Source organism: Uloborus diversus, chromosome 6, assembly GCF_026930045.1.
Source record: "Uloborus diversus isolate 005 chromosome 6, Udiv.v.3.1, whole genome shotgun sequence".
Classification (NCBI taxonomy): domain Eukaryota; kingdom Metazoa; phylum Arthropoda; class Arachnida; order Araneae; family Uloboridae; genus Uloborus; species Uloborus diversus.
The window spans coordinates 148663860-148952217 of NC_072736.1; the positions used below are offsets into that span (position 1 = coordinate 148663860).

At 32.7% G+C, this 288358-nt stretch overlaps 1 protein-coding gene and 1 long non-coding RNA gene across 2 annotated transcripts; both read left to right on the forward strand.

Annotated features, from left to right (window-relative positions):
• The first annotated feature begins 112305 nt into the window (after window positions 1–112305).
• On the forward strand, window positions 112306–237670 carry LOC129224047 (uncharacterized). The gene is made up of 3 exons (XR_008580672.1): window positions 112306–112409; window positions 216811–216890; window positions 237320–237670. It is a non-coding gene; the product is annotated as an uncharacterized LOC129224047 (long non-coding RNA).
• Window positions 237671–237789: 119 nt separating this feature from the next.
• LOC129225027 (somatostatin receptor type 2-like) lies at window positions 237790–239185 on the forward strand. Its single transcript, XM_054859574.1, has one exon. The coding sequence runs from the start codon at window positions 237914–237916 to the stop codon at window positions 239183–239185; it is 1272 nt and encodes a 423-aa protein (XP_054715549.1). The 5' UTR covers window positions 237790–237913.
• Window positions 239186–288358: the final 49173 nt, after the last annotated feature.

Here is a 288358-nt window from a genome sequence, read left to right on the forward strand (position 1 = left end):
CATTCTAGGTTTCCCGTTGAAGCTTTACGTTTGATATGACGAACCTGGGCAGTTTCATTTGCTTTTGCAGAAAGAATGAGTGAACTTTCATTTTCATTTATTCTTTGTTTCTGTGCTCGACCGTCTTAGGATAATTAAATCTCATTACGAATTCGTCCGATACCAAAATTATTCCCCATTCAAAATTAAACTTGGTAGGTAACTTCTCAGAAGAAAAATAGAATTGGTTTCAATGAAAGCCAACTAAATGTACTGTAACAGTCATTCCAGTTTTTTTTCAATTAGAGTGGGAATTCATGTCCATATTTGGCGTGAAATGTGATCAAAGCATAAGTTTTTTATTTTTCGTCAAAAATGTCCAATTAGTGAAACACGATATCTCCTAAATTATTGGTCATACAGAGTGCCACTTAAGCTTAAATTGTTCAAAATTTAATGTGCTACAAAACGGGTATTCACAATTAGTATCAAAAGTTGGATATTTTAGAAGTTATAAAAGTATATTTAGAAGTTATAAAACTAATAAAGTCCGAAAATTTCGCAGTTTTTCACGAATTAAGCAGCGAGAACAAGTTTTTGAAAATTGCAAACTTTGATTTACACTACCCTAACTTACTCAAACAACATATTAAAAAATCATAACTACATCGTGCTTTCCGATTTTAGCCCCCCTTTTTTTTGTATAATGATTGGATTAAATAGAAAATGGCAATAAATAAAATGTTAAATCATTGAGAGTTTCCGAAGCGCCATCGGAAAATTAGCCATTTTCCGATATTTTACCGGATGGTCGCGAAAAAAATTCTAAGAAGGGACTTCCTCATTACCTAGCGATATGAAATGAACTTTATGCCCTATTCTCATACCGCACAAATACACATAAAAAAATTCATGAAAATTGGTCGAGCCGTTTCGGAGGAGTTCAATAACTAACACCGTGACATGACAGTTTTATGTATTAGAAGAAAGATGTATTAGGGATTATCCACAAATAGTCAATTTTTAGCACGAGTCGTAGCATAGCTAAATTGAATGATTGTAAACAAGTGATACTAATCTGTTAACATTCCTTTTTGAGTGTAAGACGCATCCAATTATCATTATGATAAACTGCAGAAAATATATTTAAAGTCAGAAAGAAGTACATTTTATTTTTATAAACACATAAAAATTGAGACTTACATAATTGCCAAAGTTTTATGCAACTAGTTCATCGATATCTTCAAATAATTTCACAGTTTTTAACAGGAAGTATATATATTTTTAATTGCTTCTAATATCCATATATTAAAAAAATCCCGTTAAAATGTAAAACGCAGGAGCTGTGAAAGTTATTAGTTGCTTACTCATGCATTAGGGTTGCAGTTATTAATTGCTAATACTTTTGCATTCTGGTTAAAGTCTTTATTTGCTATCTCTCACTCATGCGTTGAAACTCATCTATGACTTTTTTAAATGTTTGCAACTTTTATATGGATTTTTTTAAATGTTGCCACTTATACTTGTTATTATGCATATATACTTACTATAGATATGTAAAACATTCCAGTTGCGTGTAAGACTCCGAAATTTTAAAGGTTTTCGTCAAAAGTACCTACAGAGTTTTAAAAAACTCCCTTAAATATTCATGGTTTTTAAAATTTCAAAGCTATTATTTGGAGTTTCTGTACAATTTCTATCTTGCATGATGTCAAGGGTAGTTTGGCTAGTAAATATGCCTATTTTGAACTAAAACCTTGCATAGAAACTTGGCGTTTTTGAAAGAAATAATTTTGTTTTTGTTAATATAAATATGTAAAATTATGTAGCATATTTTTACGTAGTGACTATTTTGTAAAATTTACTGTTTACTGTAGTGAAGAATAATCAAAACCGAAACTTTTTTCTTCCTTCAATATATTAACGGCACCTTAAATCTATTCTTAGCTGGATTTTTGAAGAAGAATGAGAGAAGAAGCATACCCTTCATGTAGCAAAATTTATGGTGCAATGCATCAGGTGTTTCTGTAGAAATTTGAGAAACAAGAGGCAATTATTAGAAATGTCTGGATATTTTTGTCTATATAGCTTGTAACTTTATGTAAAGAAAGTATATGCTAAGATATCAAGCTTTTCAAAATATATCAAAACAAATCACAATGATGTCGTACAGAGCATTATTTTTTATTATCATGGTGTTTTCGGTTTTTGAGTACGGAAATATTTTTATCGTGAACAAACAAAAATCTCTGAGACCGGTTAAATTTTTCTGCGGACCGCTACCGGTCCGCAGGATCACCAACTGAGAATCGCTGATATATAGCATACCTTGTTGGTGTACTGTGGGTTCTGTATTTAAAAACTACCTATTCACCTTACTCCACCTTTTTTGGTACACGTCTTTGGTTATGACTAATTAGGTTTTACAAAACTAAAACTTTCTATGACTAACTCTAAAACTAACTATGGAATTGAAAAGGTCCCCACAAATACACAAACTAACGTAGAATGAAATTTATCATTAAAAGCAGAAAATAGGTTATTTTATTTTAACACATTTTTGTTCTTTGTCAGAACTTCGTAATGATTAACCAACCAAAGCATTAGACAGTGATTTTTAAAGTCTTATACAGATAATTTGAAGGAGGCTGTATTACGAAATTCTTGTTATTTTTGGTTGTTTTTATTCATGTATAAAAACATCATACACCTTTGCAAGTATAGATCAAGTGCTTAATTTTTGAAATATACTGTATTGTCAAAGTGTTCATCTATTTTGAAAATAAATTAATTCCTGTTTTTTAGTTGCTCCCATAAACTCTTACTTTAACAAAATCTCATAAATATTTAATTAACACGCTATGTCAGTTTGGTTAAAACTAATTACTTTACCTTAATTTAATGTCAAAACAATTTTCAACGTGCTGAGTAAGTAGAGAAAATTTTGTACTGTGCCGTAGGAAGAGAATTTTATTACCTTTTTTGATTTCTTGCATCATATACTTTGTCTTTTTTTTTTTTTTTTAATTTTTTGCAGCATGCACTTTCAGTCTTTTTTTTTCTTACTTTTTAAAAAGTGTTGAATACACAAAGAAAGCAAAAAAAAGAGGTTTTTCTGAAGTAATAGACAAAATGACAAAATAAAGAGAAAATATTTTAGTGTCTTAAATAATGTCAAATAAGTCACGAAGGGAAAAACAAACAAGCAAAAGCATTTTAAATTTTACCTCATAATGTAATAAATACATCTGCCTGTTTTTAACATGTAACCCTTTCCTGAGTATTGCTTTAAGAAAGGATTAATACCTTATAATTAATGTTTTTATAGAAGTTACAGCTTGAAAACATCCTAAACATATCGCTTACATAGAAAAAAAAGTTTTCTTAGTTTTAGATCGCTGGTTCAGATTAAAATACAATTTATCACTCACAGAGATGAAAATAGTGGATTTATTAAAAAGTATAGTAGGAAAAATTTACTATTAACTCTGAAATCACTGCTTCTTTATTATTAAAACCAATTATTATGAAGAAAAACGAGCTGATGTGTGCATCATACGACTTCCTTTTACTCCAATTTAATGTCATTTCCCCATTATTTGCAATTTTAATGTGATTCAATTGGTTACTCACTAAATATCACCAACAGTGGCCAAATTAAAACCAAATTTAAAACGAGCTGATGTGTGCATCACATGACTTCCTTTTACTCCAATTTAATGTCATTTCCCCCATTATTGGCAATTTTAATGTGATTCAATTGGTTACTCTCTAAATATCACCAACAGTGGCCAAATTGAAACCAAATTTGAAACGAGCTGATGTGTGCATCACATGACTTCCTTTTACTCCAATTTAATGTCATTTCCCCCGTTAATGGCAATTTTAATGTGATTCAATTGGTCACTCTCTAAATATCACCAACAGTGGCCAAATTAAAACCAAATTTTAAAAAAAATCCGCCAAATTTGTCGCCAAGTTGGCGCCAAAATTTGGCAATCAAAAGACTGGCGATATATCGCCAAGTGTTTGACAAATTATAACACAACTTGAGTTTACATCGAAATTAACAATGATTTCTCCCTAAAAAAGGGGCAAAAGACCCCTTAAAAACATCCGAATGCAACCAAAAGGGAAGGTGCACAACTAGACCTCACTAGGAGTCTCCGTACCAAATTTCAACTTTCTAGGACATAAAGTTTTTGATTTATGCGAGATACATTCACACATACGCACATACGCACATATATACGTACATACGGACGTCACGAAAAAATGCATTGTATTTAACTCGGTGGTCGTCAAAATGGGTATTTCGGGTGTCTGTACGTTCCTAGGCATATATCCACGTGTGATCGGGTCGAAAAAAAAATTCAACATTCATTCGGGAGTGAGAAAAATGGAAATTAAGGCCAATTTTTTAGTGAAAATTTTTTCGCGAATACAATACTTCCTTTTTCTGTAAAAGGAAGTAAAAAAGTTTTTTTTGCCGCAGCACATCAACACAAGATAAATAATGAACAAAAGTACGCTTTTCTGGCTCAACAACCTGAATAATAATTCGTGGTTTCTGGCTTTAGGCACTTATGAAGATGCATTATCTTTATTATTTAATTTCCTCTCCCCTCTCTTTACTCACTTTCTCACGTCAAGTTGCAAGCAGTTTCATCTGAATTGCTCTTTGAGATCCGAGTGCAATACGTTAGATCATCAGGTACTTCACCAGATTGGCATTATTTGACTATTTAAATAATTAAAATACGGAGTTACAATCATTCAGCAAACGTATAGGTCTCAATGTAGTTATAAAAAGTCTTTTTTTTTCGAAATTCTTCTTCTTATTTTTTTTATTTATTTTTTTTTTTTTTCAATTACTTTTTACTAAAGAAATTATATTTATTTTTAACACAACTAGTCGAATTTTATCTTACAAAAAATTGTTTTTGGTATGTGTTGCAGATAGAGGAAATCATATTACATCAAAAAAATCAGCCAAATGCACCTTTAACGAAAATTCTGAAAAATCTATGGTCCCTTTTGGGTCACTTAACACTCCTTTTTGCATAACTTTAACCGCAGTAACGAATGCAACAATTTGAAATACAAGGAGAAAAACCAAAGCTCGATATTGTATGTCTGCTTCTTTTTTACTTTCTTCTGTATCTCATTTTGATAAGAACATAGCATTCGTAAAAAATTTTGGATTACGAACATTTGCACGTTTTTAGGTGTACCGCGTTCATTTTTACCATTTTTGGAAAATTCCTATCTGTCTGCTCTTCTGTGTTTGCTTCTGTATGTATGTGATAGGTGTTATTTTCTTTTTTTTTTTTTAAACCGCTCTAGAGCAAAAACTACAGCAGGAGATCACAGGAAATTTGGTATTATGCACCCCCATGTGAATGGGTGCCTTTTATTTTTTCGCGAAACTTCCTCCAAAGGGAGGTAAAGCAATCGAACGTTTTCTTCGTTATGCATGACTGCTGTACCTAAGGAAATAACGGTCGAAATCAAACAAAAATTGGTCCACAGAAAGAACTTAAAGGAAACAAAAGATGATTCGATTTTGGGGCCAATAGCTACAGAACGGGGTGCAATGAAACGTTCCTTCTTGTTCATTGAGACTGCTATATTTCATAAAGAATTGCTATTGTTGCATCTCAACTCTAAAGGGGATGTGCCGGTGGCGCCCTCGTAGTTGTTAAAGGATCGCACATTTTGCTTTGACAGAGTCGTTACCTGAAGTGCCGGTGCAGGCGTGCTCGCGCACCGAGAATTGTTTGTACATTATGTTTTAATCTTTACTAATAATAAAGCTGAAAGTCTCTCTGTTTGGATCTCTGTCCGACAGGATCTCTGTGACGCGCATAGCGGCTAGACCGTTCTGCAGATTTTCATGAAATTTGGCACAGAATTAGTTTGTAACATGGGGGTGTGCACCTCATAGCAATTTTTCGAAAATTCGATTTTGTTTTTTTCCATTTCAATTTTAAGAATATTTTTCCAAGCAAAAATATCATAAGATGGACGAGTAAATTACCAAGTTAACGTGAAACCGTAATATGGGCAAGCCAATTGGCGAGAAATTCTCCATACATTATTTGTAAATATACAGGCGAACCAAAATACTTTTTAATTTTCTACTACGGGCAAAACCTTGCGGATGCCACTAGTCACCAAATAAAAGTATTTCACCGAAGTTTTATTCATATACCTTTTTAACATACAGAGCACTATTAATTTACCGAAGGAACTGTACCACCTACAATTTAGATGAAATTCGGAATAAAAGTAAATTTATACAAAAAAAAAAAAAAAAAACATGATGGTTCACTTTTGGCACCAAGCGCTCTAAGGAGAGCTGATTTCGGTCGTTTTTCGCACCCGTTACACAGTTAAATTAAATCATTAATGTAAAAGGTAAATCACATTATAAGGTTTACACTTAAGATTGCCCCTTGCAAACCTTTCACTCTATTCAATTGTTCCGGAGGATCGAAGACACCTCAATAATTCAAAAATTTTATTGATTGCCATCTTTTATTTGTTAACAAATAAAATTATTATAATCAATTTAAGTAAGACTTTTAAGATAACTTTCGCTTTTAAATTCTGCTTTTGAGAACAGCAGAGTTTCGTTGTAACGATTATACAGAGACCACAATTCATAAGTAAAATATAGAAGAAAGGTTCGTGATGGCAACAACATATGTAGAGAACAAGAGAACAGCGAAAAACAACTTACGGATTACAATTTTGATCTCTATGTTTGGACTCTAATCCGACTATGCATTCTCTTAAAGAACAAACTTATATCATGAAATCCAAGTCCATTCGATTAAAACTATCGTAAAACCAATGAAAATATTTCTTAGGTATTTTTCTAAACATGAAGAATATGAAGAGACTTTTTATCGCGGTGTCGGGTTTTGTTTTGGGTAGCAGAAGATTATAGGCTTAGAAAAGGAAATTCGTTCAAAGACTTTCGAACTTGGTTTTAAGATCCCCCTTTTATTTGCTTTTTATCTGAAATGGAGTACTAGTTTTTGAGTTTTAAAGAAGTTTTAGAAAATAAGACATCACAAATCTATCTATTTGCAAAAGCCATACTTATTTATTTCATACAGAAATGGAACGCCTGGCACTAATATCAGTTTTTATATTTTTTTCAAACTAAAACATATTTCAAAACTTAATCATAACAGAACAGCCTTGCTTTACCAAATGTTTCAAAATATTCAACAATAGGATTAAAAAACTTAGTAAAATGTAGTTTTGAAAAATATTGAGTCTCAACGATTAGTTGTTCGTTTAAGTTACATTGTTTTACCTTTTTGAATTTTACCGACTACTTTGTTCCCAGTTTCAATATTAAGTTCTGTTTTTGTTAAACTTTTTGCATTAAAAGTGCTTTTCAACGATATCAAACACTTATCAGATATTTTTAAAAAGTCGATTTGTTGTCATTTTAATGAAATTATTGGCCTAATTTGACTCATTGGTACCATAGATGTTACACTAGAGTGAGGTTTTAGACTTAATTAAGATCATGGCTTAAAGGTAGTTAAACTAACTACAATATAATCATCTAGTTCCAACACTTAGCAATAGTATTGATCAATTTGTAGTTTGCTTTTTACACACACAATTCATTCAAATAAATAGATTGTGCATCGGAAAAGGTAGACATATGAAGAAATGGTCATTTACCGAAACTTTTTTTTTTTTTTGATAAATGAGGTCAGAAATAGCCACAGGAGTGAATACGAGCTGAACGAACACATTCCAACAGAAGATGATTACACAAAAAAAAAAAAAAGAGTACCTACTCCACGATACACGAAATTGCACATACCAGACGGATTTCATCCATTTGAGTAAAGTATAATGCTGTTCCAGTTATAATTAATATACATGGGGTTTGACTATGGAGAATGCTGATATTACGTAAAACATAACATATTTCTATGTTGATTTTATAAATGGTTTTCCAATAAAATTGTAGTTGCTTATTATTTGCAATAAAAACATTCTTTGAAGCATGTCAGAATTTAATCGGCCAGGCTTGCATAATTTAGAAAAACTAATATTAAATTAAAAATTGAAAAAAAAAAAAAAAAAGACTCAGACTAATGTTTTCTTGAAGCAATCTCGTTCAAGTCACCTTTGAAAAGTACATAAAAAAGACAAAGTTGCTTAATGCGTTTAGAAGCTACAATGCTACAGTTATAGAAACACGTGTCAATAATTCTTTTCTTTTTGCAATGAGGGTTAAAAATTGGGAACTCCTGGTACGATAGAAAAATATAACTAATATTTGAAATATTTATTGATACTGTATGTAAAATGCATCTCGGTAAAATGTAACTTTTCAATGTGAAACTACATTGAAAAGTTGTTGTTTTTTCCTCCAATCAGATCCTTAATACGAATTTTAATCAATTTTCAAATACAACTAACTTTATTTTTTAATGGATAATAATTACTAAGTTTTTATCAGCTAAATATTTAACTACAACAATGTTAATCAGTGTTTTGATATCGCACTTTTTTATTACAACTCTACTGTTTCCGAAATATTTCATAAAAGCCCGTGTTGATAAGAATTTCAAAAAAAAGTTACGTAATTTTATACTTTAATCCTAACAATTAACTCCATGTAAACTGACCGAGAGCGAATAATTACATGAATTGAACTAGAAATACTTTTCCCAGTCACTTGCTGTTAATTAAACGCAGGAGTCTCTTTCCAGGCGTAAAATGTACATGTCCATCACATGACAAGTATTAGTGTCCGGTCCAGTGGGCTCCCAGATCGCTCGTTAATGCATGGAACCTGATACGAAGCCATTTGGAAGTACAGGCGAAAATGTTAATTTATGGAATATCATAAGTTCTTAAAATATTCACCGCAGTTGATTATTTTACTTAGCTGGGTGAATTGTTACATCAAATTATTGTGATGTAGGAACTAAATATAGAACATTTCATTAAATCATAGAGATAATTAAAGTTTTTGAATAGAGGTAGTTATGTGGCAGTTGAGTGGATTTTAATGGTAAAAGGGAATTTGGGTCAAACGCTTCTAATTTAGTCTCTATTGCACATTGTCCCTACGACCTTGAAGGTCTGCTGTAAAGAAGTTTAATATTATTTCCTGATAGTTAAAAGCAAAGTCAGGTGATGCAGATGCACCTAAGACACTACGTATTTAGAAGTTTCCGGACACTCAATAAATAATTTTTTTAAACAAAAATAAAGAAAAAAAAAACAATGGTTTGTTCCGAGATTTTTATCATATAAAAGGCATAATGCGTCATTTTTAGATGACTATTTTTGGCAAAAAAATAAGTCACGTGTTCTGTTGAGGGCCGAATGAAAAAAATAAAATATGTACGATACTATTTTTATTATCCTTTTTATTAACCTGCACCGTAGAAAACTTCAGAAAATCTATAGACTACACAAAAGAGTAGGCTTGCTGTGTGCAGTGGTTTGATATATGCGCATGAAAATATCGTTTAAATTCATGACAATGTTAAAACTGTATTTTGATAGTTTTTGTCTCAACCACGGAAATGAGCTTTCCTACAAGCGTTACTAAATTTTCAGAAAACTTGACATCATGCAGGAAAAACACTATATTGAAATTTGAAACGAAACTGTGGAAAATGTCTTAAAATCTGAGAAGTTGAGTGAATTAAAGATTTCTCTTCCCATGCACGAAGTACCCCAATTTGTAAACTTCTTAGCCAAAATTACGTGGCAAGTAACAGGGCCATTCCACGGAAAACAGCAATTTTGTCCCGCACGTGACGCTTCATATATTTCATAAAAAATAATAATTTAAAAGGATGATGAACAAAATTTTGTTGCTTAGGGAATCACAAACGCATGTGTGACTTCTTAAGCAAAAACTTTCTTCAAAAATTATTTATTTTTTATGAAATATAGGAACTGTCACGCGCGGAACAAAATGACTATTTTCAATGGAATCGGCACATACATATTTTTTTTCAATGGTTTAAAGAATTATTTCTAAACTAATTAGATATGTTTCCTTTACGTTAGAAACATAGCTTTCAATATCTACAATTTGGTTCGTCATTGCTGTATTAATAGAGCAGAAATATGAGCTTATTCATAAGGAAGTTACCAGAGGTTGACTTTGGATGTCCCGCACGTGACGCATGTAAATAAATTTTATTTTAAATAACAAAATTGTTTAATAAAAGCATAATTGTGTCAGGAGTATCTTTGTATCAAATGTAAAGAGGAAAAAAATTGCTTACCCCTGTTTCATTGAAATATTAAGAGATATGACGAAATATTAACGAAATTTAAGCGTATTTGTGTCCCGCACGTGACAGTGGAATGATCCAATAACATGTTACCTGTTGAGCACCGAAAAGGGTTTAACGAAATATTCATGATCTAACATGAATTTTTTATGATTCTTGAAAAGATTAGGAAACGTATGGGAGTGTTCAAAATTCCGAAATACTTGCACACAGGCATTCAGTGTTGCTATGTGTCGCGATACAAACAATTTGTATGTCGTTTCTTTCTATCTATCCATTGCGAGAAATTACTGAAATAAAGCTCATTAGATAGTCGAAATTAAAGTTGCAACTTTTTCATGCTTGATCACTTTTGCTTGAATAGGAACCTATAAAAATTCATTTTTTTTTTCACATGCACAAAAAAAAATAAATAAATAAATAAATATTTTCAGTCTTCATATGCATGTTGTCAATTTTTTTAGTGTATTAATTTCAAATTTCAATATAATCTTTCTCTTGCATGTTTTAAAGTTTTCTGAATGTTTGTATAGTTTGGCGAGATACTCTATCTGTTATAAGTCAACAAGCAACGATAAAATTAAAAATTTTTAAAAAACCCGACTCAGTCGCAACTGTAGAATCAAGAGGAAAAGCTGAAAGTCCTTTTAAAAGTCTTATATTATTAAAAATCTATGTCAGGTATTTATTTGCTATTGAGTAGAAACTGGCAACAGATAAAAACTTTAAATCATTGCTTTTAAATTCCTTGTCGGCCAACAATGAATTCGGTTATCAATCGCGTGAATAAAAGCTTAGCCGTTATTAAAATATGCTTTAAAAAAACGTTATAATTCGAATTCAATGAAACATGGAAGTTCCAAACACGTTCTATCAGAAGCGGAAAAAAATGCTCTTTATTTTGGTATTAAATTTAAAAATTTTTAACTATGTTTTCACTGCAAATTCAGTTAATATCTTAAAGGCTAATAACAAGAAATGTATCATAATTTTTGACTAAAAAAAATATTAGAATATAAGTATCAATTTTTGAAAATTGCCTGTATTATCATATGTTTTAGTCTTTGGTGGAATTTTTTTCTTGACTGGAATAGACTACATGTGCTACTTTATAGTTAAAATATTACAAGATAGGTGACGCTGAAAGCAGAGTAAATATTTCACCATTTTACTTTGCCCCTCTATTTAATTTTACTCTACATTCCCCTGCATATATTTTTATGTTCAAGTCACATTTTTCATGACACGTTTTTGGAGTGTTCATTTCATGCATATATCTCAGAATACAAACCTTCAAAAAACCAAAAGGAAAAAAAATATTGTTAACTAAAGTTAGTTTTCAGAAATGTCAAGAAGGGGACATTGAATAAAAATGCACCTGAAGTGGGACTTTTAAACAAGTCGTGTGCGGAGTAAATCTAGGAAGTGGTTTAGAACACTTCGATCGTGACTACTTTATACAATTTCATCAAAACGGAAAAGTGCTTTGAAAATCCCAATGGATTGTTTTCAAGATACACGTCCACTCTAAAGACTCAGTCTAATGACTATCTGTTTTTTTTTTTTTTTTTTGAAAGGAAAAGCAGCTTTTAGGCAACGTTTCACTATAAATATTTTGTTATTAGAGATCTAATGTTAAAAATCTCGAAGTTTTTTTTTTTTTCCATCTTTTCCTTATATTAACTATTTTTTGTTTGCATCATGCACAAGAGTGTTTAAAAAATATATTTGATTCCAAAAAAAAAAAAGCGAAACATTTTCTGCATACTTTTCTCTGTTTCATTTTGAAAAATGACTCATCCGGTAGCTTGTTTCAAGAAAACTGTTAATGCAGACGTTCTTTTTATGACGCAATACTTGTGCTAAACGGTTTCGATATTACACTGAAAAAAAATGTGCCATTATTATAACACTGATTCGGTATTGCACGGTATAAACGATGAATTTAATACTACACGGCTATGATCAATCGTGATTTATAAAAATTGAAGCTTGTCAAACGATAAATAAACGAGCTGATGTGTGCATCACATGACTTCCTTTTACGCCAATTTAATGATAATAGTGGTTTAGAATAAGCAAGGAAACACTAAATATTTTCACCCCTAGTTTCTCGCAAACCGAAGCAAAGAAAACGTTTTACACAGATTTATTTCCCCATTATTCGCAATTTTAATGTGATTCAGTAGTTAACTGTATCATTTCACCAACATTGGCCAAATTAAAACCAGATTTAAAAATTAAAAAAAAAAATCGCCAAATTTGTCGCCAAGTTGGCGACAAAACTTGGCGACTAAAAGACTGGCGATATATCGCCAAGTGTCCGCCAAATTGGTACACCACTTGAGTTTACATCGAAATTAACAATGTTTCCCCCCAAAAAAGGGGCAAAAGACCCCCTTAAAATGCCCGAATGCAACCAAAAAGGGAGGCACAAAACTAGACCCCACTAGGAGTCTATGTAAAAAATTTCAACTTTCTAGGACATACCGTTCTTGAGTTATTCGACATACATACGTACATACAGATGTCACGAGAAAACTCGTTGTAACTAACTCGGGAATCGTCAAAATGGATATTTCGCATGTCTATACGTTCTTAGGCACTTATCCACGTGTGGTCGAGTCGAAAAAAAAACTCAACATTCATTCGGGGGAGAGCAAAACGGAAATTAAGGCCGATTTTTGAGTGACTTTTTTTCGCGAATACAATACTTCCTTTTTCGTAAAAGGAAATAAAAATGTAACAAGAGAGCAATAATGTTTATTTTATTATACATATCGTCGCTTTAGAGCAACAGTAAGACATCTAATCCCAGGATTAACACTAACATATCCTACTGTTGCTCTGAGGCGACGATATACAGACACGGATCCAGAGTGAATGACCAAATATAGCCTAAAACTGGGTTTTGAGGACTTCTATTTCGAAAAGTTCACATATGACCCACCATTTTAGCTCAAAAGTAATACTCATGACCCCCCCCCCCTCCTTCCGGAAATGACCCCTCCAAAACCAGACTCTGGATCCGCCCTGCTCACACGAACGTTTCTGCTACAGAAAATCTCTGATTTTCTTCTTGACAGTATCTGTAAGTTTTTTTTTTCTTTTTCTTTTGAATTTTGTTGCATTTTTTATTAATAAGAATTTTCAGCGATCAAAAAATCTATCCATTTTTTTTTTTGACTTTGATATAACACGGTAAGGGAGACGGTTATACCTTAGGACACTTTTCAAATTTTAATTTTTAACGTCAAATATTTGAATCAAATTTGAAATCTAAAATCACATTTAAAATACCCCAACATAGGGGAAGACCGCCTAAATTGGACCGCCTAACTAGAGGCCCGTGTCGCTAAATGTGAAGCAAAGCAAAAATGAAAAGTAGGGCATCTGAAGCCAAATTTAATTAGGAACCGCCATATATACTTACATCTTCTGTAAATATAACCAAATTTTTTAAAATTATTTTTGACAAAGTTCATCAGTCCAATTTAGGAACATATGCGCCTATATTGAACCATGCGCTTCCTAAATTGGATCGTAACAGTAAATGATATAAAAACTTGCATTTGAACTGTACAATCTTTTTACAAGATTTCCAATAGAATTTCCTTTGCTTTGGGCTAACTTGGCGCAGTGTGGATGAAACCACTGCTAAATCATGCTTTGCACTTCATCTCTATGGCAAATATTGCAAGTCCAGTTGTTTTGTCTTCCTTCTTTTGCAGCCTTTTTTGTTCTGTATCCTTTTTGTTTGGCGATGACGTTAGAACGTTTGCCGAAGTAGGTTTTCTTTTTCTGCCTTCCATTTTTTATGCAAAAGTAATATGTGTGCCATCTCAACAAAATCATCAATAGAACCAACAATCATAACTTGATGAGAACTAACCACTGATTCTTCGGAACTTGTGTTAATTTTATCCGTTCATCGTTCTTGTGTATTTTGAACAGCTGACACCGAACATGTAGCATGTCTACTTTGGTAATCTCATCTGGACTACAAACTTCTGACTCGGTTGCTAAATAGTCACTGTCAGTAAACACAATTATACTAACAGGTTAAACTCCTGTTCTAGAGAATCCATTCACAACATATTGGCCACGCTTGCAGTTTGTTCATAAGAGTCACCTAACAGTTCTCTTATTTTATATTGGGCAATGAACTTCATTGGATGTTCTCGCATCCATGTATCACAGGTTCGATTGAAATATGTGGACAGAGGCTTGAAAAAGGTAACGTCAAAGGGCTGTAAACGATGCTTAGTGTGTGCTGGAAGAGGAAGCCTTACTACACCGTCATTATTGGCCAAGTTTATAGCATTGCCCCATATCATCATTCCTACAAAAAGCTAAGGCTCCTTCTATTATTTTTCCTGCCTAAGAACCACATTTCTCTTTTTAGACTTCTTCTATAACCAATAATGAAAGAAATTAACGTAGTTTGTAATTAATAAAGAAACTAGCTTAAAAAAAAGTTAAGGAGCTCAAATTTCAGGCAAATAAAATAAAAATAAGTAATTTTATCTAACAAAACTGAAAATGAAGCGTCTGGCTAAAAAAAAAAGAAAAAAAAATCATTTTATGAGGTTGAAGCTTCTAAGCAACTTACTTAATAAGTACCTGTGGAATGCTTTAATAAGACTTATAATTTATATTTTAAGTAATCCTAAATACGCATTTAAATGTCACCACTAAATTATTTTCTATAAAAAAAATTGAAAAGTTTGCTTGAATTTCATGTTTCCAAACTGGACTACCGGTCCTTGTAATTAATAAAATAACCAGTCAACAAGTAACGTGAACAAGCACAAACTTCAGTCAAATTGAGAAACTATATTTAACAAAACTGAAATTGAATCTTATTGAATAAACACTTAGCTTTCTGGGTGACAGCTTTTAGAAAATGTGCTTGAAAAAAACAAAAAGTTATTATGAATTTCCTTAATTAGTGTTTATATATGCTAATCCTAACTACGTTATTAAGTTACACTAATCACTTATTTTATAACGCGAAAAGTAAAAAAGACTTGCTTTGTTACATATTCTTAAATTGGACCACCGTCAGATATAGGAAAAAATTTTCGGTCCAATAAAGGAAAACACGCCATTTTTTATTCTTTTATTTATTCCTTGTCAACAAGTTTCTCAATAGGGCATGTAAATACATTTCTGTAGTCCCCATTAAATACCGTTTATAATACTATAAAAGCAGTTTTCTCAGTTCACAAATTATAGTATTATTCTACTAGATACAAGTTCTCAAAATAAGATCGAACACGTTTTCAACACAAACCACATCGTTACTCAAGCTAAGCAGATCGAAATGTGACGAAACTTCATCCTCAAAGTTTTCAGACACAAATCTTTGTGTCTCCACCGGGCAGAGTGTAGCACAGAACTCGGCGATAGATTTTAAGCCCCCGGTCCAATTTAAGCAGTGGTCCAATATAAGCGGTCTTCCCCTACTTCTATGCAATATATATATATATATATATATATATATATATATAAATTCAGACAGTTTGAAAATAAAATATTGCCAGCCATTTAAAGTAAAAGTTCCAAACTGTCCCAAGGTGCAACATACTAATGTACCTTGGGACACATCCTGTTGTACTATGGGAAAGTCTTCGTGATTCAGGAAACAGCCATATACTTGAACCAATTTTGCACCAGAAAGAAAAAAAAATATATTTTTTGTGGTAGTGAATTAAATCATGAATAATTAATTATGAATATTGAATTATGAGTTATTAACTATTAACTAACATTAAATGAGTTTAAAGGACTACATAAGATTAGAACATTTTTCCATGTTCCTAAACATATCTTAATTATTAAGAACCATGCATATGTTGTACCTTGAAACGTGTCCTGAGGTACAATATGTTGGGCTGTCCCGAGGTACAATCACTACGTGGTTTAAGAAAAACCAAAATGATGATCAATCTAGATGCACTATCATTATTTTCTGATAAGCAAAATATTTGAAGTACTTCTTTTTTATAACAGAATAAAATTCAGTTCATTAAATTTACAAATACAAAGACAGAAAATGAAATGAAATTGAAGAATATATTTACTTTGGAGTCATGAAATTTTCTTTCTCTCACAAAATCGTCAATTTTGCTCATTTGAAGCTGATTTTTACTATGGCACCATTTAGTGGTGAAGGTTACTATTAGAGAATACAAAAACATATCTGCGAAAAATAGATTTTTAAAAAATAGCAGTGTCCCAAGGTACAACTCTTCCACATTGTCTTGATTTACATTATTGGAATATTTCGTATAACAAAGTTCCGATGTAGCTTGAAACAAGATTTCGATACAACACTGTACATATTTTGCTGAGTTTCATTATAGCACGGTGCTAATAAACCTTCTTAGCGAGAGACAACCGTACAGACGTCCCTCGTATAACACGGTACTTGTACAACACGGTTTCGATATTACACAGTACGAAATTTGAATTCAGTAGGGGAAGCTGCTGTACCCACTGACGGTTGTACCTACGGACGTTGGTCGGGAAATTCCAGGTATCGTCGAGAGAGATCCTAATTGGGGTTCAACGTGTGTGTCACAGCCCTCTCCAATATCCCAGAAAGTTTCAACGCCATCAAATGAACATTTAAGATTCTACCACATATTTTCGGTTTTAGTAGGATCTAAGAAAAAAAAAACATCAGTAATTTCTTTTTATTTCGTCCGTCGTGGATTGTATTATTCATTTTTGTTTTAGGTATCATGATTCCCTATATTTTGAAGGTTTTGCTTCCGATTTTTAATGTTACAAAACTGTATTCCTGTCGATGTGACGGCCTTGCAAAACCAAAAGGGCATACCTTTGTACCCAAGGACACACAGCCATGTGTACCAACGGACAGCAATTTTTAGTCTCCTTGGGTCACACCTCAGTCTTCTGACAGTGTGAAGTGCCTCAAAATGGAATCTTGTCATCAACGTCCGAAATTTAAGTTCAACAATGATGTTGAAATTGAAGTAGGGCTTGAAGATATAGTGTTGAAGTAAGTAACCCCCACCTGTTGTGAGATCTACAGACCGTCAATCCCACCTGTTTTCATTTGAAGTCGACTTTTCTAGACTTTTGTTGGTTTAATCTAAAGTGAGTTGTTTGTAATGGGTAAACTTTGGTTAAAGGTTTCAATTTGCATATAAATGGAAGTTATTATGTAGGTACATAGAGAGCCATACAATCATGAATCTTTTTTTTTTTTTAACATATTAATTATTCATATCATCATTAACTCTCTTAAGACTAATAACTTAAGAGTTCACTGATGTTAATTATTAAGGAAAAATTTTTTAAAAAGGGAAAAAACCTTCAATTAATTTTCAAAGTTTATTTTCTGTTGGATATTTTATATAATGTTATTTTCAATGGGTGTTTGAAGTATTTCAATATAAAATGGCTTATGAAAATGTATTGAGCATAATGACTTCCTCAGACCTATTAATATATTTTTTTTATATGTCCATGGGTACAAAGGCACCTGTCCGTGGGGTGAACGGGTTGTTGCACCCACGGACAAAAAAAAATGGTTTGTAAGAAAAATTTTTGAGGTTGAAAGCTTTGAGATTTTCACCCGACAAAAATTGCCAAATTAGATGATAAGTTGTAGATTTTGCCAGAAATTTTTTCCTTTCGATTATCCATTCCCAGAGACCAGCAAAAATTGAAAAGTAAATTTTGTCCGTCGGTACAGCAGCTTCCCCTTACTTCATGTTTCTGATGTAACTCGAATGTTATGTTTAAAAAAAGATTGAATTTCATTTTTGTTTAACACATTCTGTTAATGGTTATTAACTCTAATAAGTTTTTACAAAACTTGGTTTCGATATAACACGGCACACATCCCTTGATTTACATTATTTCTAAGTCTCATACAACACGGTTTCGATATAACACCGATCCATCTTACATATATAACCTGATTTTTCTCATGCACATACATAATTAGTATTAAAAATAAGTAAAAATGTTATTTTTAAAAAAGTCTCGTATAACACGGTTTCGATACTACACGGAAATAGTTAACCGTGTTATACGAGAGACACCCCTGTATTTCATTTTCAGCACGAGCACTAGGTGTTTTTACTCAGTTTTACTCTCTAGATAGACATTTTTAAGGATAGACATTACTGATTTAAGGGTAAAAAATCAAATAAGCTTTTTTCAATCATACACAAAAAAAAGTTTTGGTAAAGGATTCAATTCTAAATTTGCTTTTTTTTAAATATTTTTAACAAATATTATTTTAATAGGTAGTATAGCCATTCAGGGTATCTTTGAGCCAGACGGGATAACTTTGACCCTCTTCATATTTTTTTTAATTGTCTCTTAAAATCATAAAGAAATTAAATCATCATCTTTATTTCATGATCTCGTCAGTAAGAATGCGTCAGTAAGTTTTTTTTTTTTTTTTTTTTTTTCCATGTCAAATAAACTGAAAAATATAAGAAGGCGCAAGGTTAGCCGGAACGGTTCAAAGACAATCTAGTGACTGTATACTCTCTTTTTCAAACTCATTTCAAATCGGTGTTTTTTTTTTCCTGCTGGGGATGGGAATGTTAGAAAAACGTTTGAAGCTTTTTTTACTATTAGAGGTGCTTTCATAAAAAAAAAATAAGTTTTCAATCTTTATTTAAAAGTTTGTTTAAAGAGGTATTTTTTCTTCAAACATAAATGCACGCATTCAGCTAACATTCTTTAATTCCTCGTACGAAGTACAATAGGTTATTATATTTGCGAAAAGTTTTTCATTTAAAGGTCGATCTAAATTTTCATTTAACTCATTATGAAATGAATGAGATATAAAAAATGCTCCAATTGAAAATAAATTAGAAATAACCACAGGATCGATGAGGAATTGCTCTTTAATGGTTAACTGTTAGTAAAGAAGTAGGGGAATCTGGGGCAAAGTAAAATGGTTAAGATGATTGAGTGTTTTCAAAATGAACAAATAGAAAATTTGTTTTGAAAATTACAGTTCATAAAGAAGGAACACTGTATTTTATAGTAAAACTTGCGTTGAAACAGTATTTTTTGTTTTTGGCAGTTATTTTGAGTCTTCAAAAAAAAAGTGGAATTTTTTTAATTTTTTTATGGGGCAAGTGAAAAATTTAATATTTTTCCAATGAATTTTTTTTAAATTCTATTATTAAATATATTTTTTATCAAAAGAATCAGGAAATAAAAGTTTGAATAAATAAATGTAAAGATAATGAGACAATAACCGAATAATTAAATGAATAAATCAATTAATACTTGAAGAAAAAATGAATAAGCGAGTAAAAAAATGAATAAATAAGAAAATAAGCGAATGAATGAATAAATCCCATCCACTTTGCCCCGTATGTACTTGCTTAATTGTACAATTTATTTAAAATACAAATAAGCTTAATATTAACTAAAGTAATACTGCATTGAATATTAGGAGGTCTCAATTAATATTGAAAATGTTAATAACAAGAACTTTATCATTTCAGAGTCACAAAAATATGTTTTGAATTAAAACCAAATATTAGAATATGAGAATCAATTTTTTAAAAATTGCCTGCATTACCAAATGCTTTAATCTTCGGCGGGATTTTTTTCCTGACTGGAATAGACTACATAGTGTACTATATATTTAAAATAATACCAGATAGGTGGAGCTAAAAGCAGAGTAAATATTTTACCCTTTAACTTTGCCCCGCTATTTCACTTTGCTCCATGTTCCCCTACTACAACCTAAGTTCAAAATAATAGAATATCAGAACTGTTTGAACAGAACTTGCTCCTGAGTCGGGAAAAATGAACGCATGCAAATTAAAAAGACTAATACTAGTTATTTATGAACGGGTAAATCAATTCAAACAACTTTTCAGGTATTATTTTAACAATTTATGGATCATTTACAAATTGGAAAAATAGATAGGTTTTGTATATGGGTCAAAAAATTAGAATAATCTATTCATTCAATATGAATTTTAAAAATTAGTGAAAATATTTGCATACCTGTTACCCTATAGTTTGTCACAAGCATGGAGCCTTAAGCCCGGATAATTTTACGCTCTTTTAAAAGCCTTTTATTGCTCAAAATGTGTCGTCAAGGTTATAAATAGGAAAAACACTAAGTTACATACTGTGTCAAGTCTTAAAGTTAGAAAAAAAAAACCTATCCAACTCAATTCAAATGAACGTTTTACAATCTATGGTATGTAAGATTTTAAAGAAACATAGACCAACATTGACCAAGGACTGACCAACTAAAAAGTAACCGAAGTAAACGAGGTAGAAAAATTGTAACATCTGGCAGAGATGAACCCAAATTAAAGTAAATCGTCCAAAATAATCGTTGAAAAATGCTTCTTACGTTCATAAGTGTTGGAAAGAATCTATAGTTATCGTGTCCACGCCAACTACACTTGGTTGATTGCATAAACTGCAGTTGCAATAGAGGATCTACGAAGCAAGTCCAAAGGTAAACATAAAGCAGAAACGTGCACAATACTTACTCCTGGAGCAAAGAGAAGCTCATACAGGGGCAATAAGGTCGGAAAAGTTTTGTATTCAGTGATGAATCTTTTTTCGAAATATCTGTGAACAAAAAAAGGTGTTCGGGTTTGACGTTTAAAAATAAAAGCGTATGAGAAATCTTGTACTAGACGTTTTCTCCACTTTGACATATCATTCTTAGTTTATGGGTGTATGAGGGCTGCTGGAATTGGGAAATCATATATATCTTAATATAAAACAATGCGTGACTTCAACTGTTGATCAATAATGCTGCTTGATGCTTCATCTGAGGCACAGCAGTTACACATTTGGCGACAGATTTTATCTTTCAGCTAGATTCTACTCCGTGTCACTTCTCTAAATCGACTCATAGATTTTAAACAGAAAGAGGAATTTCGGTATTAAACTGGTCAAGCAACTCTACCAATCTCAATACGGTCAAGAATGTGTGTTACAGTCAAATCTAAAGAAAGCGGTTCAAGACCTATAGTGCCCGCCAACAAAATTGAGTTCGTTGCCGCATTTAAGACTGTATGAAAACAGTGTCAGAAACGATTAATTAAACAGGTGGTAAAATCCATGTGTGAAAGGATTAAAGCATTGAATCCAGCAAAAAATGACGCATTCTAGTATTAATATTGTTTTTTTAAAAAGTGTTTTCCCCCCTTTAGTTTGAATATTCTAATTTTTTTACTCAATGTAAATCTTCATCACTAAAGTTATAAAAACTTTTGGATCATTCTGTCTGAGATTATTTTTTATTGAGAATATTTGAAATGAAATGCACACTTTAAGGTCTAAGAAAGGTGGCAAGTTCATTTGAATACCTAATTTGCACTTATATTTGATAAGATTAAACATTTTTCCAAAAGGCGGGAAGTATTCTATTATTTTTAATTTGGGTTGTACAATAAGTTTAACAAAAAAAAAAAAAAAAACGATTTTGTTATAAATTTAATTTTGACTCTTTAGCTATTATGTTTCAATAATTACTCTTATTATAGAACTAGCTTTTGTTATTCCAACAAGACATCTACAGCTACTTCATAACACACAAATATGATGATAAAGAGTTTCCTGCCTGCATTATTCCTTTTAACTAGTCTGAAGTATGTAGTAGGAGAGAGGGAAGGCAACCCTAGTATATTAAGAAATATTAATGTTCGGAAATATCTCCGGAGAAATTTCTACCACTCTATTTCTTAGTTCATTTAAATTTACGCGTTTCGAAAATATCAAAGTCGTCACTACACACATATTCTATATTGCTGTGCAATGGTAATACTAATATTGTATACGGCCCAAAATGGATTTGAGAGTTTATGAAAAATATAAATACTTCAATTCTGAAAAATTTCCTTAGCTATATCTTAGATTGTTTGTTATGATTTTACATTTTTAATTATACTTAATTTGAATGAAAATGGGGAAAAATATTGTGTGAAGGGGTGGTAACAAATGCGTTTAGGGAAAATTTAACATGAAATGAGCCCGTAACTAGCACTTGCCTTTTAAAGTAAGCTTTCGTTTTCCACATTAAAGAAAATCTAATATATAAAAGTCTCCTGCCACAATGTTAGTTATTGAACTCCTCCAAAACAGCTTGACCGATTTTTATGAATTTTTTTTTGTGTATTTGGTAGGTATGAGAATCTAATGTATAACAAGAAGTCCCGTCTAGAACTAAACGAGCCTACTTTTCCGTATACCCATACTACTTTCTAGTACCTGATCATTATTCTCAAAAATAGCTGAAATCGCAAATTGTTTCAAACATATTTTTTTAATATTTTAAGCTGATTTCTAGGAATACAATATTCCTTACTCATCTGAAGAATTAGATGCGTAAAAAAAAATAGCAGCACCTTTTAAACAAAGCAGCTAATTCACTTTTCTCCATTAAAAAAAATTTTAAGCAGCTTTCAAAACGAAAAAATAATAATTAAAATTAATAAGCTCATTAAAATAATTACATCATATCAAAAAAGAAATCGTTTCTTTTTCCGCTGTTGCCAAAAAGAATTTTTTAAATGAATTAATTCACTTACCAAAATAAATAAAAACAATAAATGTCGACTTAAAGAAATAATTTTCATTGTCAAAAAAAAAAAAAAAATCATCTGCGCATATCTTTATGTAGAAACATAAATGCTTCGAGTTTATCCGCCGAAAACTGAATACCTAAATTAAAACTTTAGCGTGAAAATAAAAACAAGTCATATCAACAATAATTATTTCACAGTTCCATAGCTGCAGAGTCGGAATCGGAGTCAATCTCATTTTGGGATAAAGGAGTCGGAGTCGAATATCCAAGAATCGGAGTCAGTCATTTGTCCTCCGTGTATAAATTTTTGCCAAAGCTACGAAGTCAGAGTCGAAGTCGGGGAGTCGGAGACCGATTAATTGTCGGGCACAGGAGTCGGAGTCAGGTGCCCCTAAATTCTCGGAGTTGGAGTCTGGAGTTTGGCGTCAAGAGCTAGTTCCAACAAAATTTGTTTGAAGTAAATCCGCCTTCAAGTACGGAATCTACATTGTCTTTCAGTTTCCCCGTAGGCACTAACGTTAAGGGATTTGAACTGTTCAAAATTGAATGGAAAATTCTTCAAATCAAAAAGATATTGTATATACAAGTTTTTTATCAAAAGCTTTTTCCTACAAAGTTTGTTTGAAGCAAATTCGCCTCACAGTTCGGAATTGCCTTGAATTTCCCCGTAGGCGCTAATGTTACGTTTTTTTGAACTGTTCAAAATTGAACAAAAAATAGTTCAAATAAAAAAAAATGAAATATAGGAATGAGGTGTCCTCTCCAAGATCTTTCGAACAAAAAAACTTGTTCGAATCGGACTATTCACTCAAAAGTTATTGCGGGGGGGGGGGGGGGCAGACAGATAGACAGACAGACCGACAGACATTTTCCCCCATCTCAATACCCTACTTTCGAATTTTTAATTTTTCGATATTTATTTAATTATTTTTTCTTACTTTTGACTTTTTTTTTTTTGTTTTTTGTAATATTTTCAAGATGCATTAAGCCTTCTTTCAGGCTTTTTTCGTCTTTCTCTGACTTTTACTGGGAAAGTAGGCTAAATATCTCCTGTCACGGTGTTAGTTATTGAACTCCTCCAAAACGGCTTGACCGATTTTTATGAATTTTCTTTTTGTGTATTTGGTAGATATGAAAATCTAATATATAAAAATCTTCTGTCACGGTGTTAGTTATTGAACTCCTCCGAAACGGTTTGACCGATTTTTATGAAAATTTTTTGTGTATTTGGTAGGTATGAGAATCTAATGTATAAAAATCTCCTGTTACGATGTTAGTTATTGAACTCCTCCGAAACGGCTTGACCAATTTTTATAAACTTTTTTTTGTGTGTATTTGGTAGGTATGAGAATAGGACAACTAATATATAAAAATCTCCTGTCACGGTGTTTGTTATTGAACTCCTCCGAAACGGCTTGACCGATTTTTATCAAATTTTTTATAAGTATTTGGTAGGTATGAGAATAGGACAACTAATACATAAAAATCTCCTGTCACGGTGTTAATTATTGAACTCCTCCAAAAGGGCTTGACCGATTTTTTTTTTTTTTTTTTTTTTTTTGTGTGTGTGTGTGTGTGTGTGTATTTGGTAGGTATGAGAATCTAATATATAAAAATTTCTTGTTACGGTGTTAGTTATTGAACTCTTCCGAAACGGCTCGACCGATTTTTGTGAAATTTTTTATGTGTATTTGGTAGGTATGAGAATAGGACATCTAATATATAAAAATCTCCTGTCACGGTGTTAGTTATTGAACTCGGCATCAAGAAATCCCTTTTTCGATTTTTTTTCGAGTCGCTCAGGCAAAATATCGGAACACGGCCCCACGGCCCCACTAGATGGCGCTTTTCAATGCTCAAATGCTCCAATGATTTAAAATTTTATTTATTGCCATTTTCTATCTGTAACAAATAAAATGTTCGAAACTAATTTAAACAAGGCTTTTGCAATGGTTTTCAGTTTCTCTCTTTGATTCTTTTGCGGAAATATTTTGATAATTGGGAAATTTGTGACTAAAAATTGGAAAGGGGGGGGGGGTAGGAGGGGTAGATTTTGGGAAGATAGGTATTTTAGACACCAAATAAAAGAAATACAAAAAAAGTCAAAAAACCTAATGCATAAAACTCTCATGTCACGGTGTTTGTGTTTGAACACTCCCGAAACGGCTCGGCGGTTTTTTGTGAAAGTTTTTATGTGTATTTGGCAGGTATGAGAATAGGTCATAATGTATATAACATACCGATAGGTAATTAGAGTGTCGCTATCTAGAATTTTTTTGGCTACCAAGTGTTAAAATAACGCGAGGCTTTGGCAGAACATCGAAAAACTCTTAAAGATTTAAAAATTTTATTTGTTGCCATCTGCCATTTGTTAACAAATAAAAGGTTTGAATAATTTAAGCAAGGCTTTTGCAGTGATTTTCAATTTCCTCTTTAATTCTTTTGTAGGGGTATTTTGATAATTTTGAAATTCGCGATTAAAAAATGGAAGGGTGAAACTTTGGGGTTATAGGTATTTTTTGATTCCCAATTTTGAAAAACAAAAGTGTTAAAAAAAAAATGCTGGATAGTGACATTTGGATTATACACACCTCTGGCAGTTTCGGCGGGTCAAGGTGCAATTTTTTTCGGGGGAGGGGGGATGCACCATGTGAAACTAGCAAAACATTTCTCATTTTGGCAATTCTTGCCGAAATATGATCTAATGATGACATCGCATTATTTGGCACTGCAGTAACTTTACTTGACGGATGTAGAACAGCTCACTCAGCATTTAAGCTGCCACTGAACATTCAAAATAACCCAGACGCAGTGTACATCAAAAGGTAACGAGGCAGTCTGTTACTCTCTTCAAGTGATTTCAGACAAACATTTCCGTCATTCTACATTCAAAAATCGCTGATGAGATTAAAGTTTACTTGAAATCCTCGCCACTGTATCGTAATTTTGAAAAGGTCAATTTAAAACATGTCCAAATGCTACAAGATCCATTTACTGACAAATTCTCGGACCCATTGTCAGATATCGACGAATAAAAATTTGCTGTCTACGAAAATTTTGAATGCATAAAATTGTTCACTAATTTCAGCGCCATCGTTGATTGGAGAAAATGTTCTCATTAACCGCGATTTACGCACACAATACCTGCATCATGCGTGGCTCGCAGAAAGAGCCATATTTGGCAGCAAAAAATGTGGAGGTTGACGACTTATAAATTTCGAGATACGACCTGGCGACTTGGTATCATACAAATCGATCGATACAGTTTGCGATTCTGACGAAGCTGTAAATTATCCAACAGAGTTTTTGAATCTCCTAGAAATAATTTATGTGGCAGAACATGCTCTGCAGGGTCAGCTAGTTGTTTTTATAAATTTTAACTATTTCATGTTTACATAAAACATTACAAGTTTTTCTCTTGGGTGAAGAAGCAACTTACTGCGTCAGTGACACTCATGCTCAAACGCCACTGTCTGTATGTGTATCATTCAAACTTATTAGTTTTGATCAATTCTCGTTATAATTAATTTACCTACTTTTTGGCTGTTCTTCTTTTCATTTTGACTGTGCCTTAATATACATAGAATATATGTATGTACAGTCAACTCCCGCTACAACGCGATTCGACTTACGCGAAATGGTTATAACGCGAGTTTTTCCCGTGTAACGAATTTTAGAGCTAACACGAATTCCTCGTCCGCAACACGAATTTTTTTGGAAATAAGTATTGGTTTCGTTATTGGGTCCTAAATATTGTTTTCGTGAATATATTTTATCCCTATAGCGTCACTGATAGTAGAAGTTCCCTTCACCATACTAGTACACGAATCGCTTTGTTAGTGCATCAAGTAACCACTCTGCGTCTTTCTTTCTTTTTTCTTTCTAAATATTAAAGTTGATGAAATAAAATGGCACCTTAGTGCACTGTTTCGTCTAAAGTTTGTAAAGTTGGGAAGAAAAAAAAAAGTTTCTGGTAAAAAAAAAAAAGTTTAAGACATTCGTTATGCCTGAACAACTAAACAGTACGTCGACGGGAGCACGATAATAAGTATAAGTGATGTACGTACTATGTAGTTTTATTTAATGTCTTTGCATGCAATTGATCATTTATTTTGTACATCTTAACAGTTTTTTATGTCGAATGTGACAGCTTTTTTATTTTCTAAATACAGTAAAAGTGCAGTTCTTAATTATAAGAAACTTTATTGTATAGTTGAGGAATGCTTTAAAGCAGTTTTAGAGTTGTTTATAAGTATCTAAAAGAATTTGGTATGTTTCAAAAAAATTTGTATGCATACCCTTTTCTACAACGCGAAATTTCGACTTACGCGAGGAGTCTTGGAACGCATCCCTCGCGTAAGTCGGGATTCGACTGTATGTACGTACGTACATGCGAATATATAGAAAGTTAAAAAGCTCTAAAGTTGACACACAAAAAAACCGCTTTTAAAGTTGAGATCTTTAAGTAAAACAAATGTTTTAGGCTTTATCAATATCTAAATTAATTTAGAATGAGTTTTTCGTTCTTCTTAAGAAGAAAAAACTCTTTCTAAATCATTGGGTCAAAATTTATTCTGAATTATTTTAGAAGATTGGTAAAGCTACAAATATTTATTTTATTTAAAGGTGTTAGATTTAGGACCATTCATATTGTACATTGTTAAATAAACTATTCCAAACAAATTGCAACGTGTTTAATGATTTTTACTTCCTGAGCATGCTATTTAAACTATGCTTCGAATTGCTAATTCCTTCGAATAATTTGAAGAATTTGAATTTGGGACATATATTGTGTCCTTCAAACAATAATATTTAAACATTTTAAAAATAAAACTAGCTAAAATAAATAGCTTAACATTTAACAAATAAACTAGCTTAAAATTTTAAAATTAAATTTAGCTTAAAACTAGTTTTCAAAACCCATCACTAAACTTAAAAATAATTCCAAATTGTAACTCCTGACATTGTCCTGACATTAATATTCTCTAACCATGCTCCTTGTGACTATAACAGTGATTCATATCCGTTGGGTTCGAGCAAATTAAGATACTTAGTGCAATGCCGCCAGTGAATATCGGCTGTCGCAATAGTAATATCTTCAAAGCAACGGCTTCACAGTACTTAATCGCTTCGATTACCATCGCGCCACACGTAGTCAAGCTGTTAAGCTCCAAGATAGTGTTTCCATTTCGAACTGAGTCGCAACACATTATTACGATCACTTTCCAGATAGACGATTGAGGAAGTTGCTACGCTACTAAAGCATTTGCAAATTGAAAAATCGAGTTAGGGGCTATCAATAAATTATGTCACACTTTTTTTTAACCTTTTTGACCCTCTCCCTTCATTTGTCACACAGTGTCACACTCTACTTTACCCATCTCTACACCCAACTGTCACATGTTTATGCTGTTTTTAGTTAACATATTCAAAAAAATTCGAGATGTCACACTTCTTGTTGCCCCCTCTCTCCCCCTTTTCACAAACTGTCACACTTTGAAGAATCTCACTCCTCCCCATCAAAGCGTGACATCATTTCTGGACAACCTCTAACGACATTTTTCATTTTTCAAATGCTTCAGAAGCAAAACTATGTCCTCAATCTTCAATCTAGAAAGTTATTGTAACTAAAAGTTAGTTAAATCATCGTTTTTGACTAAAAGACTAAAAATGACGACAGTGAAGACAACCATCTTGAATCGGAGTGAGTGGTTGTCTTTTCTGGCAAGATTTGGTGATATTGCACTGCGAGCAATTATTAGCGGAACGAGAATTGTTAGCCAAATTAAATATTCATTTGATGAAGTTTGGAAATGTCCTGAAATTTTATTCTGGTAACAATAACGACTTGTTCATTTGTGATATCAGCAGCGAAAATGAAAATAGCGACTGAAGGTCTTTTAAGATTATGTTTTTAAGAGATAAAACAAGCCAAAAGAGAGGAAAAAAAGTAACTCATGCCATGTTTTCGAACATGCTATTTCAGAAAAAAAAATTTTTTGAAAAATGAGAAACAACCCAATCAGTAATTGCAATAATCAGCATTACTTGTTTTAAAAGTTATTAACCTTTTATTTGTTAACAACAAAAGAGCTTCTGGTCTCTGCTTTTCGGAACTTATTTTTCAGTTATGTTGATTTTACTTATATGCTCTGTAATCTTCATAAAGAAGTTATTGAAATGTTAGCAATTTTGTTAAGTAAAATTAGGTAAGAAATTTGCTACATCTGTTCCCAAACCGCTAAAACAGCTTAAAATATATATAGTTTTTTATTTATTCTTTTTTTTAATTTTCACCTTAAATATTTTATTATTTTATAACGATATTTTTTGAAGCGATAAAAACTCTTAGCGATAATATTTAGAACAGGGGACTCTAACCTACGGCCCGCAGAACCACACCAGGCCCGCGAGCATATTTCGTCCAGCCCGCGGAAATCTTACAAACTAAGAAAAATAATTTAAAAATTCGATACTAATTTCCTTTCAAGCATCATTAAGGATAATTATGTCCAGGAAACTTCAAACTCCCCACCACTAAGTACTAAATATAAAAAAAAGCATTTGGGAAGTGCTAATTTAGACTATCTGAACTGAATATTGTTGAGTTGATGGCTCCACTGACGCAACCAGAGGCTGGGTCCACAGGGCCTGCCCTCCCCCTCCCCAGAGTTGAAATTCAAATAAATTTGAAAAGAAAAAAGAATATTGAGAAAAAATCTTTTGTTATTATAAAAATAAATCTTTAAATTAAAAAGTTTCAATAGTTACAGCCGAAAATTTCCGCTGAGCCCCTGTATCTTTTGTCCCCAAAAATCACGAAAGACCGTTTAAAACTGTGTTTTTAAAACAAAGGTTTCCAAAAACTTCCAAGGGAGAACCCCTGGACCCCCCCCCTCCCAAATAAAACGGTTCTTTAGTTGTGCCAATGGTTGGCCCGCCGCGTCGTCAAAAATGTACAATATGGCCCTTGAGTAAAGAAGGTTGGAAACCCCTGATATATATATATATATATATATATATATATATATATATATATATATATATATATATATATATATATATATATATATATATATAGAATGAAGTCTTGAGTATTATGATCTCCTTCGCAAAACGAGCAGTGTTGAATTTTCAGCTGATTAATGTAGTCATTCTATGAAAAATGCTTGAATTATCACCTAAACTGTGGTAGAATCTTTAGTAAATTTGGTTTGGATTGCATTGCACCTTCTTTGAAAAGTTCGGAAATATGTATTACTTTCAGCAATTTCATCTGAATTGAATAGGAGATCCCAGTTCGATTGGAATTACTATTCTTTCCGTAAATATACATTAATATTTGAGGTAGTAGAGTAATCATGGGTTTTTCCCATTTGCATTCATTTTGTGTTCATGTATTTTTATTTTTATGGAAATTTATTCAAAATCGTTCACGCATTTTCTAAGGGCCAGATGTTACAAGTGAGTGTAAATAATTTCTTCATGTTGAAAACTTTTGATATTGTACATATGATAAGCGTACTTGAAGAAATATTCTTGAATAATGTAGATATCTCCGAGTATTACATTAATATTTTTTGTGCATGAAAAGGCAAAAATATAGTAAGCTAATGATGCTTATAAAATAAGTATCAAAATTAAAAAAACGGGCTTTGCCTTAAATAAGGAGACAGCATTGTCTTATTTGGTAAAAGCACCAAATATGGGGTACCTTTTCTTATTGTTATTTATAACTAACATTATTTTTAAAAAAGAAAAATAATGAGCTTAAAATGAAGTTCATAAATCTAAAATAAGGATCTTTCTTGCACTTTAAGCTTAAACTGAAAATTTAAATTTTAGTTCCCCCCTCCCCCTTTCAATATTATTTTTCATGTAAGCAACGTAGTTCACTACATGAGCCTATTTGAGTCATTTTTCTCAACAAACCCACGGTTTACCCCTCTGATCATTTGATTTTACCGTCACATAGGATGAATTGAATCTACTCTTCTCTTATTCGTAGCTCTCATTTTATTCCTTGAAAAAATTAATTTAAAAAAAATAAAGCTTCATTTACAAAATATTATTTAAAAAAGTATTTTCATGCTCATTTTCTAACATTTTAAACACATAATTTTAGGAAAAATCACCATAACAAACGATAAAATTTACAATAACATCCAACCAAATTAATGCTTTTGAAAGCTTAATAAAATTCAAATAATTGCTGAAATAAATATAACTTATCAAAGCATATCTACAACACACGACATTTAATTACATTTTTCTATTTCAGAAAATAAGTAATTCAAATATATTTGAAAAAGCTTGCGATTTGCCTTCAGAAGAAGAAAACAAAAGTGTTTTGCTTCGTTTACAACAAGTCTTCAAAGGAAGCCATTGGACGTGTTCATTTCCGATTTCAGCACTTGTTGACTAGTCATGTTGAGTTTCCCATTTTCTCGCTCCATGAAGAAGAGAGTGAAGGGGAAAAGTCAAGTGAATATATTTTTTTTTTCTTGTCTAAAATTACGTTTCCTTAAAAACTTTCGGTACTTATGCAACTTCATTTCCTGCATTTAATTGCGAATTCATTTTCTGCTGCAAAAGAAGAAGAAAAATATTTGGTAGGACTCTGACAAAAGCGGTTTCGTGAATGCGATGAAGAGAAAAAAAAACATAAAACTAAAATAATAATAGTAGTAATGAAATAAAAATAAGATTGATAAATACAGAAATGGACCAGTTTCACGCATCGCTCATTTAGACATCGTTTACATACATTTGTAACTACACTGAAATCCCGTTACAACGACTTTGAAGAGACTGCAAATTTTGTTCGTTTCAACGGAAATTTCGTTACAATGAAATTCGAGCAAAATGCGGAAAATTAAATAGTGACTGAAAATTTATTCCGTTGAAACGAATAGTTTGCTGGATTTGTATTCGTTGTAACATGATTTCACTGTATTCCAATAATAAGGTTTTTTTTTTATATGAAGCATAATTTCCGCTGTATGTAAATTGCCCCATTTAATAAAATTCCTAATATTTCTTCCTTCCATAGTCTTGTTTCCTCTTAACCCCGTTTTTTCACTACAGGATAGTTCGTCAATAAGTTCATTCATTTGTTTATCCTTATAATCAATTGATTATAGCATTACTGTCTTTTAACTCACATACTTCTATGAACCACTGGCATAGGAGCCCTGAACTTTAATTTTTGAGAGGGCAGAATTCGTAATTTGCCAAATGGAACTCAAAATTTTTCCGAGTTCTAAAATACAGGTAACATACACCAATAAAAAGGGAAATTCGGGCATTCAAAACTGCAATTTTGCAATTATGGTGCCAAACTTGCCGAATCGTTGCACAAAATTTCGATTAAGGAAATGCTTGAGAGAAAAAATAGATGCATCTATTTTGTGAACCAAATGCTTGCCTCTCCATTTCATCGTTAGAAAAACAGAAACTAAAATGTTATTAATCAGAGTTTAAAAGTCGGGGCAATTAATATTTTTGCCGCGAAAACATGCATTGATGTTCGCAAGTAATCAAGGTTATAAAGAAAGAAGTTTATTGCTACAAAGGTTGTGAGATTTAGGTAAAAATTGTTTACTTTACTCGGATATCAAATTGCTTGAAGATCATACCACTTTGATTGTAAAAAAAAAGTTGTTTCTTATCATTCTTGAAACGTGATTAATCAAAAGTAATTGTCAACAAAAAGTCTGTTTTCATCTCGAATCATACCTTAATAATGCTGAACGATTGCAAGCAATTGTTGCCAATTTGCGGAAGATCCCTCGCGATTTGTCACATATCCAAGAATAATTGGAATTCGGCTCATCGGGTCGCGGACATCTTTTAAAGTTTTTATGATATTTAACAGGATTTTTTTTATAAGTTGCCACATCTACTTGGCTATTTAATTCTAAAAGCTATAAATGGCTACCTTTTGTTTATGTGCAGTGAGACATTCATTACTTTAAACGGTCATATTTTGTTACATTTTCTTTATATTTATTTCAAATGTCGGTATAATATTTCATCTGCATGCTATCAAGTTTTCAAAAAGTTGATTACCATTGATGGAAAACTTTGCATGTTATGAGACAAAAACCTGTAAAGGATATTAGTATTTTCAAAAGAAATGCTTAAATGTTCATAAATATAAGTGATACTTTTACGAAAATATGTAAAATAGTTTTACACAGTAAGTAATCTAAATTACGGAGTCTACAACTTATTCCCAGCTATTTACGATGATCAAATACCTTTTTTTTTTTTGCTTCAATTTGTTGCCGGTCCACTAAATGCATAATTTTCAACCGAAAATGTCAGCTGAAGCATACCTTTTGTGGGACAAAAATAAATTCCGAACAATGCGTTTAGTTATTCTCGAGAAAGTCCTTAAAATGTGAAAGGTTCACAATGAATGAATGAACGACTAGATTGAAAGGGGGTGTCCAGAAAGAGCGCATGCAAACCACGACCATTAGTCTGTTGTACTATCCCTGATAGAACCCCCAATAGACCCAATAGAGGCTGATAGCAGAAACGAATTTGAGCAGTTGTCTGGCTGAGAAACTTTACAGTTCCGAAGGTGCAATACAGTGGCACCATAAATATTCAAATCTTCGGTTAGAATAATAATCATAATTAGTGTCATATTACTTTCAGGTATAAAGGGTACCTTGATAGCGAAACACACGATGAGACAGTGAGAAGCAAAGGGATGTAAGTACTAAAATTAAAAATTTGGTGAGAACCAGTACAAATGGTAGGTGAACCTCCCTTCTGTTTTGGGGCGAAAGATAGTACTAGTATCTCTGATATGTGCTGCTATAAAGCGCGATTTAGAAAAACTTTTCAATGAAAGCCTACCTACGACGGGAAATACACACGCGTTTTACTCAAAGCTTGAAAAAGTCTACTTATATCCCTTTGCTTCTCACTGCCTCATATGTTGCTAGCCGTACTTAATTTCAGTTTATAAATTTTCACTGGGATACATAGAAACATTTTTTTTTCATCAAGTACCTTAAGGTGATGTTTTGAAATTTTTCTGATTTAAATGCTTTAGACCATGGAACACACATTCATACTTAAATTTTTAATTGTGCGTAAAAGCCTTAGTAACCTGTCTATATAATTAAATTATTTCCCCTCTTAACTTAAAAATAAGGTAATTAATAAATTAACGAAGTTTTTAATTTCTTACCTGCATTTTCACGTGCAAGGTAAACGAAAAGGAAAGGGGAGGGAGAAATAAGCATTTCAACCATTTTAATAAAATTTGTTCATTAAAAGCATTTTCCGATAACAATTTACAGGATTAAAAATACTTCACGCATAAATGTATAATCCTGTAATTAAATTATGGCACTTATATTTTATAAACGTAATTGTCTGGAGGCTTCCTTCAAATAATTCTTAAGAAAATTGATGCTGAAATTAGTTTCTATCAGAACCAATAAATGTTAAATCGCTTCTGGTAACTTCAGCTTCCTTTCTTCTTCCGTCACCAACTATTGTATAGTTATTAAACTGAAAGGTACTTATTTTCTATAACCTTGAATCAAACTGTCATTTATAGTAAAAGAAGAAGTCGTCAAATCGATATAGATTTGAAAATTATTCGATTAATTATGCAATAATAGGTGCACTAGAAAAGCATAAAAATATTGTTCACTTCAAAAAAATCGTATGATTATTTAAAGGTAATTAAAAAAAATGTTTAGCAATCGTATTTATTCTCCAACTCCCTCCAGTATGGATAAACATGTAAGCATAACTACTAAAAAAAACATAGTAATATTTCCCAATTTTATTATCTATCTTTCTTAGGAATTTCTCTGCCTTTTCTAAGATACTAAAAGGGACCTTGTTAAAAATTAGCACTTGAAATATTAGCAGTATAGTTTCTATCTAGAAGCTATATGTATGTAAACAATATATATATATATATATATGCTGTGAATACAAACCTTTCATCAGATCCAATTAGCACCATTTAAGCCAAAAAGCAATCAGCACTTATTCCAATCAGAATCCATCAGTATATCGTTTTTTTTTTTTTTTTTGTGTCACGCCATGCTAAACTTGTTAATATATAGCAGCCGTGGAACTGAAAAAAAAAAACGATCGATTGCTCCTCCCCAATTGACTGATTGACAACAAGACTAATCAGCAACTGTTCCCATTGGAGTTCACCTGTTTATCGTTTGTGTGATTCCTTACATTATTATCCGAACATAGCGCACACACTTAGAGAGAAAGAAGTTCAGATGTTTCATCGCTCTTACAAGGAAGTTATACGATAATCTAATAAGGAAAAAATAATAATTTAATAAGTAGCAATTAAAAGAGTATAGTAAAACATGCTTCTGGACAAATAAATTATTTGCCCACATGTCCTGTTGTCGAAATATAAGGCCTTAAAGTTTACCAAAATTTTGAGAAAGTTGCTACATTTTGCGAGTTCAGTGAGTAATAGAAAATATCTTTCGCGCGCTTTGCAGATCGATGTCTCGTCACCGCGACACGCAGATGGTGAAATCGGGGGGCACTTTCCATTTCTCGCCACTTCTTTAAACTTGGCGCTTTTGGTAAAACGTTCTCATACTTTATGACCTTATATCGCGATAACGGGGTCACGAGGGCAAATGACTTTTGGGTCAAAACATGTCTCTAATGCTTTTTCGATTGCTACTTATTCAGACGTTTCTCACTATTACACTATTTGTAGTTTCTTGATTAGAAAGATTATCATTCAAAACTAATTGTCACTAATTTCTATCAAGTACCATTTGTGTGAAATTTGTTTGATACCTTGCATTACCTTCGAAGGTAGATTACCCACAAACAAAATGCCCTAACACAGACAAGAACTTAAAAACGTTTTACAAAAAAAGTCAAAATATATTCAACACCCCTCGAAATCATATCTATGGAAATTCAGAAATCGATAAGTTCGCGAAATCACGACTCTCTTCTATATTCTTTGAACACAAATTAATGTTACAAACTTCAATGACTTTCCGAAACAATAGCACCTTGCAACTTAATCTTAATAACATTTTGTACATTTTTGACACATTTAATTTAAGTATGTATTCTGATTACCAAGCTTATAAAAGGTCACATTAGGACAGTGAATCTTCAGGGCATTAAACTAGCGAACAGAGATATATCCATTGTTTTACGATAGGTAAGCTTAATTGTTGATATGAATAAATGAATGCATCGTTTGTCACGAGCTCCATGTTTCAACGAGACTGTTGCATTTAACGCGTAATTATTAATCAGTACTATAAGCTTATGATATATGATAATATCTCTCTAATAATTTCAGCATACTAATGAATTAGGTAATAGAAATAAAATTTGTTTGAACTGTATCTTTGCGTATGTTTTGACAACAATATAGTCCATTAGTGCATTAGTCAGGTTTTAAATGGGTGACCTTCCACCCCTATATTATAATACTGGAATTAGTGTTTTTAGCTCAAAGTTAGTGTTCATTCTTTTCTTAATAGGATCAGAATCAAGTTTTAGAAAGCACCATCTGCAACTTATATCCTTACCAGTTAACCACACGAATAGTGTAGTAATGCAAAATACTATTCAAATGTAGCAATCAAAATGGCATATTGAGAAATTTTTGGCTCAAAAATTATTTACCCTTGACCCCCGTTGTAGAGAAATTAGGTTTTGAAGTATCCCGAAAGGTTATTTAAAGTGCCAAATCTAAAAACTTGGCTAGAAATGGAAATCACATCGCAATTTCACCCTCTGCATGTGGATGGACATCCATCTGCAAAGCGTGTGGAAGATGTCTTCCATTTCTCACAGGAACTCGCTAAATTTGGCGACCTCTCTTAAAACTTCGGCAGAATTTACGATCTCATACATTGGTAACGGGGAGACAAGGGCAAATAATGTATATGTCCAAATTCATGCTCTTTTGTTTGTTACTTACTTAGTTTTTTTTTCATTTTTACGCTATCGTATGTTTTCCTGGTTAGAGTCATATTCACCGGACGATTCGACCCTTAGTCAAATACTTGAATTTAAAATTAAAGTCCTTTTATTCGCTGAAAAAGGCATCGACTGGCGATTTCATCGTCTGACCCAAGGTCAAATCACTTGGCGTAAAACCATAATTGGCGTATATTTTTGAATGAGTTACTATGAGCTATTTACAGCGTGATCCGAAATCAGAAGACTTTTTTAAACCTTATAACTATTGAAATATTTACTTTAAATTCATGAGGTTTGCACAGAATGCTCAGAAACTAGAGGGATTTTCGTTTGTAATGGAATAAAAAACTAAAAAAAGACTAAAATGTGGTGCTAAAGTCTTTTACGTGAAATTTAACCTTATCATGCATGAAAGAAGAAAACAAGTTAGTAGCATATTATCTAGACTCTCATGATATTATTTTGATGATGCTATAAGAAACGTTTCGCATCGGCAATTTTCGAAGATTAAAGAAATTGAATTTAAAACAAATTTCGAGACAATTTTATTTCTAACGAATGTGTTTACACATGCTATCTTTGTATGATAAAGCTTTGTTAGTAAATATTTTACGAAAGCGGAGAATTGACAAGAATGCCTCCCAAGGTCCCCGGTACAATTTACCATACAATTTTACTTTTACTGTAAACTCTCTATTTTACAGCAAAACTTTCCTCAAAACTTTCCTCACTTTTAACAGTGCAATAATGAAAGGAATTGCCAAATAAGTAGTTTTGACGTTACTTAGACCAAAGATATCTTCAATAAATGAATTGGAAAGAGAACTAACAGGATTAAAACTCTGCCAAGGCCAGCAGTTTATGCGAAATATATTAAAGGAGACATTTTACCCTGCATTTAATTTTCATATTCATTGAAATTACTTCATTCTACAGGGAGAGTAGAAATGAATTGTTGGGTTTCATAAAGCTATTGCTATGGGAATGGGAATATCAGACCAAATAGCTCTCTGGTAGATCTTCAATGAAAGAGCGAGCTGTTAAATTTCAGATGGATACCTCTAGATGTCTCTGTGTGCTATCGGGTATCCGGGACGTAATCCCGACAGTCGAAATACCGACAAGCCAGAATCCCGACAGCCGAAATCTCGACGAGCCAGAATCCCGCCGGGGTCGAAATCCCGACTGGGTCAAAATCCCGACAGGGTCGAAATTCCGACAGACCAAAATCCCGACAGGGTCGAACTCCCTACAGACCAAAATCCCGACAGGGTCGAAATCCCGACAATCCAGAAGCCCGACAGGATCAAAATCCCGACAAAAGAAAATGCTGACTGTCCAATATCTAGGGCTGGTTTTGGGGTTGAGGAGTCGGAGTCGGTAGTCGAAGTTTTAAAATTTCAAGAGTCGGAGTCGGTCATTTTCCGTCAAAGTCCGTAACTCTGCCAGTGCTGGTGGAGTCGGACTGGTTTTGAAGTAAAAGAGTCGGAGTCGAAGGCTCTAAAATTCCCGCAGTCGGAGCCGTAGTCGATCATTTTTCCTTCAACTCTGCAACCCTGCAAAAATCCCAACAGGGTCAAAATCCCAATAAGGCCTAGCAGCCCATCAACTAGTAAATTTTCACTTCAAAAATTGCGAAAGAATGCTAATTCAGTTTTTACTTCCTTTTACAAAAAAAGAAGTATTGTATTCGCAAAAAAAAAAAAAAAAATCACTCAAAAACCGGCCTTAATTTTCATTTTGCTCATCCCCGAATGAATGTTGAGTTTTTTTTTTTTTTTTTTCAACCCGACCACACGTCGATATATGCCTAGGAACGTACTGACACCCAAAATATCCATTTTGACGATCCCCGAGTTAATTACAACGCGTTTTCTCGTGACGTCCGTATTTACGGGACCCTGTATGTGCGTATGTGTGTATGTATCTCGCATAACTCAAAAACAGTATGTCTTCTAGTGGGGCGTAGTTGTGCACCTTCCCTTTTGGTTGCATTCGGATATTCCTAAGGGGGTCTTTTATATCTTTTTTGGGGGAAATCATTGTTAATTTCAATGCTAACTCAAGTGGTGTTATAATTTGTCAAACTTGGCAATATTCAGAGAGTTGACCATTGAATTACATTAAAATGTCCAATTTTGGGAAAATCAATCTGTATAAACGGTTTTTTTTTTTTTTTTTTTTTTTTTGCTCCGGTTCGCAACAAACTTGGGGTAAAAATATTTAAAGTGTTTCGTTGCATAAACCAAGGCACTACTGTCATTAAATTGACGTAAAAGGAAGTCATGTGATGCACACATCAGCTCGTTATTTTATGTCCCGGGTATTTACACTACAAAGAAAACGAGCTGATGTGTGCATCACATGACTTCCTTTTACTCCAATTTAATGTCATTTCCCCTCTATTGGCAATTTTACTGTGATTCAATTGTTTACTCTCTAAATATCACCAACAATAGCCAAATTGAAACCAAATTTTTTAAAAAAAATGCCAAATTTGTCGCCAAGTTGGCGACAAACTTGGCGACCAAAAGACTGGTGATATATCGCCAAGTGTGCGACAAATTATAACACCACTTAAGTTTACATCGAAATTAACAATGATTTCCCCCTAAAAAGGGGCAAAAGATCCCCTTAGGAACATCCGAATGCAACCAAAAGGGAAGGTGCACTAGGGGTGCGACATCGATGTCGAATTTTTGGAAACGTCGATGTTTTTCTTTCGATGTTTTTGGACCATCGATATTTTGGTTTCGATGTTTTTTCGATGTTGATGTTTTTGCATTTTAATTGAAAATTATCATAAAATTTGCTAGGTAATTAAGTTTACTTATGGAGTTGCCAAAAAAAAAAATCATTTTTTTGTGCCCATTTTATGAGATCAATTTTTCCGTGTAGAGGATGATTTTTGGGAAGATTACTACAAGACAGTAAAAGATTAACTAGAGAGTGAGGAAAAGGTCAAAGCTATTGAAAGAACCTAACACTGGTAGTCTGGTGCCAGAACTTGCAGTCTATTTCAAAGCCCCAGTTTTTAAACTAAAGGGATATCCTATACGTTACTTAGGGTGAAAATTATAACTCGTAAGAGAGAGGTGGTACAAGTTGCTTTAAAGTATTTGTTAGTAATGGCAACTTCTGTTCCATTGGAAAGAGATGTTTCTCTAACTGGTGGGATAGTCTGCGAAAAGAGAAATGCGCTTCTGGGGGACAAAGTAAACAAACTTCTTTTTCTCCAAACTGTCAACACCAATATTCGGGGTTACTTATCGACTTCCTCCAACAAGTCGTCCCTCTATTACTTACAATTTGTGTTTAATTATTAACTAACAGTACAGCACATATTTCTTGCTCTTAAAAATAATTGTTAGAATTAATTTTGTATTTTTAAAATAATTAGCACAACTATTTCTGATCATTAAACTGACGGTAAGTGCTATGATACATTTTTCTTAGATTCTCTTTTAATGTAAATTTACTTTTAGTTTCATTCAGTTTGAAAATATTTCCTTATTACTATAACTAGTTGTATTAATCGGTGCTTGTCTTATTATCAATTTTTGCCTTACTATAATATCAGGATGTTGCGAAATTATTCTTATTAAATTAGATTCATGATTTGAGGTTCAGTATTTCCAATATATTCGTCGGATACGTATTCTTTTGTATTGCTTAAATTAGTGTAGTATATTCAAAAATGTATGTTATACATTGATAAAAAGATGGATGTTTTAAAACATCGATGTTTTAATTTCTAACGTCGATGTTTTGAAACATCGATGTTTTGACATCGATGTTTTGACATCGATGTCACACCTCTAGTGCACAACTAGGCCCCACTAGGAGACTACGTACCAAATTTCCACTTTCTAGGACATACCGTTTTGGAGTTATGCGAGATACATACACACAATCACACATACGCACATACAGGGTCCCGTACATACGGATGTCACGAGAAAATTCGTTGTAATTAACTCGGGGGTCGTCAAAATGGATATTTCGGGTGTCTGTAGGTTCCTAGGCATATATCCAAGTGTGGTCGGGTCTAAAAAAAAACGCAACATTCATTTGGGGGTGAGAAAAATGGAAATTAAGGCTGATTTTTGGTGTGAAAATTTTTTCGCGAATACAATATTTCCTTTTTTGTAAAAGGAAGTAAAAAGGAAAAATAATTTGCTAGTTTAGATTTTTTTTTAAGCTTGCTCAAATTCTCTTTATTTTTCTCTCTTGGCTGATCTTGAGGCAATCTAAGTAAAGTTTTAAATTTAATTTATTTTTCATTACTTATTTAATCACGCTAATTATGACTCTCGAAAATAATTTAAAAAATCCAACTTAAAATATAAATTTGGCCAGTTTGAATAAATTTGCACCTGTACGCTAAATTTTGTCTGAAACTTTGCCTTACTTCTTGAGATAATAGCAGTCATAGTAAACGAGAAAGAATATCTGTTTGCGCCATCTCTTTGAGAGGATAAACACCAATAAAATAAAAAAAAATCAGCACCTTGTGTTTCACAAGGTCTAATGACCAAATTTTGTCTGAATCCTTGCATTACATCTTGAGACATGACATTCACAAATAATGAAAGAAAAACGTTCGACTGCTCCGCTCTCCTAAAGCTATAGGCACCAAATCGAATCATCTGTACCCTCTGGGATCTACCCTTTTTCTAAATCCGTCAATCACTTCTTGAGACATAGAAGTCCCGCATGACATAGAAAACGTCGCACTCCCCCCCCCCCCCTCTTGGAGAAAATGGAACCAAAAGACCATTCAGCACCAAATCACTTGTGATTCCATGCTTGTACCAAATGTCATTTGAACTCATATTGAACTCTGTTTTGAAATAAAGAGGTCACAAAAATAGTAATGTGTAATATGCAAACTATACATGTAATACGTGTAATATTACATATATGTAATATATATATATATATATATATATATATATATATATATATATATATATATATATATATATATATATATATATATATATATATATATATATATATATATATATATATATATATATATATACAGGGTGTCCCAAAAGGTCGTTTACAAACTTAACATGCTGGTCTGCCATATCATGATGAACAAGATTTACATAGTAACATACGTTCGCAAGCCCAATGCTGGCGCACTACTCACACCGAGTCAGGCACTAACGGATGCAGAACATGTCGCATATTTATTACACAAAGACGATTTTACACAACATTTTAGTTTTCAAGGAAGGCTTATAGCTGTTGTTGAAATTTGCTGCCTTTAACTGTCAGACACCGTCGCAACGAACGAAGTACCGACCGTCGTAATAACGATCCATTCTGACAAGATTTCTCTGATCGCTGCGTTGTCGTTGCAACGTGATTATGAGAGCTGGCAGGACTCAAATTTTAGCAACTGCTTTAAGCTTTCCTAAAAGACTAAAATGTTGTATAAAACCGTCTTTGTATAATAGATATGTGACGTGTTGTGCATCCGTTAGTGTCTGACTTTGTGTGCATGGAGTGCGCCAGCATTGCGTTTGCGAACACATGTTCCTATGTAAATCTTGTTCATCATGATATGACAGACCAGCATGTTAAGTTTGTAAATGACCTTTTGAGACACCCTGTATATATATATATATATATATATATATATATATATATATATATATATATATATATATATATATATATATATATATATTAGGGTGGTCCTTATTTTTGAAATGGTTGATATTTTATGCGACGCCCCCTCAATTTGTTCCATTATACAAATAAATGATCCTTGCAAAATTTGAAGTCAATCCATGAATATTAACACGTGCCCCTAGGGCCTTCTTTTTTGAGTTTTGAAGAAAAAATTGCAGATTTTCTTATTTTTATGTAAAAATATTCTTACGTTTCATATTTACAGTAATTTTGAACCTCAATATATGCTGCTACTTCCAGAGTGACCATTATCTCACTTTCATTCTATAAAATTTTACATGTTACAGAGGGTACATGTACACCAATGGCCTTTGGTCAGAAATAATGCTCTTCTGAGCTCGTTCCAAACTAAGCGGCTAGGGAACATTTCTTTCCACCAAGATGGACACAAGGGATTCTAAAGTTCATTAATAAATGGCCTAGGTTGTTAATGAATGATCTTTGACAACAACAAATTGCCTCCTCCTGGCTTTGGGGCTGTTGATTTACAAAATTTCCTGTGTATGTAATAGGTGTGGAAAATATGGTCACTAGGTTTCAATGCTATAAATATAAGAAATGACAATTATAGTTTTAATTTTCTGTTCTTTAGTTATAAATATACTTAAACGTTTATGCAATTTTTAATTTTTAAAATATAAATTTTAAAAAATCCTCATGTATCGAACATAAAAATATACTATATTTTGTGTATCTAAAATATAAATTTTAAAAAATTTCAGATCAGAATTACGTAAAAATCTATACTTTAAATTAATTTTCCTCCACACATTTCCTTACACAATCCTTATACATAGTATCTACCCTAACCTACTGAACCTTTTTTCTACATCTGGTCTACCACAACGCAAAAAAGCTTGGCAATTATTGATATCTTCTCGCCTTTCATCACTGATCAGACAAATGCTATATTGGGAGTAAAGTTGAAAGTTCATTTGTTAACAGTCTATGTAGATGCAGTAAATTTAAATCCAAATGACCTTGTGATCAATCATACATCCCTTAAGAGAGCAAGAGAAAATCTTCGAGAGGAAAAATCAAATTTCATGTATTTAAATTCAGATTTTGTAGTTATTCACTGGGATACAAAGCTACATCAAGATGTAACTGCAAAAAGAATGCCGATAGGCTTACCATGGCAGCTTCAGGTCCAAATGTTGAATAGCTACTCAGAATTCTTGAGATATTTCTTCAGTTGTATATGATATCTTAGATGATTGCTCTTTATTGCTAACTGTTCAAGCTGTAGTGTTTGATACAATGGCTTGCAATACCGGCCGCATAAATGGTGCATGCATTTTTTTAGAGCAAAATCTGAATGGCGGTATATTACATTTGGATTGCCATCATCATGCACTTGAAATCGTACTGCAGAGTGTACCTCTAAAAACGTTCTTGCCTTTCTTAGTTCTAGACCCGATATTCCATTATTAAGCATTTTGTGGAGAGATCTTCACCATTCAGAACTTATAACATTTCAATCAAGTACACAGACCACTTAAATTCTTAAAGACGAAGTTGATGATATATTATTGTTCGAAGAAGTGGATACTGAGAAAGAACTTTCCCTTTAAGAGAATTCTCTTAACTTGTAATAATATTTCCTGGGGAAGACCCTCGCAGAGGGATATGCTTTCAGCACCCTGGAGCTTATTCCTGAGCCAGATGGGTGGCAAAAGGAATTTATTACTTAAATATTCATGTATTTAGGAAACAATTTAATTGACCTTACATGAGGAGAAAACCTTTAAATGCTGTTTTACAGTTAAATGCTGTATGAAGATATAGTTTTTCGCAGCAACCCAATAGAGGCTCCTTTAAATAATATAATTTGCCAAAAATACTAGTAGCGTACAAAATGATAACAAACATGCAGTAGAAGAAGCGATTGGAAAATTCATAAATTACTTGTGGTATTTAGAGGATAAACTAGTAGCTTTGTCTGTATTGGATGAAGGAATTGACTTTGAAGAGAGTAAAAGATTAGTCCAAAAAATGCTTGTGATAAGGAAGACGTGTCTGATGACTGTTTAACAAGTTTCAGATAAGAGTAGATGATGTGAAATACTTTCTTAGTAAAGATTGTCCTCTTTATAGAATCAATACAAATCAATAAAACTGCTTGATAAGTTAAATACCAAAAGATGTTTTCCTACTTGATCCTGATTTATGGCAAAATGAAGGAAGCTATTTAAAGGGAAGAGAGATCATTAAAATGCTGAAAGTTGTGAATGATACAACTGAAAGAGGAGCACAATATTAATCGAAGAATTTCACAACCAATTTAAAAAATATGAGTCACAAAAGCAATTTATTTTACATAATGTCCAAGACTATCGGAAAAAAATACACACGATCGAGATACATTGAGAAAAGCGTACGATTAATGTAAAGTTTCTAAAGCATTATTTCACTCTTAATCAATGTAAAATGCTTAGATGATACAAAGTAACTAAAAAAATCAATTTTAATGCTACCTCACTGTAAAAATATTTTGCTAACCTGGGAGAAACGATGAACTGGGTCTGAAGTAAAAACTCGATTTGTGGAAAAATGCTCAAAAGTGTTAAACTTCAACGCCCTAGGGGCACGTGTTATTATTGACCGATCGAGTTCAAATTTTGCACACGTTACTTTTTATTATAGTGTCACAAAACTAGGGGGCGTCACTTGCTGAATTCTGAGAAAAAAAATGTCCCATATAAATAAGGACCACCCTAATATATATATATTTAAAAATCACATTTCAAGGCACACAAAATAAGTAAACTTAAGCTACCTTATTCTAAGGCATCAAATCAACCATAAACATTTTTCTTATGTCTTTTCTTGACATTATCTACAAAAAATAACACAAAATATACTTAAAGCATCTCTAAAGAAAATAAACTGAAACTCCAAGCCACAAAAAAACCATGAAGAATAGGTGGCCCTTTGTTGTTCTATAGCATTCCCATTTTCGATAAATGTTGAGGGCTTAGGTAAACGTGAAACGTTTTCATTCAAGAAGTGGCTTCATTCGTAAAATATGTATGTAATATGTATAAAAGAAGTGAACATTTTAAGTAATATGTAAACTTATATTAAAAACTGAACATGTGTCGAGGACGAGGCGCCCGCCGAAGGCGTCTAGTATTTAGTTAAAAATTGTCTTTTATTAAGCAAAATTGAGTGTTTGTATTTAGATTTTGTTATCGGGATTCTCTAGCTTGTCGAGATTTTGATGATGTCGGGATTCTGGCTTATCGGGATTTTAACTATGTCGGGATTCTGGCTAGTCGGGATTTTGACGTTGTCGAGATCCTGGCTTGTTGGGATTTTGACCATGTCGGGATTTTGACCATGTCGGGATTTCGACCCTGTCGGGATTCTGGCTTTTCGGGATTTCAATCCTGTCGGGATTCTGGACAGTCGGGATTTCGGCCCTGTCGGGATGTCGGGCAGTCGGGATACCATCTGTCGGGATTTTGGCTTGTCGGGGTTTGGGCTGTCGGGATTTCGACTCAGACCCGTGTTATCGTATGTGTCCCACTTGTTACTTATTATTTAGTAAGTCAGAATGTCGATCAGGGGAGCGGTGAAGTTAGCACTTTATGATTGCCCATAACCCGCAATCTTAGTCATCAGACCTAACAGCATGCAGTTTTTTCCTGTGGGTATATGTAAACGTGTATGGCAGTAGTTTAAATACAGGTGTGATATCGCTTATTCGTCAAGAGGTGGACATAAGAACATCTTGAGGATGATTTATGTCTGTTAAAAATATTCGTTTATGTACCATTTTTACTCTTAGAAAAAATGCTTTTTGAACCTTATCTTTTTGAATCACCCAATATTTTAACATCAATGACACATTCATGTTTATTGTCTACGAAAGCTCACTAATAAAACGTCATAAAAGTCAGTGGCAGACAAAAAAAACTGTTTGTTAGAGACAATAGCTTTTCATTTTAAAAAAAAATGTCTGTTTTACATGAATTCTATTATTTCTTTTTCAAAAATCCAATATCCATTACTGAGATCGTTTTCCTGCATCAATTTGAGAATGAATTTTTGAAGTCAGAAATTAAAAAGGCTTGTGCTTTTAGCTTCGGAGGAAATAATATTTTGTATTTTCTGTAAAAGGTTTCCAGCGGCTTTGTTTAGCCCTCCACATTTTTTTGAGGAAAATGTTTCCATTTCTTTACAGCTTACGCAAAGAATTATCCTTAAGAACGGCAAAACTAACACCTGAGGCTCTAAGAGTAAAATTTTATTGAGTATCATGAAACTTTTTAGTAAACATGTTATTATTTGTTTTCAAACCCTTTTCTAAGAAATATTTCCGGTAAAACTATTTCTTTCAGATTTACGTTTTCAATGAGTTTTGAAGAAAGAAATATTATTGAAATGAAATACAATTTGATCCGTTAAAAATAACTTTGACGTAAAACTTGTTTTCGATTTTAAAAGTAGAAATTATTTGCATACGATCATTGAATCAAAATATTTTGATCACTATCTGAATTCGTGTCATAGCAAAACACTTGTAGTATCATGAGTTCTTTTTTTTTCTTTGGAAATGATAGAAAATCTTAGGTGGTAAAGTACGTTTTGGGATTTTACTCTAATTAACAACTGTTTTCTTTCTAACCTGAATACTTTCGAAGTGGTAACCTTTCTTAGTTCCAATTATTTTAATTGTTTCCTGAATCAAAGAACTAACTGCCTCTGTATTCTGCTTTAGTAAGGATTTCTCTTTATAAATGTAACGTTTGTTTTATTGAGGAATTGGCTTTGTGAGATTTCACTTTTCAATTGCAAACGGTAAAAAAAAAAAAACTAACATTACATTTGTTTAGCTAAAATGCATACAAAAACGTTTTCCACAATGGTGAGCCCAATGGTAAAACTAAAACACGTCGCTTAAGAAAAAGTTGCAGTAACATTTTTAAATTTTCCGTAAAAAGCAGTGACGTCTATGTTCCTTAAAATTGACTTTATTTATATATCCGACCCTCTCCACTTTACACTCTTCAGACAAAACCTGCATCTAGCACACAACATCTTGCATTCAACCAATGGCATTATTTTAAGTTTAAATGTCTTGAATTCAAATTATGTTTTTAGCAATTATGTTTACGATAGAAACCATTTGTAGAAACAAGAAACCCAACGAGTAAATTTCTATCGCTATTCGTGACTGCAAAAATGCAGCCACGGAAAAAATTATAAGGACTACTTGTAAATAGGAAACATTAGAAACCTTTTAGTATGAAATTAAATCACAATTTAATTGTTAAAATCACAAATTAACACAAATGTATTAGGTGAAAAATGAAAAAAAAATATAAGGACATTATCGAATATGTCCCGAAAAAAATTAACATTCTACAAAATAACTTTTTTTTTTGAGCAATCACGATTGCTTATTGCTTTCATTTGACTGTTTTTGGCGTGCTATCATTTTTCCCACCGGCGCGGCGCCACCCTCTGCCAGCACCACCCGTCGCGACGGCCGGCCTCACAATGCTGCTCCTCTAGCGAAAACCGTCTCCAGGTTGCGTCCATATCCTACACACACACGCATACATACACGCACCAACACACACGCACACACAAACACATACACACATACACAAATCTTGTTTGGCGGGAAGCTTTTTGCTCACCAAGCAACCACTTCACTTTGAAAAGCTTCCCGCCAAACAGGATAAACAATTTAAAGGATCTATCCATATTTCTGAGGAGTTGAAGGGGGGAGGAGGTTCTAATGGAAGTAGGTGTGATGAAAGAGGAGAAGAGGGAGGATGATAATTTGGCAGATACTTGGCGGACAACCTAGATATCATAACTTTTTAAGGCTGAGGGTTTTTGGGTTTAGGATGTGTGAAGGCCTTCTTTTTTGTGCGGAAAAGATAAGGGTTTTCTTGGCGGGGAAATTTTTACAACAGAGTTGTTTTTGATGAGATATAACATCTTTTTGCATTGATATTGTGTACACGTAACTATTTACAAAATATTACAGTTCGTAACTTTAAGCAGATGGGAAATGAAAGCAAAGGTTTCCTATTATAATTTGTATTAAGCACGTTGTGGGGGGGAGGCTAGGACGTAACCTTATAAATGTGTTAAGCACATATGAGGGGGCGTGACATAAGGTCACGCCCCCTCATATGTAGAGGTCATTCATGGTAGAGGTTATGTAGAGGTCATGTAGAGGTCATTCTTCAAAGAGGGGTGCAGAGCTTGAAAGCTTGAGAACTCCTGTTCTACACCACTAACTAAAATGATATCACATCTGCGAAAGTAGAAATTTGATAAATGGAAAACACCAGGGTTTAACCAGATTTTTTTTGGGGGGCGGAGGGAGGAGTTTTGAAAACTTTCACAACATGAGAATTTGGACTTTCCCCCTTGGTTCAAAACGGTTTCTGTATCAACTGTTTTTGTTACCATGAACAAAACAGCTAATAAAATTCATGACCGATAAAGAAAGCGACTTATTGATCGATATGATTGACACTTGACTGGTCTATGTTCATTAGAATGAAACTTCAACATACGGAGCATAAAATTAAGATTGTAGTTTTGGAAGTAACTTCATCTCAAAACAATGTAAGTAAAAGTACGTTTACGTAAATGATTAGCAATCAAAGTCGCATCTAAAACAAAATGTATCATAAAAAACTATGGTACTCTGTTGTGAACGAACTAGAGTTAGATGAATTATGCAAGCTCGTCCGTATTTTCAAAGTTTTTCGGTGGGAGAAGGGCATAGGATTTGAATTCAATTTATTTTATAGGAAAAAAGCATCAAAATATATAATTGCATTATTTTTTTAGAAAACCTGAGAGGTCAATTCCCCTCCCCCCCCCCCTCCCGTGATTGCCTAAATGACGAGTCTGTATGTAGGTATATTGAAATTGTGAAATGGGGGATGTCATGAAGATAATATTACAGCTTTCAACAAGAATATTAGTAAACGATGAATAAACTGAAATGGAATTTGTATACGTAATGAATGAATATGAATTGAATACGTAATGCAATTTTGAAAAAAGTCAGCATCATTTTAAACAAGCAATAAATATTGATTTCCTAGAATAGAAAACCCAAGAAATTAAATTTTTCGTTATAGAAGCAGTAATAAGAAGTGGTACCAACATTTGAAATAATTAACCTTAATAAAATACAGGCTTCTTGAACCTTTGGTGAAGCAAATAGTTTAGCATATTGAGTAACAGAAAGAAAAACCACAGGTTTAACTCATTGAAATAACTTGAGCTAACGGATTTATTGTACTATCGTATCTTAATACCTTAGAATTAGAATGTTTACTGCCGAATGAATACAAATTGAAATCAAATCATTTGTTTTATCAATTTCATCAACGTATGATAGTTTGATAAGAAAAATGATTAATCGCCATTTGGTAATGACGTGTTGAGTATTAGAACTTATTTTTCTAACCGCAACGATGGACTGAATTTACAGCACCTGTTTTCGAGAATTCTAAATTAAAAGCAGCATTAGAAGAAATAAAATGACGTAATGAGTATATTTGTCGAAAAATAGATAAGGCTGAAAATTTAAAAAAAATTTTAGTAGAAATAACACATGTTAGAAAAGGAATTTTTACTCAACACTGCTAAGTTGTCGCTGTATTTCGATAATTTATTTTAATTACTATTTGATGAACTCTTGATTGTTATTGGATGATAATTGGGGGTAGGTAAATGAATGTGTGTGTGGGAATGCATCAAATCTGATTTTGAGTTATACATACACTATTTATAAGTAGTTTTATGTCCTTGTGGCCAACTACCGGAGACTGGCCGACTACTGGATTGCTTACCCTGCTTTAAATTTCCTATTTTAAAATTTTAAAAGTGTCAGAAGATTTATGCATGGCCACACTTGATTCGCTTACGCTTTAGCGTTAGGGGAAATTAGTGATTTTCAAACTTTTTTTACTCCTGTCCATGATGTCCCTGGGGGTTGAAATTTTGTAGATGTCCTCAATGGACCCCCAAGAATGTGTATACAAAAAATCATTATCACAGCCCACCGGGGGGCTGTTACAGGGGGGAAGGGGTATGTGTGCAACTGTACTCGACGTCAAATCGTAGATATCACAAATTTGACACAGCGACTGCGCATGAACGCGAACTTAGGTCATTTCAAAAGTCTTGCTTAAATTAGTTGCAAAAATTTTGTCTGTTAACAAATTACTGCAAAACACGGATATCCATACACATATTTCATATATTTTCAATTCATAATGTGTTATGTTTGTAAAAAATTCATTAATTTAGAAAATAAGCAAACCAATAAATAAGTGCTGTTTTTCGCTTTCAATTATAAAGTTAAGATGTATCATATTCATATACTTACAGTTTCATATAATATGTCACGCAAAATATTCTAATATTTAACCCTAGTTTCACTGACATTTAAGAATTTTTTCCCCTGAAATATATCAAAACTGAAAAACAGGAAGGAAGGAAATTTCGTATCAACGAAACTGGGGGGGGGGGGGGGACTGTATCCTAATCTCATTCATTAATTTGTTTCTATGCTTAAATATAAACAAACAACATAGAATCTTAGATCATTGGGCTTTCTGTTTTAAGTCCGCGCGCATGCGCAGTCGCTGTGGCAAATTTTTGATATCCGCGATTTAACGGCTAGTTGCAACAGTTGGATCTGTTCTATTAGTCTTGATTGAATTTCTTTTCCTAAGACATCTTTTGAATAACTGTTAGACCTTAGATCTGTTCTGGCCTTGCAATTGCAGTCAGAAATTAGCAAACCCTATGAGCTGAGAGTCAGTACATAAGAATTTAGGGGAAATTAGTGATTTTCAAACTTTAATTACTCCAGCCCATGATGTCCCTGGAGGTTGATTTTTTGTATATGTACTCAATGGCCCCGAAGAATATGCATACAAAAAATCATTACCATAGCCACCCCCCCCACCCGGGGGGCTGTGACAGAACCCCGGGAAGGTACAATTTGGGGGGTAAAAACGAGGGGGGAGGGGAGTCAAATGGCACAAAAGGCACATCAGTAGGGCACAAGGAATGTGTGTGCAAAATTTCAGCTTGATTCGTCTTTTCGTCTGGGCTGTAGCACTGTCAAAGAAAGCGAAAACTTTTTTGAACAGCGATTTTCTAACTTGAATTCCTCCTCCCCCTGATGGTCTTGGGGATTGTATTTCGGTTTATGTCGTCAGGGAGAGAGTATACCAAAGAGATTGAGTATACCAAAGATGAGTATACTAGAGATTGAGTATACTAAAAATCAACTCCGGTGGTCTTCATGGGGCTGAGATACAGAGGGGTGAATAACCCAGAAAAACCCAAACTTGTTCTGTCGTGTAAACTGTTCCTTAGTCGTGTTTTTTCTTTCGTCTTTCTTGGCGGTGGACTTGCTTTTGTTGGCTGCTGACGTTTGGTTTTCTTGGCGGCCGGGACGCTCCCGCGTCCCGTGATAATACGACTAAATGTGCAAATTTTTGTTCCCTGTCTCAAAATAAATGTGTGTCCTTATAATCGTTTTCCAAGTCGCAAACTAGTAAAAACTTAAAAATTCATGCAATTTAATAATTTAATTTTTAAGGCAAAGTTTGTTTGAAAATGTTTCGTTTCATGTATTTTTATTACGAAAATATTTGCATACTTTTCCAACGAAGTGGCTCCTAGAATTAGAGACTTTTTTCTTGTCCTTAAAATTTTTCCATAGCTGTATAACTTGAATTCAAGATGTCAACATTCAAAGTAAAGCCAAAGGATGGATGCTTAGGGCTGAAGGTTAATTTTTCCCTTAGTTAAAATCAGTAGCGTAACTAGGGGGTCTGGTGCCCCTGGCAAACTTAAGAAATTGCGCCCCCTGCCCCCACACACACAGAGCGTCGTCCCAATAGGAAAGTCTCCGGAGGTCACTGTGACCTCCCAAAAAAAATTTGGGGCGATCGTTTGACTAATTGATTCGACAAATTAGGAGACAATAATGTAACCTTAATGTTCTTATTTTATATTTTAAACTGTTTTCATTGATGCCCAATTTTTCTTCGCAGTAGATGATTTATGTGTGCATACTCTAATTTTATCATTCGGTAAAATTGGGATTTCATTCGGTATATTCAGAATTCTCCCCTTAACAAACATTTTAGTTCTCCCCCCCCCCATTTCACATAAATTCAATAAAACCAATAGTGTTTGCAACTCGTTTATAAATATAAGTAATGTACGTTCTTGAACCAAATGAGAATAAAAAAAATTCAGTTCCGTTTATAACAATGTATTTATTATTATTTTTATTTTTTACACAGTTTCAACTTTTAACAGAATTTGTTTCAAACCATTAGGAAAATGTACATTAAACATAACTTACACACTTACTAAAAGATAGAAAGAAACCTTATTTTTTTTAAATAAAAATCAAAGCATTTTAATAATTATATTATAATTAGTAAAGCAAAGAAAATAGAAAACAACATTGCTAATCTGAAATTGACTAAAAAACACAACCTTTTGCATACAGGCAAAATAAAAGTATTATGTATTCGCTAATTAAGGCCTCCTAATATTTTGTTCAAATAAGACTTTATTATTTATTATAATGAGATTAAAAGCTTAATCTAAGAAAAACTATACACTTCAAACTATACGCGACACAATGTTGCCCTCTCCCCGAAAAAAAAATGGAATCGTCCAGCATACAACGCTCTCCACCACCGCTCCCTGGTGTGCAAATTGTGTGTTTAAGTCTTTAGCTAACTCAATGAATCGGAATAAAATTTCACACCTCGGGTAAAACTCCCCCTCCCCCCAACTTTTTTTTTTTTTTTTTGAGCATTAAGGATTGTTTTATTTTTCCTTATACCTCTTTTTCTTGTGAGAATTTGTTTATATTTTTATTTATCAAAGCATTTTTCTACTCATGTGTGATCATTTTTTTAAAATTTATTTATTTTTTTTAAATCGGTCGAAATGCTGCCCTTCTAGCTGCTGCTCCCCTGGCAAGAGCCACTCCTGCCAACCCCTTGTTACGCTACTGGTTAAAATACGCACAAAAAACATTTTTGTCAGAGCAGTTCCTGTTGAAAAAAAAGGAAAAGAAATAGTTACACCGACCTTCTAGCTGAGTTCATTTCCCCTCTCATTGAAACTTTTTGTTTCTTGAAAAAGAACATTTGTTAATAATACATATAATAGATAGTAATGAAAAGAATATTTATATTAATATTGCCCGGAGTTGCCCGTAAGAAACTTCCAATTGTTCAGTTACACATAAATCCGTGCACCCCGGCATCAGCTCTAAAAACCATTTACTTTATTCATATTAGCCGAAGAGTAACTAAAATTTCTTATGAGTGTACCCCATCCCCTTTTGCAAAAAAGAAAAAAAAGAAAGAAAAAAACCGGACCGAAGTTTTTAAAAAGTTAGGGGGAAACGCTACACTGCACGTTTTCAATTTGCATGTGTGCCAAATTTAATGCCTTTTTTTTCACCTGCAAATGCTATAAATTCGGCTAAAACTTTGACATCTTGACCGCAACTTGAAAAAATGTATCAAATATTATGAAATAGTTTTATACAAAGAAGTTATCCGTCACAAGACCCGTCAACTGCAGAAATGTCATAGATTTCTCAGAAATGCTGATATTTTTTGGAATAATAATTTTAAATTTGAAATGCTGCAAACGCAAATTTGAAAACCTAGCAAAAATATCCCTTAAATATTTTTAGCGTCAACACCATGTGTGAGGGAAAATGTACTGGTGAACCGAATTTTTTTAACACATTAATTTTGAAACTCAACTACAGTTTCAGTCCAAATGTTCTTATGATTTTAATATTATTCTAAAAAATAAGTTCACTGCTAAGCAAAAAGTGTACCTACGCTTGCAAGGGCAGATTTTCTTTTTAATTAGTATTTCTTGAGAAATACGTGGTGAACTGTTCTGCAATTTTGGTCATAGAAAGTGTACGATTGAGCTGGCGCTTTTCAAGAAATATTTCATCCACGCATACATATAGCAAACCGAAAAAATTAAGGATAAAATGTTTCTTAGCATACTGAATCTTAATGACGTTGGAAATGCTCTGCAAATTTCAGACTAATTTACTTGCTAAATTAAATTATTGATCAAGCAAAGTTGCTTATTGATCTCAATTCGATCTAACTTGATATTTATATTTCACGCCGTGTATATTCTACTTTAATTTTGATTGATCAGTCCATTCAAATAACTTTTTTTTTAATTTTGTTGCATGATTTCACGTTTATGTGGGGGTCAGCTTAGAGTAGACTTTTAAAATTCTATCAAGAACTTCATCAACTTTGAGAAACGTATCAATTAACTTTGATATAAGAACACAGTTTATATTTACAATGCCATTGTAGCAAATGTATACTTTCGTCAATGAAATATTTTCACCAAAAAACAATTCAAGAATTTATGATAACTTGAAACAAAATGGCAAGACTTAGTGTTATTAACACATCAAAGTTTCTAGAATATAGCTTAATTTGTTCGGCAGATATTTTTAAATGAATTCACACACATGACGAAAAGCGTTATAATTTCACGTAAATATATGCAAGATTATAAATACATAGTGGTATAATGAAGGTACCGCTATTTCTTTTTTAGATTACTTTCCCAGTAAAGGTGAAAGAAAGAAGAAAAAATCATGAAAGAAGCCTTAATGCATCTTAAAAATCACTAAAAACAAAACAACAACAACAAAAAAGTAGTATTGGAAAATTAAAAATTGGAAAGTAGGACATTGAGATAGAGGAAATGTATGTTGGTCTGTCTGCCTCCTCCTCCCCCCCCCCCACTAACTTTTGAGTGAATTGTCCGAATCAAACCAACTTTTTTTGTTCGAAAGACCTCGGTGAGGATACCTCATTCACATAATTCATTTTTCGATTCGACAATTTTCGTTCAATTTTGACAATGAGGGAAGATGACTGACTCGACTCTTGGGATTTTAAAGCCTTCGACTCCAACTCCGACTCCTTTATCCCAAAATATATCCGTCTCCAATAACATTTTGGGAGAGTTACGGACTTTGAACGAAAACGACCGACTCTTTGACTTTAAAACCTTTGACTCCCAACTTTGACTCCTTTACTCCAAAATCAGATCGACTCAAAATCCAACGCCCTAGTTTTTACTGTGAGATAATTATTTTATTTTATTTTCATTTTAAAATTTTAATTTATGTATTCTGTTTTTGGCAGCGACTAATGAAGCGAAATTTAGTCTTTTATGCTTTGACAGAGAAATCTGCGCAGATTTTTTTTTTTTTTTTTTTTGGATGATGATGAAAATTATTCCTCGTTTACATTTTATTGTTTTTCATTCATTTTTGAATTATATTCATTTTTACTTCCTTTTACAAAAAAAGGAAGTATTGTATTCGCGAAAAAATTTTCACCCAAAAATCGGCCTTAGTTTCCATTTTTCTCACCCCCAAATGAATGTTGAGTTTTTTTTTCAACCCGACCACACGTGGATATGTGCCTAGAAACATACAGACACCCGAAATATCCATTTTGACTATCCCCGAGTTAATTACAACGAGTTTTCTCGTGACGTATGTATGTGCGTATGTGCGTATGTGTGTATGTGTGTCGCATAACTCAAGAACGGAATGTCCTAGAAAGTTGAAATTTGGTACGTAGATTCCTAGTGGGGTCTAGTTGTGCACCTTTCTTTTTGGTTGGATTTGGATGCTCCAAAGGGGGTGTTTTGCAGTTTTATGAGGGGGAATCATTGTTAATTTCGATGTAAACTCAAGTGGTGTTATAATTTGACGGACAATTGGCGATATATCGCCAGTCTTTTGATAGCCAAGTTTCGTCGCCAACTAGGCGAAAAATTTGGCGATTTAAAATTGTTTTTATTTTTATTTTTTTTTTAAACCTGGTTTCAATTTGGCCACTGTTGGTGGTATTTAGAGAGTAAACTATTGGAATCATATTAAAACTGCCAATAATGCGAAAATGACATTAAATTGGAGTAAAAGGAAGTCATGTGATGCACACATCAGCTCGTTTAAATTGTTTTTTGGCAACAGGAAAAAAAACTTTTTTTTATATATAATGTATTTATTTTAATGAACTTATTATTATTATTGTTATTATTTTTAATTTTTGAAAGCGATTAAAGTTTTTGTTTTAATGGGAAAAATTATATTAGCTGCTTTGTTTAAACTATGCCTATGAGATTGCAGTCTCAGCTAATTTAACGAATGTTGATTTGATACTAGAAAGTCGATGTTGGACACGGAAAAGTAGGCTCGTTTAGTTCTGGGTGGAACTTCTTGTTCTAAATTCGAGTTTTTAACCAAATTTCTACTCGCTAATGGGAAAAAGCATATCGAAATTTTGAATAATAGAAATGTATTTTTAGTAAAATATGAGTCTTTAGACGAATATATTTTCTTCTGCACATGTGCGTACAATGATAATAATTCACTTTTACAAAATCATTTATTTTATTAGCACTTGGTGTGACCAAAATTTATTCTTGGCTTCAGACACAAATAACGGTCCACATTTTACTAGAGACGAAAACCATGTGGTAATGTTTTAAAAATTGCTAAAAGTGAAATCATAATTATTGTTAATGGTTTTACAGTACAGATTTTCAAAAAAAAAAAAAAAAAATCATTTCAAAACACATGAAGAAAAATTACACACTTTAACAAAGGTAAAAACTTGCACCGGTTTTAAAACCTAGATTGAGATGCACTTCTAAACAGAGAAAACTACTGCAAAAAAAGTTGGAATCAAAAACATTCTAACGAAAGAACAAGATAAAATCAGATCCGTGGTCAACGAAAGGGAAATCAGCCTGCAGCTATTTCACCAATCCACAATAGAAAGTAAAAAGAAATAGAAAAATAGGGGAAGGGAGGGGGAGAGTCGGAAGCTGACTGTTTTCTATACCCTTAAAGTGGATTATGTGAAGAACTCTTTTCCAAAGTTCAAATAAGTTCAGAGATGTCCTTTAGCTAAAAAAATGCTTTACCCTACAGACTACTATTACAACGAGCTGATGTGTGCATCACATGACATCCTTTTACTCCAATTTAATGTCATTTTCTCATTATTGGCAATTTTAATGTGATTCAATTGTTTACTCTCTAAATATCACCAACAGTGGCCAAATTGAAACCAAATTTAAAAAAAAAGAAAAAAAAATCGCCACATTTGCCGCCATGTTGGCGACAAAACTTGGCGACCAAAAGACTGGCGATATATTGCCAAGTGCCCGACAAATTATAACACAACTTGAATTTACATCGAAATTAACAATGATTTTCCCCCACAAAGGGGCAAAAGACTAACTTAGGAACATCCGAATGCAACCAAAAGGGAAGGTGCACAACTAGACCCCACTAGGAATCTACGAACCAAATTTCAACTTTCTAGGACATATCGTTTTTGAGTTATGCGAGATACATACACACATACGCCCATACATACGTACATACGGACGTCACGAGAAAATTCGTTGTAATTAACTCGGGGGTCGTCGAAATGGATATTTCGGGTGTCTGTACGTTCCTAGGCATAAATCCACGTGTGATCTGGTCGGAAAAAAACTCAACATTCATTCGGAGGTGAGAAAAATGGAAATTAAGGCCGATTTTTGAGTGAAAATTTTTTTGCGAATACAATACTTCCTTTTTACTTCCTTTTACAAAAAAGGAAGTATTGTATTCGCAAAAAAATATCACCCAAAAATCGGCCTTAATTTCGATTTTGCTCACCCCCAAATGAATGTTGAGTTTTTTTTTCAACCCGACCACACGTGGATATGTGCCTAGATGTAGGTATGGTGAATTTTCTCGTCAATTGGCTTGTACCACTGTTACGGTTCCACGTTATGATAATTTCGTAATTTACTCGTCCAGCTTATGATATTTTTGTTCTTAAAATTGAAACAGAAAAAGAACCGCATCGAATTTTCAAAAAAATCGCTTCGAGGGGCACACCCCAAGCTACAAACTAACTTTGTGCCAATTTTCATGAAAATCGGCCGAACGGTGTAGGCGCTATGCGCGTCACAGAGATCCAGACATCCTACAGACATCCTCCGGACAGAGAGACTTTCAGTTTTATTATTAGTAAAAATAAAGATAAAGAAGATAACAATTTTTGTCTTTTCATGGTTTGCAGATCGTCTGCGGTTTGCGTTCATTCATTTTATTTCTTGTTTTTTTCAAGGCTCAGCTCAAGCAGATTTTAAAATTAAAACACGTTTTTTTTTTTTTTTTTTTTTTTTTGAGCAATTACAATTGCTTATTGTTCTCATTTGACCGTTTTTGAGGTCCGTGCCTTTTTCAGCTTGGACCAGAAGCCTCTGCAGCACCGCCGTCCACCGTCCTCTGTAGACGGCGCGGCTGCTCCGGTCCCGAGCTATCCGCTTCTCCTGGTCGGAGGCGTCCATGTCCTACACACACGCATGGTCACACACTCACACACGACTTCCCACACATACACTCACACACGCCTACGTGCGTACACACAGGTCTACGTACACACACAAGCCTACACACTTACACACACAACTATGCACACGTAACCGCCCAGGAGGAGAGGCAGGCTTGGGGGGGACAGGAGCCGTTTCTAGAAACAATAACTCCAATGAGTAGGGTCCTGTCTCAGTTCGTGATTGCGAAAAACATAATTTGAATTCGAAATTTCAGAATTCAAATTAATCCCCCCCCCCAAGAAAAACACCTATATACACGAAGATGAACGCAAGTAGCAAAACTTCATCTAAAAACAAAATTTTCAGACTACTAATTTCCGTCAAATCTTTATCACCGCGTCCGAAATTTCTCTTTTATGGATATGCCTCAAATTATCTAACCTATATAATCAACAGTCATAACAGAACGGAGGCGAATTTTTCCACCATTTCCATTACATTCCGTTTGTAGAAACAATAAGTCCAACGAGTATGATCCAATCGTAGTTCATGATTGCGATAAACGTAGTTTGAATTCAAGACGTCGAAGTTCAAATAAACGCCAAGGACTGGATGGTAAATGTTTTAGGGTTTTTTTCTTTTTCTTTCTTTTTTTTTTTTGTCACATAGCGCTCGAAATAATGTGTCCTAATTTCGAACCCTGAATGCCATCCTCGGCTCAGATAATTTATTTGGCTGTAGAATAGGAAGTATCTATAAAAATGACTTCATTTTCTTACTTTTGTGCAACTGATACAAAGTTTGATGAAGTTTCGCTGCATAAGTACAACATAGCGATAATAGGATTATTAAATTATCCCACACATAATTTGCTCTCCTTATTTCCTCGAGAGTTGGCAACAACGCATTAGATCCGTGCCGTGACTTCATACTCTGACGTTCACGGGAAAACTCCTGTAAAGCTTCTATTACGGCTCCCGTGGTGCTACTGAAACAACAAGATATCTTTGACCGGTTACTCCCATGGCGATGAATATATTAGCCGTGCGGATAACGTGTTCTGCTTTTTTTTGGTCACTGTGAATCCAGATTTAAAGATAGGACATGCGTATGCACTAAAAGATACTAAATCGGACAGTTATCGGTGTACAGGCGTCTCTCGTATAACACCGTACTTCTACCACAGTTTCGATGTTACACGGTACGAAACTTGAATTTAACACTTCATGGTTTTGATGTAACTCGAATGTTATATTTAAAAAAGATGGAATTTCATTTTTGTTTAATACATTCGGTTAATGATTGATAACTCTAATAAGTTTTTACTTCGTTTTTATGAAACTTGGTGTCGATATAACACGGTGCACATCCCTCGATTTACATTATTTCTAAGTCTCGTATAACACGGTTTCGTTATAACACGGGGAACACGGTTTCGATACAACACGATACATCTTAACCTGATTTTTCTCATGCACATACATAATTAGCATTAAAAATAAGTAAAAATGTTATTACTTTCTTCTATATCTAGTATATAGAAGAAAGTATTGGATTCGTGCAAATTTTCGAATTTCGAATTTTGACGGATTCGAACGTTTTGAGGTGTGCTAAGTCCATTTCGACTATTTTTGGAAAATGTCTGTCTGTCTGTGTGTGTGTATGTGTGTGTGTGTGTGTGTGTATTTGTGTCACGTCTGTGTGTGACCAGCTTTTTGTGGCCGCTCTACAGCAAAAACTACCGCATGAAATCGAACGAAATTTGGTACACATATGTTCCCCTATGCGAACTTGTGCCCATTGGTTTTTGGTGCGAATTCCTAGAAGGGGGGTGGAGCAATGGGATGTTTTTTGAGTTACGCGTGCTTGCTATTCCTCAGGAAGTAACTGTCGGAATCAAACAAAATTTGGTCCATATGTTGCCATTAACAGGAACAGGTGCTGATTCACTTTTGGTGTCAATAACTCAAACGGGGGTTGAGCTATAGAACGTTTTTTGTCGTCAACTGTGACTGCTGTATCTCAAGAAATAATGAACGGAATGAAAGAAAAATTTATCGCCAAGTAGCCCTTAGTGGGTATAAGAGCTGATTTTATTTTGGTGTCAACAGCTAAAAAGGGGGTAGCGCAATCACCCGTTCTTTTTTCCATTGTGAGTGCCCTATCTCAAGAAGTAATGCTACGTTCTGGTTGAAATTTGGAATATATGTGATTCCATATGTGAACAGGCTTTGGTTCAAATTCGACGCCAATCGCTCCAAGAGGTGTTGATTTTTTTTTTTTTTTTTTTGAATAAAAATAGCTTTATTAATGCAACAATAAGAAAGGTAAATTGTAATAGATTGTCGTCTGCGTATTTCTCGTGATTTTAATTGTATGGAAATGATCGGAAATATTATCTCAATGATTTAAAATGTTTAACTGTGGCCATCTTATGTTTGTTAACAAATAAAATATTTGTAATTAATTCAAGCAAGGCTTTTAAGATAACTTTCAATTTTCGCTCTTTGCTTTGCTTTTGCAAAATTCAGACATTGGGATGGTCGTCAAGTTTTTGCATGTGTAATTTTGTTTTTGTTTGGAATATTGCTTCCTCCTCAAGCATGGGGAGGGATCAGAAAAAGAAAAAGAAAAATAAAGAAGAAAGTTTCGTGATGGCCACAACATACTAGTTTTTAAAAAAAGTTTCGTATAATACGGTTTCGATATCACACGGAACGAATTAACCGTGTTATACGAGGGACACCCCTGTATATATTTTTGGGTATGCTATTAAAGCGTGGAACAAGCAACACTGAAGTCAAAACAGATTTTTTTCTACTACCATGTCAAAGAAAAATTCCCGTATCTAGTTGGATATTTTTGTAATATTTTTACAGTAAAACCGTACTAATTTGGACTAATTGAGGATGCAGGTCGTTCGAATTAATGCAAGTACGGATTAAACGAAATAACCTGTAAGTTCTGTACCTCAAAGCCAGACTCGCGCAAGTCCAAAAACTGCGATTTTCCGTTTATAAGTGCATTGCACGTAGAAGCCTATTCCGCATCCAGCCATTTGAACGTAATTATTATCATTTTTTTTTCTTTTCAATTTTTTACCACTGTTAAAAAAGCATGCGTCCAATCTTTTGCATGCGCCAGAAAAACGTTTTTCCTCTTTCCTGTAAAATTGTATTAATGTGACTTACGTCCTTTTGGCTCTGAGGTACAGAATGGGGTTGTTTTCTTCTGTCAAAATTACTATTTTTAATCACTGAAAGTGATAGAATAAGCAAAAAAATAACATTTAGCGAGAAAAAAACATTCATTTTCCCAACGTTTAATTTTTAATTAATTTTTTTAAATGTTCGATTTTAGAAATAAGGCGTGGTCTTTATGACGTCCCAATGATGTACTTTGCCGCGCTACTCCACTGGCGCCCTGAATGTTTACGCTTGCTGTATACGCTTGCTATAAACCATATCGTTGCCAGTAAATATGAGTAAAGATGCGAATTAAATATTGCGCTCTGCTCTAATGGCATCAGTGAATGATGTTTCATCACTTGTGATGTCATTTGCAGAAGCGTAAAAACTGAAATTGAACCTCCGCACCAATTAAAAAAATGTTTAAAAATATTAAACTTTGTCAAATTATTTAGAAAATAAATAAATCCTACATTTTTAAACATGCTCTTTCAGAAAAAAATACTTTTAAAATTTCAGAAACAACTCAATGGAGCCAAGGTACGTAAACTACTGTACACAGTGAAATTTTCAATTCAAGAGAATGAAATAAAACAGCATAAGAGAAAATCCCAAATATACATTATAAAATACGGCCTACCAGAAACATTACTACGCTCACACTCGCCTTTTATTTTTGCAGTATGTACATCTAAATTTCTGTCCAGATTAAGCGTATTCGGTTTTATAGGGTAAAAATTAATGTAGGTTTACTGTGCTTAAAACGTGTTTTAGTGGTTTAAAATTCGTTTGCTATAAGTGTTTTGCTGAAAATAATTATAAATTACTGATAACATTTCTATTAGTACAATGAATAAATTTTCTCGTATGTCTTTTTTCCTCTGTTTCTTTCTCTTTCTCTCTTTTGAACTTGTGGCAGTGAAGCGAGTTAAAATGAGCATTTTAATACGTGTTTTATCAAATAAAACTTTCAAAAGTCTAAGAAACACTGACAATTATTAGCAATGAAGTTGAGAAGAGTTTCAAGGAAAAATCAAGATTTGTATGTTATGTACGTATATTTATTTGCAAAAAACTAAATTGAATGAAGAGTGCAGGCCAAATGTCTCCAATGTCTCCATACTTAAGCTGTCTATAAAAAAAATAATAAATAAAAAAAACGATCGCCTAGTTCTTTAAAACTAAAGAATCTAAATTAAAAGATGAAATGAATGTTTCAAACGGGAAGGATAACCCTGTAAATTTTCTGAGAAGTTGCTTTCCCATATATGTTGAAAAGAAAGAAGTTTTAAGGTAACTGAGAAAGACAAAAAGAACTAAGATTTCAGCGTATAAGAGCTGGTTTATTTCAATTGAGGCAGAGAGAAGCAAAAGGATGTAAGTAGACTTTTTACGGTTTTGAGTAAAACGCTTTTTAAGTTATGGTCCCAGGTAGACTTTCGTTAGTTTTTTCCCCTAAGTTATGCTATATAGCAGCACCTAGCAGGACTAATAGAACTATCGCTTGCCGTAATGCAGAGGAGAAGTTCTACCATTTGTGCTGATTATCTCCAAATTTTTAATTTTATCACTTACATCACTTTGCTTCACACTGCATCAAGTGTGTTTGCTTTTTAAAAGCAAAGTACTTAAAATTCGATTAAAACTGGAAAAAATGTCTTCAGCATTGTCTATTCCTACTGTTTGGAATTATCTGTTGGATAAGGAAAATACTCCACAATTCCCTTTGGAGGAATTAGTACTACGGCTGAAAATTACTACAACGTACGTGTCGGCCATGGTGGACATATAACCGAAATCATGTAATTTAATGTTATTAAATTATCTGTCAAATAAAGCCGATTTTGTTGATGTTAAAGCATTCTTCTGTGTTTTATTTCAACTTATAGTTCTTCTTTTCAAAAAAAAAAAAAAAAAAACACCCTTTACTAAGAATTTTGAACTCGTTGAATGCAATTTTGTTTCTGCTTAACTTACTCTACGATGAAAAGTTTTTGGTTACTTTTTTTTCTGCGCTTGTGTTTTCGAGAGACATAAACATTTTGAATTAAACTGTGAAAAAAAAAATAATATTTAATGAAATCAACCCCTCCCACAAGATTGAAATTTTTTATTAAAACAAGAAAAACCCAAATAATCTTACAAATTCAGATTGATTTTGGAAGTTACACATTATCGGAATTGGTTTCAAAAAGTAATTTACATGATCTTATTGTTAAAAAATGCTGATTATGGGCAGAAAAGATATAAATGCTACCGTGCCATCTTTTTTGCATACTGAACGAACAAGAGACAAAATCGTTTTGACGCATGCTTGATTTATTGTTATACAGGAAGTGAACGTGAGTGCAGGAATACTTATAACTTGTCCATATTTATTCAGAACTAGTGGTACACGCACGGCTTTGCCCGTAGTAGAAAATTAAAAAGTCATTTGGTTCGCCAGTATATTTGCAAATAATGGATAATGAATTTCTCGCCAATTTACTATGGCTATTTGCACGCCCAAGTTACGGTTCCACGTTATGATAATTTGGTAATTTATTCGTCCACGTAATGATAATTTCCTCAGTAAAATGTTCTTAAAATTAGAATATAAGAAGAACAAAATCGAATATTTGAAAAATCGCTTCGAGGTGCACACCCCCATGCTACAAACTAACTTTGTGCCAAATTTCATGAAAATCGGACGAACGGTCTAGGCGCTATGCACGTCACAGAGATCCAGACAGACTTTCAGCTTTAGTATTAACTAGTGGTACCCGCCCGGCTTTGCCCGTAATAGAAAAATTAAAAGGTCTTTTGGTTTGCCTGTATATTTACAAATAATGTATGGTTAATCTTCTCGCCAATTGGCTTGTACCCATATTACGGTTCCACGTTATGATAATTTCGTAATTTACTCGTCCATCTTATGATAATTTTGTTCTTAAAATTGGAATAGAAAAAGAACCACATCGAATTTTCGAAAAATCTCTTCGAGGTGCTGAACCTCGAACCATGAACCCATGCTACAAACTAACTTTGTGCCAAATTTCATGAAAATTGGCCGAGCGGTCTAGGCGCTGTGCGCGTCACAGAGATCCAGACATCATCCGGACAGAGAGACTTTCAACTTTATTATTAGTAAAGATAAAGATAAATTTTGAAAGGAATTTGGATGACGAAAATTCATGACATAGAAAAGTAATTTTCTAGTCTGTATGTTTTCCCACTATAAGTTTGGTTTCTCTAGAATTTCTATATGTGACAAACTTTAATCCAATGTTCTCACACTATGTTTAATTTTTGGAAACCTGTCGAGTCATACTGTTTCAGAAATGAACACTTAAAAAATACATTTTTTTCTTCCATATAATATTGTAACGGATTCGGTGCTACTTCCACTTTCTTGAAATGAAGACACAGTTCTAGATAAAAACACAGGAAATTTATTTACACTATGTACAGGAAAGATCTTCAACAACTGCTAAATTATTCATCAGCAATTAAGTAATTATCACACAACACCGTAAACTCAACGTTTACACACGTATTTACTTCCAAATACGAAAACAACACAGCGAAATGCCTCGCAATAAACAGAGCAAAAATGCACTCAGTTCGAAATCTCCATCGAAACTAAACTGTTTATCCATCGCTAACGGCTTAAATACACCGAAAAGAAATTTCTCAAATATTCCACACGCTTCTGTAAAGTAGTAGACCGTTATCAATGAAAAGAAAGAAAATAGGGGTCGTATAATTTAGCCGAATGAAAAAGGGGTTGTATATTCATTACGGGAAACTATTTACAGGTTACGTTCCTACAATAATTACTATTTACAGAATTTGTAACATTGCCCCCTTCCCAAGGACTGCACGTCCCGGGCAGTACAATCCCCAGAAAGGGTGCCAAACTTCTATCACAAGTTTACAAATATACACATTAATTAATAACTAACAGATACAGAAAACACAATAATAACAAGAAATATTACTAAACATTAAAAGCAAAAATTATCTACAACTTTTATGTTATCAACCATGGTTGTTTACGTAATACTCATGAACTATGGCCATAGTATGGGGCTAACCGATCATAATGTACAACCCTAGGTTTTGCATTAGGTGATTTTTGGATCCTCACTACGACGTCATTTAGTCGGTTAAGGACTTTGTAGGGTCCATCCCAATGCGACTGCAATTTGGGTGAAAGACCTTTCCGTCGGATGGGATTCCATAACCAAACCTTGTCGCCTTCGTTGAATTCATGTCCAGTAGACCTTGTGTCGTATCGGGTCTTCATCTTCTCCGCCGCGATGTTGATTCGCTCTCGTGCGAAGTTATGAACGTCTTCCAACCGGGCCTGGAGATCCTGGATGTACTCCTCAGGCGATGAAGGCGCATCCGGAGGACGACCGAAGACGAGATCACAAGGTAGCCGAAGCTCTCGTCCGAAGAGCATCTGAGATGGGGCATATCCGGTAGTCTCGTGGACAGCACTGCGGTAGGCCAGCAGGAACAAAGGTAGCTTCTTGTCCCAATCCTGTTGATTTCTGGATACCATAAGTGAGAGATTATTCAGGATTGTGCGGTTAAATCTCTCCACCATGCCGTCCGATTGTGGGTGTAGTGGTGTTGTCCTAGTTTTCTCAATTCCGAAAATTTGACATAGGCCCTTAAACACAGCAGAGATGAAATTCCTCCCTTGATCGGAATGAATCTGCAAAGGTGTTCCGTATCTCGAGATCCAATGTTGGACTAGAGTCTCTGCTACGGTAGTAGCCTCTTGATCTGGAATGGGATATGCTTCCGGCCATTTGGTGAAGTAGTCGATGGAAACAAGAATGTATTTGTTCCCATCAGCAGTTCTTGGTAGAGGACCCAGGATGTCGATCCCAATTCGTTCGAAAGGAGCTCCAACGTTGTACAGATGTAGCTTCCCTCTGCTTCTTTTCTTCGGTCCTTTACGAGCAGCACAGGCGTCACAAGAATGGCACCACTTCTCCACGTCATCATTTGCCTTGCTCAAGAAGAAGCGCTCCCGAACTTTATTGAGAGTTTTCAAGACACCAAAATGTCCTCCAGTCGCACTACTATGTATTTCTTTCAGAACATCTGAAATCCTGGATCGAGGAAGTAGTAACTGCCACCTAGATGTCTTGCCGTCGTCAGATTCCCATTTCCGGTGTAGCACGCCGTTCCGTAAATGGAGTGAGTTCCATAAAGCCCAGTATCTTTTTGTTGCAGGACTGAAGATGGAAACGTCCTGCCAGCTAGGGCGTCGACTGTCACTTTCCATGAACTCTAAAATTGGTTTTATGTCGGGGTCTTCAAGTTGATCTTTTCGAACTTGGTCATCACTCCATGGATCAGGTTCTGATGATGTTGGAGTCACTGTCACCTGATAGGCGGTAGGGCTAGTCGTTCCATACTGTTTCTCGATTCGGGAACAATAGTGGCAGTTCTCAGGACAGATGATAAAGCGTCAGCATTACCGTGAGATAACCCTTTTCGATGCTTGATCTCCATGTCATATTCCTGGAGCCGCTGTATCCATCTGGCTATCTGGCCTTCTGGATTCTTGAAGTTCAAAAGCCAAGTTAACGAGGCATGATCTGTCCGAAGCAGAAATTTTCGGCCGTAGAGGTAATGATGGAAGTGTTCTACAGCTTTCACTATGGCCAGTAACTCCTTTCTGGTGACGCAGTAATTTCGCTCCGACTTTGATAAGCATTTGCTCCAGTAAGCGATGACATGTTCATTTCCGTCAATTTCTTGGGATAAAACAGCTCCGATGCCCTCGTTGCTCGCATCAGTGTCCAGGATGAAGGATTTTTCAGGCTGAGGATAGGCGAGGATAGGCGCTGATGTTAAAGCCTCCTTCAGTCGTAGAAATGCATCTTCGCATTCTTTGGACCATTCAAACTTTTGCTTGCTCTCCGTCAGCTTATGCAAAGGTCGTGCAATGTTGGAAAAACCCTTTACAAACTTCCTGTAGTACGTGCAGAGCCCCAGGAAACTTCGCAGCTGATGGATGTTTTCGGGACGACTCCAACTCTTGACCGTAGATACCTTTTCTGGATCGGTTTGCACACCCTCAGAAGAGATGATGTGACCAAGATAGTTCACTTCCCGGCGGAACAAATTACATTTGGACGGACTTAACTTCAGATTGGCTTCCTTAAGCTTTTGCAGCACCTTCCTAAGATTTGCCAGATGTTCTTCGAAACTGCGTCCCACGATGATGATATCGTCTAAGTAGACCAGACAGGATTCGTAGGAAAGTCCTCTTAACACTGTCTCCATAAGACGCTCGAACGTAGCTGGTGCATTGCAGAGGCCGAAGGGCATCACTTTAAACTGCCATAAGCCTTGTCCAGTTGTAAATGCTGTCTTCTCTCGGTCATCAGGGTGTATCTCAACCTGCCAGTAGCCGCTCTTCAAGTCCAGGGTCGAAAACCACTTGTGTCCGGAAAGAGTGTCCAAGGTGTCGTCTATCCGTGGAAGAGGGTAACTGTCTTTCTTGGTGATTTCATTCAGCCGTCGGTAATCGACACAAAATCTGGTGGAGCCATCTTTCTTTCGGACCAAGACGATGGGAGAGGCCCAAGGACTGGATGAAGGTTCGATTACATCATTCTCCTTCATCTCTTTCAGGAGGGTCTCGACCTCTTCCTTCTTGGCGAACGGTAGTCGTCTTGGATGCTGTTTAATAGGTGGGTGTTCTCCAGTGTAGATCCTATGCTGCGTTAAATTCGTACGGCCAACATCCTCCGATGTAGATGAAAACAGATGCTTAAAGTCATCCACCAATTGTTCCGCAGCAGTTCTTTGATCTTTCGATAAGGGTGCACTCCCAATTAACTTCGATGTCAAGGACTCAGAAGACACAGTTTCGGGGGAATTGATTCTTCTAATGATGCAGTTTACTGGAGTACAAGTTGCTAACACTTCACCTTTCCGAATATTCCTTGGCCTTTCACTCACGTTGGCGACTCTTACAGGAATTACATCCTTGGAAAGGTCCACAAGCGTAGATGCTACCAGCACTCCTTTTAGGTTATTGCTTAGGTTAGGGTATTCAATGAGTCCAAATCGAAAACTATTGCTTTCTTCAAGGGAGCCAGGTATTAATGATTCTGACCTTGAGGGAATCGATAAATCTGTTTGAGCTATTATTTGATGAGCGGATTTTACATCACTCTCTGCAGGGAAAACGGCTATGTCTTCTCTCATCGAGTGCAGCTCATTAGTCTTGAAGTCGAGAGTGAAGTCATATTTCTTCAAAAAGTCCAATCCGAGAATGAAGGGGTCCGTGATATTAGCGACGAATGCCGTATGATGGTAGGTGGCATTCCCAAACATTATTTCCAAGTCCACTTTACCGTCAATCTCAATTTTGTCACCTGTCACAGTCTGGAGACTTACGCGTGGCGATATCCACAGCAGTTTCAATCCAAATTCACGAGCCACATCTGTCCTAACGATTGTCACATTGGCTCCAGTGTCGACAATCAGTTTGCAAGGATTCCCATTTACATGGGCGTAAATGAAAAGTCCATCACTGCCACTACTAGAAGAGGAAATCTGCAGAGCTCTGGTGGTGGTGATTTCCTTCCCTCGCGTAGCTTGGCGAGCCGGACAACTCCTTCGCAGGTGTCCTTCACTACCGCATTTCCAGCACTTCTGCTCTTGTTTTTTTTGGGCTGTTATGCTGCTCAAATGTCTTGTCAAGTCACCGAGTTGTCTCTCAAGTTCAGCGAGGTGGGACGACCTGGAATCAGACTCATCAGCTTCCTGAGTCCGGATTAGATGGCGATCCACACGGGTTGCTTCTTGGGCGGCCTCGTATCTCATCGCATACACAACGGCAGAATTCAGGTCTTTGACATCCGCCATCCGTAGAGCTTTCTGGATTTCCGGATCTCGAACCCCGTCGATGTAGTAGTTGAGTGCCAGGTTGTCTCGAACATCCGCAGGGCAGTCGTAAAAAGCAAGATGAGACAGTCTCTCGATGTCCGCCGCAAGCTCTTGCAGGGTTTCCCCAGTTTTCTGGAAACGGGACTTCAACTGGAGTCGGCTGAAATCTTTCCGGCACTTCTCGCCGAAGCGAAGCTCCAACGCAGCTGTGAGGGCGGCGAAATCCAGGCGCTGGCTGTCCGGAAGGGTCTGGAGAATGTCCGCTGCGTCACCTCTCAGGGATGCTGCAAGATGACAGGCCTTGGTAGCAGAGTCCCATCCGTTCGCTTCCGCCACTATCATGAATTGAGTTTTGTAAACCTGCCACGAAGTTTTCCCATCAAATGTGGCAAGTTTAATGGACGGTCGAGCAACCGATGTGGGAGCGCCAAACTGTACAGAGCTGCTTTCCGCGGTCGCCAATCTCCTTTCCAGGTCTTTAAAGATGTCTTCTTTAAGTTGATGAAATTTTCTATCTTCTTCTTCCAGTTTATTTTCTACAGCATTGCATCGGCCTTCAACGGAACTTAATTTTTCTTCAAATTTCTCTTCGATTTTATTTTCCACTGCGATGAATCGGCCTTCAACTGCCTCAAACTTTCCTTCAATAGCATCAACTCGATGCTCTATCTCATTAAATTTATTTTCCATCACAGTCTTTACCGAAGTAAGATCGTTTTTAATTTCCTCTTGGTTAGAAACTAGGTCATTTTTCAGCACCGTTAAATCACTTTTCAATTGGTTTTGATTAGCCGCCATATCATTCTTTGATTGTTCTTGATTAGCTGCCATATCATTTTTTAATTGTTCTTGATTAGCTGCCATATCATTTTTTTAATTGTTCTTGATTAGCTGTAAAACTTGCAGTCAAGTCACTTTTTAATTGTTCTTGATTAGCTGTAAAACTTGCAGTCAAGTCACTTTTTAATTGTTCTTGATTAGCTGTAAAACTTGCAGTCAAGTCACTTTTTAATTGTTCTTGATTAGCAGCCATATCACTCTTCACAGAGGTGATTGCGTCAAGAAGTTGTTTTAATTGTTCATCCATTGCGCGAGTAATCACCATAAAAAATAAAGTCCTAATTCAAAAAAAGTCTTTATGAAAAAATGTCCAAAGTCACACTTACTCCAAGAAAGTCCAGAAGAAGCCCCACGTTGGGCGCCAAATTGTAACGGATTCGGTGCGACTTCCGCTTTCTTGAAATGAAAACACAGTTCTTGATAAAAACACAGGAAATTTATTTACACTATGTACAGGAAAGATCTTCAACAACTGCGAAATTATTCATCAGCAATTAAGCAATTAGCACACAACACCGTAAACTCTACGTTTACACACGTATTTACTTCCAAATACGAAAACAACACAGCGAAATGCCTCGCTATAAACAGAGCAAAATGCTATCAGTTCGAAATATCCATCGAAACTAAACTGTTTATCCATCGCTAACGGCTTAAATACACCGAAAAGAAATTTCTCAAATATTCCACACGCTTCTGTAAAGTAGTAGACCGTTATCAATGAAAAGAAAGAAAATAGGGGTCGTATAATTTAGCCGAATGAAAAAGGGGTTGTATATTCATTACGGGAAACTATTTACAGGTTACGTTCCTACAGTGGCGTAGCTAGACCCGACTTTCGGGGGGGGGTTACTTCTTGTATATATATATATATATATATATATATATATATATATATATATATATATATATATATATATATATGTATATATATATATATATATATATATGTATAATCGCTTGGAATTTTTTCCTTTTCTTTTCTTTCTTTTCTCTCTTCTTTTTCTCTTTTTTTTTTTGAGACTAACTTTTCGGGGGGGGTTTTGTCCCCAAAACCCCCCCCTTAGCTACGCCCCTGCGTTCCTACAATAATTACTATTTACAGAATTTGTAACAATATGTTACCGTTACTTTTGCTGTACGTAGCAGAAAGTCTGTTCTGTGTATTTTAATTATTTTTCTCTTTAATGGTTGACTTATTTTATTTCTCGAAATGTTCCCTGTTTTTGAAACTTTATGGATGAAACGCCAGACAAAAAATATTTATGACAGCATAGTAGATAAAACGTTCATAAAAATAGTTCATAGAAAGGTATTTATCAAAGTATCGAAGTCAAATACACAAGCTGCAATGAAAAAAGAAATATGGAAATTCCTACGCATTGCGAGTTTTTCGATGTCATTTAAATTCAAGACCACGCATTGTAAACATTTTTGAAGCTTCAATTTCAAGCACACATAACTAAAAAGAAAAAAAAATAAAAAAATAAATAAATGGAAAAACTAATAGTGCTTAAAGGCCGAGAATCATTTTGTTCAAAGGAATGTAAAATTATGCTATGGAACTTGCCTTTTTATAAAAATACATTAATTTCTTACTTCTACCTCCATTTTTTTTTTAAGTATGTAACTATTCCTTAAAATATAGTAAAACTAGTTGGCTACTGTTTAAAAAATATATAACATTGAATATGGCTTCGAATATTAAAAAAATAATATAAACATCAAGTATTGCAGATAATTCGGTGTTTGCAATATGTTTAAAGTTTAAAGAACTGCTTAAAATACAACATTAAATATACTTACTTGTTAGTTTCTACACATAATTTAGGTCTAACATTAAAAAGTTGACACATATAGGATGTTAGTTAAATTATTGTGCATTTAGGTGATGACAATGCAATTCAAAGCTAAACAAAAGCTAAGGCTAGTATGCGAAAATATCAAAAAAGAAAAGATGGCGGTTGCATTTTTCGGCTTTTTTATTGTTAAGAAACAACAGAGTAGAGAAGTGGTTAGATGCTGGTCTCGTACACACAGAGGTGCTGGTTCGAACCTGGCTCCAGTCGGTGGATTTTCAAGATGAAGAAAATCAACAGCTTCCGTGTCGTATTATACGGTGGCAGGTAAAAGGTCCCTCGATCACTAGTCTGGCTTGGAGCGCTATCGGCAAAGTTAAATTCTTAATGTAGTTTCGCATCGAATAGGACACAGGTGCCTCCATCTGGTGGGGAAACTAGGCGTCAAAATTCCCCTGGTAGTGGCATCCGCCAAAATTGGTGCTGCATGAAAGAATAGATGCCATGTCGATGTATCACACGAGATCTGCCGAAAGATGTTGTCTCGAAACACAGCCCTATCAAAAAATACATGATTAAGTTTCTTGGTTCTAGATTTTAGATCGAAAATCCAGTTGGGTTTAAATATATTTGAAGTTTCCTGGGCTTTGTCAGCTATTTTAAGTAATGGATGTTGAACACAATCATATTATTTTAAATAACGAGAAATGTATCATATTACATTCAGTCAAAATAGTGTTCTATTGCATTTTATTGCGAAATAAAATATCATAAAACTAGTCGGGGAATGTGGGGCAGGTTGAAACATTTAAGATATCTTACCTTTCTGAAAATGAACTTATTCAAAATAATTTGCTTTGAAAAATGTAAGAATATAAAGAAAGAACAATGTATTTTGTTAGAAAAGTTGCATTGAGTTGAGGTGTTGGTATGTCTATGGTAGCTACTATAGGTAAACAGTGATTTGACAGTTACAGTTAGCTATAACACTGAATCATTTGAAAATTTAGAAATTAGAGTATTATTTGACCTCTTTTAAGACTTTAATTATTTTGTGCTGTAGGAAATTGTTCCTCAATTATATTTTTGCTATACAATTTGTGGGATTTACTGATATCAAATTCTAACATATCTTTCCCCATCCACTGTCATCAACTCAACTCTACACTGTGGGTCTGGGGGTGAGACTTTTGGAAAAGGGGTTTTTTCTTTGGTGGTTTGGCAACAGAAATAAGGAGGAAAAAGACAAGGTGAAGAGAGGCTAAAAAAAAAAAAGGTAGAGTAGAAACCAGGCTGTGGTGTGGGGAGTGAGAAAAAATCCCAAGATTTGAAAAGGAAGTGTCCTACCAAGAAAAATATGGAAGAGGCTAGCATATACAAGAGATAAGAATGTTGAATAAGAACCAGAAGGGCCCCCTTGAAATGGATTTATCCTGATGCAGTGGGATTACAGTGTGGAACGTGGAGCTAGGGTGGCCATTGTGTGGAAAGTCACACATGGGAAGTATTCTGGTGTAACTTGCCAAGTTGCCTCCTTACCCAAGCTGAACCCTCCTCATAAGGTATGTCATTAACAATTTATAACATCAAGAAGAAAAATGACTGCACTGCCATAGATTTGAATCATAATTTATATACCCCCTTGTAAAATTTGTGTAGGGTTGAGACCTCTTTGTCCATTTTTTATTAAAATCAATGTATGATGGAAAATAAATGTTTGATGGATTCCCTCACCTTGCTGTATCTGTTTTAAATAGTGGAATCACAACGCAAAGTTTTTTTTTAAAATTGTAATATACATTGCTAAGAATTAGAACAGAGGTATATAATTTCTTTTTTTTTCTTGTCGGTAAATTCGTACTTTCAAAAAAACAAAAAAAAACTTTTTTTCCTTTTTTTGTACAAGTCAATGTGAGGGGGGGGGGGGGAAATACATATTCCCACAATGAAGATTTTTTTTTATTAAATTTGTTTTTCACTAATTGAACGAATAAGCGCAGAAATAATTGAAAAATAAACGAATAAATAAATTAATTTAATAATTAATATGTGAGAAAATAAATGAACGAATGAGAAAATAAGTGAATGCATATAGAAATAAGCATTTAATAAATGAAGGAATGTAGATGCATAAATTAATTAAAGAATACGCATAAGTGATTTCATATAGGAACAAAATAAATAAGCCAAATGAACTACTTCACGTTGCTTAACATTTGTATTAAACACTTAAAATCAAAACATGCCCAGTATTACCAAAATCAGCTCTGCACTAAACATCATTAGAGCTCATTTAATACCTAAAATATTAATCACAAAAGCTTTATTATTTTTAAAGTAAGCTTCTGAATCAAAAATTACTTAATAAAAACATCTTTTACTAATAATAAAGCTGAATGACCCTTTGTCCGGATCTCTGTCTGTCAGGATGTCTGTCTGTCGGGATCTCTGTGACGCGCATAGCGCCTAGACCGTTCGGCCGACTTTCATGAAATTTGGCATAAAGTTAGGTTGTAGCATGGGGGTGTGCACCTCGAAGCGATTTTTTGAAAATTCGATGTGGTTCTTTTTATATTCCAATTTTAGAAGAAAATGATGGACGAGTAAATTACGAAATTATAACGTGGAACCGTAACATGGGCACAAGCCAATTGGCGAGAAAATTCACCATACATTATTTGTAAATATACAGGCGAACCAAAAGATCTTTTAATTTTTTTATTACGGGCAAAGCCGTGCGGGTACCACTAGTACCAAATAAAAAAGAAGTTTCGTAATTATTAGTGACTTCCTTGGGCCTGTCTTGAAGAACAAAGTTTTTCAAAGGAAGGCTTAATATTAGAAATAGCCCCTCTCAGTTATGTTTCTATATTTACCCGAGATATATATTTTGTCTTCAAAGAAGCCATAGCAGAAAATCTGGTTTCACAAAACTAGGAAGTTGAAAATGGTTTTTAAAATTCTTTGCCAGTGTGGCTAAATGATTTTCAATGGTTACAAAATCAACTTTTACGTGTTCTCCTTCAGCTTTATAAATTTTAGTACTGTTAGAGGTTGATAATCAACCTCATCTAGGTTCTAGATTGCTTCAAATAAATTTGCACTCAGTTCTTTAATTTCCTAAGTTATAATAAGACTGTGTTCAAAACAACGTTATGCGTAGTAATATAAAATTTATTTGCGAAATTCGCAATATTTTTTATTTAAGCTATCCCAACTAGCTTCAGTTTCAAATTTTGACTCTGCCCTCATATTGACGGGGGGGGGGGGGGGGGGATATCCTGTTAGTGTTCAAAGGGGAGCGCAGAGTCTAAAAGGTTGAGAACCCCTGGTTTAAGAAGATAGTTAAAATAATGTAGATAGGTATTGCAGAGCAAACTGTGAAAATATTACGATCTTTACTATCACGATCTTAGAAGATGTTTTGCTCCGACTTCTGTTTCTGTAGATCCAATGTTCTCTAATCCCTATGGTAATTTTTCTGATCGAGAAAAATACAGTCTTGATCTCTTTTTTTTTTTTTTTGTCGACTTTTCCAAGCGTGTGCTCAAAAAAAAAAAAAAAAAGTATTTCATTCGGCAAAGATGTTTAGTTCTTTTTATAAAAGTCTACAGAGTTAATATAGACATTTTTTTTTTCAAAGTTTAACTACAAAAATATTTTTTTTTTAAATTCAACAACGAAAAGTCACATTTTGAATTTAATTACACTTTTGTTCCCAATGAAACAAAAACATAAAATACTTACATCAAAAAATTTTTTTAAAAATAAGCATGTTTTTACAGTCGTCCCCGTGTGAACCCCATTTAGGTTGTGACAACTTGAGTATCTCTTTCAGATTTTCGTTTTTAAAAAATATACAAATACTTGAATTCTGAAACTTTCCCGTAATAAATTTTAAATTGTATTTTTAATCTATCAAATGCTAAAAAGAAAAGAGAGGACAATATACTGAGCAAAAGGTTTGGTTATATCGTAACATATGCTCCTGGAATGGTTTATACATAAAATATCCTCATATTTTATACTAGTGTTTTTAATTAATTTAAACTTTCTTTACATCACAAAAATAAAAACGAACTGTCTTTTCAAATTAGGGAACTTATCGCATAAAGAATTAGAAGGTTTTTTTTTTTGTAATTTTGGAGGGAAAGGTGAGGGGGATACGCAAATTATTTATCCTTGTGACACATATGCTAGGAACACCACTGAGAGTGACAGTGTAGTCTAAAGTTCGGTGAAATATCTGTATTATTTTAAAAGCTGATTCAAAAAATGATTTAAAAATGCGTCTTAAAAAAATAAAATAAATAAAAATAGTACTAGTGATATGGGTTGATATCGTACGACGAACTTTAACGTATAACTTTGTTTCTTGGCTATCGCATTTGAAAGATTGCATTTCCATATTGTTACTTTTATGACAAAAATATTACCGATTTATCGTTTTTAAGCATGAACAACTGAAAGCCATTAATAAACAAAACCATTTCTTTGGATAAAATGTAAAACTAATTAAACCCGATTTTTTTCTTTCCTTTTTTTTTTAATGAACACACCTTTTTGAGGTTGCAAAGAACTTTTTTTAATGCATAAAAATGTGAGCTTAGGGATGCAAAGGCATTTGAAAAAGTATCAAAGAGGAATAATAATACCAGTCTAATAAGTTAAATAAAAACCTTTTGTGCATAAAAGGTAAAATAAGAAATAAATAAGTCGAAAAGCACAAATTGCAGATTACTGCACAGTTGTTTCGTCTTCTATTCCTCCACAAGCTCATTTCTTTTGCATTGAAAAAAGCGTTCCTTGTAACTACAAAACACGTGTCTGCAGTAATCTGCAATTTGTGATATAGTATATTCTTATTTTACAGTCTAAATGGTTAAGCAGAGCCCCTGGCCCGCCGTTTCAAAGGGGTGAGGGGAATGCAAACTTTATAGGAAAACGGCAAAAGCCTGCAAACACCCATCCAAAAGTCTTTTTATTATTTTTTTCTCACCAAAAAAAGCATCTAAAATTTTGAAATTATATGACAGCAATAATGATAAATACAGAAATTCATTTCTGTATGAAAAAATGCTCAAAAAATCCTATTTTTGCTTCATTTTAAAATTTATTGCTGCAAATACTCCAGATGTGCTGTAAAGTAGTTATGCAGCATGCAGCGCAGTTTTAACAAAAATCACACACGTGAAACGGTAGAAAACAAGAAAATATGTATTTCAACATTTTATTAAATATTAAATTATCTGGTACTCCCAAAAAAATTTTTCGTCGTTAAATGCGAAGTTAAAAACGGGGACTCTCCTCACAAAATGAGTACGTTTGGTTGGCAATTGGCATGCCCCACACACGAATTGGATGTTACCCCCATCCACATAAATAATGATTTAATTTCTCTTTGTGCTGTAATCCTTCTTGCCTGTCTTTATTTGTCATGTGTTCTCCATATAACCGTATCAATAAATGGATGCTAGGTGTCAGGAGGCAAAAGACGTTCTTCCTCGTCAAAACTCAAATCGACTTTTCTCCAAGCTAGTGGCAACACTTGTTTCGGATGCTTGTTTTGTTTACGATCGTCAAACTTTTTGACAATCCAAATTAAAAGCTTGAAAGCTTGTAAAAACTACAGATCATTGTCTGCTGTTTTGGTTTGTATTTTAATTATGACTGACCTAGTTGATGAATTACTCCGGTACGGTCTTTTTTTCGGCGCAATATTTCAATTAGTATGCATTTCTGCTGTGGTATTTATACCACCGAAGGAAGAAGGTCGGGTAAGTTATATGGAGAAACATGATGTGATTTTTCATTTTTAATAATGCTTGAATTAAATTATCCTCATAGTCTTCAGCATCCACAGTAATATTTTTCTGCTTTTCTAAAGAATGGGTTAAGTTTGGAAGTGGTGTTCTCAAAAGAGGGAGTCGGGACTCGTTGAACCGGTCTCGATAGTTTTTCCTACAATTCATATTTTTCATTTTAAGTTATGACCAACAAATAGCACCTATTGTCCTTTAAATCCTATACTTAATATGTGTAGTTATACTGTACACATCCTATTTCAGAAATACATTTTGTTGTTTTTTTGGCAGTGCTCTGAGCACCGAATTTTCATAAATCTGCTGTTAAAATTCTGCTAATTTTTGAATTTTAAAATGGTTTTCATGAAGAATGGAGAAACAAATTAAATTCCTCTCTAAGTTATTTTAGCATACAGTTTTATAATCTTTTTTTTTGGGGGGGGGGGACAGGCCAAGAATCCGGATTACAGTGGTCCATTTTTAGAAAACGTCAGAAAACGAAAACTTTTAGAAAAATTAGAAAATTAATATTGTAGGAAAAAGATGATTCAGTAAAGTTGACAAGGACCCAAGTTCTGCTGATTCTTGAGCAAATGCTGTAGATGGTTCTGGCACAATAGCATGTAAAAGTAGAAGTTTATCAGTTTAAATATTTTAATATCTTATATTGATCTTTAACCACTGAACGCATTTGACCTTGTCTGATTAGGGCGAGAGTTACCAGCAAATTTTCACATGCTTGTGTCCAGCACGGGCACTCTTGAATCTTGCGTTATTATTATAGAACTAATGTCATGTACTCTATCCTTAGCAACTTTTCCCTGTTGGCGCCAAAAAGCGTCGCCAAGAAGATTATATATGACGACATATATACATCGTTTTTAGTGATGCTGTTTTAGCGCCAACAGGAGAAATTCAGATAAAAAAACGTGAACAAAGCACTTCAGAAGACAATATATATAACAACAACATAAATTCACAGCAAAAAGCATCGCAAATATTTGCTTCAAAAATACCAGAAACTAGAAAGTTTTTGTACACAAAGAAAAATTACTAGTAGGTTTTTAAAATGCTTAAATTAACAAATTACCATCACAGCTCAACAAAGAAATATGTACCAATAGAAATAAAAGCTATTTTCCAACATGCATTTTGTTGCACAAAAACAATTATCATACTCTACTAAAAAAGAGCAAAGCGATTCAATATGAGATGTTTAAAGCAGAAAACATACCCAAAATATAACTATTTCAGCCAAAAAAATGCTTAGTTATTCAAATTTTGATGTATGAAAAGTAAAAATGTCTCGACAGAACATCCCATACATAAACAATACAAAAATCTCATACATTAATTTGCTATCCGAAAATGCTTTCAAAATAAATACTAAAAATATCTACTATATTTTACATAAAATAACACCTTCATATTTTTATAAAATCGTAGAGTCAACTTATTTTCACAAATTCAGTATCTAAAGGAAGCACGTTTACAGAATATGCTTGAATAGTTCTTGCTTGGCATTGATAAGAATTAACTTTTAGAACAAAATAACTGTATTTTTTTGTAAAATAAATTTACATGCAGTAAATATAAAGTTAAAAACTACAAGAAACCCTCAAGCTTTTGTGAAAACATAAAGAATTTCGGAAGTGAGAGTTTTTTTTTTTTTTGAATTCTAAAATAAAAACTTACGTTTTTGTTGTATAAATCCTCACACTAACTTTGAAACACAACATATGAAACATTGCGCCTTACAGAGACACACCCCAATTTGGATTTTACTCTTAATTAATGGTCAAGTTTAAGGAAACTTTCATTTTCTAATATTTATTCATCAAAACACTACTACTGAATCTAAACCAACACAAAATAAGCTTTCCTATAAGGTATATTGCACGAAAAAACAAGTAAACAAGTTTGAACCGATCTAAGATTGCCTTCGGGTTGCCAAACACAGGTTAGTTTAGCCAGGGATGCCATGCTTAAAAAGTTATCGCCTCATTGGCGAGAAAAATATTTCAATTTTGTGTAAAAAATTGGATGTCGCCAAATGGGGGGGGGGGGGTATATCACATCTGTAACATTATTATTTTTAATGCCCATCTGAGATCCATTCCAGTCGAAATAGATAGGCTAAATAATAATTAAACTTTTGGAAGGTAGCACCACAATGCAGCATTTGCCTTTTGTAAACCAAGTGGTGCATTTTGATGATTAGCTATACGTTTATACGTTTGTCAAGAATTCTTTGTTTTAAAGCAGTTGTTTGGTGTGGAAAAAGGAATATATTTATATTCCATTAAATGTAATAAAAGTAAGCTTTTATCCACAAATTAACTTTTACTAAGTGTTTTAGTAATTTTTTTATAACAAGTTATCTGATAATGATAGACTCTGATGATGATGATTTTGAATATGCCAATTTATCAATGTGCATATCATACCAAACTGACGTTTTAGTAATTCTGATGCTTGCAAGTATGACAATATGAGTACCATATGAATTTTTTAATAATTTTAGATTTCAAATAAACATGTTATCAAAGTGTTTACACTTTGTATAATATAGTGGTGTAGCCTAGCATGGGTAACACTCGGGGCAGAAATTTGTGGTGTCACCCCCCCCCCCCTCCTCCCCTACAAATGCAAAAAAGAAAAAAAAAGTTTTCATATTCTATGTAAACATGAAATTTATACAATTTTTGGAATTAACTACATTTGTGTTATAGCAAAATTTTAATTGCGATAATGTACAGAAGACAAATAGAAACTATGAATGCTTAAGCATTCATAAAGCATGTCGCGGGACCTCGAGGCTTGGCGACACCGATGGAAAAAGAAAGAAAGAAAAAGGGGGAAAACAAACAAAATAAAAACATCTGAACGTAAATAATAAAAATTTCTTTACGCTAAGTAATTGCAAACAAACAAATGTTCTGTTCTCACTAATGATTCGGAGGGTGAAAATGCGTGGTGAAATGAACGTCGATAGTTCCGTGCACACAACCTTTTGTATAGATCTATAATAGATTCTCGCGCCACCCCCTTGCCAAAAAAGAACGATCATAAGAAATCAAGAGAGCACGTTGAAAATTGAGAATTAGGAATAGTATATTACTTACGTCAGGGGCATGTTTACTGTTGGGGGTCCTTCTCAGTAAAAGTTTTCCCCATCTCCCTGTCTATCACTCTAAAATAAACTGCAATACTTTAAAAAATGAACTTTTCATAACTTTAACTGTGAATAAAAGAAAGGAAGATCAAAGATTCAAAGGATTGTCTTCAGAGGTTAGACATAACATTGTAAAAAGACATTTTAAAGCTTTTTTCAAAGCTTACTTTTTCATCTTACATGATGATAAACAAAGATTTATAATTGATAAAATACTACGTATTCATTAAAAACTCTTATTTTAAGATTGATTGTCAAATAGCGCTCCTAAAGCACATTACATCGGTCAACTAGTCTTAGAGTTTTAGCCCCAGAGAACAAGCTTTCAAGAAATTTGAGTTTCGATGAAGTTATAAATCATTTTGCAAATCAAAAAACAACGAAGGTTACTTCAAATTAAGTGCAATATTGTGCTTGTGCATAGTTTCAATGTATAAAAATTTTGGTTTTGTTGTGTGAATTTCTGTGTCGTATTTTTTTTTTTTAATTTTGTTATGTTAGTTAATGATTGTTTGCCAAATTTACTGTTGTGGCACTTAAAATAGAGTTGATTGTTTTCTAGTAAGAAGTTTTGATTTTTTTTTTCGCCTTTTTTTCCCTCTTCACTTTCCCCCCCCCCCCCTTTTTTTTTCTTTTTCCTTTTTTTACAGTGGCCCGTGGTGTCGAAACCGACTAGGCGCCTGCCTGCCTTGGCTCTCTGCTCTCACCTATTCACAAAATGAATTGGTCTGTTTCTTTTTCCATCTAATCTCAGGGCTGTTCGATTTTAGCCGGGCCAAAAAAGGCAGGCTGGCTTTTTTTGCTTTAAACCACTTAAAAAAAGCTGGCCTTTTTAAGAAAAACATTTTTTTTTTTGGTATTTTCATTGTGTAATTTCTTCAAGATGAAAATTATCTTTCTATATTTAATGCAATTACTACTATATTAAATCAAATTCCCTGAAACAAGAATAAAAATTTGGTAGTTTTTAAATGAAGAGTTTACTTTCAAAACGAATTATATCCAGTTTTATATTTTTTTGGCAAAACAAAAAAACGTTTTACGCACAAACACTAATTGTTAGAATTTCTCACAGTGTTTTGGTAGAATAACAAGTGACTATAGGTATAGGTCTAGAAATTTTCCTCAATTTTATCAGACCTAAATTGCCAATTTTATTTTGGATAAATTCTGTTTCAGTGTAAAAGGGTGGATATAGATCCCTTTTGCAAAAAAACACACATTTTCTTCAGAAATAAACTTTATTAAATTAAAACAAAGTATTCACTATTTTTTAACTTTAACATATTTTTACTCAACTTTATTCTTTCCTACTTACTTTATTCTTTTCATTGAACATTTCAAAAAGGAAAAAAAAAGGACCTTCGATCCAATTAAGTATGAACAATAAAACCACCCTAGCCGATACAAATATCAACATTGTGGATATTAGTAGATCACAACTTTTATTGCAATTAATCACAATTTAATCATTAATTAATCACAATTTAATAGTAATATCAATTATGAAATTATCATCACAATTTGAGTTTGCACTTGCCTAATTGATAACAGACTTGCACAGGTGTTGTGATCTCTTAATATGGGTATCACGATTGAATGGAAATGCTTACTCAGTGCTTCGCTCTGCTCTTTTATCGTGATCTACTTTTGAATTAGAAGTGGAAAATTAAAATTTGTATACAGTGGCTCCCAAAAGTCTTCGTACACCTACGACTTTCAACGAAATAGGCCCCAATCCATTGGTTAGAATTAATGTTTCGGAATAGGTATTTAATTATAAGATTAATGATCAATTTTTAACAAAACTACATGAAAAGTTTTTTAAAAATATTAAAACTTAATTTTTTAAAAATCGAAAACCAAAAAGTGCCGGAAATTTTATCTCACAAAAGTCTTCGTACACTTTATAAAATGTCTATATATTATTGAATAATCTAACTTTTGATAAAGTTATTAATTAGTAGAATATCATGCAGTATCAACAACACCTTTTAAACACCTGGGAATAAATTTCATTCTTTTTTATGTCTTTTTTTTTGCGTAATTTCCGAGTAAGTGTTCAACCACACTTCGAGTCTTACTGTTTCTAGCTCTCTTTTCGTTTCAAAAGCGTATTTTCGTAATCTAGCCTACAGATATCTCTAAATATGTTACATTAAGTTCAAATCTGGAGACTGAAGGGGTATTTTCTAAACTTTAGGACAATTTTTGAGGCACTTGAGGCAAACGTTGAAAACCGTGTGCTTCTTATCGTTATCTTGATAAAAAACAAAGTAATTTCCGATAAACAAATTTTTGGCTAACAGTTTAAAATTGGTTTTTAAAACATTTAAACGAATAGCATTATTCATTATTTCATCAAAAAATTCCAAACTACCAAGTCCTAATGCTGATATGCACCCTCACACAAGAACTCCTTCACCGTCCTGATTAACTGGTCCAACTAAGTTCTTAAGATTAAGTTCCTAATTTTTTCTTCTACTAACAATTATACAACAATTTAACCAAAAATGTTGAATTTATTTTTATATGCAAGTACGACGTAATTCCCAAACGTTTTGAGCTTATTTATCATTGATTTTGCGACGAAAAGCGTAAGGTTTCTGTTTTTCGCACGGCCAAGAAAATTTCTGCGGGAAGAGGTCCCTTTTAATCCAGCTAATCAGAGAACTTGACGAACAATTTTAGGGGAAAATTAAATGTAAAAATTTTCATTTTACTTTTCAGAAATTTTTACAGCACTCAAATGTGTATTTTTCATAAATTTTTTAACTGTAAATCTCCGATCACGCTTTGTCAACTTTGCTGGTTGACCTTTTCTTATCTTATTTTCGGTCCGATTCTTTTCTTTATAGCATTTTATCAAGCACTTTACTATAGAATGGAATAAAATAACTAATTTAGAGACATTTCAAACCAATTTAGCGCTACTGTGATTAAAAAATTCAAATTTCGAATGGTACTTATGGTTTTTTACGAATACCAGCCATTTTGAAGTAATAAGCACAAAAATAAGGAATAAATAAACAAAAAATTCAAGTTAAATGACTTTTAAGGGTTAACACAATGCAAAAATAACAAAAAAACTACATATGATAGTTTTAATCACGAACACATTCGAAAATGTTTGAGTGTACGATGACTTTTGTGGTGTATTATTTCTCTGTCTTTTCGTTTTTTGGCTCATTTTAAAAAGAAGATCCGTCAATATTTTTTAAAAACTACAGGGTTTTATTTAAAATGACATAGGAATGATGTAAAAAAATATTGGACTTCATATTCGAATTCAGTTTCCCGTTATTTTGGTTTTACTAAAAAATTTCAAAGTGTACGAACACTTTTGGGAGCCACTGTATGTGCCCTTTTGATATGAAAGTGAATGAGTGGGTAATTATAATAAATAAATTCCACTTTGCTGTAAAAGACCTGGCGAGAAATAAGGGGATGGATATATACACCGTTTCTGTGGTAAAACCAATGTTTACGCATTTTTAAAAAGTAGATACATAACACTTCAAGAGGAAAGAACTTCATGGGCCGATAGGGCTTATATTAGATTCTGAAAAAAAAAAAAACATTTTTTTTCCATAAGTGGTTATAATCGGTTTGGAAAGTAAACTCCTTAAATAACGTTGTTCAGTACAGGAAAAAAAAAAATTGCTCTGTATTAAGAAATTAGTCTAGTTCAATGGAATTTAAATGATAAAAATAAATTTTAGTTACATTCAAAAAATCTCATGGCACTGCTACTGTTATACCAGTCATTTGGTTCTGACTTTAAATAATAATGCACTTATATACCCTTTCTTTTAATCACCAAAACTGTTTCTTATTTTCTGAAGAAAAGTGAAAAACATTTTTAGAAAAAATAGTTTCCTATATAAGAATAAATATAAGAACCAACAAGACCATATTGGTGAATGAATTTAAATTCTGCCGGAATGAAAAATATCTACAATTTTGTTAATAGATAAACATAAATAGTTGCCTCTGTGCTAAAAACTGAGCTAACTGATCACTGCAATAAGTTTTAAATATTTTTTTACTCCGCGCAGTATAGTAGCCAGCAGGAACTAGTGGTTTGATATTTTTTGGATTTTGGAAGAACTTGTTTATGGGAAGAAGGAAGTACAGTAAAACCCCTCCTAAGGGACACCATTCAAGTGCGGACACCCCTTCTTATGCAGACAATTTTCAATTCCCCTCCTATTCCAATGCAAATGACATTATTAAACCCCTTACCTGCGGACGCCCCTCTATTGTGAACAAAAAAATTTGTCCTGTTAGTATCTGCATTAGAGGGGTTTTACTGTACTTGAAACAGGTCTGTCTGATTTTACGCTGGATTAAAAAAAAAAAAAGATGGATTTTTTTTTTTTTTTGGTTTAAATCACTTATTATATCATTTAGTTTTCATTTTCACATATTATTAAGGTGCTAATCTATAGCAGCAGAAACAAAATATGATGCTTATTGAATGCAGAATTCAGTTCTCTGTTTTATAAATACACATCATGATTGGGTTTGAAAATATCATAATATTTTCAAAAATATCTGATATTTTGATATAAATCGGATATTTTGATAAATGAATGGCTCACTTGCCAAATCGACAAACTCCAGAAAACAAAAAATAGAGAATAGTTTTGAAGAAGACAGTATTATCCATAGGAGTAAATGGGTCCTCGTGTTACATTTTCTGCCATCACATGGTCAGAAATGTACTGAACCAAAACTTTAATATAAATTCACATGCTGAGCATTGATAAAGCACTATTACAACAGAAATGAGGATTTTTTTTTTTTTAAAGTGGAGTTAATTGATTCGGCAATTGAGGCATCCATATATCCAGTATTTTCAATTAGCACAAACTAAAGTCTTCAAAATAGTAAATGCATCCTCTAATCACTCTTTCTTTTCTTATATTATAATTACGATATGTAGACTTAAAACTAAGGTTTCTTTCATTATTCATATCTAATATTTAATTTTACATTTCTATCAATTTTAATGGAGTTAATTAGCTGTTTTACTCATTTTTCTTCTGTTAGTTTCTTTTGCAGTTATATGATTCAGAAATAAATGAAATGCATTAGTCAGTTCACAGTCATAAGACATTTTTTTTTTCTGAGCAATGTTTAATATTTAATTGATCACTTTTAATATGAATTAAAATTTTTGTTTCATTAATAATAACTGTTTGAATATATAGAATACAAGTAAAAAAGAAATATTATATTAACTTTCAGAAAATTACCGCCCAATAGCCAGGGCTAAAGTTGGCGGTGTATTTCATTTATTACTGTGTTATATTAATGATGTATTACTAATACATCATAAAGATATAGTATGTAACATTTTTTAGTCAATTTCAATAAAAAATTAACAATAGTACTTGATTAATATACTTTTAGTATTGAAAATACCATATAGTTCAAAAAATAAATATCAAAATATCATGATATTTTCAAAATAAATATCGGATATATATCATGATATATATTGACCCATATATATCGCCGAACCCTGCATACAAGTGTTTTAAAGTTACAAGGAAGCTATTTTCAGTGTTTAAGGCATCAGATTAGGTGGAGGATCATCCAACAAAAACATAAGGGTTTTGTCAGATGTTAAGAAATGATTTGCAGTTTTTGTGTATATATTCCTTTTATCATTTTACTTAAGGCAAACATATTGTTTTATTACTTAAATTGACATTTGCTAGCTCAGTAAAATGTATTGAGATCATTATTATGGAGAATATAGTACATGATTTATAAAAGCCAAAAAAGACCGACATTTTTTCAAAAAAAGACCGGCTTTTTAAACAAGAGCCGCCCAGCCTTTTTTTTTAAAGAAAAGGCCGACTTTTTTGCAGCCCTTCATTTGCTATTTCTTTGGGGCTCAACTATGCATGATGCTTATATCAGGGCTGCGGAGTCGAAGGAAAAGTGAATGACTCCGACTCTTTTATCCCAAAATCAGTCGGAATTCAACTTCTACTCTGCAAGCAATGGCAGAGTTGCAAACTTTGAGGGAAAATGACCGACTTCGACTCTTGAAATTTCAAACCTTCAACTCCTGACTGCGACTCTTTTACCAGATAATCAGTCTGACTCCGCAGCCCTGGTTTTTCTGGAAAGCGACTCCCCTTCCAAACAGTAACACCAACATACCTCTCCACATTCCACTTGTGCCATCAGCTCATTTTAGTACAAGCAAAAAAGTGCAGTTAAATCCATTTTAAGTATTTCATGTACAGTGCTGTATATTTATTGTTTTTCATAGGTTTAAATAAGCAGTCATTTGTAGTCTGAAATGGAAGAATCCAATTTACATAATATCCTATATGAAAAAAAAAATCACCATTTATACAAATTGCCATTCAAACATCTTTTGGGACGAATTGTTACGAATAGGAAGGTCCATTGCCAAGAACGTTTAATCTTTAGCAATGCAAAACTTTATAAACACTCTCTGCACTAAGTCAAATAGGGTAATGGTACCAGTAACAGACATGCTTAAAACAGCGTTCTCAGGTTAACTCAGTTTTCTGAGCCTTTTAATGTATTTAGACTTTTTAAACTATTTTTCTCTCATGCAATTTTATTTATTCTAACGTTTGGCTGCTTCTGAATCCTTTGAATGAGTTAATTCTATTTTTATTTGCCCAATTTCGAAAAAAGGTCCTACCCCCAGTAACAGACACCGACAATTCTGATGATACCCAGTAACAAATAGGATGAGGAAAGGATGAGTAATAGACAAAATTTCCTTTTTCTCTTCAAAATATTATGCAAAAGTTCTTTATTTTTAAATCTAAAACCTTATTGAATTCAAATGAACATGAAACACCTCGGCAGACCTCGTGATGATTGTTGCCTTCCACCATTGCCTTGTAAATACCTACTGGCTCATAAAATTCACTCTGATAACACTACATGGTTGCACCGTATTCATGGGTTGTGATAACATCCATTTTACCCGCCTAAAATTCTTATTATTTAAATCCAAACTTACGACTGTCTGTTACTGGACCCTTGTCTGTTACTGGTGCTGTTACCCTATGTGTTGATTTTTAAAGGAACAAAACAATCATTTTTTAAAAAAAATATTAATCTTTCTTAAACCGTTGTTTGAAAGTGCTGTGTCTTATTTAGGATGGGGGAGATTCCAGTGATGAAGACATCTTGCCCGACGGCACCATACATCAACCTTCTCATCGACACCATAGCCACCATGTCGGGAGACGCAGCAGGCAGGAGAAGAAAAAAAGGAGATGATCAAAAGGGATGGATCATCTCAACCTTTGTAAGAAAAATAATCCCTAATCCAGTGGATTCAAAACTATAGGAGTGTGTCTCTCTAGAGCAGCAGTCGGCAACTGACAGACTCGGTGGTTGGAAAAACTACTTTTTTTTTGTAGCGAACTGCAACTACTTTATTGAAAATGTAGTTAACTACAACTACTTTTTTTCAAAATGTAGCAACTACAAACTACTTTTGAAAAATAGTCGCTTCTTTGCTACTTTTTAAGAATTAAAAAATGAAAAGCATACACATACACACCGTTTGAGGATTGAACGAAGAAATTCAAAAAGTGGTTTAGATTAATCAATTGGCTCGTTTGAACATGGAATATTATGAAATATTATTTATTCTTCCTTAACTTTACTGAATCAATTTGTCATTCCAAACATTTTTTACGAATATTCGCTGCAAGAAAATAAAAGTTGAAAGTTGGACCTTCAAAATTTTAATTATTTCCTGACGGCGAATATTTAATTTTCTAATATTTTCTTAGTTATTACTAAACTGCTTTTTGCCACGCACCTGGATTCTATATAAGGTTTATAAATGTTTTAGAAATGTTTGAACAAATATCACTCATAATTAACAGCCACTCACCTTGAAGACACTCTTTGCATAAATAAGCTGTGCTCCTTTCCTAAAAATCCCTTAAAAAAATCTTGAAATCTGAGATATGTATTTCCTCCTGTTCATTTTCAAATACAGATATGCTAATCTATTTTGTACCGAATATTACTTTGTGAATACAAATAAAAGTATGTGAGGTGCATGATTTTTTTCCCCTGGACTTTAATGAAATTATTTCAAAAAGATCCGGACTTCTCTTATGATGTTAAGAATATTTGCAGACCCCCTGCTCTAGAGAGACCATAGATATTTTAAGGGGGTCAGGCCAGCACTATCAAAATTTATTTATAAAATAAATGAATAGATAAATCTGTTGTTAAATTAGAAACCGCAAAGCATCATTATGGCACAACTTTGAGGGCCCCCATTAAGAACAGCAATTTCTTTTTAACAACACCACAGTTGGAGAAAATTTGGAGCTTACGTTATCAAAGTTAATGTTTCCATGTGGGATAACCGACATGAAGAAATAATCAAAAACGCATCATAATGTAAATATTATAAATTTTTGAATACCAAAATTTGTTCTGGAAATTTCAAAAATTAAAAATTTTTCCCCTTTGGATAATTACTGTTTCCCCCCAACCTTCCAATTCCTAGCTGCATATGCAACCAATATACCTGAACTTGCCTTCTTGGTTTGATTCCTGGGTTGGGGCACAGTTGATTCAGCCTTTTATCTGTTCAGTGGATTGATAAAATGAGTACTAAGCGTGCTTGAGAATTAAGTAATCCATAATTCCTTGTTCTGCTGACCACCTAACCAGAAAATCTGCCCCACACCCCAGAACCCTCCATCTTGAAAAATGAGATAATCACAGTAGTCCTTGCCCTCCCCCCCCACACCCCATGGGCTGTTGTGCTACTACTTTTTTATATTCTAATGTAGTTTTGTGATTGTTTTAAATAAATTACATAATCATTTTTTTTTTACTCTGACAAGCTTTAAAATCATGATGATGATATTTCAACAAAATCACTTAATCTAGCACTAAACTAAAATTTATCCTTTTGCATTATTTCCAAATTTGATGTAAAAATGTATAACAGTTTTTACTTAAAAAAACTGAAATATACAAAATTGCTGTGTTTTGCTGATATCCGACTTCTCCAGAGGTCAGGGTTTTGTTAATATTCCTCTGTTTTAATATCATTCTCAGCATGTGCTTATATTTTAATCTGTGTCCTAATTATCCTAAAATTTTTGTTATTTTACAAGAAATTTTAGAAATGAAAGTGCAAGTTCTGCCTTGGTTTGGTCCTGTAAAATTTGTTTTAGAACACAAGATGTACCAACTAAATTCATTTAACATTTATGAAGTACCTTTTATTGATAAAATTTAAGATTTTGGTTTTATATTTGCATATCCTCAGCTATCTCAGGGATGCTTGTTTCGCACTATTTATTTTAAAAAAGGAAAGGTTTCGAACTCTTTTTAAAAGGATACATTAGATATTATGCTGGGGCATGTATATGGGGAAATATTTTGTATGTATGAGTTATACCAGGTGAAGTCTTTAACTGCAGAGGTCCTAGTTTGGCCGCAACAAGTGTTCGAGGTTGCTCGTAAGGCTCCAGAAACGCAATGGCGTTTCCTTTAGAATTTACCTTTTTTAAACTAGTAGTAAATATTATATTTGGTAAAGTTTTGTTTGATTGTTATACAGAATATTAAAACTTAATTTTATCATTTTCCTCCTGCACACCTCCTTCATGTTTACCACTCAAAATTTTTAACTCCATCGCTTCTCTCACTCCTTTCTTTGGAATTTTTCAATGTTTTCTATACAAAGTTTTTAGCCTCCTTTTTTTATTGTTGAAATAATGTTGTAAACAACAATTAATTTCTCATCTCATTAGAATAGTTTTTTTTTTCAAGTTTTTTTTATTTTTTTTATTTTCTCATTACACTGCGATTGCAAATAGTTTGGCATTTGAATTAAAAGCAAATTTTCAAAGGCATTGCTCTAGCAAATTATAAACAAATTGTGTACTGTAAACTGCAAACGCGGTAGGCACGGGGGGCTCCGGGGTGCAATGCAATGCAATACTTTGGAACCATTTCGTTTTCTCAAAGCACGTTCATCTTCGTTCGAATATAAAAAAAGAGTATTTTTGAAAATTGTTCAAATTAGCGTTCTGGGAGACGGGCCCTGTGCCCCCCCCCCTGGTTGCGCCCCTGCTGTGTTTTCATTGGAGCTGGAGTTCAAAATTTTCTCCTGCTCCAGGGAACCTGTAGTTTAAATGCCTTCTAATAAAGATTTTGAATGTCTTAAAACAATTTTCAGGTCTATTACAGTCTGAAAAATAAGAAAATCTTATTTTTCAGACTGTAATAGACCTGAAAATTGTTTTTTTTCCCCCCTTTTTTTTAATTAGTAGCGAATGGCTCGTAGACTCTTTTAGTTTAATAGACCTTTTTTTTTTGTTATTAATAAATACACTTTATCTAGGGCTTTTCTTTTTTCAATGAGAACATTAAAGCAATGTTAAAGCACTCATATAAAAGGCTTGTGATTTAAGACCCGATGCAACATTGTATGCAATATTTTTACAAAATTGAAAAATAGAAATTTAAAAAAATATATTGCTTCAACAATCAATTCTTATTAGAAGATAATGTAAGAAGTGCTAATATTATCTAAGAAACAAAATATACTCAGTAAAATCTTTTACCAAATGAAATAGATTTAAAACAAAACATTTTTGTTCAAATTCATTGTTAAGTATTCTTTTTCATAATAAACATTTCAAATTAAAATCTGAAGCTGATTGTGCATAAATATAATGGAAACTAGCAGCAACTGGAGCTTTTCTGGAGCCAGAGCCATAGCTTATTTATTATCTAGGAGCTGGAGCACCAACAAATTTTCCACTCTAGGTCTATCTTCAGTGGTATATATGGATCTTCACAAATCGATTAACTCCATAAAACAGAAAGTAGAGAAAAGTGATGAAAAAATGGTGTTATCCGTAGGAGTAAATAGGACCTTGTGTTTACGTTTTCTGCCATCACAAGGTCAGAAATGTACTGAACCAAAACTTTAATATACATTCACATGCAAAGCATTGATTGAGTACTATTAAAGCAGAAATGATGATTTTTTTAAAAAGTGGAGTTAATCGATTTCGCAACTGAGGTATCCATGTAATGAAACTTTTCTGTTTTAATTTTAACTAGAGTTTATCCATTTGAAAAGTGCAAAAACAAATATTTTGAAAAAAAAAATGTTTTTTTTTTTTTTTTAAATTACTACTACTTTTATGTATTATTCAAAAACTGCATAGAATATTAAACTAAGTATGTTTCAGTAGGGTGGCTTGATATGCAGTGTAGAAAGTTAAATAAGTGCTCCAGGACTGGGGAAATTGAGGGAGATTTTAGGGGAGCATTCACCTTTCCTACTTATTTATTTTTACATCCTTCCACTTTTTAGAATTTTACCATATGGGTTTCTCCACTTTTTTATTTCTTTAATTTATTGCTCACCATCTGTTAGCACTCCCCCCCCCTCCCCTCCTTTTTTTTTTCCAGGACCACACCACTACTTCAGTGTATGTTCATTATAAGAAAAAGGGAATCAAAGCATAAAAGTTTATTTTTTTATTTCTGTTTCAATACAAATCCCTTTCATATTTGCTCTAAAAAATATATGTAATTCACTAGCAGTTGTTTATATATATATATGTTTACATTATTGCTATTTTTCAGCAAAAAGAAAATCCAAGTTTTTTTCACATTATGCTTGCGTGAACAAGAGTAAAATTCTAGTCTTTCCGCAGTAGTTTTAAATTGATTTTTAAGTAACCAAATTCTTCATAGCGAAATTAGAATTCTGTTTATGTATTGCAATATTTGAACATATCCCTATATTTTCCAAGGGCGTCCATATGCAAAATTTTAAGGGGGGGGGGGCTCAGATATTTTCCCCATGGGAGCAGGATAATTTCCCCACAGAAACCAAATTTCAGTATAGATTAGAGTTATTATAGTTTGACATTTTCATTAACTTATTCATTAATTGCTGGAGAAGAAATGCTTTTACATTTTTGCAAAGAAAAAAGTACCAAAAGCAAGGAAGTTCTAATTTCAAAGGGAGGGGGCTTCAGCCCCCCCCCCCCCCCCCCCATATGGGAGCCTTTGATATTTTTCCTTATCCTTCCCCTGCTGCTCCAAATATGGATTTTTCATTTTTCACCCCTGAAGCAACTTTTCATAATGTTTCAAACATAATTCAGATACAATTTATTTATTTGTTTTTTTCAAAAAACTCTCTTTAAGCTTTACCTTTTATAAAAATTTAAATACTACAATGCATTTTTAATGTATTTCTTAAGATTATTCTCATATTAACCTCATTTATTTTTTTCTTTAGCTGCTTGAAAATTCACCTTCATGTTTTTCTACTACCAAGTCTACTTCATATTGAGTTGATGCCTTCTTTTAACTATTTCCAGTCTCATGTTTTTGAAGGACCTTTTTTTTTTTACATTTGTTAGTGTAAAGTAACTGTCAATGAAGCTGTAGCAACGTTTGTAGAATTTATAGACCTGTGTTTATGTTTTTGTGTATTTTACTAATAAAATGGAGATGTAGTTAAGTGCTTTGCTGTTTTAACTGCCAATTTGTATACACTTTTTTAAAAAATGAAGTATATTAATGGCTTTTCACATGTCCAGGAACAGCACTCTAGTTTTTCAGTACCTGAATGTTTAATTTTATACCAGACTGCAAAAATTGGTTTCAGTAAAACTTGCAGACAGCAGTACTATATGAGTTGGCTTGCCAGATTTTTAAAAGTTTCAACACCGGGACATCGGAACCCCCCCCCCCCCCCGTCCCCAGCGTTGCTAGTATATAAAAGGGAACATACCTGTGGCTGAATTTTGAAGTGTTTTATAGCGCAGTTTATTCTCAATGGTATGAATAAATGGTTTCTAATTGTGAACCTGAAACAGAGATAATAAAAAATGAAATAAGCAGATAAAATTTGAACATTTCATTTCTTAGATGTAAATATTTACTTTATTTTAGCTAGAAAAAACACTTTGAATGAAGAATGAAAAATTCAACAATATTTCGATAAACTTTTCATTTTATGTCACTTTTTTAGACAATCTTTTTTGTTTTTAATTTTGTAAAAATCCTTACAAGCTAATCCAGTATTAATTTTACAAGTCAATGTTACAGATGATAAAGTAATTGTCCCAAATAATATTTCACAGTTCATTATTTTTAGACTTTTTTTGGTTATTTATAATCAAATTTATCATTTTCCGGGACGTGAAGTAAACTGGCCGGGACTGTCCCGGTCAAACCAGGACGTCTGGCAAGCCTGTATATGAGGCAATGAGAAGCAAAGGCATGTAAGTTGCAACATTCAAAATTTAGAGATAACAATGTAAATGGTAGGTGAACCTCTCTTCTGTCTTGGGGGCAAGAGATAGTACTAGTAGCCCTGGTAGGTTCTGTTATACTGCCGTGTGCAGGTAAAGGGCAGTAACTGCTTATTTTTCACTTTTCATTTTTTTGAATTTTTGTCATCTATTGTACGTTATCTTTATTGTACAAGCTCGCTTATTTGGTTTCCGCTGAAAAAAAGGCGCGGAAAAGACGTCTAATTCCAATATTTTCCTATTGTTAGTATTAAATCCAAAACGCGTTTCTTCAAATATCTCGAAAACTCATTTTTGCAGATACTGCCGTTTACCTGCACACGGCAGTATACAGCATTATTTAGAAAAACTTCAATGAAAGCCTACCTAGGAACTTATCTTTAAACGCGTTTTACTCAAAACTTGAAAATGTTCACTTACATGCATCCCTTGCCTCATATGACAAATGCACATTTTTAGTCTACTTCAACGAAGTAATTAACAGTTTTAATGCTTTTTTTTTCTTTCAAACTAGAATTCAGTTGTATGTTTTTTGCAGCTGTACAGTTATTTTAATTTGAGAACAATATTTTGTTTCCCCTTTTTTTTTTCATTTTTAATAACAGCTTCTTAAAAAAGTTTTTAATTCGATAGTTTTTTGATCATGCAATGGTTTTCAAGTGGGGCAAATGAAGGAAACCATACTCATTAAAAAATAAATCAGCGAAATTTTGCGAACTTGGTCAGATAATTTTATTTTATAGTTTCTGTAACCACCCTGAATAAGTAGAAGTTTCAAAACGAGTTTTGTCAAATTGAAAACGGGGGGGGGGGGGGATTTGCGTTTTTACTTTTCCTTTTTAAAAAGATTAAGTTGCAAACAAGTTCTGTGCCAAAAGGGATTAAGTCTGATTTGAATCTATTTCAGCATGCCTTGAGATTTTGTTTCACGATAAGTTCACGGGGAAAAACTTCTCAAATGCGCCCCTGTCGAAAGGTAACCTAAATACAGTGTGAAATGAAAAAAAAAAAAAAAGGTTTGGAAGTCGTTCAATTTTGAAAACTAACAAATTGCCCAAATATTTCTATTTTAATAAACAACCTTGCAACAATACACATAACTCCAAAAGGAGTGAAAATAATGCTATCGTTGAAGAAATTATTTTTTAACAAAAGATTTGTAGTAACTATGTACCTTTCAAAATGGTGTATCTAAAATGTAGGGGAGACTACACTTTTTACCAAAATCGTACACACCAAAGTAAAATTTCATGTCATACTATTGCTATTTTCAAGTAATGATTGATACACTTTTGTTACCATATTTTTTTTCATTTAAAATGAAATCTTATTAATCGTTTTCGAAATGCATCAACTAGACACAACATCTGTCTCAATACCAATGAATAAACTGTTATGCTGAGTCACGAAATGAAGTTTTCAAGAGTTGTTTTTAATGAAGACTTTCAAAATGCTTGAAGTTTCGATCAAATTGGCTGATAAACGTAAATTTAATTTACAGTTAATACAAACATATAAGTATGGCTGTTTTCCCCAACATACGCTCTTTCAATTTTTTTCAGGAGGGATTTCCTTCCTTTGATTTTGAGGTGCTCTTCTCAATTAATAAATGTTCCCGCGTAATGATAATTTCTATTCACTAGTGATATATAAGGAAACACCTCATCCATATTTGTAATGCCTTTCAATTGTTAAATTTATTTACAGTCGACTCCCGCTACAACGCGATTCGACTTACGCGAAATGGCTAGAACGCGATTTTTTCACTAGTAAATAATTTTAGACCTAACGCGAATTTCTCGCCGGCAACACGAAAATTTTCAGTATTAATCCGCGGTGTGAAAGTATCGGCTTTGCTATTGGCAACTAAAAATATTTTTTTGCGTGAAAGGACCTTCATCCCTTTAGCATCACTGGTAGCGAAAGTTTCCAAACAGTACTAGTCTGAACATAGCTTTGTTTGTGTATACAAATAACTTCTCCGCATTTACCGTATTTTTTCATTCGAAATGCGAAAATTAATGAAATATAATGAAACCTAAGAGCACTGTTCCATCTAAAGTTTGTGAAGACTGAAAGAAAAAGAGAACGTTTCTGACAGTTAAAGAAAAGCTAAAGGTTCTCGATGTATTTGAAGAACTAAAAAATGCGTCGAAGGCAGTACGACAATTAGGTGTGAGTGAATTACTGGATCTACTGCACAGTATTATTATAGTACATCATTTTATTATTACTACATACTATATGTACCGTACTTGTTTATTTTATGTCTCTCTTTCCCGCTGATCACTGATTTTGTGCATCGTAACAGTATTTGAAGTTGATTAAAACAGCTTTTTTTAAAATGCAAATAAAAATTCAGTTCTCTATATAAGAAACGGTAATGTATAATTTAGGAATGGTTTAAAACAGTTTGAGGTGGTTTTAACAGGTGTCTAAAATAATCAGGTATATTTAAAAAAAATTTACGTATACCCTTTTCCACAACGCGAAGTTTCGACTTCCGCGAGGAGTCTTGGTTCTTGGAACGCATCCCTCGCGTAAGTCGGGATTCGACTGTATTTATTTCACTTTAACACAAATTGCCGAATGGCAACACCTCATTGTTGAAATGTAAAAGACGCACGATATCGTGTTTGATAGATTAATAATTAAAAATTGAGTGACGAGTTCTTGACGTTATGTGTGATGTTAATAAAGTGTGATTGATTTTTGTAATAGAATGGAGTCGACTTTATACACGAATTTAGGCATTTAGGGAATTGGTTTATACCTTCCCGACTGCCTCAATCATTTTTAGTTGAGCTTCATTTTAAATTTTCTCTTAGCCTTTCTAACAAAAGAAAAAAGCAATTAAAATTTGAGATCGATTCTTGCGCGATATCAACTTTATTCAAGCGCGATGTATCAACTTCACCCAAACGACGCCATTATGTTAACTCGAAAACGGTAAGAAACAGCTTCGAATATAATCGACGTCTATTAGGTCATACTGTCTGACCACGGATTGTATGGAAGGACAAACATTCGTTTTACAGCTGGAAATGGACAAATCTGTTATTTTTAGCGATGTCAGCTTTTGCAGAAGCTGAGTCTCATTTAAATAAGCGGAATACGCGCATCAAATTTTTTTCTTTTCCCCCTCATTCAGATAGATTCGTCTCATCTGGACGTTTGAAAATTCCATACAATCCGTGGTTGGACAGTATCATGCCTCCTACTCAAGTAACATAGTAATATCTTGCTTAATCCGATATAATTACTCCTTATACGACATTTGAAAGCAAACGTTTAAAGTTTACTTTCATGCAAAAAAAGAAAAAAAAAGCGAATAATTCACACACACACACACAAAAAGTTTACCTGCATATACGTATGTTCGAATAAATATAAGTCGATTGCTTCTTCATAAAATTCTCAGTTCTGGGTTCATACTTTGAAATTTAAAGCCCTTGTATCAACTGGAACCGGTCTCCCCTATGCTGTATATGCTGTAATTGCATTAAAAAAAAAGAACTTGGATTACTTTGAAGTGAAAGAAGGACGTTTATTTATTTATATTCATTTCATTATTTGTTTGTAAAAAGAGGCTGGGGCATTTTTTTTTTAATTTCAAAATGGCTATTTGGTTTGGATGTTTTTCAATCATATTATTGTCATGCACAGATTACTGGGGAAAATTATATTTTCCTTAAATTTAATTGAAAAATTAGGCAACAAGATTGTTTTTTTCCGTAAAAAAAAAAAATTGCCTTTTTAACGCTAGTTTTAAACAAGCCCTTGAATTACTCTTTAGCGATATTTTGAGCATACAGCGCTTCATTGTTATTTCGTATTAGTACTATAAATTCAATCTTCCTGTTCATTTCCTGTCGCATTGATTTTTCTTTGTACTAGTAGAAAAAGCACGTAAAAATATAAACATAAATTAAACCCCCCGTGTAAGAAATTCAGATACAATAGAATCTCGTTTATCCGATTCTAGTTTATCCGGGTTTCCGGTTTGGTTTGTTCGAATCAATTTGTAGAACTAAAAAAATATATAGGGTGTTCCGTTTTAACCTGCAAGACCTTTATTTTCGCAACCGTTAGTCCTAGATGTATACTTCCAATTGCAAAAATATTCAAAATCAGATGCAGAGTTAAGATATTGAAAGTGTGAAGCAAAAATAAGTTTGAGTCAGAAAATACGAAATTTAACTTTTTATACAGGGGCCTTAAGTCCCCTAACTAATGTTTATAGAGAAATAATCTTCATTGAAAACTATTACTGAAACAAAAAATTTGACATTTGTGCGACCAAAACTCAAGGAGATATTCCAATTCAAAGTTTTAAGGGACCATAAAGAGGATGAGATTGGAACTTATCGCTCTTTCAGAATAATGACAGGTCCACAAAGTAAGAAAAACAAGGTATTTATGTTTTTCATTGCTATTCAAAAATAAATGCAAATGATACGCAAAAACACACAACAAAACCTTGAACAATTTGAAAAAACCACTCTATGCACACATATAATTTTAAACACTTGTTAACTGCTATATTTCCCCTCAAAAGGTGTTATTGACGGCTAGTGAAGAGTGGTGTAAGACACAAAACGCTGCGTTTCATCGGTCGTACTAATTTCAAACTGTTTGTGTTCGAATTATTTTTCAATGGAGATTATTTCCCCAAGTATAAGTTAGGGGACCTGGGGCCCGTATAAAAAGTTAGATTTTGTATTTTTTGACTTATTTTTATTTTCACTGCAAACTTTCAATATCTTAACTCTGCATCTGTTTTTGAACATTTTTGCAATTGGAAGTATACATCTAGGACTAACGGTTGAGAAAATAAAGGTCTTGCACTTTAAAACGGAACACCCTGTATAAATCATTTATTCACAAAAATGTATTAAACGAAACTCCAAAGAGAAAATTTGAAAACTTATTGCTGTTATGTACAAAGTTCTGAAATTCAGTATGATTTGAATCACTTGTATTTTAAATATTTATTTTTAAATTTCATTTTAAAATAGTGTATGGTGCTATAGGTGTACAATTCCGAATTCAACTTCAGAGGTGGCGTTTTTCGTAGAAATTGAAAAAAGCTTTGTGAAAGCATCAGCGTATTTTTAGCATTTTGAAAATCATCAATTCTAGCACTGAATAAATCACTACCAAACGGATATTAAATTTTTACATCTATCATAGTTCAGAACATTATTGACTTTATGTTGCAAAATCCAGCAAATAATGTGAAATGTGTCAGTTCTGATGTTTGTATTTTTATTGACTTTTTTTAATCAAAGAATTTTAGCTTTCCTTTTGAAAATATCGGAAATAAGTCAAAATATTAGATATATCTGACATTTTTGAAAACATGGCATTTATAATGCCTGTAAGGTTGTTTGAGTAAAAGCATATTTTCAGTTTTTTTAAAACATTTTTTAAAAATTGATTGCTCGATTAAGAAGATAATTAAATTGAAGTTTTAGTACAGCACCAAAAATGTGTTTACATTTTTAAAACTAAAATCTAGATTGTCGTTACATAGACGGCCATGTTCAGCTTTAAAAACTCACTATTAGCAAGCAACCCCAATTGTGCTTCTGAAAATTTAACTAGTTAAATGACATATCAAAATAAGGTATCAAAAACAGTTCGTTTTTGATACCTTATACAAAAGTTTTGAAAAAATAATAATAATAATAATAATAATAAAACTTCTTGTCTTATTTTATCTTGGACATTAGTAATAAGCAAAAGTTCATCGTTATTTTCTAAAATAATGCTTTAAATATTCTGAACGATTATATTTTCTAAAACATCAGATGGGTGTCCCTCTTACCCCATAAATAAGGGGTAAGTGAGTCACCTCCATTTTAATTAAATTTAAATCAAGCATATCTCAAAAAAGGGTGAGGGATTTTATTTGATAAAGTATGTACATTTTTAGTAGGGATTATTTTTTTTAAATGCATCCATTTATGAGATATTTACTTTTTTTTAAGTATTAAAAACAGAAAATTTTAAAACAAAAAACAATTACATCTCTGAAATTTATTGAAAGCCTATAGGTACATATTTTACTTTAAACTTATAAAGGTGTGTTGAATAAACGTAATACAATTGACTAATATCAATTTTGGTAGATTAGCAAAAACTATTAAGTTCGAAAAGACATTGAAAACACGTGATCGATGCGTCAGTTAAAAGTTGGCTAAGAAAGAACTATTATCCCTTTATCCTCAGTAATAATTCCAAAATCATCTGCAACAGGTCAATAAAAAGTGTCACTATTTCTATCCGTTCTTGCAAATTAAGCAGTATTTTTTACAATTTGTATCATCAACTTCCAGCATTAGACCTACGCAACACTTTATGGTTTTCTTTGAAAGTAAGTTTCAGAAATACATAATCAACAGCTTTAGTAGTTTTGTAGCTGAATTATAAATTCCTACTAGGTCACATCATAGTTGTCTTGTATTTCACTAATACAAATATTTCATCAGAGTTGCTTTTGATTTTAAAATCCTCACTTTTATGTGGAGACTAACTTACCCCATAGTGTGTGGGTCCCACTAACCCCTGAGAGCCAAAATTTACGGGGTACGTGGGACTTCTACTCTTAAACACTTAATAATATTTTATACAAACATTCTTGTTGCAATATGCACTTTAAGTTAAACTATACACGAAAGTTTAATGATCATAAAAAAGTAACAAAATCTAACCAGGAATCTCTTCTTTGAAAAATGTTGCTTGAACTTGCAAAACATATTTTTCAATTTTTTTTTTTTTTTTTTTTTTTAAGACCAAATTCTATGACCTAGAAAAAAATTCCACGAAACCGTAATATATGCAAAACCAATCACTGTGATAAAGTATTACATGATCAGTGTAAAAAAGTATAAAAACCATATTCATAATTCAGTTTTAGGGGGGTGACCCACTTACCCCAGAGACCCAGTTCCCCAACCAACCCTAATATAAAACTGTGCAGATATCCCCCGAACCATGATTCATCTAAAACGTCGTCAAAGATAGCCTAAAATGTGCTTTTTGGACTTCGATTTCAAAAGTTAAGGGTCTCCAAACTTCCGAAAACCACAATTTCCTTGACGGTTGACATTACTACCAAAGATAGCCTAATAAATATTGCATCATATTTTAACTCCGAAATTTTTCCGAGGAATATTCCTAAGACTCTTCTTACCTAATTTCCCCGAAGATAACCTAAATTCTCTGCTTGAAACTTATGTTTTGGAAAATCTCCGAGAGAAATCTTCTACCACCTCGCGTCGCCAAAGATAGTTGACTTAAAATCTGCAAAATTTCGGGAGGGCACGTCGATTCTTTTTTCATATAACGTTGCCAAAAACTGCATAAAATTACTATTTTTGATGTCATTTTTCAGAATTTTTCCCAGAGGTACACTCGACCCGATACTCTTCTTCTAACACCCCCAAAGATAGTCTAAATCTTCGTTTGATTTGAACTTCGAAAATTTTCCGGAGAGATCCGTGCACTCTTGCATTACCAAAGATAGTCTAAAACTAAGACCTATGACTTGTAACGTGACTTTTGGATTTTATCTTTCCTACAAAGCAATAAATGGCACATGAAGTGTTTCTCATTATAAAATTTTAATTTCATTTCAAAAATTCATTTTATTTATGTCTTTATTTAAATTAAATTTTCACATATAAACCTGGAGAAAGTTGAGTTAGGGCAGCAGTTTCAAGACTTGGTTACTCCTCGGAAACATCGAAGATCTGGTACTATTTGAGGCCCTAGTAGTCATTAAATCAGTGTTCTCAAAATCAGCCAGTTGTCGAATTCTACTCCGATGATTTAATTAATTTCAGTGTTTCAATTCTATGAAGAAAATGATACGCGTAAAAGATGAAATTCATCCAATGAGAATGAGGCACGCTTTCGGGATATGCCAGCTGCCAGCCCTATTAAGTAACAAGGAAAACGTCTTCCCAAATTATTTTCTTGATAAGGATCACTCTCTCTGTAAATACACTAAAAAAAAAAAACTGTAGTACTACTAGAAAATATCTATAGGAAACTAGATTTCCATAAAGGTTTTTAGCAACGATACAGCTTTTTCTTCAGCAACCATGTCAATGTTACTTTAGAAGAAGCTGTATCGTTACAAGAGAAGTTTATGGTATCCCAGTTTCCTCTAGTATTTCTAGTAAGACTGCATTTTTTTTCTTTGTACAGTGTACGGCAACCGTTGAGAATACATTTTCAATCCTTTAACGGAAACAGACCTGTTTAAAGAGAGCAAGGACGCAGCAAAAAGCGGTCTGGGGGTAAAACCCCTCAGGGTTTTAACACATATTGCCAATTCTTAAAAAAATCTTGTTTACGGTTACCAACAGTAATGGACGTAACGTTACACGAATTCTGGACTGTGTAGTATCAATGTTTTAAAAACTCAAATTGTTGGAGGAACTTTGCACTATATTTTGTGTTAAGTCCCACCTGCAGTCAAAAGAATTCAAAGCGGATGCGTAACGATCAGCATCGGCGCAGAGCTGGTAAAATCATACTCAAACGAAAATCGGCCTTTATGATCGAATGGTAAAAACTCTTGCTTTGCTACCTGTCTGTGAAACTCACCTTGTAGGTTTGGACACCAATCGGGTTATTTCTTCTCTTAGTGCAATAAGAATGACATGTTTGTATATTAAAATAAATACATAATTTGTGTATATCGGTTGTGAAACAGCATGGCCTTAGATAAATATTTAATAAACGAATGATTGAAAGCAAAAGCTTACAAAAAATTTGGATGTAACCTTCCGCAGAAATTAGTAAGAAATTTACACTATAGTTAGATTACCATGGTGTAACCTTTCACAAGTGATGTGTAACTTTACACCAGTTATATCAGTTAAGTTACTCCATCACAGTGAAGGCAGCTACACCATTTTTATGGAGTAGGGTTACACAATTTGTTTTACAGCATAGTATAATATTTTAAATACATGTAGCGACTGTAACAGCCCCTCTCCCCTCCCACAGTTTAGGTTTTAGTGCCTTGGCCGACCAGATCTTTTTAAATCGACAGAAGACTTCTCATTGTACCTTCTGAGAGTTCTACAAATGAAATCTTTTTTACCCTTTGCAAGACTGGGCTTAAATGCTCGATCGTCTCGTTAAATGTTCGAACTACTTCGAATGAGAGATGTTCTGTAGTTCAATTTGTAACAGAGAATAAGCTTTATTAATGTGCGTTATTAGCATAAAATGTAATTGTTTCACGCATGTACGTATAATGCGTTTTACTCTTTGTATTTTCAGAGAAGTATACGCGTTTTTAAAAAATTTCTTTGTGAACTAATAAAAGGCTTTCAGCATTAAAAAAAAATGTGAAGGAACAATCTAATTTAATTTATCTTTCAAATTATGTGCAAAATTTTCTTGACATATTTTACGTAACCATAACTCAATTAGAACGTAAGTGTAACAAAAAGTTTTTGGCGTAAAGTGCATTATTGAATAAAATAAAAACTGCTCAACTAGCATACTACGGAGAAACGTTTTTAGCTTTTCTTCGTTTTTTTTTTTTTCCTTTCTTTTTCTGTAAAACTCTGCTGTTATTAAATTTTACAAATGTTTAAGACCTTTTCAAAGGTTTTGTTATTGTTCGATAAACCGATTGAGATATAAGTACTATTTTTGAAAGTTGAGATTAAGATCATATTTGTTGTGATGGTTTTTGTCGTTCATTTGAATATAGGGAAAAGTTACCATTCGTGGATAAAGCTTCGAGGTCGTTCTTAACTGATGTTACGCTTTGTGGAGAGAGAGGGGGATGGGGGTCATGAAATTGAGTTTGTGACAAGGAGGAATGGGTGGGGTAACAAAAAGTGTGAGATCATGCACATTGGGGTTGAAATAAAAACTTCTTCTTTTACAAAATGTTTATGTATTATCTCATGACACGTGACAAGGGGGAGGGCAGGGGATAAGGTGAATGTATCAAATAAGAGGAAGGGGGTCAAATATGTTGACAAAGTCATTAATGGGCAGCTCCCTTAGGGTCCTTGAACTGAAAAATGCCATGAGAAATTACTGCATATACCAGCTTTAAAATATACACATAACTCTAGTTCTATAGATAAGTGTCGTTTCTGTAATATGCCTATTGCATAGGATGACCTGTGCATAAGAGCGATTATTTAAATTATTATTTTTTTTTTCAGCAACAAGTGTTTAAAAGGGATTTGGGAGTGAATTATAGTTGCAATGCTAATACTATGGAACATAGTATAAAATTTAAAGTCAGAACAATATCAATTCGATCAGTGCGGCATCTATCATATTAATTGCCAATGTAAAATTGGATTCGTGGGACAAATTAGGTGATCGCTTAAGTTTCGTTAAAAGGAACAGGAAAACCATGTTAAAAAACAGGAACTGAACAAATCTTCGATTGCCAAACGTTGTTGAGACTCAGGGCATCATTTTTTTTTTTTTTTTTGGAGGCCAAGATTATTTGCAGACCTACAAATGTAGGGGAATTAGATTTTCTAGAAGCCTTTTACATTCACCAAAATTTAAATAATCTTTGCAATGAGTCTTTTGCGGTTCCGCATATCTCTCCAATATTAATCGATGGGTTCAAATTTACATATTCTGATACGTCAAATCAGGCCTCAGCACTCGCTGAGATCTGATTGGTCCCCCCCCCCTTTTGTATTTAAACTCTCCCATGACCGTGTTCCATCCCATTTGCTTGCTTTGCACTGAAGAAAGAGGCTAAAGCCTCTGAAACATGTTTGCATTTTAAAAATTTCAATTTTTTATTTCTGCTTTTAAACGTTGTTTCCGACTTTTATCAAGAACAATATCATTTTCATGCAGTGATTATTTTACGCATTCATACACAAACAAAAATACAAGGTGATTCAAAATGGATGGTGAGCTTTCATAATGCTACCGATTTTGGAATCTTAGATCTACAGCTCTCTGGTGGAGCTTGAATGAAAGAGCGAGTTGTAAAGTTTCAATCGACTACCGCTAGACGACTCTGTGAGTTGTTGTATGACTTCCACTTGCCATTTATAACTCAGTTAGCTAAACTGGCGATAAGGAAGAGGCGATTTAGCATTTTTTGTTTGGCTCCTCTAGGACACCAGACCTAACACCAATTGATTACTTCCTGTTTGGACATGTGAAGAATTGTCTATAACCCCTTACCTGCGAATTTCGACGAACTGAAAAAATCGGATTACTGTAGCAGTTGCTACTATGACCGTGTACATTAGGGAGACCCAAAAGAGAAAAAAAAACGTAAGTCGGTTTTTCAAGCCGCATACTCACTAGTATTTCTCCTTTTAGGTCAAAACAATAGTGAAAAAAGTTTCATATAATTTGAACAACGGCAACCCGTGCCGACTTACGCCTGAAAGTGCAAACCAGCCCTGTGTACGAGACCGAATTAAAAAAAAAAAAGTTTGGAAGTTTGAAATTTGATTTTGATAAAACGTTGCACTATATAGCCCCATATGTACCACAAAAATATTTATCGAAATTTAAAAAAAATATATTTAGTCGTCCATCAGGAGGCCTAAAATTAATATATATATATATACACTGGTATGCAAAAATTAAGGACGAGACGGTTTTTTCAATATAACTTTGTACAAAAGCTTTACAAATCAACACATTTAATACCGTAAGATCCCCAATACGTAAGGACATGTGTAATGTAAGCAACACTTACTAAAATAGAAATCAGAGGGAGAAAAAGAAGCTTTATTGAAAAAGTAGCATGGAGCGCAATGCGACTGAAGGCCGAAACAACCCTGTGATGGGTGTCCAGCAAGAAACACCCGGTCTTTAGTAGGGGATATGCTCTCCCCCGACTGCTAGGCAGGTTTCACAGCGTCTGCCCATGCTGAGAATGAGGGTGTCAATGAGTTGTTGAGGCATTGCTGCCCATTCGTCTTGCAGCGCCAATCGAAGCTCCCTAATCGTTACTGGTGGTAAGGTACGAGCTGCCCAGCGTCTGCCTAGAAAATACCATACATGATCGATGGGATTGAGATCCGGAGATCGTGCCGGCCAATCCATACCTTCAATATCCTCACTCTCTAAGAGCTGTTCGGCAGCTACTGTGCGATGACATGGTGCATTGTCGTCCATGAAAAGGAACTGCGGACCCATAGCGCCTCTAAAAAGATGCACATATGAAAAAGAATCTCGTTACAATAACGGGTCCCGTTGACTGAACCTGCGTCGAAGATGTGAAGGTCTGTACGAGTACCAAGCATGATGCCTCCCCAAACGAGAACACCGCGACCTCCATACCTGTCCCTTTCAATGATGTTCAAGGGATGATTTCGGCTTCCCCGCTCTCTCCAGATGATATGCGATGAGAATCGCTACTCAGACTGAATCTGCTCTCATCTGTAAAGAGTACTCGTCCCCATTCATTGTCTCTCCAATTCCGGTGTTCCCGGCACCACAGAGAACGCCTTCTCTGATGGGCAGGCGTTAGAGGTACACACCGTATAGGACGTCGTGCAAACAGACCACCACCGTGCAGTCTTCTGGCCACGGTAAAACGCGATATCGGTCGTCCAGTCACCTGTGTCGTGTGTCTAGCGATTTCTCCCGCTGTCTGCCGCCTGTTTCTTCTGGCCTGTAAGACAATATACCGGTCATCTGCGGGTGTGGTTCCTCGTGGACGACCACTACTGAACCCCCGGATAGCTGTTCCTGTAGTTTGAAATTGTCTCCAAAGTCGTGAAACGATGCTGTGAGCGATTCCGAACTCTGCTGCCACACTTGTCACACTGCGGCGTTTCTCCAACTTCCCAATGATTCGACCTCGGGTAAAAGCATCCAGATGTCGTCTAACAGATTGATTATTCGCCATTTCTCGCTGAGGCAGCAACTCGGTGTGATTTTAACTGCCATACGGCGTGCAATCTCTTTGCCAGAAATACCGATCTTACACCGACAACATGCTTTATACTAGTCAGACACTCCCCCATTACGTCTGCCTGAATATCTGCGCATGTGCTACCGTACATCACCTTACTTAATCTCCTGATTGGTCTTTCTGTCCGCTCTGTCTCTTCGTTCAGCTGATATGCTAATTTTTCGACTTCGTCCTTAATTTTTGCACACCAGTGCATATATATATATATCCCGTTGATCCCAAATATATATATATATATATATATATATATATTTTTTTTTTTTTTTTTTTTTTTTCAAAAAATTGCTTTTTTTTCATTTATCTTTTTAAAAATTCTTTAACATTTGAATAAAATATAAAGTTCGAAAATCATTAGTGAACACATTTACACATTTCCAAATGAATAATAAAAGAAAATAATATTTAAAACAAAAAATTCAACTTAAATTTGAAAAAACCCATATTTTGAGTACTCTGCGGGATATATATATATATAGATATTTAAAGAAAGATGATCTTTTTTATTAATACTATGGTTATTGTTCCTTTTTATCCGGAGTATTATTTCAGAACAAGTGACTTAGATTTAAAAAAAAAGTAAATTTGAAAAATTATAAAAATGTGTGTAAACTGCTGATAATAAATTTATATTAAAAGTATAATTTCTTTAACATACCACTGGGAATGTTCCGTTTAAAAGACTTTTAGTATGAACTTTTTGTTGAAACACAATCAGTAATCTTGTAAAATCAAGCATTTAATTAAAATATTGTATTCTGATTAAAATTAAGTTGTGATGTGGGTGTCACAAAAGGTCGTTTCTAAACTGAACGGTCTGGTATGTTATACCTGCACTAACAAGATTTACAGGGAACTTGTGTCCGAAAATGTGAACAGCAACCGCTAGAGGGCAATGCTTGCAGGTGTAGAGGGGGAGAAAGAAATGATGCCGAAAGAGGTTTCAATATGTTTTTATTACGTCCACTAACATCGCATTTGCATATCAGACGTAATCATAGTCTTTCACTCAATAAAACCATATTACTCGCCTTTTCACAACATCATACCCGCATCAGACTTAACTCGATTTTCAGTCTATTGGCTAATGAAGGCTTCACGTTTCAAGGCGTTGACTAATACACATATTTTTTCTATTTTCAATAGTTACTATCGTTTAAATTTAGTTTTTTTTTCCTACGCTTTAACACATTATCTTCAGTAAAGCAACAACTCTCTAGTGTCGTTTATGTTTTATTGTATCATTGTAAAGCTTTTATGCACTGATTTTGTCTACTTTATTACATATATTGATGTTAAATTACCAAAATTTTTGTCAAGAGCATAAAATTGTAACTGATAATAATGTAATTTTTTTATATATTTAAATAAAGTTCCCCAGAGACCCACTTGCTCAGATTTATCTGAGCATTTAAAACCGATAAACCGAGCAATTGGTAGGTGCGGGTGGTCTCTGAGGGTGTCAAATGTCAAATGTTTTTATTTAAGGATGAGGTCAAATTACAGAAAATGTTCAAAATACCTTCCATTCGCAACATTGCAAGCTTCACAATGTAGACGCATTGATTCACGGAGCCGTTCAAAACGCGCAGGTGCGTCACGGATACGTGCTCCCGCTTCCACGATCCTGACGACAAGATCCGTTAGGGTTTCCAATCCCGATCCCGAATCCCGCGGGATCCCGCATGATATTTAGCGGGATTGAGGGCAAAATCCCACTGGATTTCGAATCCCGCAAATTTTTTTGCATGCAAACGTTTTCTAACATTTGCCGCTCATAAAACGACTGTTTTCAAAAGCATCATGTGAAGTTAGAATCACCTCCCTCGTATTTCTGCAAGAAGAGCAAGAAAAATTTTCTATTATGTGATGTGCTGTGGATTTACCATTTAGGAATAGTATAAAAATAGAGTATGTTTTTCTGAGGGTAAATTGGTATTCTCATTCGAGGTTTCAGTTTTCATTCGTTCAGTAATTGAGAAAATGCGTAAAAATTATAAACATCCTTGAAACCCATCTCTAAAATTTAAAATTCAGAAGATTACGGTTCAGAAAAAAATATAGAAAATATCCCAATAGAGAAAGGAGCGACAACACGCGTTTTCATCAAGTGCATCAAAGAGCGATGCTTTGTTAAGATGCATTGGATTTTTTAGAGCACACTTTGCGTACCAAACGATAATTGCTAGTTGGAATCTGACTTTGTAGTGCTCTACAATCCTTCCCAAAAAAGCACAATATTTTCAGTTTGACATTAAAATTTAATTTTTAGAAGAATAAAGTCAATCCCGCGGGATCCCGGGATCCCGCGGGATTGGCTCCTTCCAGTCCCGAAATCCCGCGGGATTGGAAACCCTTATCAGTGTCCGATGTCACGGGAATTGGATGTGTTACTTGTCACAAACTGAAAATTTTTATTCGACTATTGGTAGTTACAAACAGTGCCTGCTGGATGTCATTCAAGGGAAAAAAAAAATGCTCTGCGTAAAATACACCGCCAGCTCAGTCATTCCATCCGAGGACTGCAATTTCGTGCTTATAAGCACTCATCAGCCCGGAGTAGGAAGTGACTGAACTGGCCGTGTTTGTTCGGCACTCTTGGCTTCCTTAAGTTGTTTTCCACCTTCTGCTCAGTCACTTCCTATTGCAAGCTGATGAGTGCTAATAAGTACGAAACTGCAGTCCTCGGATGGAATGACTGAGCTGGCGGTGTACTTTATGTATTTCTGCCTTAGCCCTGGCTGTAGCGCGGTAACTTACTGAAAATTGCTCTGCGTGTCTGTTTTGTGTATTATCGTAAAAAGTTGGTGAGATAAATGTTTCAACGTTAATACTTTACGTAAGTTTAAGTTAAAAAAAGTGTTATGTTACTTTCCTTACAGTATGTTAAATGTTAGTTACTGTAAAGTACTGTTAAAAAAAGATTACTGTTGCAGCAACGTAAAGTAAAACATTAAAGTTATTGTTACCTAAGTCACTGTAAAGTGTTAAGTTACTTTACTTACTTGTACTAGTTTTAAGTTACTAACGTTACATAACTTTCAATTTTGAACATCTTTTACTCCTTTTTTCTTCTGGATCATCTGCGATCGTTTGGTCTTTTTGCTTTTGTATTGTTTTGTTTGTTCTTCATAAAGAAATAATTAAAATAAAACAAAATAAAATAGAAATCTAGAAATACATTTTTTTTGTTTACTTATTCATTTTTTTTTATTATTTTGAATCCGAAAAATCGAATAGATTCGAATTAACGAGCCACAGAAAGTTAAAAACACATTAATATTTAATATTGTTTGAAAAGTAAGAATTTATTTTGCTGCATAAAACTTACTAGCAGTAACAAAAATCAATGAAAATTGCATTAAAGCACCTCAAGCAATTCTGGTTAAAATTTTGATATAGGAATTATTATATACATGTATATATGAACAATGTATGATCTGTTTTATTTCTTTTGTAAATAATTAAATAAATAATAAAATATTTAAACAATACCTACTTTACATTTGTAGATAGGTAGAGAGGGTAAACATTGCATTAAAACAAAACTTTTCTTACACTTCTCCAAAATCACGCGCAAGGAATTTTATCTTCAGCAATTGAAAATATATTTTAACGGAAAGCAAATTAAAATTTTATTGGCAAACATATTCTTCCCTTTCTAAAATGTGCGTATGAATGTTTAATTTGGTCATTAGTTTTGTGCTTTTTTTCTTTTTGATTGACACTGCATTTAAAATATTTTGATAGCTATCACCTCAAGCAAAGCAAATAATCGATAGTCTCTAAAAGTTTTTTTCAGATAAATACTTACTTCATTGAAATTTTTTTAAACCTAACACACTTTTTAAGTTCATGACCCGACAAGAGTATTTTCTCTTAGACACATAAATGAAAATAAGCGGAACTAATATTTTATAAGTTTAAATTTTTAACTCTCAAAAGCTAGTAATGTTAGAATTCTTTCTGATAAGACATAAATAATTTGATACTAAATAACAACTTTTGTTAACGGAATGTTTAAATTATTCATCCGAATTTAAAATTAAACAAAGTACCTTCTTTCTCTACGTAGAAAATCTTTCCCTTTACTGCGTTGAGACATTCTAACTTTCCAGTTTATCGCGCGAAGCTTCCCTCTTTTCCTATTCTTCTCTAAATAGCAATCTATTTTAAAGCATTCTAAAGGTTTTACTGAAGCCTAAGGGGGATAACAATGGATGTAACCCTTTTAATCACCAGCCGAAGTTCCTTAAATGTCCAGCAGATGGAGCGCTTCACTTGTATATCATCGAATAGCGCGCCGCTGAAAACTCAGAATCTGGAAGAAACTATCCATTACTTCGCCAATGGGAAAAGATCCGTTGTTGAGTTTAGATGTCTGCAACAAGCTGCGGCGATATGTAAAACAGTTTTCGCTGCGTCGCTAGTGGTAAGCGAATATTTTTCGACTTTTGTTAAAACTTTTTAAACTTTATTGATACTCGGAGTGTAATTCAATTTACAGTAAGCAATTACCTGCAATAAATTTCGATGTAAAGTAATGTTAAGAAATGTAAAATCTTTGAAACTTATTTTCTTTTTTTGAACTAAAAATTGAATTTGGACTAAAAAAGTCAAAAATGCTAAAAGTAAAGGTGGAACATGAAACATAATATAGATTAATGAGGCATAACAAATAATAATAATGAAAAAAATATTATTTCAATTCATGATACCTTAAATTATTCTTTGGTTTTATTGTTATGCTTATATTTTCAGAATTACCTTACGTTAAACATTCCTGGATCTAGTGTACTACAGAGAAAACATAATATATATATATATATATATATATATATATATATATATATATATATATATATATATATAAAAGAGATACTTTCTTAGCAAGTTAGAGTAATAGTTTGTGCATACGTGTTTCTATAGTTATAAGAATAGTGTTCCTTTCGGCATAAAGTTCAAACTTTTATATTTATGAATTGATTACATGATTTCAGAAAGAATTTCTGAAATTTATGCCATACATTTTTCGAGTTATACTAAACTAATCATTCTTGAATCTACAATTATAAATGGATAAACATATTTTAATAAAAAACCCGTACAAACATCTAAGGTTAAAAATATGCAAGCATTTTTTGACACAAAACTAATAGTGTTCTTTCAGATGCACAATTAAATTTTTTTATTTTTCTGACTCGTATTTATAAAATTTCAGAAAATGTTTCTTACATTGAAGCCTTGCAATTTTAGAATTATGTAACACTACACATTCCTGGAGCAATATTAGTAAATTAAAATATTTTCAGAAACATACGTGAACTATCGTTTACATTTGAGGTGCAGTGTTTTAAATTCGTACATTAAAAATTAAAGTTATGCGTTTTTATATGAGATGATAGCTTGCTCTCTTCGCGTGGTTTTAGGTTTATTGAGAAATAAAACAACTATGTTAATTCCAGTACGTTTTGTTTCTAAACGATATATATATATATATATATATATATATATATATATATATATATATATATATATATATATATATATATATATATATATATATATATATATGCGAACAGTTTCTTTTTTTTTCTACTGCATTATATTATTGTTCTGGAGTTTTAAATTTTATTTTAACTATACAGTATTCCTAGAGTTTTAGCAGATATAAGTTAAGAATAAAAAGTAATAATAATAATAATAAAAAACAATAATAGCAATGCATCACTAAGTACACTTTTTTAAAGAGCGTGAAAATAATTGGAAAAGAAAAACTAGTTTTAATATTTTTAGCATTAGTGCGTAAAAATCTTATCTTTTTAATATTTCTTGGTTTTTTCTAGAAAAATACACAAGTTTTCGTCGTTATGAAACTGCTTTTAAAGAACACTTATAAAGGTTTATCGCCGACATGAGATTAATTGTGAATTTGTTGCATATGCAATTTCAAATTCTCTTGAAGAAATTATTATCGTGATGAGATTGACCATGATTGTCCATCTTTGATATGGATTCACCAGCAAAAATTGTGTGTGCTAATTTACTTAGTTGAAATGGACCTTAGTTTAATATTGCAGAAATAACTATAAATAAAAAAAAAAATGTTGTATAACAAAGTAACTGTAAGTTGCAGACACGTGTTTTTAGGTGTGATGGGATTATCCGTTACACACATCGGTTCACACTTTTCTGCATCCTTCGCTCACACTATTCTACGCGGCAAAGAGATCTTTGAAACCCCCAAAAACGTGTATGCAATTTGCTTCAAATGTGTGAATTTATAACATTATTTTACTTTCGGTTAATACATTTTCAATCAAAAAGATATTCGCATGGTGAGCTTGCTGTCTTTTGTGTCTTCCTTACATTAGGAACACAGTACTGCCTTACATTAGGAAGACAGTACTTACTGCCTTACATTAGGAAGGTAGTACTGCCTTGATCAGGTAAACGGCAGTATCTGCAGAAATGAGTATTCGAAATATTTAAAGAAACGCGTTTTGGATTCTATACTAACAATAGGGAAACGTTGGATTTAGACGTTTTTTTCGCGTTTTTAAATTTACAATGGAAAACAAATCAGCAAGCTTATAGAACAAAGCTAACGTACAATAGGTGATGAAAATTCAATGAAATGAAAAATTTGCAATTACTGCCCTTTACCTACCCACAGTAGAATATCTCGGAAGATTTGTTCTGCAATATCTGCAACTCGTTAGTTTATGCATTCTTTTCAGTTATTCGTAGAGACTTTATTTAAGAGGTTTTTTTTTTTTTTTTTTAATTTAATGCTCAATCTTTTTGCACGGAAATGACATTTTCACCCATATCTTGCACTTTATTCTCAAATTTCAAACTTTGGATTTTACTTGTGATTTATTCGAATATACGGAACCAATTTGTATAGTAATAGGAAGTACTAACCTTAAAAAAAAACCGTACTTGAAAAACACTGATTTGTACATAACGCGAACGTGACCGTACGTTTATGATACGTTAAGAGACCGTATGATACATAATGGTTACTTATATTCCAACATATCATCACAAATAAAAGCAAAAGTCGAAAATTCAGGGAATAAAATGCAAAAATATGCGTAAAATATAATTTCTGTGCAAATAGATTGAGCATTAAGCTATTATTCCAGCAGATGACTATACGATATTCGTTTTTGACAGAAATTCTTTTGCCAAGCCGTTTTACGGCAAGCGGTAAACTCTTGAACCGGGAGAGAAAACTGAAGATCAGCTATCAAAAAAAAAAAAAAAAAAGAAAAAAGAAAAAAAAGAAACTCATATTCAACTATAAAAAATGGCTATACGTTGTGTCAAGTGTAGACTATATCTCAGCAAAAACAACCCTGTTGTAAAAAATTTCCCCGCCAAAAAAACTTTTAACTCTTCCCCACAAAAAAGAAAGCCTTCATCCTAAACCAAAAAAAAAAAAAAAAAAAAAAAACTCAGCCTTAAAAAGTCATGATATCTAGTTTGCCCGCCAAGTATCTGCCAAACTATCATCCTCCCTGTTCTCCTCTTTCATCACACCTACTTCAGTTAGATCCTCCTTCCACCTTCAACTCCTCAGAAATATGGATAGATCCTTTAACCGTTTACCCGCCAATGTTCCAAAAATGGAACATCATATTTAACTGAAAAATTTCCCAAGAAATAACGTTAAAATAAACAATTTTTTTTTTATCACAGTTTAGTCTTATTTCAAAGTATTTTTTGATTTCCTGCTTGATTGTTTATATATTTTCAATTATTTATTGCAATTTTTCAAAGATGAGTTTTTTTTAGCTTTTTGCAACTTTTTCTTATAAAATTTACCAAAAATTGGCTTTTTCAGAAAATGTGATGGTATTTATTATAGTTGTGAAAAATACTTCAATGTATGATTTTAAAATGCTTGTAGAAATGTACAATGATATTTCCAAAAGGTGTACCCCTTCAAATTAGCATGTTCCAATTTTGGAACATTGGCGCTTTTAGGGAGTCAAATTTCCAAGAAGTAAATCGTTCGACTTGAAAGGGGAAATTTCATTTTTCGTAATATATGTTTCTTTTTTCTTCTCATTTGGAATGTACTCTGATGTAGATGTTGGCAAAACCAAGTAAGTTTATATTTTGAAAGGATATGACGTTTCGTTAGCAAAGAGAATAATAACAGTCTACTGTTTGACAGACTATATGGCTCCGAATCCACACCTGCTCGGACAGCTGCATTGTCACGTGATAATAAAAATAATATTAGTGAGCGTTTTATTCTTCATATTTTAAATGCAGTTCAATAATTCGCTAGCTTTGTTTGTTGCAAAACAAAATTCTGTTTGACGTATACCAAATGTTCATAAATGTTAAAAAATATCTACAAGATTTCTTACTATAGAACAAGCTGTGGCTTATTTAGAGACATTGTCAGATTCGGATTTGTTAGATGTAGATATATGCCAATCACCCCCTGATGAACCAGGTATTTTTTTCCGCCAACTCTCGTGAAAATTTAACAAAAAAAATCAGAGGAAGAACAAAGTCTGAAATCATTAGATAATAATAGTAAAAAGCGAATGAAAACGGAAAAAAAAGAAAAAGTTGGAATTATGAGGAAATAAAAGTAGAAAAAGAATGAAAATGGATTTAACTTGGGAGAAGAAAGCTAATTTTCAGAAACTGATTTCGTCAGAAAGTATTGAACCGCTTCGACATGCATTTCCGAATATAGTGGATTTATCTCCAATTGATTTATTTTTTAAAATTTTACCTTTGCAGTATGTTGAACACTTAGCAAATATGACAAACTTGTATGCATTGCAAAAAGGAGAATCAATAGATGTTGACAGAGATGAAATTCTACAATTTTTTGGTTTGCTGCTATTGAGTGGGTACCATTTCGTTTCTTCTGGAGATATGTATTGGAGCAGTGCAGAAGATACATCTGTGCCAATTGTATCAACAGTTATGCCTCGAAATCGTTTTCGAAAAATAAAAAACAACTTTCATTTGATGGACAACCATGAATTAAAACAAAATGACAAACTTGGAAAAGTATACCCTATTTACAAAGAATTGTGTAAAAACCTTCAACAATTTGTTGTGTTTCATGAAAAATTGAGCATAGATGAATCTATGGTTTCCTACTACGGTCGGCATTCATGTAAAATGTTTATTAAAGGAAAACCAATAAGATTCGGCTAAAAAAATTTGGATGCTGTGCTCTTCAAGTGGATACCCATATTGCATGGAGATTTATTCAGGCAAAAAAGAAGGATCCGCTGATGTGCAATTAGGATCCAGAGTTGTAAATGATCTATTATCAGTTTTGACTGACACGTCTAAGCATGAAGTATACTTTGATAACTTTTTTACATCATATGATTTAATTTCTCAGCTATCAAAAAAAGGTGTACGAGCAACAGGAACTATTCGTGAAAACCGAACTGGCCATTGTCCACTGCAATGAAAAAAAGCCCTTTCTAAAGAATATTGAGGAAATTTTGACTATCGATCTGATGGATCAGTGTACATGTGCAGCTGGAATAATAATGCAGTGGTTACAGTAGCTTCTAATTGTTATACACATGAGCCACTTGCATCAGTAAAACGTTACTCAAATGCGCAGAAATGCAAGATAGATGTGCCACAACCTCATCTTATCAAGAGATACAATGAAGGAATGGTGGGTGTGGACATCTTGGATAAACTTTTAGGGAGCTACAGATCTCATTTGAGGAGTAAAAAATGGTGGTGGAATCTTTTTAGTAATGCTCTGAATATTTCAGTGGTAGCTAGCTGGTTACTTCATTGTGAGTTACACGAAGTCAAGATGCAGCATTTAGAGTTCCGAAGAGAAATAACAACTCACCTCCTAAGAAGAAAAGTACGAGTGGAAAGTCTTCCAGGGCCTCGTTGTCATTTACATAAACAATCAAGAATGTCTGACAGACATTATATTGTATCTGCATCCCAAGGACGTTGTGCGGTGTGGAAAAAAAAATACGACTAAGAAATGTTTCCATTGCGACAAACGACTTCACCAGCAAAATGCTTCCTTTCATATCATGGGCAAGGGCATTAGATATTTCTGTCTTGGATTTTCTGAATTCTGGTATGTACATAAATGCAATTTAAAATATTATTTTTTCCATAATGAACTATGCTAAGATAAAAAGCGCATTAAAAACCTCTTAGTTTAAAAAAATTCTCTGAAAAAAAAGAACTTCATGCAAAGCGCCAATGTTCCAAAAATGGAACACACTGAAAAACATAGTAAAAAATTTTTTTCTGGAAATTTTATTTTATTTCTGTATTTACTAGACATAAATAGACATAATTTCAAAAAATTACTCAAATTTGATCTTCCGTCAATAGTTCGGCGGTTAAACGGTTAAATTGTTTATCTAGTTTGGCGGGAAGCTTTTTACTCACCAAGCAACCACCTCAACTAGAAAAGCTTCCCGCCAAACAAGATAAACAATTTAAAGGATCTATCCATATTTCTGAGGAGTTGAAGGTGGGAGGAGGATCTAACTGAAGTAGGTGTGATGAAAGAGGAGAACAGGGAGGATGATAGTTTGGCAGTTACTTGGCGGGCAAACTAGATATCATGACTTTTTAAGGAAGGCTGAGGGTTTTTTTTTTTCGGTTTAGGATGAAGGCTTTCTTTTTTGTGGGGAAGAGTTAAAAGTTTTCTTGGCGGGGAAATTTTTTACAACAGGGCTGTTTTTGCTGAGATATCACATATTTTTGCATTGATATTATTACTTTGTCTGTATTTTAGAATTGAGAATTTCAAGTCATAAATATTCAATTGAAACAACTTTTTTTGTGTTTTTAAGGAACAATAATAGCAGGCTTAATTTTACGTCATGTTATTTTCTGACCAGTAAGATTCTGTGTTCGTTTGGTGAGAATTGGGCCGTTTAAATTTTATTGCAATTCTTGTATCCTCTCTGCTGCAAAGAAAACTGCTTGGATAATAAAATACTATATATTTAATTATATTGTTTTCAAGTATTTTATAAGTTCGCCATAAATTCTATTACAGTTTTTTTATTTGATGGATTATTCAACATTTTCATGAAGTTTTTTTTTAAATGTTTTACAACTTGCGGTTTATATCAATCTAGCTTTTATTTAATGACTTCTTTTCTTAAATCGCGGATTATTTTACGTTTTATGGGATAATTTTAATTGTTGGGTAATTTATCTTTCTTTTGATGGAACTCTTTGTCTTGTTTAATACCTAGTTTTGTTTAAAAGTTCACTAAAAAGACAAAATAAAGTATGTTACGACCAAGCAAAAAAAAAAAAAAAGTCTTTAAATATTTTAAATTTGAATGAGTCAGAAGATGTATGCAACTGTACTCTACGTCAAATCGCGGATATCACTAATTTGCCACAGCGACTGCGTATGCGCGTGGACTTAGCTCATTTCAAAAATCTTGCTTAAATTAATTGCAAAAATTTTGTCTGTTAACAAATTACTGCAAAATACGGATATCCACACACATATATCATATATTTCAATTCATAATGTGTTATGTTTGTGAAAAATGCATTAATTTAGAAAATAAGCAAACCAATAAATAAGTGCTATTCTTCGCTCTCAATTATAAAGTTAGATGTATCATATACATATGCGTAGAGTTAGATATAATATGTAAAGCAAAATATTTTCATGGTTTAACCCCACTTTCGCCGACATTTAAAATTTCTTCCACCTTAAATATATCAAAACTGAAAAACAGGAAGAAAAGAAATTTCCAATCGGCAAAATTGGGGTTGGGGGGGGGGGGACTGTGTTTTAATCTTATTCTTTAATGTTTCTCTACTTAAATATAAACAAACTACATAGAATCTTAAAACAGAAAGCCCAATGAGCCAAGTCTGCGCGCATGCGCAGTGGCTGTGACAAATTTGTGATATCCGCGATTTAACGTTTAGGATGGACTGTTGGATCTGTTTTATTAGTCTTGATTAAATTTCATTTCCAAAGACAACTTTTGAATAATCGTTAGATCTTAGATCTGTTCTAGCCTTGCAGTTGCAGTCAGAGATTAACAAACCCTATAAGCTGAAAGTACATATGAATTTAGGGGAAATTATTGATTTTCAAACTTTAATTACTCCGGCCCATGATGTCCCTGGGGTTCGAATTTTTGTATATGTCCTCAATGCCCCCAAAAAATATGTATACAAAAAAATCATTGCCATAGCCCCCCGAGGGGCTGCTGCAGAACCCCGGGAAAGTACGATTTGTGGGGTAAAAACGAGGGGGGTCAAATGACACAAAAGGCACATCAGTAGGACACAAGGAATGTGTGTGCGAAATTTCAGCTTTATTCCTTTTTTCGTCTGGGCTGTAGCCCTGTCAAAGAAAGCGAAAACTTTTTTGAACAGCGATTTTATATCTTTAATACCTCCTCCCCCTGATGGTCCAGGGGATTGTATCTTGGTTTACGGCGTCAGGGGCCACTAGAGATTGAGTGTACCAAAAATCAACTCCGGGGGTCTTCATGGGGCTGAGATACAGAGGGGTGAAAAACCCAAAAAACTCCTACTTATTCTGTCGTGTAAACTTGTTCTTTGTCGCTTTTATTTTCTTTCGTCTTTGGCGGTGAATTTGCTTCTGCTGGCTGCTGACGTTTGGTTTCCTTGGCGGGGCGGGAAGCTCCCGCGTCCCGTGATTTTGGAGAGCTTGATCTGATTTGCGCACAATATTTTTGCATCTCTGTGAATATAACGATTATCAATAGAAATTCGTGACTGATGATTGTTTTATTTCGTAGGCGGAGATAATATTGATTCAGATGTACCTACCGTTATAAAACATTCGATATTTAAAGAAATAAAATAAAATCTAGCTTCCATATTACATTTGCTTAAAACAACGCGAAGAATAAGTTAAACCTTTCTTTAGTTTCTACTTTTTAAGAATTCAATTGCAAGAATTAAACACTAACATACTATTTCTTCAGTAAAAAAAAAAAAAAAAACTATCTGCTCATTAAATGAGTAACGAGAGTTCCTTTTCGTGTCGTTTTAATATTAGCGTATTTCTTGCTTAATGGGTAATATTATCAAAATCATTGCTAAAACATAAATTTTCTGATTTTTAAATTAATAAATACCAAAAAACCCATTTTTAAGTAACATTTTTTCCACATTTAAAATAACTAATCTCAGGTTTTTAATAGCTAATATAGCAAATTATTCATTTACATTTAGGTGAGGTCATCAAATTTGTATTTAGGTGAAAATTCAATAATAATCCTCATATATGTAACACCCAATGATCGAGTAACACGCGTGTTTCAACAATGAACTTGCTCAATGGCATGATAATTTGATAATATTTTTCGGTAACGTTTGACATGCAGGGAAATGCTTTATTTTGACAAGGCTAAGCTGGATCCGGTAACTTAACTGGTAAGGCTGTGTTATTTCAGAGGAATGAAGGAACGAAAATGCGGTCAACTATGAACGCCATCAAATATCAAAATATCACCAAACAGGCAATGTCTTCGTTAAAATGTAATCAAGAGAAGCAATTTTCACCCGTCATACCTTGACGGGCGACTTTCCAGTTATAAAAGAAATGCACTTTTTATTCAGTCGAAATAATTTAAATGCAAATGTATTAACTAAATCAATACCAGGGAATGTAGCGCAATTTTACTTCGTGAAGTTTTTAATACTTATACACAGAGAGCTACTTTTCCAAAAATTTAGTTGTAAAATTCAAACTAAGTTTTTGTATAGATGTTACTATTTAAATTCGAAATACTGAATAATAGTAATCATTGTTGCAAAGTGCTAAACCTTTTTATTGTTAGGCATTAAAAATAGGGTTTCATAAGTAACGTTTTTATTATTTTATTATTCAAACTAAGGTTTTGCATTAATGTTGCTATGTATTTAAATTCGAAATACTGAATAATAGCGATCATTGTTGTAAAGTACTAAACCTTTTTATTATTAGGCATCAAAAATAGTGTTTCATAAGTAACTTTTTTTTAATTATTATTTTATTATTCAAACTAAGTTTTTGCATAGATGTTACTATTTAAATTCGAAATACTGAACAATAGCAATCATTGTTGTAAAGTACTAAACCTTTTTATTACTAGGCATCAAAAATAGGGTTTCATAAGTAACGTTTTTTTATTTTTTATTTCTTTACATTATTAAAACGGTACAGTGAATTGAGGAAAATTTCAGTCAGTAGATAGAAATTTATAATAGGTTCATGCATTTATTTTTTGTAAACAAAAATGGTTTTTTTTCTACCCAAACATAATATTCTAAAAAGTTAAATTTTCAATTTAATTATGTACAACTATTTTGCAAAAAAGCATGTAACCGAAAAGCAAGGAGCATTATGCATGGAAGATAAAAGAAACATGAAAAGTATCCAAAATACTATTTTAGAAAATGCATTAAACCTTAAACCCCATTTGCTGCAGTATTATATTGGATAAATGGTATTTTATATTAAATTATACTCGAAAAACTTAGTTTTAAAGTTCCATGACTGAGTTCAAAACGAAAATATCCACTTCAAAAAAAAAATGCTTCAATTTTAAAATGATAAAATAAAAATTGTAAAAAAAAAAAAAACGAAAGTGGAAAAAAAAAAAAAATCTAATCTTGTCGTGAGTTAATTTCTTGAACTTCATTAATCTCATCTTCTAATTCAACGATTTTTTTCTACATTTTAAAAGATTATTTTACGTAGCTCAACTTCAAGAGAATTGATGAACTTCGTTAAAAAAAATCTACCTTTTCCATTTTACCTTTTCTAATCAAAAATTAAATTTAATCTAGTTTGGCTGATTAAAACACGATACATTTATTTTTACTTGACTAAGATTTATGTATTTACTAAAACATATCGATCACAGTCAATAGAAGTGGCACATATGAAAAATGTTGAAAAAAACTTACTATTTTTACTTTCTTCTATATCTAATATATAGAAGAAAGTATTGGATTCGTGCAAATTTTCGAATTTCGAATTTTGACGGATTCGAACGTTTTGAGGTGTGCTGAGTCCATTTCGACCATTTTTGGAAAATGTCTGTCTGTCTGTATGTGTGTGTGTGTGTATGTGTGTCACGTCTGTGTGTGACCAGTTTTTTGTGGCCGCTCTACAACAAAAACTACCGCATGAAATCGAACGAAATTTAGTACACATATGTGCCCCTATGTGAACTTGTGCCCATTAGTTTTTGGCGCGAATTCCTCCAAGGGGGGTGGAGCAATAGGACGTTTTTCGAGTTACGCGTGCTTGCTATTCCTCAGGAAGTAACTGGCGGAATCAAACAAAATTTGGTCCATATGTTGGTATTAACAGGAACAGGTGCTGATTCAATTTTGGTGTCAATAACTCAAACGGGGGTTGAGCTATAGAACGTTTTTTGTCGTCAATTGTGACTGCTGTATCTCAAGAAATAACGAATGGAATCAAACAAAAAATTTTTGACAAGTAGCCCTTAGTGGGTATAAGGGCTGATTTTATTTTGGTGTCAACAGCTAAAAAGGGGGTAGCGCAATCACCCGTTCTTTTTTTCCATTTTGAGTGCCCTATCTCAAGAAGTAATGCTACGTTCTGGTTGAAATTTGGAATATATGTGAATCCATATGTAAACAGGCTTTGGTTCAATTTTGACGCCGATCGCTCCAAGAGGTGATGATTTTTTTTTTTTTTTGCGAATAAAAATATTTTTATTAATGCAACAATAAGAAAGATGAATCGTAATAGATTGTCGTCTGCGTATTTCTCGTGATTTTAATTGTATGGAAATGATCGGAAATATTATCTCAATGATTTAAAATTTTTAACTGTTGCCATCTTATGTTTGTTAACAAATAAAATATTTGTAATTAACTCAAGCAAGCCTTTTAAAATAACTTTCAATTTTCGCTCTTTGCTTTGCTTTTGCAATAATTCAGACATTGGGATTGTCGTCAAGTTTTTGCATGTGTCATTTTGTTTTTGTTGGGAATATTGCTTCCTCGTCAAGCATGGGGAGGGATCAGGAAAAAAAGAAAAATATAGAAGAAAGTTTCGTGATGGCCACAACATACTAGTTGATTTTAAAATCTAAATTTAATGATCTTTCTTGTTCTCAAAACTGCACAAAGTGAGTTGAAATAAGCAGTGCGTGGTGGCGCATAAACAATGTTATTAAACACTGGCACATAATTAAAGTTTCATAGTTTAGGAGATTAATTTTATAGTTTACACTATAAAAGCTTACCAAAAACCATAATAACATAAATGTTTTGTTCGCATTGCAGTGCTTGAGATTAAAGAAGTAGTTACAGTACCTTAAAAAAACTTTTTATTTCTTATTTCAAAACTAAAAACTATTCCAAACACAGGGAAAAAGTTTCGTTGCTTTAGCTTAAATATTTAAAAAGTTATGAGGGGCTTTTACGTCGTGCGCGCTATGTGTTCTTATACAAAAGAAAAATTTTAAATTCCTTTTGTGTGTGTGTGTGTGTGATTTCATGTCATTAGAATCCCTAAGGATTCGTTTCTATTAAAGATACAGCTTTAAACTAATACTTTTTGCAACTAGGATAATATATATATATATATATATATATATATATATATATATATATATATATATATATATATATATATATATATATAACAAAACTGTGCATTTGATAAGCATTTTATAAATTACTCAAATATTTAGAGCATGTTATACCTTTAAAACCAAATTAAAAAAAAAAAAATGCGTTTTTTTACACAATTAATCACAGAAAATTTTATAACAAAGACATAAGTAAATGAATGCACATATTTTTAGAGATGATTATTGCGATCGTTTAGCAAAAAAAAAAAAAAAATAATAATAATAAGTGCAAAAACGAAAAAACCTTAGGGATTAAAAAAGATGAAAATTTCCTAAATTTTTTGAATTTTTTAAAAAAAGTAGGCGATATTTTAAAATTTTGAAGGAAAAAAATATTGATTACGAAATAAGTATGCATGTTATGGTTTCAATGAAAAATGAAATTTTCTTAAATTAAAAGAAATGTCAGAAAGGTGATGTGACCCCTTAAAGAAGAATTGCGTAAAACCTTAATTATCTCCAAAATGGATTTTTATGAGATGAGCCATTATTATCACCGGTGGTTGATACTTGCACTTAGAGACGATACGGATGCTTGGGGTAACGATCCAGTATTGAAGATATTTATCATATCGGTGCATATGATGTACGATAAGCAAAAACTCTATTTTTTTTTCAAACGTTCTGTTCAACCTTGTCTATCTGGACTAACTGGCACCATAACAATCCAGATACGCGAAAGTCCGGATAATCTTAGTAATATTGGTAATAATCAAAGCATACTCTCAAATAAGCACACTTATCTTTTATTACAGCAAAAATAATACTTTAACAAAATTACATAGTGCTCATCGTTTCTACAAAATACTTTATCATTTACAATTCATATGCAGGGGTGTCGCACGGTCGCTTTAAGTACGCCAAGTTTCTTGTCAGATTACAGTAAAACCTGTACATAACGATACTGTCCATATCGATAAACCTGCTTACAACGATATTTCCGTTTGGTCCCCGCGAATTTTTTATTTACTCAATGCATTTTAAACCTGCGTACAACGATAATCAGTTTCTAACAAAACCTGTCTACAACGATATATTTTTCTCTCTAGTAAGCTCATTTAAGAACCTAATTTTTTCCTTCTGTCTCAAAAAACTGACATTTTAATATCTGGTGGAATGTGAGATAAGAAAAGAAGGGACTATTTCTATTGTTAGTCTACCATTTTTTAGCTGAGGGGTTGTTTAGCTGAAGGATAGGGGAAGAAGCGACGATTGAAATCTGTACAGCTGTTTATTTCTTTAGAAATGGCACCCAACTAGAACGAAGGAGTTTTCTTTCTCCGTCAGTGTCGAACCATTTCATTTGCAGAGGATTGATTCCATTTGATTTGGAAAGACCACGTTTTAAGCAAAATCCGTTTTAGACGTAATTTGTATAAAAAAAGTATTAAAAAATTAATTAACACGTACTTTTGAAAAAAAATCTGTAAATTTCTTTCGAAATAAACTGATGTTCATTATATCTTTGTTGCACAGTTTTCTACCTTGTACTTCGCAAAACTTTCGTTTAAACTCTATCTAAGGCTGTAAAACTATTTTTGAATTTGAAATTTTTTTATTCAAACTGTCAACTACGATAATCTGTCTATAACGATATTTTTTCTCGGTCCCCAGAGAATCGTTATAGACAGGTTTAACGTATGACTGTTCTTTATTGTACGTTTTATGCAGGAGTTGTACGTTTAATCAAAATAAAAACCGAATTTTTAGCGTATTCATAGATACGTTTTTGCTGTCATAATTTCAAATTATTATTTAAAGAAAAATATTTTTTTTTTTTTACTCTACAAATTTGATCCGGATAAAATGGAGATCCGGACAAACAGGGGCCGGCTAAAAGGTTCTTTTGTATGTTACCGTTAATGTGTATCATTAAGTTATTTCATAGAATAACTGGGTATTAATATCGTTATAGACAGATTATTGTTGTAGACAGTTTGAATAAAAAATACATAGTCAGATTAAGTATGTAATAGGTGAAACATTTCATACTTCTTAAAAAAAAAATAATGGTAAACCGTTAAAAGGTAAAATAAATAATTTCAAAGTTTATGTATAAATTAAGTCATAATATGCTAAAAAAAATTAAGTCAAAAATAGTTAAAATGTCTCAAAAAATACATTTCACCCCTATGGCGAATCATTAATCCTCATATATATAATAGAGAATGCTTGAGTAACGCTCTTGACGTCATCAACAATGAAACTCGCGCCACGGTATGATAATTTTATAAAATTTTTTGGTAATTCTTGACATGCAGGGAAATGCTTTATTTTGACGAGGCTGAACTGGATCCAGTAACTTAACTGGTTTATTGGTAAGACTGTGTCATTTCAAGTGAATGGAGAAACAATGAACGCTATCTATAGAAGTTTAGGGTTAATCCACTGGAGTTAGGGTTACAATGTCAACTATCAAAATATCACCAAGCAGGCAATGGCTTCGTTCAAATGTTGAAGCTATTTTCACCCGTCATACCTTGACGGGCGATTCTCTAGTTGATAAATAATAAGTAAAGGAAAGTGGTATAATATATTACTGCTGAGAATAGTAACACATACACCGTCTAAATTCTACGTCTAAAAGCATCAGAATGAAGTGTATATACACACACACGTCTTTGCAAAGCATCTATATCCGGTTAAAATCTAATTTGAAAAACAGCTAGAACCAGCTTTCGAACTTTTGAGCATCGTATTTTATACTTTAATGTTCATATAATCGATATTCTATAGAATACTTAGTTTACTCGCAGAATATATTTTTTAAACTTCAACTGACTCGTCTAGTTATTTAATGAAATACTTCGTTATTCTATGAAACGACGGATTTGACATTTCAATGGTAGCTTATATGCATTATGTTTTCTATTAAAAATGAAAAATAATGCATTTACTGGTTGTAAAAGCTAACCACCAATACTATTTTGAGAACTAACCATTGAGAAGCACTGCTTGAGAGCTATTAAAAGATGTTCGGTACGTAGTTTGGTACTTTTTTTTTGTGCGTGTGTGCGCGTTTCAGATTATTACAAGCATTCAATTTCATATTTTACTTCCTTTCGAGATGCGTACTTTAAAAATCAAAACACCAGTTTTAGAATTAAAGCAAAAAGATTTGACTTATTTTCTCAATTAGTTAAATAAATGTTTTAGATAATTAAAATGTCAAGATTTTTTAACGCTGTATTTCTCTTCGTCTAAATAAATGTTTTACTCATATATTACGAAGGAAAAATAATTTTAAATGCAAATTTTACTTTACTTTTGTTAGTAAAAAATAAAGCTCTTTATAAAAACTTGCTCAGATGCGGTGAAAAATATGGACTAGTGCATCCAAAAAGTCGACATTCATGATATACAATGTAAAATGAAAGAAAATAATCCAATTCTTAGAAGTCCTGAATAAGCATTTACTGTGAAAAGATGCTTTAAGCCTAAATAAATACTTTTTTTTCTGACTGGAAATTCACGCTGCTGCATTTAAAGGTACGAATATTTCATGGCTGTTGGCTAGTACTATGAAAAATGTCCTACGCTGGTGCGAGTTTTATGCTTTGAAAATTAGATTCACATTTATTCAAGCGATATTATTTATTCGTTCATTTGTCTTATTGCATAAATATATTTATTTATTCTTCTAACACGTTTCTCATAAATGCCATCTAAAAACGAAAACATCGAGTTTTAGAACATCGAGTCAACAGAAAGCGTATTAGATAAATAAATCTCCAAGAAAACTAAATTTTCTGCTCCAAGAAACAATTTAGTTTCGCAATCTTATAATGTTTATTTTTGAAAATTTTAATTTATATTTAAAAGTTTTAAGAAACTATAATTTGACAGGTATTTTTTTGAGGGTAAAGGTAAATAGATATTTTGAAAATGTCATAAACATTTAATTAGGGATTAATAAAGGAAGAGTTGAAATTTCAAGCTCATTTCAATAAAGCTTAACCTTTTACATTTTATATTTTAAGAAGTAACTTTTTTGATTAAGCAGTGTTTGTTTTTTAAATTTTGTAATTTTTATTAAAACGTTTGAGAAGATTAAATTTTAACAAGAACTTTAGAGCGTAAAAGTAAACAGTAAATTCAGAAATTATTTAAACATTTAATTTGAGAGAAACAACGGAATTTTTGAATTTTCATACTTATTTCGATAAAATTTATTTGCATGAAAATTTTGCTAAAAGATAAGGAATGTGAATGCTTTTGCCATTGGACATTAACTAAATGCTGACTACAGTAAAGCACGGAATGTTAAGTGCCCTAAAGATTAATAAATGTTATAATCGCACTTAACACTTGCAGTAAGTTCGGAGGAGGAAGGAAGCAAGGATGAATTATCTAGACACACATTTCCATTTTAGTACAATTCAAATATTGTATATGACTGTACGTTAATCATACGGGCACTTAGATATGTTGATAAGGCAAATGGTAATTAGTTATGTTTAAGAAATTTGCATATTGTGCACTTAGTTTCGAGAGATTTAAATCACAAGGAATGTAGTCATTTTGGGGAGCTTCGAGCCATGCCTGTTAACTTAGCGTGACCTTATTTTTTTAGTATATTTTACTTTAAAAAAGGGAAAAGAAAACTACGAGGCCCAATGCTGCATTCTCTTGGCGAGGTTATGAAATAAGGTTGCTACTCTTTATTTTATAAATCAAATAAATAAAATTAAAAAAAATAATAATAAAATAGCATCCAGCCACTTTCATTAATTTTGATGTCTTTAATTCAAATTATATTTCTCGCAATCGCAAATTGCGATAAGATCCTACTCGTTGGGTTTATTGTTTCTACAAATGGAATAGAATGGAAAGGGAATCGAAATTCACGACCGTTATTATGACTGGTGATTTTCTAGTCTAGGTTAAGTGAGAGATATTCATAAAAGGAGAAATGATAATTAGCATGCGGTAAATAAAGATAAAGATTTTATGACCGGTTTGCACTCGCATACTTATCATAAAGGTTATATTTAGAGCGTATACGGTTGTGGAGTTTTTATTTCTTATCAATCTTAAAGCATGTTTGAAATGTTGTATGTGGATGAAGTTTTGCTATTAAGTTCATCTATATAGGTGTTTTTCTTGAAAAAAAAAGAATTTTACAAAAAAAAAAAAAAAAAAATGCATTTTTTAATGGATAATCAAAAACTAAATAATCTGTATAGTAGGGATAAAAAACAAAGCAAATCCTCAAATAAGCAGTGTTTCCGTTTTTTGAGACAAAATCCTTGTTTCGTAAAAAAAAAAAAAAAAAAAAAAAAAAAAAATGCATAGAATTATTTAATTATTTACAAGTCACGAGACATCATAAAGATAATTTTCCTTATCATTTCTTAACAAAGAATCGGTTCACTGTCTTCTGTTACAAACATCTGATCCGTTTGAGTGAAACATGGCTATGAAAACTCTTTATCATGAATAAATTTAATAAAAGGTCAGTGTTTAGTTAAGTTTTTGCTATCACAATAATAGAAACCCATGAACAGAAATTTCTTCAAATAGTATTCAAAGATCCAGATTATCCGGAGATGAAAGAGGCAATATTGTAAAGAAAAAAAAATCGGTTATACGTTTTAAAAACTACTTTTAAGCTGCAAAACTGATGTGTAAGATCACAGGAGAAAATATTTCAACAATTTTAAATACGTTTAAATCATTTAAATGAGACCACAAATTTATTTTCCAGTACCTTCAAATTTGCATTCCCTCTTATTCATTTTTTTTATTCAAAAACCCTATCTTTAAGCTTTTAAGCATCAATATATTTGCGTTGCAAATAAGCTATTTCTGCATTTCGGGTGAAACATGAAAAAAGGAAAAATGAACATAAAATGCTTGAACTTTATAAAAATTAGACATGAAACAAAATGATTTCACTCTACCGGCGACTGAAATTTAGAAATCGTTTTGTTTCCATACAGACGTTTCAAAGTACTGCCTCGAAAAAAATTGGTATTCTTTTAGTTCAGTATCCTTTTATGTAAGGTCTGTAATGCATATACATAAAATTTATAAACGAAAATTACAAGCCTCTATGCATATCAAATTAATGGAATAAGATGAATTTCCTTACAACTAACCGGGGCATTGAGCTTTTTTTCCCTCTGAATCAACAAAATATTTCCTTATTAAATTCAGAAAATTTTAAATAGTTAGGTATTTTATTCGTAATTATTTAGTTAGTAAAGAGAAATAGTTTTTATTAAACTCTTTAATCAATGCTTAATCTGGATTTATTTTTTTTTCTTTTCTGTTTTGGGATTATACAATTCATGCCAGCAGTCAGCAATCTACAGTCGCCAAAGTTCTAGGACTGGTCTACTAAAGGAAGCTCGAAACTTTAGTAAAAACCATCTTTCTTTCTTATGGTTTACAAGTGTTGTTTGGTTTAGCTTAGAAGGAACTACTTGCGAAATGAATTCAGTGACATTATCGAATTAAAGCCTCATAATCGATTAATCTTTATGTTGCGACACTGTGAAGTAGTTATCACATCTGTGGTTGGCACGGGAGAAAATAAAAGCTGAATTTATCTTCGTTGCATTATGTATTATAAGCACAACATTTTTAATTCTTTATAGCATTAAGGACCACAAAGTGTCATAAGTTACACGTTTTTTGGCACACCACCCTGAAGAATAAGTAAGTGAAGTCATCAGCAGAGTTTGATGAAATAAACTAGCCAATCTAGAAGGAAACCTGCATTTAAGTTGGTGTTCAGGTCTTTCTTTTTTTAAACAGTGAATGTAACTAAAATTTCAATCTTCCTTTATTCAATTAATTTCCTTGAAATGTTCCTGTTTCTTTGAGATAATTTTAATTATATATATATTGGTCTATATAAAAAAAAAACAGACACACACTCATACACAATTGCGTTTTAAATGTAGGCATGTCCTTGATGTAGTATTTCTCTAAAGAACGTTCTTCACAATCAGATTATTCTAGTATGCAAACTATCCTGACTAGCTTTTCTGCATAGTAGTTAATATTTTGCGTTATTTTGAAATGATATGGAAAAGTCATGTACAGTGCATACCGAGAACAAAACTACCTAAGGCTGCCCTCGATTATGCTTCTAAGGTCAGAAGAAATCGTGGCGGACCAAAAAAAAGGGGGATCGATTAATGATACCAGAACAGGCATATTGCCTAATCCATGAAGCTGATGATGATGATTGTGAAATAAATTTAATTTTTCACCTTAAGTGAATCACACAATTCTCTAAATACAGGCTTTGAAAAACTTTTGTTAATCATACAGATGTGCCTGTGCAGTACTAAGAATGTCAATGAGTCTAATATACAAGTACCTCTCGGCTGATTAAAGGTAACTCTATTAATTCCAAATTTCAGCCAGTTAAATTCGTATTCTTACGTTTTCTTTACTTTATTCAACGTTTATATTTAGAGGAAAAATACTTTTTCGGTTATATGTACCTCTAAAAAACGGGTGAAATGTTGCACCAAATATGGTGCTGATTTGCTGACTATTAAAAATGGTGCTTAATTTTCACTGCATTTTTAGGCCCAATTGAGTATGTCGCACCAAAATATAGTATAATACTGCAGTAGGAAGGTAAAAAGCAGTACCTGTAGAAACTAGTTTTCAAGATATTTGAAGAAACGCGTTTTGGATTCAATGTTAACAAAAGGAAAATGGTGGAATTAGACGTTCTTTTCGAGCTTTTTTTTTATACAGAGGAAACCGAATAATCAAGCGTGTAGAATGAAGCTAACGTACAGTAGATGACAAAAATGCAAAAAATAAAAACAATACATAAATAAATAAATAAATAAATAAATAAAAGTTTACAGTTACTGTCCTCTAACTGCCCACGGCAGAATAAAGCACCACTCTTATTAGCGAGAAAATGCGCAAAATTTTTTGATGCAACATAACACCAACGTTTTTGGCTCCCCCCCCCCTTGAACTCTATCCAATTAAATGTACCATTAATCGAATTACTATTTGATATGTGGTAAATACAAAGCTTTAACATAATAAACTTCTTTACAGCACTGATTCAATTAACGCGTAATTGTTTTAAATAAAAATATTGCCACTTGCGGTTTTTTTTAAATTCACGCAATGACAGAGAATATTTTTCCATGCAGATCAGAAATTTTTTGCATGAGCTTCCTAATCTTGTTACAGGCGTCTAATGAGCTTTGAAAGTAATTGGAAAAAAAGACTTTGGCCGCCAGGCAAAAAAATAATTTAGAGTGTCGTGGCAAGAAACCGAATATTTTTTAAAATAATTTGTGCATATTAGAGTCCTAAGAAAAAATAAATGCTTCAGAAATAATATTTTTTGTCCTTAAAACAAGGTCACAAAACATTGTTACATATTCACAGGACTATGGAGACGAAGGAAAAATGACCGGCTCCGACTCGAGAATTTTAAAGCCTTCGACTCCGACTCCTTTAACCCAAATTAGTCTAACTCTGACTCCGACTGATTTTCCGCAAGCACAACCAGAGTTGCGGACTTTAGGGGAAAATGACCGACTTCGAATCTTGAAATTTTAAAACTTGGAATCCCGACTCAGACTCCGTTGTCCCAAAATTACTGCGACTCCGGGACTCCGACTCCAAGTGCAGCTAAACAGCCCTGGTTATTAATACAGAAATGTATCTAAAAATAGAAATGTTTCCACTAGAAGAACGTGTAATAATTTGTCTGCTCATTTACAAACATAACGGAAACGAAACTGCGTTTTAAGGTTTTCATGTAAAATATGGCAAAACATATGTATAAACTAACTTTAATCATATAGGAGTAAACATAGATACCATAACAGAATACGCCGCCGAACGATCAAGAATATATGACTGCTGTAATTTTGTGTCATAAACATAAATCAAATGAGAAGATGAATAGTGTATGTGTACTTACCCAAAGCAGTTTTCAAACTGTTTAGTGCTCTTCTGGGGAAATGGGTAACAGTCGTGTGTTTCTCAGGTTCGATAAATGTTGTTGCAATGTAACATACTTTAAGTTCAACATGTTCAACATATTCGCACACACCCACAAACCAAACATAAAGTTAGCATTTAAAGTCAAAAAAATTACGTCTAAATCAGAAAATATTTTACAAAATGCAAATATCAGGGATCACAATTTGGTAGGGCCATGTTGAGATGATATTACACACATACACACACTATATATATATAGATATATATATATATATATATATATATATATATATATATACACGCGATAACTCAAATCTAAAAAAACCGACGAAAAACTTCGACTTATCAAAAGTTCGACTTACAGTTAACTTCGGTTTTGCCATTTTAATATTAAAAAAAATCGAATATTTCAATAAATATGTGCATGCAACAGACAAAATTATTGAACTTAAACGTTTTTAAGCACACTATGGACAGTTTAATCAAAATTATTGAGAGAAAAATAAAAAGCATTGCTTTGATTTCGATACTGCTGGAAACTACTTGAATAGAGCTGATTCTACTTCAGGAAAGGTGCACATCTTCATTCGTTTCAAACTCGGATTCATGGATCTTACAGCTTTAGAAGTTTCTCTTTTTCTTTTAATATCATTGACAGAGTACTTGCCTAGACATCATTAATAGTAAAGAAAACTCATTCTGTCTCTCAGGAACTTATCAGCAAATGATCGAACTAAAGAATGAAGGGGAAAGCATCATAACTTAGGTCAGCCTTTGAATAAAGGTACAATCAGTTGACTTGATAACTTGACAGATTAAACGCTAATTTGGGGGGGGGGGGGAGGTAGTCCAGCAACATGTTAAAGTGTAAACAGTACATTACAACTAAAGAGAACAAGCTAACTTATTTCTGCACGTGTGACTTCTTTATCGCACATTGGCTCAACAGGTGCTCTTCTTGCTTTAGAGGTCTATTGTGCAGGAATTGCAAGCGAACGTGAATTAATTTTTCTTTTTTTTTTCGTTCTTTCGAAATACATTTCGAGTCATCTTTGAAAAAACTTCGAGTTAAAGGAAGTTAACATCGAGGTATTGAGAATAACTAGCATGGAGTTAAAGACAAAGGGGTCGGAACTTGATAAAAACTTCGAGTTATAGTAATACTCGAGTTATATGGCTTCGAGTTATCGTGATTTCACAGTATACATATTGAAGCATTGAAACTAAAGCACTTCACTCAGGGGAGCCAAGATAGGAGCTCAGTATAAACTTCCGAAAATTACCATATTCGGCAAGTTGATTCTGACGATTCTGAAACAATATCATCATTCTGAAAAAATTGGAGTTCCATTTGGCAAAATTGTCATCATTCGGCGAAACTTGGAGTTCCATTCGGAAAATTGAGATATTTTAATTATCTAAAAATTTAAATTCGATCTCTCGATCTGAATTGTTCTACAGAAATAACATATTACGTTCATGAGACTAAGTTATTTCTTTTGCAAGTTTTATTAAACTGTAAAAAATGTTTTACAATTGGCTATTGTTTTTATTTGTGTGGTGAAAAAAATGTTCAGCTTCACAGAATTTTCAAGAGAACTAAAAAATTCTTTTGTTCAGGATCAGAATATCTTTATCGGCAAATATACGCTGATGTATTGCTATAAATAAATCGATACTTTTTTCAGAATTCATATGCATAGTTGCGTACTTGCAAGTGTTGGAAAAATCATTTTCACCTTTTAAAACTTGAATTCCCCCAAAATGAGCCTGATTTACAAGATAAAGGTGGAGCATTTGAGAGTTAAACACTCCTTAGTACTTGTCATCCATTTTTTTTTTGGTTCTTTTCGTTCGGAAAAGTAATAAAACTACCCTAATGAAAGTTTGTCGAAATCAACACTAATAAAGTTAGGGGCGGGGGAGGGAAAAATCAATTTCAGCTAAGGAAACAGGTTTGTTTAACTTTTACTTTTAAGCAATAAGTGTCATTATTTCTATTTTTGCATTCTCTTTTGAACTACATTACTTTTCCTAACCAAAATTTGTAAAAACCAACTCATTTGCAAACAGAGGAACCATTTTTTTTAGCGATGGAACAGATATTGCTTTTCCTTTAGTTTTTAAGCAGTAAGTTTCATTACTCCGATTTTGTCAAATTCTAATGAACTACTAAAGTCCATTTCCCAACTAAATTTTGTAAAAATCAGTAAATTTATAAAGATTAGGAAAAAAATCTTTAGAGTTAGAACATATGTTTTTTTTTCCTTTTATTTTTAAGCAGAAAGTGTCCTTTTTTCTTTTTTAGAATTCTAATGTGTGTGTGTGAGTGTGTGAACCAGTAAATCTTATTTCCTAAATAAATTTTATTGAAATCAGCATATTTACAAAGTAAAACCTTTAGTGATAGAACATGTGCTTCTTTTTCTTTTAGTTTTAAGCAGTAAGTATCATTATTTCTATTTCCGAATTCTAATGAACTACTAAATTCTATTTCCTAGCTAACATTTGTAAAAATCAGCACATTTACAAAGAGAAGGAAAAAAAAGTTTCTTTTACTATTATGTTTCAGCAGTACGTGTCATTATTTATATTACTGAGTTCTAGTGAACTACTAAATTCTATTTCCCAGCTAAAATTTCCAGTTATTTTTTAGCAGTTAGTGTCATTCATTATATTTTCCAATTCTAATGAAGCAATAAACTCTATTTGCTCACTAAAATTTATAATAAAAATCAGCACATTAAAAAGAAAAAAACTTTAGCAATAAAACAGATGCTTTTTTTTTATTTTAATTTTTATTTTTAAGTAGTTAGTTTCATTATTTCTATTTTCGAATTCTAATGAATCAGTAAATCTTATTTACTAACTAAAATAATAATTAAAAAAAAACAGCATATTTACAAAGAAAAACCTTCAGCCATACAACATATGTTTTTTTTTGTTTCTTTTAGTTTTAACCAGTAAGTATCATTATTTCTATTTTCAAATTCTAATGAACTCTTAAATTCTATTTCTCAACAAAAATTTGTAAAAATCAACACATTTACAAAGAGTAGAAAAAAACACTTTAGCGGTAGAACAGATGTTTCTTTTTCTTTTATTTTTCAGCAGTAATTGCATTATTTCTGTAACAGAGTTATAATGAACTACTTAATTCTGTGTCCCAAATAAAATTTGCAAAAATCAGCACATTTAAAAAGAGATGAAAAAACTTGAGCGTTACATCATCTGTTTCTATTTCCATTTATTTCTAAGCAGTAAGTGTCGTTATTTCTATTTTCAAATTCTAATGATTTACTTAATTATATTCCCCACTTAAAGTTTGTGAAAATCATCACATTTACAGTGAGATGAACGATAGAACACATGTTTATTGTCCTTTTTTTAAGCAATAAGTGTCATTATTTATATTTTCGAATTCTAATGAACCGGTAAACTATACTTCCTTACTAAAATTTATAAAAATCAGCACCTTTACAAAGAAAAAAACTTTAGCGATAGAACAGATGCTTCTGTTTCTTTCAATCTCAAACAGTAAGTGTCGTTATTTCTATTTTCGAATTGTATGGATTCTTTTTCAAGACTCTCACCTCTTCGGAAGAATAGTTTTCAGTTTTACGCTTGCCTGACTTTTACAGTGCTTCCTTTTCCCTCCTTGGAAAGTGACGTAGTAGGAGGTGTCATTTCTCTTCATCCTTGCGATAAGGAGTTGAACTGACAAGCTCAACCTTCCGTCATATTTGATTTCATTGGCTGGAACAAAAGATTTTTCTCGTCCGGAACAGCCTCCTTTTTCAATCAATTTTGGTTGTATAAGTTTGATATGCTTGTCAGTTTTATTTCTTATGGAGTTTAAAACATAAAAATGAAGTTTTTGAGGTTAGTCATGATGGGATATGATCTTGATAGGTTCGTATTTTCCTGTTCTTTTTTCTTTTTAAATAAAATGTACAGCAATTATCACCAAATCCTCAGGATAAAACAAATCGGATTTATTTTGCAGAATTTTTCGAGCAACTTTTGTATCAACTAAATCAATGTACTGTGACTAAAAAAACTGTCTAACAGTTAAAAAACTTCAAACATTCAACCCTGATTTCAATTAATTTTGGTTGCTTACGATTGCAGTGTGTGCCATTTCTTTTTCTTTTTTTTTTTTTGGAGGTTCGTGCATGAAGATCAAGCATTTGTAGTTAGCCATAACGAGATATGATCCTTGACATGTTTGGTTATTTTAAAAATGTTTTTTAAATAAAATTACACACTTGATTTTACAATGTGTGTAGACAAAAGGTACGACAAAACACTTGATTTATAAAAATACGCTCGATGAAATAAGTCGGTTGATGACAATCGATGAAAGTTGACAAGCTCAACCTTCCGTCATATTTGATTTCATTGGCTGGAACAAAAGATTTTTCTTGTCCGGAACAGCCTCCTTTTTCAATCAATTTTGGATGTATATTTTTGATGTGATTGTGATTTTTTTTTTGTTAAGGAGTTTAAAGCATAAAGTTGAAGTTTTTGAAGTTAGTCATGACGGGCTATAATCTTTATAGGTTTGTTTTTTCCTTTTTTTAAAAATAAAATTTACGGCAAATCCCTCGATTTACCAAATCCTCAGGATTAAAAAAATCGGATTAATTTTGCAGAATTTTTCGAGCAACTTTTGTATCAACGAAATCAATATACTGAGCCCTAAAAACTTTAAATCTGTTAAAACACTCCAAAGAGGATTCCTGGACCTAATTGTAATTTAGGATTACGTAGGAATTTTTGCTTTTAAATTTAAAAAAAAAAGATTTTTCCTTGTCTGGAAAGTTCCCTCTTTCAAACAATTTTGGTTGCATAATTTCAATGTTTGTGTCAATTATTTTTTACTTTTATGGAATTTTTGAAGTTTTTCATAACAGGCCATAATCTCGATATGATTGTTTTTTTTATAAAGCGACTTGCTCTTACAATTCGTGTCTTCAGTAAAATGCAGGGCAAATCACTCGAATTTCCCAAATCTTTAGGATAAAACAAATCGGACTGATTTTTCAGAATTTTTCGAGCAACTTTTATATCAACGAAATCAATGTACTGTGACTAAAAAAACTATCCGGCTGTTAAAAAACTTCAAAACATTGGATTCCTAGACCTAATAGTAATGTAGGATTAAGTTGGAATTTTTTGCTTTTTAATTAAAAAAAAAAGATTATTCTTGTCCGGAACAGCCTCTAATTTCAATCAATTTTGGTTGTACACGTTTGATGCGTGTGTCATTCTTAAAAAAAAAAATTTGGAGGTTCGTCCATGAAGATCAAGCTATTTTAGTTAGTCATAACGAGATATGATCCTTGACATGTTTGGTTTTTTGAAAAATATGTTTAAATAAAATTACTTGATTTTACAATGTGTGTACACAGAATGTACGACAAAACACTTGATTTACCAAAATACGCTTGATGAACTTCTATAGAATCTGAACCCGTTTGCTTTAACAATAAAACTTACCAAAAGTAAAAAACATTTAAATGTAGGAATTCTCTAATTATACATTAGAATTGGCTCGATTTTTTTTAAATTTAGAAATATATGTCAGTTTTATTCTGTTTTACTATCAATTCAACCTATTATGTTAATCTTATAAACAATGCCACATTATTTAGATTAATTATGTATTTCATAACTATTTAATCTATCTCAGCTTGTTTTATCTCTCGATACATTTCTAACAAATTAACACCCATATTTTTAGATATAGAATATTTCCTAAAGTCATGTGGGACATTATTTATGCATATGTATGAAAGAGTTTTCAGAAGTCAGATGTCAAAAGTATAAAAGTAGAATAGTCTTTGAATTAGACATGTTTTCAACTCCTCTACAATGCTATTTCTGGCATTGAAAATTTCAAATATGACTCCAAAATTAGAAATTTCACTTTCTGTATTATGAATAAATTTAGCATCTTAGAAAATGGGAAAAGAAGGAATTTCGTACCTCAGGGCCAGAAGGACGGAAACATTGCGATTTTCTGTTTATTAGTGCATTGTATGTACAATCCTATCCCACATCGAGCCATGTGAACGTCATTCTTAATAAAAAATCTTTTTCATTTTTTTACCATTGTTAAAAGAGCGCACGTCTCATCTTTTGAATGCACTGGAAAAAAAAAAGTTTTTCCTCTCCACTGTAAAATTATCATAATATGATTTACGTTCCTCTGACTTTGAAGTACACATTGGAATTATAAAAATATCACATTTGAGTGTTATATATATATATATATATATATATATATATATATATATATATATATATATATATATATATATATATATATATATATATATATATATATATATATATACTAGCGATACCCGCACGGCTTTTCCCGTAGTAGAAAATTAAAAGGTCATTTGGTTCGCTTGTATGTTCACAAACAATGGATGATGAATTTCTCGCCAATATGGCTATGTTCATTTACTCGCATACGTTACGGTTCCACGTTATGATAATTTAGTAATTTAATCTTTCACGTTATGATAATTTGCAGGGTAAAATGTTTTTAAAATTGGAATAGAAAAATAACAAAATCGAATTTTCGAAAAATTGCTTCGAGGTGCACACTTCCATGTTACAAGCTAATTCTGTGCCAAATTTCGTGAAAATCGGCCGAACGGTTTAGGCACTATGCACGTCACAGAGATCCGGACAGAGAGACTTTCAGCTTTATTATTAGTAGAGATTTTAATAACAAAGTGTCAAACATCCCAAGTAAAAAAGCCCAAACAAAACACATTTTTTATTCCTCTTCTATTTTCCATTTCCCATATAGAAAGTCAGCTTTTTATGGAATTGATCATTTATAATGATCTTTAATGTTTCGGCATATTATCGTCTCCTTGAGAAGGAGCTTCTTCCCTCTTAAAAGTATCAAGGATACTTTTCACGTTTTGAATTTCCCCCCTCCCTCCACCCCCTAGCTGTTTCTCTGTATTCAATAAAGCCCGAAACTCATGTAACAAAATTACGGAAAAATTATATAATACTTGTATCTAATTTCCACGTCCAGTGCTCAAATATTGATCACTTTAATGCACCATTGGATACGGTGACATGTGTCAGCATATAATATAATTACGACAAATGGGACAGAATAAACAATCAACGATGCGTAGCTTTGATTGTTAGTGTTTCGTAAGATTAGATGTTGTAATGACTTCAGGCGTGTTGCAATTTAACCAATCAGCAGCACATCTCCCGTAAGCCAATTGATTTCTGTTTTGCCTGAGCATGTGTTTGAACAAAGTGGATGAACAATTCCTCTTGTCAGATAATTCTCATTTTCTTTGAATTCTCGTGATGTTGTGATTCGATCTTACAATGACCAGAATGCTAGTTCTTTCGTGTTTCCATGAATGCAATTTGCTTATTGACTTTTGTAGTACAATGGGCACAATGATATTGTTTTCTCCTCGTTCTTCGGTTATAAAAATGTTTTATTGATGGAGACGCATTAATGAAACGAAATTTACTTTCACAGAAGAAAAACGAGTGATTAATTTTTGAGAAAAATAGATGTTAATGCTCGGAAGAAAGTTTTTGCTTGAAGCAAAATGTATTGCGTCATTGAGGATTTATCACCGACTGCGATATTTGAATAAAAAATAAAAATAAAAAATAAAAAAAAGAGAAGGAAATAATAATAATAATAATAAAACGAAACATTTTTTGCTACAAATTTCACCCCCTTACCCCTGTGTCAAAGTTGCACATATCGCTTTACTTCCTCGCCCCTTGTCACATGTCACACTGCTTTTCATAAGAATATTAGTATTGGAAAGTAGGGTGAAACCGGGAAGTCGGGAACGAACCGGGTACCCCCTTCTAGCCTCTGTAAGCACTGCAATCGTGTGGACAAGAGAGGAACTACCTTCTCTCTTGAAGAAGAAGCAGCGGCCATTACATTAGAGCGCAATAGACTCGCTTCTTTCGGTCCTGTGAAGAAAATTTTGTTTGACTGGTTTTTGCTTAAAATTTTTGAACAAAATTAGACCGATTATACTACGTTTCTGTTATGGCAACAGTAAAGGTGTGTAGCTCTCTTAGTACACACATCATCTAATTACCTTCATTATCATTCTAAGTAATTGTCTGCAGCGTTCTGTATAGTCATATGACCGATTTTTTTATGAAAGCTGTAGGTGCAGGGCAAAACCGGGTACTACCCCCATACACTGAGAGAAAGATGCAGCAGAAGGAAGACAAGGGAAAAGGAAAAACTGGCATTTTGTCGGGCTGCTCATACAAGCTTCATCTTCAGGCAACATTAGAAGAAACGAAAAAGAAAAATGATGGAAAGAAGACAAAGAAGGACGGAGGAAAAACCACCTGAAGGAAAGATAAACAAATCAAAGAAAAGGCAATATTATAAAGGTGCAAAAAAGGAAGAGACAGAAAATAAGCGTCCAAAAATAGAAAAGCTGAAGGAGCAAATGAGGGATGAGTCCAGTGAAGAGAATTACAATACTGCAATGAGCTTTACTCGGACTCCAAGGGTAGTGAGGGATGGATCCTACGCATCGAATGTCGTCTTTGGGCCCATGAAAGCTGCTCTGTGGCCGAAAAGGAAGATAACTATTTTACTTGCGACGTGTCGATATATATAGACCTTATATTACCCAGCAAAAAATAAAATTTAAAGACAATTAAATTTACTGAGAACTCATCAATATGTGTCCTTTTACATTTATTCTATTATGTTATGACAATAGTTAACAAATGTCACTAAATAAATTTTGTGGAAACTTTTTAAACTTTTCCCATAAGAACCCCCTATTTTAAACTTTTCCATATAAATTTTCCCATAGCAATAACATTCTAAGTAATTGTCTTTACTTAGTCGGTTTTACCCCACTAGTCGGGCAAAACCCGGTAAACTGACTTTTTTTACGAAAAAATTAATAACATTAAAAAAAAAAACACTTATGTTTTTGAAACTGTGGTTGCATTAATAGATAAGTAGTGCGTACTTTTGCAAAATTTTGTTCCTTTATGCTAAAAACTGATTTCTGGAAGCCTGCAAACCTTAGGGTCCCGGCTTTAACCCACTTTCACCTACAAAAAATACTTTTGTTACAACCTCCATCCCCCTTCTCACAAACTGTCACAGTTTAGCACCCCCCTTCTCCCTGAAAGCGTGACAAACTTTGTGGATGTCCTTAAACCAAGTATATAACAAAAAGTTTTGCCCGGATATAAACGAGCCTACTTTCCTGTATAGCACCATCAACTTTCTAGCATCTAATCAATATAAACAAATAAAGTATAGTACCTTTTGAACAATGCACTGTTCATTTGACCAGAACTTTTGCAAATGTTTAATGAACAATGATGAAAGACAAGAACATTTACTAGTGGTTCATGGATCATGTTTTTGGAGCGAGGAACAAAGTTTCTTGAAGGCTGTCACAAAGATTTAAAAAAAAAAAAAAAGTGTGTTTTTGGGAAAAAGGTGCTTGGCTAAACAAATAATGATTACCAATTTGTTATTTTCAGTTAAAAATATACAAGAAACACATATTCACATCTAAATGATTTTTTACTGTTGTGCAGTGTTATAACAAATATTAATATAGAAAACTTAGCAGAAAATTACTTTTCTATTACAAAGTTTCATATAGCTAAAAACCTGTCGATTTTCCATTTTACGTAGCCAAAAAAGCTTCTTCAACATGTTTCTTATCACATTTAAAACTATCTCTTAAAAGGCTGCGAGTGGAACTAAATTTGTTTTAATATTTTTTTTAACTTTTGAACCTGCCTTTTTGCAAAAAGAACACATATTAATAGCTAAAAATGTATTAAAAGTTATAAGTTACCCGATTCTTTTTTCTGGCTTTTAACAACGATTAAAAAATCTCCTAGCTAACTGATATAAGTGCGTATTGAAAGACAAAAAGTGACTTAGTCCTTTTTAAAGCTTTTATTTCATTATTGAAATATTACCAGTATTTAAAACGCAGCCTTTCATAATAATTTTAAGCATACTATGCATACTTTGGTTCGCATTCGAAACCATTGTTTCATCTCACAAATTAACAATTAATCTGCAACAAAAATTTTGAATATTAAGGATCACTCTCTGTTAACGTTAGTTATGCATACATTTCTAAAGTTTTGTTATGTTCGGTATTAAATGTTAGCCATTTGATTTTCTGTTAAAGTCACCCAAATGTACGAAATACTGTCCCTCCGATTTTTCACATTTTCAACTACACGTGTTTCATATTTTCCTATTGTATTGTTTTCAAATTTTTAAATTTTTTTACTGAGAGATAAAAATCTAGAAAAAAAAAAAAAAACTGGCTGAGTATAAAACGTTTCTGTTTAGTAGAACTTTGTGTAGTTTGGGTTTCTGCGCTAAATTTCCCCACTAAAAAAAAAAAAAAAAAACAGGTACATACCTGGAAAAAAATGGGCTACCAGTGAGTCTAATTTTTACCAGTATGGTATAAAACAGAAAAGATTCCCGCTAAAATTCAGAGACCTTCTGACATTAATCTGGAATCTTAGGAATAACTCAGAAATCTAAGTCCAGTTTCTTACACCAATACTAATAACACTGAAAGATAGTTAAATTTCTGGAATATATCCAGAACCCTTTAAGAAAACAGAGATATGTTTATAGTAAAAGCTTGGAACCTTCCTAATTTACCAGTAAAGCTTCAAAAGCAAATATGGCTGACGCTAAGTCAGAACTGCTAGCAAATACCGAGCATTTTTTTTTCTTTTGCTTGCAATTCTTGAAAAGCTACTATATCCAGAGGTTACCTTACCAATTTGCATAAGTCAATTTGGAAAGGCCAAAGCTCATTTAAAGGGAATTTCCTAATAAGGAAGCTGAACAATCTTCCCACTAAAAATTAAAAACGTTTTTCAACTTACTGAGAAGCCTGCATTCATGAAACTAAAATAGTTGTTTATTAAAGGAAACCTGTGAAATCTCGGAATGTTTCCTGGATATAATCTGACGTTTCACTATTTTCTTACTTGCATGCATTATGCATTTTACTTTCTTTTTAGCGATAACGAGTTGAGCTTTAAATGTATCAGAATTTTTTGAAGAAAAGTAGAGACACACCTCTTTGTCACACCGAGGATATCATACGTAAGATATCTGATATATGTGTTCATAAAACTAAATAAATAAATAATATGTTCAGCATCAGGGACTATATTTTAGAAGATGTTGAAAAATTGGCTTATTTTATTTTTCTAATTCCGTACATCAACTACACAGTTAATGGTAGATGGCATCCTCTCAGTTGTTACATTAAGTAGAAACTTCATTTTTTACCCGACCTCAAGAAGATATTTCAGAGACATAAAAAGGAGAAATCAGATTATGTTGCCAAATTCAATTGAAGGAAAGGAAATAAAATCGTGTTTCAAAGTTTCATTTGATTCGTTTGATGCGTGTTAAAAGGTTTACTTGGTTTCATTATTTATTTACTAAGTTAGAAGAACGATCAGATAAATAAAATTGCCTTTTGTTTAAATATCTACTAAACCTTATGATTTTTTTTAAAAGTCGAGTCAAATTTAAAGTCAGACTAAAAATGAGACACTTAATCCTTGCAAGCGTAGTGGCTTCATTTGAGACATTCCTAACTTACTTTTTACATCCTTTTTCAAAAAAGGAAGTATTGTATTCGCGAAAAAATTTTCACTCAAAAATCGGCCTTAACTTCATTTTGCTCACCCCCGAATGAATGTTGAGTTTATTTTTCGACCCGACCACACGTGCATATATACCTAAGAACGAAATATCCATTTTGACGATTCCCTAGTTAATTACAACGAGTTTTCTCGTGACGTCTGTATGTACGTATGTATGCAGATGTGCGTATGTATGTCGTATAACTCAAGAACGGTATGTCCTAGAAAGTTGAAATTTGGTACGTAGACTCCTAGTGGAATCTACTTGCGTACCTCCCTTTCTGGTTGCATTCGGATGTTCCAAAGGGGGTCTTTTGCACCTTTTTGGGGGAAATCATAGTTAAAATTTCAATGCAAACTCAAGTGTTATAATTTTGCACACACTGGGCGATATATTGCCAAGCTTTTAGTCGCCAAGTTTTGTCACCAACTTGGCGACAAATTTGCTGTTTTTTTTATTTTTATCTGGTTTCAATTTGTCTACTATTTGTGATATTTAGAGAGTTAACCATTAAATCACATTAAAATTGCCAATATTGGGAAAATTAATCTGTATAAAACTTTTTTTTTTTGCTTCGGTTCGCTACAAACTTGGGGTGAAAATATTTAAAGCTTTTCTTTGCTTACCCCAAGTAAAAGGCACTATTATCATTAAATTAGTGTAAAAGGAAGTCATGTGATGTACTAATCAGCTGGTTTATTTAGACAACTGACACAATGGTTTCAACATTTTCGCAATGTCTATTTAAATTAAAAAAAAAAAAAAATAAAGTAACTCATGATTTATCTGGTTCTATACTGATGCTATACGTTGAACTCAATCCCGTTAACTCGCTAATTTGACTTTCCCTGTATGGTATTAAAAAGTGGAAAATTATTTTTAAGTGCTTTTGTATCCACACAGAAATTTTTAACGTTTCTCAGTATTTTCAGCGGTATATTTGATATAAAACAGTGTGTGAGTGTTGTTCAGATATTATTATTTGTTGTTCCTTTACTCTGTGGTGTAAATATAGTGTTTTGTAACAATGTGACCTGTATTTTAAAATGAAATAAAAATACAACGTGGCTTTCTAAATTAATCCCGTCTTCCCTCGAGGAGAAAACTAAGATGGACAAAAGAACAGCAAGAAGTTCTATTAATGACAAAAACACTATTTGCTACACAAAAATGATAGCATACAAAAGGGTTAAAAAGACAGCAAAATTAACTTGATAATAAACATGGGGATAAAAATTTCATTTAATACAACTTTCACTTAATCTTTTGTAGTGACGTTTCCCAAGCTTCAGAATTGGTAAAAACTATTACTTGAAAATAGGCAAATTCTGATTCCATTATGACAAAGCCACTTCAGTTGAATATAAGAAGCAATGAAAAGGAAAAGTAAAATTGGAAACATTTGCTACAGTCAAGCCCGCTTAATGGAATAGGCAATTTGCCACGAAAAATTATTCTATTAAGCGGGATATTCCATTATCCGGGATAAAAATAACACGCATCAACAGTGTAGTACACTAAAATTTTATTATATTATGTCGGATACTTTTATCCGATATTCCAATAAGCGGGCTCGACTGTATTTATTTCATTTTCTCAAAAATTTCATCTCCTAAACACAGAAATATCTATCAGTTTTTCATTATATATTTTAAAATGCGGCTGATATTTTTATTTCTAAAAGATAGTAAATAAAAGTGTTAAAACAAGGTAAGAGTTACTTAAAATACACCGCCAGCTCTGTTATTCGATCCGAGGACTGAAGTTTCGTGCTTTTTAGCACTCGTCAGCCCGGAATAGGAATCACATGAGCTGGAGGCGAAAAATCTCTTAAGGGAGCCAAGAGAGCCAAACAAACTGGTAGCTAATGCAGAATTAGCAAACCAGATGAGCGACCGCAACAATGGTGCGGTTCAACTCAAAGGTAGCTGTAACTTACTAGAAAATAAGGTAAGAGTTTTATGGAAACCACATCAAAAAATTATTGAAGTAGAATTTTTCACTGCTTGGCATACAATTTCAAAACTAAGAAAACTTTTTTGCCTGAGCGCAATAAGGACATTTTCCATCCCCCCTCATAAAAACATTGCAGTTTCTCTACGATAATGGGTATTAGTTGCTTGAGTGTTCACTAAGACATCAACTAAAGACCAAGTACATCGTCAAACTAATGTATCTGGAGTACATCATGTTTCTCGCAGAATCCTTAACTGAAATCAGTGCCATTGATTAATGGCTAATTCCGGGACATTAAATTCAAGCCATAAACATTAAGTCCTGTGAGATTATTATACCAACAGGAAAATTAATGTTGCAAAATAATAATCAAGATTGGCAGAAATTCTACGAAGGCAAAGTGGTAATTTTGGTTGATTATTTTTTTACAGCAATAAACCGTAATTGCTCAATCTCTGCAGTTATACCTCAGTTGAAGTTATTGCTAAATGATGCAAAAAGGTAATGAGAAAAATCTTTCAGCGTAGTGTTTGAAATTTATTGTTTTTACACATAAAGCGACTTTGTTTATAGCGAAAAATTAGCAGTTTTACTTTCTCTTGCTACTTGAAAACCATGCAATTTTTTTGATGAATTTGACTACACAAATGTTTTCTACAATCACTAAAGCATTTTTCATTTCGTCTGAAAAATTTTTTTTTTAAAAAAAGTTTTAAATGAAAGTATTCAAGAAATAATATCAAAACCCTAACAAATTAATTTGAATGGACATACTGTATGTATAAATTGATATAACAACATTATACAAAATGACTAATTCTGTGAAATTAGCATCTGACCAATTTAGTGTAATTATCAGTTTATTTTCAATGTAACTGCGCTTGCGTACTTTGAATACGATTCAAAATGTTTTTGTAGTGTATACCTTTGCCAATACAAAGTTGGAGAAATCATATGTTTAGTATGCCACGTATTAGTCTTAGACTCGAAATGTTTAAACTTCGTAAAGACTGTGCTTCGTTAACTGTGCAGTTATGCTTCAGCTTTTATTTTAACCGTCATTGGAATGGGATATTTTTCTTTAGTGTGCACTAATTTTAAATAAAAAAAATAAATGCAAATAAATGAAAAAATATTTTAGTTCGATACTTTCCTAAAATATTTTCAGTAAGTTACCCTGCCCTGTGCCTTGCTTTCAATCTTCGAGTTGAATCGAACCATTGCTTCGGTCACTCGTCTGGTCTGTGCTAATTCTTATAATAGCTACCAGTTTGTTTGGCACTCTTGGCTTCCTTATGAGGTTTTCCACCTCCAGCTCAGTCATTTCCTATGCCGGGCTGATGAGTGCTAACAAGCATGAAACTGCAGTCCTCGGCTGGAATGACTGAGCTGGTGGTTTATTTCATGTATTTCGTAAGTGATGACAATTTTCATGTGTAGTCTTATATTTGAAAAGTAAAACGATTTAATAGTTTTGTTGGATTTTACCTTGTACTTGAAATATATTTGAGACTACACTGTACATTGATTTAAATTGTACTCTAGATACAATGAATATATTTATATGGATTTCTAGCTAATGGATATAATTTCACTCACACAAGATTGGGTGGGAACAACAGACGCGGTCTAAATTACTCAGTTATTATTCTTTCTGGCAATTTTCGTTTCGGCATTTTTTTCGTGTTGAATATTCATACGTTATTGTTTTATTACTTAACGTAAAATGCTTAGATGCAGTAACTATGAATGATTATTCATTAAATCCATATCTAACTTTAAATTTCTTAAACGAAACATATGCAAATGAATTCATTCTGAATGTGTTTCTAACTTTTATTTTGTCACCTTTAAAAAAAATAGGTGTTTAGTTTTTATTATGTATTGCATTTTTTAGCAGTATATTTAATTTAATAGTAAGAAATTTGGGGGGGGGGCAAATTGAAATGCAGACAATTTTTCTCTGCCTTTTGCGCCACCTATCTGGTAATGTTTTAAATATATAGTAACACATGTAGTCGATTCCAGCAATCGAGGAAAGTTTGTAAATAAAGTTCGATAATATGATGGCTGCTGCGTTGTCTTTTAGACCCATGTAATCTAGCTGCAGGCCTCAAATTTTAACAATTGAAATGGTGTGTGAAGTTTACCTTGTGCAATAAAGTTCTAACCTGTTTCGCAAACGGAATATATGACCGGAAACGCAGTTCTGACGAGCGAAATGCATACGAAGCCAGAAACAGACGGATGCGAAACAGGTTAAAAATTTATGCACGAAGACGATTTTACACTACATTTCAATTTTTAAGCAAGGCTTAAATCTTATATAATTAAAAACTGAGCAATGCATCTATGTATGTACCTATGTATCTATGTCCAAGTTTCTTCTCCCGAACGACAGTGAACTGATCATCGAACCAGGTATCGAAGGATTCGTCATCTTCCCGTCTTTATGTTTGGCTATTTAACATAATCCTCCGATAATAATTAGCGGAATATCAATTAAAAACTATTAATTATGACACTTAGATTTCGAAATAAAATCACTATTTTTCGAAGGCTTTCCTCCATTCGAATTATTTATTATTCAGTGCTTCATCTCAACTTTCCGCAACAATGCTTTTATTAAAATTTATACATAGACTAATAATAAGAATAGACCGAGCTATGTCAACCCTTTTGCTGCTCATAAACCAAACCATGTGACTGGTGGATATCCTAGCAACAGCGGGACGTTGATGGTCTGCTACGATCAACGTCCGCGAGAAATAAAATAGATACAATTGATGGAATATGGAAGAATGATCTTTTATGGAGTCCGATTTGTAAATTTGTTATTCTAAGTTGTAAATATTTTGTTAATATAGTGAGTTTTTCGTTTAGATAGTACTGTGCGTTTTCTTTAATCAATTTCAATAACTCTCTAAGCAATTAAAGATGCAAACGCCCAAAAAGAATCGGCAAACGGTAAGATTTTTACCTACGATTTCAATTTAAGATACCGATTAGTACATTTTTGCGTTAACGCAAAACGTTTACGCCATTACGTTCACGCCAACGCCGACGTAGCAATTCCAAATGAAATAAAAGTTACTGAAAGCTGTGATTAAAAACTAATTACTAATGTCAAAATAATGCATAACTAAAAGAAAAACAGTTCAATCTCTGCACCTGGAAAAAAATTATAATGAAAACACATTACGTCTTAAAATACATGTCGAGTGCCAAACTACAGATAATGTTGCCATCTAGCAACCATGCTGCCAAAGTTTTCGCCAAGCCTTCCACTAGTCACATGATGTATCCATGAACCAATTTTTTCATCAGCAAGTCTGGGAAAGCTCGGTCTACTCTTATTATTAGTCTATGAATTTATAGCGTGAAGAAAATCATTGAGACGAAAGATTTGTTGCCATTTTTTGTCTCGAATATGAGCAAATAAAATTCTGGTTTTGTTTTAAAGGCTTCTCCTGTAATCGGGAGGGATTTAAAATGTTTACTTTTTGGTTATTTTTCCGAAATCTGCTGCAAAATTTTGATGATTTTTTTTTTGCTCAAACCTGATTGTTGAACACGTGTCACTTGACATAACTTTTATTTTTGAGGTAAACCGTGCAAAGCCGGGAGACGTAGCTAGTTTGTTATTAAAATTTGCAGCCTGCAGCTATATTGCATGTGTCTGAATGACAACGCAGCAGCCGTCACAATGACGAACTATTTTCACAAAATTTTATCGATTGCTGCGTTGAGAAGCGTGTATTATAGCAACAGGATGCAAATTTTATCAACGGCCAAAAACCAAAATGCTGTGTGAAATCGTCCTTGTGCAATACATTAGTAACATGTTTTAAACCCGTCGGTTTCTGGCTTCGTGTGAACGTAGCTAGTCAACACCGCGTTTCCGGTCATATGTTCCGATATAATTCTTAACTTGCCACCATGTTCTTTACCTGTTTTCCAAGTTGCATGTAGCTAGTCAACACCGCGTTTCCGATCATATGTTCCGATATAATTCTTGCTTGCCACCATATGTTCTCCAAGTCTGTACACGGCATTCTGGGACACCCTGTATACTTTTTTTGTAATAAAAACGTTTGAATTTGGGATTTTGTCTTAACCCAAACAGGACATGTGCGGTCTCACAAACCGCTCAAAAGTTCATCCGATCACCCCTATTTCATTTTCAGTCCCATTAAGGGTTTTCCCTAAGAGCTTTTTGTTTTGTGACCTTGAACATCCCCTTTGCTTATCAGTATCTTTAGGCAAGTGCATCTTTGGTTTAAATCTTGTTTAAATTTCATTGCATTCTTTAGAAGCGGTTGTGAGACCGCACCTCCCCTTCAGTGTTACTTTTTTTCGGCAGTAGTAGGCATTAGGCTCTTAACGTTAGAGCCGCGGGTATAGGTACATTTATCTTACTCGCTTTATGCGGAAGAGATGCAAAATATTCTAGATGAGGTTCAGAGTTGTTTGAAATGTTCACAAACGTTACGCAATGATTTTCTAGGGACAATGAAGGCTGAATACGATGCGAAATACTAATAGGCTGTCAAAATTTTCCCGTAACTTTATATAATCAATTTTCTACTAAAATGTTCTGTATATGTTAAGCAACTAAAATGAAATCATTAATAAATAATAGATTCATTTTTATTACGAGTAGTTAGTTAATTACTGCAGCATATAATTTTCTCGAAAAATCTTAAGACTCTAGAAAAATTTCCTCGGAAAAGGTATATTTCGATTCAAAATTCAAAAATATTTTTCCCCGTGCTAATAAAAGTTCAAAGAACATCTGAGGGAAATTACAAAAATGTATCTTAATTACACGATTTTTAAATTTTTTTTTTAAATAGAGTGGTTTTTGAGACCTCACGTCCTCTGTTACGTCCTAATGTTTCTCCTCCCCTGTTACGGGTTAAGTTCATGATTAAATTAACTTTTTTCTGATTCATAGAAGCTTAAAACTTTTGAAACAAAACCCTTTCCATCGACATAAAAAGTTAAAAAGCAAAAATTTCCAAAAGTGTCCACAGTTTCGGCCACCATTGTTTGTCTAAAAAACGAGCTGATGTGTGCATCACATGACTTCCTTTTACTCCAATTTAATGTCATTTCCCCATTATTCGCTATTTTAATGTGATTCAATATTTATTCTCTAAATATCACCAACAATGGCCAAATTGAAACCAAAAAAAAAAAAAACTCCGCCAAATTTGTCGCCAAGTTGGCGACAAAACTTGGCGACCAAAAGACTGGCGATATATCGCCAAGTGTCCGACAAATTATAACGCCACTTGAGTTTACATCGAAATTAACAATGATTTCCCCCCAAAAAGGTGCCAAAGACCCCCTTAGGAACATCCGAAAGCAACCAAAAGGGGAGGTGCACAACTAGACCCCACTACGAGTCTATGTACCAAATTTCAACTTTCTAGGACATACCATTTTTGAGTTATGCGAGATACATACGCACATACGCACATACGCACATACGCACATACACACATACGCACATACATACAGACGTCACGAGAAAAGTCGTTGTAATTACCTCGGTGATGGTCAAAATGGATATTTCGCGTGTCTATACATTCTTAGGCACTTTTCCGCATGTGGTCGAATCGAAAAAAAAAACTCAACATTCATTTGGGGGTGAGCAAAATGGAAATTAAGGGCGATTTTTACTTCCTTTTACAAAAAAGGAAGTATTGTATTCGCGAAAAAATTTTCACTCAAAAATCGCCCTTAATTTCCATTTTGCTCACCCCCAAATGAATGTTGAGTTTTTTTTTCGATTCGACCACATGCGGAAAAGTGCCTAAGAATGTATAGACACGCGAAATATCCATTTTGACCATCACCGAGGTAATTACAACGACTTTTCTCGTGACGTCTGTATGTATGTGCGTATGTGTGTATGTGCGTATGTGCGTATGTGAGTATGTGCGTATGTATCTCGCATAACTCAAAAATGGTATGTCCTAGAAAGTTGAAATTTGGTACATAGACTCGTAGTGGGGTCTAGTTGTGCACCTCCTATTTTGGTTGCATTCGGGTGTTTCTAAAGGGGTCTTTTGCACCTTTTTGGGGGGAAATCATTGTTAATTTCGATGCAAACTCAAGTGGTGTTATAATTTGGCGGTCACTTGGCGATATATCGCCAGTCTTTTGGTTGCCAAGTTTTGTCGCCAACTTGGCGAAAAATTTGGCGATTTTTTTTTTTTTTTTAAATCTGCTTTCAATGTGGCCATTGCTAGTGATATTTAAAGAGTTAGAGAGAGAATCCCATTAAAATTGCAATAATAGGGAAATAGCATTAAATTGGTGTAAAAGGAAGTCATGTGATGCACACATCAGGTCGTTGAGTGAAAATTTTTTCGCGAATACAATACTTCCTTTTTTGTAAAAGGAAGTAAAAAAGCTGTTCCTTTAACTAACTCACACAAACATGCTTAAAATTGAACTTTAAAAGAGGAAAGAACGGAATACGTCTAAAGTATTGATTTATTACCCCGCATTGGAAGAGAAATTTCTAGGGAATAATCCAGACATTCGCGAAGTTCAGCTTACTTACATTATTTTCCTTGCCAAAGAAAGTAATCATTTGACTGAACATTAGCAACGAAAGGGAAGTAAATTGAAACCCGATAACGCAATTATCAAGAGCGTACGTGAAAGAAAGTTGAAAGAACTTTTTATTTTAATTTTTACTCTTCACATTTGATTAATGTTTGTGTGGGGACCATTTCAATGACATTTTATTATTTGGAATACATAGTAAAATGCCTCTTGAGACAGCATTTTTTTTACTCAGAACTTTATATCATTTACTTTGAAATAAGTTAAAAAAAAATATACATATATAACTTTGTGTAAAAAAAATCATACGCTCTTCTGGTCTAAATCACTTATAAATCTTGTTTCTTTAAAATGATTGGGGAAAAAGAATATGTGACAGTTTTGTAGGTCTTTAAAAATAAGTTGGTTTCAGGTTACCATAGGGTAAAAGCACCGAATACGGTACAGCTTCTGTTTTGTCATTTACAACTAGCATGGTTAAAAACAATTACAAAATTAAGTGAATAATAAAATTTAGGATTCTGGGGTTAAGATAATATCAGTTTAAAAGTGGAAAACACAGATTTTATCTAATGACTTAAATTTGAGAAAAATCCGGAAAAATGTATCTTTACAAGAGATGCCTCCTATTATAGTGGATCTCAAAGTTACCTCTTGTTTTACCGCTTGTCCGGTGACAACAAAAACAAACGAGCTGCTGTGTGCATCACATGACTTCCTTTTACGCTAATTTAATGATAATAGTGCCTTATACTTGGAATAAGCAAAGAAACACTTTAAATATTTTCACCCCAAGTTTGTTGCGAACTGAAGCAAAAAAGAAAAAACTTTTATACAGATTTATATCCCCATTATTGGCAATTTTAGTGTGATTGAGTGAGTAACTCCTTAAATATCACCAACATTGGCCAAATTAAAACCAGACTTAAAAAAAAAAAAAAAAAAAAAAAAAAAAAATCGCCAAATTTTTTGCTAAGTTGGCGAGAAAACTTGGCGACCAAAAGACTGGCAATATATCGCCAAGTGTTTGCCAAATTTTAACACTACTTGAGTTTGCATTGAAGTTAACAATGATTTCCCCCCAAAAAGGTGCAAAAGACCCCCTTTGGAACACCCGAATGCAACCAAAAAGAGAGGTGCACAACTAGACTCTACTAAGAGTCAACGTACTAAATTTAAACTTTCTAGGACATACCGTTTCTTAGTTATGCGACATACATATGCATATACATATATACAAACGTGACGAGACAACTCGTTGTAATTAACTCGGGGATCGTCAAAATGGAAATTTCGGGTGTCTATACGTTCTTAGGAATAAAAACATCCAAGTGTGGTCGGGTTGAAAAAAAAAACTCTATATTCATTCGGGGGCGAGCAAAAGGGAAATTAAGGCCGATATGAAATTTTTTCGCGAATACAATACTTCCTTTACTATGTAAAAGGAAGTAAAAAGCGCGACGTATCCGAAAACGCGATACAGACGAGGTCATTGTTTGAAAATAACGAATTTTCTAGTATTCAAACGATTGACACTCGCATCCACAGTAAGTATAATTTGTTTTGTAGATCAGGAGGCTTCAAAAAAGCGAGTAACTAAAGAAACTTATTGTGCCGTTTGAAGGCAAACGGCAGTATCTGAAAAGACTTCATTTCTTAGTTTTGTCTTGCATTTTTTTCATCTATTGTGCTTAAGCTTGTACAAGCTTGCTTATTTGGATTCCGCTGAATTTAAAGAACGAAAAAACGTTAAATGGGGTCGTTTCCGAAATTTCAAAAGTATTTTTTTTCTAAAAGAGCATGCTTAAAAACATAGGATCTGTTCATTTTTTAAACAATAACTTGACTTAATATTAAAAAATATATATATCTTTTAAATGGTCCGCTTTCTTTGTTTACGCTTCTGCCGATGACATCACAAATGATGAAATGCCATTCACAGACCACAATATTAAATTCGCTTCTTTACTCACGTGTACTGGCAACGAAATGGTTAATAGCAAGCGTAAAGCGCAATATTTAATTCACTTCTTGACTATCATAACGTGATAACGCGGTAGATAGACACGCCAAAGTACATCGTTTGTGACGTCATAAAGTCCACGATCGGGTCTTTAAATCAAAAAACACAACATCGGATATTAAAAAAAGTAATAATTAAAAATTAAGCGCTGGGAAAATGAAAATTTTTTCTAGCTCCATGTTATTATTATTATTTTTTGCTTATTCTATCATTTTCAGTGACTAAAAATAGTACTTTTGATTGAAGGAAACAGCCCCATTCTTACGTCTCTCTCTTGTTAGTGTGGAATTCAAAACGATTTCTTTAAGGCGATAAGGGACTTTCAGATGAGTAAAATTAGGTCAAACAAACGGTTTTTACGGTTTTTCATTCATTATATTCTAAAAAACCAAATATTTAGCTAAACCGTTTAAAAAAAAAAAAAGAATTGAATCATTGGAAAACTGGCGAAGTTATGAGACTTTTTGTGGAAACCACGCATCTTTTTTTTACTAAAAAATGCAAATAAAAATGCACATAAAATGCATGAGTAAAAAATGCATATAATATTTTACTTTTTTATACTAATACCATTTCAAATGTATCATAAGACCTTATTTGTGATGGATTTTTATTAAAAATTAAATTGTTTATTTAATAATGAAATTTGCAATAGTAAAACAGAAAATGTTGATTTTCTCAAAATCTAATTTTCGACATAATTACAAAATTCAAACTGTTCCTTGAAAACGAATTATTATTTAAAATTTGCTGAAAGTCTTAAGCCAAGTATTTAAGTGGTTTGTTAACATTTCGTTGTGAAAGATTTTTCTGTTTGGTTAGTTTTGTGGAGTATATTTGCTATATTTTATTGAAATATGAACATATTTTACCGAAAACGTTTAGTTTTTGACTTTTTTCTTCAATATTCACCTTTACCACAAAATTTTAAAAAAGTAATTCTAACATTCTATTTTCGGTTGTTTTACGTATCATGTTTTGCTAGTATTTTATAATTCTGATGAAATTTCGTTCGCAAGGAAGGCGTTATAAAATCAAAATTTAAATTAAAAAAAAATAAATTTTAAAATAATTCAATGAATTTTTATAATTGAGTTGGTATTAGCATCATGTAACTATGTCAGAAATTTCAAAGAAATTCATTGAAAATTACTTTAAAAAAATTGAAAAACCCTCGTATCGCTTTAAATATTCCAAAAACTCATATGTGCAGAGAGCTTCATCTTCTCGTGGCGCAATCTTCTCATTGCTCCTTACAAAATACACGAAAGTAATTAAAGATATTCCAATTGCTTTTTAGTGAAAAAAAAAAGATTGAGTCAATTATAACTTTAAATACAGCGAATTAGGAAAAATTGAAAACAAGTTCGATTTATCAATATACAAAAGTGGCAAGAAAAGGAATTTCCTTTAGATGAACTATATTATACCACTTAACTAGTCTCTCATTCAAAGAAAAATTCTATTACCCTTACGGTTTTGGGAGACAGAGTTGAAGCGCGATACACCCGAATGCGCGTTATAACGAGGCGTGATGTAACTAAAGGCTACTATAGAGCCATTCCATTTCAGATCAGGCAGGGTCTGTCACATGACCATTACCGATTTTTTTGAAAAAAATACAGTAGTTACAACTAAGGGACATATGAAATATCCCAAAAGGATTTTGCAAGAAAAATTTTTTTTCTTCAGTTACAGCCTATTAAAATTCTGCACAAAATCCGCCATTTTGGAAAAAACCGGCAAAACACTCCATTTCAAATGGACATTATTTCAAAAGTATTTAACCTATTTGAATAATTCTTTTTTCTAAAAATAAATAAGGACCCATATATCCTCTAGACATCGTTTTTGAAAGTTTAGTTAGGTTTTTTGATAAAGAAAAAAAAATCATTTCTGTCGTGAAAAAACTGCATTTTTACCGATTTTATGATTTTTTTTCTCCATGAAAAAAAAAGTTTTTTTTACTAAACGGAGATGGCAGTCTAAAGCCCTTATATGATAGTTTCATAACATATTTTATTAGAATCCTTGGATGCATACAACCTCGGAAATAAAATTTAAAATTTTGAAAATTTTCAAAAACTAGCGATTTTTGATGTGATTTTACTCAAAAAACCCATTTTTTAAAAATCTAAAAATTGGCTCATTTGAACCCCATATAATGCTTAACAAGTGGGTAGACACCGCATCCCGTATTTTTTCCCATAAAATGTTTTATGATTTTTTGAAAGTGACCTTATCGCCCATGGCATGCATGTAAAATAAAAATTTCTAATAATTTCAGTAACTGAAATTCTGGTTATATTAATGCCTAATAACTACAATAAAGGTGCCCTTTATCAGGAACAACTAAAATCTTACTAACTTTTAATAGTGTAGCAGTATTAAACTGCTTCTGATGACCCAGTCAATTCGTCTTTTTGTACTTTGTTAAATGAATATATTTTTCTGCTGATCAGCGCCTAATTGTTATGGGAGCTGAGATCCCATACTTCCTTATTTGTTTCACTCAAATTTTTGTATTTTTGACCGAATTCAGGCCACTTAAGCATTAAAATAAGTTCTGAAGACTATAGGGATCCTGACCTTCTTTTGTTAGAAATTGGATCCCTGGCTATAATAGCTACCTTTAGTGATATCTGTTTGGTTACCCTCAACTTACAACCATGTTCAATTAATTATTTCTCTCATAAAACAGTGGGCTTTTTAAATTCTTAAACTACAAGTGAGTTTTGCGGTATGAATTCAGTATACATATTCTTACGTATAAAAGTAATCATACTAGGTAGGATCCAAAAATTATGTGACAACATTCGCCAATGTCAACCAAAGCACGAAATTAAAATTAATCGTTTTTAAATGCATTGTATTGTTCTTCCCTTTGATGGTTTCCCCTGTCGCGTAATTGAGTTGAAGAGAAAGAGAATTGAAAGAGAAAAAATATGATTCGTTGCTGCATATGAAAGTAACGGTGAATGCATAGCTTTGGAGACAAAATAAACTAATATTTATAAAAAAAATATAGATTTTTACTGTTTCTGATAAAGTACATCATTATCGTAGCTATTAGTCATTAATATAATCACCAAAGGCTCTTCTATCTAAAGGCTACACACAGAGTCTTACAAAAAGACGAATTGACTAGGTCATCAACAGCGGCTTGTTACTGATATATTATTAAAAGTTAGTAAGATTTTAGTTTTTCCTGATAAAGGGCACCTTTATTGTAGTTATTAGGCATTAATATAACCAGAATTTCAGTTACTGAAATTATTAGAAATTTTTATTTTACATGCATGCCATGGGCGATAAGGTCACTTTCAAAAAATCATAAAACATTTTATGGGAAAAAATACGGGATGCGGTGTCTACCCACTTGTTAAGCATTATATGGGGTTCAAATGAGCCAATTTTTAGATTTTTAAAAAATGGGTTCTTTGAGTAAAATCACTTCAAAAATCGCTAATTTTTGAAAATTTTCAAAATTTTAAATTTTATTTCCGAGGTTGTATGCATCCAAGGATTCTAATAAAATATGTTATGAAACTATCATATAAGGGCTTTAGACTGCCATCTCCGTTTAGTAAAAAAAACTTTTTTTTCATGGAGAAAAAAAATCATAAAATCGGTAAAAATGCAGTTTTTTCGCGACAAAAATGATTTTTTTTCTTTATCAAAAAACCTAACTAAACTTTCAAAAACGATGTCTAGAGGATATATGGGTCCTTATTTATTTTTAGAAAACAGAATTATTCAAATAGGTTAAATACTTTTGAAATAATGTCCATTTGAAATGGAGTGTTTTGCCGGTTTTTTCCAAAATGGCGGATTTTGTGCAGAATTTTAATAGGCTGTAACTGAAGAAAAAATTTTTTTCTTGCAAAATCCTTTTGAGATATTTCATATGTCCTTTAGTTGTAACTACTGTATTTTTTTCAAAAAAATCGGTGATGGTCATATGACACTTTTCATACCTGCCTGCCTGATTTGAAATGGAATGACAAAAGTGACCCCTTAATGGCAAGACAGCTTTGAACCCAGGCTACTCTCTTACTCTCCCTCTCTAATTCAATTAAAATAAATTTACTAACAATTTTTTAAATAATTTTGAGGAAATATACAGCAGTTTCGAAGCATTTTTTAAGTTTTGTATCAGCAGCAAAACTGCAATTTGATCAGACTGTTACTTAACATCCAATAAAAGGCGTAACGAAACCTGAAAATACAGCTAAAATAATATCTGATGTTTAAATCGGTGTAACGGAGAGATGAAATGAATAATGTTTCTTACGAATACTGTCCGACCACGGATTGTATGGAAAGACAAACATCCGTTTTACAGCCGGAAATGGACGAATCTATTATTTTTTCTGATGTCAGCTCTTTCAGAAGCAGAGTCACATTCAAATAAGCAGAATACGTGCATCAAACTTTTACTTTTCCTCCTTATTCACATGGATTCGTCTTATCTGGACGTTTGAAAATTCCATACAATCCGTGGTTGGACAGTACAAAAGTGTTTCCTGAAATATGTTTCAAGTGCATTTCCTTACATCGAATTCCAAAAAAAAAAAAAAAAAAGTAGTCAGTTACTAATAATACAATCAATAGTTTCAGTTAGTGACAAATAGTTACTATTAGAAGTAATAATAAACTATTAGCTACTAATTTTCAAAAAAAGTTTTAAACAAATAATAATAAAAGTTATTAATAATAACTAATTTTCTGCTTTTCCATATGCATTCAAAAAAGTTTGCTTAATTCATAAGGATTTTTTTTATGGGGAGACGGTACCCTGCATACGTGTTATGCTAAATTGCCAAACGTTCTGTAACTTTTCCTGAAACTTCTCTTTTTCCCTGTATTTTGAAGAGATAACCAAGAGTGCACTGAGGAAGAACGTAAGATAATTCTATTCATTACATAATATATTAAAACTGTAACCAATAGTCACTTTTTAAACTAAAAAAAAAGACAGTTTTTGACCATAAAAACAGCTGTTTAGAAAGGGGTTATTCCTAAAGCAAAAATTTCTCTTCAGTGTAATTACAAATCTTCGAGTATTTCTTATCAATCTTCGAGTTGAACCGAACCATTGCTTCGGTCACTCGTCTGGTGCTAATTCTATATAGCTACCAGTTTGTTAGGCACTCTAGGCTTCCTCAAGAGGTTTTCCACCCCCTGCTCATTCACTTCTTATGCCGGGCTGATGATTGCTAATAAGCACGAAACTGCAGTCCTCGGCTGAGATGGCGGTGTATTTCATGTCTTTACCTTAGCACTGGCTATAGTGTGGTAACTTTCTGAATATGTAATTTACTGAAAATAATATGAACAAAATGTCGTGAAAATTTCAGAATAATGTGTGAAGTAATTTTCTAAAAAAAAGGAAAAATGAAATTTTTAAATTGACGTTTTGAGAAAATCGTGTTTGAACTTAAAATTGTACGTAAATTTTAATGTGGTACCGATGCATTAATACTTAAATTGAAATATTTTTAATCCACATAAAAACATGAACTTGGTAATGTTTGATTTTTTTTTTATGAATCTATAAAAAATAAAAAACTATTTGTTTAAAGGCTTTATGATACCAACTCCTCTTATCTAAAAAAAAAAAAAAATCTCTAAGTGAAATAATGCGTATTTAGTCACAAAACAAATTACCGTTGCCAACCTTTATTCTACGAAAGCGAAATAAATTCAATTGTATCCCATTAAAAAAACTCTTACTATTATTCCGTAAAAAACATTTTTAGATCAGACATAAAATCATCACTAAAGAAACATAATTCTGTAGGAAGAAAAAAAATATTCTCATTATAAACAAAGTTTTTTTAAAGTCAGAACTGGAATAATATTATCTCAACAAAAGCTCATGCAACGTTAATTAAAAATGAGCACACAGATATTTCTACGTATTTATTTTAATCCGAAGGATATTGAATTATTTGTTCTATCTCCAATCTACTGCAGAATTCCCGAATCTGTGATTTCCTCTTCAGAAACTTGTTTCTAATAATAACATCTTGTCTTGAAATAACGCAAAAAAAAAAAAAAAAAGAAAAGAAAGAAAGAAAGAAAGAAAGAAGAAAAAAAAAAGACTACTTTGGCATGTTAGGGAAACGTATTTTTCAATCTTTCCAGAGTTCTTTACTCAACCCTCATCTGTATACGTAAATTAAAAATTTGTGATTTCAGCGTCTCCGAACAAAGTTAAAAGTTTGTTTTTCCACTTCTTTGATGAAACTTTTGAATTTGAGAGTTGCATGTTTTCTAAAAAATATATGCGAGTTATGTTTTTTTCCAATATGGAAATAAACAAGAAATTAGCAAAACAACACAGAAATATATATATATATATATATATATATATATATATATGTATATACTTTCGGGATTGAAATTCTCGAACAGATATAGCAAACTTTCCGATATATTTAATAAGCATATTTTTGAGATACATCGTTGGTCTTAAGTCGATATATTTTAGATAAAATAAAAGTTTTACTAATTTAATAAAGATAAAATAAATTTTTCACCGAAGGGATAAACTAGTAAAGTTGTTTCGCAAGGCATTTTATGAGTTGAACATTTTTTTTAGGAGACAGAATATTTTTGCATGTTTGTTACCGGATAATAGTGCTTGCTCTTGAAATATTTCATTATTAAAATGATTTACATTTTGAAAATACACTCCTGTTTGTGAAAATTGCAACACCACGGTGGATTTACGCGAGTGAGCTGAAAATTGCAGGAAATGTAAAGTAGGGCATGATATGCAAATGATTAGAATTGCAGACCGGTAGCGTATGCGTATGCTGAGCAGCGTCCTCTGAACGGCGGATCGAACCGTTTATAAATAGACGGCTGTAGCGAGGCTTGTATGATTATCGGTGGTTATATGCTAGAGTAAACGTTAACTGAATCTTTACTATGCCTCTTTGACAAAAGAAAGTGAAATTTGAGCAAATTTCGGAGTTTGAACGGGGCAGAATCGACGGTCTTAGTGAAGTTAAATTGTCTTATCGTGCAGTAGCTACAATGGGCCAATGTGCATAGGAGCTGGCGTGCTGGTTGTCAGCAGGTTGTCTTTTCTGACGAATCCTGCTTCAATTTGTGTTACCATGATGGCTGAATTCGTGTCAAGCGCTATGCCGGTGAACGGCACATTCCGGAGTGCAATATCGAACGCCACAGTGGACGAACACCCGGAGTTATGGTCTGGGGTGCCATAGCATGTCATGGACGATCACAATTGCTACGAATTGTGGGCAATTTGAACAGTACCCGATACATAAACGAAGTTTTTCAGCCTCAAGCTATTCCTTTCGTGTAAGGATACCCAGGGGCTGTTTCCAGCAGGATAATGCTCATCCACATGTCGCCAAGACTGTCAAATCCTACCTTGATTCGCACCAGGTACAGCTTCTTCCTTGGCCTGCATATTCCCCAGATATGTCACCGATTGAACATGTGTGGGATTTCGTTGGGCGGCGTCTCACTCGTGATCCTCGTCCTGTTGCTTCGACAGACGAACTTTGGTTGCGCATACAAACAATATTGAATACTCTTCCGCAGGCAGATATTCAAACTTTGTTTCACTCCATGCCGAGTCGTGTAGCAGCTCTTTTTGCGGCGCGTGGTGGCCACAAAAAATACTAATTTCTATCTCTTTTTATTGTTTGTTTGGTTTGAAAATGTAATCATTTATTTGTACCATTACCACTCAACTGAGCATTAAATTTCATTCCACTATGATGCTACTTTCATGGTGTGTTATAATTTTCACAAACAGAAATGTACATTCCTGCATTACTTTTTACTTTACCCAGTCTAAAGTATCTGTGACCATAGAGACTGAAACGTAGTTTACACTAAATTTCACATAACTAATGGATCTTACCAGCGCAGTATTATTTATCATCACGACTCAACTAATGCCATTTTATAATTCATTGTTTCAGTTGTGCTGTAAAAGATACCGAAGGTTTAGTTTTAGTTGCATTTAACAGCCGAATAATTAACAACCAATGCGTATTTAAAAATGAAATTTTGAAAATATATATATTTTATTTTCATCTTTTTCAAACATTACTTTTATGTACTAAGTGACACAAAACAGCCTAATGGCTCATTTTTAGTATTAATGGTTATATTTAATTTTTATGTGCACAATTTTGAGTAATTTTATGAATTAAAAAAAAAAAGCTTCTGAGTTAAAGCTCACTCAATTTTGGTATTCTAAACGAGTATAAACAACTTCTAAGGGTGTTTTTGACGTCTCCCTAATGATTTTTTCTGAATTTTTAATAACAATAAGATACCTAAGCTATCTATATCAGTAAGATTTTTTTTAATGGTTTTAGAAACTTGAAGCTACGTGTTTAGCTTGACAGGTACTTATTATCGGAAAAAATTATAAAATAAAGGCAGGGATCTTTGGCAATTCGGTTTTTTTATTCGGATATATTACTGATTGATTGAAGTTATTGGTTGAAAATCCTCTACGATTTTATTTCAATAATTATCTGATGTTCTGGAGTTATGCCGGAAGAAATTTTATACTTTCGGGACAGGCATAAGCTTCGTCACTCCATATTTTTGAAAGTAAATGCTGATGGGCATTTAGAAATACCTCGGAAGTTATATTGATTTGTATTCAGTTAAATAATATCGGGCAAAGCATTTCAACTGAAAAAAGTTAAATATAAATTGTTCTTCCCTGTATCTTAAAATAAAATTTAGTAACATAAAGAAAACGTGTAACTCGCGAATATTACCCGAAGTATATTTTTTAAAGGTTGTAAGCATTTTTACGTTTGCAAAGTTATTTTTTGTGAAAAGATAATCAAGCGAAAGTTAAAATATCCCATCCTTTTTAATTCTAAGTAATTCAAATTAGTGTAGGGGAACATGGGGCAAAGTGAAATAGCGGAGCAAAGTGAAATGGTGAAATATTTACTTTGCTTTTAGCTCCACCTATCTGGTCTATTCACTGAGGGAAAAAATACCGCCGAAGATTAAAGCATTTGGTAATACAGACAATTAAAAAAAATTGATACTCATATTGTAATATTTTGTTCTAAGTCAAAAACTATTTTTGTTACTAGTATAAAATGATAAAGTTCTGGTTATTAACAATTTAAATATCAGTTGAGACCTCCTAATACTCTATGAAGTAATTATTCAGTTAACATTAAGCTTATTTGTATTTTAAATAAATTTTACAATTAGTCAATTATATGCGGGGCAAAGTGGATGGGGCAAAGTGAAATAGTTTGTTTCATTTACTCACTCAATCATTTAATACAAATCACTTATATTTTCATTTATTAATTAATTCATTTATATTCCTTCATTTAGTAATTTACTTATTTATTCATTCATTCGCATATTTCCTTATTCATTCATCCATTCATTTACTTGCTCATTTATTTTTCTTCATATATTAATTGTTTTATTCATTTAATTATTCGTTTTTTTTCATTATCTTTTCATTTAGCCATTTATTTATTGATTCTTTTGATCAAAAATATGTTTTATAGTAGAATAGAAAATATTTCATAAGAAAAATATTTTATTTTTCACTTTGCCCCATAAAAAAAGCTAGTGAAAATTTTCCACTTTATTTTGAAGGTTCCAATTTACTGTCAAAGACCAAAAATACTGTTTTAACGCAAGTTTTATTACAAAATACAATGTTTTTTCTTTATGCACTGTAATTTTCAAAACACATTTTTAATTTGTTCATTTTGAATAATCTCAGTCATCTTAACCATTTCACTTTGCCCCACATTTCCCGACTTATTCTTCTTTTTCATAATTTCTGTACCTCAGAGCCAGAGTGACATAAGTCCAAAAATGGCGATTTTCTGTTTATTAGTGCATTTTATGTAGAAGCGTATTCCGCATCGACCCACGTGAACCGTATTTCTTAAAAAAAAAATCATTTCCAATTTTTTACCATTGTTAAAAGAGCGCACGTCCCATCCTTTGAATGGGCCAGAAAAAAAAGTTTTTTCTCTCTACTGTAAAGTTATCATAATGTGACTTATGTCGTTATATTTCTGAGGTACAGCTTTTAAAAATTACAACAGTACATTTAAAAAAAATCTTAAACAATAACAAAAACAATAAGAATCTAACACAATAAGAGCAGTTTTCAGTAAGTCACCACCCTATAGCCAGGGCTAAGGCAGAAATAATGAAATACAGCGTTGACCATACTTTTTACACTAAATATTAAGGTATAAAAATATCTATGACTTTTCTATGCAAACTAAAGGTAAAGAAACAAAATACATTTACTTGCTGTGGTTTTTTAAGTTTTATTAGTGTTGCGTACTACTAAAAAAGTGAAGTGTGAGTAAGTATTAAAAAACCTTTATAGATACGTTGCGTATTGGTACTGTTTAAAAATTTTTTGTCATAAATAATTTGGTCGATTGGCTTGAATGACGTCAATAAAAGAAAAAGCATTTAGAAAATAAAATTAACTGTTCTCATTACATGAAATACACCGCCAGCTCAGTCATTCCAGCCGAGGACTGCAGTTTCGTGCTTATTAGCACTCTTCAGGCCGGCATAGGAAGTGACTGAGCTGAAGGTGGAAAACCTCTTAAGAAAGCCAAGAGTGCCAAACAATCTGGTAGCTAATATTAGATACCAGTTTGTCTTGCCTTCAATCTTCGAGTTGAATCGAACCATTGCTTCGGTAACTCGTCTGGTCTGTGCTAATTCGGTATTAGTTACCAGTTTGTTTGGCACTCTTGGCTTCCTTAAGAGGTTTTCCACCTCTAGCTCAGTCACTTCCTATGCCGGGCTGATGAGTGCTAACAAGCACGAAACTGCAGTTCTTGGCTGGAATGACTGAGCTGGCGGTGTATTCCATGTAATAAGAACAGTTGATTTTATTTACTAAAATCAATTGTCAAGAGATCAAGTTGTTTGTGACAAAATTATTTAAAACAGTACCAATACGCAACGTATCTATAAAGGTTTTTTAATATTTACTCACACTTCACTTTTAGTAGCACGCAATACTAATAAAACTTAAAAAAACACAACAAGTAAATTAAATTTATTTCTTTACCTTTTGCTTGCATAGAAAAGTCATAAATATTTTTATACCTTAATATTTAGTGTAAAAAGAAAGGTCAACGTTTTAAGAACTAAATGTAAATGTTGAAATGGTATTCCGAAATTAGTAGTTCTTATTCGAAAAAATAAACAAATATTAAGTCATTCCTTTTAGTCATTGATCTCATCTCTGCAATTATAAAGCCAAAACCTAGATTTAACGACTGAAAATATTCATAGTTCTTGACTACACTAAAAATGCCTGTGCATTTTCAAGATAAGAATTTTCAGCGTTCTGAATGTTATCTTGATACTGTTTCCGGTAATAAGAGCTAGTAACTAGTAGATATCTTCAAATAGTTTATTGGTTGCTCTTTAAAAGTAATAAAACTGGAATTCAGATATAGTATTCTCTTCTTGGAAAAATGTCAAAATGAAGTTTTTAACGATGCTGCTCTATTTTCGTTTTGAAACGTGCAATGCTTATAAAAACAGTTAACAATTTCATTAGCAGAGCAAATGGTTTTAAAAATACACAAAAATCTGAAAAAACCGTAAATCTGAAAAAAAAAAAAAAAAAAAGGCCAAGTGTGCCACCGACAGGAAAATTCATTTGTGTGTGTTTTAAAGGCAGACTGAACACAAACGCGTTAATAAATTTTTACTGTTCACATTTCAATACAGTCTGATAAATATGACTACTATTTAAAAATGATTTTAAGCTTTCATTCCATAAAAAAATGACACAATGATTCTTACGTTCCTAATTTTGAAAATTATTTAAATTCTTGATTAATGATAACATTAAAAGTAATAATATTTTAGAGGGGAGAGCAACAAGAGCAGCAGAAAGCAATAACTAATTTTTACTACATACAGCGCACGCTTTAAATATAAAATGTATGTTTCACAATTTTTTCTTATTTATTCTGTCAATAAATTTGCTGTATTATTTGTTAAAAAGCGTAGAGTAAATATATTTTTCCCTTGGTTTCTGTGTACTTCAATCAGAACAACAAATTATGCATTCTTAGTTTCATTAAATTGTTTTAAAATTTAAAGAAGAGTAACTAACTTAATAAATTATTTTCGAGCTTCATACATTGTCACCTCGGAGCAACAGTAAGCCGTCTAAAGCCGGAAATAACAGTAGTATATTCTACTGTTTCTCTGATTCGACTATATTTGTAAATTTAAACACGTAAAATATACGTTTCATCTGCGTATAAGCAATAGCTTTCATTATTTAAAAAGAATATTAAAACAAACTGCTTTGGTGTTCAAGGTTATTCAATATTCATCTGCCCAACACCTGCAGCTAAAGAGATGAAAAAATGTTTCTATTTTTATCAGCAGTTTTTACGATATATATTCTCTCAACAAATAGTCTCCAAGACGCTTTTTCAACAAAAGCAAAGAACTGTGTAGAACAATGAGACGAGTATGTGAATTTTAAGAAGTGTACGTTCGAACTAAATATTTCGTGAATATTTATGAACTTGAAAACTGTTGCGATAGCTTTGTGGGCATTGAGTCTTTGCCAAAGGTAACAACAAATGAGGCAGTGAGAAGCAAAGGGATGCAATTGGCAAAATTTAAAATTTGTAGATAACCAGTACGCATGGTAGGTGAACCTCTCCTCTGTCTTGGGGCAAGAGATGGTACTAGTAGCCCTGGTAATTGCAGCTATACAGCATGATTTGGAAAACTTTTTCAATGAAAGCCTACCTAGGATGTTATCTTTAAACGCATTTTACTCAAAACTTGAAAATGGCCACTTACATCACTTTGCTTCTCACAGCCGCATATGTCTCTGACAATAAGCTTCAAAACGAAAGAGAATAACTGCTCTTATTTTTTGTTACATGGAAATAAACGAAAAATAACACTTTGGTTTCATCTTTGAAGGCATGGGAAGAAATGTTGATCAATGTTATTCTTTCACAAGTGGCAGCCATTCAAGGTAACTTTCAGTCACCATTTCGCTGTTTAAAGTTGCACCACTCATATTTTTAATTTTTTTTTTTTTTTTTTTTGAGGAATCACGAAATGCTTATTCTGTTCATTTGATCGTTGAATGTCGTCCTTTGCTTTTATTTTTTTCTTTGTTCATAATGCAGTTGTCCATGTGCCTGGGAATCGAATCTCTACATAATATAAAATGAAGTCTCCAAAAAGCGTCTGTGTGTTTGAACTCGCAAAACTCGAGAACTACCCGGCCGATTTCGCTGCAATTTTCACAGTTTGTTCCTTTAAGCCCGGAAAATGTTTGCAGATTAGTTCGAAATAAATACGATGAAGAGTTCTTTTTTTTAATTCCAATTTAGGCCCAATTTTCATGTATATTCCTGAAATGGGGGTGAAAAACTACTTGCATATATTAATATTAGCTTTTGTTGGAAAAAGTAAAACTTTCTGCGTTCTAAACAATTTGTTTCAATGCTCTAACTTAATGACAGCAGGAGTTACTTACGTTTTTAGCTCGAATTTGTTTGTACAATAAAAAGTGAAGGAATTGTCCCACAGTTTTCTTTTTGACACAATTGGAAAAAGCGATATTTTTTACTCCAGACCTATGGTCGAAAAACTAAGCTTCTATCTCCAAAGGAGAAAAAAGCTACCAGCGTTTTTAAGCCACCTTCCAAAATGTCATCTTCATTCAAGTTGTTAACCATTTCATTTTCGCGTTTCCACGGTTACGCTTTTTGAATCCATTGTTTCTTTCCTTATTTTGCATTTAATTTCTTTAACTTAATTTTATTTCGTATTTCCATGGTTACACTTTTTGCATCCATCTTTCTCGATTCAATTTCTTAAAAGTATTTTAATATCTGTCGTCATTGTTTGAAAGGGAAATTTTGCATGATGTTCTTTTATTTTCCCCCTTTTATTTAAGCCTGATTGTTGAATATGTGTCACATGACACAATTTTTATTCTCAAGGTAGACCGGGCAAAGCCGGGCAACGCAGCTAGATATTTATAATACGACCTTCTTGACTTCACACAATCCTTTTCAAGCGAAAGCAGCATCAAGCACACAACACCTAGCCCTAGGCATTTATTTAAATTTTGACGCCTTGAATTTCAAAATATGATGGCGATAAAAGCCATTAGTAAAAACATGGAAACCAACGATTAGGGTTCTATTGCAATTTGTGATTGCGAAAAACATAATTTGAATTCAAGATCTCGAAGTTCAAACTTTTTTTTTTTTTCAAGTTGTTTCAATATAAAACGAAAGAAAAACCAACAAATTGCATATCTAAATGTAAGCAATTATAAATGTTAAATTTACTTGAAACAAATAGCTTGCCTGATTCATAGTTAGCATGTCATTCAAAGTTATTCGGGGCCAGGTCAGAAGTGGAAAATAATAAAACAAATTGAACTTGAAAGCATATAAAATATGTATTTATTCTTATAGATGTTTTTTTTCATGAAAAATTAATCAAATTTCGTAAGTAAGGTGTCATTTCTAAGGTTTCATCGCAATTTGATCGTAAAAAAAAAATGAATCGCTTAATCTATGTATATTAAAGTGGCTCAAAAATACATGTAGAAAAAATAAGTTTCTTCTACATAACAGGACACCCCTCAATATTTTTAAACTTGTGGATAGTAATATACTGGAAGACTTTTAGCTTCCTATTTTAACTGAAAGAGGGTGCTTAATCCCCTCTCCTAAACTTCATAAGTATGGGGAGGGATTTTAAAAAAGTGCGTTGAACTGAAAAAAACAATGCTACATATTATAATATACACGAGTAATATGCATATACATTGCAAGAAAATAATTATTTACAAAAAAGAAAAAAAAAAAAAAAACAGCTGGGGAAATTAAATGTTTCTCAATTTGTGACATTTTTTATGCTGCGGCTAATGTTAAATTGAGGGGTCATTGAGCACGCTCTTAAAATTTGAGTAAGAAGCTAAAACTTTTACAGCTTAATACTATTACGAAGTCTTAAAAAAAAACGAGCCGATGTGTGCGTCACATGACTTCCTTTTACGCTAATTTAATGATAATAGCACCTTGGGGTAAGCAAGGAAACATTATATATTTTCACCCCTAGTTCTTGCAAACCGAAGTAAAAAAAAAACGTTTTACACAGATTTACTTCCCCATTATTGGCAATTTTAATGTGATTGAGTGGGTAACTCTTTAAATATCACCAACATTGGCAGAATTAAAACCAGACATAAAAATTTAAAAAAAAGTTGGCGAGAAAACTTGGCGACCAAAAGACTGGCGATATATCGCCAAGTGTCCGACAAATTATAACACAACTTGAGTTTACATCGAAATTAACAATGATTTCCCCCCAAAAAGGGGCAAATGATCCCATTAGAAACATTGAATGCAACCAAAAGGAAAGGTGCACAACTAGACCCCACTAGGAGTCTACATACCAAATTTCAGCTTTCCAGGACATACCGTTCTTGACTTATGCGAGATACATACACACATACATACGGACGTCACGAGAAAACTCGTTGTAATTAACTCTAGGATCGTCAAAATGGATATTTCGGGTGTCTGTACGTTCCTAGGCATGTATCCACGTCTGGTCGAGTCGAAAAAAAATCTCAACATTTATTCGGGGGTGAGCAAAATGGAAATTAAGGCCGATTTTTGAGTGAAAATTTTTTCGCGAATACAATACTTCCTTTTCTGCAAAAGGAAGTAAAAATAGAGGGTGTCCTGGACTCTAGATGAAAAAAAGTTTTTTTGAACCACCCTTATGTATATGTAATAATAATAAATAAGTAAAACCGAAAATGAAGAACAAGCAAAGTTACTGGCATTTGCAAATTCACTGAAATTCGTCTTGTGTGATCTTTCTTGACGAATTGTTTTTCTTTCCTAATCTCAGGAGATTTATCTCTTTCCCTTTTTCTTGAAGCGGTGCTTCGTCAGTTTCAGGCCACCAAGCAAATAAACAAAACAAAGGAAATGCGATCTATAAATAAAAAATTCAATTCAAGAGAACAGAAAATATATTTTCGAGAGTAATGTTGGGTTTTCTGTAGTAAACCACACATGGATTATTTCTCTTCTCAGCTGTGAATTTTAGTGATTTTGAAATATTATGTTGTCTTGTTTTGATTTTTGGCTTAAAAATGAAATTTCAAAACTGTTCTAAAGGAAGTTTTGTTTTTGAGGCCACAGAAAGCATTTCCAAGGTGATGTTTTAGATTACATTTGTGTAAATAAGAGGGACATTTAACCCTTTATGACCCGAATTTCTTTAACTTATGAAAAGAGTTAGAAATGTCTTTGTTATTTTTAAGCGTGAGAAACCATTTAATAACTACAAGAAAAGACAGTTTATTTATTTCATTTATCATTCCTCTTTCTAAAAAATGTTTAATAATTTGATAGGTTAAGTTTTAATGCAAATCTAACAAGTGAATTTTTCTGCGTACGATGGAACTTATTTAAAACTTTGAAGTTACCTAGAACTGGAGACGTGTCTAACTTTTAATTTAAAAATCTTCACTGTAAAAGTAATTAAACTACTTTTTTCTGTATATTTTTTTCAAACCCAAGAATATTGATTTTTGCATTTTATTGGTTTTTTTTTAGCCGTGAAGGTTATTTATTTGTTTATTTGTGCTTGCAAAAATTTTATCCTTTCGTATATTAGTCTCATTTTTCGTTAACTTTAGGTGAGATCGAGTATAGTCCACATTTTGACTTTTCAGATTTTTGTCGCTAATGCTGCGTACCAAAAAATAAAGAAAAAAAAATTGTGATTTAATTACTATTTTCTATCAAATAATGATTTCTAAACATTTATTTACATAATGTTTTTCATATAAAAAATCTTTAAAATGTTTATATCTGCAAGGGTTTGTTTATATCACATGATCATGTTTATATCACATAGGCAATCTTCTCTTGTGAAAAATTATGTTTAGTAACCAAAAAACACAGTAGCATCTTACTTAAACTTATGTTATTACTTTAGCACCCTCTACGACAGCTGAAAGTGAACCATAAAAATTTACTTTGGTGCACGAAAAATTATTTCTTTATAATAACTCTCTCTGTCTCTCTCTCTCTCTCTTAAATAAGACAGGTTAAACCCACTTATCAGCCCTCATTCTGTTACTTAATTATAAGACTCTCAGTTTCTGAGCATATACGTACTCGAGAGTTAAAGCCGTTGTACCAACTTACCCTGTATCAACTGGGCGCGGTCTCCCCTATTTGTTTAATTAACTGAAATTAATTCTTTCACATTCTATTGATGATTTTTATGGGTTACTTTTAAAGTCTTTTACATGTGGCTTTTTAATGTTTTCTACAGGTGGCTTTTTAATTTTTTTACGGTCGGCTCTTTAATGTTTCTTACGGATGGCTTTGAAATGTTTTTAAGGGTGCGTCTTTAATGTTTTTACGGGCGCCTTTCTAATGTTTTTACAAATGCCTTTTTAATGTTTTTACTACCATTGCATGATTTTTGTTTTTATTATACACACTTATTTTACGTAAAATTATAAGTTTTGTTTGATACTACAACTATACACGTATATCATTGAGCAGATAATTTATATTTGATGAATATTTTATGCATTATTAAAGCTTTAAAAGTGTCTTTGTTCGTATTTTTTCGTATGATTCGTATTGACTCATAAAATAATTTGAAATTGTAGTTTAAAACTTACACAAAACTACAAGTTTTGAAACATTGAGTTATCTACTGTACTGCAGACCTTTAAAATTCGAGATGATAAGAAATAAAATTTCAGATTAAAAAATACTGTTTCTAACTTTTAGTTGTTGTTTTCAGTTTCCTCTTTCTTGTTCTTACACCTAGCTATTTTTTACCTGTTCATTAGCTATTGTCCCTTTTAAAACATAAGACGAATTAAACGAATGCAAAGCGATTTAATTGAAATGTAAGAAAAAAAAAACATGAATGAATGAAAGCTAAGCCGAATTAAAGACATCTTTCCAATTTTGTTTTATCCGTTACTTTATTTTTGGACTTGTTTTTACTAATCTGTGAGGCATCAATGTATTTGCTAAATGATTTGTTTTCTTTTCTTTGAAGTGATTTTTATTTGCTAAAGCTCAATTTATTTTAGTACTATTTTTTGTACCCTAATGCAATTTTGAGTGGGGAAAAACGCAATTTTACCCACAGCAGGAGTTTCAGGAACTTTCAAAAGTACTTGTGCAAAGGAATGTTGCCAAGTTCTTAATGAAAAAAGAACGGCTTCGTCTGGATTGAAAGGTTTATTCTTTGATTTAAAGAAAAATCCCTTAGGATTTCGTAAAGGCTTTTACTGTCATTTAAATACTTAGATCAAAAGAATTACTTTCATCGATAACATAAACGCTTTAATCTTACATGGAAAAAAAAATCTTTTGCAGACACACAAACAAATATATATGATGACATTTTTCAGTCGAAATGTAAATTAAGTTTTTTCGCTAAGAGATAACTGTGTAATGAATGTTTAAATTTTTATTGATTGTTTACTGATTGGGCATTTCAAGAGCAGTTAACATATATAAAATAGCTTCAGCAGAAAATATTATGAACTTACTAAGTCAAATGTAATAGCATTAAAATCCTATAAACGTAATTGAAGTAGAACAATCTATTTTACAAAATGTTCCGCATTTTCTGGACTAAAAATTAATAGAGGAAAAAAATGCAAATTTCAAGGTGAAAGTAATGTTACATGTAATCATACTCCTTTATTATTCTTGACATTATTTTACCACAGGCATGCAATCCTATTTTTTCTAAAAAAATGATATTTTTAAACTTTTTAATAGCTGTCAAATTTTTTAAACTTTTAAACATGTGCTTTTGGATTTTTGTTTAGTTTCACGCTTCTATTTATGTCTCTATATTTAGCTTCATTCAACAAAATTTAGGAATAGGTGTTACGAAATACGTAACCAGTTTCCTAAACCGTAACACTTGCAGACATGGAGCAAAACTATTAATCTTTAATACTTACTTAAACTTCGCAAAAATAATTTAAGAAGCTGAATAACGATAATTTACTGCTAACATTTCTCAGCTGTAATCTCCATGTTTAGCTTCATTCAACAAAATTTAGGAATAGGTGTTATGAAATATGTAACCAGTTTCCTAAACCGTACCACTTGCAGACATGGAGCAAAACTATTAATCTTTAATACTTAAACTTCACAAAATTAATTTAAGATGCTGAATAACGATAATTTACTGCTAACATATTTCAGCTGTAATTTCCAATCAATTTCTGGCTGATAACTATTTAAATACTAGAAAATCGCTCGTCAAGGTATGACGGGTGAAAATTGCTTCTACATTTGAACGAAACCATTGCCTGTTCGGTGGTATTTTGATGGTTGAAATTTAAACCCTAACTTCAGTGGTTTAACCCTAAACTCCAGTATATAGCGTTCATTGTTGACCACATTTTCTTATCTTCATTCTCCTAAAATGAGTCTTACCAGTCAAACATTTAAGCTGCTGGATCCAGTTCAGCTTTGTCAAAATCAAGTATGTCCCTGCATGTCAAACATTGCCAAAATATATTATCAAATTATCGTGCCGTGGCGCGAGTTTCCTTGTTGATGATGTCAGGAGCGTTTCTCGATCAGTGAATTCGCTATTTTATATATGAGGATAAAAAGCATTAATTTCAGATATGGCTCTACACTGTCGTGGGAAGGTAAAGCGCAGTGTCAGCAGAAATAAGTTCCTGAGATATCTGAGGGGGGGGGGGGGGGGGATAATCCCATTTTATATTCCATACTATCAATAGTAAAATGTTGGAATTTAACATGGTGATCTTGCTTTATTTTCAGCGGAAACCAAACAAGCAAGCTTTTGCAATAAAGCTAATACGATTGAAGACAAAAAGGCAATGAACTAAAACTGCAAAATTTGCAGATATTGCACTTTGTCTTCAAACGGCAGTATAAACCAAAATAGGCCTGAAGACAAAACACGAACAGCAGAGCTAAACTAAAATGAAAAGTAAAAAACGATAAATGAAGCACTAAGAAGCAAAGAGGTGTAAGTGCCAAAATTGAAAATTTAGAGTTAACTATCAAAAATTGTAAATGAAACTCTGATGTTTTTTTGATCTAGAGATGGTACTAGTAGCCCTGGTAGGTCGTGTTATACAAAATTATTCAGATAAACTTTTCAATGAATGCCTGCTTAGGGTTTAAACTTTGCACGCATTTTACTCTAAACTTAAAAAAGGCCAATAGGGAAGTTTTCGATTTTTCAATTTTATTTTTATATGATAGAGTAACATGTATGAACATCATAGGTGAAAAAATTTTTGCGATACGATAAGTAGTTTTTTTTAAATTAGTTTTTAAAGTTCAAGTCCTTGTGACGTCAAATGGCATAGGAAGTGACGTCATGCGCTCTTCCGATAGGTTAGAAACGCTAGCGAACCGGTTACCATGTCATTGGAGAAACCGAAGAACGTGCATTCGACTTCGAAGACGAAACGTAAAAGGCTTATCTCCTCGCATTTAACTCCTCGCGTTAATGGAACATTAAACCTCTCATCCTCTCGGAAATATTCGAATATCATCATTGATATTTATTGAGGAAGATTATTTAGATTGTGCTTTAACGAATCCGGCCTCCATAGTGTGTTCAAAAGGATTATTGAATTTCTAAAAAATAAAAATATTAGCGCGCTTAAAATGTCCCTAGCGAAAACAAGGGATCTTCGGCGGAAGGCTGCTCATTCGCGCCCTGTGACGTTGGCTCATGACGTTTCAGAAGAGCGCACTTTTGCGCGTTGATTTTGATTTTTAAAAATTCATTAAAAATCAACCACGGTGTTTTAAAATTCGGCGATGGTGAATTTTTTAGTTTTGAGGGTCAATGAACAATATCCAATAGCCAAAATATGAACATTTAATAGGTTACAACTTCCCTATTACAACCCTCTGTCTCATATGTTGTTTGACTATATACAGCAGTAAACCATTGAAAAAATACTAGTTTTTACCATGGCTGCAGAGTCAAGATTAGAATAATTTTGTGGTAATGGAGTATGAGTCTTTTTAAAGTTTTAAAACTCATCAGAGTCCACAACTATGCTAGTGCTGCTGAGCCAGAGTCGGACTAATTTTGGGGCAAAGGAGTCAAAGTCGAGTCGAATATTTAAAAGTCATCAGAGCCCGCAACTCTTCAAGTGCTGCTGAGCCAGAGTCGGACTCTAATTTTGGGGCAAAAAATTCAAAGTCGAGTCGAATGTTTAAAATTCAGAGTCCACGACGCTACTATTGCTACTGAGTCAGAGTCGGATAAATTTTGAGGAAAAGTAGTCGGAGTCCGAGCGAAAGTCAGTCATTTTCCTTCCGATTTCTTAGCCCTGATTCGTCGAGAAATTCCATTTTAAACATTTGCATAATTAAACGAAATGAATAGCTTAAGCATCGATCCTAAAAAATATATACTTTGTTCATGATTATTCCCCAATAAACCACATAAATTTAAAGTCATATTTAAAACTTTCTTGAAACTTTGTTAATTTTTTACACAACTTTCTTATTTACCGGATTAGTCTATGCCTTACAGAATAAAAAACAATGTCTTCCAATTTTCCTCCTGAATGGCTAGAAAAGATTAATAGTCTTTATTAATGGAATCTGAAAGGAAGCGAAAGTCTAAAGAAAAGGAATAGCTTCGAAAATTGGGTAAAGAACATTCTTTATTTCAAAAGAATTCCATTGACTTAAGTTACGGAGTCATTTTGAAGTTCCAGAGTTTGTTAAAACGAGTATCTAAAAATAAACTTTCAGCGAAATTGATATTTAACTTTAGCCTTAAGACTATTTTCCTTATCCAATATCTTTTAATACACATGCCATATAAAATGTACAGACGATTTTAACTACTCTGAATGTTGGAAGAGATAAATTTCAAGGAAACTTAGTTGCAAATCATAGCAAAGGAATATACGAATATCAATACATACAAAAAAGTCACAGAAGCTGAATCCAGTTTAAAGAAAAGAATCCTAGCCTTCGACAAAATTCTAAACACACGGCATCTCAATTTCAATTTTCCTTTCCTTTTCCTAACGGTTAAGTTTCATAAAAATCCAATAAAGTTCAGATTCGTTACAAGTGGAACATACTCCTACAATAATCAAGCAGGTTACATTTTTTTCGAAAAACTTCAAAATATCTTGGCCAAAATTGCAGAAGAAAAAAGTTTTATAATTCTGAATAACCAGAAAGTTCTGGATTTCATAAACAGTTGGTAAATACCATATTCATAGTATTAATACTTTTGACTTTGAAAATCTTTTCACTAACATTCCCCACAAACTCATAATCGATGTTTCAAATAGACTTTTCGATAGATATGAAAAACACATCAATTTAGAAAAACACTCTTGGATTAACCTTGTTAAATTTTGTATTTTTGAAAATTACTTATACAATGGTTCCAATTTCTACAGACAGATCAATGGAATACCGATGGGCACATCTTTTTCTAGTGCATTTGCAAACCTATTTTTGCATTTTTATAAATCTATTTTTTTTAATAAACAACAATATAGAAGCATTTAGATATATTGATGACATTATTATTTTTAATAACAATGATTTTCACAATTTACACAAAGAAATTTACCCAAATGAACTACTGCTGAAACAAACAAATAAGGATGAGTCAGTTAATTTCCTTGATCTCAATATTCAACTGAATAATAAAGTTCCCAGTATAGCTTTGTATGATAAACGTCAGGATTTTGATTTTAAAGTGTATTCTTTAATTCATTTTCACAGTTGTGTCAATAGAAAAGTGTTCAAAAATATAATCATTTCATAAATTATTAGATATAAAAAAATATGCAATAATAAAACAAATCTGAAAACGGCGATTCGAATTTTAACTGCTATCCTAACTGAAAACCAATATCCGGGGCATCTTACGAAGCATTTCATTTGCAAGCTTGTGGAGGATTAGCGGTAGTCCATTTTCAGTTCCTTGAATTTTCTGTCCCTTGAATTTGATTGTTTTACGTTCTTTCTTTTGATTTCAGGTATGAATTTTGTTTCTCTAGAAGTTTAAATATTGTTTTTTTTTTCTTTATATAAATCTTGTAGCTTAAATATTGTTCTATTTTCTTTAGATACAACTTGTATTTTTCGTTTTAAAAGGTTCAATGTTTGTATTTCATGTCATGCTGATATTCTGGACTTTCAGTAACCCACTTGCTTGTTTTGTGAGATGTCGGGGGCTAGTGCTGCTTTTTTAGGCAAATTTCGCCAGCAGCACTCACGAAACATCTCATGGTTTTTCCCTACCCTTGGGGAGTACCCCCTGATGAGGCCCCAGGGTATTTTGGGATTTTTTCATTTTTACCCTCTTTTAAAAGATTTTTTCGTTCTTGTTCAATCCTTATATTGCTATCAAATGTGTTGTCTACCAGTATCATAGAGCAGCCTGTGGCGCCTATTGAACTGAGTAGTGAAGTTTATTTTTAGTGAAGTTCATTTTGGTTGACTTGTCCAGATTATAAATACAATATATGATAGTGTTTCTATATATATATATATACAGGGTGTTTGTTCCGTTTTAACTTGCAAGACCTTTCTTTTCGCAACCGTTAGTATTAGATGTATACTTCCAATTGCAAATATGTTCAAAATCAGATGCGGAGTTATTGAAAGTTTGAAGCAAAAGTAAAAATGAGTAAAAAAATACAATTTCTTTTTATATATATACGGGTCCTAGGTCCCCTAACTAATATTTAGAGAAATAGTCTCCATTGAAAACGATTACTGACACAAAAAACTTGACATTTGTGCGACCAAAACTCAAGGAGATATTCGAGTTTAAATTTTTTAGAGATCATACAGAAGATGGGATTGGAACTTATCGCCCTTTCGGAAGAATGATTTTCGAAGTTAAAACAACCAAGTATTTATATTTTTCATTCCTATTAAAAATAAAAGCAAAAGTTATGCCATGATACGCAAAAACCCTCTAAAAAGCCCCGAACAATTTGAAAAACCACACTCTATGCACACATACAATTTAAACACTTGTTAACGCTATATTCCCTCTCAAAATGTGTTATTGACAGCGAGTAAAAAGTGGTGTAAGTCACTAAACGCTGTGTTTCATATCTCGGTGAATATTGGTCGTACCAATGTCAAACTTTTTATGTTGGAATTATTTTTCAATGAAGATTATTATCTTAACTATAAGTTAAAGGACCTGGGGCCCGTATAAAAAGTTAAATTTTGTATTTTTGAGTTATTTTTATTTTAACTTCAAACTTTCAATATCTTAACTCTGTATTTGATTTAGAACATTTTTGCAATTGGTTGGGAAAATAAAGGTCTTGCAGAACGGAACACCATGCATATATATATATATATATATATATATATATATATATATATATATATATATATATATACACATCCTTGGTGCATCTGATCCCGTGTGCTCACCCCCCCCCCCCCCAAAAAAAAAATTATTCTGCGTTCGCTAAGTTCATAACATTTTAAGAAATGTGTTTTTTTTTCTTCCCCATTAAACTTCGTGATATAGCGACGGTATACATTAAGTGTCAAATTTAACTTATGATGGGTTCTTTGTAAAATGTGTTCTTCGCACAGCTTGCCCGAGACGCATGTGCGCTGAACTTCCATGGAAAAACTTTTTTTCACTTGTTTTCAAATTCATCCTTTTTCAATAAATCTTAAGATTTCATTCGTATCTGCAAATGATTTTCCTGGTCTATGATTTGCTTATGAATGCAACGGGATCATATATTTTTATCCCGCAAAATTGTCCTTTTTTAAATGTTTTTAACGTATAAAAAAGCAGTTCGGTAATGTACACCAACCTGTGTAGGAGGGTTGGTTTAGACAAAAAAAAAAGAAGATTAAGCAGTCGGAGACAACAGACACAGGCTGCTACATCTTTTCTTTTTCAACCGAAATTATTAATCTGTAACTCCAGCAATATTTGTCACGCGAACTTCTGGAGAAACGCAGGCAGTTCAGGGTCGATGCAGCTGTCAAAAAAGAGAAATTTTACAAGAATCCTAGATATCTCGATCTAATTTTCGTCTGAGATAATTAACACAGATATTAATTTAAAAACTCATCTCAGCAAATATATTAAATACTGCGGCAATTAACATTCTTTTAAGAACTAAATCCGACAAAGGCGACGGGAGACGATTGTGTACACCTAATTTGGGGGTGTGCAGCATTACAGCCTTCTGCAGTTGGGCTCTATTCTAGTTGCCTACTGCTGCTAGTACCAGGAATATATTCCTATACTATGTTTTCAGTCGAATAAAAACATTTGACCATGGAAACGAAGATAAATTGAAAAATTAGAATTTTGGATGGATTGAAGTAAAAACAAATTATGTTGTAAAATACTGATGAAAATTAAAGGGACTAAACAATGTGCTATATATGGAAAATTGAAAAGTGCTTACCAGTGATTTTCTGTTTATCAATGCAAACAGAAATATTTGAGCAGATTAAAGTCAAAAATTAATATTTTTAAAGTAATCTGCACTGGATTTGAAATAAGATCCTTACAATCAAACAAACTCGTTTCGTTTCGTATCCTTTTTCCCTCTTCAAATAGAGCGGAAAAAAAAAACTTCTCCGCATATCCAAACATAAGCATTTACAAACTCATTTCACAATTCTAAATGCTTCAAAAGGCTACAAACATTTAAAAAATAAATAGTTATGACACTTCCGGTAGCAGAAGCAGCTGACACTGAGGAGTCCATCGCTGATTTTCAAGGTGGTATGAAATTTATTTCTGGACCAAATTTTTAAATTAACTCAGTGACGTATTTTAAAAACTCCTTTTATTTTTTATAATTTTTCTGATGGTGTATCCATATGAAAAGTTTTCTTGAAAAGTCGGTCGGACAGAGACGAAAAGTTCAGTACTGCTGTCTTAATGGATTACAGTTTGTAGTCTAACTATCACACACACACACACACACACACTTAAGAGCAGACTCATCTTGTGGAACAAGTGGTGATGAAGAAACTATATCTCAGTTCTAATTTGATTCCCATTTAGAAAATTTTCATCACGTGTTACCCTAGTGGAACCCAAGTGGTTATTCGAAATTGCTTTTCTAATTTGATTTCTGATTATAAAATGATCATTCGTTAATCTAGTGGAACCCGATCGGTGATAAGAAATCTCTTTTCTAATTTGATTTTTAATTAGAAAATGATCATCACTTGTTACTCTAGTGGAAAAAGTAGTGATATAAGAAATCTACCTATTTTTTAAAATTTGATTCCTAATTAGAAAATGATCTCCACTTGTTATTGTAGTGGAATCCAAGTGGAGAGAAGAAACTTATTTTCTAATTTGATTTCGAATTAGAAAATGATTGCTGCTTGTTATTCTAGTAGAACTAATGATGTAAAAATTTTCTCACCTTTCTAATTTGATTCCTAATTAGAAAACGATCTCCATTTGTTATCCTAGCCAAGCGGAACAAGTAGGGATCCGTTTCTCATTTTCTGTGTCTATTGTTTTTATCGTTTTCAGTTTCTCAAAGCTCATTAAAGATTAAAACAATTTAATTCCATCTATGACAACAAATACTGGAATTAATTTCACTAAAACCACTTGGACAAATGTTAGGGCAAAGTTACAAAATGAATGAAAAATTACATTTAGCTTCTTGATAAACAAAACGGCGAAATGATATGACGTTTGAGGCAGTAAGAAGCAAAGGGATGTAAATGACAAAATTAAAAATTTGGCTACAACCAGTACATATGGTAGGTGGACCTCTTCTCTCTCTTAGGGCAAGAAATAGTACTGGTAGTCCTAGTTGGTGTTGCTATACAGCATGATTTAGAAAAACATTTCAATGAAAGTCTACCAAGAGGATTTGAACTTACAACGCGATTTACTCGAAACTTTAAATAGTCCACTTACACCCCTTTGCTTCTCACTGTCTTATTTATAAAAAAAAAAAAAAATACTAGCTGGTAAAGGTAAAGCTCGAAAAGAAAACAAATTAGATTGTCAGGGTCATTAATAAGTATGGCATAAAGAGTAAAATAATAATTCACTTAAGAGCCATTGTCTGTAAGGATCAGGCAGGTTGTGATTGTTGACATTTTTAATTTTCTTTATTTTTGCAAATGTTGTTCCTTATCATGAATGTAATGTTTGTGCAAAATATGAGCTTTGTCTGTCTTACCGTTTTTGGGAAATTAAATTTTTTAATTTAGGGGGCGTGGCACATTTTTGCGTGTTTTTCAAATTTGCAGATTTTAAACTTCTTGTTGCTTTAAGCGCCCCTATAATGACATGGATTTTTAAATTCTATACTATTATATGATCTTCTTAGATACTATTACAGCTGTCAAAACGCTGTCACTACGAGGGCGACGGCCACGAACTCCGTTTAAAAATGACCGAAAATGAATTTTTTTACTACATTCAATGCCAATTTTCTCATTGCGCCTTCATGATGACACCAACCTTTTTACATTAATTCCTAGCTACACTTGCATACATCAAAAATATGGAATAAAATTGGTGTCACTATAAGGGCGCCAGAAGATATTGGAACTTTTATGTGATAAATTTCACAAAAATGCAAATGTTTAAAACCTAACTACTACTCTCGCCCTCATAGCAGAGATATAAAACTAATTAAGTTTGATAACCAACATGTTCGTCTAACATATGAACTAAAAAGAACGGTGTCACTCCTGTTACTTTCGAAAATATAATCATTCGAAATTAGTACGTTATGGAGTTATTTAAAAAAAGAATTTTCTAATTCGAATGGCTTTTTGCACGGTTTGTTTTAAACTTTAATATAAAATTACAGTAGTGACACCTAAAATAATATGTCTCTAATGCTTTTTATAAAAAAAGCTTTATAAAAAGCATCAGAAACACAGTAAATCGATATAGGTACAGATGGACGTATTGTGTAATGTGCATTACAAGCTAAAATAGTCGTACTAATATTCATATTTTTTCAACCATACTTTTTTTTAAAACTTTTATTTATATTAAAAATGCAGCTATTTACAGCATAATGTCTTAAATAGTTATAAACATAATATATTATATAGCGAGCATTCAGACTGAAACGTAATTTGAGGATGACGCGTAGACTAAAACAAAATAAACATAAAAAATCAAATCACCCAGTTTCAGAAAGACGGTCATCTCTTATTGGTATCTGGTACTTTTGCAGCACTAAAGCTTGGGAAAACATGGTATCCCGGAGAAGTAGTAGAAGTTGACCATTTGCTTATCTGAATACAACTAGCCCCCTCATAGCAGAGATCTGAAACTAATTAACCAACATGTTTGTCTAACATTTGCACTAATAAAATTAGTGTCACTCCCACTACTTTTGGAAATATAATCATTCAAAGCTAGTATGTTGTAGTGTATTTTTTTCATTTATTATTATTTTTTTTTAATTTATTTTATTTGTTTATTTATGTATTTTGTTAATTTAATCTTATCACACCCATATAGTGTTTTTGACCATATTTATTTTAAATTTATTAAAAAGAATTAACGTTTAACATAAACAGCTTTGGGCAGTAAGAGCGTCTTGATCTTGAATAGAAAATGCTCGTTTTGATATAGGTACAGGTGGATCTATTGTGCATAATATGTTTAGATTATCATACCAATACTCGCCTTTTTTTCCGGTGAAATAAATTTATTTATTCCAGTCCTTCTTGCCATGCATTTGACCTTTACTTGCAAATGGTCAACTTCTACTATTTCTTCGGGATACCATGTTTTCCCAACCTTTAATGCTACAAAATTACCAGATATCAATAAGAGTTGACCGTCTTTCTGAAACTGGGTGATTTGATTTTTTATGTTTTCTTTGTTTTAGTCTACGTCATCCTCAAATTATGTTTCAGATTCTGAATGCTCGCTATATAATACATTATGTTTACAACTATTTAAGATATTATGTTATAAATAGTTTCATTTTTAAAATAAATAACAAATAAAAAATTAGTATGGTTGAAAAATATGAATATTAGTATCACTATTTTAGCCTATGATGCACATTACACAACACGTTCATCTGTACCTATATCGATTTACTGTGTTTCTGATGCTTTTTATAAAGCTTTTTTTTTATAAAAAGCATTAGAAACATATTATTTTAGGTGTCACTACTGTAATTGTATATTAAAGTTTAAAACAAACCGTGCAAAAAGTTATTCGAATTAGAATAGTCTTTTTTTAAATAACTCCATAACATACTAATTTCGAATGATTATATTTTCGAAAGTAATAGGAGTGACACCGTTTTTTTTAGTTCATATGTTAGACGAACATGTTGGTTATCAAACTTAATTAGTTTCAGATTTCTGCTATGAGGGCGAGAGTAGTAGTTAGGTTTTAAACATTTGCATTTTTGTGAAATTTATCACATAAAAGTTCCAATATCTTCTGGCGCCTTTATAGTGACACCAATTTTATTACATATTTTTAATGTATGCAAGTGTAGCTAGGAATTTATGTAAAAACGTTGGCGTCATCGTGAAGGCGCTTTGAGAAAATTGGCATTGAATGTAGTAAAAAAATTCATTTTCGGTCATTTTTAAACGGAGTTCGTGGCCGTCGCCCTCGTAGTGACACCGATTTGACAACTGTAATAGTATCTAAGAAGACTATATAATAGTATAGAATTTAAAAATCCAAATCATTATAGGGGCGCTTAAAGCAACAAGAACTTTAAAATCTGCAAATTTGAAACACACGCAAAAATTTGCCACGCCCCCTAAATTTAAAACTTTAATTCCTCAAAAACGGTAAAGCAGACAAAGCTCATATTTTACACAAACATTACATTCCTGATAAGGAACAACATATGTGAAAATAAGAAAAATTAAAAATGTCAACAATCACAAATGCCGTAAACTGCCTGATTCTTACAGACAATAGCTCTTAAGCACGTTTATCCGTTTACAACATGCTTAAAAATTAATTTTCTACTCGCTTCCTCATTTTATACATTTTTGAGTTATGACAAGATAAAGTGTGACACTTTTAATTCAGTGCTGAGCCATGAAAAAAAAAAAGGCAAAGTGCCTTTGGTAGTTACTGGTTTCCGTGCAGTCTTTTATGAAGCATTAACTATACAAAAGGGGAAAGCAGATAAAGATATTATTTATCTTGACTATGAAGATTGACATTTTGTGTTAAAAATTATCTTTAAGTAAACATAATCTCTGACGGTTAGTGAAAGCATTTTAAATTTATTAATCCCATTAACCTGAATACTCTATTCACTCAGCAATTATCAAAAGAATAATCTTAGGGAAAATTTTCCACTTCCGGCAGAAATTTATCATCATATTAGTAGTTCGGTAATTATTATTAAAACTGTTTTTATGTAAGCCTAAGGTTGTTTCGGATATGATCAAAATTTGACATTATTAGTTGAGACATAAAATTGTTAATTATAACGAAAGTTAATCACGAAGTCTTTATTAAGTTTAAAATCTAATAATTATTAAAGCTCAATATATAAATCAAACCTATTATATAGGTGTTAAGTACTGCCTTTAAAAACAATATCTTGGTAGTATCTAAAAATATTTATTTATGTGTCTTATAATGATTAACAGGATATAGTTTTAGTTCAGGAACCTACATTATAAGTTCACGTGTTTTATTAATTAAATTACTACTACGGAATTCTTTACGCCAGCGAAATTTTATCCAGGAAGGGAATCCACATTAAAAGTATCAAAATTCCCACAAATTAAATGACTACAGTGAGACATTTACTTACAGTGAGAACATCGACATTTCATTCAAAAATGTCTTATAAACTTTTTTCGTTTAAGTATGATAAACATGAGCTTGCTATTACTCAAAACAATACTTTGTACATGAAAAAAAGCTTATGTATAAAAAAAACTTGTTTTTATTATGGGCACCATTATTGAGCAATCACGATAGCTAATTGTTTTCATTTGACCGTCCGTGGCGTTTGGTTTCTTTTTCACCCCCACCGTCCTCTGCATGCGCGGCTCTTTTGATCCTAAGCACTGTCCCCCGGAATCCGCTTCTCGTGGTCGGTGGCGTTCATGTTCTACGCACACACACGCACGCTCATACACATACACACACACGTGCGCGCCTTTTATACATTACACACACGCCAACGTGCATTCAAACAGATCTACGCACACACTAGCCTACAGATACACAACTAAACACACGCAACCGCATAAGAGGAGGGGCAGGCTTGGGGGAACATGAGCCATATCTAGGTTACATTCAGAAACAGGCACCAGTCGCACCGGTGCCACCGCAAGCGTTCGGAAACGATCCGGTGGCAATACGTTTTCAATTAGGGATTCAACTGTTTCGACCACTTGCGGTGGCACCGGTGCCTGTTTCCGAATGTAGCCCTAAAAACAATAACTCCAATGAGTAGGGTTCTGTCGCAGCTCGTGATTGCGAAAACAATAATTTGAATTCAAAATTTCTGATTTCAAATTAACTTTTTATATTTTCTTTATTTTTATTTTATTCTCACGTCCGTGCATTTGGTTTCACTTCAATGACCGAAATCTGTTTTTTTTTTTTGTAAAATGCTAAAAATTATAATCGTCCCTAATTATTAAACCTCATTAGTAAACATAAATTAGGTCATATTTTTTAACAGAGTAACATTTCGCTATTTTTTTATTAGGGCAACATCGGTACACATTTTTTTAAGCCTCAATATTGTGATACACTTTTTCTTTCAAAATCTGTGCTTTTATTATCTGTGCTTTTTAACTGTACAATCAGTGCCAAGGATTGTACGTACACTCATACATAGCTATTATTTTCATTTGTTACCTGATTCTACTTATATATATATATATATATATATATATAATGCTTCTTTTATTGGTACTCGTTAAACATTTTGCGAAATTCGATTTTCTATACGTGAAACTATTATACATCAGTTTTTTTTTGAAAATAAATTAAAATAAGATAAACACAACAGAGGAAGTAAGTTACGCACAAAACCAATCAAATAATAATTAACTTGAAATGAACTTTTTTGTCTGAAAACAATGAACAGTCATGCAAGTAGCTCACGCTTTTACCAGGTTATTTGACTCTCGGTCGAACCTGAACCGCAGATTGGTGCTTTTTTATTGGTCAAATAAAGTTCTGACCGGCTGTTTGGGCTGTCGGATCGAGGGTCGATTCGCCGAAAGAATACTGGAGAGAAAGCACGATGGTCAACGTCATCGGAAAAATAATTACACATTGATAGATATTTTTTTGCGAAAGAAAAAACATCAAAATATAAATTTTCAGCTATTCAAGTATTATAAAATTTTCTTTTCTGACGATTACAACATTTTTGATTATCAAACCAACAGCAGTACTGACGTGGGCAAGTAAACAGTAGTATCTGAAGAAATGAGTTTTCGAGATATTAAAAGAAGCACGTTTTGGATTCCCTACTAACAATAGGGAAACGCTGAAAATTGACGCATTTTTCGAGCTTTCTTTCAGCGGATACCAAACAAGCAAGCTTGTTTAATAAAGCTAACTTACGATAGATGACAAAAATGCAAAACAATGATAAATTCAAAATTCAGCGACTACCATTTACTTGCCCACGACTGAGTAGTTGTTTTGGTAAGTTTACCTTTAAAAATATATTCATGCACTATTTTTATTTTAAAGAGAAATAAAGAAGCAATTTTAATAAAATGCAGAAATTTGAATCACCCACCAGTTAAACGCATTTACGTATCTAAATGAGAAACGCGTTTTCGTATGTTTTAATATGTTACTCGACTTAAAGATATGACTTTTGTTTCATTATTCGTAAAGCAATTTTACATGCAGCTAGCAACAAACGGAAGCACCCAATGATTTATATGGTTTCCATTTTCAGAGAGTCAGAACAAGAATAAAACTGAGTGTGGAAGTGTAACTATATGGTTTTCTTTCTAAGTGATATTAAATCTGTCATGTATGCACGGTTTCCTGAAAAGTTGAGCGTAAACTCACCAAGAGCGGTTGAATAAATATGCCACGGCTTTTCAATTTTGAAAGGTATGTCTGCATCACTAAAGGTCAAGTGTTTCAATGCGTTGAAAAGAGATCGAATAACGTTAATATTAAAATGATACACTTGGTCGCAAAGTAGCTTTAAATAAATTTGTTTCTTATAAAAATGCTGAAGAAAGAAGAAATTGTGAAATACGGAAATGTTAAAAGGAATTGGTAAAATTATCCGAATATACAAACAGCAAAACGGAGCGTTTCACAAAAATCAGTATATTTTCATACTTGTATGAAGTGCTTTGGATACTGATTATTTTTTCGTTGTGCTCGATTGCTCAATTTTGCATAAAAATGAATTTCCACGCAAAATCTATTGATAAATGGATGCCTAAACTGCCAAATCTATTAACTCCACTTTTCAAAAAAATCCTTATTTCTGCTTCAATAGTATTTTATCAATGCTTAGCATATGAATTTATATTAAAGTTTTGGTTCAGTACATTTCTGACCATGTGATGGCAGAAAATGTAACATGAGGTTCTATTTACTCCTATGGATATAACACCCGTTTTTTCATAACTTTTCTCTACTTTTGTTTTATGGAATTAGTCGATTTGGCAAGTGAGGGATTTAAATATTGAAAAATGTTGTGTAATACATCCCATGATTAAAAATTAGAATATCGATTAAAAACTTCACAATGACAATACAAGACAATCCTGCCTATTACTGGTTAGCTGCACACAACTAGTAATTTACCCTTCCTCTATGAGAATATGTTCGAAAGACGATCGCATAACAATGCCTAAACTTAAAAAACATACTTTATCTACAAAAATATTCTTTTTGTACAAAGGAAAAGGTATAAAAGGATGACAAACATAATATTCAGTTCACTTTTTATGAATGCACATTTTCTTACGTGTAATGGATAACGAAGATTTTGTTGAATTTGTGAAACATTTTAGTTTTAGGAATTTTCGGGGCTCATAGGGAAAGAATGTGTGTACCTCGGGCAGTTTCGTATCTTGATTCACCTTGTGTTCAGTCATCTCCTGCTGTGCAACGGTGATAAGATTTATGTGATAAGATTTTTTTTTGTGTCTTTGCTACTGGAATCAATTGATACTATTTTTACTTTGCACTGACAAAAAAAAAAAAAAAAAAAAGCCTCCACTTTCCCCTATTTTTTAAAAGAAGTTGAATACTGATGTTTTTGTGCTAGTAAATTGCAGTTTTGGCAAACTTGAGGAAGCATTACATCACTCACTAGTCTAGTGCAGTCAATATTTTTAACCTCATCAATATTTAGTGTCGTTTATTACAGGGTTAGTAAGTAATGAGTTTTCAATAAATCATATGCATCGTATTTTATTAATTGCAAAAGTAGCATGAGATAGTATTCAACCTCTTCTAAAGAACATAGTCGCATTGAAATAATACTTCTCTTAGTATCCACTGCATCACTAAGACTATAAATTCTTTTAAATACTGTTAATGGAACCCCCCCCCCAAAAAAAAAACCGGGGGAGGGGGAGCAATGTTCAGGATTGTATATAAGCAGTGGCGTTTCTAGCACGGCTGGATCGTTAGTTTGTGGTTCCCTGTCTCCCCGCCCCCCCCCCAAAAAAAAACCTTTTAATTTTTTACGTAAATATGATGATTTTACAATTTTAAGAATTAAAAAAAAATGTGTTTTGTAAGGTAAGCTTACATTAAAAGACAAGTACAAATTATGAAAGCATTTTATGCAAATTTATCTTAGATGCATATGTACTCACCCCCTCCCCGGTATATCGTGCTCCATTTACGTTGAAAAGTAACAGAATTCATTTTTTTAAGGTATATTTGGGGAAATTTTCGGAATTGAAGTGTGTGTATATACAGTGGCTCCCAAAAGTGTTCGTACACTTTGAAATTTTTTAGTAAAACCAAAATAACTCGAAACTGAATTCGAATATGAAGTCCAATATTTTTTCACATCATTCCCATGTCATTCTAAATACATCCCAATGGTTTTTTCAAAATATTGACGGATCTTCTTTTTGAAATGGGCCAGAAAACGAAGAGACAGAAATAACACGTCACAAAAGTCATCGTACACTCAAATATTTTCGAATAAATTCATGATTAAAATTATCATATGCTGCTTTATTAATATTTTTGCATTGTGTTGACCCTTATAAGTCATTTGGCTTCAATTTTTTGTTTATTTATTCCTTAATATTGTGCTTATTACTGTAAAGTGGCTGGTATTCGTAAAAAACCGGAAACACCATTCAAAATTTGAATTTTTCCCCCACAGTAGGGGTAAATTGGTTTGAAATGTCTCTAAATTAGTTAATTTATTTGTTTGTATAGTAAAGTGCTTGATAAAATGCTTTAAAGAAAGGAATCGGACCGAAAACAAGGTAAGAAAAGGTCAACCGGCAAAGTTGACAAAACGTAATCGGAGATTTAAAGTTAAAAACTTTTTGAAAAATACACATTTGAGTGCTGTAAAAGTTTCTGCAGAGTTAAATGAAACATTTTACATTTAATTTTCACCTAAAATTGTTCGCCAAGTTCTCTGATTAGCTGAATTAAATGGGACCTATTCCCATAGAAATTTTCTTGGTCGTGCGAAAAACAGAAAGCTTATGCTTTTCGTCTGAAAATCAATGATAAATAAGCTAAAAACGTTTTCGAATCACGTCTTACTTACAGATAAAAATTAATTCAACATTTTTGGTTAAATTGCTGTACAACTGTAAGCAGAAGAAAAAATTAGGAACTTAATCTTAAGAACTTATTTGGATCAGTTAATCAGGACGGTGGAGGGGTTCTAGTGTGAGGGTGCATATCAGCATCAGGACTTGGTAGTTTGTAATTTTTTGATGAAATAATGAATCATGCTGTTCCTTTAAATATTTTAAAAACCAATTTTGAACTCTTAGCCAAACATTTGGTTATTGGAAACAACTTTGTTTTTTATTAAGATAACGATAAGAAGCACACGGTTTTCAACGTTTGCGTCTAGTGCCTCGAAAATTGTCCTAAAGTTTAGAAAATACCCCCTCAATCTCCAGATTTTAACTTAATGTAACGTATTTAGAGATATCTGGAGGCTAGATTACAAAAATAGGGCTTTAAAATGAAAATAGAGCTTGAAACAGTAAGACTCGAAGTGTAGTTGAACACTTACTCAGAAATTACGCAAAAAAAAAAAGAAAGAAAAAGAATGAAATCTATTCCCAGAGGTTTAAAAGGTGTTATGAATACTCTATGATATTCTACTAATTAATAACTTAATCAAAAGTTAGATTATTCAATAATATATAGACATTTTATAAAGTGTACGAAGACTTGTGAGATAAAATTTCCGGCCCTTTTTGATTTTTGATTTAAAAAAAATCAAGTTTTAATATTTTTTAAAATCTTTTCATGCAGTTTTGTTGAAAATTGATCATAGATCTTACAATTAAATACCTATTCTGAAATGTTAATTCTAACCAATGGATTGGGGCCTATTTCATTGAAAGTCGTAGGTGTACGAAGACTTTTGGGAGCCACTGTATATATATATTATTAAACTCTTAAATCCGTTGTAAGTGTGTCACCCCTCCCCAGAAGTGTGTAACAGAGGCGAGCCATCTGCTTCCCACTCTAGTGACTCTATTGGTAGAAGCAGCAACTATTTACCGAGATCCAGACCATTATCTTTAAAAACTATGTTTCATAAATTTGTTTACAATAAAAAATGTTCACTGGCTAGCGAATCACGAATTTCCATTTTACAATATAATATAATTAACTCCAAATTAAGGATAATTTTGAACATAAAATTGGGTAAAATTAATCACAATTAGAAAATTTAAAGCCTCAAAAAATAATTGTTACACTAATGAAATTTTTCATTAACTCTTAAATCCATTGTGGGTGTCACCCCCAAGAAGAGTGTAACCAAGGCAAGCCATACCCTTGCCACTGTAGGTATTCTATTGGTTAAAGCAACATCTATTTACGAAATCCAGACCTTTTTCTTTCAAAAGTATATTTCATAAATTTGTTAACAATTAAAAAGGTGAGCAAAGAAGAAATTTTCATTTCGCAATAAAACATAATTAGCTTCAAACTACGGATACTTTTGTACACATAATTGGGTAAAATTTATCACAATTAGGAAATTTAAAGCCTCAAAAAATAAGCGTTAAATTAATGAATTTTTCAAATGATTTACGAACTTGGGAAGATTGCCAGTTTTAATTAAGGAAGCATTTTGGAAGGAAAAAGAAAAAATGCTTTCATTTTCCTATTAACTAGAAAAATGAAACAGTCATAAAATATTAATTAATCAGACTAATTTTCCCATTGATGATATGAATTAATTAAGGTGGTATATCAATTAATTGCATTTTAAAATCTGACTTTTCAATAAACAGAAATACACCAATACTTAAACTACAATTTATTTTTCTTTCGCTTGAAAATGAGTTAATGAGTCCCTGTTTAAGCCCGTTTAACATTTCTTTTTATTAATGGGTTCAACAAAGCTCTCAAGAGCGCAAAAAATGCGAATAAATGTTATCTAATCAGAACACAAAAGGTAAATTTAAAGCAGTTTTTATTTTAAACTGAGATTAGAAACTTAAAATGAATACGATGATGCATTCTTTAAATTGAATAATGTTTCTTATGGCACCTGCATTTTTTGAGGAAGAAATCTCTTTTAAAGTGCTGTGTTAAAAATTTAGTCCATTGCATGATACATTGTTTTTTATTTGTTTTTTTTTTTTTTTTTAGGACGGAAGTTTTGTTAGAATTCCTTTGTTTTACAATGTAGTCGTTGTTGAAACAAAACGAGCCTTTTGTTTCCTTTGCTTAAGTACTATAGTACCTTTTTGAAAACAAGTTTGCTTATTGTTTTCTTACAAAGGAAACTTTATGTATTCTATGACATATTACGTAATGTATTTGGTTACTTAAGTTTTGAGTTTCAGCTTAGCTTTCGTTGTTTTTTTAAAAGTTTAGTCATTGTAGCACCTGCCAGAAGCTAAACTCTTTTATTATACTTTTTACGTTTAGCCATTGTAGCATCTCTCAGAAGCTATAATGGCTATACCATATTTTTGGGCTGTTAACCATATGGCTGTTACCATATTTTTGGAAAAAAAACTTAAACTCGCGTATACCAAAGATCACTTATCTGTAATTACTCTCCATTTCTATTGCATATATGACGTAGTGTTTCATAAATGTTCTAAAAACTGACGAAATGTTCTCAAACAAGTGTTCAAAAGTGATCTGAAAGAAACAACTGTTGTGGAAACTGTTATGAGTAGTGTTTTGAAAATTATTCCAAAATGTGCCCGTCAAAGTTTTCCACAACAGAGGCCCGGTGCTATTGAATTTGAAATTTTCCGAAAAGAGTTCCCAGATTTGCATTGTCTGTTCCAACTTCAGACAAATATTTTCAGTAAGTTACTGTCCTATAGACAGGGCTAAGGCAGAAGTACATGAAATACACCGCCAGCTCAGTCATTCTAGTGAGGACTGTAGTTTCGTGCTTGTTAGTCCACGACTGGAATGACTGAGCGGGCGGTGTATTTCATGTACAGACAAATAGTTCCGGTGACTGTATAGTATCAGTTACTAATGACAGACAATATATTTCTCTTTCCTCTGAATTTAAATATGTTTTCGGACTTGAAATATTTTTACGGCTGGTTTGATTTCTCTCTTTCGTCAAGTCAACACCATCAGTTTTGAATCATCTAGTAGTGCGCACACACACCTTTGGTGGTATTTTGGATACCCTTCAATATTTCATTAATGAAGGAATTTTTTTACAATAATTGTAGTCGTATTTACAAGCTTCAACACTTATCAAAACAGCTAAAATATTTATTTAAAGAAACACCTCATAAATGCCCAAATTTTTGGTGCCTAACACTTTAAAGATCATTAGCTTTGAAGTAGAGTATTGAAATTAACGCTGTTTCAAAAAAAAAAAAAAAAAAAAACTATAATTTTTAAACAACTTTCTTTTGATCACTGGGTGACGCACATCAATACACGAGATACAGACTTACACGTAAAGTATAAACGTTTCAAAATGGTTGTCACAAACTTAAATATCGGTAAAAAACGTTTCTGAAACGAAGTGAACGAGCGATAACTAACTCGAGAACGATCAAAACATATATTTCGGTCCTCCGTACGTTCGTAATTATACACGTGCGCATTGACCGGGAAAACTACCGTAATTCATTAGTAAAATGAAAGTTTAGGCCATCATTTGAGTGTATAACATTCACCGAAAGATTCCACGAAAACAAAACGGTTTCCCACATCCGCAATTTATTTGATTGAACAAGAAAAGTACCGTATTACCCCGCATTATCCGGCATGTCGGAAAAAAGGCGAGGTTGACCAGCATGCCAGGAAATTCGTATTTTCCGACATGCCGGATAATTCGAGGTTTATTTTGCAACAAAACAAAAGTAAATTTCTCCATTCAGTTCCAGTCAGAGAGAGCAAGTCACTGTAAGGAAATAAATACATAAATCCCGAAAGTAATCTTCTTTAAAAAAAATGTGTATTGCATATAATATGTGCTTGTTATTTATGGTAGGTCATTATTGATGGCTTTAATTATATGAAAATAAAGTAATCAATTAAAAACAATCATCGTTATTGCGATTTGTTCATAGTTTTTAAAATAAATTATTTTAGGTTCCTTTTAGAGGGGTAAGTTTAATATTTATTTATTGAATAGCTATGCTAAATTCTTTAGCACTGGTTTCGGGGGGGGGGCAACTTGCTGCTTAAATGTTTGCTTAATTAGTTTAAATTTAATTTTTATAAAATGATTCGTTGTTAAACCATATTTTTCTTGTAAAATAGCAAATGACACTGTTAGTAAATATTATTACAAAATTAAACTGTTTATAAATACTAATAAGATATGTATAGAACTTATATTTATTTTTAAGCTGAACATATATATTTTTTATAGTATTTTTTTTTCCTAACTTCGATTTTTCTGGCATGCTGGAAAGGATCAGACAAGGGTTATTGAAAATCTGGTGCATGCCGAATTTTGCGGCATGCTGGATAATGCGGGGTAATACGGTAGTATATGCTGCACGTGGTCTTTAATCACTTGAAATTAGATATGCTTACCACAAGAGTGCAACATTAAACATCCCAACTAAAACCCAATGGTATATCAATGGCATTTTGGGAAATATTACCTCTTTAGCAAAATGACATACCAGGCTGTGATTTTGAAAGAACTATTGTCTTCATGGCCATTTAAAAGATAAGGTAAGAACTAGTACTTGACACATCAAAAAAAAAAAAAAAAAAAAAATACAGTTAGCTATTTTTTAACACTCTTTTAAGCACTCAACTTCCTTCACATCTGATTAATATCTATCATTAAATTTTACTGCTAATAAAAACAGACTTATCGTACATTAACCTTTATTTATTTGAAATAAATCGACAGTTTTCTTTATCAGACCCAATGATCCTTATCAGAGCGGTATCTTTGTCAGCCCCAGAGTTCAGTAATAAATATGCTGAAAGCTAATCCATTTCTTTCGTATTTGCAAAAGTTATAAATATGGTTGGAGAGCACAAGTGGAATATGACTCTCTATTATCTTAGAGTCAATACGACCGAGAAGTAGAACGAGGCACCGATTGTTTGTCATACAATACAATATTTTGGTCTCAAAGAAGAAGAAATGATCAAAATATGTAATTTTCTCTTATACGTTTTATTAATGAAACTTGATTTGGCACTGTAGTCTTTCCTGAAAAAACAAATATAAAAAAGTCTTGTTTTGAACAAAAATAATTCCAAAAGACTAAAGATCGTACTTATGTAGCATAAATTTCACAGCATTGTGTAATAACCAAGAACAGTTATTGGAGATGAAGCGATTTTATTTAGTAAAATATCCAGTATTAAAAAATTAATCCTATAGTACATTAGTTACAAATTATAAACTCTGAAAATTAAAGGATTGAATGACAAACTTAACGAATTTAGTAGAAGAGCAAAAACATACAATGGAAAAAGGTATAGAATTTGATTTTTCTAGCTAATTAAATTTAACCAAAACTACGACAAGGATGTAATAAAGAGTTTTAAATAAATTATCCAGAATCAACAGGACTACCAAAATAAGTAACTAATACTTAAACGATGTAACTAATGTAATAATATGCTTTTGCGACAAACTTGACGGTTTTAATACACAAAAAAAATGAATACACAATGGAGACTGAATTGAATGTATCTTTCGATGGCAGAAGCTAATTAAACTTTACCAAATCGAACACAAAGTTATTTTAAAGATAAATGTAATAAACTAGACGTAGGAAACATGATTGGCAAAATAAGTAAACAATACTTTAATAAAATAAATAATGCATTACATTTTAAGCTTGACGTAATAACAGGATATATACATTAGGAACAAGCTTGATTATTTTAGTAGAAAAGTAACAAACATGCAATTCAATTTGTGCATAGAGTTTACTTTTGGATGGTTCGAGCTTATAAGAGGTACAAACCAAAAATACATTTATTTTTGTATTCTATTGAAATAGTAAATGATATAAAATTGTAACAATCAGAAGTGATAAATGTAAAAAACAAATTACCCCACAAATTTGAAAGAGGTTGTTTTCTAGTAGATTTCAATGTTCAACACTTTCTAACACTATCCCTCAAAAAAAAAAAAAAAAAATCCGTAGTAACTCTTTTTTTTTTTTGTGCCATAAGGTAGCAGGCGCAGTTTTCAAAGAAATTTATACACGGTCCCAGAGACATAATTTAGCTCTTCGTTCTGTAAAAATATGTTCTCTGAAACAAAATACTGAATTTTCTACGTGCCATTTTACCATGTTTCTTCTTATTTTTTTTTTTGATATCTTTCAGTTCGTAAATCTAAAAATTTATGCATTGGAATATAAAAGAATATTTTCTGACAATGAAATGTTAACTAAAGTAAAAATATTTCCATTAATTCCTTGAAATTGCACATTAAATTATTTAGAATTACGTCCTCAAAGAAAAAAACATTAAAAAATAATAATTTCTTAAATTAATTTTCCGCACATATCTGAGCTTCCATGCTTAAAACCTTACATAGTCCATGCAGTATCGAAGTTCGGTATCTACTTCGATACTTAAAGCTCCCAAATAAACATATGATGTGTTTTTGCTTAAGTACTTTGCCAAATGTTTTAAAAGTTATGTTTTCTGAACTTGAGCTTCATCTATTAAAATTTCGACGGAATGTTTTCACCTTACGTTTGCATTAAAAGTGCGGTTTCCCCTTCATGTCTATGGAAAAAGTGCGTACATGTTTAAAGAGAAGTTTAGATTTGGGAAGGTATTTTATTAGAATAACCGCACAAATATAACTTTTTTGAGGATTTGTAAAAACCCCTCACGTTGTGGTTTGACATAGCCTTCAGCAGTGCACCTCTGGGGCTTCGCCCCTTACTTCCTGTGACAGGGTGATTTTTCACCAAGCTTTACCAAATTACATTACGTAGGAAAAATATACTTTTGAAAATTCATAGATTGGAGCTGGTTTTGATACTAAATGTATCCAATGTACAATTTCGACAATGTCTATAATAACTTAAAATGCAGTACCAAAAGTTGTCATAAAATGAACTGTTGTGGACGTTTTAATTGTTTATTTTAGGATCCTACTGGTTCTCCTTCAAAATTTGTTCCAATTTTATGAGATGGGTTGACAAGTGAACTTGTTTTTCCGAAGACCGAAGTTTCATGATAAAACTATAAAAGGTTTAGTAATACATTTCTCATGCAATGTTACTAAATGTAATTTTAATATATGGAGTTTCTTGTCATCTGAAATCAAACTGTTAATACATAACTTTGTATTACATGTGTATAGTAAATATACTTTTTTTCATAAAACAAATTTAATTTTTTTTAAAACTTCAGTTTCGTTTATCATATTTTATCTATGTTTGATCGATTGCGGTTTCTTTGCTGGGTTGTGGATTCTTATGACTATACAAAGTAAATTCGGGAAAAAAATGCAACACGCTTCTTTTTAGTCAAACATTAATCTATGTTTGTTATATATGCTCATAAAATACAATTAACATTGAATGATCAAGTAAAAAACAGTATTATTGTTTTTGTTTTACATTCTAAAAATATTAAACAACAACAAACATACCGAAATGGTTTTGAAGAACCAAACAAAAATAAAAGGACGCTATAATAGTCAATTCTGATTTGTTTTTTCTCGACGGTTTTTTCTTTTTTTTTCAGTGCTATCAGTGTAACAATGCTTAAGCATTGATGAACTAAAATATACTAAACTTTTTCGATGATGGACAAAAATACGCATTTCACATAAGTAAAAGGGTCAAATACGAAAATGTAGAGATACTGCTGCAAATGATAGGAAAAGAAAACAGTTTTAGTGTAGCAATATGATATTTGTTGTTAATGCTGTATATTTTCGCTCTAATTGATTTTGAAATAATAATGCATGAAAACTCACGTATAATTCAAATTTTTCCTTCGTCTCACCAACACTCTTTCTTTTGTCACTTACCTCTCTTATCTTGCAGCTACTTCTAATTTCCTTAGTTACTTTTATAACTAATACTGAAAATATAATTCCTGAACGTATATTATTAAGTCCAAGAAACATTTCTAAGGATACAAAGTTTGGAGATTTAACCTTTAGAGTGTCTGCTAAAATGTGTACTACTACGCTTAAATGTCTTAATATTTTATGGGCTACAGTTATGTGAACGTTCTAGGTGGATGAACAAGTACGTTATGCATAAAAGATAATATGTTCTAAGGTTACATCTGGGAATACTGGAATGTGGCAACATTCAGATATGGGAATTTCAAGAAGCTGCAGTATAATATAAATTCGGAGAAAACATTTCGCATTTCTTTTCTTCTTTTTTTTTTTACTGTTGTGTAAAATACTAGGAATATTCAACATATTTTCAATTGAGGCAGTGAGATGCAAACGAATGCAAGTGAACATTTTCAAGTTTTGAGTGAAATACGTTTAAAGTTCCGGTAAAAAGTAAGCTTTCATTGAAATGTTTTTTCAAATCATGATGTATAGTAGCATCTACAAGGGCTACAGTTACTAGCAGCATCTACAAGCGCTACTGTTACTAGCAGCATCTACAAGGGCTACTGTTTCTAGCAGCATCTACAAGGGATACTATTACTAACAGCGTCCACAAGGGCTGCTATTACTAGCAGCATCTACAAGGGCTACTGTTACTAGCACCATCTACAAGGGCTACTGTTACTAGCAGCGTCTACAAGGGCTACTATTACTAGCAGCATCTACAAGGGCTAATATTACTAGCAGCATCTACAATGGCTACTATTACTATCTCCTGTTCCAAAACAGAGGAGAGGTTCAACTACCATCTGTATTGGTTATCTCCAAGCTTTTAATTCTGGCACTTACATCCCTTTGCTTCTCACTTCCTCAATTCATAGTTAGATTTTGCTTTTGATTCATAGATCTTTTACAGCAATGACAATTAAATAATGACATAAAATTGAAGTGACGTCATAAATTGAGAACTGATATTCGGTGACGGGAGCTAAATGGTGACCCAAAATCAAGATGCCAAATTCAGAGTCCTTTTAATGAAATATTTGGCGGGATCCCTAATGAGCCCATTGTTAATGTCGGGATTTTTATCAGAAATGTCTGTAAAACTCTTTACCACACCAAGTTTGAACGTAAGTGATTTACTGCTCGCAAATATTACTTTTACTAAATGTACTAGATGATTGGTAAGTTTTTCCAGGGCCTGATTCCTGAAAAGGAAAACCCGGCTATGATCTACGGCCTACACATTTTTGGGGTCCCCAAATTGCTAAGATTGTTTTAGCCAATAGCTAAAACTGTAAGGTTTGATTACAGGCGGACCCGAAGAACTGTTTAGCCTTGGACCTCCCAGAATTGTAATCGGGCCCTGGGTTTATCGTTAGTAAGCTACAAAATACTTACATTTAAATTAAGATTCTGAACACTAAATTAATCGTATTACATTTTTCATTCAAAGTTTTAGCAGTTATTGGTAAAGTGTTTGCTGTTCTCGTAGCTGCTTGTTTACGTATGAACCAAAAAAACAAATTACTGGGATAATAATTTATCATTTCACTCAGTGTTCAAGGTGTTACTATTTAAATGTTGACTTTTTTACGCTTAAAAATAAAATAAATAAAAAGGACAAAAAGGATTTCGTTTAAGTACTGGAAGAGAAAAATATAAGCAATTTGAAAAAATTGAATGAAGTTACCAATGTCAGAGTAAAATATTTCAGTTTCGATATTTTTTTGCTTTAAAAGCAATGTATTTTCGAAAGTGTTAAAAATAGAAAAATATTTTTGGTGAAGCTTCTTATCATCAATCCTTTAACATTAGTTCATGGTTAGAACGCCAACGATTTATCTTTAAAAGAAGTATCTTTTGTGGCTGTTTGACTGACTAGAGATAAAGCGATAGATTACAAAGTTTCAACCTATTTAACTTCAAAGTGATTAAGATAACTATACCATAAATATCAACTCAAACGACGAAATTGATTTTTATGACCTAAATCTTTTTGGTTAACTTTCCTAAACTATTACTAAGGACTCGATAGTCAATGCATTTTTTAAATAAGCCCTCTTTTATTTTAAATGTATAACATTTTTCTTGTACGTTTTAAAACTTGTTTAGAAAAACACAATGTGATTTTCAACAAACGTAAATAGAAAATAATCTCATTTACACGCCACGGGCGATTGTAGATTACAAGTGGGGGGGGGGGGGGGGGCAAAAAGAAAAACGACATCAACAAATAAAAGCCATAGCACTTGTAGCGGCAGCAAAAAATGAAAAAAAAAAAGGACAACATTTTTGTAAGGCTGGTTTTGAAAATATTGAAGTACAGATAGGTTGAAATTGATGCAATTCTAACAACTTAACTCACGTTTTTTTTTTTTAAAGATTTTGATTAAATTTGTATACAATAACTTTCCTTAAAGAAACACTTAGGCGTGAATTAGACTTACATTATTTACCCTGACGTATTTTGAAGTATCACAAACACTTGGTAATAATTTTATTAAACAAGTATGGCTTGTTTTAGTAAAGCAATTGATTTACTTATAAGTAAAAAACGAATACATCAGCAAAACGTTATTACTTGTGCTAAGTAATGTTTCGTAAATACATTGCTCAAAACAATTAGGGGAGCAATGGAAAAATCACACAAAAGTGAAGAAATCGTTGTAAGGTAGCCTTGCAAAGGCATAAAACGGAGTACACACCTGTATTATGATGCAATACAGCAAAAAAGAAGAAGAAAATATTTGACTTGGAAATTTACTCCTCTAGAACAGTAAAACGAACATGAAATTATACCTCTTTATCATCGTCTGCTACAGTTCTTTGTGTAAGCCAGGATTAGTCCCCCGACAAAACGTCAAGCCATGGAAACCGGTAAATTAACGTGTCGTGGCATTTTCCAATCAAAGAAAAAAAAAAAAAAGAACGGTTGAATTTTACCGCTCAGACAGTGAAAATATGAGCTTCTGTTAAATTGCGATTTCTGCTCTTCTATCCTTTTTCTGCTTTTCGGCGACAGAAACGTTGATTTGCTTCCAAAGTTTGCGTTTTATTCTCATGTTTCCTGAAAACATGGAGGTTTCATTGGAAATTAGTTTCCGGAAAAATGTTTTTCTCAATTTTGTTAAAACCATGTGCTCGCCTAATTGTTTTGAGCATTGTAGACATACAGTCGGATCCCGACTTACTCGATGGATGCGGTCCAAGACTCCTCGCGTAAGTCAAAAATTCGAGTTGTTGTAAAGAATATGCACATGTTTTTTTTTTTTTAAATTAACATACCCAATTGTTTCAGACAGTTTTAAACACCTTTCAAAGTGTTTAAGACCATTTATTAACTATATATTACTGTTTCTTACATAAAGATTAGACATTTTACTGTATTTAAAAAAACTACTGCATTCAACATAAAATACCGTTACGATGCACAAACTCAATAATCAATGGAAGAGAGAAACATAAAATAACACAGTACGGTACCTATAGTATGTAGAAATAATAAAGCGCTGTACTATAATAGTACTGCACAGTAGATAGGATTATTAAACACAAACAATTAAGATGATTTATTCCGTGCAATCAGATTTTTGTTGTAATATTTTTTTTTTTAATACAGTAGTTTCTCATTTGCTTTTATAACGTTTTCATCTATGGTAACACCCCAATTTTTAAGGTTTCTATAATCCACGATACAAGAGTATCTTCCAATTTCATACTGTTTGCATTTTACTTAAACACTACTCCGGGAGCTTCATATTAAACTAAGTTATGAACTGATACCGATTGCCTTTTCTTGAATTTTAACTGAACGTGTAGAAAATTTGCTCATAACTAATTTTCGTTCTACCTTCGATACTTTTTTTAATTGTTCAAGTGATCAAAAATCTTTATCTTTTCATAAATTGTCGTAAACTTTTGCTTTTTGTTTCTATCTTCACAAACTTTAGGTAAAACAGAGTGCCTAGGTGCCATAATATTTCATCACCTTTCATATTTAGAATTTTAAAAAAAAATCAAAAATGTGAAGAGGTTACACATACACACTGACAAAGCAATGTTTATTCTAGTTCGGTGGGTTGGAACTTGCTCAGTCAGTGATGCTAAAATAATGAAAGTACATTCACTTAGTTGACACTTAGCACCACGATTCCTTTCCAAATATTTTCGTGTTGCCAGCGATAAATTCGCTTTAGTTCTAAAATTCGTTGCTCGTGAAAAACTCGCGTTACAGCCGTTTCACGTAAGTTGAATCACGTTGTAGCGGGAGTCCACTGTACAAAGTAAAACAAATAATTTTTTTCTGAAAATTTCGACATTTCTGATTTTTTTTGGTTGTTAGCTTTGGTTTTAAATTGGAAAACAAAATAATAAATTTACCATAAAAAGTGAGGGGGGGGGGGGCGAATCGCCTCCACTGCGCCACACTACATCCTTTAAACTCTTGTTTGTCAATATCATACGTTATCTCATGTATGCGCCCCAGTACTTCCTTTGACTCCTGTTAAATAACAGATGCTTGTGATGACTCAAAAGAATGGGTGAGTGTACTCTAGGGCGGATCAAAAATACATGTAAAAAGAACAAGTTTCTCTTAGATACCGGGACATCCCTCAATATTTTTCGACTTGTGGATAGCAATATACTGGAAGAATTTTAGCTTCCTATTTCAACTGAAAGAGGGTGCTCAACCCCCCTCCCCCAAACTTCAAACGTATGGGAAGGAAGGTTAAAAATTACATCGAACGGAAAAAACAATGTTGCATATTCTAATATACACTAGAAATATGCACATACATTGCAATAAAACAATTATTTACAAAAGAACAGCTGGGAAAATTAAATATTTCTCAATTTGTGGCATTTTCTATGATACGGCTAATGTTAAATTAAGGGGTCATTTAGCACCGTCTGAAAATTTGAGTAAGAAGCTAAAACTTTTACAGCTTAATACTATTGGTAAGTGTAAAAAAATAGGGGTGTCCTGGACTCTAGCTGAAAAAAAGTTTTTTTGAAACACCCTACTGTACTCATGTACAAGCATTAGAAGCAATATTTCTTAAACGAACATTTATTCAGACATTTTTCCACACACCCAAAAGTATGATGAAGATAGATAATTGGGTACCTATTCGTGGTACAGTCTAGCCGACATAATAGAATTGTTCATTTGCCACAAAAATTATTCTAATAAGTTCATTATTTCATTATCCGGGATCAAAATAACGAATTACAACGGATGGTACATTGAAAATTTATTCTATGAAACGGGATACTGTTTTAACTGATATTCTAATAAGCGTGCTCGACTATACTTCATTTGTTTCATTTTAAATCTTGACGATCATTTTTCGTTTTGTTCGTGTCGTCATATTTGGTCAATGTTGCGTAGAAACTGGTTAGGCAATATCGTAGGTTATTTTGCCTTTTTAATGAACTTTCAAACGAAAAAAACCTAAACGTTCCATCAAAGTAAGAAACAAGTCCTCCAAATAAAAATAACGCATGAAAATGTAAAAAAAAGCAGCCAAGTAACAAAAAAGTCGTTGCAAACGTAAAACGTCCCATTCAAATAATCCGCCAACTAAATAAAAAAATTAAAACAAAATGTTGAATCAAACACTGAAGATAACATGGTGTCTCATTAAAATTTTAATTTAGCAAAAGAGGAGCAAACATGGTGACGACGTTATTATTCCATTTTCGGTTACGAAGAAAAAGTTAAAAAAAAAAAAAAAAAACTTGAAGGGAAAGTAATGCACTTGCAACAGAAAGGTACCGAGAATTGTACTTTCAAATGAAAACAAAGGTGATATTTTTATCTGCGTCCGTTATCTAAATCTAACGTTAAATGAAAACTGTATGAAGCGTGTGCGAAAAAAACATACAAGGTACTATAGTGTTCGAATCAATAAATTTTTTTCACAAATGTTTAATGGCCCCGAGACAAAAATTATTTTTTCCGCGAAAGAGGAGGGGCTAAAAACCTCAGCAGTTCGTAAATCATATGTTTCTAACGGTCCGCAAGTATTTTTTTTAACAAAAAAAAAAAAAAAAAAATCACCTGTCCTGCAGATTTTTTTTTAGTTCTTGCCGGTCGCGGGTTAGAAAGGATTGAGAATCGCTGCCGCAGAGGGAGGAAGGAAGATAGCGCTTTAACTGATTACACCTCTAGTTTGTTATGAACCAATGCAAAAACTGATTTAGAGATTCATTTTCCAAATATCGAAAATTTCAACTTGATTGAATGGGTTACTCGCAAAATACGCTAACAGCGCTAAATGAAAAGCAGAATCAAAAAAGTCACCAAATTTATCTCCAACTTATCAATGCATCGCAAGATCGCCAAGTTGGCGGAAAAATTAACGACCCCCCCCCCCCCGTTACGATATATTGACAAGTGTTCACCAAATTATAATATCACTAAAATTTGCATTAAAATTAACTCTGATTTGATCCATAACGTGTAAAAGACCCTTTTTTGGCGTTTTGCATTAAGTTACCGCCCTAAGTCAGGGCTGATGGAATAACTGAGCTGGCGGAGTATTTTATGCCTTTTTGGAGTATTTGAATGCATTCGAAAGAGAAGGTGCAAATCTAGATCCCACTCAGAGTCTACACACGAAAATTTAAACTTCTATGGCGGACCGTTTTTTAGGTATGCGAAATACATACACACATACATACGACAAATACTGAAGTCGCAAGAAAACTCCCCGTAAATAAATCGGGAATTGTGAAACGGAAAATAAATCAAGGCAATTTTCTTATTCTATTTTTCGAATTGGCTTTATAATCCATTTATTCTTTTGGGGAAAATGCCATTTTATCCTCACATATCAGCTGTACTAAAATTGCTTGAAACATTGTATTTCGCTACATTTAACTAGTACCATTCCAATAAACTACCATTTTGCAACATTTGAACATTTGAAGCTTGAAAAATTCTGCAAAAGAAAAAAAAAAGACTACTTTCCAAACGAAAAACAATTCTGAAGAACAAAATTATAATTCTTTTCAAATTTCTTTTACGAAAAGCATTTATTTTGTGCTGAAATGAGAAATATTCCCAAGATACCAGAAAAACATTCCGCTTTTATCAAAGCACAGATTTCCTATATTCCCAAGACTGAAAACTAAAGTCTGAGCACTGTCATATTAATTCACTGGGGGGTTATGCAATCGTCTTCTTAAAGGAATGTCTAATGGTTTCTCTTACAGAGTAAACGACTTTTTGGGCAATAGAGAAAGGCTGTTTCAGATAGTTACACTCGATATGTAACTTACTGATCGTCGTATATAGCCGAAAGAAAATTAATTAACGCAATCTGTACATACTTGGTGAAACAATTGGTTAGCAGAAAATAGTAATACACCCAAACCTGTTTTTATGCCATAGATGGGGACCGTATACAAAATCGCATTAAAAAAAAATTTACGAAACTTCACGAGTAGCTATAAAAGTTGTTTTCGCAACACACACTGTAAAAACTGAGGTGTAATAATTCTCAGAGTTTGGTGTTAAGCAACTCCAAAAATTGTACAAATCAACGCTTTATTTCAAGTCAACACCATATATAGCTTACCCATACACTAAAAGTGGTGTAATTCAAACCGAAAACCGATATTGGTGAATTCTTACACTAACTTCACAAGCGCAAACACCATTCGAGGATTATTTTCGACTCCGTTAACACCAACTTTGGCGTAAGATAGGAAATCGGCCGGTGGCAACAAAACATTAATCAAGCTCAAGCACAATTGCAACGCGGTGAACAAGTTGAGTTTGCGCGGGATTGAAGTTTTCAAAAGGTACGTTAAATTTTATTTGTAATGAAATGTTAATTACTGTAAACCAAGACTACTTTGCACCATCGTTGGAAAGAAAAGTTTTTAATCCATCCGTAACTAAAATGAAATTAACTAATGAATATATTCTTTTGTGAATGGTCGTTACAACATTAGCAGCCATTTTCAACACGGCTGCTTTATGGCTGGGTTTACGGTATATCAATTCGTAATAAAATAACATGTTTGTGTGTTCCGCACTCCCCGCAAAAACCGTAAGTCCTAGTAAACATTTTTTTTGTAATATAGAAATTTTTTGGGGACCGAGAAACTTTATCGTTATTGTATCGTGATTTTTGAAGTTTTTGTATTGTACTGTTTTTATGTAAAAAATTTGTTCTTATATATACACCAGATTTCGAAGACTGATTAAGAAATCTTCTTGAACAAATTCGAAAATTCGATTAAAATCTTAAACTGTTCCATTTTTATGTTTTTTCTTGAAAAGTGTTAATTGTATTGTTCTAATATACAGATAATTTTAGTTACTTTAAGTATTACAATAATTAGTTTTTTGAAAAACATATAGGAATAAATGTCCATTTCTTGTATTAAAAATAAAAAGTTGAATCCTCTTATACAAAATAATTATATATATTTGTGTTGTTAATAATCAATTGGGAAATTGAAACTTGTATAATATGTTCACTGTTCACTGTAAAGAATTTTTAGTGTATCTCAACACCAAAAATGGTGGCAACTACTTTACACCAAGTGTCGTGTAGTGAAACACACGACACTTGGTGTTATCATACACCAAGAATTATCTGTTGTGTTTCACTACACTACACTTGGTTAAAGTAGTTGTCATCATTTTTGGTGTTGAGATACAATAAAATTTTGTACAGTGCAGTTAAAAAACCATTTTTTATGCCGTATATAGGAACCGCATAAAAAAGTCTCACGTAGAAGATAACCTAAAATGTCATATTTGAACGAAATTAAAGTAAACCAAGTGATGATAATTTTGCTGACTCACAGAAAATTTCCCGAATAAGGAAATTTTTGGGAGGTCACAGTGACTTCCCATCGGGATGCCCCTGTCGTCACTTGAAGATTCTACCTCGCACTCGTTTTATAAATAATTTCTGCTCGTTTCATAAATAATTTTCATATACCGCAAAAAAAAAAAGACCACACAAAAACAGGTTTGCCTGCAATGCATAGAATGTATAGTGTTTATTTAAACGTTTTCTGAAACATTAATTTGAAACAAACAGACAATATAAGACTTTTTACACATACCTATTGATACATGAAATAGAAGAAAACGTTTTTTGTTGCACGCGTCAGGGAAAAACGTTACTACCTATAGTTGGGGAAAACCTAACCTGGCAGAATTCTGAAGGCTACGCAAATCCTCATCGTAGCATTACCACGCTACCAGGTTAGGTTTGCACCAACTATAGAAACAGAGAAGTCGGTACATAGGTGTAGTTTTTGGCATAAATATGCTCTTTGTAGGCCGAGTTTTGACTAACGAACTAGAAAAATTGTTTTAATGTTTTGTATGATTTTTAGCTCTTTTTAATAGAAACATACATCTAACGAATTGTTTTGTTGTTCTTCAGTGCATTTTCGTAAATAATTTACATCAATTTTATAATATTTTTAATTGTTTAAGATCTACTAACAATAATCATTTCCCCAAGAGTGTAAGTAAAAGATATACGAGTGTCCCTCGTATAACACGGTACTTCTACAAGACGGTTTCGATATTACACGGTACCAAATTCGCGATTATTATAACACGGTTTCGATATTACACGGTACCAAATTTGCGATTATTATAACACGGTTTCGATATTACACGGTACGAAACTTAAATTTAATGCTTCTTGGTTTTGATATAATTTGAATGTTATATTTATATAAGATGGAATTTTATATTTGTTTAATACATTCTGTTAATTTTTGCTAATAATTCTAATACTTTACTTTGTTTTTATGAAACTTGGTTCCGATACAACACAGTGCACATCCCATGTTTTTCATTTATTAAGTCTCGTATAACCCGGTTTCTATATAACACGGAACACGATTTCGATATAACACGACACATCCCTCTAACTGTTTTATCTCATGCACATACATAATTAGTATTAAAAATAAGTAAAAACGTTATTTAAAAAACATCTCGTATAATACGGTTTCGATACTACACGGAACGAATTAACCTTGTTATACGAGGGACACCTGTATACATTTTTGTGGGTGATGAATAAGATTTTATTGTGTTAATATATTTGTGTCTCGCTCTCCGGAAGGACGGTAAGGCCTGGAGACATAATACTTTGTATACAGGTATAGATTACTTAAATAAATAGATATAGATTTTTGAATATAGATACACAAGTAGATAGATAAATATAGAGATATATGAGGAGGAAAAATACATAAAGGTAATAAAAAAAATTTTTTTGAGTTTTTTTTAATGCTTTTCAGGGGAGAACGGAAATCCCTAAAAGCCCGTTAGCAGAAACAGCGGGATGTTGCGACGTATGTCACAGTTTCTTGAGAAAGTCTATGTATGGACTTTTTTTTAGTTGAGGAAGAAAAATCCCAAATTTTTTAATCTCGAATTTCAGCGAACGAAGCGATGTACCATATTTTCTGGGAAATAATAAACATGTGGATAGATAAATATGGAGATATTTGTGGAGAAAAAACATATAAGGATAAAAAAAAATTATATATTTTTTAATGCTTGTCACGGGAGAACGGAAATCCCTAAAACCCCGTTAGCAGAAACAGCGGGATGTTGTGACGTATGTCACAGTTTCTTGAGAAAGTCTATGGACTTTTGTTTAGTTGAGGAAAAAAAATCCTAAAATTTTTAATCTTAAATGTCAGCGGACGAAGCGTTGTACAATATTTTCCTGGAAATAAAAAATAGAAGTACAAGCTACATGTTTATTAAGTTTAAAAACTCTTGTTTTAATTTATTTCTCAAAGCTGTATTAGATTTTATGATGATATAAATTCTAGATTTCCTAACTCATTATTTTTCAATTTTGAATCTCCCAAATTGCCGTTGAATAAAATATTCTGCAAGAAATTCGTTCAAATGAGTAAAGAAAAATACACATTGTTACGACTAACTGGAACTTGAAAGACTGTAGCCTTAGTTTATGAGCTATGTTATATTTAACTATAAAATTTAAATTAAAATATTTACTTAAGGAAACTATTTTGTTTATTGAAAATCTTTTTATTAAAAATGCACACCTTTCTTATGTTTACCTCCTGGTGCCAATTTTGTGTTTTTGTTTTTTTTTGTGCATTATTGTAAAAAATAAACATTTTTGTATGCTCTGCAAGCAAAGAACTTGTTTAAAGCAAAAAACTAAACCTCAAGCAATAGTTGATTTAACTGTATACTTTTCTTGCATTTTCAAAACTCTTTTTTTTTTTATCTTGGAGTCAAACAAAGGATGTCGACATCACAAATGTTTATATTAATCATGTTTGATTAGCGGAGAATAAAAATGAAACACACATTTAAATATGAAAATATCTACTTTAAGCACTAGTAGAACAAATATAAATGATAGTGTCATTTACAGAATTAACTTTTTTTACCAAGTCAGGAATATAACTTGTTTTAAATATTTTTACAATATGATTTGAATACTGTTTCAAATGTTTAAATCTAATTTAAATGTTTGAAGTTGATCAACAATATTTTACCAGAAGTACATGCAAACTGTGTGACTTTCACTTGTTTACGCGAAGTGTTTGAGGACAGTAGGACTAGTTAGAACGAGATAGAGTTTTAGTGAGGATGAAATGGTTGATTCGAGATGTATATTTTTCACGATAGTTAAGGCTAATTTGTGCTTGTGTATTGAAAACAAAGTATATCTGATTTATTCACGTTAGCTTATGTAGAGGCTGTTGTGGAACGTCTTAATTTTCCGTGTACAGTAAAACCTGTGAAGTTGACTACCCTTGTAAGTTAACCACCTGTCTAAGTTCACCACCTTTTTCAGGCACGGAATTAGCCTTATCATGTAAATCAACCTTTGTAAGTTGACCACCTTTTTCAGGTACGAAGATTATTTCCCTAAATATAAGTTAGGGGACCTGGGGCCCATTTAAAAAGTTAAATTTTGTATTTTTTTGATTCATTTTTATTTTTGCTTCAAACTTTCAGCATCTTAACTCTGAATCTGATTTTGAACATTTTTGCGATTGGAAGTATACACCTAGGACTAACGGTTGCGAAAGTAAAGGTCTTGCTGGTTAAAACGGAAAACCCTGTATAAATGCTTAATATATAAATGTAAAATACATAAGCGTATAATTAATTAATGTATAATTTGTATACTCAATAAATACTATAGAGGGACTTTTTTTCTGCTGTTGACATACTCGTATCAAGTAAATTGCGCTGTATGCGCCCATTTTTAACGTTTGTTCTATCACATATAATTACTGGTTACTAAATTTTATTACATATTATTCGGTACCAAAATGCTGCACATTCTTCCTTTTATGGCTTTTAGCATGTCCCACTGGAATAATTACGTGTCCGTGAAGCTAAGAATTACGTACCTTTAAGAAAAATGAAGTGCTCCTATTTCACTGTCTATGGGTTGTAACTAGTTAGTGTCTTTCATAATTTGTTATCTCCTTTTTTCTTTTCTTTCATAGAAAGTTAAATAGAGTAACATAGAAAGAAGCTTTGTTAACTAGTTAAACTCTGAAAAGTAAAACATAGTTATAGTCATTGTAAAAAGGTCCAAATTAATTCTCGAATATGCTTACTATGTCAGGGAATTTTATTGTAATTTAGTACATGAAAAGCTCGTGTAAAGATTCAATATCTTGTAAAACTTGACCAGGTTGATTAGCTATTTTTTAATTCTTTGTCGATTTCTAAGGAATTAAAATTGAATCTGTTTTTATTATCAGCTTATTATTATACGCTTTAAAATTAAATCCGTTTTTATATATGTATGTAGTTAGGAAATGTGAGGCAGAGTGAAATAGTTTAGATAATTTACCTTTTTCAAAATGAATAAATTGGAAGTTAATTTTGAAATTTACAGTGTATAAATAACTAACAATTTATTTTATACAGAAATTTGCATTGAAACATTTTTTTTTATTTTTAAAACTCAATTTTCACCTTAAAAAAATGGTAAATAGTCACACTCATTTTTCATGGGACAAAAAGAAAAATGAAATTTGGCATTTTCTATTTGGTTATTAAAAACAATTTGGATCAAACGAATGAGTGAACAAATGAATGAAGGAATAAATAAATAGATAATGAAACAATAAACGAAAAAATAAGTTAAGTAATTAGTAGACGGAAAAAAAAATGAGTGAATAAACTAGTGAATGAATCAACAAATAAGCAAATAAATGAATATAAAGGTCATTTATTAGCTGAAAGATTGTAAATAAAATTTTAATTAATAGATACAGGAGTGATTTAATTCACTATCAATTTAAAAAAAAAGGAAATATACTTTGTACCATCCCTTCTGCCCTGCATGAACTTGGATACATGTGCAAAGCATTTGAAACAAAAATGAACTTACGATCAAAGAAATAAATACTTCACTGAGTATTAGAAAGTCTTTTTCAATGTTTCAAATGTTAAAAACAAGAACTTGATGAATTTATAATCTCATTTTTTTTTTCATTTACAACAAACTATTAAAGTATGAGTATCCTTTTTTGAAAATTGTTTGTATTATCACGTATAATATAATATGCTTTCATCTTCACAGACAACTTTTTCATGCGCGAAAAATAGAGTGAATATTTTATTTCTTCATTTTGCTCCCCTATTTCACTTTACCCTACATTCCCCTACTTGTCATTAAAGAAGCTTACCCATTACTATATATTAGTCACAGTATTACATTATACAGTGAAGCACCGTTTATACGATTCTCTTTTATACGTTTTTATCAATTATACGTTTTTTAAATTGATCCCTGCAGAGTCTAATACACACTAACCTGTACCTATTATACATTTTTTCCATTTGTGCTCTTTTTTCATGCAGTCACTTCAAAAACGTATAAAAGGTGCTTTACTGTAATTATTTTTCGTATGGATAACCATTTCCAATTTTGATTAATATTATTATCAAAAACGGATTCTGATTATTTCAGTGCTGCAAATTCGATTTCGTTTTCCAATAAATCAGCCAGCCTCGCTGAAGAATCTCGTCCAATATCGTTGAAATATGGTCCTCTTTACCTACTTATATGTATATTTCCTTTTACAATAGGGTGGTTTAAAAAATCGATTTCTTTCTTTTGGAATCGCATTACTTCTTAAAAGTTGTAGTTTGGTATTCTCAATTGGGGAAAGATTATTGAAATATTCTAAGTTGACATTTTCAGTTCGCGCATAAGGCTGAAAGTTATGCTAAAAAAATAATAGCTTAAAAAACTAAAAAAACACGCATTAGTAGCAAAATGAACTAAAGAGTTAAAAATAATCTTTATATGACAAGTATATAAAGTAATTGACCAAACACTTAATTTTACTATAATAGAAAAAAAAACGTGGGGGGCTTCTTATCAGTTGTCTTAAATTTCTTCCACTTGTTATCCATGCAAAAATGTAAATAGGCAGCCTCCACGCTTTTTTTCTATTACAGTAAAATTAAGAGTTTGGTCAATTATTTTTTATACTTGTCATCCAAAGATTATTTTAAATTTTTTGTAGCAAAATGAACTAAAAGTTCATTTTGCTACAAAAGCGTGTTTTTATAGTTTTTTAAACTATTATTTTATTTTTTACTTTTTAGTTCATTTTGCTACAAAAGCGTGTTTTTTTAGTTTTTATAATGGAATGTATCTTAGTATTCTATTTATTATTTGCATCAGACATTTTGAATGCTTTCTGGTAAATTCATGTGCAAACATTGTTACACTCCGCAGCTCTCCATAGCCGCTGGCTATGTGTCCAAAGGAAAATTGGACCCACAAACATACAAGTTAAGCTAATAAAAGCGTGTTAATTAGAATAAACTAATAACTTATCGTTAATAAATTAATTTGATTATAAAATAGTGCATTTTTATCGGGTCTGAGGTTGCATTCCAAATTTTAAAAGAGTCCGATCACAAAAAGTGGGCGAAAATTGAGTTGCAAGATTATAAATTTAATTTCGGTGTAGACGGGACTAGAACGCACGCTCAATGATTCCCGGAGGTGGACGTCAGCGAAGATCCACGTCTTAGATCGCTCGACCACGAACGCTAAGAAAGTGGTGGAATGTACTAAGAATAACAAGTCACTAGGCTCTTAGTCCAAAGCTACGAAGGTAAATCAAATATAAACGGTAATTTTGTTATTCTTCTTCGAATGCACTTTCTAACCAGATGATGTTGTGTAGAGCAGATGTTTGGTTTATGAGGAGTGGGGAACCGGCAGGTGCGCGCACTAACTGTATTTTACAGTTAGTACAGCCATGACCTTCGGCTGTTGCGCAACGGATTATCATTAAGTTTCCAATGAAGGCGTTAAACCGTCAGAAAATTTTACCCGTTTGAAGGCACAGTTTGGAGACTGTGCACAATCTGTCTCAGAATCGTGTGTATAAGTGGGCTAGAGAATTTAAAGGCGGACGAGAACGAGTTGAATACGAACGTCATAATCGACGACCAAGATGAAGCCTTACAGCTGACAACATCCGTAAGATTAGACACCTTATCGAAGGTGATCGCCGATTAACTGTTGAAGAAATTTCATCAGAAGTGGGTATAAGCTATGGAAATGTTCAATCCATAATCACTGAACATCTCGGTTTCAGAAAAAATTAGTGCTCGATGAGTTCCAAGGTTGTTGACTGCAGACCAAAAACAGGTCTGGTCGGAGATCGCTGAAAGGCTTCTGAATCGATTTCAGCAAGATGGGGTGCTTTTTTAAAGCGCATAGTGACATGTGATGAGACGTGGGTATATCACTATACCCGCGAATCCAAAATGGCCAGTGAGGAGTGGAAAAGGAAGAACGAAGGTTGCGCAGTGAAGGCCAAAACTCGTCTATTTGCTGGAAAAGTCCTAGCAACCTTTTTTTTTTTGACTCTAGGGGAATTTTATTGATCGATTTTCTGCACGTTCGACATACGGTGAATGCAGCTTACTACTGCCAGTTATTACGGTCAACAAAAGCTGCCTATCGAAAGAAAACACGGGATCTGTCCATCAGAAATGTCATACTCGTTCATGAAAACGCTAGGGTTCACACTGCGGCTTTGACAAGAGATACCCTGGAAAATATTGGCTGGGAAACCCTCGAACACCTTCCTTATAGCCCTGACTTATCTCCTTGTGTCTATTTTTTATTTGCGCATATGAAAGAATCGCTGGGAGGACAGCGATTTGGAAGCAAGGAAGAAGTCGAGGAACACGTGCGCAATTGGCTTAACACCCGCCATCAAACTTTCTATGACCAGGAAATAAAAAACTTCCAAATCGGTGGCAAAAGTGTTTGAATCCTGCAGGAGACTATATTGAAAAATGTTAAATAAATGATTTATGTTTAAGGTTATTCAATAAACATATTTAAAAAAAATACCGTTTACATTTGATTTACCTAAAATTGAATTTTTCAAAAGATAGTGTCATTAGTTTTTTTTGTATTTTTTCATAATGCAACATCCATTAATTGTCAGTATATAGCGTAGTTTGAACCTAAAAAAAATTATTTTTTATTGCTTTTACATAAGATCTTTAGTTCGCGCATTCGCCTTAGATTGGGCAGGAGATTTTAGCCCAATTTAAGGCGTATGTGCAATCGAAAGATCTTTGTAATAGCTATAAAATATTTTTTTTTAGGTTCAAACTAAGCTATATACTGACAATTTAGTGCTGTTACGATATAAAAATATTTTTAAAAATTTATAATTATTTTTTGAAAAATTCAATTTTTTAGTATATATTTTCAAATTTTCAGCCTTATGCACGAATTAATGTTGTCAACTTAGATTTTTTTTTTTTAAATTTTTTCCCCGCAATTGAGGATACCAAATTACAACTTTTGAGAGGTAACTCGATTCCGAAATAAAGAAATCGAGTTTTTTCGGACCACCCTATTTTACAAGCCATAACGTTTTATCATCAAACAGAATATAGAAGTTGCGAGCTCAAAATGGAAAGCAGGATGAATGATATTTAAAAAAAAATCAAATCGTTTAATGAAGTAATGTTTTGAGGTATTTGTGATTGATTCATGGGTACTAATTCATTTTTCCCTAATTTTGCTTTCTAATTCTCATAATTTTAGAAGAAACAATTTTCTGCTTGAACTTATGAGAGACATTAAGCAATTTGCAATTTTTATTTTGCAGATTGTTGATTGACTCAACGAATGAAGACCAAAGTTACTACTTCCTTGTAATCTTCCTTTGGATTTCATACCGTAGCTGAAGTAAGTTTTTTGACTTTATTTTTTTAAGACAGCACAAAATTGTAGCCAATCGGCAGGATAAGGTTTCGGAAATGATCCTCGGATCTAAATACTATGATTTTTTCCTATTATGCATTTCACATTCCATGTTCGATCGGAAAAAAATAATTAAGTAATCTGTTAGATAAACATTCCAAATGTTTTTATACCTCAGATAACCGTTTTGAGAAATCCAGTTTTGATAAATAATAAAATAACGGCATCTGTTTAAAACTAAAATTTTTTCCCCCAATAAAACAGGATTAACAGTAGTTAAAAGCAAATCCAATCAATAATTGCTGAAGTGGAACCAAATGATTTCACTTTTTTAAAGTTTTATTCTAGTATTTACGCTTATGATTCTTATAACGATATAAAATTGTCAATAGTTACGTAGAATCTTTTAAAAATCTCTTACTGTAGCATATTTTGGTGGACAAAAAGCTTGTAAGCTTGTTAAAGAATTTACGTTAGTTTAAATACAGTTTTCATGCTTTTTCTCAGCAGCAGCTTTCCAGCCTACCTTCATCGTTATTAAGTAAATATGCTTTGTCTTTAAGATAAGTTACTGCTTTTGTGATTTTGAAATTTAACTTACTGCTACAAAACTTTTCTGATTTTAGTTAAGTTCATACATTGGCTTAAAGTACAGCAGTGAGATGCCAAAACTTTCTGTCCGTGATATATTACTCTGCTATTCGAACGCGGCTGCATAGTATTCTCAGCATATTTGTTTAGAGTAAGGATTACGAAAAGATTAGCAAAACCATACCATCTCAGCTATTGCCTAACCGTTCATAGTAACGTTTGACGCTAAGGTTCAGTTAAGGTAATCGAATGTGTTTGGTACTATGATGAGGCTATCTGAATGAGTTTTTTTAAACACACTAACATTATTCATTGAGCCACTATTTTTAAATGGAAACAGAAAATTAAAATATTTATTCCAATTAAAGTAATTATCAATGCCTTAGACTACTGATTAAGACAGTAGGTAAGACAGCATCGAAATCAGCAACAAACCATTTTTTCTAAGAACAATTGATTTATTTAGTTTATTTTAGTTTAAATACCTTTTTGCATAAAAAGTAAAACAAGAAATAACGTCAAAATGCACAAATTTCAGATTTCTGCAGACACATGTTTCAGCGTTACAATGTACGCCTTTTTTAATGCAAAAGAAATGAGCTTATGAATGAAAAGACATCCCACAAAAGCTTGTCACGCTGAAACACGTGTCTGCAGTAATCTGCAATTTGTGCTTTTTGACGTTGTTATTAACTACTTATTTTGCTGATGTATTTAGTGTTTGAGACTATTGTTAGGCCAGCTGAATGATTTTCTTAAACACTCTAACATAACTCATTCAGCCACTAATTTTTTTAGAAAAAAATATGCATTCATTCAGCCACCATTTTGTTCCAAAAAAAATATATTTAGTGTTTGGGACAGTGGTGAGGCTAGCTGAATGAGTTTCTCAAACACAGTAACGATATTCATTCAGCCACAGCTTTTAACATGTCAACATAAGATTAAAATATTGATTCATAAGTTAGTCGTTTTCCTTAAATCTGGGATATTTGGGTTATAGGTAAACTACCTATACTGATGTTCGCAGGACCACTGTTCAAACCTAACGCGTTGAAATGCTGCTACAGAGAAATATATTAAGACCGTAGGTAAGACAGCATAAAAAACAGAAACAAACCATTTTTTTTTCAGGAAAAAATCACTAAATATATTACTTTCTCTGTTAAAAGATTCCGTGTAATTTTGGTAAAGTTTACGTTAATACAGCAATGGAGATTATAAATAACAGGCCAAAAGAATACGAGTGACACTACTGAATACTAGTCTTAGTAATCAGCCATTGCTAAGTGCTACATCAGTACAAGAGACGAACCCCTTTTCCAAACTATTTATTTTATTTCAAACTCAAATGACCGTTAGGGAAGTGCATCTTTGTTAAATTTGAATGCGCCGCATCTTGGCTGCTTTAAATTCCAAACCTATTAATAAACCATTATGTTTTTCGACGGAGGAAGCTTAAACTTATTCGATGCAAAGGTAGTTATTTTTTCACACAGGCTTATTGAATAAAAAAATGTATATTAATGTAATTTTAATAGTGTTTAAAATAATTTTTAGAAATTTACAAATAATATTTTCTATCTCTTAGTTTTATGGTGAAGTTCCAGTTATTAAAAGCTCATCACTTCCAAAGAAAAAAATAAGACTTTTCCAATTTCTGCGCAAAACCTTGACATTAAATACTTGAATTAAAATAATCTTTCTTCAATAAGTACGATGTCATTACGTTCTCACAGAAAAAGAAAAAAACTAGCTTTTCATCAAGAACTGCTTTTTTGGTTATCGGAGTTCATTCTTTTGAGAACGATTAATAATTGTAACGATTTTTCATAAAGTTTAGATTGTATTAAAGCAAGATGGACAGAAATAATCTTTACAGTGGCAAAGTTTAAATCGATGAATTGCGAGTTTTAAACATTCTGTAAAATTACAAAGTATGTGTTATTGAGATTACAAGACTGTACGTAAAAATTACGTAAAAACTAAATGTTGTGAATTATCTTACGAATACTGTATATGTATTACTTGGTGTTTAATAAAGGTAAAAATTCCAAAACTTGCGTGATTCATCTTGACAAAATCTTGAGCTCAAACAATACGCTCGGCTTTGTTCTCTTTGTTAAGAGTCTAATCAAATGCATTAGTTCAATATTTTTCTTTGCAAGGGCGGAATATAAATTTTTCATAACTGTTCATTTTTCAACTTTATTTAAGCAACGTTGAAGCATGTTTTTACATTGTATTATTGTTACCCAAATACCACACGGTTCGTACTGTTAAACTGAGTTTAACCCATAACATGACTGGGTTGTGCAAAATCAGTGAAAATACAGAATACTTTCATAACATCACGAAAAACAAGCTTATCGGTGAGATATTCCAAAGTTTAATCCGTTTTTTTATTCCAGAGATTAATCATTTAAATTTGTTCCACTAACTTTCTACGATTTAGAAATGGATGTCCCAAACTAAGGAATTCACAATTATATTGGGTTATTCAAAAGACATGCAATTCATTACAAAATATTTTTCACATAAAATACTATTAATTTTAAAGTCCCATTACTTGAATTTTTGACTACACAGTTTAATTTGAAATGACATGTGAAGTTAATTTTTATTTTTCATGCACAACGGCACTTTAAGTAGCTTTTTGTTTGTAGCCTGTTTTAAAGATGAGCCATGCTTTTTGACTATTCTCCTTGACGCAATGTATAAGGTAGACCGGGCACGTTTATGCGGATTGTTTTCAAAGAATTTCCTAAATTTTATGCTTCAACTTAGGAAATTTTTGACATTTCGGTTTTAGGAGGCAGTTTATGGAGTCAAAATTGGTATATTCAGTCGTTGCTCAATTTGTGTAAACTTGTCCCGAACACGGGGCACGTTTACGCATATTTATTTTGACATCTAACATGGTTCTGTTAGTATTTTGAATATAATGTCTTACCATTCTTAAAATAATGCAAATTTTATTAGAGATTGAATAGCGTATAAAGCAAAAGCTGAACGGGCAAAAAGACAGCACTACATGATTGTAGGCTATAAGATACGAATTTGTAACTCAATTAAAAATTAAACGTTGATTTGCGAAACTTAACAGCCTGAAAATACTAAAAAGTTTTGAGACCGTTCGGAGCAAAAAAAAAAAAAAAAAGAAAAGCGGTAGTGCATGTTTAGAAGTAAGACACAGTAAGAACGTGCGCAAAGGTGTCCAGACGTTCAACGCGTAAACTTGCCCCGTCGGCAAGTTTGGATTTATTTTTAACGTGCAAAAAAATTTAATAAGATTTCACATAATACCAATACAATTCTCAAAAAAGAATAAAATTCTTCTAATTTTCATATACGCTGCTAATTTTAAAAAAACGACATAAAATGGACTATACGGTTAGAAACAGTGTAAATCATACTTTCGAAAATATCTCTGTGACACAATAATTAAGAATATGGCTTTTAAAGGGCTTTTCCATAGCTTATTTTTATTTTCCGTGCACACTGCCTCTTTCAGTACTTTTTTTGTGTGCATAACGTAGTCAAGACATTTTTTCACAACATCAGGAATTTATCATAAATCCAAAGGCTTTTGAAGATAAACATGTTTATTTTCGGTCAAACAAAATATTCTGTTCGGACAACACCAATAGCATTTGAGGAAAAATTAATAGTCTTCATCTGTAAAGAACACAGAATCGAGATCTTCAATACCATTTCCATCAATTTTCCGCTTTAGCCACCTTCAATGACTTAAACCTTTTATCAGGAGCTTTCGATTCTTAAATTACATATCACCAGCAAGAGGGAACTTTCAATTTCTTCAGAACTGTGTGAATAAGTCCTCTATATGTGAAATATATCTGGTGAAGCCAGCTTTGCGGTATTAGGCAAATCGAAAAATTTGTTTTTCACCTTGTTCCTTTCTCGTAGGCTAGCAGAGATGTGGTCTCTCTTCTCGAGTCTGAAGCCTTAAGTTAACCAAAAATAAAATATTAATAGACAGATTGTGTTCTTAATAGACGTATAAATATTCGCCAATTAATTATAGCGACCTGAACAATAGCTTCAAATAAATTAGCTGAAAAGTTTTGCTCAATAACAGTGGTGGCGCTAGGAAATCCCCGACAGGGTGGCAAACTTGCCCGACAGGGGGGCATAGCCAAATTTTACTTTGCAAGATTCCCCCCCCCCAGAGCCTGATCATCCTGACATTGGACATGGGGCGCATTTCTATTTCAGGAAATTCATTTTGTGCCTCCTCCCCCCCCCATTTCCGTTTTTTTTTATATGTTGAAGCAATAAAATATTTCGATACTTGCGTTTTTACACAACCGTACTAAATTTGGTGGTACCTCATATCACAATGTAATATATACATTTAAAAAGTAGAAGAGATATAGTAGTATACGATAAATATATAAATGCGGTTGAACTTTGCAGTAAACTGTAAATACCAAAATGATCTATCATATAACTTTTAATAGTAAATACAGACTGAATTTGGAGTGGTTTTCTGATTTGCAAAGAGATCACACTTTTAAGGCGAATTTTTAACAACAAATAGATTTTTTCCTTGTTTTGGCATTTGCAAAACTATCAATGATATCATTGTACTCTAGATTCTGAGTGAAATCATTATTTATTTTTAATTAACATGATAAATTAAGGGGATTTTAGCCCCCCCCTGAAATCTAAGAGGAAGGGCCTATGCCCCACATGCCCCTGCGGTAATCAGGCTCTGCCCCCCCCCTAAAGGCAAAAAATAAAAAATTTAAAATAGATAAAATGAAATATGTAGGGAAAAAAATCAAATTTAAAATGAAAAACATGAAACTAGGCTTTTGTGAGCAGAGTCATCGCGAGATCAATAAATTAGAACTGTCTGAGAATCAGGAATTGACGAAAAGTCTGACTATGATGTAAAATCATTATAAATGTGTGCCCAACAGAATTTTATGCAGAGAAAGAAACTTAACAACAGGAATTTAGTTGTGCTTGTAGAAATTAGGGGGGTCCGGGGGTTCTCCCCCGGAAATTTTTCGAAATTGTAGCTCTGAAAACGCAATTTTAGATGATCTTCGGTAATTTCATGGAGAGAAGGATTTGGGTGCTCACCCCCAAAGAATTTTAAGAAATTGAAGTCGAATAAACGAACTTTTAGTCGATCTGTAATGGTATTTTATAGGGAGTGAGAGTCGAGGTGCAGCCTCGAAAAAGTTTTAAAATTAAAGTTTCGAAAACACAATTTTAGGTCATGTTTGGCAACGTTAGGGTGATGGGGTTAGTGACCGATTAAGATACTGAGGGTTCCCCCCCCCCCCTTCCGTAATCAAACCTTATAAACACACAAATTTACGGAGGGAAACTCCAGGGCTCAAGGTTATAGCGGTGCTCATCAACTAGCTCAAAATATTTATTGAGGAGCAGAGAAACCCACATCTTAAGCAAACAAAAGAAGAGCAACTAATATTAAGTTAAAAAATTCTAAAGAAACTTGAGCCCGATACCTAGCTTTATATTAAGATGAACCTCGCGAGTCAGAACATGTATAAAATTAAATTTATTTATATTTTCTTTCATTATGTTATTTTTCCGGGATAACTTGGGAAAGCATGGAAAAGGGAAAACGATTACAACTACTAAGTTTTGCTAGCGCAAAAGCAGAATCAAGAGAAAAAATTGAAAATCTTTTGAAGAGCCTAGTTTTCTAAAACTCATTACAAGTATTTTATTTGATAACAAATAGAAATTGGAAACGTGTAAAAATTTTGCGCTAAAAAAATTAGAAAAGGTGCAAATTTTTACGATTTTTAATTAATTTGTATGGTAATAAAAGGTCTACATCGATTAGGCCTAGCTGGTGGTGGATGGAGCCGGCGGGCAACCGGGCTAATCAGATAAATAATCATGATAGTTTCATAGGGGCCGCAAACATATTTCATTCCTAGATTTTTAAATATCATCGTACAAATCACAGCTATTTGGAGGAAAATGTGTGGGCCGCTTAAGCATGTTTGAAATAGAAAATAAAAGTTAAAATGTAGTGAGCGAGATTTAAATTATTGAAATGAATAGTCACACCAGCAGTTCTAAGCAAGACTACGGAGTCGGAAGAAAAATGACCGACTCCGACTTCGGGAAAGAGCCTTCGACTCTGAGTCCAAGAACTGGCATGGTTGCAGATTTTAAGGGAAAATGATCGACTCCGACTGTTGAATTTTTAAACCTTCGACTTCTGACTCCGACTTCTTTACCTCAAAATCAGTCCGACTTCAACTCCTCTTCGTTGGTTCTAAGTTTTTGAAATGTACTAAACAAAAGTAATGTGTGTGTGTGTGTGTTTTGTGTAATCCAAAAAAAAAAAAAAACGAAACTTGATAATATGATCGGCACTATGCTAAACTCGGTACAAACGAAGGTGAAAAATCGCGAATCTCGTTTTTCAAATTCAATGGTTTGCCGTAGTATTCAAAAAGGGCTATTACTACTGTACACTCCCCATTATCCGCGGAATTAGTGGCCCAGGTACCGCGGATAACGAAAGTAGCGGATAATGCGAAAAAGGTTTAAAACCAGAGGTAAAGAAGACAGAAATTATCTTTTGCTTGCGAATGATTGTATTGTAAATAAAACGTGAAACGTTTAAAAGAGATGCGGCAACATTAAAAAATATTTGTATTTCAAGCTCTACAGAACTAAAATAAACTAAAATTTAAATCATGAGTAGGAACTTTCCGTCAACCTAAAACATTCAACAGCCCAGAAGTGAAAACAGTGACCACAACAAAAAAGACCACCCCTGTCAGAGAATTCCCAGAAGACCTGTAGGCGTTTTCCTAACCTTTCTCAATCGGAACAGATGATAAGGATATAATGTCGTACGCTCCTTAGGGGATAAACTAGGGGTCTTCAGTAAACACATGTGTTTTACCGAAATCAGCTGAACGCTTTCCCTTAAGGGTGCTCTTCACTGAGAGTCTGAAAGCTTCGGATCCAATGCTAACCTACGGGGAAAGTTAAAGGTTATTTTACAAAATTCCTTTGAAGTTTTCGGGTCAATTTTTTTTCTGAGTATTTTTCAAGCCTATGTCTGTGTATTTTAGTTTTTACTTTTTTGATACGTCCATTCTTCGATTTTTTAAAATTCGAGAAAAAATGAATTTCTTCGAAAACGAGGTACTGTTGGACCTTTCGCTCTGTAAAAAAGCTGCAAATCGTGCTATCGAAATTTTAAGAACGCCCCAACACGCAAAATATTTCCAGCTCTCTTTTGAGACTAAGTTTGAAATGATGCGACCATTTCTAAAAAAATATCGGAGTTCCAACCATCTGAAATATTTTCGAAAAAGCTCAATTTCTCTACTAAGCCACGCCTTTCACTGGTCCCTCCTCTCTTGAGGGGAAAAACCGGGTGAGGTGTATAAGATTTACAATCATTAGCGCAAACGACCGTTTCCATTTACTACTCCCCTCTTTTCCGGAGGCATTTTTCAATGAAGGAATGAATGAGTGCTTTTGAAAGTGAATCCACATGCTTGGAAACATCTTCACGATTTGATTTGTGTTTAGAAAGGATATAGTTTTTAAAGAGTGCTTCTGGAGATAATTCTTGTGAATTCTTGTGCTAAATGACCTCCTGAATCCAAATATGACCACCTTTTCCCATTCACACGTCCCGCTTTTTTGGAAATGTCGTCCGCAATTTTTTTCAGTTTTTGTGTTTCATAGCCATTATTTTTATTTGGAGGGGAAGGGATCGTTATATTATACATATTAATACTTTTCTGAGGGGCTAGAGAGGGGCTACGTTTGTACGCAAGAACATATGGAGGAAATTGGTTAACTCACGGGGGGTATTACCACTTATTATGTTTTTAAAATCATCAAAATCCATCCTTTTTTCTAAGGGTTTGTTTTACAATTTTTTCTCTTATTTTTTGGCATGAAACCAGAGTATAGGACTCACACCTATAAACCCTATATCCGAAAAAAAAAAAAAAAAAATCACGTTGTAAATTTAAAAAAAAGGAAGTATCGCATTTTGCGTGAAGTTGCATCGCAGACCTTCAGTGAAGAACCTTTCCGTGTTATTCAAATTAATTCACGGATATTATTAAGATTAAAATTATCTTAAGTATGCTTATAATATAGCATTAATGAATATTTCTATTTCTGGGGATGCACTACCCCCATTACTTTTCACTACATCAAGAAGGCATAAACAATGGAGCTGGTGCATCCAAAGAAAGATAAATATGTATATTAATGCTACTTTATAAGCAAATTTAAGGATGCTTTTCACTGAGAGTCTGAAAGCCTGCGGATCCAATGTTAACCTGCGGGGAAAGTTGGATGAAGGTTTTACAAATTCCTTTGAAGTTTTCATGTAAATTTTTTTCCGAGTATTTTTCAAGCCTCTATCCGTGTTGTGTACTTTTTGCTTTTTTGAAATAACCATTCTTTGATTGTTTAAAACTCGAGAAAAAATGAATTTCGTTGAAAGAGGTGGTAGGTACTGTTTGACATTTTGCTCCATAAAAAATCTCGCAAAATATTTCAGGCACTCTTTTGAGACTTTGTTCGAAATAGTGCGACCATTTCTTTAAAAAAAAAAAAAAAAAAAAAAAAAAAAAAAAACGGGGTCCAAAACCGTATTTCAGATATTTACTAGATATTTGGAATCTATTTTTGTCTATATTATACTATGTTACTGCAAATGTAAACGCATAAAATGCTTTCCACAGCTCAACAAACAGTTTTGAAAATAATTTCTCGAGCCAAACTCGTAAAAAATTCTTTGCAAGGTATGTACACATTGATCATGTAATTCATAATACAGTGAAATCCAGTAACAATGAACTTCAAAATCGGGACTGAAAACTTATTTGGTTGAAACGGGTGTTTCGTTATACTGATATACGTTGTAACAGGATTTCACTGAATTTTCCTTTTGAAAACTTTCTAAGGAGAAAAATGATACATACCTGCATTTCTTTAAAGCATGAATGAGTATAAAAAAATTGTTTTAAAGCAGGGGTGGGTTCCCAGGGTCGTGACCCCAAATGGGGTCGTGTAGCGTTTCTTATTCGGTCGAAACGTTATTCCTACCACAGTATAGTTGTGGGTGGATCGAATCTAACATAGCAGTTTTGTAATGTAAGATCTAACGTAGCTTTCACAATGTTGCCAGGTTAGGTCCACACCTAGCGATACGTTACTGACATGTAGGCTACGGGATCACAGGTCCTTCCGAACTCCCCGTTTCCTAATAATTGAAGAACCTGAAATTGTGTTTTTGGCGTTTCAAGTTCAAAAATTTGCTGGTGGAAGATCACAGGACCTCTTACTTACTTCCAAATACTACCAGAGTTCGTCTAAAAGTGCATTTTGAAAATTTTATTTTCGTGAAAATTAAAAGGCATAGCCCCCAAACAGAGGGCTTGGGAAAATAGGGAGTATTTCTGAGTAAATAGTATGCTTACGATAAAGATCATGTTAATTAAATATCGAAATGGTTCCCTCTCCTAAACAAGAAGCTAAATCCTTTCTCTCGCTGTATTTACATATTATTAGGAATTAGGAGTCAATAGAATAGAAAATGTGGGATCTCAAAAAAGATTTTTGTTCTATACGAATGAAAATTACTTGATAATCATTTGACTAGAACATTCATTTTATTCTGTGACTGAAGACACGATACGATAATTTTTCGGCACAGAAGTGCGTAACACAAAACTTAAAAAGAAAGTCTTGATTTTTTTTTTCTTTTTAAATTGTGAACCCTTACTTGTACTTATAATTGCTTTCCTAAATGCAAGCTGTTCATTTTCATTTTAACTTTATGTATTTCCTGCAAATCTGTTTCTTGCCCTTTTTTTTATTTTTTATTATTGATTCATTAAATGCAAGATGCATGAAAACGAGGCAGAGCGATAAAAACTTTAAAATCTGGCAGAGCGAGGCGTTGAGATTTTTTTTCACCTAAGTATTTCGAGGTTTTTTTTTTTTTTCAGGCAGATATACATGTAGGTAATATTTTCGTGCCTCCTGAGAAAAAGGACAGCCCTTAATATTTTTTATGACAACTAACGAGGATCAGACACTCACAAGACTTATTAGGAAATTTTAATAAAAACTCAATGTGTTGAAGTAGAAGCATTATATACACTATATGACCAAAAGCATTGAGACACTTTCAAAAATTCACATTTTTAGGGATTTCTCGAGAAATAATAGACCAATTGCTCTATAATTTGCTTCGCATAAAATGTATACTCTAGTTGTCATTTTCCAATAAAAATTAAGTCTGCTATTCATTTAGGGGACCGACAACAAATTGAGGAAAAAAGTTTTTTGATCATTTTTCATTGCAAATTGCTGGGAATAAGCTATAATTTTCAGAAATGAGTTAAAAATCTATCAAAAACTTATTTTTATATTTTTGTGAAAATATCTCTTATACCCATGGAAATATAAGCATTTCTTCCGAAAATGCAAAAAATTTTTGACGGTTTTCGCCTCATATTACGCAGAGTATTTCGTCAAACGTTACTAAACTTTTAGAATATTTGACAGCATTTTAGAGAAACATAATAATAAAATTTGAAGTTAAAATATTGAAAATTTGATGAAATATGAACAATTAAAGCTATTAATTTTTCACTGCGCATGCACGAAAGATAGCAATTTATAACGTTCATAATTCAAAGCTCAGATACATCCTACAATCCATGAAAAAAATTCCACCGCAATTTCTTTAAATTTTAAAAAGTTATCAGCGATCTAATGAGCCGAATTTCTATAATTCTAGGATAGGCGACGAATGGTAAGGAATTGTTAGCAAACTGGCAACACTTTCCTGCCATCGTTAGAGTGATTCATGATAAGAACGGATTATTTGTTGCTGGTCCCCTAAATGAATAGCAGACTTAATTGTTATTGGATTTGACGTCTGGAGTATACTTTTCATGAGAAAAAAAATTACAGAGCAGAGAGCAATTGGTCTTTTATTTCTCAAGAAATCCGTAAAATTGTGAATTTTTGAAAGTGTCCCAATACTTTTGGTCATATAGTGTATGTAATACCTCATGTATTTTGCCGAATTTAGTAACTGGGAATCTGAAACTCTAAAAGTGCTAGGTTTAGTTTTATTCCAAAATTTCAACGCAAGATAGTTTACAAACATTGAGAGTGGGGGAAGGAGTGATTTTTGCCTTTGAGTTTGGAGCAGGGTGAGCACCCCTGCATACAAACAAAGATCACAGAAAAATCTTTAATTTTTCAAATTCAGGAAATCCTTATCCGTAGCCGTCCGCGACTTTGCCGTTGTTATGCTCAATTTGAAAGAACTTTCACCATAACAACCCCTTGAGAAATGCTATCGTAGCCTTCTCATCTACATATAAAATTAGATAAATAAATAAATATTTTTTCAAAAAGAAAAGGATTCAAAGATAAAGATTAGGGGAATTTTCTGGTCACCAGTGGTGAGAAAAGGCAATTATAGTAGCCACATTTTTTTCTATTCGCCACTGCATTTGTAAAACAGGTAACTAACCAACAAAGTAGTATTTAATTTAGCACTAAAATATAAATATTATCAGTTCAAATAAAGGTTAATGTAACTAATTAGTGGCATTAATGTTTATTGTACAATCAAGTATTAACTATGCAAAGAGGATCTAGTTTCATTTTTAAGAAGAATGTTTTCTGGCAACTCGGATAGGGTTGGGGAGAGTGGCAAACAGGCAGAGGAAACGAAAAAATTTCGCCAACCGATAACTAGTTAGTCTCCAGTTTTATTCGGCACTCGATTTTTCAAATATATTAAGTAGGATCATCCATTTTTAAAGAATATTTTTTGGTTAGAATTTGGAGTTCATTTCGTTAAAATTCAGTGTGGTCATGCGGGCTATCTTTTTTTTCCTTCCTTTTTTGAAATCATCAATTTTCAATAACGAACATTTTTCTAAAAATAAAACGAATTTATGAATTTATTTATTGCAAATATTCATTCATTCGTTAATTTTTCCTAGATGAGATCTGAAACCGTATTAATGGGGGAAAAAATCTTTGTTTCAAAATTAATTTTAGCGCGAATACAAATAAATTAATATCACAAGTAGGATTGCAAAATGCGCGGCAATGTAAAATTTCGCGCCTTTTACATTGAGTTATTTTTCTTTTACTTATGTAGTCAAGACTCAAGAGGGAAAGAACTAGAATTTCCTTGGAAGGGTCTAAAAAGCTGCGGTTTCATTTCGCCGACAGCTATACCTCCCATGACTTGCACAGCAGGGTCTGTCCCCCTGCAAAATGTGACAGGTCACATGATCCACACTTTCATCGGTCACCGTTCGTTCTATTGGCTGTTGAAGTGTCAATCATTTCACTGATGTACACTGCTTTCGTTTAAAGAAAAGGCCCATTTTCAAGCGAGATCGTTTTTCCTCCCCACTGAAGAGCAGCCTTAAAGCACGTGCATACCGACTTTCACGTTTTTTGAGAAGGAGCACTTGTTGTGGGAAAGGGGAAAAAAAATCTGGGACGAATTGATTTCAGATCCGCAGTTTTGAAGAACAAAATTTTTCAACTATTTTTTTTTTCTTTTTCCGAGACTTTCGCGGATAATCCACTCGTGGATAATCGAGAGTTTACTGCACTTCAAACAATAAGATTTACACTTAATGTTATTTATAAAAATCAAAACATTGAAAATAACTAAAGCGTCTGGTGGACAAAAATATTGTTTCGGCTCTCCTGAAAAGAGCCAATTTTCACATTCGGTAGTTCAGCATAGTGCCGACGATATTACGCCATAAACAGACTTATTAAGTATCAAAGTGATTAACATTAATTACACTAGTTTCTTTTGTGTAAGGTTTTTCTTTTTTTTTAAATTAACTATATACCTAACTTGTTTATTTTTCAAAGTTTTTGAAGCATTCATAATTAGAAAATGCATAACCATTAGTTTCAAACTTTTTATTAAACATGCCAGTTGAAATAGGTCATAATTTCAAATTTTAAGTTTTTATTCACTTCCCAGACTAAGGGGGGAAAATGTAAATTCAAAGTCTTACCCCAAAATTTATCTACATAGACCATTTTTGCAGATCTACGGAGTCGGAGGGAAAATGGCCGACTCCAACTCAGGGCCGGATTTAGACTTAACGGGGCCCTAAGCTATTTTAGGTATGGGGCCCCTTTTGCGGTTTTAACAACGTTTCTCTCGGTGGTGTAAGAGAGGCATTTTTTTTCCCTTTTACTATGTCTATCTCTTTCATCTGATACATACAGCAATACTTTAATTTTTGATGGTCGTGTTTTAATGTGTTTTCCCTGATGTCCTGTGTTGGATTGACCTTAAGAGGGGAAATGTTATCAAAAAAGTCACACATGACTCCGCTTTAAGTGGAGTACAAAATATATTCCCAATTGTAGGGGGTCCGGGGATTTCTTCCCCGGAGGAAATTTTGAAAAATAGATATAAAATTCCACATTTTGAAGCCTTATAAGATGTAGTTGGAACTACAAAAATATCAGGAAAGAAATAGGCAAACAAAACTTTTTTTAAGTTATAAACTCTTTCAAAAATTAAGATAATACACAGTAAAAATTGTTTTTGATTCGAAAAACCAATGACAGCAGTCGACAGAGAGAAACAGCGCGGGAAACGAAAAGACAACGCATTGCTTCGTGCTCACATTGGCTTTCGATACAATTAGTTTTTAATCACCCCTCTAATTCACTGACAAACAATTCAACTCCGACTCCTTTACCTTAAAATCAATTCGACTCCAACTCTCACTCCGACCCCGCAATCACTGGCAGTGTTAAAGGCATTGAGGGAAAATGACTCCGACTCTTGGAATTTTTAACCTACAAATGCCGACTCAGACTCCTTGTCTCGGAAATCTGTCCGACTCCGACTGCGCAACACTGCTTTTTTACACTATTTTAGTACTTGGAAAAAAAGCATATTAAAAAAAAAGAAGAATATAGCTTGCAAAAAGAAAAGAAAACTTAAGCAAGATTGAGTCTGGTATCAGTCTGTAAGTTGGTTTGATCGATCTCGAAGGAGCAATGTTGACTTTTGAATTGGACTTGGTCCGATCAAATGATTACAGCGCTCTGGGCTAAGCGCAGCTTTTACTTTAAGTTAGAAACATGTGTTTCGACTACAAAATAACATCTGAAAAAAAGAAAAATTTGGAAGCAAAATGTATGTTTTCAATTGCTTTTAACATATGACTTATTTATGTATTTAATTTTGCCTTTTCCAAAAGGTTCGCCCCTCCCCCAAACATTTTTCTCAAAAAGAACCCAAACCCGATGCATTATCAACCCGACGTTTAATAATCCAATGATTGTTTAGTTGTGCCAAGCCCGAATGTTTAGTAAATCATTCTCCATTCCCAACAAAACTATTATGCAGCCTACAAACAAGATCGATATCAGTTTTTGAGAAAAATGTACTTAACTATAGTAATAACTTACTTGTAACTTCTCTTCTAAGTGAATATAAAGTACTTTAAATCGCATCAATGAGTGCGGTCTGCGTCTGCGCACTTGACATGCCGATGAAGAGCTGTTTAGCGAATGTAATAGGAAAGCAAAAATCTCCGAAGCATGTTTTTTCTCCGATGACAACCCCCCCCCCCCTCTCGTCTCGTCCTGGCTATTGTCATTCGGTACGTATTTGTCTCGTAACCCGATGACGACGCCTTAGGTCTGACCGGTAATCACCACTACATTCTGCAGGGACGGAGATGGTAGTCTTTTAGTCTAAGTGGACACCCTGAGGTCGAAACCAGCTCATCCACACCCTGCATCGACAAACAGAAATTTCAAGGATCAAAACACACCATTTCCCCCGAAGCAATAGCTATATTTTGTCACCATCTGGACGACGTTATACGGACTCGGGCTAACCTTGCCTCAAAGAGGATTGATTTTTTGCTTCCTTATATATATATATATATATATATATATATATATATATATATATATATATATATATATATATATATATATACAAATATATAAGATACTTCTACTTTTTTCTACTAATTTTTTTTTCGAGTTCATATATGAGAAAATTATATCATTTACGATAAACGCCAAAGCAAACAGATTCCCCGACGAAATACTAAATTTTCCCCGACGGGGGGGCAAGACGCTTCCGACGAGGGGGCAATTGCCCCCCCTGCCCCTCCCTTGGAGCCACGTCTGCTCAATAATAAAAATTCCTTGAACCTGGTGAAAAAACTTGACCAAACGAAAAGCCAAAAGCTACTGTCAGTGTGCATGGGAAATAAGAACTGCATGTCATTCCGAAGAAAACAGTGCTGCCATTTTTCCGAATAAGTTGAATTTCAAGCAAACAATATTTTTTACACACTTATTTTATAAAAGTTTGAGCTACCTTTAGATCGCCCTGTATTTTACTACATACTGGCAGACACTTCGGTAAGTTTCACTACATGTTCACCTCAGTGCTATAGTAAGATATCTTAGTGTTATTTCTGAGATTACATATCTTATTGTTGCTCTGAGGCGACAATATGCTGGAAAAATCACAAACTATTCAAAATTTCCACTGTTTATCTTACTGAAGATAACATCTCTTATTTACCGCATCCAACATTAAGACAAAAAGAGATTTTCGATAAATTTCAATAAAAAAATATCGAAATGGAAACTGTTTGTGATTAGTTTATTTTAAAAAGTAGGCAAAACGTCTCAGTTACTTGGGTAAGAAAATTTATTCGATAATATTATTAATTACGATTTGATAAATTGATGAACTTCGCTTGGATAATTCAGTATTGAGTGCACTTATTTGTTTCTTTATATTCTCTCAACAATTTTAAAAACAAATTTTTTGAGCAAAATATTAAGAAAACTTTTATAATTTCAACGAACATATACAGAAAATGTTTTGGACTTATTCCGCACACAAATATTTTTTTTTTCCTTGTTTGAATTTTTTTTAATTAAAAAAAAATGTTGTCAAGAAAATGATAGCACTACATAGCAAAGCTTTCCCCAAACCAAAATTAAATTATAACTTTTGCGAAAGCCTTCTAGCGACATCTGAAGATCTTGTTAAACAAACTTGTTTTTTTCCTCTTTTCTTTGAACGCTTAAAGCGTTTTTAATGGTTATGTACTAACATTTTTGGCTCAGACCCAAACACACAGATATTTCAACTTCGTAATTAAAATATAACTTGACACACACACATAAATACAAACCGTAAATAAAAATAGTTTAATATTTCAAAAAAAAAAAAAAAAAATCCACAATACAAACGAAAAAGCATAAACAAATTACAGGGTACCATCAATGCATCAGTTAGCTTGAGAAACTTTATTTACAACTTCATTAAATGAATTAAAAGTATATCATTTCAAAAAATACGAACTTTGAGTTTTGTTAAAATTCCCTTCGTCGTATTCGTGCGTCAATTTTTTGAACAAAAAATTGTAAATCACTCCAATCGGACGACTTACTCTTAATCACCAACAATTCACACTAATATGAATCGTTTTTTTAATCACTGGATTAAACTGCCTGTTTAAATAAAATCTGTATAAAATACAAAAGACTTACTATTTAAATTGAGCGTTTTATTGAAATATAAGTGTTGCATATATGTTTAGCTAACACCTGAAAAAAAAACACCATTTCGGAACCAAATAGATAATATATTTACCATTTAAATATTAAATTACTATTTCGCTTGCAAAAACATCATTTTAAAGAAGATATTTGCCGCATATATTGAAAAAAATCACTTAACACAAAACAGTATGAGAAAGGTATTAACAAATACAGTACTGAACAATGGTATTTTAAGTTTGAGGAGCCGGATAGTTTTTAACTCGAGAGAACTCTCGAGCTAAACATGACGCAAAAGGTCTAGCGTTGTGCCTGAATGACCCCATGTATGAATGTTTCCTTAATGCAATTTCAACAAAAGCTCATTGTCAATTTGTAAAACAGATATCTTTGCACAAAAAAACAAGAAGTTCCGTCTAGAACTAGACGAGCCTACTTTCCCGTATACCCATACTACTTTCTAGTACCTGATCAGAATTCTCAAAAATAGCTAAAATCGAAAATTTTGTCAAACATATTTTTTTAAATATTTTAAGCTGATTTCTAGGAATAAAATATTCCTTACTTTTCTTCAAAAAAACGAACAAATAAAATAGCAGCACCTTTTAAACAAAGCAGCTAATACACTTCTTTCCATTAAAAAATTTTTTTAACAGCTTTCAATACGAAAAAATAATAATAAGTTCATTAAAATAAATACATCATATAAAAAAAATCGTTTCTTTTTCCCCTGTTGCCAAAAATAATTTTTTAAACGAATTAATGCACTTACCAAAATAAAAAAAAAACAATAAAATGTCAACATAAAGAAATAATTTTTATTGTCAAAAAAAAAAAAAAAAAAAAAAAAAAATCGTCTGCGCATATTTTTCGAGTTTATTCACCGAAAACTAAATACCTAAATTAAAACTTTAGCGTGAAAATAAAAACAAATCATATCAACAATAATTATTTCACAGTTAAAACCACAGCAGCGGAGTCGGAGTCGGAGTCAATCTCATTTTGGGATAAAAGAGTCGGAGTCGAATATCCAAGAATCGGAGTCAGTCATTTGTCCTCCGTGTATAAATGTTTGCCAAAGCTACGAAGTCAGAGTCGAAGTCGGGGAGTCGGAGTCCGATTAATTGTCGGGAACAGGAGTCAGAGTCGGTGTCAGGTGCCCCTAAATTCTCGGAGTCGGAGTCGGGAGTAGGTCGTCAAGAGCTATTTCCAACAAAGTTTGTTTGAAGTAAATCCGCCTTTAAGTTCGGAATCTATATTGACTTTCAGTTTCCCCTTAGGCGCTAATGTTAAGAGATTTGAACTGTTCAAAATTGAACGAAAACTTGTTCAGATCAAAAAGATATTTTCGATACATGTTTTTTATCAAAAGTTTTTCCCTACAAAGTTTGTTTGAAGCCACTTCGCTTCTAAGTTCAAGATTTATTTTTGATTTGAATTTCCCCGTAGGCGCTAATGTTAAGTTTTTTTGAACTGTTCAAAATTGAACGAAAAATTGTTCAAATCAAAAAATGAATTATGGGAATGAGATGTCCTCGCCGAGATCTTTCTAACAAAAAAAAATTTGTTCGAATCGGACTATTCATTCAAAAGTTATTAGGGGGGGACAGACAGACAGACCGACAGACAGACCGACAGACAGACAGACCGACAGACAGACAGACCGACAGACAGACAGACCGACAGACATTTTTCCCCATCTCAATACCCTACTTTCCAATTTTTAATTTTTCAATATTTATCTAACTATTTTATTTATTTTTGACTTTTTTTTTGTTTTTCGGGATATTTTTAAGATGTATTAAGCCTTCTTTCATGCTTTTTTCTTCTTTCTCTGATTTTTACTGGGAAAGTAGGCTAAAAAGGAGTCTTTGAATTGATTACTACAACACGTGTTTAAGAAATACATAATATATTTGGAAAAAAAGTACAAAATAAAGAAAAGACACTTACTAGTAATTACATGCATTCATCACAGACATAATTGGACTAAACCTTGAAAGTAAATTGCTCGCATTTAAATTAAAATATTTGGGATGTTTGAATTTGACCTTCAGTTGCAGATTTCCTCCCAAAAGGTTAATGCAGTTTCTCAACAAATAAAAATACTAACTACTGGCTCTTGAAGAAAAAGATTTAGAAAGTAAGCCACTGAAGTTCGGGTTCAAATCTGTTGAGTTGCACACTCGAAAATAGAAGATTTTGAGTGACTGGGTTGACTCAGAACCCCGCCCGAGTTCTCTCGGTTTAAGCATGAGACATCTTTAATAGCCCCCCTATCAATAAATCAATTCAACTCATGCTTTTTTGTGTCAAAATATTGAATTAGTTTAGAGACAAGGTATCATTGGGTTTTGTAGTTATTGAACACAAGTATTCGTTTAGTTTCATAAAAACATAATATTAAAAAAATGGATTTAAAATAGACCGTTATCAGTAATAGCAATCCATTGCGGCTCCCTTCAGATACAATTAAATGAAGATACAATAAAGGGAATTTACGCATGAAGAATAATAAGTAAGTGCAACTGAACAGAATAGCATTGTGGTTTTAGGAAACCTTTCGTTCTCTTACAGCCTCTCTTTTTGGTATGGGAACCAACAGTTTTTGCAACACTTCTTTCAATTGCCAAACTTCCCATATCGGTTCTTTAAACGTTTCTACCTTTTCATTAAAAAAATAAGTTCAAGTTAAAAAATACTATTCTTAATATCTTATCTTGCAAAAATAATAGTTTCTCAAACTTGCAATACTTCTAGCCAGTGGTGTTCTATGCACTGGTTGGATTGAAACCAACAAGTGACAACCAGTTAGTGGAAATTACTTTGATCTCATTATTAACAGTGATATATAAGTAATTTCCAATAACTATTTTAAGTACGGGATTCATGAATCAAAATACTAATAGTTTCTTCTAAATTCAGTCCTACACTGTACGCCAGTTGTACAAATTTAACCTTTGATATGACGACTTAAAAATGAAATAAATAAAAGATATATATATATATATATATATATATATATATATATATATATATATATATATATTGTACTAAAGAAATTAAGCCTATATAATAATATTATGATTTAAAAATATTAATTTCGTAAAACTCTTTATTGTGTCAAAATATATATAAAGTTTATTTAAAAATAATTAGAAAAACTCAAAAATAATAATTTTTGTTTTATTTTTCAGTTTAAAATGTGGAGTTCCATCCAATAAAGTTCTCTGCTTCCAAAGAAAAGTCTAAGATGAGTTCCTCTTTTCATTGAAACGGCTGTAATCATAATGTAGTTGAAGTAATAGTTTCTGCATCTACTCAACCTTACCAACTCCAAGTAATTTTTCACAAGAAATAATAAAGACATTTTTTTCGTCAGAAATTACAAGATCAATGAATGTACGACGTTTCTGTTGTTGTTTTTGATTTTTTAGAAAGTTTAGCTGCATAAGCAAATATAAAAGATGAAAACAGATTAAATTATTGGAAGTAAAATTTAAAAAAAAAAAATTAAAAAAAAAAAATCATTCAATTAGCCGAGTTTATGATATTAACGTTCCAAAAAGTGTTAGAAAGTATGAAAAGGCAATGGAGTCTTTTTCGAGGCAAATGAGTATATATATAAGCCCTATTTCATTGACACTTTTTAATCACAAGTTAAATAGAACATTAAATTTGAATTCCAGATGTGATGAATGTTTTTGTGAGTTCCTGACTTGCATTTGAATTTCAAGTTATATGCTAATAATATCTTCAGAAAATATAATTTAAGAATAATAAATAAAAACATGGCAGAGTTTTTAGAACTTCCACTTCTTTTCTATAACATGTCTGTAAATTGCAGCTCGTTATACCCTTTCCTTCTCTCTAACGATTCAAACTGCACGTATCCAGACGAGTTTCACGCGGATGGACCGGATGTCTTCTTTGGCCCGCCATTAATCATTGTTGAGTTCGCCAAGATCCTGTATGGTATTGTGTGCTTAGTTGGACTATGTGGAAATACTTTAGTCATCTACGTTGTCTGCAGATTTTCCAAAATGCAGACTGTGACAAATATGTACATTCTGAACTTGGCTCTTGCTGATGAAATGTTTCTCATAGGGCTACCCTTCTTGTTGACTACTATGATCTACAATTCATGGCCGTTTGGAAAAATAATGTGCAAGATATATATGACATCTACGAGTATAAACCAGTTTACCAGCAGTCTTCTCTTAACCGTTATGAGTGCTGATCGCTATGTGGCAGTGTGCCATCCGATTCAATCACCAACATACCGTACACCTTTCATAGCCAAATTCATTTGCCTTACAGCCTGGACAATATCAGCCCTTCTTATGGTCCCTATCTATATGTACGCTGGAATTATAAAACCTAGTCCTGATTTTATAACATGCAACATATTTTGGCCTGAAAGTTCTTACATGAAGGGTGAAATGGCCTTCACAATTTATGCATTTACCCTTGGATTTGCTGTTCCATTAGTGTTGATTCTGGTGTTTTACTTTTTAGTTTTATGCAAACTAAGAACTGTAGGGCCAAAGAATAAAAGTAAAGAAAAAAGGCGTTCCCATCGGAAAGTGACATACCTGGTGTTGACTGTTGTGACTGTTTACGTCATCTGTTGGTTGCCGTATTGGAGTGCACAGTTATGGTTAACGTTTATGCCACCAACTTCTGGCCAAAACGTTGTGAGTTTTACTTTGATGTTGCTCGTTGGATGCTTGTCGTACGCTAATTCTGCAGTTAATCCAATTCTGTACGCGTTTTTAAGCGATAACTTCAAGAAGAGCTTTGCTAAAGCGTTTACTTGTGCCGCACAAAGAGAGGTCAATGCACAACTGGTTGTTGAAAACAGTTTCTTTCCTAAACGTACTAGAAGAGGGTCATCCACTCGCACTGGAGACAAAAAGACTGAAACATCTCAAGCGATGAAAAACCGGAGCAGAGAAATGGAGCAGTCAACTGCCATAACGATGATGAAAACCGAAAAAGATGGTACCTCCTTAAAAAATGGGTTAAGTAAACCGACTGAAAACGAAATAACTGAAGTTTAAGTATAAGTACGACATTTTTAATAAAATTTATTTCGTTACTTTTGTTGCAGTTTAGTTTTTTGAATGAAAACAGTCCCTTAAAGTGATCTCGTAATTTAGCACCTTATTTAATGAGCTTTAATTTTTAACCCAGATATAATATATAAGAAAAAACTACATGCAATTGGTTTTGTAAAGTCACTTCTTTTATTCAGGCCCTTATGTTATTTCCATACATGTAAGAAGGAAACAGGTGTAATTGGTACTACTAAGGTAAAATAAGTTAAGTACTTTTAAGATGTATTAAAGTTACATAATGTATGCAATTGAGATACTGAAACTGCATGAGCCTAGTATGAATGTACAGTGCTAAGCAAAATATGTCAAAGCCTATTTTTCATTTAATTTAAAGTCCAAATAAATCATTACAACATGTTTTTTAAGTTAAAAATGAGATGAATGTTATTGCAATTGGCTTGAATTGCATCTAAATTTTCACTATAAGAATGTTATGTTTTAATATCAGTTTAAGCAATATAATAAGTATTGAAATTAAATGAACGTTGCATCAATTTTCGCACACTTTGTTTCATAAAAGAGGCAAAGAAAAGAGGCTCTTTTGTGCGAATGCATGGAAAAATATTTAACCAGTGTCAAATTTGACACAAAATGCAGGGTCCGGAAAATTGACCTCCTTGTATTTGGAGAGGACGCTGTGTGAGTTATGGTAAGAATTTCCTATTTGGTTTCAACTCGGCCGACATGATTCTTTTCGGCTTAAAAAATGACTTTCGTTGTGAAGATCACTGTCCGGGATTGGGCCAAGAAATGTCGCCGATCTTGGCGACATTTGGTAATTTCTTGTCATATTTGAGGCCAAAAATTCCGGTAAGTCACCAGAAATGATGACAACTTGGCGATATGCCTTTAGTTTCGTGCCAATTCCATAGGCATATTGTAAAGTGGGGCGTAGGAGGTAAAAGCAAACATACAGGTAAAGTTTCAGGAACCACGTTTCTATCTGGAAGATGATCATGTCTTTCGAATTCAAGCAGAACGTGAAATTCTTGCTGAGTAGCAATCTAAAATCACTATTTGTAATATGCTCATCCACAGCACATCAAGACGCTCACCGTGCTATGCATTTCCATAGCATAGACACTGATATCTGTCGATACCACTTCCACCACTAAACGACCATGTACCCATCACGCATCACACAGTGCCCTCTCTAAATACGGGAGGTTAATATGCCGGACTCACTATGTAAATAATTGACCCTCAAGAGAGCTGAAATGAAACAGTTAAAAAGAAATCGTTATGCTTTTATAAACTTTTAAAAAATACGTTTCAGCTTCGACTTTCATATATTAATATATATATTATTCTTTTCTTACTAAGGTGTTAATTCAAATACATTTTCTAAGGAAGGATAATGCTATTTTTATCTTAATTCTTGCATTTTTTCTGTTAATGTTGTATTTCAAAACAACTAATAAAACTATGTAACAACTAAAAGCTTAAATTTCAATTTAAGGATTCGTGAAACTTGAAAGTTTAATTAGATTTGTTTTCTGTTGTACTATTTATGCTTCTTTGTACTTGTATATTAGAATTTTCCAATTATAATATGGTGCTAAAATGTCGCATACACGACGATGAGCTTAGTTATTAAAAATTTTATCTCAAAATATTTCCTTAATAGTTCTTTGGCTAAATATTATCATATTTTTTCTTGTAAATATGTATATTATATTTATACTTAACTTCTCGTCATCAACTGTATTTTGTATAGATTATTTTTGCGTTATCTGTACATAAGTGTTTATCTTAAATCTGTGTTATCTATATAAAAATTTGATAAGATAAACTATTCAATTATGAACTGATATTATGTAATTGGAAAATGTACGTTATATACAATATTTATATAACTCATGCTGTCCCGAACTAAAACTTGTCAAATCATATGGAAGAAGGAATTAAAATGACTGTAGTAAATGTTAATGCTTTTTAACTTTTAACGACTGTTTAACTACATTTTTAAAAAGCTATGTTTGTATTTTACTTATTAATTTGTACAGTGTCAAACATTTTTTTTTTCATCGATAGCGGGTTACTAGGTTTGCATGAATTTTCAAGTAAAAGTATCTAACCCATTAAGCGCCAAGTCTCCCATTTTGGGAACCTTCAATTAAGATTTTTTTCTTCATCAAGTAATTGAGATATCATTTCGAAATTTTTTAAAATGAATGAAAGAGAACCAAACTTTACTGGTAATTTTTTCAAAAAAGTTTGGAATGCAAATTCTTTTTTAAAAAAAATTTTAAATTTTGCGAAAATTTCTTGTTTTTGCATTGCACGGGGAAAAAATTCCCAAAAAATAATAAATGCAAACGCAGGAAATTAGGAACATGGAATATGAAGCTCAATAGACCTTTTTTCAAATCACAACAAACAGGGGCCAAGAAAAATAAATTGAAGTAGTTTTAGAGGACTTTATTTACTGAAGTCCCAAAATGGGAGACTTGGCGTGTTCTGATTAGCAGAGCAAGTCATACCAAGTAGAAATCGTCTTCGCCCATTTTGCATGAATGAACTCTCACCTTTTTTCCTGTTGAAGCCACAGCCCCCTTTGTAGTTTCACACTCTTTTGTTGTTCAAGGTCAAGAGCAGGTGCTTTTATCAAAACAAGTAACATTCCATTCGTTTAGAAGAAAGTTCTGAAAAACAGGGGTGCCAATTCTCCCTAAGGAGGATGACGCATCTCTCTGAATTTCTACAGATCACGAAAGATATTTCCGTAAAAAGAGTTCAAATTCCCATTAAAACTATTCCTCCCCCCTCCATAAAAATATTTTGTAGCTCAGTCAGCTCCATGCTCCCTTCCCCCTTGAGGGCGCTCCCCCTTCAATTAGGGAGATTGAATTTCAATAGAGAAATTTCTTCAACTTTTTTTTTTTTGAAATCAAAAATGTAGTAAGAATTTTTGACTTTGCTACGAGCTTCAAACACTATTAAAATAATATATTTTAGCTTAAAACAAGAAGATGAGTGCAATATCACTTGTTTGTGAATCGCCAAATTCTTTTCAGATAGTTGAGAAAAAAAAAAACTTTAATCGAAATCGTTTAGATCACAGATAATGCGATAACTGTCTCACTTTATATTTTTACCATTTATCGTAATTTGTTGGATGAAATCGGAGAAACTATGACCGTTGATAATTCCTCAATGCGAAGCATGCCAGATATTTATCTCTAAAATCATTATGATGATAAATAAATCATGTCATCAAACATGTTGTAAAGCAACCGAAATGTTGACTGCAAAAAAACCCTTGCCTATAATAACACAATCACACCATCAGGGAGCCCAAAGAAATCTTAGTTCCATTTTATAAGATACATTTTATATAGTGTGGAAGTGTGTAATGGTAAATGACATTTCATGTCATTGTCATTTACCATTGCTCGATCCCCCTACATGGTTAATAGAAAAAAGCTACCTCTTCTCTTTTTGTGTATGAAAATCCTAAGGCTTTTTGCTAAAAGGTCGTAAAATGTGTGGGAAAAGTTCCGTTTTGTACAAAAATGTATAAGAAGGAATGCAACAAGAAATAAACCAGACACGGAGTGATGTACGGGCAGAGGGAGGGGAGGGGAGACGTTCTTAAGGGTTCCAACGGCTCAAGAAATTGAAAATAACTAGCATACTAATAATTATTAATGTTGCAAATATACACTGCTAGCCTCTGGGACTGGCCTCCACAGCTTTTGTTGCAAGGGGGCCCAAAATGTATAGCTTTGGATGTCATGAAAACTTAAAAGTTCTACATTTTAAAGCTTGAATATGTTAAATATGTACATAAAGTACCAATACCTAGCCATATTAATTACATAAAAACGATTTTAGGGGTTTCTAATTGGATTTAGCCAGAAATTATTCAAGTATCAACATAGTGGCAGGGATATGTATGTTGTCCCCATTAAACGCCAAGTCTCCCATTTTGGGACCATACCATATCTCCTAACCTAATAAATATTTTTGCGAAATTTCAGCTACATATGATTAGAGATGTGTATTGAATATCAAAACACATGAAAACTTAAGTATTTTCAATGTGGTTCATATAGCGGCGCTTAATAGGTTAATTCATACGGTGGTCAAGCCTAATTAAACCCGAAATGCGATTATTTTGTCTTAAAGTTTAAAAAGTTGAGAAGAATTTTCTTAATTTGGAGATTTGATGCATTTAATTTCAAAAAAAAAAAAAAAAAAAGATTTAATTGACATGATAAAAAAAACAGTCAATACTAAAAATTAAATGTTTCTTTATTTTATTTAATTACACTATTTTAACGGATTAAATAAAACATAAATGTTTATAAACATCCATGGTGTTTGTATTAACTGATTTTAATGTTAAATATCTGGACAGGCAATAATAAAACAGCATTTTGACAACTATTGAAATCTTGTTTAACTCTTTCCCAAGATTTATCTTTAAGCATGAATGATTACTTAATAATTTAATTTTACATTTCTACCTTTTGCTTTTGATTTTTTTCTGAATGTTATTTCGTCGATAATGAAAAATATTTTTATTTGATTTAGAATTGCCCAGATATATTTTTGCTTTTATTGCAAAAAAAAATACTCCTGGCCAAGTTACTCTTACTTCGTTACATAAACGCTTTAAAAAAGTTGTCAATGTTGTGACCATCATTTTAAAACGTTTATAAAACGTTTAAACGCTATGTGTTACATGTGAATAAGAGTAGAAAATGTCGTCATATTTAGTGCAAGAAAATAACGTATGCGGCCAGCCAATAAAGCAGTATAAATAATAAAGCGGCCTACTTTTTTTAAATTCGTTCGATAAAAATATTTATACACCACAGACCTCATATATGTTCTTTGATGTGTAACTCAAGTACGTATGGGTAAGATAAAAGACTTATTCATGAAGCAGAATGAAACTGACAAAAGGGAAAAATTGCTACGTTCCAAATTTGCAATTTAATCATGTATTTCTGGTTCAAATAAAGTTTTTTTTTCTTTTTTAATGAGAGTTTCTATTTTCATTCGTATAGTTAATTTGAAAAAATATAAAGAAAAAAAAAACACTTTTAGTACTCGTCTCTTTATTTTTATTTTTCAGTTAATGATGATTTAAAACTACCAAACTTAAGTTCTTTGAGTTCGCTTTAAAACTTAAAAAAATATGTGCACTTAAAGTTTTAAAGAGGATATACAACTGTTTAAAGTTGTTGTCTTCTTGCAAAAAATTCAAAGCGTTGTACAAAACCAATTTATTAGACTTTAAATAATGTCTAGTATCAAATAATTTCGAAGTTCAACTAATATTTTTTTCAGTAAATTACCGGTTAATTAATCAGTTTATTCTGCAAATTCTATATTAGCTACCAGTTTGTTTCGCACTCTTGGCTTCCTTAAGAGGTTTCCCATCTCCAGCTCAGTCACTTTCCTATGCCGGGCTGATGAGTGCTAATAAGCACGAAACTGCAGTCCTCGGCTGGAAATGACTGAGCTGGCGGTGTATTTCCTGTAATATTTTTTTGTTTGCGCCGTGCAAAATTCCTGGTGTATATCTTTAGGAATGATAATTATATGCATAATATGGAGTTGACATTGAAAAATCCAACTCTGGATTGAAAAAAAATAGGTTAAAAAAATAATAAATAAAACAATAAAAAATAATTTGAACTTTGACATCTTGAATTCAAATAATGTTTTTCGCAATCACGAGTGTGTGTGTGTGTGCATGTAGGCATTTATTTTGTGTGTGTGTGTGGGGGGGGTATGTGTGTGTGTGGGTAGTTGTGTGTATGTATGTTTGTGTGGGGGTATGTGTATGTGTGGGTAATTGTGTGTATGTGTTTGTGTGTGTGTATGTGTAGGTGTTTGTATGTATGTTTGTGTGCATGTGTTTGTGTGTGTAGGTGTATGTGGGGTTGTGTGTGTGGGTAGTTGTGTATTTGTGTGGAGGGTATGTGTAGGTAGTTGTGTGTATGTGTAGGTGTGTGTGTATGTGTTTGTGTCTGTGTGTATGTGTTTGTGTGTGTATGTGTTTGTGTAGGCGTCTGTATGTATGCGTGTGTGTATGTGTTTGTGTGTGTATGTGTTTGTGTAGGTGTCTGTATGTATGCGTGTGTGTATGTGTTTGTGTGTGTAGGTGTCTGTATGTATGCGTGTGTGTATGTGTTTGTGTGTGTAGGTGTATGTGGGGTATATGTGTGGGGGTAGTTAAGTGTTTTGGGGGGGGGGGTATGTGCATGGGTGGGTAGTTGTGTGTATGTGTTTGCGTGTGTGTATGTCTGTGTGTGTAGGTGTATGTGTGAGTAAGTGTAGGCAAGTAAGTGATGCAACCTGGAGACGGTTTTCGCTAGAGGAGCAGCATCGTGAGGCCGGTCGACGGGTGGTGCTGCAGAGGGAGGCGGGGGGAAAATAAAATCATAGGAATTCAAAACTGTCAAGTGAGAACAATAAACAATCGTGATTGCTCAAAAACTATTCGGAATTATTATTGAAAAACAAGAAGAAGAAAAAACTGGATCGTGTTTTTAATGTACAGCTTAATGTAGTTTGCTTTTAAATTAAAACACTTAACTAGCTATTTTTGTCACTTTATGATTTCCTAATAGTTTTTTTCCTTTTGAAAAATTTCCTCTTTGTCGCGTTAATGACTTTGATTGTCAATTTCTCACTTTCATTTAGTTGATACTCGATCCCACAAAACAACAGTTGAACGAAAGAAAACCAAGATATTTGTTGAAAAAAATATTTCAGCATAACATTGTAATTAGTTTTGTAATTGTATCATTGTATCATGTTATGTATTTTGTGCGTATTTTTTCCCCACTTCATTTCATTGGTTTGAATTTCGCACCAAGTTGCGTTCTGCACAAGAACTAGACTGATCTTAAGCTTATTCAAAATATCTAAAACAATGCATTGTACCAGAGTAAGAAAATTAATTTTCGCAAATTTATTTAAGAGACAAAATAAGCATCGTTTGGGTAGAAGAGTCTTTCATTGCCACTGTTCAGTCTGTTTCATTTCCTCATTCCTTTTGCATTACCATTACAATGTCATGTAACTGTGTTTTATCTAACATGATTGTACAAAACTACGTGTTGTGAATTTGTATATTGTATTTTTATTATTTGATGTTTAATAAAACGTAATGTATATATTATTGTTTTTATTCTTTGAGAGGACCTTCAGTTTTTATCCACAGTGATCTTTGTTCCGTTAAAAACTAAAAAAAAAAAAAAAAAATCAACATTGTATGCTTTTATAATTGACTAGGATTTATCACTTAAAGGGGAATAATATTTTAGTGGAAGAAACATTGCCACCGAATTCTCTTTTCGATTTACGAGCAGGACTGATTAGTATTGAGAAAAGCCTTTTACGAAGAACATCTGTGGTGACTGAATAAACGCTCCCTGTTATTACCAAATTTAATTCGTTAATTATATAACTTACTTAAAATGATTACATAATGTGTAAACACATAATGATGGCATGATCATTTGGTCAGACATTTATGACTGAACTTATGATGAAGTTAGCGACATTTAAAGATATCCTTGTGAGATTGTCGATCATTAAATAAGATATAAAACTAAACTTAAAAAATAACTCTGTTGAACTTAACTCACTTGTAAAAGGAATACATATTTTCCAGAGTCATAACTGTCAAGATAAAATATTTTTCACTTAGTTTATGTGATCGAATTCTTTAGAAAATGTTGCACTTTAGGAATGTTTGAGTACTAAAGATGTAAATCCAGTGGCAACTTTATCTAAGAAATTTTAATTTTATAATAAAAAGTACCATATCACAATCGAAAGATAAAATTTGCAATTATATCGTTGCTTTTGACTGGTTTTATTTCTTTCATAACCAAAATGTGACTGATCTAAATATTGAGTTTTTTTAAGGCAGTGATTTTTCAATGACTGCAAGTAAGCCAGAATTAATTGAGCACAGAAATCTCACCAAGTAAAGTGGTTATGATTCTAAAAAATGTTGTTTATTTTAAAGAAACGTTCATATTTTATAAATTATATACATCCGTTTATATTGCGTTTCAGATACAGATAATTTGTACGTTTGTACATAATATTTAATTGGATAGTTCTGGATTAGTCGGAACAGTAAATTGATAAATACAAGTAAATCAGTTTTCATTCTTGTATTTATCAGTTTTTGGTCTTTTAAATGCCGATTACTTGTTGACTTGTGCATAATATTTACAAAGCTATTTCTTCTTTGTAACTTAAATACAGAGTCGGCTATTAATTTCCAGGTCTCACGTAACTGCAAGAGAACGAAAAGCCGGAAGATGGCGCTAATGATTGCATATTGAAGAGCGTTTTCTTGCGCATGTGCAGTGCAATCGGCGTCATTCTGAAGTACGTGGTTCTTTTAGAAAGGCGTATTAAATCTTAGCGTCTCAATTCCTGTTGTCGCCCAAATGCGAACTTCCAGCGTGCATACGAACTGCGGCCGACCTGTGTGTGGATCATCATCGACGCTTTTGCCGAGCGACCCGGAAGTGTTTAAACCATTCAAAAGTTAGTGAGCTTACTCTCCGTAAACTTGTTTCAACATTTTGCATGTTTCTGCAGCTGTCTTGCCCAATTTTATGCAAAACTTAATGCTAATTCTTTGCTCCATTTTTCACTTTGATGACAGAACTTAGAGAGATACGTTTTCATGCGCCCTTTCCACGAGAACCACTTACTTTAGAATGACGCCGATTGCAGTGCGCAAGACCGCTCTTCAATATGCAATCATTAGCGACATTCTCCGGCTTTTCGTATTAATAGTCGGACATTGTGCACTTAAGTGCTGAAATAAAGACTAAAACTGTTAAATTTTAAATTACGATGTACTTTCATTATCATTCTAAATAAATTCAGAAATATGCTTGAGTTAAAATTATCTTGTATAATTAAAAGCCGAGCGTATGTATCTATGTATGTACCTATGTATCTATGTTCAAGTTTCCTCTCCCGAACGACAGTGAACTGACCATCGAACCAGGTATCGATGGATTCGTAATCTTCCCGTCTTTATGTTTGGATATTTAACATATTCCTCCGATAATAATTAGCGGAGTTATCAATTAAAAGCTATTAATTATGACACTTAAATTTCGACATAAAATCCCTATTTTTCGAAGGCTTTCCTCCATTCAAATTATTATTCAGTGATTCATCTCGGCTTTCTGCAACAATGCTTTTATTAAAATTTATAGCGGTGAAGAAAATCATTGAGAAGAAATATGTGTTGCCATTTTTTGTCTCGAATGTGAGCATAAAGTTCTGAGTTTTGTTTTAAAGACTTCTCCTGTAATCGGGGGATTTAAAATTTTTACTTTTTGGTTGTTTTTCCGAAATCTGCCGCAATATTTTACTGATTTTTTTTTGTTCACGCCTGATTGTTGAACACGCGTCACTTGACAAAACTTTTATTTTCGAGGTGGACCGTGCAAAGCCGGGCGACGTATCTAGTATTTTTTTTAACGCTACACATTTTGGAAGCTTGCCTAACTTTCCAAAATGTAAAACTTTTGCGAAAAGCTTTAGCAAGCATCAAATAATTTACACGTAACAACGAAGGTGGCATACAGCTAAAACGAACCCTTCTTTAGTGACGCTACAGCCTTTAACAGGATTTAGCCTAGAAAACAATAGCTCTCCATGCTTGCGTTTGACGAGATCAACCGCTAACTACCGGTTAACCGATCACGTGACAGCTAATGATCACGTGCTTCAATCAACCAATCAACAGTTAAAAATGGTAACCGGTGCGGTAACCGATAGATGATAGAACGCTGCGGTTAGTAACCGGTTACTCACCGGTCGACCGGTGAGGTTCATCGAACGCAACCCATTTGTCTCGGTGCAAAATCCTTATTTGTTTTATATCATTTGTGGTATTGTCAATCACATTCGAGTATGTCTTGTAACGGACAGGAAAAAATTCCGTCGAGTTAAAACATACAGCGAAGTCTTGTTGTACTGATGTGTTGCAAGAAGAAAAGAAAAATAATAACTTTAGCTTTTAATTTAGAATTCCAAAAATAATAAATTAACTAAAGTTGGAATAAGGCGACTGTGATTTTAAAAGGCGCTGCATATTTTGGTGATTCATTATTGTAAATAAATTGTATATAGTTATGTTTTTTATTTCTGCTGTTCAATGATTTCATTTAAAACAACCTTCTGATAAATTGTTCATTTATAATCATCTTCCACGTCACCAACATGTCTCTCTTTCTGCCATTGCAAAGATTAACGGTAATTATCTTTTTGGTCATACATTCTTCATTACTCCGCTGATTGTAAGCGGATACAGTTATCCAGCGAATACTTCTCGACTTATTGTAACTTGCATTGTCTTTATTTAAAACAAACGATGCAACTTCTTTGTTTGAACTTATCCATGCAATTTTTTCCTTTTTTTTATTCAGGGATTTCGACTAAAAGATAATTAAAATACAGCATTTAATGAAATTGAAAAAAAGTTATTTGGTAAAAGTGTCTATGGAAATCTCCCGTAAAATGTAGAAATTCAATCTTTTGAAAAGTTTAAACCTAAAATTTGGAAATAAACAAATCCCGTAGTTTAAATTTTACAATAAAACAGCTTAATCGTTACTATTTCTGCGTTAAGTAGTAAAATATTCTAGTTAAATGTTTAATATGATCATCAATAAAAGCATTAAAATATAATTTCAAAGAACTACTACTAATCATTTAATTGCCGTAAAATAATACTTAAACATGCAATGTCTAAACATTTTGTTTCCGCTGCATTAGATTAATGAAACATACAAATATATTATTTATAAATTAAACGAAGTGTGACAAAACTGTCATCAATATTCATGATCCTACATGTATGCGTAGGCATTACAAAATGAATACTTAAACCAGAAGTAATATACAAAATTAGTTTCATAATTCAACCTATCTAAAACCCTTTTACAACTTCACGCAGAAGTTCCAGAATGAACGTTAATTTTTCTTATTTGTTAAAGAAATTAAGTTTCCGTAATTGCATGGTTTGTCTAAGGCTATACAAGGACAAATTAATTATTCTTTATTTGTACAATTCATACAGAACCTTGGATGTTTATCATTAGTATTTATTAAAAAAAAAGCTTGAGGCAGAAAACGATAGCATTTTAAGTTTGAGTGCTTTGCTTTAGTGTCTAAACTAACGTAAAGTTCATAAAAGGTAATCCTAAATTAACAAAGAAGAATTTACGTACACTGAAAACAGACAATACTATTTATGGATCATTCTCCAAAAAGTGTAACTTTTCTGTCACACGCCTTTTACAGTAAAAACTTGAAGGAACAATTCATTTAACAATGATTTTTAATTTATCAAAAATATATCTACTTAAACCTGCCAACATTTTTTTAATAATATTTTTATTTTAGTATATTTTTGGTTCACAACATGTAAATTCCCACCTCCGTAGCATGTCACAGACCTTGTGTGACTGCTTATGTTGCTTAATAACTTGTTTAATTAAAAGCACATACTTTTTTCTTGATAATTCCTTTCACAAGTGTCTCAAACATTAATTGTTTAAGTATAATTATTTTTTTTAATATTGTATTTAGGTTCGTTTTTGTAGAACAAAGAATCGTATCACACAATAACTTCTAACCTCCGTTACCTAAACCAAAAATGCCATTACACACGTGGCAGTAGTGACATTAAATTTTGTTTTCCATGATACAAGGAAGCCCCCTTGTTTATTTTCAGCCATAGTTGAAGTTGTGAGACTTTTGTCGAAAAACAAAAAGATGGATTTTGCTTTAAAAACTTAATATGGTTATTCCGACTTCTCACCTCCGTGAAATTGAATTTCAGGGATGTAAATTAATGTAAAAAAAATGTGAACATGTTTTCACATGCTTAACACGTGCAGATTGTAGCAACGAGGAAAATCAATTTTTCCCTGAAAAGTGTACCTATTAGGCCTATATTCATGGCAAAATCCTCACCTCCGTGAATCGCACCTTCGTGAGAGACCTTATCAATGTTATTATTTCTGAGGTGAAAATAAATGATGGAGGAGAAATACATCAATAATAGGCATTCTACCAAAATAATAAATTGCCAGTATATCCTCAAATTTACTAAATACTATTTTTAACATACATTTGAAACTACAAATTAAACCGTACTTTAAGTAAGAGAGCTTAATATTATATTCCCACTATTCATTAAAATAGCTGAATGTTTGCACAATTAACAAAATTACTACTTTGATACTAACTTGACCTCGATTTTTAAATTTTATAAGTTTTTTTTCTTTTTTTTTTATTTCCGTGAACAAGGGTTTATTTTATTTTTTTATTTATGAGTAAAATAACTGGAACTTAGCTGGGCCATTGTTTATGGTTACTTCTAGTAGATCACACTTTCAAGTAGGAATTTTTTTTTAAAAAAAAGGAAACAAAAGTTTTCGAAATTGAAAAATATTTGCGTTCAAAAGTTACGTTTTCTGGAGAATGACCCTCACAGTTCTTGTAGGTTGTACAAATTATAGGACACCTAACTCGAATTTATTTTTCAGTTTCTCATAAATCATTTTACAAAAAACATCTTCAGTCCCCATATTATCTTTACAGTTCAAACAGAATTAATTTCTGTAGATTATTTTTAATTTTCATTTGCTTCTGTCGTCAAAAAAAAAAAAAAAAACTAGGCAAATGAAATATGCTACAAAATGAATTAATCGCTACTAAACTTAACGAATTTTCATTAGAAGAAATAATATGTTATTTTGCCGAATAAATAAATAAATAGGAAAAACCTAAACACAAAACGCCCCTTAAGCTTTTATCATTTATTTCCCCTCGAACTTATCGGTTGCGCCTAGTAATTCCCAATCTGTTTAAAATTAACAAAGTTAAACAAATTTTGCAAGCAGTTTTGTATCATCTTCTGATTCTAAAGATAGATAAATAATTTAGTGACTAAGAAACTGTAAAACCAAGTAATTACAGAAGTCTAAACATTACCCAATTAGGAAATAGAAAATATATTTCCCAGCAGAAAGTCAACACCATACAGCTTTATCTTTATAAAGGACATACATAGAAATTATCTAAATGTTTACAATAAGAAATGCTAAAAGTAACATTATTACAGAATAAAAACAAAAGAAGCTGTAGGATGTAAGGCAGATATCAAGCTAATTGAATTTGCCGTTTTTTGCGATGATTAAGACACACTAAAGCTCTAATTACTCTAGCTTCTGTGGTGTAGTGCCCTGAAAAACATTTGGGAATACTTTTTCTAGAAGTACTTAGATAATTCAAGACGTTGTTACATTTTATAAATAGATTGGGTCTAACTGAAGTAATGCAGCCTGTACTAAATTAAATTAGAATTCATGAGCGTTATTGTTAGCGCAATATATTAATTATTAAAATAACTAATGCACTATGCATAAATGTCTGTATATGTTTTAATTGTGTAAAATGGGAAAAAAGGAAGAAGTACAAAGGTAGATATTTAATCAGCAACCGAGATAGTTGTGGAAATATTAGTTTAAATCTTGATAAAAAAGAACGAGCAGATGTGTGCATCACATGACTTCCTTTTACTCCAATTTATTGATAATAGTGCCTCGGAGTAAGCAAAGAAACACTTTCAATATTTTCACCCCAAGTTTATTGCGAAACAAAGCAAAGAAAACGTTTTATACAGATACATTTTCCCAATATTGGAAGTTTTAATGAGATTCAATGGTGAAATCTCTAAATATGGCCAAATTGAAACCAGATTTAAAAAATAAAAAAAAACCCGCCAAATTTGTCGCCAAGTTGGCGACAAAAACTGGGCGATATATTGCCAAGTGTTTGCCACATTATAACATCACTTGAGTTTGCATTGAAACGAGCTGATGTGCGCATCGTATGACTTCCTTTTACTCCAATGAAGTGAAAATAGTGCCTTGAAGTAAGCAAAGAAACACTTTCACCCCAAGTTTGTTGAGAACCGAAGCTAAAACGAGCTGATGTGTGCATCACATGACTTCCTTTTACTCCAATTTAATGTCATTTTCTCATTATTGCAGTTTTAATATGATTCAACAGTTTACTGTAATTATCACTAACAATGGCCAAATTGAAACGAGATTTAAAAATTAAAAAAAAAAAAAAAAATCCGCCAAATTTGTCGCTAAGTTGGCGACAAACTTGGCGACCAAAAGAATAGCGATAAATCGCCAAGTCTCCGCTAAATTATAACATCACTTGAGATTACATCGAAATTCACAATGATTTCCCCTCAAAAGGGGACAAAAGATCCCCTTTGAAACATCCGAATGCAACCAAAAAGGAAGGTGCACAACTAGACTCCACTAGGAGTCTACGTCCAAATTTCAACTTTCTAGGGCATTCCGTTCTTGAGTTATGCGACATACATACACACATACGCACATACATACGTACATACAGACGGCACGAGAAAACTCGCTATAATTAACTCGGGGATCGTCAAAATGGATATTTCGGGTGTCTGTACGTTCCTAGGCACATATCCACAGGTGGTCGGGTTGAAAAAAAAAATCAACTTTCATTTGGGGGTGAGGAAAATGGAAATTAAGGCCGATTTTTGGGTGAAAATTTTTTCGCGAATACAATACTTCCTTTTTTGTAAAAGGAAGTAAAAACGTTTTATACAGATTAATTTTTCCAATATTGGCAATTTTAATGTGATTCAATGGTAAACTCTCTAAATATGGGCAAATTGAAACGAGGTTTAAAAATAAAACGCCAAATGGTGACAAAACTTGGCGACTAAAAGCTTTTAGATACGTCGCCAAATGTTTGCCAAATTATAACACCACTTAAGTTTGCATTGAAATTAACGATGGTTTCCCCCCAAAAAGGTGTAAAAAAAAAACCTTTAGGAACATCCGAATGCAACCAAAAGGGAAGGTGCACAACTAGACTCCACTAAGAGTCTATGTACCAAATTTCAACTTTCTAGGACATACTGTTTTTGAGTTATGTGAGATACATACACACATACGTACGTACATACAGACGTCACGAGAAAACTCGTTGTAATTAACTCGGGGATCGTCAAAATGGATACTTCGGGTGTCTATAAGTTCTTAGGCATATATCTACGTGTGTTCGGGTTGAAAAACAAAACTCAATATTACTCTAAATATCACCAACAGTTTACTCTAAATATCACCAACAATGGCCAAATTGAAACCAGATTAAAAAAAAAAAAAAAAAAATCGCCAAATTTGTCACCAAGTTGGCGACAAACTTGGCGACCAAAAGAATGGTGATATATCGCCAAGTGTCCGCCAAATTATAACATCACTTGAGATTACATCGAAATTCACAATGATTTCCCCTCAAAAGGGGACAAAAGACCCCCTTTTAAGCATCCGAATGCAACCAAAAAGGAAGGTGCACAACTAGACTCCACTAGGAGTCTACGTACCAAATTTCAACTTTCTAGGGCATTCCGTTCTTGAGTTATGCGACATACATACACACATACGCACATACATACGTACATACAGACGTCACGAGAAAACTCGCTGTAATTAACTCGGGGTTCGTCAAAATGGATATTTCGGGTGTCTGTACGTTCCTAGGCACATATCCACGTGTGGTCGGGTTGAAAAAAAAAAATCAACTTTCATTTGGGGGTGAGGAAAATGGAAATTAAGGCCAATTTTTGGGTGAAAATTTTTTCGCGAATACAATACTTCCTTTTTTGTAAAAGGAAGTAAAAACGTTTTATACAGATAAATTTTTCCAATATTGGCAATTTTAATGTGATTCAATGGAAACTCTCTAAATATGGGCAAATTGAAACGAGGTTTAAAAATAAAACGCCAAATGGTGACAAAACTTGGCGACTAAAAGCTTTTAGATACGTCGCCAAATGTTTGCCAAATTATAACACCACTTAAGTTTGCATTGAAATTAACGATGGTTTTCCCCCAAAAAGGTGTAAAAAAAAACCTTTAGGAACATCCGAATGCAACCAAAAGGGAAGGTGCACAACTAGACTCCACTAAGAGTCTATGTACCAAATTTCAACTTTCTAGGACATACTGTTTTTGAGTTATGTGAGATACATACACACATACATACGTACATACAGACGTCACGAGAAAACTCGTTGTAATTAACTCGGGGATCGTCAAAATGGATACTTCGGGTGTCTATAAGTTCTTAGGCATATATCTACGTGTGTTCGGGTTGAAAAACAAAACTCAATATTTATTCGAGGGCGAACAAAATGGAAATTAAGGCCGATTTTTGAGTGAAAAGTTTTTTGCGAATATAATACTTCCTTTTTTTGTAAAATGAAGTAAAAAGGCAGTCTTCATCGTGGCTGTGTAATGTTTTACCAGTTTGAATAAATCTTAGTTTCGTAGCTTGAACATTTTCTCTGACTATATCTATGTGCTTGTGTATTACAAAAACGTAATTTTTAATGTAAATTTAAAGCAATGTATTTTGAAAAATGTACATATACACATGTACATAACAATACATATCAATGTATACTTGTCATGCAAATAAAAAAAAATGTTTTTATTCAGATAGCATCAATTTCGTTATAATTTCTTAAGAAAAATTTAAAAACCCACTAAGCCATTTTAAAAATTTGTACTGTTTTAAAAATTTGTTTTAATTAAGATGTCAGATTTAGAAATTGTTTTTGGCTGTCAGCTTTAGGTAGGGTACTTAAAATTTGAGATACTACTGTACTATGTTTTAAATGAGACGCATTTTTTTACAAGTTGAGCTTCCAATATATACTTGGTGGAAAGAAGAAAGACAGGTTAAAGCATTTTCAACACGCATACCACTTACATTTTGCTTTAAGGGGGGAACATTTCAACACTCTGCACGGAAATTCAAAGAAAGAGACGGAAAAGCTTAAACTTGCTTTCAGAGGAATACAGCCATACATTGTTTTAACTTTTAGCATATGCGCAATAGTAAATCTCTCTTTCTTCTGCAAATTTGGAGTTTATAATAATAAAAAAAACATGTGAGATGTTCTACATATAGCTCTGAAAATACACTATTGTTTAAAAAGATATCCTTTGAATTATGACATCATAAAACATTTGTTTTGTAAAACAATAATTTAAAATTCTTACAGTTTGTTGCACTGTTTCGACTCATACATGTATGTAAATTTCCTGAACCCTTCTTTTCACATCCACATCGTATTATACTGAATTTTTTTTTTTTTTTTTACAAATAGGTGACCGTTGTTTTAGATTTAAGTTTAATGATTTTTCCTCTTTAAAGCCATTTTAGCTACTGGTTAATATAGCCTTGTAATCGTTAAAATATCCAACTGTATCAATAATGTTCAATTTCAAAGGAAGAAAAGTAAATAAAACATTATTTATGGGTATAATAAAATGTCTGTATACACATCTACCCTTTTTTCCAAAACAATTGCCTATTCTAACAAAACAAAGTACACCCTTGAGTTCTTTAAAAAACGGTAAAGTTGTCTAATCTCAATTCGTTTTGGAGAAACTTTCGCCGTAAGTGATGTCTTTGTATTCTCTCAATTAACAAAATATATAGTTTATAACGAAATAGCGTATAAATACAGTGCACAACAAAGACATTACACACTCGGATGATAAAATACACAATTATCTAGCCACTATCTGCCCCCAAGTTTGAGCCGCTATATACCGACGCATCAGCTAAAGTTTAGCCATTTTGGATCGGATTTTTCATTGTTGCGGAGCTAGGGTTACCACAACAAAGTTTCGGATTCCGCCAAATTCGTTGAGAATAATATTTTATTTAATAAACAATTCACGTGCCGCTAATAATTACTCACAGTGAACAATCACCAAACGCGATAACTCGCCAGAAAAGACAACCATTCAAAGACGCGCTCCGATCCAAAATGGCTGACCTGAAGCTGATGCGCCGGCTCGTATATATAGGGACCCCCTTACCCCAAGTTCGTAAATCTTACTCACATCTTTACTTACCAGGAAACATCACGATCAAGGAAATTCAAAAAAATTCCAAATTGGTGGCATTCGAAAGAGCATTGGAAAACATGTTTACGGCACTGAAACTACGTGCCCTCGTGACCACGTTATCGAAATATGATGTCTTAAAAATTGCCGAAATTTTTAGTAAAGTCGCCAAATTTAGCGAGTTTTGTTCAGAAATGGAAGGTACGGCGCGAATTCAACATCTGCATCTGACAAGACATTTCACTTCCATATTTGGTAACCACCAAAGCGCGTGAGAAATATCGCATTAATTCTTTACTAGGGGTGACTACCATGGCGCGGGGTGTCGTGGCACGGACTGCGGCATTGAAATTTTTAGGGACTTGTGTTCCGGGATATTAACGTGCAACTGTATAGGGGAAAACGCCACAGCCCGAAATATTTGTTTTATTTTGTTGTAAAAACAATGGAATTTTTTGTTATTCTTAAGACTGTTAAAAAACTGATGTTTAAAACTTTTATGCTTCTGCGGGTGAAATATTTCCACTGAAACAGTTTATTCGATGATGAAATTGTTTTGAAAAAAATATGATAACCGTAGAGAAACGGTAAACACACTTTAAAGTCTTTTTTTTTTTTGAAAAGTCGTAAATCTGAAGTCTTCAACACTATCAAAATACGAAGAAAACGACATTTTTAAAGATTTCAAACCATGTTCTCAAATTAAAAAAAAAAAAACGATTTTTGTCAGTTATTTTCAGTGTGTTTTTCGTTATGTGTATCGTTTTCAAGTTATGTGTAAACCCTCTAACAAGTCAAATAAAAAAAAAACTGTATTAATTTTTATTTTGCTCGTATTTGAATTCCCTTTTAACGTGAAACATAATTGGTAAAAGTGACTTCAGTAATTTTAAAAATGACTAAATAACATGCAATATGATGTGCATTTACGTTATAGCGACTTTCAGTTGCAGTGACAGACTTTTTCGAACTACAGGGGTTGTTGTAATGAACGTCGACTATAAAATTTTTGATAAGAATCTGTTATGAAGTAATTTCCGACATCGTTATTTTTGCTGTGCAAATTTTTGACATTTACTATCCGTTGTTTTCTTTTTTTCTAATTATTATTTTTTTCGATTTTAAATTAAACATTTTCGCTAGCAGTGGTCAGACAATAAAACTTCACGAATGATTATAACTATGGGATACTACAATCCATGATCATGTAGATCCATCACCATCTTTCAACATCAAAAACTATCCATTTTATTTTCAATATATAAGCTTTAATAAGCATGTTTTTTTTTACTTATTCATATTAATTCTCGTACATAATTATTAATTACTTACAACACATTTCATTACAAGAGTACAAACTTAAATTAGTTAAGTAAAACACACTTGAAATGCACTTAAATTCTGAAATGCATTATTATCACGATTACAAAGTTAAATCCTACGTTCAATTTCGTTATAAAGTTGTAGCTCCTCTGGATAAAGCTCTCTAGTTTCCATTTCACAGGCTTCATAGTTACTTTTTAATTTTACCCACACAAGTAAAGGGTTAATTCGAAACATCGTTTACGCGCTTTGCAGATGACCAGAAATGGAAATGAGAGTCTTGCTAGACGCTGGCGATGAAATCACGTGGTATTTTCCATTTCTTGCCAAGTCTTTAAATTTGGCGAATTTTCGTAAGATTTCGACAGACTTTGACCCCCCATATCTCAAAAACAAAAGGACGAGGGCACACAATATTTGGGTCAATTTTTTTTCTAAAGATACTCTTTCGAATGCGATCATTTTTAACTTTTCTCATGATTACTGAACTCGTGATGTTTCCTGGTTAGAATGCGCCAGCAAGCAGCAGCGCTAACTAACAGAAAAAACTTCCATTGTGCAGCTATGTTTAGTTAAGCTGCGACCTTGACTATGTTTACCTGTTTTAGGGGAGTTTAGTGAAAAATAGAAGTGTTATTTGCTCGGATTTTAGTTGGAATATTTTTGAAGAACTACTAAGAAAGTTTCTCAGCTCAATTTAGCCCGAATTACCACTCCCTATTTTCCGAAACAGAGGTAAATATTGTCAGAGTCGGAGCTCAACTTCTCGAAACCTCACAATACTACGGGAAGACTGTTTCATTCTCGCTTTTACAATGTCGAACATTTCTTCATCAACTAAAGGTCATTCAATTTCAATGATTTCATGGTGAAACGTTGAAGAAATTCAAATATTTAAAACAATAAATATAAGAAATAACGTACATTGCACAAAAATTGCAGATAATTGTATACACCTGTTTCGGGGTTACAAGGAACCCCTTTTTCAATGCAAAATAAGTGAGCTATTGAATGAAAAGACATTCGGCAAAAGCAAAGAGGCAATTAAGGAATCAGCTTAAAAATCTGCAGCAAAATGAATTAAAAATAGGAAAAAAATAGCTAATAAAAAATTAACCAAACAGCGGTTATGGATGAAAAAACATCTGACATTCCAATTGTCGGAAGTCTTTTCATCCAAATGCTCATTTATTTTGCACTGGAAAATGAGTGAGGTGTAACTCTGAAACCCGTGTATACAGTATCAACATGTTTTGTACAATGGGGATGGCTCCTTTAGTGAAAAATACTACTTTTTGTCACTAAAATTAAAAGAATAAGCAAAAAAAAAAAAAAAACATGGACCCAGAAAATACTTTTATTTACCCAACAGTTATTTTTTAATCATTTTTTTAAAATGTCCGATTTTTCAAACAAGGCGTGGTCTTTACAACGTCACAAATGATGCCCTTTGGCGCATCTTTCTACCGCGTTTCCACGTTATGATAATCAAGAAGCGAATTAAATATGCACTCTACGCTTGCTATCAACTATATCGTTGCCAATACACGTGAGTAAAGATGCAAATTAAATATTTTGCTCTGTGAAAGGCAACAGTGAATGGCATTTCATCATTTGTAATGTCATCGGCAGAAGCGTTAAACAATGAAAGCGCACCGATTTAAGTATTTTTTTTAAATATCAAACTTAAACAAATTATTTAAAACATGGTTTTTAAGCATGCTCTTTCAGAAAAAAATACTTTTAAAATTTTGGAAACGACCCCATTATACATTGTTTTTTTTTTTCCTGGACAAAGGTATTTGTTCAATTTTAAACAAAAATAGGTTCAAATATTTCAGACACTACCCCAGTTAAATTCTAAAACTATATAAATTTATTTAGATTCCAAATTTGGTCCTTTTCAAAATGACGAACTGTAGTAATAAAAAAAACAACGTTTTGCAAATATTGTTTTAAATTATAATAATATAAATAGAGCAGCTAAATTTATTTACTTTCATAGTTAAATGAAATCTTAGGTTATTAAATCCGTTTTAGATTAAATTCTTCACTCATTTGAAACTAATTGAGAGATTATTTTATAAAGCTTTAGCTAAAATGCATCTATTAGTATGACGAATTAACTTCAAATCATATCGTATTTGACTAGATTGTAAAATAATAGTATTTCAATCGCTTTTATATTCGAATTGTCGAACAAAAGGTATTAACAATAATGGTAAACAACATGTGAAACGTTAAATATAATTTCAGATTCATAATACTCTTTAAAATAAATGCCCATTAAATGAGAGAAAAGCACGAGCTATTACATTGGTTAACAATAATTTTTGTCGTATTTCAGCAAATACATGATCTTGTTTCATTCAGGTATAGGAGTTTGAAACCTGCAATTAATTTGCTCCGAAAGCATTTGCAAATTCAATTAAAAATTAAAATTTATGGAAATATTATCGGTTAATCACTTACTCGAATGAAAAAACCCTGGTTATTAAGTAAAAATATTTATATATAATTTGGATAAAAACCTGCTTACGGTTTTATTTAATGTCGCTTATGCGTAACCGTTCTTCTTTCATTATAAAAATTTTATACTCTGTTTACTACGTTTTTCAACAGTAGTGCTAAATCTTTCTCCAAATATCATGTAATACGAAGCAATAAACACTTTCGGATTTTTGTTATTTTATCTTCATTCTGTTTCCATTTTCTAAAGATCGAACTAGGCTAAGAAATTAATTAATGTTCATTACTTACACTGTAATTACGACACAAAGGGATATTACTTGAATCTTTAACTCAAAATCAGTGTTGTTAAAAAATAAATTAAAAAATAAATAAGTTGATCAAAACAAAACATAATGCACAAATATAATGACTTTCTATGATTTGAAAAAATCTTCTGAAGACAAGAAGAGCTTCTCTTGAATGCAAAAAATTTTTTGCCGAGTACAGTAATTATGTGCCTTGGCTCAGTTTATAGGATATATTGTTATATCCGTACTTTTATCAATTCGGACGGACGACCTGGATAATTTATTTTCTAACGTATGCCAAAATTATACAGGTGACGATACCATTCACTGACACTAAAACACATTTAAGAAATAAACTAAAAAATAAATAAGTTGATCAAAACAAAATATAATGCATAAATATAATGACTTTCTATGATTTCAAAAAAGCTTCTAAAGACAAGAAGAGCTTCTCTTGAATTCAAAATACAATTTTTTCCGATTACAGTAACTATGCACCTTGACTCAGTTTATAGGATATATTGTTATATCCGTACTTTTATCAATTCAAACGGACGACCTGGATAATTTATTTTCTAATGTATGCAAAATTATACAGGTGACGATCCATGCACTGACACTAAAACACATTTAAAAAATTAACTAAAAAAAATAAATACGTTGATCAAAACAAAACGTAATGCATAAATATAATGACTTTCTATGATTAGAAAAATTCTTCTGAAGACAAGAAGAGCTTCTCTTGAGTTCAAAATACAATTTTGCCGAGTACTGTAATTATGTGCCTTGGCTCAGTTTATAGGTTATATAGCTATATCCGTACTTTAGTTAAGTCAGACGACCTGGATAGTTAATTTTTCACTGTATGCCAAAAATGGACACATGGTGATACCATTCACTGACGCCAAGCCGGACTTTTTCGCCAAGCGAAAGACTGGGTCGTCGAAGAGTCAGCCTAACAGGCATTAGCAGAATTACGGGGAAAACAAATACCATATAAAGGGCATTGGTGGTGTTGAAGGGCATTGTTGAGAACTAAGAAGGATAAAATCATATCACACACACGAACAGTTAAGATGAAATATACCAGAAAAACATAAATTACAACAGCTACATCGTACTTATTTTGTTGACGCATGTCTATATGTCTCTCGCCATCTACACGTCACATCTAGGAGGCAGTGTATATCCCCGTGCATATGTATAGTATAGTGTAGTTCAAATTTTTCTAAAGTTATGACAATTTATCTATTAAGAAAACCGTCTCATATATACGTGCGAAAACTTTTAAAAATGATCTCAGGTTTCATGAGTGTATTACAACATAACTGATGATTTTGCTGGTTTTGTCTCAACTGTTTCACCACACGCTCATATTAGACATTCGCTTAATACCTATTGATTAAACTCCAGCTTAATTGTGTTACAACAAGTAGAAAATACCATGATTATAGAATTTTAAAAAATAATTCAATGTAACATACTGCTAAGAGTTTATGAGATCTTGGATGTAATGGACGCATCTAAATTCGGAAGTGAAATCATTCATTAATCTAATGGTAGTAAATGGGCGGAGGGGGGGGGGGTTAATAAAACCTTTTCCCTTTAAAAGTATTTGAGAAGATATGCATTTCGTTTTTTTAATGCCCCTGTTTTTCCAATATATTAAATAAAACATAATGAAGAATGAATGATTTCATGAGTGAAGAGAAATTAGAGTAAGAACAAATGAATTTTAAGCGATCTAAGTTAAATAATGCAGCAAATTAAAGTATAATTTAATCTACTTAAGATGACTGTTTTACTTTGGGAAACTTTTATATTATCTGATAAAGAACAATTTGAAAGTCAAATTTTTATAACTGAATCTAAAGATTTAATTTTATTTTCTGTCATTAAATGTTTTTTAATGTAACAAGACAAATAAAAATAAAGTAAGAAAAATAATGGAAAAAATTTATTTGAAAAATATTTCTTAAAATAATATTACTTTTGCAAAAACAGAATTAAACTATTGATTCAAAATTCATTAAATAATTCATAAACAGATAACTAAAAAGTAAACATAAAAATATTAAAAAACGCATGGCACATTTAATAAATTTAAAGTGATAAATGCAGAACAAAAATATATTGATTCTTTTTTTTTTAAAATAAAGTGCATTGATACATTTTTAGTTATGCTATGATAGGCAAAAATAATCTGCTATGACAAAAAGAATAACAGTATAATAAAGTGTGTACATGCAGGAAAAGGAAGCTTTATCTTCATAAGGTTCTTACAAGTTGAAGTGAGATGAAAAATGATGCTTTAAAGGTTCCAAAAAATACTTTCCAAAAGGTTCATTAAGACACATTAAGTGATTTTTAATTACCTTGTGCTTTATACGGTTTTCAAAGTGATGTTGAGCCGCCTTTTTGTTTTTATAAGCGTTTAATGGAAATTGATAAAAAGGAAAGGGAAAAAAAGGATCTTTTAAAAAATTCTGCCGGTGCTGTCAAATTACGTATTATTATCTATTTTTAATAATAAACAGAGAAAAGCTCTTTTTATTTTCACGCTTGAATATAAGTGTATGCCAAAAAAAAAAAAAAAAAAAAAAAAAAGGAAAACAAACATATTCTAGCTTTAAGCATAATAATGAAAACCATACATTATTTTATTTTAACTAAAGTATTTTGAACTTTCATCATTTTCTTATTTCTGAAACCATAAGAGCATAACTTTTTCATAAAAATAGCAGTTTTTCATTATTTACGCTATTGCATACATTGTTATTATGAGCATATTATTAAACTCGCATCTTCTGGACTGTAATAATGTACGAACGAGAGCGACGAAATCAAATCGAGAAGCGATCCGAAGGTAGCTTTTGCTTCTTTTTTTAGTTCTCGGGGGTGGTTGAGCGACCGCGCGTAGCGGAGGACAGTAGTCCCTTGTAAATAACTAAAACAGAAAAATAAATGAAAACCGAATTTTTCAATAGTCATTAAAGATATTTAAAAAAAAATAAAAACAGAAATATACAATCATATTCATAACAATTTCATACTAGGCACCACAATGTTGTCCAAAGTCTTTGAAAACCATTCCATAATGATTCCTTATTAATTTTCTACTTCCAACAAGCTATTCTACCTGCTGAAAACTCTGACCCCATCAAATCAGCTAACTCCAGTCGTGATTTATAAGGGGTGTCCCAAAACGACCGCATAAACTCTGCACAACTAGATTCTTCGTAGGGAGTACATAAAAATTGCCATAAGAAGCATTTCTGTTCGGTCCATAGTTTACGGAAAAAAACGAAAAACAGAATATAAAGTCTCTGCCGGCGTTAAAAAAAACACCTTATTGAACATATGAATTGTAGTATATGTACATTAACGTATAACAACAAATACATGTAATAAAGTTTTAAACATCGTCTGAAAGATATGCAAATACTGTTGTTGATATGTTCAATAAAGTGTTTTTTCCTTGCACTGGCAGTGACGCCTTAGTTTGTTTTTCGTATTATTCTCGTAAAGTAAGGATCGTACAGGAACGCTTCTTTGGTTATTTTTATGCACTCCAAACAAGAAATCTAGGTGTGCAGAGTTTATGCGGTTGCTTTGGGACACCCTGTATACTACGCATTTGACTTCTGTCGGGTTAATATTGCAAAGAGTCTGCCTCTTGTTTTGTTGATCTTCTCATATACACTCAGTGGCGAAAAAATTAGAGACACCCCCGATGCGATAGTAAGCCAATCCGCCAGTGACTTAGAGTGACGTCACGACGGAAAGGTGGGTATAAAAGGAACACATAGCTTCAGTTTACAAAGTTAGCACAAAACTTTCGAGCGCAATGGGGAAGACGAAAGATTTTAACGAGTTTGAAAGAGGCATGATTGTCGGTGCGAGAAGACGCTTTTAAGATTTTCATGTCCAACAATATCTCGGGTGCTTCGAGATTGGCAATTAAGAGCAAATAACTTCCACGCTAAGGACAGTTTAGGGTAAACGGCTTGTGAACGGTCGAGTTGAAAGATGAGTGGCACGCATCGTCGACAGCAACCGAAGGGCAACAACACGGAAATTTACACCGACATGCAGTGCAGGTGCATCGCAAAACATATCCCAAAGCACAACACGACGTAAGTTGCAAAGGAAAAGGATGGGCTTTAGAAGCCGGAGACCTGCACGAGCGCCTTGGTTTCGCACACCAACAGGAAACGACGCTTCCTGTGGGCCCAGGAACGCCGAAATTGGTCACTTGAGGCCTGGAAAAAGGTAGCTTGGTCCGATGAATCCCGTTTCCTCCTCCATCATGCAGATGGCAGGATCAGAGTATGGCGTAAACAGCACGAGATTTTAGACCGCTCCTGCCAAATGACAACTCTTTTAGGCCAGTGGCGGTGAAATTAAAGTGTGGGGAATGTTTTCTTGGTCTACACTGGGTCCTTTGATATCTGTGCATACATCTATGAAGAACACCGAGTACCTCCGCATAGTTGCTGATCATGTGCACTCATTCATGGCTGTTATGATCCCTGATGGTCATGGTCGTTTTCAGAAGGATAATGCACCTTGGCATCGTGCCCGAACAGAATCCCAGTGGTTCGAGGAACATCAGCAGAGTTTCACCTGCTCGCCTGGCCTGCTCATTGCCCTGATTTAAATCCTATGGAGCATTTTGTGGGACGAAGTCGACAGATTAGTTCAGAGCTTGGAAACGCAATCCACTCTGACCGAACTGCGAGCTGCAATTATGTAGGCATCGGACGACATTCCTCCGCAGCAACTTCCATCAGCAACTTCTGAAGTCCATGCCAAGAAGAGAAGAATAGCGGTTGCTATCAAAGCTAAAGATTTGCCAACAGGTTATAAGATGGGTGTCTCTAGTTTTTTGGCCATTGAACGTGCGTATATATATATATATATATATATATATATATATATATATAAACTCGTATATAACCCCAATTTAACGATAGGCAAGGGACTGGAAAATTCGTCGTTAAATCAAGGACATCGTTAAATCGAAGTTATACTGTAAAGGGTGTATCAGTACAGCGTTTACAGACTTTCTGGGCAGGTAGAGTACACCTAGACGATGGGAAATCACACAGCAATGAATGGTCGGAAACGCTTTTCTGACGCGATAGTGACGGAAAAAAGCACAAAAAAGACAGGACAAATAAGAGGAGAAAACATTTTTATTATTTTTAACGCAGCAAAATTGCTGGTAAGATTTTGTCTGGTGTACACGATAGATGTCGTTACGTAAACCGAAGCATTAGATGAAGGTGCATGCGTTTTTGTTACCGCGCTCGCTTTGACGTTCTATCTTCAATGCGCCGGAGATGTGAGGCATGCATAACGACCCGGGTTCGTAATTTCGAACACCTACTACGAAATTGATGGCGATCGTTGACTCCTTCATGTTCTTTTTCCTTAGTTTTTTGCTGTACTAAGGATAATAAACATGTTTTCTTCTCTTGTTCTTGTCTAGTATTTTTGGCTATTTGTGTCGTCACTACCGCGACATGAAAGCGTTTCCGACCATGCATTGCTGTGTGGTTTCCCAACCTCTAGGTATACTCTAAGAGCACTGAAAGTCTGTAAACGGCGCTGTGTACTGATAACCCCTGTGTGTAAACCCAGCCGTAGGTGGGGTTTGGTCTTTGGGGGACCAGGCCCGTCCCTATGCCGGTCCCAAGCCCGGGTAAATGGGGAGGGTTTTACGATGGTGTAGCATCCACGTATGTAAGACTACCACTCTTTACTTGCGTTTGAGCAGATTCGTATCTGCCCAATGGCTATCGAGTGGAACAGTGAGTAGGCAATGGGTGCCACCGGAGTCAGGTCTGTACCTGGGTCCACGGTGTCTAGAGCCGTAAGTGGTTGGATTTCGTTCCCGTAAGGGTTTAGGGGGCCCCGGCCGAAAGGTCAGTACTCTGGAAGCCCTAGATGGCATAGCAGAGCGGGGTTCCCTTTTGTGTACCCCTGTGTATATATATATATATATATATATATATATATATATATATATATATATATATATATATATAAACTCGAGTAGCATATGAACAAACATTCTTTATGCATAACTTTTATCAACCATCGATTTGAAATACTTTATCTGTTTCCAGAATAACGCAATATTTTGAATACATAGCGATCGTTATCAAAATAAAAACCAAAATTTATAGTCTTCCCTCCTAACATATCCTCCAATAATATAAATGTTTTTTTTTTTTCTTTTTTTTCTTCAGTTTTCGAGTTATTGAAGGAAGTATCTTCTTTCCCGGGGTCTGATTGTTCACCTTGTTTGCTCAAAAACACTTTCCAAACGGAAGTCCCAGCCTCAATCTTGTTCCAATCCAATAACATGTTTTCTTTCAGCTTGGATATAGATTAAAAACAATTTTTTATTAATGAAGCTTTAGAAAATATTTAACTTTAGAACAAACATGAAATTATTCTCATGTATCTTATTATTCAAGTTTTTAGTTAACTCTTTTTTTATTTAATGCACACATTTAGTGGAAAATCTTGTTTATGAATAGGTTTTTTAGAAATTAAATATTAATGTATGAGTTTTCTAATAAAGAGTTTTAATGCTTGAAATAACATTGTTGCTTTAGTAATTTTTCAACTTAACGGTGAAAGCGGGAATATGAGTTTAATGAAACCATTAAAAATGTAAAATGAATATCTTTTGAGGATCATAGTAAAAATTCCTTGAAAACGTTCTTAAAATTGATTTAGACGAAATAAATGCAAAAAATCGGACTGTTGTAAGGTACATTAGAGATGTAATTCATGCTCAATGTTTATATATATATATATATATATATATATATATATATATATATATATATATATATATGTTTATATACACACACCAACGCATACTAAGAAACATTAACATAGACTGTATTTTTAACCTGGACAATTCAAACAAATTGAATTGAACAAAGCTTCGTATATTAAGCTATCACGCATATATATATATATATATATATATATATATATATATATATATATATATATATATATATATATATATATACCCAGCTAGCACACGAACATTCGGCCAACGTTAGCTTATTACGTTAGACTTATGTCGGCCTCTTACGTTAGAACATACGTTAAAGTGCACCGTCGGAAAACGGTTATCCAACGATTGGTTTCCAACGTTATCTCAACATTTTTCCAGCGCTGTTCCTACGTAAAATGCAACGGTGAACCAACCAATTCCAAACGTTATTCCAATGTAAATTACAACAGTTAAACAACACTTCTTAACATTATCCCAATATAAATTTCGACGCTTATCCAACAATTTTCCAACGTCAGCTGCAACGTTAGACTGATTATTTTCCGACGCTATTCTGAGAATCGCTATGATGAAAAATCAACATTTAAGTAACTATTTCCCAATGTTATTGAAATTTAATCTGCGCAACCTTAATAGTGTGCTACCTCAGATTGCTTTCCAGCCTATTTCATTTGAATTTTTTATTATTTTCCCTCATCAAATCAATATACTTTACCAAATATATATCAAATCATTATTATTTTACAAGCGTAGAAATAGAAATACTAAAAATTAAAAAATATATGCTGAAGCATGGAAATTCTTATATGCTAAAATAAATTAAAATATAGTAGAGAAATAGTTGCATCATGTATATAGTATCTATAATTTATGTGACTTTTTGCCCTTTGTGACATCATAACCTTTATTGCTACCTCTGATTGCTCTCAAACCTGTTTCATTTAAAGTTTTTACTATTTTCACTCATTACATCAATATATTGTTTCAAAGAGTAAAAATGCTAAAAAAAAAAAAAAAATGCAATTTATCATTTCCCTATCATTTACAAACGTTTCAATAAAATATGAACAAAAATTAAGATATTTATAATTCTTACCTTTTATTTTTCTGAATAATTACTCGAAAATTATCTTCATAAGCATACATTAGTTTCTTTTTTCTTTTTCAGGAAATATTAATTACCAGCAGGGTTATTCTTAAGACAGAATAAAATCTTTGACCTTAAAATTCTGCCATGAAAAATAACCTAGCTTGTTTGAAGGTTCAATTTTTCTTTGACCTGAAATAAGAATTAAAAAAAATAAATAAATAAAAATAAAAAATAAAAAAACATACGCATACACATTCAGTTAGAATCTTCATAACAATTAAAATGACGTGGGTTAAACTTGAATATCATGAAAACTACTTATTTTATTGTTTTGTCGAACTATTATACTCTCCCATTTCATTAAAAAATTCATGTTCATTGACTTTTTTTCTTTTTTCATTTTAGTATTAGGGAAGGAATTTTAATGTATTTTATCCATCAACGAGAAAAGTTCATGCAAAGACACAATTTTATTTCTATGGTAAATTGCACATGTATTGTGCGTTTAAAATTACCAAAGCTAAACAAAGGAACAACATGAAATTCTAAAACGAATTCAAAGCATTCACAAAATTCTCTAAAAAAAACTAGTTAAAGCATCTATCAAAAAAAAAAAAAAATCAGTTCGAATGAGCAAAAATTTCAAGAATTTCGATTCATCGGAGACCCCTCCCTCCCCCCCCCCCCCCAAAAAAAAGATAAAATTCCCCTAGAAACAACCTCTTCCTAAAGCCTCCTGCCAAAATGAATTTGTAGGAAAAATTCTAGCAGTTTGAAACAAGAAAAATCTGGGCCTGCACAGCCACAATTATTTGTCGTGCTTGGAAAACAAATAAAAGTAGAATGCATTTAATAATCAAACACACACATACCAAAAAAAAAAAACAATGTTTTATCTTAGTTTTAAATTTATTGAAAGAAAGAAAAATAGTTGGAAAAATGAATTGAATTACTTTGGAAGACTTTAGTACTTGCGAGATTGAACGACACTCGCCGTGAGCAAGTACGACACGTGTGAATGTGTATGTGACCCTGGAATGAAAAAGAAAATGGCTATGCCCCTGGCGCACTCACTCCTCCCTCACCCCTTTTTCAAGTCATGGGTCTCAACAAGACTGCAGAGGCGGGGGGGGGGGGAGCTTATGGGACGCATTACGCACGCTTCGCAGAACGCGCAAATCAGCAACCAGCTTACAATAAATGGGCGTAAATGTGAAGCAGGTTTGAAGGTTAGAAATAAGTTGGGAATACGTTTAGTCGGATATAGGTTGGTTTGAAACCATCCTCCGATGCTTCAAATGATCGGATGAGCGTATGAAAAAACCAATATCTAACCAAAACATATTTCCAACCATTGCGATGCATTTTCAACCTTTCTCCAACGTAAATCCGATGGTTTGTGCTACCTGGGTATATATATATATATATATATATATATATATATAAGGGTGGAGCGAAAAAAACGAAATTTTTTTGCGACATGCTGTAGTGCGGAAAAGTTGCAATTGGGGAATGCTTACCAAAAAAAAAAAGATATCTTCCAAACGCGCAACAAGCCTGAAAATTCGTAAAAAAACATAAACTTTTCTATTTTTCCGAATTGTTTAAAAATTTTGAGTCAATGTTTTTTTATTGCTCTAAGACGGAAATGTTGTGATTGATGTTGAGAAATTAAAAAGTGACGTTGAACTCGAATAATACCTTCTAGTCTTAAAATTCGGAAAAATTGAGAATTTCAGCTTTCCTTTGAGATTTAAGAAATTGGTCTAATTTTTGTTGTTTGTTTTTTTTTCAGTAATATAAAGAAAACTTTTTTTAAAAAACAGTATATTACACAAAACATTAATTTATTTATTGATTTTGAAGGTATCTTCTAACCATGCAGAAATCACATTCTTTACAGTAATTAGCCATATTCATATAATACAAGGTTATAAAATATTTAACAAAATTTCTACCATCCAGTACACAAGTCTTGTTGTTTCAAATGTGACTTGTCGATTCTAATTAATCAGATTTTTTGGAGAACTCGTACATAATTTATTTGGATTTCAATGTTGCTCTTATGTAGCCATCACTTGATTTTAATTCACAAAATTTAAGCAAAGCCTCTGTCACTAGCTACACGCATCTTTCGACGGCTTGCGTAATGGCAGGGGAGTAATTTTATGTTTAAATCTAATATTTTTTTTATTATTAAACCGAATATTAGTAAAAAGGTGTTTTAAAGAAATTTTCGACCATTTTTAAGAGTAATTTCTTTTTTCCCCCATATAGACTTTCTGAATTACAAATTACTTGAAGTGTTTTAAATATGCGTTTTATTATTAGAAAGTTGGTGTAGTAGAACCAGGGGCGGATACAGAAAAATCTCTTGGAGGGGGCCGGGAAATTGAATAGCACCTCCTCCTCACCCCTGCCACATACGATGTTTCATAACAAAGTTTTCATTACTTTATTTTAAAATGTCTTTTTATTTATTTATTTATTTATTTTTGGATCGCTTAAACTAATGATCCACCTCTAAGTACATACATATTATGTACCAATATACTTTGAATGTGGACGTAAAACATCTTTAACGTTTCAAGCCAATTAAATACTAAACCAAATATAATGTTACCGAAATGATATACAATGAGCGGTTTTAATTTTAGGAACAATGTCGTAATGATTATAACACGAGGGCAAGGTTATTCAATAAAAAAAATATACCCATACCTTATTTGAGTTTTTAAAATTATTTTTATACTATTTTAAGTGTAAAATATTATTTAATTAAGAAAATCATAGCTATTAAATATATAAGTTTTATTGAAAAATTCAGGACAATTTCTGTGTGGATTTCAAAGCAGTTGCTGATTGTTCTTGAAGCCATTATACAGTTGAGTTAACATATTCATATTTAATGCTGCCTCCATTAATATCATGGTTTTCTCCAGAAACTATGATATGATTTCTTTCATTTTGCATTTTTTTCAGCTGAAAAAGAAAAAGCTATTTCGCAAATAGCTTCCTGGATCAAAATAATTCTTTTAGACACGCCTACACTTTTTTTGAAGAATGTTAGTTATTGATTCTATCAAAGAAAAATTATTGGACGAATCGCGATATCACGTTCCCTTGAATTCAAAACCAGCGAGTTAAATGTATGAATGTATTCTATCACTCTAGGACTCTAGTATGACTTCTTTAGCAAACAAAAATGCTATTCTTCAAAATATGCTCTATGTGTGTTTTGTGTTCTGTTTAAGTTAACTATATAAAAAAAAATGCTATGGAGAAGTCAATTAAAAAATAGTGAATAAAACAGTTAAATAAATTCATCCTTTTTGAGGGGGGGGGGGAGCTCGGGCCTCCTGCCCCCCCCCCTAAATCCAATACTGAGTAGAACGGTAGTGAGCTAAATTAAGTATGTCATAAATTGTTTGTAACGTGGGCAACAGTGTGAAGTTCTTAAAAATTCAAACTGATAATAAAATATTTTAACCAGTTTTAAATCAATATAAAAAATAATAATAATTGAATTATTTGATACCAATAGGAATTCAAATAAAAGAGTGCAGATTACATCTGTGACGAACTGTTATAAATAGCAATAATGAATTTATAAATTAACAGATACTGGAATAATATATATATATATATATATATATATATATATATATATATATATATATATATATATATATATATATATATATATATATATATATTATTAAAAAGGTTTTCACATAAAAGTAAAAATTAAACGAAAACAGATTTTTTCCGGGCAAAAAAAAAAAAAAAAAAAAAAAAAATCTTCACATAATTATATAACTTGGCTTGAGTTACATGTTACTATAATCTCAAAGAAGCTTAATTTTCTAATGAATAATTTCATACTTTTAATATCTTAATTTTTATGCGCAAAATAGATAAATAATTAACTTGGCAACACACTGAAACTCATGGCTACGACACAATTAAAAGCAAAACGACGTGTTCTTAAAATAATTTTGCTATAGTTATTGAGACATTTTGAAACTAACTAAACAATAGAAAATTTACATTAAAAATAAATAAAATAATTAGTATATTTAAATTTTGACGGTTTCGTTATCTTGAACTCAGTTTTAAAAATAGGGCAAATATTTTACTACTGCTAGCAATTTATTAGGTGCCGTTACATAGTTGAGCTTTACAAATATTTGAAGGAACTATTTATGATGATTTTAGTGAATGTCCTTATTATCCCATGAAAATTAACAAACCATCAGACAGTTTCATGAAAAGTAAAAAATATTACAATTTCAACAAGAGTTTCATAAAGTATCTGAAATTGCACAGCAGTAATTGATAAAACATTTAAAATACACAAATAATCTTTCAATGTATTTCGATATAGCAATTTTGAACTGTTAGAACATCTTAATGCACTACACCAAGGCATCTTCACATTAAAGATAGCGTTTAATGAAAAATATGAATAGCAAAGAGAAAATATCTAGTATTCCGCAAAGTGAAATCACACAGGCAACGACACAAAATGGCGGACGGAACCCACGTGACTGCCCGCCTCCAATCGCAGTCGAAAGCGGCGCTTAGTGCATGGATCAAAGTGTGTCGCCACTTAAGAGAAGTATGTATCCAGGGCTTTAGTTAGTACCTACCCGTTTTGATAAAATATTTACTGTATGTGTTAGTAACGTTAGTTAGAAAAAGTGAAGTAGATAACTTTGTCGTGCTCCAAGCCAGAATCCGAAAATTAGGGATGAAATAACAAAGTTTCTGATGTCTTTGCCTTTAGAAACAGGCTCTCTGGCTATTAAAAACTCTAGTTCTCATCTGTGCCTCTCTTCATCAAAAACAATGGGCATCAAAAAGTTTTGGGCATACGAAAAGAAAGAGCTTCTTTCAGTAACAGGGTAAAACATCTTGTTTCAGCTTCTCAGGCAAGTAGCCACAGGTTTAAATTGGTTTGGAAACATGAATGGAACTGTTCTTGAAATTTTTTGCAGTCTATTATTAAAAACCTGACTGACATGTTACATTTCGATATAAAAGTAACAATGTCTTTTAACGCATATTAAGGGATCGTTACATTTACATAAAGTCTGAGGACTCTATTTGCACAAGTGAGCCATCTGGAATGTGAGAGTGGGTCGGGGTTTAGGATTTGATTACTCATTTGGACAATTGCAACTCTTTATTGCTTGAGGTATATTAAAAAGATACCTTTGATCCTCACTCAAGCATTTTCTGTTTATTTCTACAGTTGTACCGTCAATTACGTGAAAATCTATTACCGGTAGGTTTTCACAACCTCTGCGACGTTCTCCTATTGGTCGAAAAAAGAAACTTGAACCGGTTGTTTCGATAATCCAATGCCAAAAAAGTGACGAAAAGATAATTTGACGAAAGGGAATAAACAAATAGCCCATTGCAATGGTCGTCCGACAAAAAAATTGAATTGACAAATCGCGCCACTTTTCCACTTGTTATAACTTTTAGTACCAGCATAACCTATGTTGTCTAATAAATCGTCTAGTTAAATTCGTTGTTTATTTATATTTGAAACAGTGCTATTGACTGTGCCTGTCATTGGCTGATCCGGAGTTTGGAGAAGACACGTGACTTCGCTTAAAGTTTGCGGATTTAAATCAAGAGATGACTAACATAAGAGCAACATTGAAACCCAAATAAATTATGTCAGAGTTTTTCAAAAAAATCTGATTAATTAGAACCAACGAGTTACCCTTAAAACAATAAGACTTGTGAACTGGATTGGTGGAACGTTTGCTAAATATTTCATAATCTTCTATTATCTGAAAATGGCTAATGCTGTAAAGAATGGAAATTCTGCATGGTTAGAAGATAGCTTCAAAATTAAGAAATAAATTAATGTTTATGTGTTATATCGTGCTTTTTGAAAGAGTTTTTCCTATATTACTGAAAAAAAAGAAGACAACTTTTTCCATCTTAAAGAAAAGCTGAAATTCTCAATTTTTTCGGCTTGTTCCTGAATTAGAAAGATATTATTCGATTTCAAAATTTCTTTTTAATTTCTCACCGCTTCACCAATCGTAACATTATCGTCTTAGAGCATTAAAAAAACATTGACACAATTTTGTTTTAAAAATCCATTTTAAAAAAAAAAGCAAATTTTCCCATTTTTCCGAGTTTTCAGGCTATTTACGCGTTTGAAAGATATAATTCGATTTAATTTTTTTTTTAAAGTCTTTACCAGTCGCACCTTTTCCGCACTATATCAACTCGCAAAATTTTTTTTTCGTTTTTTTCGCTCCATCCTAATATATTATATGCCAAACATAAAGTTATCATTTAAGGTCAAAATACAGAAAAGTACGACTACATCAAAAACTATTTTAAAAATGCAAATATCAGGGTTCACAATTTGGTTATATCTATATATACATAACTTTTATTATATATATATATATATATATATATATATATATATATATATATATATATATATACACACACCTATATATTTCTTGGTATCATCTAGCTTAGGTGGTGTGTGAGGAAATTGTCAACCGTTAAAAAAGTTTAACCTTTTTCTTAAAAATTACTTAGTATTTTAGAAGCTTTAGTCCGCTGTTTGTTGAAGGTGGTTAATAATGGAGGCACTGATTAAAAAAAAAATCCAACAGATTCGCTAAAAAATACATTTTTAATATCAAAAAATAATGAAATCGCCAGTTCCTCAAACCTCGAACACTTGAGAAGGAAGAAACATTACTATTACTAATTCCAATTTAAAAATCACTCTTATATATTCGTATGTAGGCATGTATATACACATATATATTAATATTACTCTCTTTATCTCTCCATATATGCCCTCCATACTCAACATATTTTTTTAAAACCTATTAATCACGTATAATATGAATAATTATTTGAATTTTTAGTGCGTTTGTCATTTACATCAATTTTATTTTATTTTTGACCATACTTCCTGTAAATAATATTCAAAAAATGTGACAGCATAAAATTACTTTCATTTGATTGATTATACATGGGTTATTCAAAGTTTTTTTTGAACGCTGATCACTGAGAAATGTTTGATGCTGATATTTGAGTTTGTTGATATTTTTCTTTAAAGGACATTGCTTCTTAGGTTCAAAATAACCATTAATGCAAAATCGATGAATGTCTATGAAGAAAAGTAATCGAACAATTTGGAAGGAATATCATACATTGGATTTTTAAAAATCTAGTATGTAACGATTGAACTGACACAAGTAAATCGGAAATTCATCTTATTCTCCACGCTGTTACCTTCCTTCCACTTCGATAAACGTCTTTTTGAGATATGCTCAATTATTTTTATGGGTTGAATAAATGAAATGAAAACATTATTTTCCCTTTTTATAATAAAAGACGATACAAAAACTATAATTAAGAGAAGTGTTTAAAATAATAGTAGAGGAGACCTGTGTGTATCTAGGGCTATATTGTATATGGGAAGTACGACTATCTTAGTGCCTCACTTTATTTCGGAAACATTACGTTCTAAATTTTTCAGTTGGCTGGGTTGACACACTAATTTTTATTCTTGTAGCAATTTCAAAATGCTCTAGGAGAAATTATTGAGAAGTTATAAGTGGAAAATCTCATAATATAGTGTCAAGTTTTGAATTTCATATAATTTATTTTGTGTTGAGTTATGTCAAAAATTTCTATTTGAATTTTACGATACAATTTTGTTTAACGCATTAGATACCAGAATAAGATACTTCATAAGCATTCCTTTCACGCAAATTTTGTAGAAGTTACAATTTTGGATAAAATAATCTGTAGTGGAGGAAAATTTAGCCTGACAGCGTTATAATTCTTGCATTATAATCTGTGTAGCTTTCACAACGCTGCCAGGTTAGAAAAAAAAAAAAAAACCTTACTTCGATTATAAAAAGCCATTTTTGGCGTTTTGCATCATATCTTTTTAGATTTCTTAAGTAAGATGTATCTTAGAAATGTTTACTCTGAAAGAGCTTTTTGAACTTTCTCAGCATCTTGAGCTGTATGGTCTATAAATTTATTTTTCAGCAGATGTTCTTTTCCAACGTATATGGTACAATAATAATTGCTCATCATACTATCTAATATGATGTGAGAAGCTCTTGAGAGAGTAAAACAATATGTCTCCATTGGCGGTATGCTTGTAAATTACTAAAAAAAGAGAGAAACACCGTATATTCCCAACAGCTTACTGACGAAAACGTAATGCATCAATTTTCGAAGGGAAAAGACAGAAAGAGATAAAGATAGAGAGAATCATAAAGATAGAGAGAAATAAAAAGAGATATAGAGATGGAGAGAGAGATACAAAGAATGTGAGAGAGCTAGGAGAGACGTATCAAGAGAAGGATAGCAATACGGAGAGAAATATGAACATAAAGAGATCGAGAGAGATAGGAAAGAGAGAGATAAAGATAGTAAGATATACATTGAAGAGATAAAGAGATACGGAAAGATAATAAGATATATATTGATACATAAAGAGATAGATAGATATAAAGATACAGATATAGCTTAGTTTAGGTAAAAATGCAAAACTTCAAACTCAATCCACATAGATACGGGATGTAAAATAATGCAACATAATTAAAAGTCCAAAAGACGAAACTCAATGACTTTATTCGGGTATTAAATGACGATTCGTCATTTTCCTCATAGTTTACGATAAAAGCTTTGACCTTGTTAGAAATGTACACATGTGTTTTGTGCTATTTTCTGAGTGCACTTTTAACAACAGAAACTGCATTCTACAAGTATATTAGATACTTATGGGATATTTTAAATTTTGTTGGTAGTTCTTTCTTGTTTCTCTGTAATAAAGAAACAAAAAATGTAGATTTTAGGTGCAAAAATAAAAAATTCAGATTTTATATGACTGACATTAAAAGTTTTACATTTGAGGCAGTGAGAAGCAAAGGGATGTAAGTGGCAAAATTAAAAATTTGGAGATAGCCAGTACGCGAACCTATCCTCTGTCTTGGGGCAAGAGATGGTACTAGTAGCACTGGTAGTTGCTGCTATACATCATTATTTCGAAAAAAAAATCAATGAAAGACTACTTAGGATGTTATATTTAAACACGTTTTACTCAACACTTGAAAATGTCCATTTACATCCCTTTGCTTCTCACTGCCTCATTTGTATTTTATTGTTATTATTTTTCTTTGCCCATTGTACTTTTTTTAATATAACGATAACTTTTCAAGCATGGGTTTTGCGGAATTACGTTAACTTCAACTGTTGGATTTCAATAACTTATTATTTAGCAAAATGATGTCTAACAATTCATGATTAACTAAATTGGATGGTATTGTTCAACATTTCTGAGAATCTTTTAAAGAATTCCAAAGATTGAGAACGTGCTGATTCATGAACTTCAATTTGCGCGGAAACGTAAGGATATGACGTGCTCCATTTCAATGGCATTGAAGTAGGAACACTTCATTAAATAAGCGGACCATAATGACGAAGATAAGAGGGTGGATGTCTTTCATCACATCAAAAGATGCAAGCAAATGAAACAAAGAGTGCAAGGTTTTTGGAGAGCCATTAAAATGTTTTAATTTTTAGTATGCTTAATGCCAATGAACACAAGTAAAATGGAAGAAAAACAGAATTAGTATTGATCTTTTAATACTCCATGAAAATTATTGCGGATTTTTATTTTGAGTAATTGTTAAGGAATTTTTACAATACGAAACCTATGCGCTAATTTGTGTGTGCGTTTGTGTTTCAGACTCGTCAGACTACGGAGTCAAAAATAATTCCCTTCCCATCTAATACATTTGAGTATGGTGGCTTGCACTTCGCCCTTTCCTATCGTCTTTTATGAGCCACTATTAAGATGCGGGTATCAAAGGCAAATATAATTATGAAGCCCATTTACCCGCCAGATAGAAGCACTTAGGTACTAACGACGCGACATCGCCTTAGGAGTCCATTTAAGTCCAAAGTACCTCGGCCAAATAGGCACTCAAAGGACGTTTAGCACACCACATTATTGTTCTGACAATTTTCTGCACCACGAAAATGCAAAGAAAAATAAATAAATTAATTAAAACAAAAAGAAAGTCATTAACATGTAACAAAGTGTACAAGTTGTAGTTACAGTACTTTTGCGCGTGGCAAAAAATGAGTCGAGTTACAGAACTTAAAAGATTGAATGTATTCATGCATAATTCACATTTAGTTGGGCATGGGATGCTTTATTTTTTTGGAAAACATGATGCCCTCCAGGTTTAGGCAGAGAGGTTTTAGCTCTTGAAATTGTAATGAACAGATGATAATTACATGAAATCTACGCCAAGAGTGAAATGAATAGAAAATGTAATGGAGTAAACGCTTTAACATCTGGCCAATAAAGCTTTTCTATCATTTGCCCATCGCAGAGTTTTTTTTAAACTAAGTCAAAGGACGTAATGGTATTTATTGAAAGGATCGAGATAAAAACTTGCTGAAACATGTTAAAATGTTAACCCAACATGGTTACAGGTAGAGGAGGGTAGCCCATAGCGGGTAGGTTTTCAAAGAATGCTCGAAAATTGCAGTTTTGTATTTTATCGCAACAATTTTGGTTTTATTTCCTAGTTGGGTTCTTGAACTTCAAAATAAAAAGTGATTTTGGTATTATTTCAAACCTAATATTTATTTATTATCAATGTTTAAAAACATTTGAAAAACCCGCTTTTACCTATCAGGGAGCCCAGAGTAAGCTTAACTAATTGCATTTTGGTACATTTTCCAAAAAAATATGAAGTTATAAATGATTAAAATAGTTGACTGGCTACCTGCCATTATATAACAAAATGTAAAACAGTTGTTCTTATCCAATTTAAAGTCAGCACATTTGTTTATAAAAAATAAAGAAATAACTGATTAAATTAATAGACTAATTACTTGCCCCCTTAAAAAATTAGAAAGATTAGAAAATCTAAGTCAGCACACGAGTCAAGACATTATATATAAATATATCATTAAATATATACCCACTTTACCCGACCCGCTTTGCCCAAAGGCACGTTTTTTATTTCAGTAATTATAACCTTAAATTCAAAAAGAGAAACAAACGAAATGACTACCGTAGTTTGTAGGTGGATGATGTCAGAATAACGTAATATCATTTACAATCAAAAAAATAAGATGGTCTTTGACTAATCACAAGTTACAAAACTAATTTTTTTTAGAAATGTATCACTTTCTTATTTTAAGCCTGGTCGCGCCATGCTGCTTCACTGCTGCTTCGCTGGGACTGATAAAAACTCGGGGTGTTCATGTAAACACGACATACGTAAGCATCACCGTTTACACATCATGGGGTTGGGGGCATACGAAGGCCTGCCTGCTTTGGGCGACCTACCCGCTTTGGGCCACTCTCCCCTATATTGCACGTTATTTCACCTTAGCCCTGGTTTAAGGGCGGTAACGTATTGCTGAAATCGATACTTGTGCAATATGTATAGATAGTTGTCTTCATTTGATCAGATTTACATTATCATTTCCAAATATCGAATATGTTTTACGTACTCATTGTTTTGTTAATTTTATGGATTTATTAATCTGTATTTTACCTCAAAAATAACCACACGTTAAAAATTAATAATGAAAAGTAATTTTTAAAAAAATCGCAATTCAGCTATCATGGATTTAGTAAAAATGTATTTCTAACGATCCGATATGTTCATAATAATTAATATTTCATGAGGCATGCGTTCGCAATTTAAAATCAATTAATTTAAAGAATGCGAATATTTGTCTTCAGAAAATACTACTGTTAAAATCGATCAGAAATAACACGCTTCACTTCTGACAAAAGATCTTTTAATGATTTTCCAATAAAACTTTTGCTTCTGTTTTATATTAATAGCGCGGGATCAAAACATACTGAGAGCAAATGCTTGTACTTATTCCTTGTCCAATAAATAGTCAATAGTGCGTTGATGTATGCATAATTATATTCAAACTTAATAATCAATTCTTAATGGTTCTTGCTTTTAGTTTAATGAAAAATTAAAAATTCCTTAAAAGTTCCAATATTTATTTTTCAGTGAAGCTTTGACAAAAATATCTGCATTTTTAAAATCTTTAAAATAATTTTAACTAAAGAATTTCTAAAATTTTCTCTTTTGATGCGACTTTATCCTGTTTTTGTAAAAGAACACTTTTCGAAGTAAGAACTGAAGACGTGCAATGGTAAGGAAAATGTAGAAATTAACAAACTATTTTTAAATTTATTTTATCACAATTTTTATTTATTTTTCACTATTATGTAGGAAAATAATGCAGTTGCCAAATTTTCGAAGCATAATTAACAAACAATTATTTTTGCACACAATTTCGTTTTGTCTAATAAGTTTTTAGGTTTAATTTTGCATTGCGGCTTAAGCTGTAATATGTTTAGTTAAATGTTAACACACAAAATTACCCTCGCTTACATTGTAACCATATTTCAAGTAATTGGTCCTCTGATAGCGCAACCTATCATGACAAAGTTACAGTGGCGCCACTACAAGCTGCAACGGTCACACGTCACACAGCAATGTGATTGCGACGAGTCACAGTATTCCCACAGTGATGCATTTGTGACATGTTGTCAGTGACCTTAATGCAAAAAAGGATTTGAGACTAGTCACCTTGTGACATTTTGAAGGAGTCACTGCAGCGTTACTTCGTGACATCATCTCGAACTGAAATCGTAAGTTGCTGTAACCTTTTGATGACTGTGTACTTACGATTTGCGTTTCACATGTGAAATTCACATTCCAGTCACATTTTAGTCAATATGCTAAATCAATATGTTCATCAATTTCACTTCAATCAAATATTATTAAAATACATTTTTTGTAATACAAAAACAAGTAAAACTCAATAACAAGAAATCGAATAATTTCCAGATATTTATACTCTACAGTATACAAATAAACTGAAAAATTCCAAAACATTTGGCAAACATTTTGTTATGTTAAATTAAAAATTATACGTTAATTAAGTAAATCAGTTAAAACATGTTATTTATTTCCCAACACTATAAAAGTTAATGTAAAAGTTTTATGTAAAATAAAGACTAAACAATGCTGGTATTTGCTATTAGGAAAATTAGAATTACAATGAATTGTTGCATAATTTCACTGAAAACGCAGCTGCTTGTACTTTTGTGCTGTGTTTCCAAAATATTTCATTTGTGTCTGTGGCAACGGCCTAAACTCAGAGAAACAGCGCATGCAAATCTGGCAAAGTTTATTTAAAAGGCTCCAGCTGAGTTGGCTAGCGCGCGGTATCTGGATTGATGTGTTGTGTGTAAATGTTAGATTATTCCGAGATGGAACTGATTAATTTATATTTATTTCTTTTAATGGTAATGTGTTTTGTTGCAATTTACAATAAATGTTCGCTTTTAACAACTGGATTACCCGTCTCTACATTGGTGACCTGAACACGCAGTTATCAGTTGGTAGCGAAATGATTTCAAGAAAGAATGGATCGCAGCAATTCGCCGGAAGGTAATTTATTTCGACGAAAAACTTCAATTTTTTTCAACTGTCTTGCTTTTCTGTGCATGTGTCCTTTGAGGTTCTTGAGTGTAGCATTGTACCTAAGCTATTAGTTGTTTCATGTTAGTATGGAAACAAAAGAGAATTTAAATTTGACTCAAAAGGAAGTAAGTGCTGAAAACTTAAGTTGCAATAGGGTTTCTGTAAAAGTACCTAATTTTTGGCCTAATAATGCGAAGTTATTTTTTGTACAACTTGAAGCTAGTTTTAGGTTAGCTGGCGTTACGGTTGAACAAACGCAGTTCGATCATTTGGTTGCGTCGCTAGATGCAGAAACTTTGTCTCATGCTACCGATATTTTATGTCAGCCGCCAGAAAAACCATACACCGCACTTAAAGAAAGATTGTTAGCGGAGTTCGAATTTTCTCAGAGTCGTAAAGTAAAGACATTAATTGAAGACTTAGAATTAGGTGACAAATCTCCATCCATGTTATTACGAAAAATGAAAGAATTAAGTGAGAGGCATGTAGATGATGATTTTTTAAAAAATATTTGGCTTCGTAGGTTACCGGTACCAGTGCAAACAATTTTAGCGGTCAGTTCTGAAAATTTAGAAAAGTTAGCGGAAATGGCAGACAAGATTTGCGAATATACTGGGTTGGTTGTAAACTCAATTGATAAGCAAACTTTTAAATACCAAACTGATAGTACTGAAATTCAGTTGGAACAATTGCAACTGAAAGTAGACGAACTTACTAAAATTGTAAAAACGCGCAGTCGCTCAAGGTCTCCAAATCGATCTCAGGGCCGTAAACAATTTAATTTGAGAGCTGAAAAGCGGAATAATTGGTTATGTTGGTATCATTTTAAATTTAAAGACAAAGCTACCAAATGTGTAAAACCATGCGCTTTTGAAGCGAAATTTTCAAATTTTTCAAAATCGTCGGAAGTTTCTATGACTTTTACTAAAAAAGGATTTAGTCGCAGACTGTATATCACTGATATTTTAACTCAAACGAGCTATCTAATTGACACAGGTAGTGATGTTTCTTGTTACCCAAAATCCTTTTTGAATTTAGACAGCGGAAAAAAAGAATTCACTTTGTACGCTGCAAATGGATCTGGGATTGATACTTACGGTACTAAGTTATTAAATTTAGATTTCGGGTTAAGACGCAGATTGAGATGGCCGTTTATCATAGCTGACGTTACAAAGCCTATAATAGGGGCGGATTTTTTGCAGCATTTTGAATTGCTAGTCGATTTAAAGAAAAGGCGTATTTTAGATCCCGTGACTAAATTTAGTGCGAGCGGTCGATCGATATTTTGCGAGGTTCCGAATGTGAAAACAATTTATGGGAATTCTGAATATCAAGAATTGTTAAAGAAATATATTGAGATTACACAACTTAATGTTCTTTCACAAAAGGTAATGAAACATAATACAGTTCATTTCATTCCGACTGAGGGACCCCCTGTTTCAGCTAAAGCGCGTCGGTTACACCCAACGCAACTTCAAATAGCTAAACAGGAATTTGAATATATGCTTGACAAAGGGATTTGTAGACCGTCAAAAAGTAATTGGGCTAGTCCTTCGCATATGGTCCCAAAAGGCGAGTATGACTGGAGACCAACTGGCGATTACAGAGCACTAAATCGTATAACAGTTCAGGACAAATATCCAATTCCTCACATTCAAGATTGTGTTAGCATTTTACACGGGAAAAAAATATTCTCGAAAGTTGACTTAATAAGGGCGTATCACCAGATTCCTGTGAACCCCCCTGATATTCCGAAAACGGCTATAATAACACCTTTTGGGTTATATGAATTTCCGTTTCTAAACTTCGGGTTATGTTCAGCAGCACAAACATTTCAACGCTTTTTGGATGAGGTTTTGAGAGGGTTGAATTTCTGTTTTCCATACCTGGATGACATTTTAATCGCGAGTGAAAATCACCAGCAGCATAAAAAGCATTTAGAAGAAATTTTTAAACGTTTCCTTAACTACGGGATCGTTATAAACGAATCAAAATGTGAATTTGGGAAAGAAACTATAATTTTTTTAGGACATATGATAAACAGTAAGGGGTGTATGCCAGATCCAAAAAAGGTGAAGGCAGTGGTAGAGTTCCCTAAACCCAAAACTATTTCTGAACTTAGACGTTTTTTGGGTATGATAAACTATTATCATCGCTTTATTCCAGATATCGCCGTGATTTTAGCGCCACTTCATAGGTTTTTAATTAAAGCAAAAAAACGAGATAAGAGGGAAATTCCGTGGGATACTGCTTCAGAAACAAGCTTTGAAAAAATTAAAAGTGCTTTAGCGGAAGCGACTTTGCTTTATCACCCTTCTACTAATGCAGAACTTGCTTTAACAACTGATTGCAGTGATTTTGCGATGGGTGGTGTATTGCATGAATTATCCCACGAAGGTCCCAAGCCTTTAGGTTTTTTTTCAAAGAAACTATCGGCTACTCAATGTAAATATTCAACTTATGATAGAGAATTGTTGGCAGCATATAGTGCAATTCAGTATTTTCGATACATGTTAGAGGCAAGGAAATTTATTTTGTATGTAGACCACAAACCTCTAACTTTCGCATTTCGGCGGAAACATGAAAAATCCTCCCCCCGAACTATCCGTCAGTTGGATTTCATATCTCAATTTACTACGGATATCAGATATTTACCTGGTAAGGGAAATTTGGTTGCGGACAGCCTATCGCGAATATCGGAGATCACATTTTCATCTCTAGATGATATAGAAATGTGGGAAAAATCACAATCTGAGGATGAAGAACTTCAGGACGTTTTAGAGGGACGAATTAAGTACAGTGGTAAATTAGCTAAAGTTCCTATGCCTGGTACCGATAAATCTCTATATTGTGATACATCAGGAAATTATAATAGATTCTTTGTTCCGCAAATTCTAAGGCGTAAAATTTTTGATACAATGCACGGTTTGTCTCACCCCGGCATACGTGCTACAAAACGTCTTATCGATAGCAAATATGTCTGGCCAAATATAAACAAAGATATAACTGCTTGGTGCAGAGCTTGTGTTCCGTGTCAGCAGACTAAAGTACATTTGCATACTAAATCCCCGTTTGTTCAATTTTTAGTTCCTGATGAGAGATTTTCTCATATTCATTTAGACATAATAGGTCCACTAACACAAGTTCAAAATTTTAAGTATTGCTTGACTATAGTGGATAGATTTACGCGGTGGCCTGAAGTTGTGCCAATTACTGATATAACAGCAGAAACGGTAGCTCGTGCTTTCGTACAATCATGGGTTTCTCGATTTGGTACTCCGCAAAGGATAACATGTGACAGGGGCAGACAGTTTGAATCTGAACTTTTTACGAGTCTATCAAAGATGCTTGGCATAAAATTAGCAAGGACATCGCCGTACAGACCCCAAAGTAACGGTCTGGTGGAAAGACTGCACCGACCATTGAAGCAAGCTTTGATGTGTTACAAATCCGATTGGGTTGAAGCACTTCCATTAGTGCTGTTGGGACTCAGATCTACGTTACTTGAAGACCTTGGCGCGTCCGCGGCACAGCTGACTTATGGGTCAACTCTACGGTTACCTGGACAGTTGTATGAAGTAAAAACTTTATCTAATATGCCTGACTACGTTGCACGTCTTCAAAGACTGATTAGCTCGCTAAGTCCATCTACTCCTGTTCGGCATGGTCAACAACGGATTTATATCCCTAAAGATCTGCTAAACTGTACACATGTTTTTGTGAGCTTGGATGCTGTAAAAAAGTCATTGCAGCCGCCATACGAAGGGCCTTATGAGGTCCTAAAGAGAATGGACAAGAACTTTTTGATTTCGGTGAACGACAAGGAAAAGATCGTTCACATCGATCGCTTATAACCAGCATTTTTAATTGCTGGAGATTCCAATCCAAGGACTCCTGGAGTTACAACAAGGTTTGGCCGCAAAGTACGTTTTCGTCTCCCAATGGTCTTGTGACTGGTGAGGGAGTCTGTGGCAACGGCCTAAACTCAGAGAAACAGCGCATGCAAATCTGGCAAAGTTTATTTAAAAGGCTCCAGCTGAGTTGGCTAGCGCGCGGTATCTGGATTGATGTGTTGTGTGTAAATGTTAGATTATTCCGAGATGGAACTGATTAATTTATATTTATTTCTTTTAATGGTAATGTGTTTTGTTGCAATTTACAATAAATGTTCGCTTTTAACAACTGGATTACCCGTCTCTACATGTCAATATTTTGGAATTCTTATGAAATTTAATACAACATTCTTTAACTTCAACTGAACCAACACTCAAACTATGTTCAGCATAAATTACAAACATTCCTACACAAAATTAAAGGCTTAAATATACTTGTGCAAGAACTTATGTAAATTTTCATAAAAGCAAAACCGTAATGAAGTTCCAAGACAAATGAACTACGATTTGTAATTGCCATCATTTTACTATGACGAGTCTTAAAATGCAAAATTTTCCTCGTATAACTGCAGGAATGTTTTCAGGATTTGAGTTGTTTGGGTATCTAAATGCGAGAGAAACATTCCCTTACTCAACTTAAACAGAAACGTATGCATAAAGTAATTGAGCTTTCTTTTTATTTCGATATATTTAGAAAGCAATTTCGTAACTAATGCTATGTGTTTTAAATATGAATATTTGTTTCTTCTCTGGAAACTTACTCGCAATCATGTGTATTTGCGTTCGGTTTCTACAGGATTCATTGGGGTCGTTTCCAAAATTTTAAAAGCATTTTTTTCTGAAAGAGCATGCTTAAAAACATAGGATCTGACCATATTTTAAATAATTTGTTTAAGTTTAATATTTTTCAAAAATTACTTAAATCGGTGCGCTTTCATTGTTTACGCTTCTGTCCGATGACATCACAAATGATGATATGCCATTCACAGAGCAAAATATTTAATTTGCATCTTTACTCACGTGTATTGCCAACTATATGGTTGATAACAAGCGTAAAGCGCAATATTTAATTCGCTTCTTGATTATCATAACGTGGAAACGTGGTAGGAAATGCGCCAAAGAGCATCATTTGTGACGTCATAAAGACCACGCCTTGTTTGAAAAATCTGACATTTTAAAAAATTAATTAAAGAATAACTGTTGGGAAAATGAAAGTCTGGGTTCATGTTATTATTATTATTATTTTTTTTTTTTTGCTTATTCTATCAATTTCAGTGACAAAAAGTACTACTTTTGACCAAAGGAACCAACCCCATTTCTGATTTTAAAAAAAGTACTATCTGACATTGCGCAATTCATCTTTATTGCAGTTACATTACCGAGTGGAAATTCATCTCACTGAAATTATCATTAGTCACAAAGGGGAAAAAAAACGTGTTACTATATCCTTATCCTCATAAGATATTGAGACGCAAAAGGAAAATATCAATCGTTATGCGGAAAAAGTCATGTACATACAAATGTTGTGACAACATATTTAGAAAATGATTTGTACAGAATGACACTGTTGTCGATCAGTAGAGTAATGAGTATTTTGCTTGAAATCAATCAGACATTATCAAGTAACACTAGTCTTGACCGACTACTGATACTTCACTCTCCGAGGG

Bases quoted from the DNA above. Each gene is read 5' to 3' on its own strand.
- LOC129225027 (XM_054859574.1), top strand. From the start codon at position 237,914: ATGGCAGAGTTTTTAGAACTTCCACTTCTTTTCTATAACATGTCTGTA.